Genomic DNA, 288,358 nt, shown 5'->3' on the forward strand with positions numbered 1-288,358 from the left:
GAAACAAAGTCAGCAAGTATCACCAAAATCTGTCTAACCAGATGGCCCATCCCTCGTATGTCATGGTTTATGTTATGCGGTGTCTCCCAGGTTATATCCCCCCAATGCCATTGGCCATGCTGTCGCTAGGAAGCCAAGAGCAGAGATTGCGTTCAGGTCTTTTTGTCAGTCTGGTCTGTGGCTCCCTTTAGCCTTCACAACTGCATCCAAAAGCCCCTTCCAGGGAAATGACAGTTGGCTAGGGCCATGGAGGAGACTGACCTAACCCCCCAAAACTGGGACTTTTTCAGATCTTAGGAACCTGAGTAATCACCACTCCAGACAGACGCAGGTTAAGATCTTTCCTGGTAAGCCAGCTCACGGTGCTACACAGAATATTAGAAATGGGTTAGATCTGTCAGGAGCCGTGTCCCCCCAAAATTTACAGGAAGCACCGCCGTGAGGAGTTTTGCAGAGGGCTTCACTTCCCAATTGTATTGAGAATAGTTTTATTGACAAAGCCTATCCCACACCCAAATTAACTGTTAATAGAGAGCTATCTATTAACGGAACCTGCCTCACATTCCAAACTATCTAGAGAACTAGGTGGGTCAACTTGTGACTTCCTGACCAAGGAATCGTGACCTGACCGATCGTAACCTCTTGGCCTACGTGACGGTCATGGACCACGTGGCAAGATCCTGTGCCCCAGCCCCCCAAGCTCCTCATTCAGGGGCTATATAAGCTGCAACCATGATTCTAATAAAGGGAGGCTTCGACAAATATGCTTAGCCTCCTTCCTCTCATCAGGCCATGTCTTTCAGGTGGTACCTCTCCATGACCCTGGAATAACTGACCAGCCAGGCGGGTTACAGACCCTAGACAGAGTAACCCATCAAGGCGGTCGACATAGATCAATATATAAGAGCTAGCCAATAAGAGGCTGGAACCAATGGGCCAGGCAGTGTTCAAAAGAATACAGTTTCCATGTAATTATTTCAGGGTAAAGCTAGCCCAGTGGTGGACACAGCCCCGCCATTCCATCAACAGCTGAGCTTAATGCCCAGCTGCCTCCTCTGCAATTTCTACCTCCCACCAAACACCAGGATGTGAGCAAAATTCAGGCAGGTTCTTTGCCACTTTATGACAGGGATGTCCTTTCTTCCATACATCATTCCTTTGAGACATCAGAATGGGGACAAGGCTTCTGGAGGTTACACTTCATATATAAACCATAGGAAATTGGAGATGCATTGGGGCACTAACAGAACAGTCCGGATGAGAAACAATAAGAACCTAAACCTCACAGTGACAGAGAGAACACAAGAGGGAGGTGGCAGATCAGGGAGATGCCTTTGGGAGTTGCAGAGGCCTGGCTAATACTCATAGGACTTAGTTAGGGTTTGTTGTGAAGAGACACCATGACCATGGCAACTCTTACAAGGAAAACACTAATTTGGGTGGCTTGCTTACAGTTCAGAGGTTCAGTTCATTAACATCTTGGCAGGGACCATGGTGGTATGGAGACAAACATGGTGATAATGAAGTAGTTGAGAGGTTTTTTTTTTTTTTTTTTTTTTTTGGTTTTTCGAGACAGGGTTTCTCTGTGGTTTTGGAGTCTGTCCTGGAACTAGCTCTTGTAGACCAGGCTAGACTCGAACTCACAGAGATCCACCTGCCCCTGCCTCCCAAGTGCTGGGATTAAAGGCGTGCGCCACCACCGCCCGGCTTAATGAAGTAGTTGAGAATCCTACATCTTACAGGCAACAGGAAGTCGACTGAGACACAAGTATCTTGAGCACAGGAAACCTCAAAACCCCCACAGTAATCTACTTTCTCCAACAAGGTCTTACCCACTCCAACTGTAATGATCTGTCCTATGCCCCCATGCCCACTCCCTCCCCCCATCTGCCAAGGCAAGCTTATCTTCAAATTCCAGTCTGAGTCCTTCCTTTTTCTGTCTCTCTCCCAGAGAGGTAGCTGCTGCTGTGGCTCCTCTCATCCCCACTCCTGTTTCTCTTTCTCTTTCTCTCTCCCTCTCTTTTTGCTCTTCTCCCCTTTCCCATAACCCACTAAATAAATATCCAACCTCACCCTGCATAATGTGCCTATCTGTCCGTGGCTCCCTGCCTAGGTCCAGCCACCAATGGAGACCTACAGCATGGTCTTGTGGCATGCCCATCCATCTGTCTCTCCTTGTGGGACTGGCTGCCCCTTCAAGATCTCTCACCCACCACACGGTTCCCTGCCTGGGACTCGCTGCCCCTCGGGACCCACTGCAGCTACTTGGAAAACTGTGCCATCCCTACCTGGAACTGGCTGTTCTCGGGACCCGCTGCCCACTGCAGCCACTTGGGGACCTGCAGCATTTTACTTAATTCATTGCATTCTAATTTTACTACAAAACCAACAAAGCCACACCCTCTAATAGTGCCACTTCCTGTGAGATTATGGAAAGCAATTACATTCAAACTACTACAGGGTATGTGTTAGAGTTTCAGAACGTGTCAAAAGGATGGTCACCCAAATGCACACTCAGCAAGAATGGTTTATAATCACTCTGTCCAGAACTACAAGGACAGGGGTGCAGCCAGAAAACAGGCATTCCATAAAAGTTGGGGGACTGAAGCCACTCTATAGAGAAGGCTGCATGCCTCCACTCACAAGCAGCCATTGGTCTTGTCTTCCGTTGGGACTTTTCTTCTCACGGTTTCTTTCCCCTTATATTTCGCGGTCTTATGGCATACATGACTTTATACCTCTACCCCATGTTTCCTGTGTCTCTTCTACTCCTTGTACTTTCACTTTGGAAAGGGGAAGTCTCAAACATTTAGTGTACATAGCCATTGTCTCTGTGAGGCAACGTTCATAGTGGTTTCGATGTAGGCTAGCTGGTTCAGTCAGTTACAGACAGGGAGGCTTGACTGCATGATATATACAGTGCATGCTAGTGAGCAGAAATGCGTGCATGAGGGTCTATGATCCTGATAGATGCTTCTGAAGTTAAGCCTACATGGAAATTGTCTGCAAACACTACAATCCCATGAGGTTAATATTGACTGTCAACTTAAAAAAGATCTAGAATCATCCAGGCTGTGTTGGCTCACGCCTTTAATCCCAGCACTCAGAAAGCAGAGGCAAGTGGATCTCTGTGAGTTCGAGGCCAGCTTGGTCTAGAAGAGCTAGTTCAGGACAGGCTCTAAAGCCACAGAGAAACCTTGTCTCAAAAAACAAACAAACAAACAAAGATCTAGAATCCCGCAGAAGGCAATCTTGGACTATACCCTTAAGGTATTATCTAGATTAGACTAATAAAGGTGGGAAGACTGAACCCTAAAAAGTACAACACCATCGTTTGGCCTTAAAACCAATCCTAAGGGCTGGAGAGATGGCTCAAAGGTTAAGAGCACTGCTGCCCTTTCAGAGGGCCTGAGTTCAATTCCCAGCAACCACATGGTGATCCCAACCATCTATAATGAGATCTGGTGCCCTCTTCTGGCAATCAGGCATACATGCAGGCAGAACACTGCATGCATAATAAATGAATGAATAAATAAATAAATCTAAAAAAATCTAGCTGAGTGGAAGCATCTACCACTGTCTGCCTCTCAGTTGCAGGAACAATATGACCAGCTGCCTCCAATTCCCACCCCCATGGTTTCCCCATTATGATATGCTGTGAGCCTTCCTTCCTTCCTTTGGTTTTGTCAGTGTTTTATTTTGTTTTTTAGTAGCTACAGGAAATAGCTAAGATGAGCCCTTTCCAGTCTGGGTTACTCTAAGAGAGGTGTCTATTAAAAGAAATGAGCAGCCAACGATGAGACGCTAATGGAGGAGTTTAAGGTACACGAAATGGGTGGTATAGGAGAACACACTCTGAAGAAATTGGGAAATCCATGCCTGGAATTCGAGAAATGTCAGCTCTGGGGAACAAAATGCTCAGGAGAACATCAGAATGGCCATGGGGTCGTAAGAGGAAATGAAACAGCGTGGGGGAAACTGGACAGGTTCCTTGTCTTTTTCCACAGAGGGCCAGAGAATTCTTCCCAAAATCAGCCAAGGAGTCGACACATCAGCAGGGAGCTGTTCTCCATTTCTCTCTGTGTAGTCTTTCAGCAATACTTCGTGCCTTCTCTAAGGCACTGAAACACCAGGACCCTGTCTGGTAGTGCCCACCGAACCCCACACACGGAACCTCACAGATCCGACTGAGACAAGCATTGCAGCGAACAGGACACGTGCCCCTGTCAAATGTCCCTCAATTACAAACTGGCACACAGGTGGTATTCTAGGCTACTGCCTCAAGAGATTCTGTGGGCAGTGAATCCTAAGCTGGAAAAACGCACACAAGTTTGCAAATGAGTTTGGGCTCTTTTTCTCTGCCCCTTTTTCCAGCTGGTTCCTCTCCTAAGAGGATATAATTAGCAGTAAAGCCAATACAATCTGGATTCCCACCCCCGGTTAATCCGTGAGCTATTTCACAGCGCATTGTTTGACCACTAGCAGTCTTTAAGCAATGCCCACTCACAGTTTGGAAGGCACCTTCGTTTCCTCCCACCAGTTCAGGAATAATCACTGTTGGTAGCCAACTATGTTTCTATTTCAGGAGCAGACCCAATCAGTACAAATCATCCAGTCCCATTAGGGCACCTAAGTACCCATTCTCAGACGCTTGCTCAAGTTGAGAGCTGTGCTGGCTAGTTTTATGTCAACTTGACATAAACTAGAGTCATCTGAAAGGAAGGAACCTCAACTGAGAAAACACCTCTGTAGGGTCTGGGATGTGGCTCAGTGGCAGGGCCCATACTTTGCATGTGAAAGGCCCTGGGTTCAATCAAGAAAAAGATGGTGTTACACAGAGAAACCCTGTGTTGGAGAAAGAAAAAAAAGTCCATACTATAATGGCTGGGTGGTGGTGGTGACACACGCCTTTAATCCCAGTACTCAGGAGGCAAAGGCAAGCGGATATCTGTGAGATAGAGCCCAGACTGGTCTACAGAGCTAGTTTCAGGTTCTGAAGGTACACAGAGAAACCCTATTTTGAAAAACAAAACAAAAAGATCCAGCCGTAGATCATTTTCTTAGAGACTGATGGGAGAGGACCCAGCCCGTGGTGGGTGGTGCTATATCTGGGCTGGTGGTCCTAGGCTCTCTAAGAAAGCAGGATGAGCAAACCATGAAGAGCGAGCCAGAAAGCAGCACCTTTTCATCAGCGCCTCCTCCGGATTCCTGCACTGTTTGAGTTTCTATCCTAACTTCCTTCGGTGATGCCCGATGTGGAAGCGTAAGCCAAATAAACCCTTTCCTCCCCAGCTTGCTTTTACTCGTGGTGTTTCCTGAGCAAGGAAATCAAAGAAGGCTTAATTTAAAACAAAACAAAAACAAACAAACAAACAAAAAACACTCCTGTTGAGAGAAGGGGTTGGTTGCCCTTCCTCTTGATTCAGGAAAAGGTTGTTTTCTTTAACCAACAGATGCCATACGGGTTTGGAGCCCGCCTTTGCGGGGACTGAGAGTTTCTGCTTTTGTCTTTTGGATCCTGAAGCTGTCCCAAGAGAAGGCTGATTATCCTGCCGGAGGTACCATGCCGAGAGGCTCTAAGAGGATCTGTAGAGAGTGACAGGAGCCCAGCTTAACCCGCTCTCCCAATTGTCCCCTCTTAAGCTGCCAGGACAGGGACAGAGCTACTTTGGATTCTCTCAGCAGCCCAGTGAAAATCTGAATTCTGCTAGTCATCTCTCTCAACTGTGGCAGAATCCCATGGAGGTTTCCAGAAACCGTGGCCGACAAAATAGCGATGAAATAAAAGTGTGACTTTTAAAAAGTAAAGATGAATTCACCTAACATCAACGTGGTCATCCTAAAGCCTGTAATTCTCTGGCGTTTGACCCTTTCAAAACTTTCTGCAACCACCAGTTCTAATTCTCAAGCCGTTTTTAAAAGTCAGCCCCAATGGAAGCCCCGCCCCCCACATCTAACCTCCTCTACTCCCTTCCCTGGGCTCCTGGCAACCGCAGATCTGCTTTGTCTGTACAAATTTACATAACCTGGCTATTTCATACATATTGACTCTCTTGCATGTGGGTTCTTTGATGGAACATATCTTTTTGAAGCTCATCCATGCAGCAGCATGTATCAGTACTTTCAGGGGCTGTGCTTTTAGTTTCTTCCTCTCAGGGTTGTTTTTTTACATGGCAGTAGATTCCTCCAGAACACTTAGTTTGAGCCCTAACATTATAGGTTTTTTTTTTTTTAAGCAAAAGTTTTCTGACCTGTAGCCACAGAGCTGGGCTCTTCAGGGAGCCTCTTCCACATGAGTGCACTTGCCCTGTGTTTTCGTGTGACTTCTTTCAAAATTAATATAAAGAATCCAGGAAGCACATGCAGGTGGGAGGTGGTCTTGCCTGTCTGTGAAGTACTTGCTTCAAAGACATAGCCAGCTCTAAACCCGAACGGCCCCTGGTTGGCTAAGCAACAGCCCACAGATTCCAGGTGTGCACATTAGAAAACACAGGGCTCATTTATGCATTGAAAATCACATTAGCATCTAAAGCCTTTCGTGAAGCACTGGGAATGTTCTAAGTGAGAGGCCTGTAATTACAAAGTGTCTGTATTGTTAAGTAGCCTCTAAGGGTCCACCCACTAATCTGGCCACCTCTGTCACTTTACAAAGAAGCCGCATGGAAGCTGGCTTCGGTAGTAATGTTTGTTCACTACTGTGCAACAAAGAAAATTAGAGAAGCCATGTGTAGGCTGAGCTTCGCTGATTGGTTCTGGGTCTCCTACTCCTGACCTAGTTCCCCAATTCAAAGAAGATAAAGGGGTACTATGGAAATTTTGGGGTGTGAGAAAGGATAATCTAGTTTAGAGGTTGGGACATCCTTGAGATCCTTGTGAAACAGCCAAGCAGCAGCTGCCCAGCCTGGCTCAGATGAAGTCCATCCTTGATGGCAGCGTCTCATAGTGGCTCCCGCCCGTTCTCAATGCTAGGCCGTCTGCATCCGCTTTAGAGATCTTCTCAGATGTTCTTCATACGCTACTCAGGCAGACTCTGGCTGTCTAGGTTTCGGGTCATCCAGAGGGTATATATTTACACCATATTGCCCACCACCCCCATGCCACCCCACCCCACTGCCGCAAGGGATTCCGGTGAAGAGCAGCAAAGCCATGTTTAGCAGCTACAGGTTTAGATGAATGTGGGTTCAATTGGGTAAATCAAAACCACACACCAGTCTCATTTGATGTGACTGACAGATACCACACTCACAAGATGCAGAGGAGTAGATATTATTTCCTGAAGCTTTGGTAATTGCTTGCCCTTTGATAAGGAAGAGAACAGAAGAAAGACTGTGTGTATGTGTTTGCAGCCAAAGCAAAGAGGTGGCTTATGGTAAAGACATGAGGTTATCTCACAGTTATAACCTGAGACTATACCGAGGTCCAGAAGCAAAAGACAAGGGGCAAAAAATCTAGGATAAAAAATTCACTGTCACTGTCAGAACCACTGTCTGTGTCATTGTTTGTTTGTTTGTTTGTCAGCTTCTACTTCCCTACACACCTCCCTGTCCTTTCTTCCATACAGTCTCACTTCAGCAGGCAGAGCTTGCAAGTCCGTGCTCTGCAGGGGACCTTGCCTGTGTTTGCTTTAGACGTCAGCTTTCCCGGATCCATTTCTCCCCCACCCCTTGCTCCCTCTTTCTGCAGTGACAGAGATTGAACCCAGGATCGTGTCGTGCTGCGTTAACACTCTACCTCTGAGCTACGTGCCTAGACCCACAAATTAATCTTTCTAAGTAAATTGTGAGATTTCATCCACAAACATCAATTCTGTTCTATAAACATTTGATAAAACATGACAAGCTCAGCTTGGTTTTTTTTTTTTTTTTTTTTTTGGTTTGGTTGGTTTTGTTGCTGTTTTGTTTTGTTTTGTTTTGAGCCTGTCCTGGAACTCAGAGATCCACCTGTCTCTGCCCCCCAACTCCCAAGTGCTGGAATTAAAGGTGTGCACCACCACCGCCTGGCAATCTCTGAAACTTTTAAGGCAAGTATTTGCAGCTTGGCACTGTTTACACAGTACAGACTAAATTTAGAGCAAGATAGATCTAAAATGGTACTGACAACAATTTCTATTGTTCTACTTTTGAAACCTCAGCTATTTTTATAACTTGCAAAATATTCACTTTCAGATGAATATTCAATACAATTTCATAAGAATGACTAATTATTCAGTAACATTATATAATGATCTTACTCTTGAAACACACTTGTATGGTAGAAAGTACTCAAAAAATCAGAATAGTTAAACTAAAAATTAAATTAGCCTGGGTTGTTTTATGCAGGTTTGAGTTCAGGCCCCACACTCTCCGAGGCTGGACACAGCCATTCGAACTGTCTTCCCTTTCTCGGCTGTAGAATTCTTTTTCTTTCTCCTTTGTCGTGCCAGCTCTCCCTCCATCTCCTTCCTCGCCCTCGTCATTTACATGCCTACACTCTTTTCCACCGTCTTTTCCCATGAGCCTTCCCTAGCCATCACCTCTGCACCTCTCCCTGCCTTCAGTGTGCGGTCGGTCTGCGATGAAGAGCCCCCTGTCCTCACTCCCCAGCCGCTCACCCTCTCCCTTCAGCACACACTCTGTATTACACATTTTCTCATTCCTGCCTTGCAGTGCCAGACTGAGCAAAGATTTGTTTACATCACTTAGCAAAATCTAAACCCAGGCACACGGAGTTTACATAACTTGACTGTAGCCACACAAGCGTCAGCGCACAATGCAAGCAATTTAATCCAAATTTAGGTGACTTCAGACATCAGGCTCCGGCTGCTGCTCCTGGCTTAGACCGGGGTGGTGACCTGATTCTATCCTGTGCCCGAAACAACGCAGACGAGAGAGGTGAAACACACCAAACAACAGTTTCGAGACACCAGAGGTAATGGTTCATCTTCGGTCAGTTTGACTGCATTTAAAACCACCGAAATGTGCCTCTGGGTGTGTCTAAAGGTGTTTCTAAAAAGATTTCACTGAGGTGGGAAGACCGAGGAAGCAGGTGGGATAATCCCATAGGCTGGGTTCCCGGATGAACGAGAAAGAGAAGTGAGCTAAACTCTCCCTCATCTCTGCTTCCTACTGCAGATGCAGTGTGACCTGTCACCTCACATTCCTGCTGCCATGTCTCCCCCTGCCATGATGGTCACTACCCTCAGACTGTGACTTAGAACAAGCCTTCCTTCCTTAAGTCACTCTTGTCAGGCATTTCATCACAACAAAGAGAAAGGCAGCAAATTGCTGTATTGGGTGTTGGGTCTGGAAAGATGAAAAATAAAATTAATGAGCTCTCCCATGATGCTGCCTTAAGAGGGCCTCCAGGCTCTGGCTCAGTGAGGGGAACTGAGTGTGCTGATCTGGAGTTAAAGGGACAGACAGGAAAGTCTGACCACACCTAGACGGTTCAAAGAGCAAAGTCTAAGGGAAGAGAGACGTATACGTGGAAAGGACCCTAGGAATCTGGAGAGAGAAAATTGATCCAAGTCCCAGATATGGCAGGGGAACCACCTGAAAGGATGAGAGAGAAATGGGCCCTTACCCGGTTACCTGCCCAGACTGCCTGATGCACAGGGCACTGATTGGAATACTGGGAAAGTCTTGCCTGTGCACTGACAAATACTTGTCTTGAATTAAACACTGCCCTGACCACACTTAACATGGAAGCAAGGACCAAAAGAACCCAACTATTTCCAGAATAACTTCACCTCAGCATAAAGCTCACTAACACCAAATTATCTATCACCCAACAAGATACTTCGCAATTCGCAATGTCTGCCACCCATGCCAAGATGATTGAGTAGGCAAAGATACCAAACACTCCAGGTGTGGTGATGCCTGTACTCCTACCGTGTGGGGACTGAGGCAGAAGAATCACAAGTTCAAGGATATCCTAGGCTACCTAGCAAGACCCTGTCTCAACAAACAAAATAAAACATGTCTTGCTCAGATCAAGGAGAATAATTAATTGGTTGAAGTGGACTGACCCAAGCCAGAACTGACAACGATGATGAAATGAGCAGGAGACCATGGAAACGTGGGGCTGGCGCTCAGTAATGTTAGTCAGAAATGCTTATCTCTAGAAAGAGTGATCCTGTCTCTTCGCATCCTCAGACTGACTGTTGTCTCTACGAAACCTCAGACCGCATGCTCAGACTGAATCTTCAGACTGCAGTGAGCTCCTATCTCTTCCCGCCTTAAAGTCCTGTCCTCTCTTTGCCCAGCCATATCACTCCTGTCTCCACCTCCCTAGAGATGGGATCAATCAAAGGCATGAGTATAAACTCTCTCTTTTACACAGAGTCAATCTCACATAGCCCAGATGGCCTTGAACTCACAGAGATCCCTCTGCCTCTGTCTCCTGAGACCTTGTATTAAGAGGCGTGTACCACCACAGTCTTTAATCCCAGCACTTGGAGGCAGAGATAGATGGATCTCCGTGAGTTTGAGGTCAGCCTGGTCTACAGAGCAAGTTTCAGGACAGACTCTAAAGTTACAGAGAAACCCTGTCTCGAAAAACAAACAAACCAAACAAACAGCAAACAAAAAGATGTGTGTCACCACTTCCTGGCCTCTGTGACTAACTATGGCTTAGCTCTGCGCTTTGATCTTCAGGTGATTTGTTAGATTCCACACAAAATATCACTGCAGACACACTGCCATGTCTGACTTACAAGGAGTAGGATCAGAACTCAAATCCCTATGTTTGTGCAGTATAGATATACCTTATCCACTGAGCCATTTCCCCAGGCCAAGAGATAGACTTTTGAATTCTAAAAGTTATAGTACGATTGAACCTATGTATTCTGTTTTGATGTGCACAATAAGTTATTTAATGACTGGAGAATAGAGAATGAAAGTCTTTTAAACAGTTTTTTAATGGGGTGGTGGGGGAGGGAAGCTTGTCATTTTCAGATAAAATAGAAAAAAACATTAGTACGCCGAAGTGGTCAGTGTTTAGGCTAAGTCATGGCGCTTAATATAGTCAATTTTTAAGAAAAAATAAAACATTTGCCAACATAAAATGTTTGAAGTGGATTGTTAAAGATTCCATCTAACAACAATGAGGACCCTAAGAGAGACTTACATAGATCTAATCGACATGGGAAATAGAAAAAGACAAGATCTCCTGAATCAATTGGGAGCATGGGGACCATAGGAGAGGGTTGAAGGGGAGGGGAGAGAAAGGGAGGGGAGCAAAGAAAAATGTAGAGCTCAATAAAATCAATAAAAAAAATAATAAAAGATTCCGTCTAGATGGCAGAGTAATATTCTGGTGCCTCTACTGTTTCCAGCACTCTGAAAAGGAAACTCTTATCATCTACATGAGCCCATTTATTCACAGTTACGTGCGTGACTCCCAGGCATATTTTAGGAACGTCTTATGTGGGGTTGGAGAGGAACATGTATTGCAATCTCAAAAGCTTGTCCATAGCCAGATCATCCTTAGGTCCCCTTTCAGCTACATTCCCCTTTCAAGCTCTTCTCGCTTCCAAAGGTTTCTTCTATCCGATGCAGTGTTGTTACACAGAGGCCATTTAAATTATCGATTACTTTGGGCTTGTACACCAGGAAACTCTTCCTGACCAGGGGCCTGTTGTATATTTTCAGTCTAGAAAAGAAACCATGTTTACTAAGCTTCCGAAATCTCTGTGGTGTCTGAGATTGTAGGCATCATAGCTGATGGTCTACCTGGAGCTTGCCAGCTCCTACTCATGTTTAAATGGCCTGCTCTCCTTATGTTCCCCACACCTTCAGCATCAATACCACTGAGAGGCCATTTTATTTTCTTCTTAAAAGCATACAGAAGCAAATGTCAAGACTGTCTAAGGTCTTGTAACCATAATGTACATGTACCAATTGGCATTTGCCAACAAACCAAGCTCTCATCTGATTTATTGTGGTCCTGCAAGTTGGCAGGTTCACCTTTGTTCCAAAACAACTCATAACATTGCTGTTTGATGTGGAAGGGGTCAAGCTTGGCTTGAGCTCTACTTCTAGAAACATCCCAGCGAAGAGGTGCAGTGCAGGGGAGTGCAGCAGGGAAGCTGATATGTCTGTCATAGACAGCAGGGGAAGGTGAGGGGATGTGGTGAACAATTCGGCTGTTCTCTCTTGAGTTATTTTGTAGCCAGGGTTGCATTAGGGAAGCCTTTTAGGAGGCTTTTACAACCAGGGAAAGAAAGATTCATTGTCCTCTTACAGCTTGGCCCTCCCTTTCCCTTTTGATCATGTTGGGAGAGAACAGAGTTGAAAGGTTTTCAAGAGCTCCAAAAAGCTACCTGAAAGTGAGCCTCAACCCATCCTGCAAAACCGAAAAGTCTCCTTTTCAGGTACAGAGATACAGTTCATCTCCCTAAGAGGACCAATCCTCCTTCTAGGCAAGGAGTCCCTCAAGCACAACAAAGGGTCACCTACAACTCAGCATTTTTCACAGTGCTTCCAAAAGTGCCTTGACCACAAGGGCACACCGTGTATGTGCGGCACGTGAAATAAATGCAGATGTCGCCATGGTTTGAAAACAGTTGTCATGCTGAAATTGAATTGCTGTTGGGATTGTATTAGATACTGCAGCCTCTGACAGATGTCGAAATCCGTAAAGGGCTTCATGCTCTCACAGTTCTAGGTTCTAATTTAGTGACTTCAATTGTCGCTAGGTATGGTAGTGCACACCATTAATCTCAGCACTCAGGAGGGAAAGGCAGGCAGAGCTCTGTGAGTTCAGAGCTGGCCTGGTTTATGCATAGGGCAGCCAGAGCTGTGTAGAGAGATCCTGTCTCCTCCTCTTCCTTCTCCTCTTCTTCCTCCTCCTCCAACAGCAACAACAACAGCAAAACAGAGCAAAATAGAGCAGGTTGCTACAAAGCCAGAGCAGCCATGTTTTCTCTATTCTGCTCATGCCTGCTCATCCTTCTGCTTTTCACAGTGGCTGTAACAGTGCGAGCCTCTGATCAGCACCAAACCCTCAGACTCCCAGCCTCCAGGACAATGAGCCAAATCAAACCTCTTCCCAGTCTTAGGAACGAGACTACAGCAACAGAGATTAGATGAAGACCGATGCCTCCAGAGATGTCTTTGACTGCTTAGAAGGGATTAGCCTGGGGTAACACAAAGAAAACAGTTCTCTTCCTTCCTTATTGTCAATACAATAAAATTCAAAGGATGATTTTCACACGGTTTTAAACAAATCAAACTCTATCTAATCAGAACATTTCTTCCTAAGACCCAGAGACTATTTTAAGCCCCAAGTAGAATCCGGAGCCTTCTGGACTACAGTATCGTTAGGCTAATAATATCTCTCTGTTTTAGACATTGGGTCTGCTGCTTTAACAGGATGCTCCTATTTTCTTAAGAAATTAAGGACACATACAGGCTGTGTTTTGCCCAGAGCATCTAACTTTGATCGTCTGAAGTACTGAGCTGAGCAGACTCCTGTTCAACCTTTAAGGTTCCGCTCAGGTGCCACCCCTTCTGGAAGCCTTCATACACAGCGCTGCTTCTACATCCAAGTCAATCACTGCTCCCTTTTGTTGGAACATAGTTCAGATGTTACTTTTTTGTTTATTTCATAAGATTCTTGAGAGCACTGGTTATGACATAACTATCCCTTTCAACTAATTTAGGGGAAGATAGACATAGCTTAGTCCATAAGTGCTGGAGGAACTGTATGATAATAGAAAAAAAATTTTAACTTCCGAATTTAACGATATGGAATCTATATAGAATAGCTTCATATTTTGTTACCCATTTAACAAATAGATTTATTAAAATGTTAAAATCGCATGAAGTCAGGATGTCTCGAAACATCCTAGAAGCATGGCCATATGGTTTTAAAGCTGTAAAATATCAGCAGCTTGGGTTTATCTAATTTGACAAAGCGAGGTGCTCATTGGCATCAGAAAGAAATGTCAAACAAAAGCAGGGGCGGGGGGAGGTTAAATTAATTTCAGTTGCCAAAGGGAAGAGATTTACTTCCAAGTGATTAGTTCTAGTGCGAATCTAGTCCTGTGTCCTATAGCAACTGGTTGAATACCTTTGGGTGCTATTTGGCTCCCTTTCATGTAGGTAATGAACAATTTACTTTGAAAATGCTGTATAAAAAAGCCAATTGGTAATTAAGGAACTATATTTTCCTAAAGCTTAAATCAGGGTCTTAGAAAAAGGAAGAGGCTTGTTAGTACAGAATGCCTTAGGGTTGAAGATGTAATTCCGTTGGCAAAGTGCTTGCATGGCGTACAGGAAGCCGTGGGTTCCGTTCTCAGCATCACCGAACACCAGGTGTGCTGACATATGACTATAAACCCCACATTCAGGAGCACAGAGACAGGAGATCAAAAGTTTAAGGCTAGTCTCTGCTACCTATGAATTTGAGGCCATGTTCAATAAAACAGGACAAGAATGAAACCAGAATATGTTAAAAGTAGTAAAATTACTTGGGTTATTATTTTTCAAAACAAGGTTTCTCTGAGTAGCCATGGCTGTCCTGAAACTACGTCCTTCTAGACTGGAGAAAGTTTAGAATACTTCACCAGTTCATTTGTTCACTCAACAAGCTTACATTGAGGCTCTCCAAAAATACTGCCATGCCTGTGACACGTAGTGGATGCCCCTTGAGAGGATGTCCCAAAACTTAAAAAAATTAAATTTCCTGGAGCTAGAGAGACGACTCAAAATACCCATACACACCCAGCACTCGGGAGGCAGAGGCAGGCGAATCTCTGGGAGTTCGAGGCCAGCCTGGTCTACAAGAGCTGGTTCAGGACAGGCACCAAAGCTACAGAGAAACCCTGTCTCGAAAAAAAAAAAAAACGAAAAACAAAACAAAACAAAAAAAATACCCATACACATAAAAAATGACTATATTTTTTAAAGATTAAATTTTCTTCTATGCCAGGCAGTGGTGGTGCATGCCTTTAATCCCAGCACTTGGGAGGCAGATGCAGGTGGATCTCTGTGAGTTCAAGGCCCGTCTGGTCTACAAAGTGAGTTCCAGGACAGCCTCCAAAACTACATAGAGAAGCCCTGTCTCAACCCCCCCCCCAATTCTTCTATAAGACTTATAGAAAAATGGTGAAACCTCTTGTGGTTGTTGGGGCATGAAATAAGTTGCAAAAGGTAAGAAGTCTAAAATCTAACTGTATCCCAGGTGAATTTGATAAATTCTGACATCATTTCCCTAATTGCACACATCATAACAAGTAGAAAATAATTCACAGAGGAGCCCAGGTATTATCAAGAGTGGTACGTGCAACCTTCAGATCTCAGTATGTGGTTGTAACAAGCTGTACTGTGACAAGAATAGGCACAAAATGCCCACAATCTGACTTCTTCTGAGCTTTAGTCTTTGTTTTCAAGAACCTCAGAAGGAGATAACTGACAGTGGGTTTTTATCCAAACCAACAAACCATTAGTATGAAAACAACATTCATCTGTGCTTTTCATGTCTGCAATGCAGCAAGTGTGCCACCAAGTATCAGTCATGGTTTCTGCTTCGCTGGGCTTGTAAAAGAGTGAAGCGTGTGCACAGAAGGACAATTGATAAGCAGGGCTTTATGTAAGGGGCTGCACACAGCACAGACTATACGACCAGAGCTGGAGACTCAGGTTGGGGAAACCAAAGGTTCTGAGTGAGAGGACCTTCTACTCTGTGGAGGAATGGGAAGAAGGGTAAGCACAGTGCTGGTGGAGCAAGGTGGAGGGGATGGGGGTGGTACTGGGGGGTGACTGCCTGGGTTTGCCAGAGCACAGAACAGAGATCACAAGCTGGAGTCTCGTGACTGATTTGGGTTGTGGAATATATTATCTGCTGGAATTTACTTTGGACATTGAAAAATGGTGGAATTTAAATCAAAATCTGGATTTCTGATAGTCTCTTAAAAATCAGAAAGTCAGTCGGGCGGTGGTGGTGCACGCCTTGGGAGGAAGAGGTAGGAAGATCTTGAGGTCAGCGTGGTCTGTAGAGTGAGTTCCAGGATGGGCTCCAAAGCTACACAGGGAAATCCTGTCTCAAAAAACCAAAAGAAAAACTGGAAAGTCTAGTAGCGATGGCCTACACGATACCTGGAAGGCGAAAGCATCTTGAGCTTCGGCCTCACTACTGTACTACTTTGATGCAGTCTCCGCATGACCCGGTGCTTACTTACTTCCTCTGTCTTGGGTTTACACAAATTTAATATGTGTATATAGCTGTATGTCTGTGTGGTGCATGTGTGTGCTCATGTGCAGGTGTATGTGCAGTTGTATATGCATGTGTGTGCACCGTTATAGAGGCCAGAGACTGACACTGCTGGTCTATTGCTGTTCACCCTTTCTTTCTGAATCTGGAGCTCATTATTTGGCTAGGATGGTTAGCCAATGAGCTCCAAGGAACCACTCACCTCTGCCTCACATCCAGCTCTGTAGTTGGTTATACAGGCACACTGAGATGCCTGCCTTTTATGTGGGTGCTGCAGTATTTAACGTGTCAGTTGATGTGGGATTTTCCTCTGTGTGCTGTGACTACCATTAATGAATAAAGAAGCTGCTTTGGACCTATAGCAGGGCAGAACTTAGCTAGGCAGGGAAAACTAAACTGAATGCTGGGAGAAAGAAGGAGAAGTTAGAGAGAAGCCATGTTGTCCCACCGAAGATGGACGCCAGAACTTTAGCCAGTAAGCCACAGCCACTTGGTGATACACAGATTAATAAAAATGGGTTAAATTAATATGTAAAAGTTAGCCAATAAGAAGCTAGAGCTAATGGGCCAAGCGTTGTTTTAAATAATATAGTTTCTGTGTGATTATATCAGAGCTGAGCAGCTGGAAACGAAACAAGCAGCCTCATTGCAACAGTCAGTGTCCCACTATAGTATCAGATACATCTCAAATATTGGAGACTGGATCTACAGAGTTTTATTTCTCTTTTTTATTGCACGGCATCCTCAGTGTGTTGTGGCTATGCTTCACATACCTTCCTCACTTTGAGAACCCACAGCCTTGACTCTTCTGTCCCCATATTGGGGGTACAGAGCAGAGAGAACAATGGCAGGACCATGAGAGTGATTGTTAACATTTACACAGCCATGGTACATGTCACTTCTGATAAGACATTTGGTCAAAACCTGTCACATGCAAACTCTGTTGTCAATAGCTTGGGACAACAGAATTCTACCATGGGGATACTTAGTGACTAATTAAGGACATATAATACCACCTCCAATAGTATTTGAATATGTTCCTCTTCTGCTTAGAAAATATTTTGGGATGCAGTAGGAGTGAGAACAGGAGGCTGTTGAATATTAGCTGCGAAGTTCTGGGAGTGATGTAAAGTTCCACATACATGTAAAACACACCAAAAAAGAGAGAGAGAGAGAGAGAGAGAGAGAGAGAGATTTTTTTTAGAGAAAGGCATGAGTCCAAGGAACATGCAGTTGGCCTAGACAGAGGCTGACATCGGAGAAGGAAAGGGTTGGATCCCTTTGCTTTGCCCTGTCTTTATTTACAGCAAAGGACAGAACACTTTGTCACCTAGGAAACAACCAACAAAGGCAGTGAGCAGAGCTGTAAGAAATCCCTGTCTGTTCTCTCAGAGGTGGCTCGGGCTAAGTAGTGGGGTGGGGTATCCTGCCACTCAACTGCCCTGAGTGTAGTAGTCAGGCAGGTGACTCCAGCTGGAAGAAAAAGCTGTTTGCCTTTTGATGGCCACAGCTGAATGAATAATATGTACCTTCTTGCCTTTTGTCTTCAAAGATAACACTGCCAACTGAGAAGAGTGTGTCCTCAATGTCAGAACCTCTGACCCACACTGGGGACAGCACAGTCTCTCCACTGCCTGGTTATTCCTCACAGTTTATACCACAGTGAATGACTTTGTAGCCATTGCTCTGAAAAGCTAGAAGAAACAGATAGATTTTGCTATCATTCTCAAAGGTTGTTTTTATGTCACTGCTTATATATTAATTACTAACCTTATCTTACATTTTAATACTGATTTGCATACAAATTGTACTAATAGATTTTTTTTTCCGACAGTTGAATGTGTTCCCATCATAGGCTGGAGATTCTATATTAACTGAAGCATTGGTGATGATTATTTCTGTGCATCTGGAAGGTTTGCGGTGATGTCTCGTGCCATGTTTGTTTGTTTGTAACAGGGTCTCACACTATGTAGTCCTGGCTGCCCTGGAACTCACTTCATAGTCCAGGCTGGATTTGGACTTACAGAGATCCACCTACCTCTGCCTCACAAGTGCTGGGATTAATGGCATGGACTTCCATACCTGGTTTATGTCATGTCTGATATCATACTGGTGCTATCTAAAATGTTCTTGGCCTTTGAAATGGAATTTTTCTCATTTTTGTTTTGTTTTTGAGAAAAGGTTTCTCTTTGTAACTCTGACTGTCGTGGAACTCACTCTGTAGACCAGGCTGGCCTCAGACTCAGAGATCTGCCTGCCTCTGCCTCTGGAGTGCTGAAATTAAAGGTGTGCACCACCACTGCCTGGCTGAAATAGAGGTTTATTTTATTTTACTTAACTTTCTTTTTATTTATTCTTTGTGTCTTTCACATCATGCATCTCAATCCCATTTATTTCCCACCCCTTTGTATCCGTCTTTCACATCATGCATCTCAATCCCATTTATTTCCCACCCCTTTGTATCCGTCCTCTGCCCTTGATCCCCCCCCCGCCCCAATAGATCAAAATTTAAGAGAAAAAAGAAAGGAAAAATCTGATCATGGAAGCTGTAGTGTGATCCAGTGAGACACAGTAAACCCTTTTGTCCATATATCTTTACTTGCAAGTGTTCATGCAAAGAGTCTTTGGTCTAGTTCCAGGCCTCTGGTTTCTGCTACAGTATCAATGCTGGACTCTCAATAAGACACCTCTTGGATATCTTGTTGTTGCCCTTGTCCTGGAGATCCTGCAGCTTTGGGTCTGTGGGACTGGCCCCTTCATGTGCTCCCGAAGATCACATGGGAGTGGACGTGGGGGTGGGCCCACTCTTAACCCTGGTTCTGGCTGGACAGTTGCAGGGATCAGCCCGGCCAGCTCTTCCCCTTCCTCACCACCAGGGTGAGCTCTCCTGCATTGCCCTGGCAAGTTCACTCGCGTCAATGAGCAAGGGGCGGGCCGGCTCTCCGGATTTAATTCCTCAGGGTTGGGTCTCTCACACCTGGACCAACAGGGCCAGCTCTAAAGTGTTGCCCAGGCGAGGTGCAGGGGCCACTCTCCTGAGTACTACATTTGGTGAGGGGCAGGAACAGCTTAGGAAAGTTCTTAATGACCTGAAGAGGGCCAGCTCTCCCACCCATCACAGGCAGTGATGAGCACGCGGGAGGGGCGCCCACACCACCACGTAGCAGATGAGAGGCAAAGCCAAATCTCCCATGCTCAGGTTCCAGAACTAACTGTTCTAGAACCACACCCCTGTCGATAGGGTCAATTCTGCCGTGTTGCCCACTTTCCCCCAGTGCTGCTGGGGAGGGTCAGCTCTCTCTTCCACCACAGGTGGCAGGGCAAAGGGAGGAGGTCATTTTTTCCTCGCCCTCTCCACCTCAGCCTCTGCCTCCTGAGTGCTGGAACTAAAGGCCTGTGCCACCACCGTCTGGCTGAAATGGAGGTTATTTTTTTTTTAAAGATTTATTTATCTACTTTTTACTTATGTGTGTGTGTATGTAACTGCATTAGTTTATGTACACCACGTGTATGCATGTGCCTGTGGAGCCAGAGGGTATCAGATCCCCTGAAACTGGAGTAACAGGCAGTTGTGAGCTGCCTGATTTGGGTTCTGGGACCCAAATCCTTGTCCTTTGCATGAACGGTAAGTGCTCTTAATGACTAAGCCATCTCTCCAGCCACTGAAATAGTGTTGAACTTGGACTTTCCAGAAATTACTATCAGTCAGGTAACATAACAATTCAGGTGAAGAAAGCTCAGTGTGTCTTTATCTTTATAATACGTATACTCCATAGCACTCCGATGCCTGGGGACCTTTTTACATGCCTGTTCATAGCTGCAGTAAATTTTATTTGCATTGTGTTAGATAAAACAGTCAGTTTTGCTATAAACATTGAGCTCAGAACTTTATAGTCAATTCTAATGCCTTTGAATGCTAAACCAGAGGATTAATATCTCCTTGTATAATGTAGTTTTACTACAATGACAACGGATTGAAGGAAGCCTGAGTTTTGGTCTCAGTTTGCCTATTTATGTGTCCGTACATGAGTCATTTATTCCAAGGCCTGATATATATGGACGGATACTGTTGAGTTCTTTTCAGAATAGTATCCCAAATAGCTGCATCTAGTCACTGGACTTGATGCTAAAGTTGAAAACTACGTAGGCGTCTATATCTAAACACACAAAGAACGTGCACAAGTGGATTGCAAGCTGTTTGGTATCGTATGCATTTAAAGTGGCACTGGTGGCTTCTACTACTGTTCTAGTTAGACGGCCATAGGAAACGTGTCCAGATAGACGGGAAGCTCATGGTGATGTGTATCTTCCCAGTACAACTGTTATCCTGGCAGTGTGTGAACAGAGCTGGCTCTTGGAGTTTTTTTTAGCAAAGTATATATTGTGCAAGCTTTTTCAAGATGTAGTGTAAGTACCACCTTGAAGAGCCTACAAAGTTCTGTAGGGAGGCATACAGACTTGAATTTGAAACTTTGCTTTTAACCTGTAAATGCCAGTTGGTTCACTTAGCCTCCAGGAGCTTCTTCTTCATCTATGAAACAGGCTGTATGAAATTAAAAGTACCTGTTTCATGAACTGTGCTGCATAAATGTTAGTTGGAGGGGATAAAAAAGAAGCCTTCTAGGGCTTTTGATTCATTTTCTACTTAATAAGATGATTGATAAACATTCCTTAGGTGCCAGGAAACTGTCAATCAGATATAGTATTTGTTTTTAGTGCAAGAGATGAGTGCCTGCACTTACTTAAACTACCATCTTCTTGAAGAAGAGGAGGGGGGAATAACTGATCACTTGAGTCCATGCAAGTCATTGCCTTTACCATATATGAGATACATTTTTTTTCATCCAAAACAATTAAGAAATTTCAAAGGACTAATATAACTCAAAAGTTGATGATTCGACAGGGATTGCATTTAATAAGCAAAAATGCCATGACTCAAAGTTCTGTCATGTACACACAGCATCTGATCATGTAGATGAGATTTTTGTGAATTCCTCTGGGAATGCATATGTGACACTTTTCAGAATGACTTTTCGGGTCACTGCATCAGGACCCTGAGCACCTCCAATGGGAGATTTCGAATGCCTGACTAAATGCCTCCATTTCTACCCCCAAAGAGGAAAGTTTAAAAAAAGAAACTGTAGGTTTCCCCTGCCCCATTGCTATTCCTCATTTTATCTTCTTCCTGTGTGCCAAATTTATTATCTTTACAGATAGTTCTCAGGTTATAGCAATGGCTTAACTTAAAATTTTTACCTGTATAATAGTTAACAGTAATATACATCCAGCAGAAGCCATACTTCAGATTGCCAATGTTAATCTCTCCCACACTATAGTGACATTTATTATTAGACTCTTCTGATGTTGGATAGTGGTAGTGAACCACAGCCCCAGTCAGCCACATAATCTCCCTGTGTTTTAGCTCCAGATCATCTCATGGTTTCAGTGCTAGGCCATCTGTACTGTGATCAATGGCAGTATAGCAAACCTAGGAACCCACCCAATATTCTAACTGGGTTCCTTCCAAGAGATCCGGAAGAAGTCCAAACTGAGATTATACTTGCTGTGTGCTTTAAAGGGTCCTCATCACAGCCCCATCCCACCAATCAAGGTCTTAAAAGAATAAGTCCAGGGACTAGAGAGCACACACACCGTCTAGAGCCTCTGGGAGTATGTCTGCCAACTGAAGTCTTCACCATAGCCAACATCACCCACTTGACCTGGATCCAATCCCTCTCAATTGTGATCCCAGAGGCAATCCCATAAGCCCAAAAAGTCTAACAAAAACAAACCTTTAACTTTCTGAAAACAGTAATTATAGAGTCAAAGAAAGGCTGTTCCTTCAGATGTGCAGACATCAGTGCAAATGCACATGGATAATGAAGCAGACAAACATGAGACACCAAGAGAAAGTTACAAAGCTCTGACTATTGATCCCAAAGAAACAGCAATGCACAAATTGCCTGAAAAGTAATTAAAAATAATGATCTTGAAAAAGCTCTTTGAGATGCAAGAAAATAAGACAACTAAATAAAATAGGAAAATAATGAATGAACAGAATTGGATGTTTAATAAAGTGTTGTTAATAAAATTAAGCAGACATCCTGACCCTGATAGACTCACCATCAGAGAGTTTCAATAGCAGACTCAGTCGTGCCAAAGAAATAGTGAACAAAAAGAGACATCATTTGAAACAAGCAACTAGAAGAACCAAAAGAAAATAAATGGAAGGGTTTATGTACGGCATATATCAAATGTATGAATATGAAGAATGAAGTACTCACAGGAGACAGAAGCAAAGAGGTGGGCAGCTCTGGGACGCCCTGTAACTAAGCCATGGAAAGTCACCGGCAAAGAGAAACTCCTAAAAGCAGGAAGAGGGAAGAAAGTCATCACATAAAGGTTATCAGTGTACTTCTCAACAGAACTTTAGCAACCCAGCAAGGTATGAGACAACATATTCAGCGTGTTTAAACAAATGAACAAACAAACCCAGGAAAACTAAGAATAGTATACCCAGCAAAGTTGTCCTTTAGGAATAGAGACAATAAGATATTCTAGAAACAAACACATTCTGAGGTGTTTCGTTGTCTTGGTCTTATAAAAACCAAAGGGAGCTCTTTGAGTTGAAACAGAAAGACAAGTAACAAAATTCAGAAAACTCAATAGCATAAAGTTGGCATGCAAACCACTTTTAACTCTAGCCTAGAAGTTAAGAAGCATACTAAACACAGTTTGGGCTACAAGCAATCACTTAACATGTACATAGTAAAAATAAATGTGAAGTCTGAATCAATAACATAAAATTTGAGAACACAAAATAAGGCCTAATTCAAGTTACCATCATAGCTACCATCGTAAGTGAATTAGAGTCTATACCACTACATATTAGATTTCTCTATTCTCTTACTGTTTGCTCAACAACCTTCACTTCCTTTATTTTTCTTCTTTTCTTTCCTTCCTTCCTTCCTTCCTTCCTTTCTTTTTTTCTTTTTTCTTGGTTTTTTGAGATAGGGTTTCTCTGTGTTGCTTTGGAGCCTATCCTGGAACTTGCTCTTGTAGACCAGGCTGGCCTCGAACTCACAGAGATCTGCCTGCCTCTGCCTCCCGAGTGCTGGAATTAAAGGCATGCGCCACCACCACCACCTGACCCCTAACCTTCCTTTTCTTTTCTTTTTTCTAATTTTTTTTCTTTTTTTTAGATAGGTTCTCTCTATGCAGCTCTGGCTGTCCTGGAATTTTCTGTATAGAATAGGCTGCCCTCAAATGCATAAATTAAGAAGACTGCAATTACGTCAAATACATTTCTTTTTAAAATTTATTTTTATTTTGTACACATTAGTGCTTTTCCTGCATGAATGTCTGTGCAAGGGTGTTGGGTCCTGGAGTTACAGACCATTGTGAGCTGCCATGTGGGTGCTGGGAACTGGACCTGGGTCCTCTGGAAGAGCAGTCGGTGCTCTTAATTGCTAAGCCATTTCTCCAGCCCCATCAAATACATTTCTGACTATAATGAAAGAAAACTAGAAATCCACTAGAGTAGATATTTTGGAACATTCACAAAGACATTAAAATCAAGCAAGATGCCCTGAAACAGCAATAGATCAGAAAAGAAATAATGAAATTTAAGGACTGGGGTTATCTTTCAGGGTTAAAGCATTTGGCAGGCACATCTGTTGATTCCCATTCACACACACACACACACACACACACACACACACAGAGGGAGGGGGAACATCTCAGGCACTGGAGATACGGCTCAGTGGTTAATGGCACAAACTGCTCCTGTGGAGGACTTGACTGGGTTCCCATCACCCACATCAGCCAGTTCACAACCACCCGTAACTCCAGCTCCAGGAGATCCTTCTGAATACTGAATCTTCGAAACTCTGTTCTTACCTTGATGTCAATAATTGGAGCAAAATATTGGGGTTGTGTCTAGAGTCCATCTCTGCAACAACAAAAAAAGAAAGGATGAAACATACCTGGGGTTGGCACAAGTCACCATTGAAGTGGTAAGAATAATGTGGTGAATTAGGGAGATGGCTCAGTCAGTATAGTGCAAGCATGAAGACTTGAGTTTGACCTCCAGAACCCATACTTAAAAAACAAAACACCTGAGGTTTACCTCTGGCCTCCACATGCACTAGCACATATATGCAACCACACACATATGTGCACCTGCACACAGATGTCTATCTATCTATCTATCTATCTATCTATCTATCTATCTATCTATCTATCATCTATCTATCAAATAAATTTTTAAAATGGTTTTTGTAGTTTCCTTAAAGGAAAACTTACTGTCAAACAAATAACAACAAAAAATCATGGTCATTGGTGGTTATTAAGAAGACACACAGAGGGGGCTGGAGAGATGGCTCAGAGGTTAAGAGCATTGCCTGCTCTTCCAAAGGTCCTGAGTTCAATTCCCAGCAACCACATGGTGGCTCACAACCATCTGTAATGGGGGTCTGTTGCCCTCTTCTGGCCTGCAGACATACACACAGACAAGAATATTGTATACATATTAAAAAAAAATTTTAAGAAAGAAGACACACAGGAATGTTCACTGAAGCTACTGAGTAAATGAAAGAATGAACGATGGGAGTTCTGTCCCATATAGATTTAATACAATTAGCTTCATAGGGAAGTTTTGTTGGGAATTCAAGCCATCATCATCGGTGGATTAGAGTCTATACCTGAACTTATTATATTTCTCTATTCTCTTACTGTTAGCTCAACAGACTCCCTGCTCTTTCTCTCCCTCCCTCCCTTCCTCTCGCCCTTCCTTCGTCCTTCTTCCTTTCTTGTTTTTGTTTTTTGAGAGAGTCTTTTTATGGAGCTTTGGCTGTCCTGAAACTTGCTATGTATAGACCAGGCTGGGTTCAAACTCACAGAGATTCCTCCTGCCTCTGCCTCCTGAGCTCTGTCTGGGATAAAAAGGCACATACCACCATGTCTGGCCAGACTTTCCCTTTCTACCATCTTGTTCATACCTGACTGCTGCAGGAAGCACACGATTTTGCACTATTTTGGGTGATGGGAGAGCTGCTACAAGTCTGGTTTGCAACATCCTCTGAACTCTTCCTGTTCTGATAGCAACTAAAACCAAGGGATGTGGGAAGAAGTCATCCTCTTCTGGTGTCTTTCTGTCGATTTTGATTCTTGTGCTAATGCATGAGGTTTCAAATAGAATTGCCAAATTCAAAAAGATAGAGACTAATATAGAAAAATGCATTTTAAAACATCTTCCTGAGGCACAATTTTGCAGAATTCCAGAGGCATCATTAGTATAGACGACAATGTGGATTTCTCCTCAGAGTTACATAATCTAACCCTTTGCAAACATCTCTTAGACTTTTGGCTGATCTCATAGAAAAATCCAGTTTCCAACTTGGAGCTCTGTTTTTAAACACACCCTCCCCACCTCCCATACACACTTTCTGCTTCTATTCTACTTTCCATTTCAGAAATAAACCCAAAGGCTTTGCTTAGGAAAAGGAGAGGGGGCGGAGAGGGGAAGCAGCAGCAACAGTTCAAATAAATGACTTAATGCCATACTTCAAGGAACTGAAAAATGAACTAAGATCAAAATCAGTACAAATAACAAAGTAATAAAGATCAGAGCTGAAATAAATGAAATAGAGACTGAAAGACACTAGAAACGATCAATGGACTTAGGCATTGCTTCTCTGAATAGATTACAAAATGGATAAACTCTCAGCCAGACTAAGATAAAAAGAGAATACTGCTCTGTGCCCTAGTCCAGAGATGTAACACGTCTCCACCTACAGTCCTGCTGTCATGGAACCACACTCCATGCCTTTCTCACCGAGATAGACTGTGTCCTCTCTGACTGGTAGCCCTAATAAATCCTTCCTCATAGATAGGGCGAAAAGGAGGAGGAGAGAGAATATCAAGTAAAATGACAAAGGAGCTATCACAACTGATTCCACAGAAATACAAGAATTATAAGAGACTGCTCTAAACAGCTTTATGCCAAAAATGACTAACTTAAAAGAAATTGATAAATTGCTAGAAACATAGACACTAACCAGACTGAATCAAAAAGACAAAAAACATATACTTCTCAGTTGGTGCAGAAAAACATTAGAAAAAATTCAAAATTCTTTTGTGATTAAAAATTTTCAACAGATTAGGCATAGGAGAAATGTAACTCAATATAATAAAGGTTGTATATGAAACCTCTACATTGTTTTATCTTGTATGATTAAAAGTTGAAGGGCTTTTCTCTGGGATCAGGAACCAGCTATGTACACCACACATGAAATACTTCTATATATGTAAGTTTAGCCAGAAGATCCATTGTCTCTGACCTCCGAGGACACCTGCACTCACATTAACATACATAGGCACATACACACAATTAAAAATAATAATAAATGGGCTTAGCAAGATTGTTCAGTAGTTATAGGCATTGTTGTGAGTCTGATGGTCTGAGTTCAGTGACCAGAATCACATGATGGAAGGAGAGAACTCACTCCTGAAAGTTGTCCTCAGGCTCCCACAGGTGCCGTGACACCTATGAACCCATGTACATAGACACACATACATAAATAAAACAAAACTTTAAAATGAATATAATAAACCTTAAATAAATACAGAATGGTACTGATGTGGGCTTCCCGTCTGTATGCTGTGAATACCACTGGTTAATAAAGAAGCTGTTTTGGGCCTGTGATAGGGTAGAGCACAGCTGGGGGGAGAGTATGGGGGACAGGGAGGATGAGGGACCAGACAATAAACTGAATGCTGGGAGAAAGGTGGTGGAGTCAGGGGAAGCCATGGAGCCACTGCTGGAGACAGACACATTGTAACCTTGCCGGTAGGCCACAAACCTTGTGGTAAAATATAATAATGGATATGGGTTAATTCTAGATGTAAGAGCTAGCTAGCAATACACTTAAGTAATTGGCCAAGCAGTGATGTAATTAATACAGTTTCTGTGTGGTTATTTCTGGAGTCAGGGCAGCCAGGAACACATTAGTGGCCTCCTACAACATGGTATGTGTTCCCCAGTCCAACCTGAGGGGGCATAAGGGCCGTTTCTAGAAATAGAAGTTTTCTTGAAGCACTTGGAAGGACTTGAGGCAAAAGCAGTTGACATTTTGGCTCAGGAGACAGATTTCAACACCGTGGTAGTAAGGTGCCCTCTTCCCATTTGACTAGACAGTCAGCATGGCAGGATGTAGGGGTCCTGAAGCTGCTTGCTATGACAGTGTTTGTGGCCGAGAGTTCCAGGGGGAGCAGTCTCCTTACTGGCAGGAACAGCAGGTAGCTCTGTACAGTGGGACACAAATGACAATCTAGAACAGGGTCTGGGGTGTGCTGATATTCTGCAGCCATGTGGGCAGGCGTTGTGAGTAGGAACTTTTGGGTTATTGATGATAGCTTGACCTCATTTCCATCCAGAGTCTGCCTGAGTATTGAGACATCTGAGTTACGTGATACCAATATAGGTTATGTAGTTTTTTGCTTTTGTTTTTCAGAAGAGGATTCAACTCTAATATATTTCTATGTTTTTACTTGTGTTACAGTATAGAAAACTGATATTCCACCTAAGTCAATTTCTCAAGTCATTTATTTAAACAGCCCTTTAAGATTTACAACATTTTATACAATAGTTTACTATCTTCTTAAGTAGAAGGGCGAGTCTGGGGATTGTGAGTTTAGTTGTTCCCCTTTTCTCCAAGTTACCTTGAGCATTGATCATGTTTTGTGTCATGAGATGAGAAGGGCTCTTCTGGCAGTATGGGGCTGCTTTCTCTAAGGTAAAGAACCCTGGACCATGGTTTCTGAGTTCTACTCAGTCTTGACAGTTTGCTCTCCCCCACTGTTGCTTGACTGCCAATGACGTTTCTCGGGGAGGCAGTCTCAAGAAATAGTTTCGCCTCCACCATACTTTTAATTGGGCAGCTTAGCTACTTTGGATTTAGAAATCCCAGGGCTTATGAAAACTTTGGCTAACAGAAACAAAATAAGCAAATTTTTTAAAAAATGGGGCTTTAACTTTTGACAGAAAGTTGGAAATGTTTGTCTAAGAATGAAGCACAGGTCTTTAAGAACTGTTTATCTGAAGGTATTTTAAATTAAAGTAAGTATTAATTTAATTTAAATTAAGTATTTAAATTTTGATCTTGGCTGTGTTTCCCAGTTGAAGTTACTGGCTAGGGGACTTCCATAGAAGCTGTTTTTAGTATACACATAATTGATATGCTAGAGAGAGGGGACAAGATGATCTTAGCGCTCCATCTCACCCCCATCAACATTATCCTATTCATTTTATGGAAATTGTAGTTAATATTCTGAATTAATTAGATTGTACAATCAATTTCAAGAGCACAATGCAGTAGTGCATAAAATTTAATAATGCATAAAACTTGTTATGGAAATTTAAAGTTTTAGGGCCTAGATGGATTTCAAACATGAATTTTGTATGAAGAAATGAAGCAAAATAGTTTTGTTAGAGTAATTTGCTTTATTACAAAGGAAAACATCCACAGCATCATTTAAATACTACATCATTCATCACATGCAATATTTCCCAGCAAGCCAATTTAAGGTGGACTCCAGACTCAATAAATATCAAAAGGGTATGTGATTGCCCCCTTATATTCCCCATCACCTACTTTCCTGTGGAAGATCAGCAGACTTAGTAAAACCCAATTCTTAAAATAAGCATTATCATCCACAGAGAAGACTGGAAATCATAAATGATGTGAGCAACTTCCCTTGATTATGACAGGAAGCCTGCATATGTAATCTTTGTAGCGAATAAACATCTCCAATTTCTAGTATTATATCATCCAATTCCAGGAAAACATTATCATAATATGAAATAGACGAGAAAGTAAATAGCAATTGGTACTATCTGGCAATGAGAAATACTAGTTCCTCTCTCCTGAGAGAAGGCAGAGAAGGCAGGGCAGCCTCCTATGTGAGAAAAGCTGATGCCAGTGGTTCTGCATTCAAATTGCAGCCCCTAAGTAATTTTAGGCAAGTTACTAAATTTCTCTGAAACTTAGTCCCTCTGACCATGCATTTGACAATCCTGTCCAAGGATTGTATAAGACCTAAAGGAAAAAAAGTTCTTTCTTCTGTCTACGTCCCTATATGTGGGAACTGTCTTCCTACACTTGTCTGCTGTCCCTCGCCTCCAGCCACAATGCTCCCACCACCCCGCTTCATTCTCCAAATATTCCTTTGTGGCAAGGTCTCTCCTAGAACCTGGGACTTTTGTTTTCTCAGCTAGGCTGGATTTCAGCAAGCCTCTGGGTTCTTCCTGTTTCTAACACGTCCCCTCCCCACCTTGGAGCTCATGATTGTGGAATAAGTACTCTTTCTTAATTGTCATCTTTCTAATTTCCCCAACCCATCCATGTGTCTTACTGAGTTTGGGGTTCTTGTTCTTATTGCCCCGCTACCCCTGACTCATGATCCTCTGTCCTGAGCCTCCAGGGAGTTGGAGTTACCGGTACCTTAGTCAGCCTGGTGCTAGGGCTCTTCTTTTGTACATCTTGGTGTTTTCGTTTTTGTTGATACAGGATCTTACTCAGGCTAGCATCAAAGTTGCAGCCACGTTTTATACGCCACCTGAAGCACTGCTGTTGTTTTTGCTTAGGGCTCTCGGTCTGTCTCCCAAAGCACTGCAGTTTGATGGCTTGCCTACCGGATGTTTCCATCAATATATTTGAAAAATTCCTAATGACTTTCCTTTTGCTCTTATAACTAAAGATTTCACAAAACTGTTTCCACATTAGAACTTTTTTTTTTTTTTTTGGTTTTTCGAGACAGGGTTTCTCTGTGGTTTTGGAGCCTTTCCTGGAACTAGCTCTTGTAGACCAGGCTGGTCTCGAACTCACAGAGATCCGCCTGCCTCTGCCTCCCAAGTGCTGGGATTAAAGGCGTGCGCCACCACCGCCCGGCTCACATTAGAACATTTTTATTGTTGTTTTTGTTTTTTCGAGGAAGGGTTTCTCTGTGTAGCCTTGGTTACCCTGGAACTCATAGAGAACCGAGGGATCAAAGGCGAGTATCACCACAGCCTGAATGGAACATGGTTTTGTTTTTTGTTTATTTTTTACAGTTACAGACAGTTGCCAGCTACCATGTGGGTGCTGGGAATTGAACTAGGGTTCTCTGGAAGAGCATCCAATGTCCTTAACTTCTAAGACCCTAGAACATTTTGGGGGAAGGGGTTTCAAGACAGGGTTTCTCTGTGTAACAGTCCTAGCTGTCCTGGAATTAGCTCTTGTAGACCAGGTTGGCCTTGCACACACAGAGATCTGCCTGCCTCTGCCTCCCAAGTGCTGGGATTGAAGGTGTGTCACCACCAGGTTAGAACATGTAAAAAGCAACGTTAATCCATGTTTTGGGGCCAAGATCACTCACAATTGGCACAAGAATAAAGTTTCTCTTGTTCCCTGTATAGTGGGTGTTATAAATTATGCTGACAAAGTTGGAAGCGGATCTCTCAGGGCTTTCCTTTGTGCCTTTTTCCTGATTCATGGAGATGAGTATTATCACTTAGTGTTGCTATGTATCTAGAGCAGAGGACTGTTTATGGTGTGAATCTATGTGCAGATGGAAATCTCATCTTAGCCCTAATATTGAAAAGCCTTTAAAGATCTCTTCCTGCCTTAAAAACACAGCAGATCAGAATAAGCATTTCTTAGCTGATAGAATATCAAGACGCCATTTCTAAATTTTAACTCTCAATAAAAAGATGATATTTCACAGAATTTTAAATGACATAGGTGGTAAGAAGTACCATTACTTCACATACCATTAAAATGTTGCCAACTGATTAGCAAAATACCTTTTAAAATCAAGCCCTCATGTATCTTGATTTCAAAGATACTGATATGTGGAAAATGTATATCTAGAGCACATAAAATTTAGAGAGCTACATTGGCTTAGAAGATTAAAAGTTGAATTAACTATGCATTAATCCCAGGATATTCCAAAAGTCCAAAGAAAATATTCTGTCTAGAACAGTGCCAAATATAGGTTTTCATTGCTGCCTGTGAATAAAGACTTCATATGTGTATTGGACAGTTATAATATAGATGAATTGTGCAAGAAAATGTGTTTTAAAAATGTTTAGCATAGATTATGCACAGACCCTTCATCGTTTATACTTGAGTGAAAAAGATAAATGTAACAGCTCTGACAATAAGAAAAGACTGAAGGGGTTGATTTAGGGGTCGGCTTCAGGAAGATAATAATTGAAATTGTGGGGATAGATAATGACATCAAACAGGCTTGCAACATGAGGAGAGAGATAAAGGTGGATCTCTAAAACACACACGGAGAGATAACAGAGTACCTATATTAGATGGGAAGAAAAGGAGGATCCAGCGAAAAAAATCAAGATGTGGTTAGAGAGGTAAGAGGAGAAATTGGAGAGCAATTTGTCATTGAGGCCAGAGGCAGAGATGATTTTACAGAGAAAGGAGTGATCAACATTGTCAAATTGCTGAGAGATGGGCCAAGATGAGGACTGAAGATGTCATCAGATTTGGCAGTTAGGAGGTCATCAGTGACTTCCAATAAAGTAATTCCAGGAAAACGATTGGAGCAGATTTAGACTGTAGTAAGTTGATGAGTAAATGCAGGGGGAGTTTATCTAGAAAAAGTCTCTAAGGAAGGATAGGAAGAAGCAAGTAAAATCGACGAGGGGCAAAAATTGAAACAATAGAATAGGTATCTCAGTGCATGCAAACAAGGTAAAAGGCTGCCTGTATAAGGCAGCAGAGGAAGACAGGTTGGGGAGACAGGTGGGAGCAGGTCTGAGGACACACAGAAAAGAGGAAAAGATATGCAATCGAGCAATCTTTGCTTCAATTTCTGTCTCCCCCTTCACTGAGTGAATTTAGGTGTGCTACTTAACCTCTGCCCTTCAATGTTAAAAAGGAATCCTCAGAAGACAGGCACTCCAAAAATACCCCTACAGTAACTATGATGCATTTCTAAGAGGTTTTCTTATGATTGTAATGTAGGCTGATGACATAAGTCCACAGAGCAATTCTAGGAAAGAATCTTACAAGGGGACAAAATGATGAATTTCAAGTTCATGGCTTTCTGACAGTTTGGCTTTTAAGAGTATCCAGAGGTGAAATAGCAAATGGATTTCATGTTGCATGCCAATGCTGATGAGATGCCAATGGCTGCCTGAAGCACTAGTCAGAAAGAATTGTGTTTGAGCAAGAATCTAAACTCAGTTTAAGAAAGGGGTTATGGATTAAAGTTGGCCAGCGGCTTGGAAAAGAGAGTAGCAAGAACAGTATTGTATATTTGCTGACCCTGAACTAGAGGGGAAAATAGCTATGTATCTATCAGACAGCTCTCCATAAATGTTATTGAGCTTTTTGATGAGTACTAAATTGTAAAGAGCTCAGTGTACATTCTTTGAGAAGTAGAAATAGTCTCCATTGCACATTAAGGGTAGAATATAAATTCTATCAGTCAGCTAAAGGCAGTCGGCTTGCCATACGTTTATGAATGTTAAGACATGTGATCACGATATAGTCATTGACTTAATAGAACGCCTCTTGATGGCCGAATGAGGAGATTCACCGAAATGTTTGAAATGTTCAAGGATGGATCAGGGTCTTTCTTGAAATATCTTCTGGATCCACTGTAAACAGTGGAGAAGGGGAGATGAAGATCCCAATGCTTCATAGGTAATGCTTTTGATCATTTTATCTTAAAACTTCCTTAGCATCTGCATTTTCAAGAATGTAACAGCCTGGTGGAGTCTTCCAAGGTAGTAAATCCCATATGTATATATGTATATATATATATATATACACGTATATATATACTATATGTATGTATACATATACATATAGTAGTATTATCATATTCGCAGATAAAATCTCATTTGTGCTCCAATATAGGTAAAGCAGAGCCATTCTGGTAATGGGGTCTTGTTTCTGTTTTTTAAAAATCTGACTTTAACCCTGAAGGTGTCACAGAACAGTTTGCAAACTCTTCCATAGTTACCGAATATACTCAGATTGCTTTGCTCTATTAGAATGTTAATCTTTATGAACAAAATGTTTATAAAAATGATTATTTTAACCTTTTGTGAAAAGGTCTCTCCCAGTCTTCATCCCTCAGTCCTTTTCAAGAACATGTGGCAGCGTGGAGAGTTAAGGTCAATTTAAGGAAGGCAGTGCCACACTCTTTGTCTCAAGAGTCCTTCTCCGGTAGAGACAGATCCAACCTGCTTACTCCTGACAGCACATTGTATCATGAGAACACTGGCACTGCATACAAGGAATTTTGATCCCCATACATATACTTTAGGGAGCAGAATATATTTGCTTTATTTAAGAAAGGTCACAAAATCCCACTCAATAATTTCTTATAAGTCAATACATGAAAGTTAGTTACAGGACCACACCTATTCACAAATCAGAACATTACTTGTTAATGTATTTTCTCCTTCACTCTGAAATATAGAGACCTTGAAGACATGGCCTGATCCACAGCAGATGGCATGGGAGAATGGGTAACAGGGTTCCTTGCCTACGCTTGGCTCTCAGTTGCATCACTTTAGAGTGGTGTTACACTAGACAATCTTTGTATGTCAATTCCTCCATCTTGAAAAATTGAGATAATAGGGTTCACACCTTCCGAGGTCCACAGAGACTGAGAAAGAAAAGTTGTTAATGTAAGTTTGCTGAACTCAAAATATTGTCTTAGATATTGTCTTATACTTAGTAACTAGTAAAGAAAATGGTAGACTGTAGGTATTAATACATTTGTAAATGACTTCATCAGTTTAAAAAAACTCGTACAATTTTATTTGCTTTTTAAAAATTCAATAAACATTTATGAGCATCTACTAAGCCCAAGAGTTGTGCTAGGCACTGGGGATCCAGATGCAAACATAAATACTACCATTATGGAAAACATTGGTACAGACTATTTAAAACCTTTCTTCCCCTCAGAAATTATTCTTCTGTAATTCTCTCCACAAAACGTCCTTTTATGTAACTTGAAACCGTGCAGAATAAATAGCGCACACACTAGCTCCAATGACTTGATGAAGGTCATATGCATTTACTTTTTGAACCAAAGAACAAACTAAGACTAAATAAGTAGAAAATAGGTTAGTGATAATGACTTCAAGTATGTGCCCGCCAGAAGCAGTGCTATTTACTTCACTTTAAATTATATTCCGAGACTTCCTCTATAGTAAGAGGGGTGAATATAATTCGTGCCGTATTTCCAAAGATTAATTGTAACACGGTTAAAATTTGCATTTACTTCACTGTGTTGGTTTGAGTATTTTGAAATAATTACGGAGTGGTCCAATTATGTGGCTTAAGCAGTCATGTGCACACCCTAAGGCTTAATTACCACGAATAAATCAATCTCACCCCAAATCACTGGTTTGTAACTGACAATAGCTTTAACTGTACCTGTACAGTGTAAGAAATTCAACAAGTAAGCTCAGACTCATAATGAAAAGTTTAGCCGTTAAAATAATTGCTTTCAGGCAGTGATCTGTTTTTTTTTTCGTTTGTTTGTTTGGGGGAGAAACTGCAATTTTAGCCAGTTGAAACTTTGATAGTATCTCTCTTAAGGACAGTCTATGACTAATTTATTTGTTTTTACTTCGTGCTTACCACGAACTACTTTTGTTTTTAACCTGGAAAAAAAAATTAGGAAAATCTTGAGACTTGTTAAGAATTAGTAAAATAGATTTGGTTCTTCGTTCAGGAAACTCTTTAGCAGTAAAGAGAAATCTCGGCCATATGTTGGCTAATTCCGAAGGAAGATAACACGTGGAAACTTTCCTTCACTCTTCTATGCGGCGCTACTGGCAGCGTCCACACTATTAATCGGGTCAGCTCACAACCAGCCTTTAAAAGGTGCTCCAGAAGCCAAGTCCTGGCGCAGATGGAGTCTGTTTGTTTCGCCCGGGTGGGTGCGCCAAGGGCGACCGGGCCGAAAGGAAGGGAAGGGAAGCGGATGAGCGCCCGGGCGAGCCTCTCTGGGATGCTTCGCCCCGCGTTCGCGACAAGTGGAGCAGAAGCTGCCCCGGCTAATTAGCGCCGCCAGGACACGCCCCGCGCGCCGGCCGGGGTCGAATCTGCCGCACGGGCAGAGTCGCGGGGCGGGGATTAGTGCGGATTCAAATTTAAAGCGGGCCGTCCGCGCGTGGCCCAGCAGGTGCCTCGTGCCCGCTGCCCGCCGAGGGCGTTTCCGCCCCCACCTGCCCGCAGGGCCGGAAATTACCTCGGAGGGGGAGCGGCCCCTCCATTGTCCCAAGCCAACTGCGAGGGAAGCCTTAAGAAAGTGCCGAGCGGCCGCGGCGGGCGAGTGTGCGGACGCGGAGCGCTCCCCGGTCCTCCGTCCTGGCTGTTAGCCGCCGCGCACGCGGCCCTTTGCCAACAACACCCGCCATGGACATCCCGAACTAATCCGGGCGGGGAACAGCGCCGAAGATGGGAGGACGATCGGAAGACACACACAAGCACTTGACACCCCACACTCTGAGGTGAAATTACACTCGGGGGGGGAGGGGGAGGGAGGAGGAGGAGGAGCAGGAGGAGGAGGAGGAGGAGGAGGAGGAGGAGGAGAGAAAAGCGCATGCGCCTTCCTCGCCAGCGCGTGGGGAGAGCTGCGCACGCGCACGGTCGTCGGGAGGGGCGGGGAGTCCTGAAGGGAAAGGCTTGACTGGCAGGTTCGGGGCACTGGAGCGGCCGAAGGGGGCGTGGCAGCCGGGACGCGCGTGCGCAGAGTGCGCGCGGGGGGTGGAGCTCTTCCGAGGGGGCCGGCGGAGAGGAGCGCCGGCCTCGTGCGCCCCCTGGCGCGCGCCTAGGGAGAGGAAGGAACGGGAGGGTGCAAGGAGGGAGGGAGGGAGGAGGCGGTCAGGGCGGGAGGGGGAGGGGAGCGGGAGCGAGGGAGGGTTTATCGACCGGGCGATTTTGGTTAAAATATTCAAAATGGCGGACGGAGGAGCAGCGAGTCAAGATGAGAGTTCAGCCGCGGCGGCAGCAGCAGCAGGTAATCATTACAGCATTTTACATATTCATATTCATACTCAAGCCCGGCTCCCGCTGGCCCCCCCCCGCGACTTAGCATAATTTATTAGTACTCAGGATTATTATAATTAACGGCGAGGAGATGGGGGGCCGGGGAACACAGCCCCCTCCGGGTGCCGAGCGGAGGGGGAAAAGGAGCTCGGAGCGGCCGGACGGAGGGGGAAGAAGACCCGGGGCAAAGGGGGCTGGAAGCCACCGCGCTCCTCCTGCCCCCGGCCCACCCCGCCGCCGCGCCGGCCCGCCCGCTCGCCCGCCGGCACCGGCCCTCCTCCACCGGCCGCCGCCGCCGCCTCCTCGCACGGTGCCCGAATCCGTGCGGTTCCGCGGCGGGCGACGGGGCTGGGACACCGGGAGAGGACAATAAAGACATTTTACATATTCATAGCTGCTGGGCTGGCGGGGCGCGGCGGGGCGCGGGCGGGAGACCCGGGCGGGCGGGCGGGCGGGCGGGGGGGGGGCGTGGAGGGGCCAGAGGTGGCGGCGAGCACAATGCCGGTGGGTGGCGAGGCCGGAGCGGACCCCAGTGTCCGGACACCCGCGCGGCGCCCCCAGGATTGGGAGCCGGAGTCGGTTCGGGCTGGGGGACGCTGCTCGCCACGGAGAGCGTCCGGGGGTGGCGTCCTGCCCGCGACCACGCGGGGGGTCCGCGTGGGGCCGAGCCCGGGGGTCACGGCCTCGACCCCCTCGGCCGCGCCCTGCTCGTGCCCCGGGCGGCGGCCTGACCCCAGCAGGTCCGCGTCTGTGGTTAGGGGCTGCGTGGCATGGGCCCGGCGAGGTGGCCTTCGGGTTCTGAGCCCGCTCTGGGGTCCTCTTGTCCCTTTGGAGGCTGAACTGGGTGGGAGGAGCCCTCGGGGAAGTTCCCCTGCGTGGAAATGGCTTCGGTCGTCCGTGTTGTCCCGGGCCCGCAGCCAGAGGTCTCCGCGTGTCTGGAGAACCCTCGCTGCCGTAGGGTCGCGGGACAGTTTTGATTGGAGGTGCTGGCAGGATTTGGTCGCTCTTCCGCACACGCCCCCACCCCCACGCGCGGGTGGCCCTGGGGGCCCTCTGGCTCCGAGGCCCGGGAGCTCCTGGAGACCACCCGAGAACTCGACCGTAAAGGAGTGCCCTCCTGCCCTCCGAGGGCTGGCCTGACAAGTTGATCATATTCTAGATTTCCACTGTCCTATGGGGAGCAGGGTTGGTGGCTAGACACGGAGATCCCCCTCCCTGCCTCTGTGTGGTGGTGCTTTCTTGCTGCGTGCTGGGTCCTCTACTTGCTTCTCATTTGAATAATGTCTAATTCAGGGAGGTTTATATTCTTGAAATGGCCGCCTGGCTTTCCCCGCCTCTCATGTTTAGTAATTCAGACCTTTAATAACAGCCACTCACAGCCCAACGCCGTGTTTATATTTTACATTCGCCCCATGTGCTTTTGTGGTTCGATATGATTTTTTTTTTTTCTTCTCCTCCTCCTTGGCAATCCGCAAAGCTCTGAGATCAAACCCAGTCTGTGCTAGGAAGACAAGGAGAGAACTAGGCCTGGACTGCCCTGGTAGTTGCCTAGGCCTTGTTCTCTGCTGCTTGATTTATTTACTAATAACCAAAATGACTCCCTCACCAACTGCCACTTGAGTCCCCTCCTCCGCGGGCAGAACACATCCTCTTGGGGCCTTCCAGCATAAAAACAGCTCGAGCTGAGCATCAGCTCCGTGGTGGCTTGTTTTCTCCTAAAGGGGTTTCTCTTAACAGTTTGCAGAAACATGGACCTTACTCCCATTTGCAGAGGCTTTTGAGAGCTGCTGGGTTCGTACAAACGGAGACTGCCTTGTGGGCATAAGTCTCCCTCTCCCCAAGTTAAATACAGTCAGGCTTTGTAAAGAGTTGTATTTGTAAAACCGGTAGATTTTTCCTTCTAGGACCTGGGGAGTAACTAGGTAGTTTAGAAAGTCCAGTTGACTACACTTGGGTTGTTTCTCAGCTGCTTTTCCAGTTTCTGCACTGACTCGAAGTGAGACGGACCTGCTTATTTTAATTGTAGCAACACCGAAAACAGAAATGGGACTATGTTTTCTTTGAGTGTTGGAGTCATGGTTAAATGAGTGAAAAGAGGAGAAACAGGCATTGTGTCTACCCTGATCTTGGAACTTACTCAGCATGCTCACTCCTTGCTTTAAGGCGACAGGATTGATTTTGTTTTATCTAGAATTAGGACAATCGGCTCGTGAAAACCAATTAACTTTTACTGTTCAGAGAAAGCAGTCATTTTGATTTCTGGTCTGTCCTGTAAGAGTTTTGTTTTTAAAAGGTATTGCTTTCTAGGGCAAGTGTATGAGGAGTCAAGTTGAATGTGTTAAATCATTGTGGTGAATATATGGAGTTATATTAGACTTTAATTAAAATTTCAGGTTTAGGGGGACTCAGTACAAACTAAAATAACGCGGTCTCACCACTTTCCCCTCTTTTCTACCCAGTAGGTAGGCTCTGAATGAAGTAAAGGGTAAAAAGCTTTTGAGAGGATGCTCAGGTGAATAACCACTTCAGAGAGCTGGTGCATGAGGTTGGATGGACAAAAAACAGTAATATGATTTCATGCCTTAAGTAGCATATGTTTTTGCACCCAGTTCCCAAGATGTGGTCAGACTGATGATGTCATTGGACAGAGGACAAGGTGCAGTTAATGTGATTTATTGTCCTGAGGTGAAGTATAGCAATGGAGCCTTCTCATAGGGAAACCATTTGTCTCTGGACAATTTCCTTTATAGCTGCAGTTTAACCGCTGCTGAGACTGCAGGTATTTTATTCAAGATGATAAAATACACATTACATTTTGCAAACAAAGCTCACTGTTACAGTTTTTGTCATACAGAAAACGGTGAGTTTTGTGAACTGGCATTTCAGTTGGCTGTCCTTGGTATAGTAAAAAATTTATGTCCTCATAGTTTCAGATGGAGACTATAGACTTAAAGTAGGATACTTGTAGAAGTGATACATATACCTGCTTGTTTTATGTTTTTGTTTGTTTAGTTGCTCTTTGTAATATTTATTTTATAAGAAACCACTTTTAATCACAGTATGGCTCAGGCCTGTGGAATTTGCTTTGGAGCCTATTTTAATGGCTAAAATTGAGTTGAAGATAATGAGGCCACTATATTCTTTTTGTTAAAATTATGATATTTAAAATAATGTAAAACACTTAAGGGAAGGCTTGTGCTTTGGAGTAGCTTTGGAAAGAATCTAGAATTATTTTTGGATTTGTCTGCATGTTTGTACGTTTTATTTTGAATGATATTTTAAAGTCCTATTTCAAAGTAATGATTTCTGTGTGTGGCTTTTGACATATTACTAGATTTTTTTTGTAGCATTTCTTATGTTATCTTATGGAGATGGTACAGTTCTGGGGATGTGGTTAGAAAGGCTCTTTTACTCTCGACACTGATTGTAAGGTAGGCTTAGTACAGTATTTAGGTTACTTTGGGAACTTGCCTGTCTCCTTTGTGGTTGTCAGGCAACTTCCCATACAAGTTTCTAGAAAATCTGTTGCCACTTTCTTAACTTGCCCCCACCTTTTAATTATAGTGAAACTTTTTGAATTAAGGTCTCTGACATTCATGACAGCTGATGAAATGTTTTTCATTTCTAAACGACTATGCTTCCAAGTCTTTACTGTAAAAGTAACTTTTAACCTTTCTCTTTCAATTCACTTTTGATTTCTTTTCATTTGGCATTGTCAAAAAAAATGCCATTACTTTAGGCAAACACAAACAGTGGCGATGATTCAGTTGTAACGGTACAATGTTTTGTCATATTTTAACTCTGTTCTTTTCTACATCAGTAGTTACGTTTCATTGCTGTCCTAGTTTGAACTATTAGTGATTACATCATTCACCAAATTAGATTTTGGAATAAGTTTAGGGCTCAGAATGTCAACCTGCCTTTACCAGGTTACCAAAGATATGTATGTAAAAAAACCCTAAATATCACAGGCAAGTGCTCTAAAATGACAGAACTGGGAATACTTTTATAAATTAAATATTTGAACTGTTTTTTGAATCTGCATTGCTTGATCTTGATGGGTATAAATGTGTGGGCTTAAATTGAGACTGTTTCCTTTGTATTGAGAAGACTAGCATTATGTAGTGGCAATTGCCTTGTATTTTTTTAAAGTGTTAAAAATCATAGCTTAATCTTTTAATTTTAGTTTTATTTTCAGTGCTACTAAAATGATGCAGGCTGCCATCTCTTTGCTTTTTCACATCAGTATTGATTCATTAGCACAGTTTTGGTGAATGGTAATTATGTATGTTTCCTAATGGAAGTGATTTCATTTGGAACCATTCAAGAAATTTTTGTTTAGAAACTTGAACAAGTCACAGATAAAACATCCGGTTTTGGTCTCCTAAGTGCTAACTGTCTGGGTGAACATGTTATTTATTTTGTCATAGAAATCCAACATTAGGCATTAGAGTGAATGTTTTGATTTGGCTCAGTATCATATCAATTTCTATATTCTTTCTGAATTAATCTCTTACGTTTTTGAGACTGGGATTTGTTAATATAGTCCATGCTGGCCTTAAACTCTCAGCCTCCTGTGAGGTTACTTCACTTCCATTTTGTAAGAAAACTCTTTGGGCCAGTGTTTTAAATTATTTTTTTCCATCATACCATCTAAATGGGTCTTTTTGAGTGGTTAAAAGAAGTAAAAATTACAGTTCATAGGGAATAGCAGTTTCTACGTGCATGTTAAATAAAGCATATTAGTGACATCTTTATTTTGTGAATGAGGATAGTTGAGGTGATTTTAAAATGTGGTTATTTCTGTACTAAACTGTCTGTGAGCTCTTGGTATAAATTCTTGCAGTAGTAATAGCAGTGACAATGAGAGCAGCACAGTTGGAGCCCTTGCCTGACTTACTGATCCATTTACAGTGTAGTTAGAATTTAAAGTATGAGAATTGTTTTGAGCTTCAGAACCTTTGACTTGAAGAAACTTGTTGCATGCCTTGCATGATATTTACAGAGCTTCATGTGTCTTTACTATTCATCGTTAACTCACTGAGCATTGATGGGATGTCTTTATATACTCAGTGACTAATACAACTTATTTAACTTATTTCTTTTTCTAATAATGTCACTCTTCTGAAGTGTTCATTGTTGAGTAAATTTTATGAAACTAGTAATTGAACTAAGATTTATAAGATTCTCCTTTGAAATGCTGTCTAGAAAACTGGATATTTACTTAGAGAGGATACATTATATTAATTTTTAAAAATAAGTTAAAAAGCACAAAACTAAGCTCTGTGAGTGCTTGTTGTAGTTTTCCTTTGGTGATAATATTGAAAAAACGTTACAATAAGTGTAGTTTAATTTGCCACGTGATTTATTTAATAATTTTTTGTAACTTTATTGATTTTTATGTTAGAATCAGAAATAATTGATGAAATTAAATCAGTACAGTGATAAATATTAAATTCTTTTTCTTCTTGTGCGCTTTCTGTTTGTATTAGAAAGTGTTAACAGAAATGACTAGAAAATAAACATTCTGTGCATGTTATAATACTTGTGTTTTAATATGTCACCTTAAGCAGTATACTTAATGGTAGATTTAAAGGAATATGCTTTTAAGGAGACTAATCTAGGTGTTTCCTTGGTTTTGTACATTTTAATGGTTTGGTAATGAAAAATGCTTTTTTGCTGATCTATAGTACAGCAAGATATTATAATGAATCTTTAAACATAATTAACATTTCTTAGCTTATAAAAAATATATCCACAGTGTATTTTATCTTTTTCCATTCTTCCTGTGGACAGCAAGGAAGTGTAAGAATGTTATAATAGGGTTGGTATGCTTACTTAAGCAGGGAAAATTTAAAACAATGTATATAATTACATATTAAAATATGCAACATGATGAAGATCAGGAAAGAAATCAGGGTGTGTTCAAGTTTGAATTAATCAAAACATCCTAGAATGTTATAGCCAGAAGGTAATTTAGATGTAATCTGTGCCAAAACATTTGCTTCCCTGTGAGAAAATATTCCTCAGTTTTTAGTGTTGTGCTTACCAGCCACTCAACTGTTGAATAGCAGGGGTTGGGGAGATGACTCAACTAGAAGGTGTTTGATCCCTAATTCCAGCCCTGGGTGGGTTTGGGGTAGAGGTAGGGGATTCCTGAAACCTGTTATTCAGTAAATGGGTGAACTCCAGTACAATGAGAGACCTTGTTTCAAAAAAAGAGCCACTTCCAAAGACAGGTCATGTTGATATCTGTCCTTCACATACACATATGCACATGTAACACCACACACATGAATATGTGTGTGTGTGGGTGAACATAAAAGAACATAGATTTCTGATTTTTTTTTGGTGCAGGAGATATGAGCAGGGCCCTCTGCATGGTAACTGTTTTTTTTTTACGTCTGAGCTGGTAGGTGATGTGTCCTCCTACCCTTGACTTTGATAATTATAATCTCCCCCCAGCCTCATCCTTCCCGCCCCCTCAACTCTTTGCTGTCAGCCAAAACAAACCAAAGTCTCAATTTGTACGTTAGACTGGCTGGGACTCCCAGTGTCACCCAGGCTGGTCTTGGGTTCTTTGTGGATCCTCCTGCCTCATTTTTCTGTCAGTATGAAGTCTGTGAAAGAATTTAGAGAAATGGGAGGGAAGGGAGGGAAAGGAAAGAGGGAAGGAAGAGAAAGAAGGAAAAGAAGGAAAGGAGGCCAATACCAGAGGAGCTGGTATTGGGTGTTCTGCTGATTTATTGACATTTCTTTTGAAAATTGAAAAATAATTTTAGTCAGTTAAATGGATGATAAACATCATGTAAAGGGTGATGTCCATACATACTGATGTGTATATGGATTGAGCATTGATATCTCATTCTGACTTTGCCACTGTCATCTGTGGCTATTTCTCAACAATAAGATGGTGATAATGACAGTGTTAAAGGTATTCTGTGGGGAGGAACAAATTGATAGCAGAGGCATCTTTAAAGTACTATAATAGTTTCTCATAGAGGAGCACCAGAGTAAAATCTGCAGTTTTATTACTTGTGCTGTGGGAGAAAAGGAGCAGTGTTAGTGGCTTATGGATTCTGTAGGGTCCCTTTGAAGGCTGTACATTTCTGCTTCTAGCCACCCCCACCCCCTTGGGAAAGAAGTGTGCTGTTTTAGTACTCTGGAAAGCTTTGCAGGGAAATGTTGCATTCTGCCTTCTAGTGGTAGCCTACCTGTACATTATCTTTCACCACTTCCTTATCAAGCTTCCAGCGGGAAGCGCCAACCCCTGCCGCCCAACCTCACACAAATGGTGTATTCCTTTTGTGAAGTTTTGATTTTTAGAAAAGTTGCCCCTGGAAGGAGGATGGCAATATTTTGTCTTGAGACTTGGCTGGTTCTTTCTCCCAATCCCCTACCCCGATTCCAGTTTGAGACATGACCTTTAAAGTAAACCTACCATTCTGTTTGTCAGGTCAAAGTATTTGGACTGTTCTGAGAACCTGTGCAGCATTGTCCCTGCCATGGAATGCTGTGATATATGGAGCATAAAAAAAGGTTCTCGTAGTTGAGAACCTGTGTTCCATATTATGACCTGGTATGCAATTTTAGGATATTACTTAATGGACTTTAAAAAGTTTTTCATAATTTAAATTTAGAGGAGCTTCACTTTTTTTTTTTTTAATTTTATTTTTGTGATACTGGGGATCAAACCCAGTGTTACTTAAGTACTCTACCACTGAGCAGTATTCCCAATCCAGATTTCACACTTTTAAAGTCTTTGGTACTTTTTTTTTTTTTTGTCACATTGAGGTTGTTCTGTTCTTGCTGTTCAGTAGGAGCAAGGAGACTGGGCATCATGACCTGACTTTCTACCTGGTCACTGCCCCAGGTCCTTCTGCAAGATTTTTAGTTAGGGGAAGGATCTAGAAACCTTCCCGTGTTTATATGAAGGGTCTGTGCCCTGCTTATCTTTAGGGACCTATCTATTCATAGCTTGTCTCCGTAAATAGCCTCTTTTTCAGTCTGAGCTTCTGCCCTACTTTCAAATCTGAATTTAGTTCTTAATTTGTGTTCATTTAGCTAATTCAGCGCTTCACTGTAGACGGTCTTATTTTCTTCTCTAATTGATTATATAAGTAAAATCTTGTCTCATAAGAACTTTGAAAACAGAATAGAATAGACATTTAGCAAATAATGCTTGTTTAATGAAATGGATTCTGATTCTTTGTTGGTATGTGAGAAGGCCTAGCCATCAACTGAGATTCTAACGCAGATGAAGTCTGAAAATCCCTATTTTATAAAACTTTACAGTGATTTGGTAGCATCAAACGATTACTTATTTTACATACATAAATTATAGACATATAGAGTATCTCAACAGATGGTTCTCAATTACTACACTAGAGAATGGTTGGGGATATACCCGAATGTAAATGATCAGGGCATAAGTTTAGTATGAATTGTAGTACTCAGTATGAATATGAACAAACCAGTCGACCCTTCTGCTTCCATTTTTTTTCAATAAGCACAGAGCTACTTTCACTCCTTGCCTTGAACTAGAGATAGAGTAATACCAGTACATGTCACTCCTGACAGCCCACAGTGTTGGGGAAATCATACAGTGACACTGTTCATAGTGGTTCAGTGGTAAGTATGAGGGCTAGTGCTATAGAAACATAAGGTAGCTGTCTTAATCTGGACAAGTGGATTAGAAGGGGCTTTCTGAGAAAGTGTGTTTATGTTAAGACATAAGGGATGAGTAGGAGGTGATTAGTCCAAGGATTAGATGGTGTTGAAAATGTTCTAAATGAACAGAACAACATATACACACAACTGAAAATAGCATTTTTATGTTACTCAAGTCCAATGTTGCTACTTGAGATTTAGCTGTAGAGTTGGACATATCTACCTACATTTTGAGTTTATTTGCATAATCTTTATATGTTTCAGTGACCAAAAATGCAGTCAGATTTTGTGGCAATTTCTATACCTGCTGACAAAATGCATTGATTTCTCTCAAAGTGATCACATTTATAAAGTTTTTGTGTTACTTATTGTACCAAATGCTTTGCACAGATTCATATTAATAACAAAGACCCTGTTGGAATGAAATGCCACTCCTAGATTTCAGGTGACAAAACAGAATTAACGAGACCGATTAGCATATCCTGGTCTTGGATCTATTTTGGTGGTGTCAGTAATTAGGAACAATATTACTCCCTTGGGTTTTGACTTCTGTTTCAAGCTAGTTGAATGATGAGTTATAGTAAGAGTTGGGGGGCTTCTGCTTGTAAAATCTTTATAGTAAGAATTGGGGGGCTTTCTGAGTTTCTGCTTGTAAAATCTCTGTACTTAACAACAGCATTTAGTTCCTAGATTCAGATTCTGTAGTAGAAAAGAGTCAATTGTGTGTTTTAATTTTTGTTTTTGAGGACAGGGTCTTGACATACCACTGCCCTGGAGCACAGCTTTTAGTTATGCGTCTTTATATCTCTGTCTTGACGTTTGGAGAGATGGACACTTGATTACCAAATCTAATATTAACTTAGCTTTCAGACATTAACTTAGCTTCCTGATGATGAATATAAAATATTTGGAAGTGTTTGGCATGCAAATTGATAATACTAGTAATCCATAAATATTTAGCATTTTTGAATTAAAAGTTAAATAGTAAACTGGTTGTGATGGCCTAGTCATAGTTCTCATGAGGTTGAGACTGGAGAACTCAAGGCCAATCTGATCTGTATAGTTAGGATTTATCTCAAAAATAAATAAATAAATAAACAAATAAATAAAACCAACTATAGTTGTTAACATCTGGATAATTTTAATAGAAGGATTATTTGTCTTGTGTGTCATCTGTGATCTGGTTTGTGAGAAAGAAAATTGGGACTTTCATGGTTGTTTATTATTTTAACATTTTAAAATGTTTTAGATATTCTTAGATGGGTTGTAGTAAAAAAATTTATATGAAACAAATTCTGCAAAGAAAAAGATACTTTAGTTTTATCACATTTCTTCTCCCTTAATAAGCTGTTACTAATCCAGGGGTGTCACTTTCACCTGGGGCAACGTGACAGTTGGTTATTGTTTCTGGTGAGAAATAACTATTTAGTGGCATTGGTCCCCAGTTGGGTACACCCTACTTATTTATGTTCTGCATTGCCTTGTTTATTCGGTCTGCTGTTTATCTCTGAAAAACTTTATGTAGTATTTGATTGTGTTGAATAGTTTGCTGGTTTCTTTTACTTGGTTTGTTTTAAGGTACATTGGACCTCCATCCCTTTTTAATGTAGTGAACATTTAATGTATAGTGTTTTGTGTTTTAGGACAGATTTTGGTGGGGTAATAGCTTACTGGTTGATTGCCTGGTATGCAACAAGACCCTGGGTTTTGATTCCTAGTAACTATAAAGTAACAAAGCAATAATAAAATTCTTAGAAATTGAGCTTTAGGATTAAAGAATAGCTTGGCGACAAGACTGTATCAAACCTAGGGTAAAGAGCTAGTTGGTTTTTATTCTCATTTTAGATTTGGGAAACATTGCATTCTTTAGGATGGAGTGAAGGAATCTTCCAGTGAACTGAGGAAAGAGACTTGGCTTTGTAGGCAGAAAAGGGCTAAGGGAAGCAGAAGTGGGACAAAAAGTTACTTTCCTTTACAGGATTGAAATGAGATTTTCTTTTCTTGTTGGCTTAGCTAAATTACATCCCTTCTGATTGGAAAACTGCCTTGTTTCAAAGTTCAGTTTGAGTAAGTGACTCTTGGTATAAATAACTTCATTCTGATTTGGTCTGACGTTCAGGGACTGGACCCAAACAATGGCCTCTCAAAATCTTTGTCTAATAGAATAATACACAGTTAAAGATACTGGGGTCAGACCTTTGAGGATGATACCAAATCGCATTCTTTATCTTTTCCTTTTTTGAGACAAGTGTCACTATTTAGTACTGGTCATCCTGGGTCTAGCTATGCAGACCAGGTTGGCCTACATAGTGCACAGAAATCTGACTGTGCCTGACTGTGCCTCTGCCTCTGGAGTTCTGGGATTAAAAGGCAAGCACCACCATAACTGGTCCTGCAGTCTTATTTGTAGTGTTTATATGTATCAGTTTCTTCATATTCTCTCTAGTACAATTAATTCTTATATTAGTCTTTTGTATTTTTTTCTAGGTTGGTAGAAGGACATCTGAATGCTTTGAGTTTTGTTCTCAGTTGGGCATCATAAATTTTATATATATATATATTCAAATGTAAAACATTTATTTTTATTATATTACCCCAGTTTTAGCCTTTTCAGAGTACTTGTAGTTTATTACCTGAAAACCTGATCCACAAGGGATCCTTTTTCCCTCTGATCACCCAGAGGTAAGTTATTCCTATACTGTGATGAAGCAGCTTAGGTTTGAGACTAGAGCTGAAGTCACTCTCCCACTGTAGTCTGACGAGTTTCCTGCAAGTCATGTACTAGCCCTTTGCTTAGAGAGGGTCTAGTTGCAGGGTCTGGGTAGGGGTGAGTCAGCTGTGGTGCTGTGGTCTTGGGGAACCATACCTTCACAAAGAAAATGCTTCTTTTAATAGAAAAGAACTAGAGGGTGCATACAGTTTTACTCTGGCCTACTCTAAAATTTTATTCAGAGATTTAGGGGGAGGAATAAAGGAGGAATAGGAAGATAATAAAGTTTTAGCAATCTAATCCTACTTGCAGAATAGAACTGCCAGATTTATTCTAAAATCTTTTCCATATAGCCCAAACTGGAGTCTAACCTTGCAGCAAGCCTGGGCTTCTCTGGAACATAGGAAACATCAATTAAAGGATGAGAGTAGGAGGAAGTGCTCAATTGATGGGTTTGGTGGTTCTTTAGTGAGTGGAATGTGTGAACTATGGTTGACAAACAGCAGCAACAGCCTCAGAAAGTCCAGAGGTGGTGAGGAAAGATGATAATGACCCTGAATAAGAGGGTGTTTTGTATGTTGTAGATATGAACTACCTATCTAGGCTGCCTGCTGGCTTTTTTGAGAGGTCAGGAGACAGATTGCTGCATGGGTAGTTTGCCTTTTGTTTGTTTGTTTTGGATTTTTTTTCGGGGGGGTCCTACTGTTTGATGTTGGGGCAGCTCAGAAACAGGTCACATTAACAGTCCTTTTCTTAATCAAACGAAATGCTCCCCTAAAAACAGTCTATTTGTCTCTGACAGCAAAGGTGTTGTGGTTAAATGCCTACTTAAGATATTTTGTTAAGGATAAGATTGTTAGATGGTTGCGTTATTGGTGAGCTCCCACATTCCTGTTTGCTGTGCTATCAAAATGTGGTTAATTCCCAGTTATAATAAATATGAACCTTTTATAGTTTTTGCTGTTTTATTCCAGTGAAAGATCATATGTAAGCGTGCTAGCCATAGGCAACAATTCAAGTGTAATTTTAGACCACACTGTAAGTACATATACATAATAAAGTATTGTGGTGACTTAATGGTTAAAATTTGGTTTTGTAGTCAAATTTGATACTCTCACTCCCACCCTCTCTTTTATTTTCATTCAAGCAGGTGCTGGGAATGTTAGAAGTAAAATGCATAGCCCCCTGAACAACAATAAACTTTGAAAAATGATCTCTTTAATGCAGTCTTGAAAATGTCTTGTTATCACTAAACTAGAGTTTAGGAGCCTGGAATGATTGAAATTGGCATTTGGTAGAAAGACCAGGTGGTTGGGACAGTTGGCTCCTTGTTTGGATGGGGAAAATTACGTCAGTGGCACATACTGCACATAAATTTGCTTGAAGGGATTAAAATTTAAATGTTCAAAAGGTAACAAAGTAAGTACTACAAGAGTAGGAAAAGTTTTTATTTAGTTTTATGGATCAAAAGGCTTTTGACATGACAACTCAGAAGCCATGAAAGGGAAAATTTAACTGTGTACAGTGTTTAAGGTTCTATCAGATTCTGCAGACAAAATGAACATAATAGATGGTAGAGAATATTGGCTTATGTAAAAGATTGAGGATTAACTTAGGTTAATTATGAATACTTTGCAACATTGGTAATGCATGATAAAACTCCAATAGAAGATTGACCACACAAAAGGATGAAGGGCCAATGACATACATGGCTCAGCCTATAAGTCAGACACTTGTTGCTCAAGCCCAAGTTCTATCCCTAGAACCCACGTAAAGGTTGAAGGAAAGAACTGACTCGACAAAGTTTCCTGTGATCTCCACACATGTGCTCAGCTTGCACACACCTGCACATTTTACATTCATACAGTAATAAATAAATTTATTTTTAAAAAGATTGAAGAAGTTGAGACATGAATATTTTGGTGATACAGGGGACAAATTAAAATATTAAAGGAAAGAAAAGTGTTGGAAGCATACTGATTGTAATTTAGAGGTAATCGAATGTTTTGTATATAACTGGTGATTTTATTAAATGACAAGCATCATTTTAAATCACAGACTGGTCAAGTAGGGATTCCCACCTTTTCTGATTTAATGTGCAGGACACAGATAAATGATGATGAACTACAGAAGCTTGTAAAGAACTCTGCATTTCTCCCTTAGTGTTTCCAAGGTAATTGTAAGTTTCCTGTCAACTTTTCTGATATTCCTGCACAAATAACTTTAAAAAAAATGAAGCTCCCTCTGTGTTTTGTTCTTATTTAGTTTTTGTTGTCTTCAAATACCTTTAATGCATTCTCTCCATGCCCTGCTGTTCCTCTTTTGCTTACTTTGTAGTCTTCTCTAGAGTTCTTTATCATTATCTTTTGTAGAGATTTGCTATAATTTAGATCTTTTGCTTTTAGAGACTCCTGGTTCTGTATGAAATTGTTTCAGGAAGTTCTTACCCAGGAGGTAGCAGTTAACCTGACTTCTTTTTTTCACCATTTCTCATTGAATGATATCAAGCAGTAACCTAACAAAACATATGCTATAACTTGTTCATGTTATTATACACAGCTCCAAATTGTCTGGAGAGAGACAGACAGACAGACAGACAGACAGACAGACAGACAGACAGAGAAGAAGTAACTAAATACTTTGCTATTCAAAGGAAGGAATCAGAAATCCTAATTCTAGTTACTACTGACTTGTCCATAGTGATGCCAGTAAAAAGTCACTTAAGCAGATGAAGTAATAATACAGTTAAAAGAATTTGAAGGTAACCTTTGTTATAGTAAGTTGACAGCAGGATTTATTAGTTTTAAAATTAATCTATATGCAACTTCAGTTGGTAGTATTAGCTTAAGGTAGAATGGGTCTGGATAATAGAAAATCACAAATTACCTAATTGTTTTTACCGTATGTATTTAGTTGTTTAATAACAGCAGCCAGCAGCCATATTTCTTTTTTTTTTTTTTTTTTTTTTTTGGTTTTTGGTTTTTGGAGACAGGGTTTCTCTGTGGCTTTTGGAGCCTGTTCTGGAACTAGCTCTTGTAGACCAGGCTGGCCTCGAACTCACAGAGATCCTCCTGCCTCTGCCTCCTGAGTTCTGGGATTAAAGGCGTGCGCCACCATCGCCCGGCCAGCAGCCATATTTCTTTATGTCCAAAAATTCCTTTGATTTTAAAACTTACATCAGTTAAAATAGTAATGTTACCATATTTAAGGTTATATATTTTTATTTTGTGATAACTAGAGTTTTTCTCTTTCACTTGCTCACTTTTGTTTGATTGATTGAGGCAGAGTCTCAGTATATAGCTCTTACTGTCCTGGAATTCGCTATGGAGACTATGTTGGTCTTGAACTTACTAATTCACCTGTCTCTGTCTCCCAATTGCTGGGATGGATTAAAGGCATGTATCATCATGCCTGAATTAATTTTCTTAAGTTCCTCAGTCTAATATAAATATTAGAGTTTCTGGAGTTGAGAATGAAGTGTTCATTTTAGTGCCTCATTTTGCGTAGTTCTTAGCTCATGTGATAATGGATACATATTTACTAAATATTTTCTTTAGTTTCAAGTTTGACTGTGTTCATTATGGCATTCCTTATGTTGTTTGTATCATACCCACTACTACAAACATGTTAAACATAGTAGATAACTATCTTAGCAATATCATTTTTTGTTCTGCTATGCATATTTATACATAGGTAATGAAGCTACTCAGAGCATGTTTGTTCATGTACTTAATATTGCCAGTTTCCTTTTTTTTTTTTTTTTTTTTTTTTTTGGTTTTTCGAGACAGGGTTTCTCTGTGGTTTTGGAGCCTGTCCTGGAACTAGACCAGGCTGGTCTCGAACTCACAGAGATCCGCCTGCCTCTGCCTCCCGAGTGCTGGGATTAAAGGCGTGTGCCACCACCGCCTGGCTGCCAGTTTCCTTTTCATTCTTTCTCTGAGAATCCTCTGTACAGAGTACCTCAGAGAACTTAAGGCCCTCCCTGAATAGGGCTGAACAGTATAAGAGTCTGTAGTTTTGACCCTGAATGTGGAATTAAGAATGAATTTTCTGTTAAAGGATAGATAGTACATAAAAAGAAGACACAGGTTTTCATGGTGAGGAATCTGAGCATGGTTTTTTTGGGTCCTCTGTGAGGACTTTTACATTGGCTGGAACTATAGTCTCATCTGAAGGTTCAGGTGGGAGAGATCTTCTGCTAAGCTTGCTTACATGATTGTTGGATGGCAGTTCTCCTTATTGGCTGTGTGGCTGAGGGTGGTATAGGAAGGCCTTCTGTCTATGTGTTACTTTCATTGGTCAAATAAAGAAACTGCTTTGGCCTTTTGATAGGACGGCAGCTTAGATAGGTGGAGTAAACCGAACAGAATGCTGGGAGAAAGAAAGCAGAGTCAGGCAGGCACAGTGGCTCTCCTCTCCGAGATGGACGCTGGTTAGACTCATGCCAGTAAGCCACAGTCAAGTGGCAATACACATTAATGGAGATGGGTTAAACTAATATGTGAGAGTTAGCCAATAAGAGGCTAGAACTAGGGTTGGAGAGATGGCTCAGAGGTTAAGAACACTGACTGTTCTTCCAGAGGTCCTGAGTTCAATTCCCAATAACCACATGGTGGCTCACAGCCATCTATAATGAGATCTGGTGCCCTCTTCTGGCTTGTAGGCAGACATGGAAACTAACACTGTATATATAATAAATAAATAAATATTAAAAAAAAAAGAGGCTAGAACTAATGGGCCAGGCAGTGTTTAAATGAATACAGTTTCTGTGTAATTATTTTGGGTGTAAGCTAGCCGAGAGCTGGGCGGTGGGAAGTGGGCCTGCTGCTCCCTTTTACAACATGAGGACATTCGTTTCTTTTTGTCAGGCACTTAGTTTGTCAGAAACTGCCCTTATTCCTTTGCTTTGTGGCTCCACCAGCTTCCTCTGATAGAATAAGAGATGAACCCTAGCAAAGAAAGAACATTAGCAGGATGGAAATCATTGCCTTTGTAACTGAATTGAGATAGATTAGGAAGACTCAGCTCCTTCTAAGAGGACATGTTTTTCCTCTGAAATGGTATTTGGCAAGGGCTAAGTATTGGATGAAAATTGCCTGAAAATAAGACTTAATTTTATGTGCAATCTTTGTAGTTAGCACTGTATACACACACACATATGTACACACACACACAACACACATACACAAATTGTTGGGCACATATATTTTAGTTGCTTGATGGACAGTTGTCAGACCCTTCTCCCACACTGTGACCTGTTCTCTGTTAGAGAAGGCTGAGCCAAAACCACAAAGAGGCAGTAATTCAGCCCCAGCCAAGGCATAGTCAATAGAAGAGAACAATATGGGAGAGAGACAGTAGAAAGCTAAAGCCTTGGAACACAGCTGAGATGGAGAAGGAGGGTGGAGGAGAGCTGGGGTCTTGGAAAAGATGCATGTTCTGCCTAACTGCTGTGAGAACTCCAGAACGCTTTTAAGAGCTCTGGTTTCCTAGGATCCATAATTCTAAGAGCTGAGGGTCCTAACACTTCAATCTCAGTACTAGGGAACGGGAACTTAAGTGTAGAGGTGTCACTGAAAGTAGGCAGTCCTAAACATTCAAGGCTCAGAGTTACTGACACTAAACAATTGGTACTTTGCTTGTGCATTCTTTTCATCTAAATAGGGCAAAAGAATCCTCTCTTGACTATAAGTATAATCTCCCAGGTAGTACCTTCCCTTCTATCATGTTATTTGAAGCAAGGCACTTGATCCATTCCACACTCATGGGGAAGTAGAAATACTAGGAGTCAGGTGTCAGAGGAGGCCATCTTAGAAACCTACCTAAATGTAACTTTCAGTAATTTTTAGGATCCGAAGATCCACAAGCCCAAAAGTTGATTGTTTGCTGGCTGAAGAGTTGCCTAAGTGGTTAAGAGAACTTGTTTGTCTTGTAGCCAACTTGTGTTCAATTCCCAGCACCCATGTGGTGGCTTACAAACATCTGTAACTCTCATTCCAGGGCATCCACTCTGACTTCAGAGGGTACCAAAAACACAATGAGTTGCACACATGTATATATAGGCAAAACATTAATACATACAAAAAGTAGTGAGATAAATTTATTATAATAAATAATAAATTCATACATACAAGAAGTAATGAAATAAATGTTCAAAGTCGTTCTTTCGGGTTTGGTTTTGGGCTTTGAAAGACTGCATATGGTGTAGGGGTATGAGGATGACATGAGAGACTCTATGGACTTCATTTTCTAGAAGGAAAGATCTTAATATTACTTGTGTTCATTGTTTAACAACATCAAAATAGCACAACCATAAAAGGAAGAGTAATGAGTTTTGGAAAAGCAAACATTTGAAGCTTTCTTCTAGGTGTTGTGAGCTCATGATGGTTTTGTTACAGTCTTTGAAACTCCATGTAATTCATGGGAAAAACAAGGTGTTGGTATGCTTCTTGGTTGTCTGAGATATAGAATACTATTCAGTGGTAAGTTACATTACCTTTCCTGATTTGTCAGCTTTTCGTGTGCCTGATGAAATGACTCCAGGAGCCCTATAGATATGCATAGCAGAAAAAAAGATCTATTCTGTATTTTGTTATTGTCTCCTTCAGTGGTCTTAGTCTTTTATTGTATTTTTTTGAGATGGAGGGAGTCCATACTGTTCATAGACAGGCTTCAACTTGCCAAAATCCTCCTGCTTCCCAAGTGCTGGGATTACAGATGTTACCTGCCACTTCTGACTCTGGATATGATTTGTTCAGGGTAAAATTTCTTCATCTGCAAACTTGAGTTTGGCTCTGAATAAGAAGGCTCTGAATGGCTTCATGGGGCATTTTGATTTATTGCATGTTTGTTTTGATAGCTTTGCTTCAAAGAGAAAATGAATGACTAAACCTATGATAATGGTAACTTAAAACAAAAGTTAGAAATGATGGGATGACTTGTTTAATCTTGACCACATAGCTAGGAATTAGAGCTGGGCATTAAACCCATGTTGTCTGGTTGCAGAGTAGGAAGGACTTTAATATGTAAGAAGCTAAATCCTGTCTTGTGCTGAGTATACAGAAAAACTCTACATTTTATTTGTATTACTAGAACTTGCAAAGTTTGAAGCCATTGAGCCTGTCCAGAACTTTTCTATACTTTTCATCATTGTCTCATCTCTACCCTTTAGTTGTCAGTACTTTAAACCTCTGCACCCTCAAGCTTCTTCTTTGTGTTCCTTCCAGATACCAGCTTTCTCCCATCCTATGTCTAGATTTCTTTGAAGTACTGTAAACTCTAAATTTACTACTTTTGTAATTCTTCTCAAAACTATTGAAATCTAAGTTCCAAAGACATATTTTGAAAAAACTTAGGGGGTATATGACTATGCTTTCTATTTTTACTTTCCTAATGGTGCTTAGGAAGCCAAAATGTAGAAGGAACAGTGAAGAAGGAAATGAGGAAGATAGCTTTCCAGGATCCAGGACTTTATTGGCACATGCAGTTCCACAAGGTATGATTAAAAGGAAAGTGAAGACTAGTAAAGTAATGGTCTCCTATGAGGATGGAAGAGCTGGAAGTTCGGATGAGTTTGAGAATGGTCTGTAAAGGGAGGAAGGGGATGAGAGATCTAGGAGGTTGGGGTTACAGTTGGAGAGTTTAAAGTTTTAGAGAAGGAACAGTTAATTCTAAGTGATAACAAGGTTTAAGATCTGGCTGTTGATATGGTAGATTAAAAATAGAAAGATAATTATAGAATTGAGGGTGATGACCCACATAGGGTAACAGTAGCCTTTCATGTACAGTGCAGTTCTGTATGATAAGCCTCGAAAGCATAATCTGGAAGGCACTTTTGTTATCTTTGCCCCTTTTTTAGTGTCAGATGAGATAACTCCCTGCTTCTTTTCCTTTCTCCCTCCTCTACCCTCCCCTCCTTCCCTTCCTCCCTCCCTCCCTTCCTCCCCTCCTCCCCTTCCCCTTCCTCTCTCCTTCCCTCCATTTTTTTTCCCTGTGTTTTGAGACAGTGTTTCACCATTTAGCTCTGGCTGACCTGGAACTCACTTTATAAACCAGGCTGGCCTGGAACTCACAGAGATCTGTCTGCTTCTGCCTCCCAAGTGCTGGGATTAAAGGTGTGAGCCACCACCGTCCAGCTAGATACTCATTTTTTTAAAAGCAGGGGATATATTAATTTTGTAATTTGACATTTGCATACTCTTGGCTGGAAAGTAGCATTGTGTGTATGATGAGATTCCTTTGTATTGTCTTTTGAGGATATTTCCTAGCACTGTACTTTATGTTAGGAGTGTTTTGATCTTAGCTGTCATTCTGAGCATTTTGTTTATGAACAATAAAGAACAGAAAGGGGTATGAGAGGGAGAACAAATGTTTCAGAATGTTAGAGATATGCTGGTGGTTTGGAGGAGAAATGTCTGCCACAGCTTAGACAGAAATCTATCATGATGTGGGGATATATTGCTTGTCTTTTTTGGTTTGTTTGATTTTGTTGTTGTGTTAATCATGTGTAATTAAGTTATAGGTACGTCTCAGAATTTAGATTGTGTTGTTTGAATTTTAGGTGAAAGTAGGAAATAATACTTAGTAGTGTTTTTATTCTTGATGTCACTGCAAGAACATGAAAGAGAAAATGTGATCTTATTTTTAGAGAATTAGTTTATTAACACGTCCCTGGGAGAATGTGACTGGAGCTGACTGCTGATAGGCACTAAAATAACCAAACTTGAGGTGAACTCTTGGGGATATACCCTTCAGAGATGCCTTAGTTAAGGTTTCTATTGCTGTGAAGAAACCCCATGACCATGGCAACTCTTATAAAGGAAAACATTTAATTGGGGCTGGGTTACAGTTCAGAGGTTTGGCCCCATTGTCTTCAGGGCCTGCAGATAGACTTGGTGCTGGAGAAGGAGTTGAAAGTTCTACGTCTGGATTGGCTGGCAGCAGGAAGGGAGAGACACTGGGCCCAGCTTGAGCATTTGAAACATAAAAACACACCCCCAGTGATACACTTCCTCAAACAAGGCCACACCTTCTAATAGTGCTACTCCCTGGAGACCAAGCATTCAAATCTATGAGCCTATGGTTGCCATTCTTACTGAAACTACCAGAAGGGACTAGTGAAGAATTCCCAGTGTGCTTTCCAAAGTACTCTTCAAATCTCCTTTCTAACCAGTTTTCCATGTTGAAGATGTCTGCAAGAACCATTAAATAGGAGTTTAAGACTCGAAATCAATCTCTCTCTCTCTCTCTCTCTCTCTCTCTCTCTCTCTCTCTCTCTCTCACTCTTTGTCTCTAAGATTTATTTATTTATACAGTATTCTGCCTGCATATATGCCTGTAGGCCAGAAGAGGGCTCGAAATCTCATTATAGATGGTTGTAATCCATCTTGTGGCTGCTGGGAATTGAACTCAGGACCTTTGGAAGAGCAGGTTGTGCTCTTAACCACTGAGCCATCTCTCCATCCCTCCAAATATGTCTTTGATGTTCATTTTTTTCTTTACTGTGAAGAAGAGCAGCACTGTATTAAACTTTTGTTGATCATTTGAGAATACAAAACTAATTAGTATGTTCTGATTAATTGTAGTTAAGCTATATCCTTTATTCTGTTCCGTTTTCTGTTTAGTTATAAATTCTAAACTTAAGAATGTTCATAATTGAGCCACAAAAGGCAAGACAAAATAGTTTGATTATTAGAAAAGGTTTTAAAACATTCTTAAAAATTGTAACTGATTTTGATGTTTCTTATATCAAAGCAAATTGATGTGGGTAACTAGTTCATGCCTTTTTCTTTGAGAGCATCTTGCTATGTAGCCCAGGCTTGGATTCCTTATATAGCCCAGGTAGTCCTTGAACTCAAGATCTTCTTGCCTCATTCTTTGAGTACTAGAATTGTAGGAATGCACCAACATGCCCAGCTAGTATGTGACTTGATCTGATAATGTGACACTAGGAGAAAAACATACTTATCTAAGGTGATGTTTCTGTTATCTTTATTGCAGAGGCTACAGTCACTGGCATTTTGCCAGGTTCTTTCCATTAACTGATTTGTGTGTACATTTAATTCCAGTTTACACAATCAAATTGGGCCTGAGATTTTTTTTTTCTTTTTTGATTTTTCGAGACAGGGTTTCTCTGTAGCTTTTGGTTCCTGTCCTGGAACTAGCTCTTGTAGACCAGGCTGGCCTCGAACTCACAGAGATCCGCCTGACTCTGCCTCCTGAATGCTGGGATTAAAGGCGTGCGCCACCACCGCCCGGCTCTGAGGGTTTTTTTTAATGCCTGTTCTTTATTGCATGCAGTTCATTGTTCGTTACAGTGTATATTTTAAAATAAGATGGCCCAGTGTGAGCTTAATGATGAATTTGCTAATGAGATATTTTTGAAAGATGGAAGTGTGATTTCCAAGAATAAGAGAACAAGAGTTTCTGTTGTTCTTATGTTTAATGGGTTTAATTAATTGTTTTTATTATTGTCAGCTCAAGAGTTTATAAAACAAAACTTTCAGCCTTTAAAATTTTGTAATGATTTATTAAATAGCTTCTGTAGAAAAAGACACTATTTTGTCCAGTCCTGTTTTATTCTTAATTTTTTTAGCTTATTTTTCTTGAGTATAAATTAGAACTAAGCTAAGTTTTTATTCATAGCTCATCAAAGGAGGAGGTCATTGTGGGTGGTGGTCAGTTCCTTGTCCTCCCCCTGGTTGTCCTTGCAATCCTTTTTCTGAATCTGGTGTCAGGTGTGCCTGCTTCTATGGGCAAAATAGTAGAAATGTTGGCTGGTGGAAAGTTTCAGTTTTTGCTCTGGTTCCTTTGGTTTTTGATCTTTTCTTTCCCTCACTTTTCTGAAGCAGCAGAGGAGAAGGGAAAAAAACTTTAGAAACATTCAGACTCTAACTGCATCTAGGCAGTTTTATACATTTTAGGGTTTTTTTTTTTTTTTTCCTGGTATGGTTGGGCCTTTGAATGTAATAGTCTAGATACCTGGATAATGTATATTAAATTACTTAAATAAAAGACTTTGCTTTTATAACCCTGTCATATATTACTTGGTTTTTAAAGAAGAGTTTTATTACTTTCTGAAATTAGGAAAAATTTCTTAATATTATTTTAATTTCATACAGTTAGAGTATTAATCTGATTTAAAGATTATGATGGATGTTGGGGATATAGCTTAGTTGGTATTGTGCTTGTGTCTAGTATGTACAAGGAATAGGGTTAATCCCCCAGCAAAAAGGTGGCATACACCTATAATCCCAGCGCTGGGGAGGTGGAAACAAGATGCCTCCTCATCCCAAATTTGTTTCTTAGTTTTAGTTACCCATTGTCAACTTTGATTTAAAAATATTTCATGGAAAAATGTATAAATAACAACTTAAACATTTGGAATTACATGCTGCCTGAGTTACATGGTGAAATCTTGTACCATTTTGTTCTATCCTGTTCAGGTTGTGAGCCTGTTCATATTATGTATGCTGTCCTCACATTAAACGTAACTGCTTTGGTTGCTAGATTGCTATCAGGGTTTTCTAGTACTTGTATTTAAGTAATCTTTATTTTATTTAATAATGAACTCAGATAAAGGGTAGTAATACACCTGGGATATGCACAAGAGACCGCATAGTGTTTGCTTTAAATGAAAATGTAGAAGTTATCTGTTTAAGGTCTGGCAGTGGTGGTGCATTCCTTTAATTCCAGCAGAAACAGGCAAATCTCTGTGAGCCTGGTCTACAAAGAAAGCTCCAGGACAGCCAAAGCTACATAAAGAAAAGAAACCCTGTCTCATAAGAAAAAAAAAAGTATCCATTTAAGAAAAGAAAAACATGCTGAGATTTAACTGTAGTACAATAAAGGTCTTTAGAGAGAACACATTCACATATATTTTTTACACTATATATTCTAATTTTCTGTATCACTACGTGCCTAATTTATAAGTTAAACCTCATAATAGTATGTGTTCATAAGGAAAAGGTCAGGTCATGCAGGGTTATTACTGTCTTTGACATTCAGTGGAGGTCTTAGATCCTCTCTCCTGCCAGCAAGGGAGAACTACCACACAGATGTTTAAAAAGGTACAAGGTACTTCTAGATATCTCAAGGGTTTCTCTCAACCTTATTCTTCCAGGTGATTTAGAAGAGAGACCCCTTGCATCTAGAGATTTATCACAAGAAAATTCCTATCTAGGAATCAGTATGAACCAAATGATAGGTAGGAAACAGCTTTCTTCATTTTAGAAATTGGAAGTAAAACTATAGGGTAGAGGCGGTAGCAAATAGAATGCTTTATAACATGGAGAGTTAAATTAAATTTGAACTTCAGAAAGGGAAGAGAACAGAGCATACATTCTAGTGATAGGAAACTGGAGGCAACAAGATTGCTGGAAGATGTCAGAATAATCCGTTTAAGAATGATACAGAGAGTCATGGTAGAACACTTGCTCAGTGTGCTCAAGGTCTGGGTTTGAGTCCCACTGCTAGGGTGTGGTTGGGGTGGGATGACTTAGAGGCCCAGATTAAAAGAGTCCTAAGAGTCCTAGTTGGAGAGTGGGAAAAGTAGGAGAGGAGGTAGAGTCTTTGAGAATTGATGATTGATTAGATTTAGGAGGTAAGAGTAATTTTTTTTTCAATCACAGGAATAGCGGCTGTGCTAGACATTAAGATGGTGGTGCAGGCCATTAATCCCAGCACTTGGAAAGCAGAAGCAGGTGGATCTCTGTGAGTTCGAGGCCAGCCTAGTCTACAAACTGAGTTCCAGGACAGTTAGGACTATTTCACAGAAAAACCCTGTCTCAAATAAAAACAAACAAAAAACAAAAAGGGAAGGATTAGTTTTTAGGAGGAAATATGGGAGACTAGAGAAAACAGCTGGGGGACAGGGTCCAAAATGCAGGGATTTGCATTCGTTAGAGAGAGTATAGAAAGAGATCAGTGTTTTTGGTTCAGAGAACGTCTATCTCCATGTTTGCCCCATGCCCAAGTGTGTGCTGCAGCTCTGATTGCAGGTTCAGGTTTGTCTGCACTCACTTGGATGGTTCAGACTGAGTTTACTGCTCAGATGGAGACATCACCATGCTTCCTAGAGGATGGATTGGTGTTTGTTTTCTTTAAACTGGCATGCTGCAGTTATCTGCTCACCATGTGAAACCTGAGGAGATGAGAACAAAGAAGCAAGAGAATGAATGTATAGTATCAGGTCCTGGCAACTTTTCTTGAGTGTCTAAAAGTGTGCTATGCTTTACATAGGCCATGAGTTCCTAATTCGTTTTTTTGTTTTTTATTGTTTCTTTTCATTTGTGTTGTGTCATTCTGTACCTTGACATTGATTAGCATCACAACTGATAACAGAAATTATAAAGTTGTTAAAAACAGAAATTAGATGGTTGAGATAGTTTTAGCTGAATAATTGGTGAAAATATGAAAGTACCCTTGAATTCCGAGTTAAGACTAACTGAGTCTGATTGACTTGCATGAATGTGGTTAGAAGCAACTGAAACTGGCATTCAGATCTTGCTCATAGCTCAGTGGTGTTTGTACTATATGGTCTCACGCATCTCAGCTGAAAAGTTAAGAAATGGTAGTCTTTGGATGAACTGTCTGGATAAAGGGGAAGTGTAAGTGCACAAGAACTTGAGCATATGTGTATATGGAAATCTTTTGATATAGCCATGCAATGACTTTCTTCCTGTGAAGATCCTGAATGAATACCTATTGATATGTTAGGTCTGGGTGCACTGTCATTAGTTGCCTTAGGGAGAGAGATACTTATAAAGCAGTAAAATACTGTCTGAATTTGGCAGTCCCTTTTTACTGTCTAGATGTACTAGTGAAAAATGTCTCCCCAGAACCTTTAATTTTGTTCCTAAACTTATAACAGAGCCATTTCTTTTTTCCCTTTTTTAAAAAAATTTTTATTGAGCTCTACATTTTTCTCTGCTCCCCTCCCTGCCTCTCCCCTCCCCTTCAGCCCTCTCCCTATGTCCCCATGTTCCCAATTTACTCAGGAGAGATCCATGTATGTCTCTCTTAGAGTCCTCATTGTTGTCTAGGTTCAACAGAGCCATCTCTTGATGCTGTCTATTGCTCAGGGTACTTTTGGCGATAAGATTGTTATTAAGTTGGATAGGTGAGTTGTAGACCATGTCCTTCAGGGAATTATTTATTGTTTTGTACAAGAGTAGGTAGTATTGAGGAATCATGTCTTATTTTGGGCATCAAATAGCTCTTGCTTGAAAATCTGACATTGGCACTAGTTTTCTTTGATTTAAACTGAAAAACCAGCCAGTGCTCATTTGAGAATAAGCAAGATAATTTAACAACTTCTTTTTAATGCATTGGCTCTATTTTTTTTTGCTCTGTGAATAAGAAAAGCCAGAAGACAATAATAGCATATACCTGTATCCAAATGATTAATATTTGGACTAATGTCAATTACTGTAATTCAAAGAAAAGTGTCTGTCTTTTGGGCACTGACATTGATTTTCAGTTGAAAATATTAGAAATAGATAACCTTAGGATGTATGATAGCTTCAGATCTAAAGAAAGTTGCCGAGAGGTGAAATAAAAGAACATTGGAGAAGTGGGAAACAGACTAATTGAATGCTTTGTAGAAATAGTTAGGTATCTATTTAGACAAGACTACTTAACATTTATTAACACTGGTGATAAATTAGGCTGTGTACTTTAGTGTGTTGCTTAACCAAGTATATCAGGATGTACCTTTTTGAAACCCTGCATTAAAGAAGAATCTTGAGAGTTAGGTGGAAAAACTTGTCCAAGGTTCTGAAGTTAAGCTCTAGGTATGATAGTTGAGATTTGAACATAGGAAAGCTTATTTTCACGCTCCCTACTTTTAGCTTTTATAATGCAGTTACCTGAATGAACAGTGTGATCTTACCTCCAGTTGTGGTTCTAAAAGGCCCTATTTTCTGGTTTTGGTATTTTCGAGACTGTGTAGCTTTTGCTGTCCTGAAACTCACTGTGTAGATCAAACTGGCCTCCAGTTGACAGAGATCTCAGAGAGCCTCTGCCTCTCTAGTGCTGGAATTAAAGGTGTGCACCACTATGCCTGGCTGGCTGTTATTTCTTTAGTTTAGAAACATTTCCATCATTTGGGAGAAGTGATTTAAAGATTAAAAAAAAATCAACAAATTTCTCCTCATAATTCTTTTGAATGTGCTGCACTGATTTGGGGGAAACCTTTTGATGACTGGCCATCAAGAAATTCTGTTCTCTTTTCTTTATACCCAGTGTTTATTTTAAATTGAAAAAAATAATTTATTTTAATTGTAATTTGATTTTTTTTAATCTTCCTCCTCGCAAATAATATCTAGTACATGTCTAGACATGCTTAGAGGCCAGGTTGTCATTGATATATACACAGAAGAGCATCCATAAGTGTTACCAGACACTAGTGTCATCTTTTCTCTGAATGGATACACAGTAAATATTTGGATCTTTTAAAGCTTAGAAGCAAAATGGAAGGTATTATGTAGATGCTTATATAGCGAGAGAGAAAAATGTCATTACATTTTTAATGGACAAAATGTAAAATATGGTAGTAATGTAAAATTTTGTGATACCTGCCTAAAATAATGATTTCTTAGTTAGGGACTCATGTAGTGTCCTTATGATCAGTTGTTTTACAGATATTCTGTGAAAACCATTCTTAGTGTTTGGGCAGATGTTTCCATGAATAAAGAACTTGCCATGCAAATGTGAAGACCAGAGTTTGGATCCATAGAGTCCACATAGGACTGGATGGACATGGTTGCTCACAAATCCAGTCCTCCAGTGAAATGAGAGTAGAGACAGGAGAATCCCAGGGAGCTCAAGGACTAGAGACCCAGTCTCAAAAAAGATGTCAGGCAAAGACCAGCACTCAGATTTGTCTTCTGACTTCCATACGTACCTACTTGTATTCATACAAGAACATGCACACGTGTACATCATAATACACATTTAAAAAAAATCAAACAAACTAGGGCTGGGGAGATGGCTCAGCAGTTAAGAGTACTCGATGCTCTTGCAGAGGACTTGGATTCAGATCCCAGAATTCACGTGGTGTCTCAACCATTTCTAACACCAGTTCCATGGGATCCTACAGCCTTATCTGAACTCCATGGGCACCAGGCACATGTGTGCTGCATATACATGCATACATTGCAGACAAAAAAATATACATAATCAAATAGAAGAAACAAATCTGTACAACAACAAAACCCAAATTGTTCTTAGCTTGTGTGCCATATAAAACAGGTATTGTGTCAGGGTGTCATCACAGATGGCAGTTCACCAGTTCCATCTTCATGGCTGCTCTACTGCTTGTTCCATGGGAGTAGCGAGTCCCAGCCAGGTTAAGCAGCCTGAGGTGCTCTGAGTTACAGTGACTGCTAGTCTTTGTTCTGGGTGCTAAGAGAACAGTGAAACACAACAGAAACCCCTGCTTCCATTAACTAATATTAAGTACCAAGGAAAAATAAAATATGGGAAGAAATATATATTTCTGTGTTACCTAGCAGTCTTAACTAAATTAGTGACCTTAATAATAGCAGTAAGTGATTTTTTTGTTTGTTTACTTTGTGATAAATTAATTAATATACTTAAGTTTTAATGTATTCATTTGGCTTTTTAGAATAGTACAGGGTAAACAATGGTCTTGTCCTTTTAGATTTGTGTTAGGTGACACCCGGAGGACGTTCCCTTAGCTAGGAGTATGGACCTGGGTTCCTGGTCTCTACAGTGTTGACTATAAAGTCTTGAAGCTATATTGTCTCTTATTTTTTAAGAAAGTTTTTTAAATTTTACGTTTGGAGAGAGAGAGAGAGAGAGAGAGAGAGAGAGAGAGGAAATGTAGTGATACTGGGGATCAAATCCAGGGCCTTTTGGTATGCTGGGTAAATGCTACACCACTGAGTTATCTATAATTTTTGTACATAGTTTTAATAATCTCTGCTTTCTTTTATTATAGTAGCTACAGTGTAGATACTTAATAGACCCTTTCTTCTTTTAATGTGGGGCCAGTGAGGAAGACTAAAGATAAATTTTTTATGTAATTTTTTTTTTTTTTTTTACTGTTTGAATCAACAGTTACTCAGTATGTACTTTGTTTTAAAGAATGGCAAGGAACAAAAGACAAATTAGAAACAATATTGCCTTCAAAGGAAATAGTTTCCAAGGCAATTTATAAATTATAAATACAGTTGTTTGCTTTTGTGTGCATAGGTATTATCTTTGATTTGCAGAGGGAGTTGCTTGCTTTAGTTTTGCTTTCCCATGCTGTAGGAGTGATCATTTGCACTTAAATGAGCTGGGGTAGTACACCAAGAGCTGTCCATTCAGAATTGAGAGGTGGAGCAAGAATACAGAAGATAGTATTTTAACAGGTGGATTATGAATCTGGAGGGTGAGGTTGCACTTCAAAAAGAAAGAAGAGGAGCTAGAGAGATGGCTCAGAAGTTAAAAGCACTGCCTGCTCTTCCAAAGGTCCTAAATTCAATTCCCAGCAACCACATAGTGCCTCACAAACATCTCTCTCTCTATAGATAGATATAATATATCTATTATATATTATAATGCTATGATGCCCTCTTCTGGCATGCAGGCATACATGTAGGCAGAACATTCATATCTTAAAATTAATTAATTAAAATTAAAGAAAGAAAAAAACTGGGGGGAAGTGAGATCTGATAGAGGCCAGAAAACACCAGCTATGTTTGGAGCAAAAGTAGTCTTCTTGGCTGGAATATGGTAAAGAAAAAGTAAATAAGTTGAAACCTATTTGTGTAGGATCTTAAATATCAGATGAAGGTGTTTGGAATTAATTTAGTAAGCAGTGGGGAGCCACTGCAGTTTTTTGAGTAACATGATCTTAATTGTAATTTGTATAAAATAATCCAGTAGCATTATTAGTAATGAACAATTGAGGAAATGATTTTTCTTTGTTGTATCTTTTTTCTCCCTGTAAAACTAAAATAAATGTAAACTTAATTTAACTATCAAAAAATAGTAAGAATCTTACCAATGAATATGGCAAAAAGAAATACATGTTTATATCTGCATACTGTACCATTTTTTTTTTCCCTTTTCCCCTTTTTTTGGTTTTTCAAGACAGGGTTTCTCTGTGTACCCTTGGCTGTCCTGGAACTTGGTTTATAGGTCAGGCTGGCCTCAAATTTAGATATTTTCTGCATCTGCCTCCCGGCCCACTGCCCAGCTAATGCTGCACTGATTTTAATTTTATTTTATTATTTTTTTTTAAGATTTATTTATTATGTATACAACTTTCTGCCTCCATTTATACCTACACACCAGAGGAGGGCGCCAGATCTCTTTACAGATGGTTTGGAGCCACTATGTGGTTGCTGGGAATTGAACTCAGGACCTCTGGAAGAGCAGACAGTGCTCTCAACCACTGAGCCATCTCTCCAGCCCTGCACTGATTTTTAAAGCTGATTAAATTCATCCATTGTCAACTTGTGGTTTGAATTTTTGTGTTCAGACTGTTTGACAGTGAGTTAGTTATATACCACAGATAAATTAATCTTTCAGGGCTAAAGAAATGGCTCAGAGGTTAAGAGCATTGGCTGCTCTTTCAGAGGTCCTGAGTCCAGTTCCCAGGAATCATGTGGTGGCTCACAACCATCTATAATGAGATCTGGTGCCCTCTTCTGGCCTGCAGACATAAATGCAGTCAGAACACTGTATATATAATAAATAAATAACTTTTTTTAAAAAAAAACCTGTGTTACAAATTTATCTTCCAGATTAATTAAGATGAATTAATTAAGCCTTCCATGCAGTGTTTTGTTTTGTTGTTTTTTTCTTTTTTGACTGCTTAATAACTTGCAGATTTCATAACCCAGTAACAGACCTTTCCCTATTCATCTCTCCTACATTCCCTATCCAATAAACTAGATTCCTTGTGGTGTTTTATTTCTTTATATTATCTGCTATAGTTGTTGTGACTTCAGAGAGTCTTAACATTGCAGAGGAGGCTGCATATTGAGGTGCCAAGAACTTAGAAGACCAGGTCATTTCTAGTGGAGCAGAGATGAAAGGTACATCTTAGACTTGTTGTGTGCCAGGTATTGTGGCACATCATGGAGAACTGATGGTAAGTGACACACAAGTGATCTCTGCTCTTTGTAGACTTCATCTGCAGAAACAGATGTTAACCATTAATAATAATTAGACTACTGTGGTAATTACAAACTGGAGTGAGTCCTGTCAGGGAAGTACTTTGGGGTACTTTAAGAAATTATATGAGGAAAGGGAAATTCAAAGGGAATGAATTTTGAGAGGCACTTTGGGGAAGGTCTTTTGGAAGAAGTGAATTTAAAGCTGAGAATTGAAATGGGAGAACATGTAGATAGGTAGGGTGAAAATGGTATTCCAGGCTGAGAACAGTATTCATGGACAAGAATTTGTAGAATTAGATGGCCTGAAAGGCCATTGTGGCTGGAACAAATTTTGATCACTGAAGACATAAGAAAAACTTAGAAGGACCAGGTTATGTGTAACCATTGAAACCACATTAGAGGTTGAGAGTGATGTAACTCAGTTGGTAGAGTGCTTTCCTAACAGTCATGAAGTTCTGGATTCAATCCTCAGGACCACATAAATAGGACATGCTGATGCAGGCAGGAGATTCAGAAGTTATGGGTGTTTGAGACCAGTCTGAGGTGCGTAAGTTCATTGTGGGAAAAAGTAGCAATGGAAGGTTTTGAAGTGATAGAATCCAACTTATGTTTATTAATAATATATGCAACATCCATCTCTTTATTTCCACTATACCTACCATGAATCCACATCTCATGAGTAATTGTTTTCTGCTTTCACCATTGCAGCCTATTGATTTAAATTAACAGTGTTTTTCTTCAGCTCTTTTAAGAGTTTCCTTCCCATTTCCTTTGGAGTAAAGGAAAAAGTATGCTTCCACATCAGGAAACCAAGGTTGCTTTTTACTGGGTACCCATGCTCTTCACCTCCTAACCTTTTTCGGATCTTTACATGACTGGCCATTGCACTTAACATCAGATCTCACTCTTGCCCACCCCCTTTCTCCTGCCTGCTTCCCTCCCTTTCCTGCCTGCTTTCCTCCCTTGCCTGCCTGCCTTACGTGCCTCCCTGCCCTGCCCTGCCCTGCCCACCCACCCACCCGCTCGCCCACCCAGCTTCCTTCTTTTCTTCCCTCCCTTCCTCCTTTCCTCCTTTCTACCTACCTACCAAAACACTTAGTGCCTTGTGACCTAGCATGTTTTAAAAGTTTCATTGGGTAAAGAGAGAGATTTGTGTGCACACAGAGCTAGGTTATTTTTCTTATATTCTTATTTGAAATAGGCCTTGAACTAATTCTGATTCTCCTATCTTCACCTCACTAGGATATGGTCATATGCCACCACACCTAACTAGATAATGAGTTTTATTGATAGTTTTGTCACTTGTGTTTTCTTAGTATATAGAGTGTTGCATATACCAGGCAGTGTATTACTGTTTAGTAGATGAATGGAGTAAAAGCAGAGGGCACTATTAAAAGACAGTCTGAATAGTTATGGTAACTGAGACAGGAGTTGGGAAAGATGTGGAGAAGTAGTGGCTTAAGTTAGGATTTTGAGGTAAAATTAATAGAATAGTTCACAGTGGTAAAAAGAATTACCTGGTTTATTGTCTCACAAGCGTAGCGTTCTCTTAAACTACCATGTTAGTAATTAGATGAGAGATCTTATTCAGTGTAGTAAAGACTAATAAGAATTTGATAAGTATTCGACTGCTCAAAATACTTGTATAATTTTTTGTATTTATTTGATTGGTTGATTATTGGCCATTGGGAGGATTGTACTCACAGGCTCAAGCAATGCACAGGAGGAAGTACTTCTATGTTCTCGGCCCTTGTATACTGTTTTGTTTTGTGTTTTTGGAGACAGTCTCATGCTGCAGGCTTGGAACTTAAAGGCTGGCCTCAGACTAAGCAGCAATCTTCTTACCTCAGCCTTCTGCATGTTGGTGTTACAGGCATGAGCTAGCTTCCTTGTATACTTTAAAATAGGCCCTTGTGATGGCCGTTAAGATGGTTCTATGATTTAGAGTGCTTTCTGACAAGCCTGATGACCTGAGTTCAGTTCCTTCCACATGGTGGAAATAGAAGAAAAAAAAAAAAAAAAAAAAACAACTGCTACAAGTTGTTCTCTGACTTCCACATATGCAAAGAGGCATCACAAGCACACACACTTACACACAATCAAAATAAATAAAACACATTTAAAATTTTAGTGGAGTTTGTGAGATAATAAGTTCCCTGTGGTTGTGGTTCTCACCTAGGCCAGATTTTGCTCCCAGGGAGAAATACCCTTCAGTGAACAGGTCAGTCCATTTTTCTTCCTCCCCAAATTGTCTGGTTCAAAAAGTCTGTCGTGCTGTATTTGAGAAACTAGAGTTAGTGATGTTGCATTCATAGACTTTAACTCTAAAAATAACTTCATAGTGTGATTAGAAATGTTGCATTTTCTTTTTCTTATATTTTTTGAAATTATAATTACACCATTTTTTTCCTTCCCTTTCTTCCCCTGCAACCCTTCCAATGCTTCCCCTTTTACACTCTCTCAAATTGACTCACTTCCATGTACGTGCACATAAATAGATATCTTTTAAAAATAGTTATCTTGGAAAAAATTACATTATTTTAACTCTGCCTGTTATTACAGTGTCTTTGAGATACTGCAAATTTTGTAAGTCTATCACTGACGTTAAGATCAGTGGTTTCTAGCCCGGCGATGGTGGCACACGCCTTTAATCCCAGCACTCGGGAGGCAGAGGCAGGCGGATCTCTGTGAGTTCGAGACCAGCCTGGTCTACAGAACTAGTTCCAGGACGGGCTCCAAAGCCACAGAGAAACCCTGTCTCGAAAAACCAAAAAAAAAAAAAAAAAAGAAAAGAAAAAAAAAAAAAAGATCAGTGGTTTCTGAATACACTGTGAAGAGTTGTGTGATTGGGTGTTAATCAACTAAGTATTGACTAAAGGAAGATTTTATAAAATAGTAATTGGCTTTAAAGCAGTTTAAAAGTGATACTTTTACAAAATCTTACTAGCGAATATTGGGAATAAGCTAATTTGAAGGAAAGCATGTGTAGATATTCTCAGTTAATTTACCAGATGTCAAATATTTAAAGATGGTATAAGGGGGAGACAAAGTGATACTAATGGAAGTTGCCTTAGCACAACTTTTGGAGAGCAATTTGATACATTGCGGTTTCAAATGTTTGTACTGTTTCATTTAGATGCTTGTCATTAGTCATTTGTTTACAGAAACAGTTAAGCTAGTAGAAAAAGATATATAAATAGTGCTATTCTTGAAGTGCTGGTTAGGTGTAAATAGAAATAATTCAATAGAGCATATTGCTCATAAATCATTAGTGTGTTATTACATTGTTTTTACACCCCCCTCAAAATGAGAGCTATGTGTATAAAAATAAAGAAATGGAAAATATATAAAATAGAAGAAATAAAAACCACAAATGTGTGTACATGTATAGCAAAAGACATATTTACATATCTGAGTCATCCATTGCAGAAAAACCTGGAGAAGTGAATACTAAATCTAATATCAATAGGATAACTTCCTATGTTTTAAATTTACTTGGTTGTTCATACAGAGTATCTTTTAGAGTCAGTAACAGCAATCTACTTTACTACTGGCATGGTTGCTTACTCATTTTATAACGGTCTTTTTCCCTCTTTAAAAATTGGTTTTTAATTAAGTGTATTGTGTGGGTGTGTGCCTGTGAGTGCAAGTGCCAGCAGAGACCAGAGGCATGATCTCTAGGAACTGGAATTATAGGTGGTTTTGAGATGCTCCACATGCCGGGAATGTAACTTGGGTCCTCTGCTCTTAACTGCTAAGCCATCTCTCTGGCACCTACAACTGGACAGAGTTGTAGTGCCCTACAATTGTATATTTTATTGCTTTAAGTTGACTTTTGTCAGCATGTTATAGTATAAACCAGTTATTTATATTAATACAGTTTTAAATTAGGTAATGATTCCTGGGACTTCGTTATTTGCTGCTTAGTTAATATTTTTTAATTAATTAATTTTTAAAAATCTTTTTTCATTTTATGTATCAATTCCACTCCCTCCCCTGGTTAATCTTTTTTAATTCATGACTTAAAAGATGAGAGTCAGTTAATATCTTTTAAAACACTAGTCTTTAATGCACGTTTTTATCCTGTAGGTGGCGCTCGTGGTTTTTTTGTGTTTTTCTTTAGTGCTGTTTATCTCTCAGAATATCCCTAAACTGAGGGATCATTTAATTACTGATGCTGCTAATAGAATGCTTATCTTTCATGTAACTATTGAAAAATCATATTTCCTTGCTATTATTTCAGGGAATATTTGTAACAAAAAAATTATCTAAATTTTTCCTGTAGAATTAATTTTACATCTATCTCACTTGTCTACTACTTAGTGCAATCTTTGGAAAAAGTGATTTTAATTCTGAATTATACTTGCCAGCTCCTCAAAATCTCAAAAATTCACCACATTTAGCAGAACTAAATTATCACAATGCGTTTTCTTTGAAGCCCTCCCTTCCCTTCTCTTTGTGTGTGACTCTCCCTCTCCTCTCCCTTTCTTTTCCTGCCTGTCAAGTTCAAGAGCAGCTCAGATGCCATGAATTAAGTGAAGCACAAAAGGGAGAAAGGAGACCCTTTTGAAGAACAAAGGCTTCCCATTAGGCTGCCATGTTCTTTTCTGACCAAGAGTGCACCCTGCATGGTTTCTATTGTTGTCCACATGCCCTGCACATAAGGTAAATATAGTAGATCCTCATTACCTCACGTTTTCCTCCCCTTCCTCTTATGCCACACACAACCAGTGAAGCTTTAGGCCTTTGATATCTTAGGCATTCTTAATAAAGTTGCTTTATGTCCTTTTAAAAACTGCAGGGATAGAAATGGAAGCAGAAAGCAGGCACACCAAGTAAAACCTCACAAGAAGAAAAAATTAGTTGTTAGATAAGCTGCAACCCAAGAATCCAGGGCAGGTGGAAGGAACCAAAGACTTATGGTATTATTCTACTCTGTGCTAGTTTTTTTTTTTTTTAAATTTTCATCTTTGATTTATATTCACTGTGGATTTATGAGTTAGTTTTCCTTCTCTTTGTTCATGCAACAGAATAGGCAAATGTAATAAATTTAATTGCTGAGTGCAGTCTTCAAATTGGTAATCTGCATGTTTCCTTTTTGTTGTCATATCATAGATGACTTACCCAGAGATTTGTTACTCTGTATTTTTCTTAGAATTGAACTGACTTATAGATAGGTTTGCTACTGTGTATTTTCATTGGAATTGAACTGAGGACTGGGGAAAAAAAGCTTTAAGTAGCAAATAGAATAGGGGTAAAATGTACAGAAATTGGTTGCTTTTAATTTTTTGAGGCAGGGTCTCATGTAGCTCAGATTGCTGTTAAACTCACCTTGTAGGTGAGGAAGATCTTAAATATTCAATGTTCCTGCCTACACTTTCCTGTTGCTGGGGTAATAGATGTGTGTAACCATACCTGGCAGGAAGTTGCTGAAAATTCATGTTATATACATTTAAGATAAATCTGCTTATTGTACAGTTGTTTTAACATTGTAGAAAATGCCAGTTGAACTTACTTACAAAGGAGGGTGTGGTTCTTGATTTTTGATCACAGTTAATTATAGAGAAAAAGGTTGACAGGAACCAAGTGTGTTAGGATAGCTAAAGACCTCCTTATTTTGCTGTAAAGATGGAGTACCTGATGACTGGAGGTTTGGGTTTTGGTTTTATTTATTTTTATTCTTTGAAAGAGATCGAACAGTCAAGTGGTTTGTGGTATTGTTAGGGAGTAAAGAGATGGAAAGAATGTCAGAAGAAGAAAGGATGTCTTTACTGTAATTTTAAAATAAAAACATTTATTTTAATGTAGAGAAGGGTAAAAGTTGACCTTTCAGCATCATGGAAAGTCTTTCTGTAATACAGAACTTATAGTAAGCAATTTGGAACATTTACAGGCTATCCTGAACTCACTATACATTATGAGGCTACCCTTTTATAGACAGGATTTAATGGGGTTAGAAAACATTAAATAAATCTTTCTAGAAATAGTGACATTTTATTTTGAAATTTTCATGAAATTGATGTTCTGACTTCTTTTCCTACATGGCATTCACGTTAAAAATACCAAACATATTTAACTTTTTTTGTTCTAAAATTTATATTACTATTAAAATCCAGCTTAATGTAATTGGGGTGTGTGTGTGTGTGTGTATGTTTTAAATATTCGAAAAAAAATGTTTTTTGACCTTCTGTAAACCCTACTTGTTACTTTTTAGGTTTCATGATTTGAGGGCAGAGTAGTAAGCAAGAATCCTTCAGGTTATTTACTTGACAGCAAAATAAAAGGCAGCAAGCCTCTTGCTTTGTTTTGTGTAGGAAATTACTGTTTTTGTTGGCTGTGTGGGATGTTCTAAAGATTTAGCCAGCACCTTAAGAGGCAAGTAAGAAAGACTTGTTCTTGTCTTGCTTTTGCCTCTAGTCACAGATTACTTTTCTTCTTCTTTTTTTTTTGGGGGGGGTGGCATTTGTCTTCAGGAGACATTTACCGATTGCTGGGCTCCAGTGCTGATGTTGTTCTGCTACGTTCATTGGCAGTGGTTTTGGTATGGGTACATTTAAGCATTTGCTGTTGAGAGATGGAGAGTGAAATCTCACTCTTTTATTGCATACTCCATTTCCTACCATCACATTTCAAGAACACAGTTTTGTCCCTACCAAGCAGCTTGTGACTAAAATCCCTGCTGTTTCTCTTGGCTAATCTGAAAGTTGTCAGCCTGAGAGCCTACACATCCACACAGTTCACACCCATAGAGTTACTGTTGTGAAGTAAATATGATTCCTCTCTCCCAAGAGTTGTTGGTATAACTTTCTGAGTTAGTATTGATTTTGACATTTTATACTATAAATTAAACTGAACTTATATTGTTTTAAATAGTTTAACATTTTAGAGCCATACAGCTTAAATTTAAAGGCATGTTAAGTTTTTAAAGCATTTATGTCATTCTCCTGTTATGACCTTAGTAAGCAGAATTAGAAAAATCAACTAAACAGTACATTTTAAAGTAAAAAAGAGTAGCTGAGAAAGTGGTGACAGAAGCGATTTAGAGCAGTGAGTTAACTTTTATTTTTGAGCTTTCTTAGAAGCTTTTTGAAGAGTTGTTGGCGATTTTAAACATTAAATATATTTGTTACTAAAACCTTCTTTCCCTAGCTGCCAAGGCCTCACAGGGGTCTCATTGTATAGAATTAAATGATGGTTGAAAGAGAAAGGGAATAATAAGATTGGTCAAACCTATATTTATTAAAAGATTGAGCATGAAAAGATTTGCAGCCTTGCCATAGTTCAAGGTGGTAGGATTCATACAAAGTTGAAATGGGTGGCTTCTTTCTCCTCTCATGGGTCGGTTTTTATTTAAAAGCATTCAAGCTGTGCCCTAGGGAGAGAGGTGTACAAGGACAGGAGGTGTGTAGTGAAATGATAACTTAAGAAAGTTTCCTTAAAACACATATAACTGGGAATGGAAAAAAGAAATTAGTGAAACTGTCAAAGGAAAAAGAATTTTTTATTTCTATAAACATGATGAAAACACAGGTGGGCAATGTTCCTTCTACCAGTACGACATGCTCCTTGTGTCTCCCACACTATCTGTGATGCATACTCTCCCTGTTTCACATGCTCTCCGTATTTGCTTGGCCCAGAGGCAAAGGTTGGTTTTATGTTTTCAGTTGTGTAAAAAATAAGAAGAAACAAGATTTTATGGCATATTAAAATTATTTTTAATCAAAACAGACATAATTAAACTTGAATCAAGATGCAGAAATACCCATTTGTGTATGTATTGTCTTTGGTATTTTTAGGGGCTCTTTAGCTGTAGTGATAGTATGGAATAGTTGTGCCAGAGAATATATGGCTCATAAAAAGCTAAGTTTTATATTTATTTCCTGACTCTTTACACAAGTTTGCTGGTCATAGAAATATAGCATGTTTTCTTAAACTTGAAGTTCTTGGCCATTAGTGAAATCCTTTATATTTTCTCATCAGGAATACATGCTTTTCCCATAATTTCATTATTTCAACACAATACCTGGAGTGTCAGTAATATATTTTTGTTCTTGAAAATACTCCCTTGATTGAAGGTATTTTTTCTTCTTCAGAGATAAGACTCTACATAGATAGCCTAGCCCTGACCTTGAACTCCTACATACCCTGCACACACCTCTTAGCCTCCCAGTGCTTGGATTATAGGTATGAGCTATTACACCTGTCTTGAGGGTGGAAAATATTTAGTATTTAGTTAGATTCTCTCATTTGAATTGTGAAAAATCAAACAGTTTTTAGCAGTCAGTCTAATTTGCTGTTCGAGGTCTACTGACAACTTTGTAGCTCCGTCTTGGTCAGCATTTGGAAAAGTTATAAGAACTTGAACATCAGAATTGCTATTTGGAAAAGCTTTTGCTCCATTTGAGCAAGGACATTGAGATGAGCAGTTAGTCTTTTGCGCCAAGTACATTGAGATGAGCAGTTAGTTTTTCACAAAAGTATTAGAATTTCCAAAAGTTATAGATTAGGCATTTTAAGATATTTTATGTGAGGACTGTCAAGATGACTTAGTGGGTGAAGGTGTTTGCTGTCAAGCCTGACTACTGAATTTGATTCCTAAAATCCACATGGTAGTAGAGCAGAATCAACAACTGGAAGTTGTTGTCCTCTGACCTGCACATGCTGACCCTAGTGCACCCACGCAATAAAAGTAAATAACTTTTAAAGGCGTACTAAATGATCACTTTCTAAACTTATACTGGAAACACTGGCTTATCTTTCTCTTGGTCTTAAGGCCAGTCAGTGTATGCTGTCTGTTCCCTGTCATGCTCAGCAGAATTGTGGCAGTTGTTGGGAGTAACAGGAAACTCTTGTACTATTCTGAATGAGAACTTAGGATAACTTCTGTTAGTATTCATTGAGTTGCCTGAGTGAAGGGAGTAATGTATGCACAAAAATTGGAACTTGCCGGTTGTGGTGGCGCACGCCGGTAGGATTTGTTGAAGGAGGCAGATGCAGGAGGATTACGAGTTCGAGGCCAGCCTGGGCTACACATGCTGGGCGGTGGTGGCGCACGCCTTTAATCCCAGCACTTGGGAGGCAGAGGCAGGCGGATCTCTGTGAGTGCGAGACCAGCCTGGTCTACAAGAGCTAGTTCCAGGACAGACTCCAAAACCACAGAGAAACCCTGTCTCAAAAAACCAAAAAAAAAAAAAAAAAAAAAAAAAAAATTGGAACTTAAAGTCCATTTCTCTTCTTTTTTTTTTTTTCAATTAAGCTTCACCTGCTTCAGACAATAAAAAAGATTTAAAATACTGAATGAGAAGCTGGAGTGTTTTCTTTTCCCTTGACAGTTAAGAACAGCTGCTACTCTTTACATGACCTGAGTTTGGTTTCCAGCATCCACATCATCTGTAACTCCAGCTCTAGAACACCTGAAACCCCCTTCTGGCCACCCACAAATACGTGTCTTGCACAAGCACTAATAAAAACCTTTAAAAATAGAGCAGAAAAATTTATTAGTTTTAACAGAGGTAAAGTCTTCATTTTCTTGCTTTCTTTCCTGAGTTACCAAGCCTGACTCGACCATTGTTTATAATTTAATGATCTCTTGTGTGCAAAACAAAAGCTACAACCATTGATTAAACAGATTTATTCTGAGTGAATGACCTGCTACTAACGAAAAATGAGACTTCTCTCATAGCTTGGTTTTCTTAGCCCTTATCATATCCAAGCAGTAACAAGAGTGATAAAGTAGTGATTTCTTTGACTTCATAGTGGCTACTTTACACAGATTTAAGGATTATTCTATATAAAACATTATTTTGTGCACGTGTAAGTAACTTTTCAATTACTGTGGTGGTTTCAATGAGAAATGTCCCCCATAGGCTCAAGTACTTGAACACTTAGTTGATGCTGTTTGGAAGTTGGTACAGTCTTGCTGGAGGGAGTGACCACCAGTTCAGAAAGTACAATGAACATTTATTTACCCAGACCTTTCTTTGAGACTCTTGACCACACTCTTTTTTTTAAAACTCCCTCCCTGGAAGCTGGAATCATGCCCTCTGTTTTCTCTCATCTTCCTGCTAACTTCTGTTTTGTCTCCTTTGCTGTCCTTAGAAGCATGAAGGCTTGCTTCTAGGATTCCATTTCCTTTTCATTCTACAGACTACGTATTCTGTTCATGGCCTCAGTTACTGTTTGCTGATGCTACCTGACATTTTCTTGTGTCCTGTATTTTAGTGAAGAATGTCATTATTCATGCCCAAAGAAAAGACACTCTCCCTTTAACTTCCCCAATCCACGTCCTCTCTTATCGTAAAGTAACCATCATCACCCTCCTGGAGCACCACAGGCGCACCTGTAACCCTCCTGTAACTTGTGGTCTGTAGTGAAGCAGCTGTGTTTTATGTCAATCAAGAAAGGATGAATGTAATCACCCTTAGGATTATATATTAGTCAAGTTGGGCGATATGTCCCATTCTACTTCTTCAGCCTCACCTCTTGTCTCCCCTGTCTGTACTTAAGCCGGTGTCCAGATTCTTACGGATAACCCTGCTTTGGCCTTCCACCTCTCTTTGCCTAGTCAGTTCTTCTTTTATTCTTTACAACTTAACCCAAAGACAGTTTCCATACAAAAACTGCTTGGTACAGGATTCCATGGTCGTTCTTTTTCTTCATCTAATTTGTTAGTTTGCTGTCTCTCTGTGTGATGTGGCTGAGAACTGAAGAAGGATGAGACTGGTGTGTTTTAGTCCCTATTGTGTTCTCAGTACCTGGCACATGGTTTATAAATGATGATTTAATAACTCTAGCTTGACCTTTTTTGTGTACTCAGGGTATCAATCATTGGTCTATGCATTTTGCTTTCAGAGAATTTAAGGATATAGCATTATCTATGTAGGCCTGAAAGATGAATGTCATGTGATGCAATTTTGAAACTAAAAATCAGATAAACCCAGACAGTTCCAGCACTGGAAATATCTATTCAGATCATCTGGGAACTGCATTCTATCTGTTTTTACCTGTTACATAAAAGAATTTAGGCTGATATAGGAATTTAACAAACATTTGAGGGCCTATAATATACTTGACTTTTTATAAATTTTAGGTACTTTTCTCCATCCTTCCATTTATCTTTCTTTTTTCTTCCTTTTTTTTCTTCTTTTTTTTCTAGACAGGGTTTTTCTGTAGTTTTAGAGTCTGTCCTGGAACTAGCTCTTGTAGATCAGACTGGCCTTGAACTCACAGAGATCTGCATGCCTCTGACTTCCAAGTACTGGAATTAAAGGTGTGTGCCACTACTGCCCCCTTTATCTTTCTATGACAATAAATTTATTTTTAAATCACCTGGGTACATATGTGTATATTTGGACATACCTTTTTAAGTAAATACTCTTTTTTTTTTTTTTCTTTCTGAGAGTACTCTTGGTATACAGCCTAGCCTGGCCTTAAACTCTTAATTCTCCTGCCTAGTCTCTCAAGTGTGGGAATTGGGAATGCCAGATGTAAGTAAATACTTTACAAATAAAATGATGACTTTAAGAATGTCTGACTATATTTAGGTAGGTAAATTAATGACACTGTGACTGTGCTTTTCTTTTTGCTGTGACAAAAGTGGCTTATGGAAGGAAGAGTTTGTTTTGGTTCCCTGAAGAGTATAGTCCATGGTAAGGAAGTCATGGCAGCAAGTGTGTGAGACATTGGCTCGCATTACATCCACAACCAGGAAGCAGAGGGCAATGAATGCTGGCATTAAGCTCATTTCTTTTTATTCAGTCTGGGATTCTAGCCTATGAAATAGTGCTGCCACAGTTAAAGGACACTTAAATTCACCTGATCTAGAAAATCCCTCTCAGACATACCCAGTCAGACTTGTCTCCTCGATCATTCTGGATCCTGTCAAGTTCAGTCAGTGTTATCCATCATTACATACTAAAGATATTCAGTGCTGTTGAAACAAGGTTGATGTCCCTGTATTCTTTTTCCTCTTCCTCAATGGTACAGAATACATAAGACTGACAGTGTCTAATGAACATGTAGAATATTCCCATTGTATTTGGTGGTAGGTGATGATGTAAAACTGGTAAAACACACTTTTTATAAAATGATGTATTGATGAAGAAATCTAGTCTTTGTTTTACAGGTGTAATGCAGCTGACTTCTGTCCTTGATTGTAAACAGGAGCTGTTAGACATTACCAATAATAGATTTATGCAAAACCATTTCTTTTTCTTACAGATTTCTATTCTCCTTGATAAAATGTTTATTAGGGTTGGGGGAATGACCCACCCTTGCAACCCACATAAAAATGGAAATACTTGATAAGTTAGATTTACTTTTTATTCAAATAAGAAAAACTTGAGAAATGATAAGGGATCGAACTTAGTGCAAAGAGAAGTGGAGTTCTTGGTAGAGGGAATTATAGCCTAACTGTCACAAAGAGAACAAATGCATGATGGGATTGAGGGGCTGAAGGAGAGGTTAGTAGCTGGACTGCCAGTCCAGAGTGAAAAAAAAAAGTGCTTAGTGAGAACCAGAAACAGTAGGAACTGTCCTGATATAATATCTTGTATGAAAGCTTGCTATAAATTTGTGGTGTCAAAAATAATAAAGCCGAGCTAGAGTAGCAGTTAGGAGCACTTACTGTTGAGTCCTAAGTACTAGAGAATCCCAGCTGCCATGTAAGAAGAGAGGCCTCTCACAAGGGCTGCTGCTCCTGTTCTTGGGATCTGGTGTCTTCTTTTGGCTTGTATGTGCCCTTCCCCCCATACTCATACACTGCACACAAACACAAAGTAAATACCTGTTACATAGATTGGTGTGCTCAATGTGGAAGGACACTCTAGGAATTAGAGAGGATAAGTCGAGCTGGAAGGAAAACATTGGGGAAGGCTAAGCCATGGGTGTGTCTAGAGCAGTACTCTGAACTGAGAACAGCATTTGCTGCTTTAGAGACATTGTTATTTTTTTCAGATGAAATCCCAAATTTCTGAGATTGGCTTCTAATTCCCAGGCTAAGTCCCAGTCCTCCTGTCTCAGCTTCCTGAGTAGTTAGGAATACTGGTGCCTGCCTTTGGATGAGGCTTTGGTTTTTGAAATGGCCATAGTTGGAGAAAAGAAGGTCACTAATAACTTCTGGTTGTTTGATACGTTACATCCTACAATATATAGGAGAAATTCCTTATTTTGTAATGCTAAAGGTTAAGAAATGGTGGTCATATTCAGAGTACAATTAGAGGTGACTGATAGAAACCTGCATTATATTATTGCCATTTAGCTACTCTTCGATAAACAAAGATGAGTACAAATTTAACTCAAACATATTTAGCTCAGCATAATATACGTAAGCTTTAGAAGTTCTACCTGCTCAGCATTGTCTTTCCCCATGCAGTGCAAACTAGATGCTAAATGTAGCGAGCTTTACTATAATCTCCCATGTGTTCTGCATTTATTTTTCTTCCTCCCGGAGGTAAAGAATTGTAAAGAATATTTGTTTAGAGTAGATATTACAATAAGATTCTTAATAGCAATCTTCTGAATTTCTGTATACCATGCTAGGTAACTGATTAATATAATAAAATAATAAATTATGGTTTATTTGATTGAAGAAAGATAGATACCTGAAAACTAAGATATTCTTGACTTTCTAGTGGAGACTTAAGAAAACTACGATATGGTTACACTCTGCTACTAGGTGTTCTTGTTCAATTTATCCAGTATCTTTTCTCCAGTTTTCATATGTAAATGGGAATAATAAAAGAAGTTACATGATTGTTCTTGTGAGAAGAAACTAGTTAATGTCTGTCATACTCCTAGAATAGTGCCTGGGATAAGTTTTTGTCTTGTGCAAACCTTATTCATTATAAACAAAGGTGGGATTGAATGTCTGTTTTAATTATTCCCTCTTCCACTGTGTTGTGAACAGTTTTTAAAAAGAGGAGCTGAATCATTTTTGTTTAAACTTTACTAAAACATATGTATTCATCATCACAAGTCATTGATATTTTACTAAGTCTACACTGTGACCATTTTTATATGTATTTTTTATAAACCCCTGAGCTAGCAATGGGTTTTATTTTATTTTATTTTTTTTGTGATAGGGTTTCATGGTGAGGCCAAGGCTGACACACATCTCACTATGTTGATCAGAAAGGCTTCTATCTCTCAAGTGCTGGGATTATACACCTGATTCACCAGGACCAACTTTAGTTTTTTTATATTTTTAAAGAAGGGGCAAGGTTAGCATGTGACAGATTATAGGTTCACAAGGCCTAAAATAATTATTACTGTATGTAATTATTTCTCAGAAAATGCTAGCTTCTGGGAATGTTGATGATATTATAGCATGGCAGTTTGCCAATGAATGTTAGGATAAAAAATAGTTGTTACATGAGAGCTGGAATCAGAAAAGAAGGATTGTGGATATTACTGACGAGAGAAGAAAGTCCACAGTTGTGAATATTGGTAATTATTTATAAGAAAAAAAATGGTGGCCGGGCAGTGGTGGCCCACGCTTTTAATTTTTTTGAGACAGGGTTTCTCTGTAGCTTTGGAGCCTGCCCTGGAACTAGCTCTTGTAGACCAGTAAAATGTAGTAACATTGTAGAAGTAGCAAAACCAGTAGAATCCAGAATAACTTCCTCATTTGGCAAATTGGGTTCGGAATGTTTCTGGGTCCTGTATCATTTTGCTGTGTTTAAAAAGTTAAGACTCAAGAATGATGCTCAGATTCATAGTTTCCTAGTTGTCAACATGATAGAAGACACTAGTTTGCTAGTTGTGTTTCATGACTTCAAGGTTCAGGTTGATTTTTTTTTTTTTTAACTGTTTTTAAATTGTATGTGGGGTGTGCCATGGCACAGTTGTGGAGGCCAGAGGACAGCCTTAGTCTTAGTTCTCACCTTTCACCTTGTTCACTGGTTTGTATTCCAAACTAGATGACCTATGAACTTCTAGGAATGCTCTTATCTCCACCTCCCATCTTGCTTTAGGAATATTGAGAGTACAGACACACACTACCTTGCATCAGCTTTACGTGGGTTCTGGGACATGAACTCAGGTCTTCATGCTTTTATGACAAGCGCTGTATTGTACCATCTTTCTAGTTCACTGTTCTATATTTGAGATCAGCAAGTAAAAAAAAACATTGTGTATTTTTTTTTCAATTTAATGTGTATGGGTGTTTTGCATGCGTGTATATCTGTGTATCATTTGTGTGTCTGATGCCAGTGGAAGCCAAAAGAGAGTGTCAGATCTCTTGGAATTTGAATTATAGTTATGAACCACACCAAGCAGGTGCTGGGAATTGAATTCAGGTCCTCTAGAAGAGCAGCCAGTACTTTGAACCACTGTCTGAGCTATCTTTTTTGTTCCCCAGTGTTCTATATTTAAAGATTTTGTTTACTTATTTTGTGTGTGTGTGTTTGCGCAAGCACGCGGGCACATCCATGTGCATAAGTGTATTTGCAAGGGCCAAAAGAAGGTGCTGGAATCCTCAGAGCTAGAGTAACAGGCTTTTGTGGAACATTGGGCTCGTTGTGTGGGTGTTGGGTCCTTAAGACTGAGCAGCAACTGCTCTTAACCACTGAGCCACTTCTCCAACCTTTTTCTATGTTTTAATGAAGTATCCTTCCATCCCTTATTTTATGAAGAGAGGGACCTCACTGCTATTTAATAAGCTATAAGAACAGCATTAGTGATTAATTGTATTTGTCTTTATAATAAACATCAATAAATGCTTTTAACCACTTTCATACATTCTGCTGTGTAGATTTTGGGAGATAGTGAAATCTCAGTTACAGCAAATTCAAACCAGATTCTTGAGTATTTATTCTTATTTGCCCTCTCACCTATTTTTAATTTAGGGATAATTTTTCTTTATTTTTTATTTCCACGATTAATGATTTTAATTATCTGCCTGTTTTAAAAAATTGTATACATCTCCAAACTAGTATTAATTGAAAGTTAGGTTGAATATTCCTAATCTGAAGAGGTCCGTGAAGTGTTTAAAGCAACTCTTATTTCATAGATTGGTTGTTACTTAAAAATGATTGAAGTTGTTAGTTGAATGAGAGACAGCTTAGTGCTCTGGCTTCTGCTCTTTGTTTGCTTGCTTGCTTGCTTGCTTTTGTGATAGACCCTAGAGCATCTCCTGTAGGCAGTCTGTACCTCTTCTGGTCTGGAGACAGAATAATAAATCCTGTTCTTACAGAACACACCTTATGAAGATTGTCAGTAACAATAGGCTTTTTGTCTGTCTTATACTCAATTCATGCTCACGTATTTTTCTTTATTTAAATGTGGAAATTAAACTATTTTAATAATCTGGCACTTTGATATTGGTATAAAAATAATAGTTTTAAGTTAAAGGTGGTGTATCTATATTCTGCTGTTGCTTGTGTACAGCATCTTTATTAAGATAATTTGCCAGAATATCTTTTTCTCAATTGTAAAACAAGAATGACTTCTTTATAGGATTTTGTTAGTAATAGAAGGGGAATAGTTAAGCCTGTCCAGCACAGTGTTTTTCCCAACCAATGTTAAATAAATGTTTTATATTAAAAACTAAACAACAACAGTGTACTTTAGCTGAGCGGTGGGATTAAATAAAGGCGAGAGCCACTGTAGTATGGAGCAGGGCCCCTTGTTTGTCCTGACCACCCCGCTAGCTTACACTCGAAATAATCACACAGAAATTGTATTAATTAAGTCACTGCCTAGCCCATTATTTCTAGCCTCTTATTGGCCAACTCTCACATATTAGTTTAACCCATCTCCATTAACATGTATTGCCATTTGACTGTGGCTTACCCGCATGAGTCTACCAGCATCCTTCTAGGGCAGGAGAACCATGGTGTCTCAACTCTGCCCTTCTTCCTCCCAGCATTTCGTTCTGTCTTCCCCGCCTATCTAAGTTCTGCCCTATCAGGCCAAGCAGTTTCTTTATTGATTAACCAATGAAAGCAACACAAATACAGAAGGACCTTCTACACCAATCCATCACCACCCAGCTTAATAAAAGCTCTAGAGTCACAAAAACTTAGAATAAGGGGAAGGATATCACAATTTAAACCTCATTGCCCTTAGAATTATTATTTTATTTTCTAGTACCCTTGGCAAGTGTTCATACATTTGGTTGCTGTTGAGTTTTGTCTTTGGGTAAGGCATTGTGATAGGGTTTCAGAGAGTTTCAAGAGTTGATTAAGATTGTTCAGGTTTCTGTAAGAAGTGGCAGTAGAACTAGATGTACAAGGTTGAGATAGAATATGTGTAGTGAGGAGAATGGTGGGCTGTGTTCCCGCCTGGATCCCAGCTAGCTTACCCCCGAAATAACTACACAGAAACTGTATTCTTTTAAACACTGCCTGGCCCATTAGTTCCAGCCTCTTACTGGCTAGCTCTTACATATTGATCTAACTCATTTCTAATAATCTGTGTAGCACCACGAGCTGGCTTACCAGGAAAGATCTTAACCTGCGTCTGTCTGGAGTGGGAGAATCATGGCGACTGCCTGACTAGGCTTCTTTCTCCCAGCATTCTGTTCTGTCTACTCCGCCTACCTAATGTTCTGTCCTATTAAAGGGCCAAGGCAGTTTCTATAACCAATGAAATTAACACAAAACAGAAGACTATCCCCCACCAAATATGAATATTTACAGAGTTTCTGATAACAGGAACCAAGTGGGACAAAGGGGAGGAGCAGGACAGTTGAAGGAAGTCATGAATATGGATACCCCCCCCCAGACTAGATGAAGGGAGGAACCAGAGTAACCAAGTGTAAGCTTCCTGCAGTGTGACTTTCTATATCCATCAAATGAATTATTTAAAATGTAACTGTGATATGATCAAATTTGCATCAGAAAATTATAGCAAAACAACTGGCAATAGAAGTAGATTTCTTTCCCTGTGAACTTCAGATTATTCTAAGTATGTAATTTACTGTTTAAATTAACATTAAAAATACTTCTCAAGGGGGATTGGCACATAGGCACAGAACAAGTTGCAAAAATGACCTGGCAGATTTGGCAGAGAAATAATTTCTAAACAAGAAAAAAGTGGTACTAAATTTGTATTTCAATGGAGGATAGATTTGAAAAGGAAATTAGTGGTAGATATTGGGAAATTAATCAGATTAGTACTAGTGTTATAGATTTAAATTTGAATTTACTAGTGACAATATTCTCAGCTTCCACACACGCTCATTAGAAGACAGATCTAAGTTTGTTTTTAAGAATATGCGCTAATCCTGGAGAAGCACAGACATAACAAAATGGAGCTTGATATTCTTCATATGGCCAAGGGTATCACTGGAGGTGCATAATGCCCTTTATAGAGAAATTGCTAGAGTATTCTCTTTGTTCATTTGTAATTGTTGAGCCCAGACATTCCGTGAAAACAATATATAGGATTTTATTAGCTGCCTTTACTCAAAACTAACAATGAGTGTTCTGCTCATATTTTAATCTTTTAAAACAAACTATAGAGATGGTTCAGTGGTTAAACTCTTTCAGAGGTCCTGAGTTCAATTCCCAGCAACCACATAGTGGCTCAAAACCATGTGGGATCTGATGCCCTCTTCTGGCATGCAATAGAGCACTCATACACATGAAATAAATAAAGTCATTTAAAAAAAAATTACAAAAAAACCTTTAATTGTGGAATTAAGTCTAATATGCTTGATTTAATATTTGCTGACTTTCTTAGAACCATGTTTTCATTCATCCACAAATATTTTCGAGCCTCAGGTTCTACTACACATGGGAAATGGCTGTAGTAAATAAGACTGCTAATGTCCTGTGCTCAGGACGTTTTCTTTCTGGTGGTGAAAACCATAAACCAAACAAGTGTACAAATTTTAAAGTCATGAATATGCAGAGAAAATAGAATTAGGTGAAATGAGTGGGTACTGTTTGTTGGTTGGTTTGTTTAAAAGAGTAAATATTAAGAGAAAGTCTTGCTGAGGGGGCGAAACACAGAGAGAGACTGGGATAGCCAGAACCCAAATTGCTACTCCTCACCTTAATGAACAGAAATCGCAAAGTCCATTGGGTATCTGTGAATGAGTGTGGCATGTTTTCCTATGGTACTGGGGGTGTTGAGAAGATATATATATATATACATATATATATGTGTGTGTGTATATATATATATAAGTGATGAGGAATTTTATATTTATTTATTAGTTTTTTCAAGGCAGGATTTCTCTATGTGACAGCACTGGCCATCCTGGAACTCATTCTGTAGACCAGACTGGCTTCTAGCTCACAGAGATCCGCCTATCTCAGCCTCTCCAAGTGCTGAGATTAAAGACATGTACCACTACTGCCCCAGCTGGATTTTTACTTTCTAATGATATATATATATATATGTATATATATATATACACACACACACACAGACACACACACACACACCCTAACAACTTTTCACAACTTAAATGCTTATCTTCCCCAGCTCAAGGGTTGTGATTTACAATGCTAATCTTTATTATATATTTGGCCAGGGGAACACAATCCACATTAAAACATTTGATTCCAGATATTTGATTTGTTGGCTGCATCGTATGGTCTATTCCTATTTGGACATTTTTTGTGATACCACTGTATTATAAAAGCATGAAGTAATTGTGAACTTTAGCTGAAATAAACCACTGTTTTTACATATGGAGACAAAAGATAATACCAAATAATCATAGTGTTTTAGATATAGAAGATAATATAAAAACAATACCTGTAACCCCAGGCCATATTATAGAGTTTAGACATCCATTTCTTTAGAATAAACTGTACTTTATTGAATAAGTAATTATTCATAGGTTTCTACACAATTAAAAATGTTTGAAAACATTTTTATTTCTTGTTGAACCATTAGTGTGTGTGTACTCTTTCAATGGAATTTTTATTCCCAATTTCCATTTTGAGAGTTATTGGCAATTGTTATATCAGATTTACTCTGGAGCACTGAAAAGCTGTTGAAATTTCTGCCATGCTAGTATGAAAATGACTTGAGAAGCCGTAATTATAATAGACTAGTTCTCTTAATATACTGTGGAGTCTGTTCCTTACTATCACCATAGTATACTGTGATGCATGTAGAAGGCTTCTCCCCCCCTCTTGAGGAGACCAGGGATCCCCTTAAGGGTCATTGTGAATTTTTGTTGTAATTGCAGAATGAGTGAGTTTCAATATGAAGTAAGAAGAGCCTATGTAGGAGAGATGTTCTGGGGCTGCCCTTCTCTACAAAAGGTAATTCAGAAAGCATTTATTGTGGCTGCTTTACCATGTTTATTTTGTTTGAAAGCAAACATAAGTAGGCAGTTTTGCTTAGTTGATGTGTAATATGACATCAGGTTGACAGGATTTATGGTGCTGGAAGATTATTGGTTGAAACTCATTAAGGGCAGCATTTTGGAAGTTTACTCAACTATTTTTTAATTCATGTAAAGTGATAGTGAGGGTAGATAGATGGTTAGCATTATTTCTGAGCAACCTAGCCTTTCATTTTGAAAATCTTTCAGTATTTACCCATTGCCTTTTGATTACAGGACTTTCATATGTTAACAAGTCTTTAAGCTTAAAACCAAAATTTTCCTTGACCAATATTTCTGTTTTTGAATCTTTCTTGAAGTTCTTTATTAAACCAAGCTTTTGCATCTTGACTGGTTTGTCTAAAGTCTTTGTTATCTGAAGCAGAACACCTCTTTTGATAGTTTGTGTCAAAGTTACAGAATTGATTGCATAGGATTTTACTCTTTCAACTACATAGATTTGATTAATAAGGTAAAGATATTTGGTCAGATATTGGAAGCCAACCAAATATACTAAGCTAAACTTAAACAGTTTAGCTAAAAAAAATTTTAATCAATAAATAGAAATTTACAAACATTTCATGTGTTCCTTTAAGAAAAAATAGAAATGCTCTACCAGCAGGTAGATAATGAAAATGTGGTATATACGTAGTAGAATTCTACTCAGCTGTAAAGCAAAATGAAATTGCATAAACACTGTTAGATATGAAAAGTAGTATATTAAATGAGGTAATTCAGACACAGACAAAACTCCCATGTTCTGTTATGTATGAAGTTTTTAACTTTGAATATTTGTATGTATGTAAATAAGGGAATGTGAGAGTGGTCTTAAGCCATGAAACTAGGTAAGAGGCCATAAGGTGGGAAGGAGAAGTGCTGAGGAAAGGGAATAGGACACAAATGGGAAGGAAGCTGCTGGGGGTGGGAGGCTGCAGAAAAAAAAAGAGATGAGAGAAGAGGTGGGGAAGAGAAAAAATACACACTGTGTTAGAATATACATACCATAATGAAACTTAATAATTTGTATGCTAATAATGTTTTTCAGAAACAGAACTATAGGACTGTGGCGATAGCACATAGTCAAGACCATTGGCACACACTCAGGCTGACGTGGCTCAGTGGGCGGGTGTTAGACTGAAGACCATTGACACCTAACACATAGAGGTAGGAAAAAGATCCTGGGATTCCGGTTCCTATTAATTCTTTATAGCTGTCTTAAGGCAGTGATAACCCAGGTAGAGTTCATTCTTTTGCAGTTCTTTTCCTACAGGAGTGGAGTAAGTGCTGAAGTACATTAAGAGTAGAACTCAGTTGAATCATTCCTTAGGTAAAAACATTCCTTGAATATTTAAGTAAGACACCCCTGTGGTACAACTACCCCAGTTTTATAAAACGGTGTGACAAGCAAAAGAAAGGAAATATTTTATTTTTTTCTTTCTTATATGTAAAGTCACCTGTTCAGGTCTAGATGTGTGTAGCTCAGTGGGAGACCACCTACATAGTGTGTGAGACAGTAAGTTCCATCCCCAATGGCATGCTCCCTCAAACAAAATGCATGCACTCAATGTGCCATGTTTGGCTGGTATCCTTGGGAACTCTGCCCTTTTCTGGACAGAAATGAAAGGGGAGTGGATGGGGGCGGGGTCAGAGGGGAGGTGTGGGAGAGGGACTAGGAGGAAAGAAGGGAGAGGAAACAACAGTCCGAATGTAAATAAGGTAAAATAAAGTATGCATGCATATATGACTTAAGTAAATTTCTTCATTTTAATTATAAACAGATCTCAAGATAATCCTGGTGATAAACACTTCCTTTGAATGTCTGTCTTTCTAGTTTGTTTTGTTTTGTTTGATTTCTTATTAGCTGTGACCAATCTTGAGATATACTTAGTTTATTTTAGTTTATTGCCATTCTTGGGTTGAACCCAAGGCCTGTATACTAAGCAAGTGTTCTACTATTGAGCTACATACATTTAAAAGTACATTTCGTGAGATAGTACTGAAAGCATTTAGCATTAATTTTTTAATTATGAGCTTCATAAATGACTTGATTGGTGTGTTAGAGTTACTATAGCTATGTTAAAACACGTTGACCAACAGCAAGCTGAGGAGGAGAGGGTTTATTTGGCTTACATTTCCAGATCATATTCCATCCATCACTGAAGGAAGTCAGGGCAGGAACTCAAACAAGGAAGGAACCTGGAGGCAGGAGCTGATACACAGGCCATGAATGGGTACTGCTTACTTTCTTGCTCATCATGGCTTACCCAGTCTGCTTTTTTATAGAACCCAGGACTACCAGCTGAAGGATGCCACCACCCACAATGGGCTGGGTCGTCCCCACCCATGAATTACTAATTAAGAAAATGACCTTCCACTGGATCTTATGGAGGCATTTTCTCACTTGAGGTTTCCTCCTTCAGATGACTCTAGCTTGTGTCAAGTTGATCAAAAACTAGTCAGCACAGTTTTGGTTGATTCATCATTTTTAACAGCATTTGGTATGTTTGAGTTTCTCCATTAACTATCTCAGTATGTCAGTGATTGCTTTAATGCTACTATAACCTAGCTGTTCTTTGAAGTGCTGCCCATTGGAAACATGTAAAGAAATATTTTGTAGTATGTTTTTAAAGAATTTAGTAGTGAAGGATATTGAAGTTTGTTGCTCAGATTTCATACTCATCCCTATATATGCGTTTTCTGTCTTGGAAAATTTGTTCTTATAAAAAGATAAATAGTTGAGTTTTCTTGTCCTCTGTGTGAAGAGCTAGATGATTATGAATGGCAGTGAGTGGAGTTTCCTGTATTCAAAAGACTCTTCTTTCCTTGACTAATCATAGACTTTTGTGTTATCGATCCCTTGATAATATGGCATGTATAGAAATAGACATGCTCAACCACTGATACTGTTCATGGTCTTAAGACAAGGAGGATACTAGCCAGTAGACTCATTTCAGGAGGGTAGTGAGTTCTTTACATTTTACTCTTTTACTAGCACACAGGTTTCAGGAAGTAGAACAAACTATTGTGTTTATTTCATCTATCTGTCTGCTCTGAAGTTTGTTGTAAATCCGTGATGCTCACTCACACTGTGGTGTGTTTCAGAATCTTCTAGAGAATTTGTTAAGCCACATTTCTGGAACCCTCACCCTTAGAGTTTCTGATTTTGTAGATCTGGTGTAGGACCCAAGACTATATTTCTAAGTTCCCAGATGGTGCTGATGATAGTGCTGGTTCAGCTACTGCTTTCCTGACTGCAAACATTTTAATAAGGCCAAAACCCAGCCATAGCACATTAATTAGAGAAAATGGTACACACTAGTTATAGACTCAATAGTCCCTGCTGTTAAACTGAAAGTCACTTTTGCCTTGTTTCTTTGATATTTCAAGCAAAGATAGGTTTTTAAAAGTAATTTTGTATTTATTTTTTATTAAGATACCTAATTGTTAATTGGACAATTGAAACTTTTAAAACCAGTCTGAGGTCAGTACAACCTTCTTACCATTGCCAGCTGTATCTGTTGCTATGGAAACTCAGCAGGGACTAACAGGGTTACAGTTGTTAGGACCACACCTGGCTTATTTGCATCCAATTTAAGTTGAGGAAATTTTGAAAAGAATAAAAGGTTTCTCCATTTGCCAGTGGACAGCCAGAAAGAGCTTGTCAGTTTGTAGCCTACTGGGTGGGTGGGTTTTCTCGCTTGAGGCTTTTCGTGACTGTTGAAGCTCATGTTTGCTCAGTGAATTCACCGTGTCAATGCTTTGCTGTCCTTTTTGTTTAAAGTGCTTTATTGTTTTGTTTAGGTTTTATCTTTGGTTTATTCTTTTTAAAATTTAAAGTGTTTATATTTTAAGAGAGAACTTGAAGTAATACATATCAGAAATTTTCATATAGAAAAAAGTCAAATTTTTCTTCGTTTTCTGTAATAACATTTTCGTACAGTTTTGCTACTATAACAGACTAACGAGAATTTTAAGTTGCTCTCTCTTTTCAGCATTAAAAAAAACCACACACACACACCTCAACACCTTAAAGAAAACAACACATTTGTATTCCACCCTACCAAATGACTGAAATTTCAATTAAGCTTTGGACTTATAAAATTAAGTAGTTTTCTAGTTTGGGTTTTTTTTAAGTTTTCATCCACACATAGGGCATTCTTATTATGCCTGACTAGGAGAACACTGCAGGAGAAAACTCTGAAAAACATTTCTAAAGAGTATGATAATTAAATCCAGTCTCCGTGGTTCAAGCTTGAGACTTACCACATGAAAACAATAAATATTCAGATTTGATTGCTAAGTTTAGTGTAGCCTGAATCTTTATTTTCAGTTTTACTGGTTTTTGTAACTATTAATATCTAGGCCTAGGTAATGTGAGGTGTTGTCTGGATAATGGGAGTATTACATTACTATAGAGATTTTACAGGAAGCAAATGATATGCCTGTTAAAATACTCTGAAATACACATACAAAAAGAACTGTCAAGCCTATCCTAGACAGATAGACAGTATAGTGGCCACATAGTTTTTCTTACTGCTGTAACAAAGTTCCTGGTAGTTGCTGCTTTAGCAAAGGAAGTATTTTAGTTCACAGCTTAAGTCCATCATGGAAGACAAGGCTTAGCAGGAAACCTAGCTCTCACTATGACAAGAGGGTGAGTCCACAAATCTCACTGTTGGAGAGTGTGCTATTTGCTCAGTTTGCTTTCTTCCTTTTTCCTTCTTATTCAGTCCATGATCCTAATGTGTGGGACCACATTCAAAGTGGGTCTTTCTCAGTTAAACCAGTCTGAAAGTACCTTCACAGATATGCTCAGAGGTGTGTTTCTTAGGTAACTATCAGTCCAAGCAAACTGATAGTGAAAATTAATTACTGTGTAGCAGCTTAATGTTCAGAGATGTGTCAATAATAATAATTTCAGTTAAATTTATTTTATAAAGAAGATAGTTTGAACTAGTTACATATTTGACTTTAAATTTTTTCTAAAATAAAAATGTGTGTGTGTGCTTTTGTGTAGTGTATATGTAAGTGTATGTTTGTGTTATGTGTAAGCACATATGTGTGCCTATGGAGGCCTAATGATGATGTTAGGTATCATCTTCAATCACTTTCTACCTCATTTTTTGAGACAGTCTTTCACGGATTTGTTAAAATGACTGGCCAGTTAGTGAGCTCCAGGAATTTACCTGTCTTTACCCACCCAGGTCACAAACATAGCTACCATGCCTAATTTTGTTTATTTTTTATGTGGGTGTTAGCAATCTGAACTCAGGTCCTCATGCTTGTAAAACAGGTACTTTACTGACTGAGCCATCTCTACCTGCCACACTTTTGATTTTGTATGTACCATTACACCTAACTTATTTAGATTTTCATGAATTAGGAATATGACCTCCAAATTACATGAATGAGAGCACCAGGTTTGGTTATGTCAGTGTTATACCAGTTATTCTAATTAGTTAAGCTAATTAGAAAATAACTTGGCATTAAAAATATATGGCAAATGAAAGTTAGTGCCTGTACTAATTCCTTTGTTGTTTAAGACTGTTAGTACTCTCTGATGATCAAAATTCTTGAGACTTAAAAAACAATTAATGTCAACCAGTGATGCAGAATTGCTATACTATGTGTACCAAATACTGACTTTTCTTACTTTCTAAATACAAAATGTCATCATATATCTTTTAAGATGTATAAGAAAAACCTCCATTGAACTATCTGTAGCTTATTTCCTATATGATCTGATACTTTGAGGGGAGTGAATGCCAAAATTGAAATAATGACACCTTAAAATACGTACTTCAAGGACTCTCTTTAACTTCCTTGTTCCTTCAGTAAAGGAGGATTGTAAAATTTGCTTTGTTGAGGAGGAATTAAGCACATGAGAGATGGCTACTTAAGAGAGCTAAATATGCCCTGCTGACTGATTAGAGTTTTCCATTTTGTGTGATTTTTATCCCCTTAAAGTGTTAGGTTATTTTATACAGCTAATTCAGTTTTGCCTTTTTTTTTCTTTTTGTATTCTTAGACTGGAAAATTTTTAATTACCAAACTACTTGCAGTCTCTCTATACCTGGTAAATATTTTCTGTTAAATAAAACTATTAGTTTAGTAGCCACTGATAAACACAGGTGTTATGATGATTGCCTTTTGTTTTATGGATTGACTATTAAAATGACTTATCAAATACATATTTTTTAATTTTAACTCTAAGTCTGTTTAAGATTTGTTGATGCGTTGGAGTAAAGATTAAGATGCCTGTGACCTAGCAAACAATGGAAATAGAGTCAGGTTAGCTTTAGCATTTAGTATATTGCCTGTATTTTGTGGTAATAAAACAGTAGCAATAATCCCTGATGGTAGTTTAGGAGAACCACTGTGTGACTATAGTTTTAGTCTATAGGAAGCATTTATATAGTGATTAAAATATTATATCCTTAATGATCTAAGATTAGAGAGAACAGGGCTGGAGAGATGGCTCAGAGGTAAAGAGCATTGCCTGCTCTTCCAAAGGTCCTGAGTTCAATTCCCAGCAACCACATGGTGGCTCACAGCCATCTGTAATGAGGTCTGGTGCCCTCTTCTGGCCAGCAGGCATACACAAAGAATATTGTATACATAATAAATAAATAAATATTTAAAAAAAAAAAAGATTAGAGAGAACAAGTAACTCACTTAAAGAAATTCAGCTAAGTAGTAAAGAACTGAAACAGACTTCAGAATCTGTTATGCTTTTTATGATCTTTTTAGAATTTCCTTAAATATGGAATAATATGTCTAGAGAATAAAAAAATATAGTAACATTTAATGTGGGTTTTTCTTTTGTTAAAACTTACGTGAATATAGGAGTAAAGAAGACACTAGTTTCATGTGATCTTTGTAAAATGCTTCACCTATCCTAACAACACTTTGTGCAACTCTTTGTTGACTGGTCTGTTGCTTTAAAATTTTTGCACAAACTCTTGAGAGTGTTATTGTGTCTGTTTGCTGATGGCATTTTTTTTTAAAAAAAAACAAACTTATGTATACAGGGTTCTTCCTGCATGTATGCCTTCAGGCCAGAAGAGGGCACCAGATCTCATTACTGATAGTTGTGAGCCACCATGTGGTTGCTGGGAATTGAACTCAGGACCTCTGGAAGAGCAGTCAGTGCTCTTAACCTCTGAGCCATCTCTCCAGCCCGGCATTTCTAATATACATAAGAAGTGTAAGAGTAGAGGAAATAGGGAAAAAGAAAACACACACACACACATTTTATTTAAAAACATTTCAACAAGTCAACAAGTTTCTTTGGAACCCTGGGTTCTCTTTAGATCAGTAGTTCTCAACCTGTGGGTGTCGTGATCACAGGTGTCACACATAATTTACATTACAATTCATAACAGTAGCAAAATTATGGTTATGAAGTAGCAACAAAATAATTTTGTTGTTGTGTGTCACCACAACATGAGTAACTGTATTAAAGGGTCGCAGCATTAGGAAGGTTGAGAACCACTGCTTTAGATGGTAGTGGCATAAAAAAACAAAAAAAGAAAAAAACAATGTCTGGATGTCACATGTCTTCATTTCTGTTCACGTGCGTAAAAAAAAAAATATCACTTTTATATAAATTATTTTTTAAGATTTATTTTTATGCACATGAATGTTTTTGCCTACATTATGTATATGTACCATGTGTTTGTCTGGTGCCTATGAAGGCCAGTAAGGAGCATTGGTTCCCCAGAAATTGTGGAGTCACATGTGGTTGTGAGCTGGGATATGTGTGCTGAGAACTGAACCTGGGTCTTATGCAAGATCAGCATTTGTTCTTAACCAGTAATCCTTATCTCCAGACTCTAATTCTAATCCAGTATTTTAGAATTCATTTTATTCCTGTTTTCAGGATTTAAATTCTCTTTTCTAACAGTGATAAACTTAGCTCAGTTTATTTATTAGATTAATCTTGTATATAACCCAATTTTCTCATTACTAATTCAGATTTATGGAAAATGTTAAACTGTCCAGATTGACTCTACCTTTGGTTCATTTGATTTCTCTATTGTTTTTTTGGCTCAATGTCCTTTATTTATGGCTAGAAACCAATTATGAGTACATCCTATGTTCATCTTTTTGGGTCTGGGTTACCTCACTCAGGATAGTGTTTTCTATTTCTATCCATTTGCATGCAAAATTCAAGATGTCATTGTTTTTTACCACTGAGTAGTACTCTAATATGTATATATTCCACACTTTCTTCATCCATTGTTCCATTGAAGGGCATCTAGGTTGTTTCCAGGTTCTGGCTATTACAAATAATGCTGCTGTGAACATAGTTGAACAAATGCTTTTGTAGTATGATAGGGCATCTCTTGGGTATATTCCCAAGAGTGGTATTGCTGGGTCCTAGGGTAGGTTGATCCCGAATTTCCTGAGAAACCGCCACACTGCTTTCCAAAGTGGTTGCACAAGTTTGCATTCCCACCAGCAATGGATGAGTGTACCCTTTACTCCACAACCTCTCCATTTAAAAAAATATTAGTTTCATGTTGGTGGAAGGTCTTTATTGATGGTTTCCCTAGAACATGATCAGTTGGACATAAATGATTTAGACAGTAAGAACACAATATAACCTTAATTCACTCACACAGACAAAGGTTATATTGCTTTTAATTTCTTTTCTGATGAAAAGACTAGCCTAAAGCTTTGCTCATAAGTATAAAGTTACTTTAAGTCATGCTAGACATAATCTTTTTTTGTTTTGGATCATGAAAAATTTTCTCTCCTTTTTGGAATAAAAGGGTACACATATTAGGCATCATATTAGTTTCTTTTCCATTTCTGTGATTACAGTACCCTGACTAAAGCAACTTAATTGAATTACAGTTCCAGGGATAGAATTGGGAAGACAATTCATCCATGGCAAAGCAGGCATGATGGTGGGAGGTTGAGGCTGCCCAACAGTCAGGAAGCAATGTAAAGGACAAGATGTAGGGCTTAACTATAAACTCTCAAAGCCTCCCCCAGACATCACCCTGTGACACATGTCTAACAAAACTCCACCTTCCAAATGTTTCATAGCCTTTCCAAATAGTGCCACCGTCTGGAGACAGAGTGTTCAAACATAATCTTACAGGGTACTTTTTACATTTGAATTCCAACAGTACCACACCTCCTAATCCTTTCCAAACAATTCTACTACTGACTGGGGATCAAGCATTCAAACATATAAACCCATTATCTTTCAAACCACCACATACATAATTTTGAAATGTATAATTTAAATGTTGCTATTTTTAGCTCTATGTTATGCTACCATATAATATTATTCCCTGTCCTTTCCATAAACCATGTTCATCCATCTCATATCTCCAGTTGTTAATTATTGAGATATTTATTGACCTCTTCTCTGAAGTTATCTATAGGCCACTAATCAAGTCCTAATCAAGGTATTGAAAGGAGCTTTTATTGAATTCCTGCTCATCTTACAGATTTTTTTCCTAAGGTGTGTTTTGTTTGTTTGTTTGTTTTGGTTTAATTTGAAATAAACTTAGAAGTTCTTAGTTGATATATCAGAGGACCAAATAGTGTGTACATTTGGCTCTGTGGTAGAAGTTATCTGACCTTTTCTTTTAGATATAAATGGTCCATGGTTGGGGAGTATAAGGGGAGGATGTTGCTTCTCATTCTTTGCCCCTGTCTATTTGTAGAAACCTGTGCATTCTTTCAGTGTTTAAACCTCTTCTAGAGGTGTCAGAGTGTGTATTTCAATAACCACCAAAAGGGCTGCTTTTTATTGCCCTTTCCATTGAAGCACAGTCACCTGCCTAGGTGAGATTTGTAGTAGAAGGAATAGGGTCAAACCTTCATTCTCTACAGAGGCTTCTGGGGACTCTCTTGGCCTAAGGCAGTTGCTACTCACACTGCCTCAGTACAGTAAACAGTTATTGCTTGTCTGTTGTTCCAGGTCTTTCTTGCCTGCTTGAATAGAGAAGACCAAATTATCAAAGAACAGATATCTTAAAGACATTCTTGTGTAGGGTATTTATTTTGGGAAAGCAAATTGCAGAGGCATTCTGTAAGGGAAAACAAAAGTTTTGTAAATACACAAGAGGAGGGAATGAAACATTTTATCATTATCAAGTGTATTCTAGTCAAATAAGTACTTCACTTAAGTACATCCTGTAAGATGATGGGAGTAGACTTAGGTCCCTGTCATCATTGCTTCTCATCTTTTCTCACCAAGCAGAACTTGTCCAATCCAGCACATTTGTATCTTAAATATTCATTTGGAATTTGCATTCTATACCTTATTCATGCTTATTTTAATGCAAAGCGGTATGAATTATTACTCTGTAAATTTGGTACTTTTAAAGATTGTTGTTTATCAGATGACTGTATCTCCTTCTGGCATGTGTGGTCTCTTATTCCAGTTTTTGCTCCAGGTTAGAATTTCTAAGACTTTCTGCTATTGATCCCTTATGCCTAAATTTTCAGGCAACCATGGGTATATAAATGAATAAAATAGGTATACAAATCAAAATTAACTTTCAATAAATAATAAATCATAATAGTTTTAAGTATTTTCTGGGTATATGCATATTTTGTCATGTTAATTAAAGGTTAATATAAATTTGCATGCTAATAAGATGTACCTGCTTATTTTATGTAGAATTCTTGGCTGAATATTTGATACTGAAAAATATAGTACTTTTTCAACATTTTTCAGAGTTGACCAATATTTTTATTTTAAAAATCGACAGTGGGGGCTGGAGAGATGGCTCAGAGGTTAAGAGCATTACCTGCTCTTCCAAAGGTCCTGAGTTCACTTCCCGGCAACCACATGGTGGCTCACAACCATCTGTAATGGGATCTGGTGCCCTCTTCTGGCCTTCAGGCATACACACAGACAGAATATTGTATACATAATAAATAAATATAAATATAAAAAAAATAAAAATCGACAGTGTTGAGAATGCCACTTGACATAAGTACATTGTGTAAAATGGCAGAAGTAGGTTAAGGTCCATTTCAGATATTGTTGGAAATAATGTCCTAATACCAACCCAAAGTTTATTTAATAATTTTTCATGAAACTCAGATTATCCATCCATAGACATTCTTAAAATCAAATATTCTTTTTTTAAAAATATTTATTTATTATGCATACAATATTCTGTCTGTGTGTATGTCTGCAGGCCAGAAGAGGGCACCAGACCTCATTACAGATGGTTGTGAGCCACCATGTGGTTGCCGGGAATTGAACTCAGGACCTTTGGAAGAGCAGGCAATGCTCTTAACCACTGAGCCATCTCTCCAGCCCAAAATCAAATATTCTTAATACAGTCCATAGATACAGTGTTCTTTTTTAAAGATTTTTTTATGTGTATGTGTGTGTTTGCATAAATTTATATATACCATGTGTGTGCAGGTGCCTAAGAAGTCCAGAAGAGGAATTACAGATAATCATGAGCCACCTGGTGTAGGTTCTGAAACCTAAACCTGGCTCCTTTGCTAGAGCAGCTTGCACCATTAACTGCTGTGCCATCTCTCCAGCCCCAAAGATGCTGTAACTTGATATTTATGTACTTTTAATGGTAGGAAAATACTAAGTCCTATATGTTTCTATAAGAGCAGAAAACTTTGTAAGTACAGTTATCATACTATACTTTATAATACATTAATTTTGAATCTGAGCAGAGTTGTCTCCATCTGCATTGGTTGACACTGGGTAGTGTGTTAGCATGTGCAGTACATAATATATTGTATGTTCAGAACCAAGGCTGTAGTGAAGCTGTGTAATACAACATTGGACAAATACTGACAGTAATACCCTGTTTATAACACATTTTATGTATATTTATTACACACATCTTTTTCATAACATATTTTAAAAATCAGACATCTACCAGTCTTGAAGATAAATGACCACGAAACAGGCTACTAATAAGAGGGTACCCTTAAAGAACTCAGTTGTTATCTAGTGTATTATTTGTATACATTTTTAATTTTAAACGAATTGTCTTTTCTACCAATTACTGGTCTCTTTCCTCAGTACTGAAACAAATTATGTTAGTCTTCTGCTTTAGTCTCTTTTTCCCCTCTCCCTTCCTTCCTTTCTCTCCTCTCCTATTCTTCAGTTCCCTGAGTGTGTAATTCATCCTTAATGCGTAGGTCTTAAAAAGAACTTGGATCATGATGTCAACAAAATCTGGTTTGAAAGAAATCCTAGCTCCAAATTATTAATGTGTCATTGAGTAAAATGTTTTTTTTTCCGTTTTCTGTACCTTGGTTTATTTATTCCTAAGAATTTAACAATTCAGTGTTTTTATGAATCTCCTAGATTCTTTATAATGATTGATATCTGAAAGGCTGTGACTTAATTTCAAACTTTAATAAACCTGTTTAGTACAGAAAGTCACACACAGAGAGATCCTTTAAATGGTATTGTTAAAAAATACTGATTCTACAATTGCATGACCTATTTGGGAATGACGTCTATTCTAAGTAAAAACTGTTTTCCCCTTGAGTTTGATTTTGATAGGAGCATGTTTCATGTCAACAATCAGCTAATGTGCTCTGTTAACTTGGTAGAATAAAAAGAGTCATATATAATGAATATTTTCTTTCAGAGATGTTTATGTACACTCTCCCCTGCTTTTGCATTTATGCTGTTTTTGTGTTTTAAGTAGAACTTTTTCCTGACAGTATGTGTTAATAACTGAAAAAATTCCCTATCAGTAGACTAGCACCATCATGACAACACTGTGTTCTGCTTCTACCTTGCTAATTGTTTCCTTGGGATTATTTGGATTGTGTAGAAAGCCTTTTGCAAATCCTCTTATTACTGAAGTCATTGTTGCCAGCAGGAATAAGATTAAAGGTGCTTAAGTCTGTAGAGTTGTTTCTAATTTGTTCATGTCATTTCAGTGGCATTTTAACAGAACTCTGTCTCCTGTCCCACCCTTCTCCCCTGGTACTATCTCAAGTTAGGTCCAAGATGCCAGACCATTGGAAGAAATCTCATTTTATCCTCCTAATTATTATGCTGGCACTCTGGAGATAATTTTTCCCTTCATGCACTGCCAATTAATATGCAAATAAGCTGATAAATATTTATGTATTCATTTAAATTATGCAGGGAGGGCTTTCACTGTATTCTGTAAATGAATTGTTCCTGGACTTCAAAGTGCTAGCTGCTGTGCTAACGAGGAGAGATTTGCATAAGGCCCTAATCACACGCATACTGATTAAGCTTCATTATGGAAACTGCCAGCTGCAATCTTTGTTTCTATTTTATTACAAAAAGGGGAACTTTTCATGCTTCAGTTGCCTTGACAATGTCAGCCCTAGCTGGTAGAAGAGACTAAAACTCCTCTGAGCAACTGAAGTTTCCTTATTCAGTTGAAGATTGCTATGGTGTAACTGAAGTTGTATTTTGCTTCTCTTGTTAATTTACTTTCCACTCCTCCCACCCTTGTTCTCATAAAGAACATAGTACAGATTTGTTAGAAATAGTAGTACCTTCTTCCCCACCCCAAACGATACCTGTTCTTTCTTGCTTTGGACTGTCTGCACCTCCTGAAGATTTCACAGCAATGCTGGACTGCAGTGACTGTGTTCTAGGTGGGTACGAGCACAGTTCTTTTCTTACAGCTTTAATATGGAAATAGCATGTGTGGGATTGACTATGCATAAACGCTCAATCACATATGCAACCATCATCCGGGAGGGGAGAGCTTGAGCAGAGAAGGTGGAAAGTATTTGCAAAGCAAGAGCATGCTTGAGTTTGCTGTAGGTCCCTCCCTTGGACTAGGTCTTCTGCTTCAGTAGGTATTTTCAGCAAATAATGTATTTGAATTTGACTTGCATGGAGGACATTTTTGCTTTTTGGAAATTTTTATAGAAAGTAGTATATGTAGTTGAAAACACATTTTAAATCAGAAACAAAATATATACTATATCCAAATAATATATACGTATTAATAAAATGTTTTGCCTATCTAATAAGACTGCCTCATACAAAACCAAAAATACTAAAATGAAAAATTCAAGTAGTGTCATAATGCAGAAGGAAATTATAGTGATTACTGCATTGTTGATCGGTTTCCAGATTTTAGAAGCTATAGGCCATTTTCAAATTTTGCCTTTGATTAATCATTTTGATTTCTTCAAATCAGCTGATTTTTAGGAATCTGCCATTTTAAATATTGTGGAAAGCCTGTTATAGTGTGTTCTCTACAGAACAGGAAGTCTTTTGGAAAGGGAGATGTTCTGCTTGAATAAATGTAACATTTTTGTAGATAAGGTGGATTGAATGAAGTACTTTGTACATGATGCCTCTCAGTGGCTGTATTTTGTGAGGAGTTTTTTAATGTTTACATGAAGAATGATTGCACCTATTTAGGAAAGTCATCTGACATAAACTCCAAGAATTGTATCTCTGAAGCTTAAATATTTGCAAATGATTTTATTTACTGTGTCATTTTCCTTTCTTGAAATTAAAGCAGTTGTTAATGATAAAATAAATTGATATTTTCCAGAAATGTCTGAATTCTTATACAGAAAGAATGACTAAACTCAAGTTAATAGTACTACTTGTCCATCAGAGATAGTAGTGAAAATGCACATGACATACAACACAAGACGTTGATATTAGTTAGGAAGTTAATCCAGTACTAATTTTTAGGCATGAAGTTAGACTCACTATATGATCAGCTAAGTAACATAGGCTTGGGCTTTTTCTGTTTAAAAAAAAAACAAAAAACAAAACCTGTAATTATCAATGAGTAATTTACTTATATTTTCTCTTTTACATTTACCAAATTTGAAATTCAAGAAGTGAAAGAAAATCGTCTTTTTGAACTATTTTTACCATTTATTTTTAAATGCCAGAAACTGTATCTGCTACTTAGAGTTGACACTTAGTATCACTGAAACAGCCTTCTCATCATTGTATGGCTAATTAGGATTTTATTTATTGTTTTGTGTTTGAAGTAATTTTGTTAAATGCTATTGTCTTGACAGTAAATAAAAGGTCCTAAGAAAAGTTGTAACATACCTGTGACATAAATTTCAAATTTATATATAAGTGTGGAAATTAGGCTATGAAATATGTAAGGCCAGGCTCATGATTTTGTTAAGAATTAGGCTTCTTGGTTACTGTGGTATCTGGGCACGAGAAAATTATTACATCTTTTTATACATGTTTACAGGTTCATTTTTTTCTGCTTTGTTTTAAAATATAAAGGAAACATTGAACATGTATATAATGGTATATTTGAGGTTCGTGATATTTGTTGACTTTTGTAAGATTTTGGTTAAGTCAAACAGAAAGCTAATTTTTACTAAGTTGTACACCTGGTCCTTTCAAATAAGTGTGCTTTCGGGTGGTATTTAAATTTTTCTGGGCAGTAGGGGAGGAAGTTGTAGAACGACCTCATTTATGACCACAAACATACAAATTTTAACTCTTTGAACAAGCCAAGCCAGGGATACCATAGAACTGCCTCAACTATAAGCCATGTATTGGTTATAAAAATTTACTGTATTAGAAAAGTTATTACCCAGTGTCTAAAAAACTTACCACCCATTTTCTAGGTTATGAAACATGAAAGAAAGGTTCCTGATATTTTTCCTCATTTCTTATACATGTAGGTAATGCAGCTGTTGACAGCATGGTTGGGATTTAGAATGATTGTTTTAACTTCCTAATTAAACATGTCCTACAGATGTTTTTAAAAAGTCAGTATAATACAGTTTGATTTGTTCTCTAATAATAACTTAGTTACTGGTTCTTAATGAGGGAGAAAAGGTGTTGAACTTACTTGTTCATTAGCGTATTTCATGACAAATACTCTAAATCTGTGGTAACTATAGAACAAAATGTCTATTTTGTCTGTTCTGTTTATCCTTTGGGAAAAGAAGCAGGGCGTAGGTGTTCTTGTCTCCTTTCCTGTATATTTTCCGGGATTGCTAATAGTGGTTGACAACGTTTCAGTATGGAAACTAGAATTTAATATACTCAAAAGTAACAACCCTAAACCATCAGATTAGTGTGTAACTGGGTGTGATTCTTTTAGAACTGTAGAGATTCCTGTTACAATTTGTTAGCTTGTTTTTAATGAGACGTGTTTGGTATATCCCTGTGTTGACTCTAGTTTGGTAAAGGAAGTCAGATGGATGTTCCAAACAGATCTTTTCATCTGTTAGATTATTATTAATTGTGAATTTGTTTTAGTTATAATGAATTAATACCTTTGCTTTTAGAAGAAAATCATCTGGGAATAATAGTTATTATTTTTTGAGGTGTTTCCTGCTTCCCAGTTTATTTTAACATACATTATTGTCTGGTAAAAATATTTTAGCATGTCTGTAATATCTTTTTCAACTTAGATTCCTTTCTTTAAAGGATCTTAAAATTTGTTAGATAATTTATTTATGAGTTTCTTTATGATTCAGGAGCTCCTGAATATCTCTGAGGTAGCCTTTTACTCACTTTGTAGTGTTGTAGTCTGCCATATTCTATGCATGGGCTTCTTGAAATGAAGCTGTCATATTAGTTAACCCTTGCTCTTGCTGTAACTTTGGCTCCTTAGCTTCGTCTTCACCGCTAGTTTTTTAAACAATGTTTCTGCCTTTGGTTTATTGTAGATTCGAGAATGAACAATCCGTCAGAAACCAATAAATCATCTATGGAGAGTGGAGATGGCAGCACTGGTAAGAAAACATTCCCTTTATCTGTCTTTTACATTAACTCTTATAGAGCTAAAACACTTATCTGGACACATTTGACAAATTTGTGTACTTGCTTATGAAGTGTGACTTAGTACTTTTAGGGACTGAAATTATTTTTAACATTATCTAACTCCTCTGAGGAGGGCTTCATTTATCTGATTCCATCCATCAGAAACTACTTAATTATGGGAATGGTCCTTTGGGACAGATAGACCTAGGTCTGGATTATGGATTTGCCACTAACTGTGTAACTTTAGGCAACTTCCTCAGTCTTTTTGAGACTTAATTTATTAGGTAGGGATATTCATGGGTCATCATGAGTATTGAGTTAGAATATATGTGAAGTGTTAAAGCATCATATTCTGTTATGTTTCTTGGTTATAGGTATACTCAGAATAGGAGATGCTATCCATCCTGCCTTTGGTATATGTTATACAAAAGTTATAATGATGTCAGTGAGGAGTTACAGACACTCCTAATTCGTCCTTTTATTTCAATAAAATTTATTCTTGATCAAACCTTTTATCAGGAGAAAACTGAGTATCATATAAATGAAAAAACTGAAAGCTCTTTGAGAGAAAGGAAAATCTATTTTTAAAAATAAGTACAATTTGTCTCCTCAGCCCATCTTTGTAAGTCTGTCGGTTCGTAGGACATTTGACAGTATAACTCTGTCATCTGACAGATATCTTACAAGGATTTCCCCAATTTCTAGTAGAGGCAAAATGTAAAAGTATTAAAACATTAAGGGAATTGTGTGGAAGGAATTGTATAGTCATTGTAAAGTAAACTAGGTTTTTCACTTAAGAGAAAGGATTTCCTCTGACTGTTATTTCAAAATATGCCTAACTGTGGGAGGTGGTAAGAGTGACTGTCACTCTTGAAATTCCACTGCTCCTGATCATAGGTAGAACCTTTTGGTTTTTCGAGGCAGGGTTTCTCTGTGTAGCTTTGAAACCTGTTGTGGAACTTGCTCTGTAGACCAGGCTGACCTCACACTCCCAGAGGTCCACCTGTTTCTGCCCCCTGACTGCTGGGATTAAAGGTGTGTGCCACCACTGCCCGGCTTAGAACCTTTTTATTTACAGTAGAAGACTGGGTTGACCCAAAAAATACTTTTGTGTCTGCACCTGTATCATTGCAAACTGTCCTGTACTTGGAGTGGCTTGTTAACCTCTTCACCTCTGAAAAATAAGTACTTATTTGTGGGAGACTCAGCTGGGGCTTTCATGTTCGTCTTTGTCATATTTAATATGCTCTCACTGAGGCTAGCCAAATAGACTACCCGAGAGGCGGAAGAACTGCATTGCTTTCTGCCCAAGTTACCAACTAACTTCATTTCTGTTCCTTGTTTGGGCCTCTTCTTCCTTTATCTTGTAGCACTGACTTATGCTAACATAACACCATTGCCAAAGGAGTGGAACTTGTTTGCAGAGAGTAAGTAGGTAGTTAAACCTATGAAAAAACAAGAGGAATATGGGTAAAAGTCCCACATCTAAAGAATAGCTTCCAAATTTCTCTAAGGGAAGAGAAATGAACTCAGAATGATTACAGAATGCTGAAAATATCCACAATGTCAGACCCCCTGGGAAATTCTGTTTGCTTTTAGTACCATAGTTTCTGTAATATAATTTATTGAGTGCTTATAGCATTTAATTACAACCTTTGTTGTGCTTCTTAAAATCTTTAGTACTGTGCATATTACCTGATAACAATTAAATTCTTAATGACCAGTTAGATATTATTTCAAGGAATAGGGAATGGAAGTATAAAACCAGAAAGGAAATAAAGTCAGGCTTAGAAATTGGACCCTATAAAAGGTTTTTCTCATCATCTATAAATGTAAAATTGAAGATTTAAGTGATGGCATTATGTGTTCAAACTTCTAGAACTATATAAGATATAAATTCTGGCTGGAACACTTATTGAACAGTTTGTGACTTTCTTGCCTTGTGACAGTATGAAATATATAGCAGCAGACTTCTTTTCATAGAGCTGAGAGGAATCACATAGTTAATTTTTCCTGTTGTGGTGTTTTGTTTTTTGTTTTTGTTTTTGTTTTTTTTTTTTGTCTTTGTAGCCCTGGCTGGCCTCTGCCTCAAGAGTGCTGGGATCAAAGGAGTGTGTCACAGTCCAAGAAAGATACTTTTTAAGGCCAGTAATATACTTTCCTAGACCTCCTTGCTTTTCCATAACTTGTAGTGGTAGTTAATATTCTCTTTTCTTTAAAAAGAAAGAAAATTGCTTTCTTAAGATCTCTGTTAATACAGTAACATCTAGCTAGATCAAATATGAGCTTGTTCCCAGCCTGGGAAGCATAGCAGCTCACTTGCTGTTTATCTACCGTGTGTGCACTACCTTCGTATACACAAATTGCTTCCATTGTTTAGACCTTTTCGTTCACTTCAGAATAACATCTTTCATCAGTTTCTCAACGTTAAGTCTGCTGCTATGTCCTTAGCACTCCCTCTTTTTGTTAATTTATTGCTTTAGAAATATAAACATATATTTGAGTTCTGCTTTATTTATTAGATTATCATGCTTGGTACATTAGAAATAAAATTAGTTTTTTTTTTTTAAAGTAGAGTATGATGGGCCATGCCTATAAACCCAGCAGTTGGGAAACTGAGGCAAAAGCATTGCCTGAGTTTGAGGCCAGTCTAGGCTACCTAACAAGACCTTGCCTTGAAAAAAGAAAAACGGAATGGTGGGTGTAGCATTTGTGCCAAACTGATAAGGAAAGAAAATAATAGCTTATTTAGATTATTTTAAGCCTATATATTAATTTTCATTTTTAAATACAGTGAATCTACAGATTTTCATTTGTTTAGTAATTATGATTTTTTTTGTGGTTTGTGTGGAAGTTCGAATTTTAAAGACAATAACCTTAAATATTATATAAAATTGAAGTCTAACACTTTATAGATTCAGAAAACTTGTGTTGATCACTATTTCCTGAAATATTCACAGCTATAATAATTTTGAATTATAAGGGCTTAAGGGTAATGAGAGGTGTAAAGTTCAGACACGTCTGACAGTACATTTTATACAAATAAGTTTTATATGTTCACAAAAAGTCTGTGGTTTGGATTTGTTCAGGTTTGCATGTTTTATATGTTAAATATTACTGTTGGTATTATTAGAGACTCATATTATTATGAGACTCTCAGTCTTCAGAGGCGTAGCAATCCACCAAGTGTCAAAGCAGACAGAAAGCTGATTCTGGACAGATTATGGTGAGTTATCCAAGAGCAGGTATAGAGAAACAGCATGATGTTGTTAAATGGTATTTCTTTCTTGCCTGTTTTTTGTTTTGTTTTTTAATTATTTTTTTAAACCAAGTGCTATAATGTATGCCTTTAGTCCCAGCCCTTAGGAGGCAGAGGCAGACAGATTTACATAGTGAGTTCCAGAACAGCCAGGGCTACATAGAGAGACCCTGTCTCAAAAATAAATGAATGAGTAGATAAAGAAAACAATTTTTAATTTTATAAAATTGTAAAACATAAGTTGCAAAGAAGTAGACACCAAAAATTAATAAAAAAGAAATAGACAAGCTGGCTAGTAAGACAAGCCATATCTTTTAGCACTGTGCTTGATTCAAAGACTTTTACTCAGTGAATGTGGTGGAAGAGTGATCAAATGTGATTCCCAGCATCAACCTCACATACACATGCATCCATGCACATATAAAAACATGCATACATACCACACACATGAAAAATTAAATAACAAAAAAAATAGGAGAAATGAGAAAGAGTAAGATAAGTATATAGAACAAAAGGTTAACTTTGCAAATGAAGTTGGGAAGAAGAAAGGAAAACTGTGTTTTGGCTCCAGTGCTGTAGGTACCTACTATACCTAGAGAGATCACTAAAGTGGAATAAAAATGTTGATATCAAATTCATCTTAGAGAAAAATACATTTAAAACATAAGCAGTCAACACTGAAAATATTCATTAAGGAGTGTGTGATTCATGAAAATTCTGTGTAAGAAAGTTTTGTTTCTAGTTATAAGGAAGGGTTATGGAAGACATGAGAGGAGGTAGAGTTTTTGCTGCCCATTAAAGAATTGGTTGCATTTAAATGTAATGGTGATTGACAGTTTACCTTCAGCATGAAGAAACAGTAAAATCTGAGAGGTGAAAGAAAGTTGTATGAAGTACCTCTGATCCTTTGTTTTAAAGTATGTTTTATGATTTCCAGTTCCTTTTCCACTTAGTCATTCTCAGAATTCCATTTGTATAGACTTTAATTCAGTTATCATTACCATTAGTTCACTAGAATATTTAAAGCAATTGGCTGTGTTCATTCTTAAGTTCATAGCCAGTTAACTATCTTTTTCCTTGGAATTGATCCAAAACTCTTTTATTCTGCCACTTGCATGTATGCAAGCACGTGAGTATGCTGGTAGGATTCCCATACATGTGCAGGATGTTAAGTGTCTTCTGTTGCTGTCTCATTTGCAATGAAAAAGGTATCTCATTGAACTGGAAGCTTCTTGTTTTGGGTAGGTTGGCTGACCAGCTCTCCTGCTTTATGAAGCATGAATAATAAAAGCTCAGGAGAGAAATTAGGGTTCAACCTAAAGGTCAAAAAAGCAAAGGAGCCAGCCACTGGCTCTTACCTCCACCTCAGTCCGAAAATGGTGATCCTGCCCCCAGGAATCTGGAGAACTGTCTCCCGTTTTATAATCCCCTCTAATTCTGGGATTAAAGGTGTGTGCCACTACCTCCTGGTTTCTATGGCAAGCCTAGTGTGGCTTCTGGGACTAAAGGTGTGCGTTATTGCTGCCTGATCTGTAAGGCTGCTGGCCAGTGTGGCTGTTTGACTTTTCTGATCCTCAGGCAAGTTTTATTTATTAAAATACAAATGAAATGCCACTAAACTCTACCTGTGTCTACTCTCAGTGATGGATTTTCAAGCACACACATGGCTTTTTACATGATGACTGAGAATTCAAATTCAGGTTCTCCCACTTGTAGAACAAGTGCTCTTACTGAGTCGTCGTCTCCCCAGCCCTGGATCCTATCCTTTTTCATTAATTATTTTCATACAAATGGCCTCTCCTGTGACAATATCTAAACCTTTTTTTTATAGTAAATAAAAAGCCAAATTGGTTTAGTTGTATATGCCAGTGTACATTTATGAGCTATCATCTAAAAGGTTTTGTTGTAAGAAATTCCTGATAACCAAGGATTTCTTCATTCTGTACTAATTATTAGTGTTGTGGCTAGTGGCTATGTGACCCTATCCCTAGGCAGCTAAGAATAAAGACCTTCTTACCCGATAGGGAACTAGCAACAGGCAAAATAAAGATAATACCAAGTCCCACTTGGTAAACCAGTAAGTTTAAAATTAATCATAGGAATATGGGTGAGGGGGTACTTACTGGAGCAACAACAACAACTCAAAAACAGCTGTATTGCTAAAACTCATCCCAACACAAGTAAGACACGGAAAGCCTAGAGTTCACTATAGCAATGTGCAGGCAGCTGGACAGTTTGGAGAATGTTTCTTCCAGGCACCACAGCTTGTCTGAGATTGTCTCTTGGCAGTCTTTACTGCTTATATAAACTTGCAGAGGGAAGATCCAAGCGCATCTGGGTCAGTTTCAGGGACTTCTTGAATCTTCTAGGTTCTAACACACTTCCCTTCAGGATGGAATGTGTCAACTCAAAGGAAATTGCTGTACAATGTTGTTATTAAGATATTATACATTCGGTTTCTAGCCATAAATAAAGGACATTGAGACTATAATTCGTGATTCTAGAGAAGCTAAATAAGAAGGTGAACCCAAAGAAAAACATATAAGCATCCCCCTGAATATTAACCTTCATCAGGCGATGAAAGAAGACAGAGACAGAGACCAACATTGGAGCACTGGACTGAAGTCTCACGATCCAAAGGAGGAGCAGAAGGAGAGTGAGCACGAGCAAGGAACTCAGGACTGCGAGGGGTGCACCCACACACTGAGGCAATGGGGATGTTCTATCGGGAACTCACCAAGGCCAGCTGGCCGGGGTCTGAAAAAGCATGGGACAAAACCGGTCTCGCTGAACATAATGGACAATGAGGACTACTGAGAACTGAAGAACAATGGCAATGGGTTCTTGATCCTATTGCACGTAATGGCTTTGTGGGAGCCCAGGTAGTTTGGATGCTCACCTTAATAGACCTGGATGGAGGTGGGTGGTCCTTGGACCTCCCACAGGGCAGAGAAACCTGCTTGCTCTTTGGGCTGAGGAGGAAGGAAGACTTGATTGGGGGAGGGGGAGGGAATGGGAGGTGGTGGCGGAGAGGAGGCAGAAATCTTTAATAATTAAATAAATTAATTAATAAAAAAAAAGATATTGTACATTCATAAAGGATGACCAGACAGCATTCGCTCTAACATAAAGAAAAGAATCTTGAAAGACCGGGACATTTGTGATATAGTTGTTGTTTTTTAATAATTTAAGAATGTGCTCTCTTCAGCCTGCATCTTAGAAACATTTCTAGATGAAATTCTCAACAAAGCAAACCAGTGTCATTACAGATTTCATATTCTGGACTATTCCCTTTAAACTTTGATTTATGTAGGGACTATTTCTAATACTCTTTTCTCCTTTTATCATTATTAACATTAGCATAGAGTTTATTGCATATTTTACTGTGTGAACTACATTCTTCATTGGCAAGGGTGCTGTTTTTAAAAGCCCAAAAGTAGACATTCTGACACTAGTGTTTATTGGAGTGCTTTCATAGTAAAATTATAAATAATAGGAAATTTTGTGGCAACAGTTCTCAACCTGTGGGTTATGACCCCTTTAGCAAACCTCTGTCTCCAAAAAATTTACATTATCATCTATAACAGTAGCAAAATTACAATTATGAAGCAGCAATGAAAATAATTTTATGGTTGGGAGGTCACCACAACAAGAGAAACTGTATTAAAGGTCACAACATTAGGAAGGTTGAGAACCACACTGTTCTGTGGGTTACTGAAAGTGGCTCAAGAGTTCCTAGAGCGTCTTGGGAGTAGAGTTAAACATAGTTTATGCTGTTCTTTTTTCTAAAACCAGACATCAAATACCTGTAAGAGAAAGATAGTCCTTCTTCTGGTGCTATTTCTAGGAGATTCTGGCCACTACATATTGAGGAATTTGCCTTGGTTCTATCCATGTACACTCGTAGAAAGAAGCAAAGGAGCTATAATTTCTGAACCTTGAAGTAGCACTAGTGTGATGACATGTACCTTTAATCCCAGCACTTGGGAGGCAGAAGCAAGTAGATCTTTGAGTTTGAAGCCAGGCTGGCCTACACAGTCAGTTTCAAGACAGCCAGAGCTAAAGAGAGATCTTGTCTTCAAATAAACAAACAAATAATAATAATGGCACTGAATTATTATTGTACTTTTATAGTAAATGAATGAGAAAGCAACTCATCCTTTTGAGAAGAGATAAACTAGTAACAAACTTAGAATTTTAACAGTATCCATTTTATTCATTACTAATTAAAATATGGAACATTAATGAGAAGATTTGTAGGCACAAATTATCAGAAATTGTCTGTAACTTTCTCCTTCTTCTTTAAAGGGCAGCTTAGTTTCATGACATTTTTTACAATTTTTTTCCCCAACAGGAATCAAAGAACTTTTTTTTTAATATATAAAAAAGAAATTTCCCACCATGTTATACTTCTTGCTTGGAGCAAAAAATCTAAACTTCACTGTTCTTTTAATTAAATCCATTGTAGAGTATCCCAGCATAGAGCATTGGCAGTGGAAATTGGGAGTCAAATTTAATGAGCCATCGCTGGTAGGGGTGAGAAGATTGTGAAGGAGTAAAATAAAGAAGGAGAGACTAGAATCTAAAAGGAATACTTGTGTCAGTGGAGGGCTGGGGATGTGATGCAGTTGTTAGTGTAGGGACTGCCAAGGAGGAGAGAAGTAGAAGATACAGGGATATATTTCAGCTCTGAAAATGTTAAATTCGGGATGTCTTATAGTATTTGAATGGGAAGGTACAAGCAATTAAAGAGACATTCAGGTCAGGCAGTGGTGGCACACGCCTTTAATCCCGTCACTGGGGAGGCAGACACAGGTGGATCTCTGAGTTTGAGGCCAGCCCTGGTCTACAAGAGCTAGTTTCAGAACAGGCTCCAAAAGCTACAGAGAAACCCTGTCTTGAAAAACCAAAAGAGAGATAGAGACAGACAGATGACATTCAGGATGTCTTGTAGCATTTGAAGGGGAAGGTACCAGCAGTTAAAGAGAGCAGTAAATTCTTGAGGAAAGAATCCTGTTCATGAAGGTCCTAAACAAGGAGTTCTTCAAGTAAGAGAGTGAATTAAAGTGAAAGAAGGATAATCACAGAACCCTTCTCCACCATAGAAAGGGGTGGTAGATGACTAGGAACCCCATACCGCTTCTGGGTATCCAGTAGCTACAACTGATATTTAACTTGCATGCAATTAAGAATTCAGTTCTTGGGCTGGGCGGTGGTGGCGCAATCCTTTAATCCCAGAGTTCAGGAGGCAGAGACAGGCAGATCTCTGTGAGTTCGAGGCCAGCCTGGTCTACAAGAGCTAGTTCCAGGATAGGCTCCAAAGCTACAGACAAATCCTGTCTCTAAAAACAAAACAAAACAATCAGTTCTTGGTCATACACTGACATACTTGGTAAGTTCATTTAGTCATGGATGGTGATAGTTACTGGCTACACAAAGGTTGTGTAAACCATGCTTTCATTTTCATTTGGTTGAGAAATTTTAAATTTCCTCCCTGGTTGATTTGATGACCCACTACACACTCAAGAAGGAGTGCATTTTAGATGTCATGGTTTATGCCAGTCCCTAGGCTTCAGTTCTAAACCGGACAAAAAGGAGAAAGCTAGACTGGCACAGACATGTATCTCTCTCTGCTTCCCAACTTGAAGACAACCTGACCAGCTGTTCTACTGCATCTCAAATTGTAAGCCAAAGTAAACCCTCCCCTTTTTACATTGCTACTGTTTTGGGGTATTTTATCACGGCAACCGAAAAGTAACTAAGATATGAGTATTCTAGTAGGGAGGTGATTCTTTATGTAACATTAGCAAAATAAACTTTGGTTTTCTGTGTACTCCACACACACACACACACACACACACACACACACACACACACACAAGAAACCAGAAAGGCAATTTATTGTTTAGCTTCAAGTGCTTGTGTAGTTTCCATAGTTTTCTTGCTGTTGATTGTTTTATTTCAGTTTGATCAGATAAGATGCAAGAAATTAGTTTATTTCCTTATTTATTTGCTAAGGCTTACGTTGTGACCTAAGGAAGGAATATTCTATATATATCTGTTAAGATCATTTGATTTATGATGTAACTTAAGTCTAAAATTTCTTTTTTGACTTTTTAGATTGGACAGCCTACTTGAAGATGAGAATTGAGTATTAAAGTCATGTTTGTTTTGTCAGAGCCTCTCATACCTTTTATACCCATTAGTGTTTATTGGATAAATTTGGGAGCACCTATATTTAATGTATGTATGTTTATAGTTGTGTCATCTTGATGGAATGTTACTTTAGCTAGCATATAGTGTCCTTTTTGTAATTCTTGTTTGAAGTCCACATTATCAGGTTTCAGAGCAGCTCCACCAAGCTTATTTTTTTTACTTTTATTTACCTGATTTGTTGACTTCCATACTGTACCTCTTGGTCTGGTCTATATCTTACTGTACTGGTGTGTTTCTTGACAACAACAGTTAGTCTAATCTAGTTTTTTAATCCAGTCAGCCAGTTTGTAAGTTGATACTGAGAAAGGCTTACTGATTTTATTGGTTGTTTGTCTGGTTGGTTCAATTACTTGTTCTTTTCTTTCTCCCCTATTAGTAGAGGTTTTCTGGTTTACTATGAATCTTTCTTTCTTCTCTGTGTATAATATTCCTTTAAGTATTTTCTACAGTACTGGTTTTTTTTGACATAATTGCCTTAGTTTGTCCTTATTCTGACAAATGCCCTTATATTTCCTCCTATCTTACAGAATAGCTTTGCTGTATATAGTAGTCTTAGCTAGCATTTAATTGACTCTCAGGTGTTGAAATATGCCTTTCCATCCTTCCCAGACTTTTAGGTTGCTGACAAGATAGCAGATATTATTCTGAGATCTTTGCCTTTGTAAGTAAGTTGGCATTTTCCACTTTAATTTTAAATACTGTTTGTTTGCTTTGTATTCTAGACATTTAACTATAATCCATTGTGGTATATTTCTCCATTTTTATTTCAGGTTCTAAATGTCTTTTGCATTTGAAATTCTGTTTCTCTTAATTTGAAGAATTTTCTGCTTTAATTTTTTTAGATGAGATTCTCTGCTTTTAGTTCTTAATCTCAGTTCCTCCCTCTAGGCTTGGTCTCTTACTAGTTCCCCAAGGTCGTTGGTTGTGGTTTTTGTGCCCTCACCCCCACAACCACCAGCAATATGCACGCCACATTGATGTTTGAGTATGTAGTGTTTCTTCAGTCTTGTCCTCCATTACTAATCTTTCTTCTGCTTGGGTAAGTCTACTGGTAATATTTTAGGCTGGTATTTTATTTCATTTTTGCTTCTAATACTCTTTTCTGTTTTCTCAGAGTCTCAGTTTCTTTGCTGAAAATTTTCCCATGTTGTTTATTTTTTCTCCAGTACTGCTCGTTTTCTCATCTGTTTTGCTGAGTTTTTCCTCTATGTTGCCAACTCTCCAAAGACTAGACTGAATTTGTCCACTTGGTTGAGTCCTCCTCAAAGACGTTGATTATTCTTATTAGTGAACTTTTGAAATTGTGCTTATTTCGGTATCTTTTTTTTTGGGGGGGGGGATTTTTCGAGACAGGGTTTTTCCGTAGCTTTTGGTTCCTCTCCTGGAACTAGCTCTTGTAGACCAGGCTGGCCTCGAACTCACAGATCCGCCTGCCTCTGCCTCTCGAGTGCTGGGATTAAAGGCGTGCGCCACCACTGCCCGGCTTATTTCGGTATGTTTGAATTTGGTATTGAGTTATGATCTTTTAGAGAAGTAATATTGCCTTACTTTTTCCCTAGTTTTTGTATTTCTGACTTGTGATTTGTGTATCTGTTGTCTTGGACATCACTTCCAGTTTTATTTAGGAGTCTTTACAGCCTAGTCTGAGGAATCAATCTCCAGTATCATTCAGTGAAGAGAAAACAAACTCATAAGAGCAACAACAGCAGAGTGTATAAGAGACAGAAATACACTTAAAACTCAGCTAATGCCGTCTAGTCTATAACCCATGGTCATAAACCAGACAATGGGGAGCTAATTTTGTATGTACTAAAAATTAGATAAATATAGAAATATAAGTAAATAAGATAAGGAACCAAGGAAAGGGGTGAAAATAGAGTAGAGGAAAAATTAAATAAGAAGAAGGGAGTGGAGAAGAATGTTATAGGCAGGGAAGATCAGAAAAGATAAGCTGAAAAATAAACAGTAGTACCCAAAAGAGTGTGTAGAATGAAATACAAATAAAACATTCAGAATATGATGGTGTAAAAATATTGTTAAGAATATAATAAAAAGAAGAAAGGAAGTACAGAGGGAAAGAGATGAAGGTACTGGGTCCTCTAAAATTGAAGATAGATGGTTTTATGTATGGGGAGAGGGTCAGGTGAACTTTGTCTTTTGTGTGGCTTACGCTTGTGCTGAGCCCACGCTGAAGAGTTGTCTTTTTACTGGTTTTTCTTCTTTCCTACCAGTGACCTATGCTGTCTATACTTAGCTTTGTAATCTGTAGATTGGGTAGGTTCTACCACCTTCTAGAAACTTTGAGCTTTTACTCCCTGAGGTGAGTACTGCTCTGTTGGGGAGTATCTCCCAATAGTTTGGTAGTGTGAGAAGCAACAACAGTAAGTGATGGGCTTGTCATTATACTTTGAAGACCTAGGTGGTAATCACTTGTTGTAGCATGCAGTTGTGGGTATTAAGTAAACCTCTGGAGCTTCAGAATTTTGGGACTCTACAACAATGGGAGATAAGTGATTCCCAAAATTGGATGCCCTCATGAACCTCAGGCTAAAGGCTGTCAAACATCAGGGATATGCTCAGATATGTGATCTGCTTCAAGCAGTGGAGATCAGCATTACTTTTCTCTGTGCAAGTTACTACCTGAGCTGAGCCTTCTTCCACCTGTACCTTTTGTCAGTGTTGCTCCTTCTACAGCTGCCTCCCAGGGATGTGTCTGGCTGTGGGGATTGTGGCAGATTACATCTTTGTCCCAGTGCCAGGCACCACCTGGCTTATTTTTTTGAAGAAGTCATATATTTCCCCTCCCCTTTCAAAAGATGAACACTCAATGATGGTGAAGATTTAGTAAAGTAGCTGAATAATCCTCTTGTTACATAGAGTCCTCCTCACATTAGGTACAGTAAATAAAGATTATATAGCATTTTAGGTGGACTCCAGTTTCATAGTAACAGAGATCTTGTACTTGCAAATTAGATTAAATTTCCAATTTTAATACTGTGTTATTAATTGTTACTGGGAACAGAAGTTCAAAATAGGTGTAATACACACACACATACCCCTCTGCATGTTCCCAGAGTTCCTAACAGAATGGAGGATAGAAACAAGAAACAGTACTACCTGTATAATCAGGCCCTCTCAGATCTGAGAATAGAAATGATTTGTTTGTTTGTTTCCAGGGCTTGGGAAATTTTGCAACTATTCCTAAGATTTTTTTTTTTAAAAATCCCCAAACTCTGAATTAGTTGTGATTTGTGTGATTTTGATGTTCTAAAGTTGGATCTGACACAGTAACAAATGGATTTTTATGTAGGTAGAAAAAATAATTCGGGGACCCTGACACTGGGGAGGGGAAAGGATTATTTTTCTTTTTCAAGTGTCATTATGTCCTGAAAAAGATTGCAGTTACTAAAGGATTTGAATTTTAATCTAAGTTTAATTTCTCAAAGGATTGTTCTGTTTGGAAACTATTAATGTTATCTTTTAAGTAATGACTGTGTATGCTGAGAAAAAAATAGGTTTAAAAGGTCTAAAATTTGGGGAAGATTATTTATAGTTAGTTTGGCCCTTAAAGTTATTTCAAAGAAAATAAGTCCCAGGCTGAATTTAGTTACTTAACTGTGATTTTCGTGGCTAGAGAAGATGGCAGCATCCACAGTCTGCTCCTTGTGACTATACCATCACCTTAGGGTTCTTTCTCTCATTGTTAGTACTTTTCCATCTCACCTATATATATGATAATGTTGATACTCCTGTTCATACATTTTTAGGTAATGTTCAAAAGATACAGATTTCCATTCTTATAGAGAAATGGCAACAGGAGTAAGAATAAACAGGAATGCTGTATGCCTTCTACCAAAAAAAAAAAGTTCTGGACAAAAGTGATTCTCCTTTAAAAAGTAGATCACTTTGGAAATAGCAATGAGCAGGAAGGAAGCAGAAAAGGAAACTTACCTGAGGAAAACTGAACCTGAACAAAAAATTTAAGTGATCTCAGAATACTAACACTTGTGGTATAGAATTTGAAAACTACTGAAAATATGTATTTATAAATATATTTTGACACATGCCCTGTTTAGAGACTTTTTTGGGGGGTTTTTTTCTTCTTCTTCTTCTTTCGAGACAGGGTTTCTCTGTGGTTTTGGATTTTGTCCTGGAACTAGCTCTTGTAGACCAGGCTGGTCTCGAATTCACAGAGATCCGCCTGCCTCTGCCTCCCGAGTGCTGGGATTAAAGGCGTGCGCCACCACCGCCCGGCATGTTTAGAGACATTTGTGCCAAAGTTTGTCATCATTTAAATTAGTAATATTTCCCATGGAGTTTTAAAATTTGATTTCTTCTTTTAAAATCTCCTTCAATTTAAAAGAATTGTAAGTGGAGACTGGAGGGATGTCTCAGTAACTACAAGCACGTTGGACTTCTAGCACTCACATGGCAGCTCAAAGCCATGTGTAGCTCCAGTTTCAGGGGATCCAACCTTCTCTGGCCTCCGGGAACTGTGTGTACATGGTGCGTATATGTCCATGCTGGCAAAACACTTACTCATCAAATAAAATAATAGATAAATTCTCAAGAAGTTGTTAGTGTAACTGGAATAACCTCTGAGACAGACTCCAAAAGCCCCCATTTATGACAGCTTATGTCTCCTTATAACCCCAGTTTGCTCCAGTTATTGATTAGTTACTTAAGTATTGTTTTTCAAGTAACAATGACTTTGATTCCTTGGTAACAGGATATCAAAATATTTGGAGAAGAATGGGAGACGTGGGGGGTGGGGGGGGATGTAAAAAGATTCAATCTCAGTCTTAGTTATTGTGTAGTTATATGGTGAAAATATTTCTATTTTTTTCTCTTATTTATAAAGCAAGGTCAATTAGTGTTTTTTTTTTAATGTCTCCTTTCAAAAAGTTTTGCCTTTTTCTAAATGTCATAGAAATGAAATCATCCAAATGTAGTCTTGGAGTGTCTCTTTGACCAAATATGCAGACTTGAGATTCATCTGTATTGTGTGTTAATTGGTTCAGTTTTATTTCTCCTTCTGCCCACCAAATGTTAGAGAAGTACAAAATGTGTTCTGTATTAAAGAGGTAGAGATATATTGCTTCTGTGTTCAAGGAGTGGGGAACAAGAGGAAAAGTAGTCTAACAACTGAAAACAAAAAGATGCTTAGTGCCATGATCTGCTGAAATGGGGAGGAAACTTTTGCATGTTGGTCCTTCCTTGATGGCTCTGAAGGGAGAAATGGAACTTTGTGAGAGACAAGGACTCGTAACTTCACAAAAATCCAAGTATCTTAGCTGGGCCTATGCCGTGTAACTGGAGCTTGGTGCTGTACTTGAACTCATTTCATCTCAGTCCTCATTCTGTAGTCTCAAATATTTTTTTCTTTTCCTGTCTTTTTTTCTGAAGGTGACTGTGTTTATGAATAAAACTGGCATGTATTTTTTTCCTTTTATATTTTTCTGTACTAAGTTATGTTATCTAGGTTACACTGACTTCAGTAAATGAGATAGGATGTGTTTTTCTGTTTTTGTTGTTGTTTTCTGGGAAAATGTGTAAATGATTGAATTAATTATTTATTGAATTTTTGGAACCATTCCTTGGTAAAGTTATCTAAGCATTGTGTTTTCACTGGGTGAAATTTTTTGTTTTTGTTTGTTTACCTACTAATTCGGTTTCTATCAATGTTGTGAGACTCTTGTATTTTTTATTTCTTCTTGAGCCAGTCTTGATAAATTCTGTTTTCTGGAAAGTAATCCATTTCTAAGTTTCAGTTTTATTAATGTGAAGTGGTTTATCAAATCTTGTTTTTACCTGCGTATGCATACATGTGTGGAAGTCACCGGACATCTTCAGGTAACAGTCCTTACCTCTAACCATGTTTGAGACAGGTTCTCTTGTTCAACTCTGGTCATGCCAGGATAGCTGACCTAGAAGCTTTGAAAGATTTTGCTGCCTCCATCTCCTCTCAGGATTACCTGTGCTACTATGTCTAGTTTTTAGTTGGCTTCTGGGGAGCCAAGTACAGGTCTTCAGGCATGCAGAGCAAATGCTTTACCTACTGAATCTTTTAGCCTGCAACATAGTGATATGTTTGTTTTTTTTTTCTTCTGTTGTCCTTAAATGGTTTACTTGCTTCCCCCCTATTCTCTTGCTTCTTCTTACCAGAAACATACATGATTTTTTGAAAGAATTAAGCTGATATTTTTCTGTTGTGTGTTGTTTTCCACTTTCATTAAGTATCGGTCCTACTTTTATCACTGTCTTCTGTTTTCTTTAGATTAGTTTGCTTCTCGGTGCTTTGATCTTTTTTTTTTGTAGCATTTAAACTATTATCCTTCCCTCAGCTCTTAGAAACACTAAGATCAAGGATTCCCTACTTCTTTGCTTTGTAATTGCCTGTTTGTCTTCAACCCATTTTTCTCTGTATGCATTATTAAGTAGCTTTGGATACAGGATTACAAAGATTCACCTTGGTAATACTATTCTACAGAATCTTTGTCTCTGGCCTGTCATTTCTTGATGCACTCTAGACTACTTTGATGTTTGTTTTTTTTGTTCAGGGTCTCTAGACCCTCATGTATTTAATAATAATTATCTTACATGATTCATTGGCCAAGAACTCAATGAATAGATTCCTGATTGCTCCAATCACTGTATCTCTGTGTATTCAATAATTCTTGGCAATTGTCAGTCATTTTTTATTTGTGTTCCTGCTTCTTAGGCATTGTTGGTGTTACATACTTAGCCCACCACCAATGACATACCTCCTCCAACGAGGCCACACCTTAGGTACCAAGTATTCAAATATATGAGCCTATGGGGGCCATTCTCACTCAAACCACAACTCTATTTCATTGCATTTTCTTTTATTTTTCGTTATAATTTTTCTTTATTCTAGAGAATTCCATACATATACATACATAGTAAAGTATTTCCCTATTTCTCTCCTTTATCTCCCCTAATATTTCCTAACATGTCCCTGTCCTAACTTTAAGACTTTTTTTTTAAGTTTGTGGGTGTGTTTATTTTTTGTTTTTCTTTCTTTTTTGGGGAGGGGGGATTTTCGAGACAGGGTTTCACCATAGCTTTTGGTTCCTGTCCTAGAACTAGCTCTTGTAGACCAGGCTAGCCTCGAACTCACTGAGATCCGCCTGTCTCTGCCTCCCGAGTGCTGGGATTAAAGGCGTGCACCACCACCACCAGACTATTTTTTGTTTTGACAGTCCACAAAGTCCAGCTAGTGATGGCTGTATGTGTATGGGTTTGGGACCATCTACTGGAGCACAGGAAATCTAGTAGGAATACCCTCAAAATAGATTGCTTTTCCTTCCTATATCAAATGCCAACTGCCAGTGGCTTCTTGTTAAGGGATGGAGCCTGGATGGTACGTCCCCATTGTGCTAGAATTTTGGCTGGTTTGTGGAGGTCTTAAGGAGGTAACCACACATGCTGTGAGTTCACGAGTGCCATAACCATTGCACATCCAGAAAACAGCATCTCACAGCACTTCATCTTCTGGCTCTTTCTATCTCCTTTGTTACAGAGTTTCTGACTCCTCTTACGTGATGTTCTATTTCCCTTTTTCCAAATCCCATCTTCTCTTTGAAGATACTTAGAAAAATGATTATTCAAAACAAGTTCCTAATGGATGTTGGTAACTGAAATTTGAGTACTTGCTTCATTTTAATTTATTTCACTTAATAGTTATTTTGTTTGCTTTTCAGGCACTCAGACAAATGGCCTGGACTTCCAGAAACAGCCTGTTCCTGTTGGAGGAGCAATCTCAACAGCCCAGGCCCAGGCTTTCCTTGGACATCTTCACCAGGTAGACAGTTTCACCCGGCCATAGTTGACAATGCTTGTTAAAGGAGACATAAAATGCTAGGGAGGTTATTTCAAATCATGTGTAACTATCCTGCTGAATAATTCATGTAGAATTAATAGTTTCTACATAACTATTGACTTTAAAACTGTGAACAAAAGAGTATTTTGGGAGGACATATATAACAGGTAGGTTACTATTTTCATGAAAATGAGCTTGAATCTGTGATGGCTAAGTGATACTAGTAAATAACTTAGAGTCATTGACAGTTCCCAGTTATCACTACCTTAAAGCCACTGTAATTTAGGTGACTACTCAGACACTTGCTTGACTGTTAACCTCTTAATTTCAGATTTTTAAAACAACAAGTTTTAACTTAATACCCTGATACCATGTGATTTCCCCCAATCTAAAATAGAACATGTATTCTGTTCATTTAATTTACATTACCGCTGTTTTCATCAAAATGTTATTAGACTACCAAACTATTTTGTTTATTCAAAAAATAAAAAAAAAGCTGCTCTACTTGAAAATAGGTAAAAATCTAGAAAAACTATTATCAAGTTTGTTTTTAAATGAAGCAAAGTTGGAATGGTTCATAATTCTTTGCGTCTATGTTCAGCTAGTTGCCTGGATCCTTATACAGTAGCTTTCGTATTCTATGTTTATTTTCATTATCAGCATTCAGTTTTAATCTTGCATCTATTCTAGTCTAGTTTATAATCTTTCTTCTCCCTTCTTAGTCTTTCTTTACTTTGAAGACATTAATCTTTGAGAGGCTGCAAGATATTAGGAGACAATGAACTCCTTCAATAAATAAATATTTAGTTTTAAAAAACTTAACATTTTTAAGAGTACAGATCAAGAAGTTTTCTCAGTTTGAGTTTGTCTGCTTTCCTGTCATACTGAGTCTTTTTTTTTTTTTTAATTCAGGTTATCCATTTTTGGTAGGATTACAACATAAAAAGTACAGTCTTCACAGTGCTTGCAACAGAAGGCAAATCTCATTACTGGTAGCGTTAATTATTCAACCTGATCATTTGCTTGCCAGGTAGCCCTCCCTCTGAAGTTACTGTTGTACCCTTTGTAATTCTCAGCATCTGTGGAGAAATACTTTATTCTCATTTGGCCTGATAGATAATATGTAGATGACCCTTTTGAAAATTAGGTTGATGTCATGGTTGCCAAATGATGGTTTTCTAATTGCATGTGTGTCCGTACTTTAATATGACTGGGATTTGAACTTTTAAAATATAAGTATTAAGTAGTAAGACAGGTTTTTTTTCATGTATGGCTTATAGGGTAGATTCCCTTAACTAGTTCTTTTGTCTATAATGATAAAATCAGTGTGTATTGATAGCTTGTTTTTATGTGTTCTTTAAAACAGTATGGAAGATATAAGTTAGGTTTTCAGAACTATGACTACAAATGGAGTTTAAATAAGGAGCACCCACCATTATACATGTGGTGTGACTGATAGTGATCATTTAGTGATGATGCTAATTTAGAAGAAATTTCTGCAGTTTTCAGTTGGGGTTGTTGAGTTTGTATGTAAAGTTTTAACCCCATAAAATATTTATTTGTATGTTCAAGTCTAACTCAGTGATATACATTTTGTATTGAATTTATTTCTTGATGGCATCCTCTAGTGATAAATAACTATTTTATATTATGTCCATTGATTACTTTCCTTCTAGGTTCAGCTTGCTGGGACAAGTTTACAGGCTGCTGCTCAATCTTTAAACGTTCAGGTAAGTTGAAATATGAACGCATAGGTTATATCTTCTATTAATTTTTTTCATAATTTCTTATAATGAGCATATATAATTTAGAATAGGAACTACTTGTGATTGTTAGTAATTATTAATTTTATTATTTCTATATTTTTATTGCTGAATCCAGTTGGTGATAATTGTCATTGATGAAAATCACCTTAATCTGCTACTGTGTGTGAGCCAGCAGTGGACAAGTGAAAGTTCACTTTCAGAATTTTAGAATCAAGTTCAGGAACTGAACACAAAACTAAATAGCTTCTTAAGTATCCTTTTTTCCCAGAATGTTTATCATTTTTCAAGAAACACTGGGCAGAAAGTCAGGGAACTTGGGTTTCAAAATCTCATTGTACCAATAATTACCAGTAATCTTTGGCAAATCACAGCCTCCCAGGATTCAGTTTTGTTTACCTGTAGTTAAATAAAGACATTGATAACACTGTAATGATCTTCTCTGATCTAAACAGAAGTAACATTTAAAGGACACTGGAACCATGGCTCGGTGGTTAAGAGGATTTACAGAGGACTCCAGTTTAGTTCCCATACCAGAAGGCTCAGAACCATGTATAACTATAACTCCGGGACGTCTGACACCCTCTTCTTGCCTCTGTAGGAATCTGCACACACCATATGCACATACTCTCTCTTTCACACACACATGAATAATTTAAAATGATAAAGAATCTTTCTTTTTAAAAAAGCAAGACATTATTGGTTAGATAGTCAAAATTATAAATCTGGTTTTCTTTTTTTCTTTTCTTTTTTCTTTTTTTCTTTTCTTTTTCTTTTTTCTTTTTTGCTTTAGTTTGCTTCTGTAAACCATCAGATAGAAAGACTCAAGGCTCAAGTATTTTGCACAGTTCCTTAACATTTCAGTCAGCCTTTCAGTGTAATGTTTAGGAAACTAACAGTCAGAAGAGAAAGACAGTATTCTAAAAGATTGATTCAGTGCCACTAAAGACTAAAGATTCTGGGTTGAACATTCTATGAAACCTTGTGGAATATGGACCTAGTAACACGTAGAAATAAGGAGAAAAAAGGAGATAATGTGACCCTTCTTTCTGAGGGAGAAGAGGCAGAAAATTGCCTTGGTTGCCATGGTAAACTTAATATCCCTTAGAGAGATGTTGGCAAACACGCTATATCTCCAGTGCAGAATGTTTACAGTCCTGCACTGTAATTATCTTTCATTGACTGGCAGCATTAATCAGAGCTTTTATGTTAATTAGCTTTGCTGCAATCTCCCAAACAGGTGGTAGAAAATATGCAAATCTATGCAGAATTTTAATATTCTGTATAACCAGTTTTAATTACCATAAAAATTTCTCTCTCTGGCCATTTAAGGACCTATAAATTCTTGACTATATCATTTTCCTTCAAGCTTGTAAATTACTTGGTGGAAGATGCTGCATTTAGAGTTGTTTTAAAATAGTAGAGAAAAAGTTCTTTGGGTCAAGTTATTTAACTATAATATAGTATATAAAGAAGTTTGAGACTTGCCACAAGAAATATGTTAGTTTAAAGGGTCTAAAATGAGTTGAAAATCATTTTTTTCCTTTTTTCTTCATTACCTGAACTGGGAATTTGGGGTTGTGAAAGGTTTTGTTGATTTATGGAGGACCAATTTACTTTCTGTTAAAAATTCACACTTGCAACTTTTCTGGGATTGGAATAAAAACGTTGTAAGGGCACTTAAGTAGAAAGAAAAGGCATGTAAAAAAGGAACAGAAAACCCCAAAACTCAAAATTGAATAGCACATATTTTAAATAATTCTTGAATTTTTAGAGTTAGAAGTACATTTCTTTTAATCACCTACTTGAGATACTTATTTCCTATCCAATCCCACTTCAGTCTAAATCTAGTGAAGAATCGGGGGATTCCCAGCAGCCAAGCCAGCCCTCCCAGCAGCCTTCAGTGCAGTCAGCCATTCCCCAGACCCAGCTAATGCTGGCTGGGGGACAGATAACTGGGGTAAGTTTCCATTGAAAAATTGTACTGAACTTCCTCTGTGTCTGAATTGCCACTGGCTCGTATTGTATTGAAACTCTTTCCCTGCAGCTGGCACTAGCATGGCACCATCTTATCTTTAAGGAACTTCCTGGATTCAGAAGCTCTGTAAGAATTACCTTTGTCATTACTTTGCAAGATTTCTTTTGTTACAACTGCAGATGTTGAGAATAAACTACAAATTTTTTAACTCACATTAAAATATGGTATTGCTTCATTGTACAAGGAAGTCGTTGCCATATCTATGATAAAATTGGAGTTGTGGCCGGGCGGTGGTGGCACACACCTTTAATCCGAGCACTCGGGAGGCAGAGGCAGGCGGATCTCTGTGAGTTTGAGGTCAGCCTGGTCTACAAGAGCTAATGCCAGGACAGGAACCAAAAGCTACGGAGAAACCCTGTCTCGAAAAATCAAAAAAAAAAAAAAATTGGAGTTGTGTTGTTGCAGAATAGTTAAGCAGTGGACCAATACCCTGAAAGTAAAACATCTTCTTCAAGTGACTTTGTAATATCCTAAAATAAAGCATGTGGTCTTATATCCTGTCTGTGTAATTACTTAATTACTAAAGGACTAGTTACTTTATCCCTCTATACCTTAGATTTCCTTCCTCTAAGTGGAAATATTAATAATAACTATTTTAAGTACCATTGCAATTTATATACAGGTCTTAAAACAGTGCTTGGCATGTAACCTTCAATAAGTGGTACTTATTTTTACTGGTAACAAATTGTCCTTCGTGACTGTTAAGCTTTTGTTTAACTATTTAGAGATTTCTGTTCTAAGCTATTATTTGGAATAATTTTTCAATGTTGGAAGCTTATGTGTTTTCTTTTGTGAGGAGAGTGAGTCAAGGGAATGGTAAGAAAAATACTAATCAATTCATATTATATCAACCTTCAGAATTTTTTATATGGACAGCCCTTCTAAGACCTGTTACACATTTATTTATGATACTTCCATCACTAGAGGTTAATATATATACCTGTATCATATCAAATAGAAATATTCACACACATTTTGAAGACTATTGCATTTTTGAATAGTTTTGCTTTGGTTCTTATGTTTCTAATGCACAAATTGTTTGGATAAATTAGATTCTGTTAGGTTAGAAGGCAGGCTGTTCTGCTAAATGACTGTTCATTGAGATATAGGTATTACCCTACTTGTTCGTTCAATACATACCATCAAAAGGAAGGTCCAGCATACTTATTACTTTTATATAAGCATTTTTGAAATGCTATATCATGAAAGTTTAGGTTTGTTCTCAATACAGTTCTTGCATTACTATAAGGGTTTGGTTTTTGGTGACTAGTATCTAAGTTAGTAACAAGCACTTAGAATTCTGGCCGGGTTCGTGTACCTTCAAGATTTTATTAAATCTGTGCATTAAGATTCATTTGCATTTAAAAGAATGTCTCTTACCGCCTGTTTCCTAGAGGTTCCTAGAGTTGGAAAGAGGTTGTAAAGTTGCAAACCAGTGCTTTCTAATGACAGAAGATTGGGTGAAGGAAGGTCCAGTAGGGAGATTTGGAAAGGAAAGAAGTACAATTCATGGTTTTTTACATGGGTTTTCACATCTAAAACATACTGGAAATGGTGAGATTTAGTGGGGATTCTAACTAAACAGCTGGACCTTGTCAGTTCTCTTCCTGGTCATATTCAGCAGCCTTTTGTCCCTCATTCATCTGACTAATCACTTGCTCTTGGGTATACATTTCTGTGCATATCCTGTCAGCATTGATTCTTTGTTTTTTTTATGTACTGGTTACCTTTCTTGCCTAAATGTTTTTGTCTGAAATGGGGACTATTACTTTAATTGAAATGTTCTGCTAGTACCAGTAGTTTTTGTGGACAGGCTAGCTACATATTAGTAATGTCAAAATGAGTAGTGAGGGCTTAATACCACTTGAGTTACCTATTTGAAAGCAGTTCTTTTGCATCATAGGCCCCATTTCTTCAATCTTTCCCTTGTTTGTTCTTATTTTAGCTGACTTTGACACCAGCCCAGCAGCAGTTATTACTGCAGCAGGCCCAGGCCCAGGCCCAGCTCCTGGCTGCTGCAGTCCAGCAGCATTCCGTCAGCCAACAGCACAGTGCTGCTGGGGCCACCATCTCAGCCTCTGCTGCCACACCCATGACGCAGATTCCCCTGTCTCAACCCATACAGATTGCACAGGTGAGTGAGGCGCAAGGTTACAGGGGCAGCAAGCAAGTGATAAAATGGAAATACCTTACTGAGTAGTATTAGCCTTCTAGTTGTTACTGTGGGTCTTCAAAGGCCCAAGGAACTCTAACTCTAGATCCAGGAGGCATTATTCTTCTTCACTGAGTCAAAAACAATATACTTGTTTGCTAATTTGAGTTGATATTATAAATATATAACTGATTATTTGGACAACTGAATGTTTATGTTAAACAACAATTCTTGAGTAAGTAGCTGGCATATTTCAGAGACACGGGATTACTGTTTTTATCTTAATTAGCTAATCATGGCAGGGAAGAATTTTTTCATGTGCTCTACAATAAATGTTGCCACCGTATGAGAAAGATAGCAAGGCTTCTTTCTGCTGTGGAATGATTAGGACCATGGAGAACTGCAGTAAAATGTTACAGGGTTTCAGTTTTCTCGTTTGAAAGTAAAATATCGGCCGGGCGGTGGTGGCGCACGCCTTTAATCCCAGCACTCGGGAGGCAGAGGCAGGCGGATCTCTGTGAGTTCGAGACCAGCCTGGTCTACAAGAGCTAGTTCCAGGACAGGCTCCAAAACCACAGAGAAACCCTGTCTCGAAAAACCAAAAAAAAAAAAAAGAAAGTAAAATATCAATAGGTAATAATTTACATTAGGAATCATAACGAATAGGATGAAAAAGGAAAATAAGTGAAATGCTTTATCTCAAGGAAATGAAAGGGAGTGTGAGAAGTTATATATGAGATATATGAAGAAGTTTTAAGAACTAAGCAGTTGCCAGGTGGTGGTGGCACATGCCTTTAATCCCAGTACTCGGATGGCAGAGGCAGGCGGATTTCTGTGAGTTTGAGGCCAGCCTGGTCTACAAGAGCTAGTTCCAGGATAGGCTCCAAAGCTACAGAGAAACCTTGTCTCAGAAGAAGAACTAAGCAAATCGTCTTTATATCCTCAGTAGAGAAGGGAAGTACATTTAAACTGTAACAAGAGTTTAGCTAGATACTTGAAAAGGAATCAAACTAATCTTTATTGCTGTGTGAACAGTCTGTATCAAGATAGTGTTTTGATTTGGGCCATTTTCTTCATCAAACAAATTATTTTAGTAAGTAAACTCTGAGACCTTATCTGAAATTGATATAAATAAGATCACTTATACCTTATGAATTCTCAGTTGAGTTGAATAAACTGGTGTCAAATTTCAGAAATTAGGTCTTTGAATTTATCGATGGAAATTTGGATATACCTCTCTCAAATTTTACTTTATTGAGAAAAATTGGGCCAAATATTTAAAAGCTTTCTTAAAGTCCATCTTGAACTTCATTTAGACCAGATCTAAAGGAACAGAATTTATAGAATGAGTACATGTTAAAAGAGAATTTATTAGCAATGGCTGTCTCAAAGGAAAGGCCAAGATCCAGCAGTTGTTCGGTTTGTACATTTGGATGTCTCTGCTATTCTTTATTCTCTCTTGGACTCTTGAAGAAGTAGATTCTAATACCAGCAAAGGAGTGCCTCAGTAACAGGGTAGATGGACTTAACCAGAGAGAGTGAGAGCAGGTAGACAAGAAGCAAGAGCTTCCTTCTTCTGTGTTCTTTTAAATGGGCCAGATTTACACGGGTCTTATCCCACCTCAAATGATCCAATCAATAAAGTCCCTCACAACGATGCCCAGCTGCTTGCATTTTAGTTGATTCCAGAGGTAGTGAAGTTGACATCCAAGATTAACCTTTAAAATGGTAGCAGGTAGAAGAGAATTAACTCCAGTTGTCTACTGACTTCCTTATGTATGTGTGCCCTGTGCAAACCCACCACACACTAATAACAATAATAGAGTCTTAAAATTGAAAACAGCCCCCCCCCAGAACTGTAGACATTTGTTCTGTAGTCATTCATTTTGACAGATATTAGTGACTATTGAAAATTTGGTTTAGCATAAGTCGTGATGCTATATACATCATGCCTTCAAAAATAATAACTTTTTGCAGAGGCCATAAGGTTTTTTTGGTTTTGATTTTTGCTATTTTTCTATGTGTGTGAGTCATGACAATTCTCAGTAAAGTCAGTTCTGTTCTTCCACCATGGGCTCTAGGGATCAAACACCAGTTTTCAGTCTTGCAAAGCAAGCACTTTGACCTACTGAGCCTCTCTCTGGCCTGAGACCCAAGGATTTCTCACATACTGACATAGTCCTGGAAGCCAGACTGTTAGGACATGGGGGGAAAACTGCTAAGTATTGTCTCATTGTTACTTGATGTGACAGAAGTCATCATCTAGGAACCTTTTAACTAACCCAGCTTTCATTTCAGGATCTCTCTAATCTATCTTTTGCTTCTGAGCTTTTAGGATCTTCAACAATTGCAACAGCTTCAACAGCAAAATCTCAACTTGCAGCAGTTTGTGTTGGTGCATCCAACCACCAACTTGCAACCAGCACAGTTTATCATCTCACAGACCCCCCAGGGCCAGCAGGGTAAGCATCTCCCTAAAGCTTACTAGTGGTGCAGCAAAGCTGTCCATTTAGTGTTCCAGATACCTTAACTAACATTTTTCCCCAAACAGTGTCCATACGAGCAATGCTTTTTTTTAAATTTTTAAATGAAACTACCAGTATTCATGAGAACTGTAAGTAATGATTTAAATAAGGAACGTAGGTTACATATATAAATAAGAATAAAAATTGAGGCCTGAAAGATTAGCTTATTAATGAATCTCACGGGAAATTTATAGAACTTGAACCTGAAATCGCACAGCTTAATCATTTCCAAGGCTCAGTTTATTTGCAAGAGTGAAAAGGATAGATTTCTGAGTCCTATTCCCAAAAATTTAACTAGTTCTTTATGGAGTTAAATTTGAATGTGTGATATCTTCGAATTATGTTTTCTGTGGGGTATTTAAGTTTAAGCAGAAAAGTTACATTAATCATTTGTATTAAGAAAGCTTATTTACACTAAAACTCGGAGAGGCTAGAATAGGTAAGAATAAAGTTAGGAATACTGGTCAGTAGAGTTTTGCAACGTTGTGTTGGGATTGATAAAAACTGAGCTGCTTGTCAGCCAGAAAAGAGAAAATGGCTTTCCCATCTTACAAGATGGCGGGTGAAAAAGCCGAGAAACCTGATACAAAAGAGAAGAAACCTGCAGCCAAGAAGGGTGGCGGTGATGCTCCTGCCGCTGGTGCAGCCAAAAAGGGTAACCCTAAGGCTAAAAAGCTCAAGAAGGGGAAGCCCCATTGCAGCCGCAATCCAGTCCTTGTTAGAGGAATTGGCAGGTACTCCCGATCTGTTATGTATTCCAGAAAGGCCATGTACAAAAGGAAATACGCAGCTGCAAAAACCAAGGTTGAAAAGAAGAAGAAAAAGGAAAAGGTCCTTGCCACTGTCACAAAACCAGTTGGTGGTGACAAGAATGGTGGTACCCGGGTGGTTAAGCTTCCAAAAATGCCCAGGTATTATCCTACCGAAGATGTGCCTCGGAAGCTGTTGAGCCATGGCAAAAAGCCCTTCAGTCAGCACGTGAGACGCCTGCGTGCCAGCATCACTCCTGGGACTGTCCTCATCATCCTTACTGGGCGCCACAGGGGCAAGAGAGTGGTTTTCCTGAAGCAGCTGGGCAGTGGTTTACTGCTGTGACAGGACCTCTTGCCCTCAACAGAGTTCCTTTGAGAAGAACACATCAGAAGTTTGTCATCGCCACCTTTACAAAAGTTGATATCAGCACAGTTAAAATCCCCAAACACCTGACTGATGCTTACTTCAAGAAAAAGCAGCTGCGTAAGCCCAGGCATCAGGAGGGCGAGATCTTTGACACAGAGGAGAAATACGAGATTACAGAGCAGCGCAAGGCTGATCAGAAAGCGGTGGACTCGCAAATTCTGCCAAAGATCAAAGCTGTTCCTCAGCTGCAGGGCTACCTGCGCTCTCAGTTCTCTCTGACGAACGGGATGTATCCTCACAAACTGGTTTTCTAAATTGCTGACGACCTAATTAAACAGCTTTATGTGTCAAAAAAAAAAAAAAAAAAGAAAGAAAAGAAAAGAGAAAATGATAAAGCAGAAAGAAAGGACTTGGACCAGGCATGCTGGCACATGCATGCCTCTAATCCTAGCTCTCGGGAATCAGTCAGAGCAAGAGGTTCTCTGAGCTTAAGACCAGCTTGATTTACATAGTGAGACCCTATCTCAAAATGAATTAAAAACAAAGAAAGGACCTCGTGACCAGTTTTATTTGGTCAATTGTAAGGAATAGGCATCTAGGTGATTAAGTTTTTAGGAATCTGTAAGCATTGGTAGGTCATCTAAAGAGAATGTATGCATGGCAATAGGAGAGCTTTAGTGAAACCAACCCTTGGAATAGCAGGGATACGTAAGTCTAAAGATGATACCTGGTTTGTGGGTCGGAGCCAGTAAAAAATGATCATCACAATGAAAGAGAATTCCAAGAGAGAAGGATGAAATAATCTATCTAGACCAGAAAGACTTTTACAGGCCACACCTGAAGAGTGTGTGTGTTAAATTGGTAATTGTTGAGACCTTAAAACTGAAAGAGATCACTTTTCTTTAGCTTTTTTACAAAGCTCAAGGATATTACTGTCTTTTACATCTGAGCCTTTATAAGATAGTTAAAATAAGAAATGGCTATTCTAATTTTTTGTGTGTGTTTATGTTCTTAGTTTCTTCCTTTCCAACCTTTCATGGGATTGAGATACAGCACATAATGGGAAGGAATATTGGTTGGCTTTAGAGCCTAAAACCTTGGACAAGCTAAGTTTTTTTTTTTTCTCTTTTTGTTTTTTTTTAAATTATTTTATTTAAGAAAAGAAAAGAAACTGTCTTTTTATTTTACATTCCAATCCCAGTTCCCACTCCCTCTCCTCCTCCCATTCCCTTCACCTGCCTTCCCACGCCTTACACCACTCCCCACCCACTCCTCAGAGAGGGTAAAGCACACTGCTTTGGGGAAGGTCCAAGGCCCTCCCTACTATATCTAGGCTGAGCAAGGTATCCATCCAAATAGAATGGGTTCCCAAAAAGCCAGTACAAGCAGAAGGGATAAATCCTGGTGCCACTGACAGTGGCCCTGCAGTCTGTCACAGCTATACAACTGTGTCCCATTTTCTTGAAGTTCTGGCTAGAGCAATAAGACAACAAAAGGAGATGAAGGGGATTCAAATTGGAAAGGAGGCTACCTAAGTTTTCTCAATTACATACTTCCCTTCTCATCTTCCCCTTTGCTCTTCATCTTTCCCTTTAATTATGGTATGGGTAAATTATATAAAATGTTTTATTAATGTCAGGAAGACCATTGATATGTAGTAAAAAGCATAGGCTGTAGTCTAAAGCCAAGCTATCTCTCTCTGAAGAAATCTAGTTTTCCTGAGCCTCCATTTTCTTATCTGAAGTATGAGAATAATTTTAGTATTTTTGTCCCAAAAAATTGTAGGGATTCAGTTAGGAAACACAAGAAAGTATATATCTCAATTTTTGCCACTATAACCATTGACATCATCATATCAATATCAGCAGCAGTTCATAGATAAAACTTAGAGGATGAGAAGTTTGTTCCTTTATATAGTAAAAATCAGCTTGAAAGTAAACAGGACTCAAGAAATGGCTCAGTGGGTAAAGCACTTGCATAAGCATGAGGACCTGTGTTCAGATCCCTAGCACCCATATCATGCCCTGGAAGGGCTCAAGAAAGAAGCACATATAGGAGTAGCAAGGGGTTGGGGGGCTAATGTATCTAGCCAAGTCAATTTCAAATGAGAGTACCTACTTACATATAAGGCAGATACGGAATGAAGAGACTTGACCTAAACCTGACCTCTGCAAACCTGTGTATGTACATACCCATATACATGTGCACTCAGCATCTCACACACAAAGTGATCTAGAACCAGTTTGTACCACTGTTGTTGAGTTGTAATCTTAGTGACATAGGACAGGATCCAGATTTCATCTAATAAGACTAGCCAGCAGTATGAAGGATCAGAGCCTTGAAAAAACTTTATTTTTAGTAGAGTCACTGTGATTAATAGTAACTGGAAATTTGTTTCAGTCTTTAGTAGTCTTTAGTTTTGTTTTGAGAGGACAAGGATTGATTTCTTAAGATTTTAACAACAACAAAAAAAATATTTCTAGTGTGCTGTTAGCCTCCAATTGAGCAATCATTTCTGCTTTTTTGAAAGGAGGGAATATTGTTAATCTAAAAATTTGAAAGTATAGTTTATAATATTGAAAATATTGCTGTGATTATATAAATATTTAAAAACAAGAGAAATAATATTCTCCCAGAATTGATTTTTCATGGAAAAATTCTTACTGATATGTTTCTGAGTCTATTTCACTACAACTTGTATTCTGCCTTTTCTACTGTCAGCATTAGTTTTGAAACTAAAGAAACACTCTTGTTTAAAAAAGATCTTGAATTTTGTGTTTGTGGTCTCTGTTATTCAGGGCATGGAACAAGAGAAAGGTTTGGTTCTCATGGAAGTGCTAGGCCTCTCGACCCTTTCAGCATCTCAGCTGCTTTTAGTTGGCAGGGAGGGGAGAGGAGGGTTAATATGACTTAAAGTTTCAATTTGTTTAGAATATGCTACTGTGAACTAAAATTAATCATTCAGTATTATAATTAAATTATAATTTTAAAAGTCTGATTAAATATGACTATTTCAATGCTGTTGTCAAAGAGAAACAAAAATCTAACTTTTCTGCTAAACTTTAAAGACAATCATTGTTAAAATATTTGTACTTTCTTCTGTTTAATTTTTCAGTGTTTTATCTTTTGTTTTTTTCTAAATAAATTAATTCTGATTATTCACATAAATGTAATTTTATTTCACACTAGACAATACTTTTGAGTGTGTTCAAACCCATAAAATCTACAATTATAGTTAATTTGCTTAGCAGTTTGTTGTTTACTTGCTACGTGGCATATATCACTGTAATTATTCAAGTTAAAATTTTCAGCAAGATGAAATCCCCTGCACTTACTAAAAGTCAAAGAGTAGCAAATATAAACAAATGATTTGTATAACAGTATGTCCAAGAAAGGTGGGATAGGGTGTGTGGTCTGAAGAAGTCTGGTCTGGAAAGTCGTGTCTGAACTGAGGGGTGAGGTGGAGACAGCTGCAGCTGGCTGTGGATTTGGATGCTAGCTTTGCAGGCAGTGAAGAATACAGAGAACCTGAGAGGGAGATGAACCTGCCCTAAGCCAAGAAAAGGAAGGCCAGTATAGCTAGAGATCAGTGAATGAGTAAAGGTGATTGGAAAAAAAAAAAGGCCTAGGCAGGGTTGGGGAGGTGGCTCACTGGTAAGTCTTTCCATGCAAGCAAACCTAAGTTCAGATCTATAGAACCCATAGAAATGCTGAGTGAGTGTGGTGCCTCCACCTCTAATTCCAGTGCTTGGAAGACAGAAACAGGATCTCTAGAGCAAGCTGTTTAGCTAGACTAGCCTGTCAGAGAGCTTGGAGTTGAGTAGAGAGATCCCTCTTCGGCGAGTAAGGTAGACAGTGATTGAGGAAGACTATACACACTTCTATGAAGAAGAAAACAAAAGCAAGCAATACAGGGCCAGATTACTTAGGACTAAACAGATATTCTATTTTAGGTATGATGGAAGACTACTAGAATGTTGGATTGGGTTGGTGGCAAGGTCTGGCTATGGAGAACGAGTGGAGCTTGAACCTTATCAGCCTTCGATATGCTGAGGCTACAAGCATGTACCACCAAGCCTGGTTCGCTAGTATGATATAACCAAAGAGGTTACCTTAAATACTTTATAAGCTTGAGCTATAGAGAGCCTGGAAAGTTGACTCAGTGGTTAGCACCACAGGTGGCTCTTACAGGGGAGCCAGATTCATACACATAAAATAATTAAATAAATCTAAAAATATTTTTTAAAAGATTGAACCATAGAAAGATACTTGGAAAAGTATGGTAGTCGTTTAAACATGAATAATTTTTTGCTGAATCTGGCTTTTTTCTTTTTTTTTAATTGACTTTTATTGAGCTCTACATTTTTCTCTGCTCCCCTCCCTGCCTCTCCCCTCTCCTTCAGCCCTCTCCCAAGGTCCCGATGGTCCTAGTTTACTCTGGAGATCTTGTCTTTTTCTACTTCCCATGTAGATTAGATCTGTGTATGTCTCAGGGTCCTCATCGTTGTCTAGGTTCTCTGGGATTGTGATTTGTGGGCTGATTTCCTTTGCTTTATGTTTAAAAACCACTTATGAGTGAGTACATGTGATAATTGTCTTTCTGGGTCTGGGTTACCTCACTCAAAATGATGTTCCATCCATTTTCCTGCAAAATTCAAGATGTCTTTTTTTTTTTCTGCTGTGTTGTACTCCATTGTGTAAATGTACCACATTTTCCTTATCCATTCTTCGGTTGAGGGCATTTAGGTTATTTCCAGGTTTTGGCTATGACAAACAAAGCTGCTATGAACATAGTTGAGCGCATGTCCTTGTGGCACGATTGAGTATCCTTTGGGTATATACCCAAAAGTGGTATTACTGGGTCTTGAGTCAAGAGGGTTGTTTCCTAATTTTCTGAGAAATTGCCACACTGACATCCAAAGGGGCTGTACCAGCTTGCATTCCCACCAGCAAGAGAAGCTTGTAACCATGTATATTCAATTTACTTAGTTTTAGCATAGTTGCTTCATAATATAAACAAAAGAAAATCTCAAAAATCCAAACCTGTTTAACATATTGTATTGGAGATCTACATCGTCAAATAAACACCTATGTTAATTTCTTAAATTTAGGCAGTGTTTACTTACTTACAAACAGATGATAAAATCTGACAGGTTTAATTTTATTATTGTTTTACACATTTCACTGTATCCAAATTTAGTAACTAAGAAAATGAGAAAGATAAGTTAACCAGCTGTAACTTACTGTCTCTCATTATGCCTCTGCTCCTAACTCATCATAACCTTATATTTAATATTTCAACATGATTATATTTGAAACTAAGTTCTTAGAGTAAATTCTTTAATACAAATTTATTCTGGGTTGCCCCCTTTATTTATAACATTGCAGAAAACCAAACAGCAACAAAATCCTGTAGGCTTAAATAATCAACTGAATATGTACTACAAATACTTCAGGGATTCAAAACAAATTCTCATTATGTTGTCCAGCCTGGCCTCCAACTTCGGGGCTTAAGTGACCCTTCTGCCTCCGCCTCCAGAGTAATTGGGACTACAGGCATGCCCATTTATACTCATTTTTCTTATCAATAACTTTTGAACTAAGATGGTTCAGTGCAGATGGTTGTTTATATTTCACCTTTATTATCACCGAAGTGGCATGTGCTAAGAACTTGAAAACAGCATCTTCTTCCACTTACAGGATTGCCTGCTTCTTTCAGAAACAGATTCCCTGTCCCAAAATTCCTTAGAGCAGCATTTCTCTACCTGTGGGTCACGACCCCTTTGGGAGTCAAACGACTCTTTCACAGGGATTCTATATCAGATATCATGCATATCAGATATTTATATTATGATTCAGAACAGTATCAAAATTACAAGTAGCAATGAAAATAATTTTATAGTTGGGTCACCACAACATGAGGAACCGTATCAAAGGGTCATAGCATTAGGAAGATTGAAAACCACTATGATAAAGGATTCTAATGAATTCAGAGTTAAGAAGTTAAATTCATATTTAAAATTCCAGATCCTTTCATTTAGAGTAGTTTCTCACATTCTTCCTCTTTTTAGGAAATAAAAGCCTTTCAAAGAACTTACTCAGATTACACAATACACAAAAGATATACAAGCTTTGATGTTATGTATTTTCATGCCATCTTGTGTTTAACATGTTAACAGTATTGAATTTTAGGCAAAGAATTAGATGAGTCTGAAGACCAACAAAACTACCAGGAAACCAGTTGGAAACTTTGAGTTTGTATTCTTTTATTATCTCCCTGAAATATCTGGTTTTCACAGGTCTCCTGCAAGCGCAAAATCTTTTAACGCAACTACCTCAGCAAAGCCAAGCCAACCTCCTACAGCCACAGCCAAGCATCACCCTCACCTCCCAGGTCAGTTTTCTCACTCTATTGTTTTATTAATTGAAAAATGAAACAGAAGTAATAGCAGTCTCAGATGTTTAGAAGCTGACCAAAAACTCAGTGCTGACCTTATTATCTTGATAAAGCAGTACTACCAAATTGATGGAGACTGTTACTTTTCGTTGTCCTTTTTTAAGTCCATAAAGAATAGCCATGTAGATAGTAAATGCCGATGAATTATAGCTGTCTGAACACTGAAATGAAAGGCCTAGGAATTCAATTAAAACCTGTCATTGTTCCTTTGTCTTTGCTAAAACAGTGAAGGAGCTTGGATTTCTATATTTTTTCAGTACTTAAATGTTATTTTATGTCATTTCCTCAGAAGACTTAACAATCGTAATCATATAGAAAGCACAGTTCTTAGGCCTCTGCAAGTTTAATTTCCATGTTTGTCTTTTTATCTAGTGGTGATTGTGACTGTGGTGAGTTTGCCTCCTTCCTCATCTTAATGGCTGACCTTGAATCCTCCTTCCCTGTCCTGACTCTTTCTAAAGTGTAGAAGTTGGAGGAGGAGAGTGAATGAATGACTTAGTGGTTCTTGCTGAGCAAACAAGAGGATCAGAGATCAGATCCTAAGAACTTAAATGCATGCTGAGTGAGCATGGTTGCTCACCTGTAGTTTCAGTCAGGAGATCTCCTAAGCATTCTGGCTTTTGAAACTAGCCTATTGCCAAGCTTTGGGTGAAGAGTGATCAAGTCAGATCGCTTCATCAGCCTCTGCCTTCCACATACATATATATGATACCAGCTGTTGAAAGGTACCCAAGCTGTTTTTAGTACATTATGATTTGACAAAGAGGCTACTTGATGCTGAAGATGAAATAATAGTGTTATAGTTGAGACTCACCTCTACCTATCAGTGTTCAGCAGTGTGAGATTATAACATATTTGGTGTCATGTGTAGTTCCTCCAAAAAGTGGAATTAAAATTACCCAATGTCAGCATGTTGTGGAGACATGCTTTATTGACTTTCCTAAAGCAAAATAGCAGAGAGATTTGCCCCAATTATTATGTCATGCCTCTTAGATAGTTTTCTGGGTCAGTTAGTTCCCTTGGAGCAAGCATTAATAATGAGGTCAAGGTCAGGTAATATACGGCCCATCTAAATTACAAGAAGAAAATCCTGGTTTATAATCTCACCTGGGCTGCTGTTCATAGGAGGGAGGGTTCAACTGGGCAATTAGGATGCAAAATCAGGAGCGCCTCTATTAGTGAACCCTCAGAAGGAAGGTTCTACCCAACACTTGTAAGTAGAAGAGGAGCCTGGTGTTTGAATGATAAGAAAATTTAGTATTTTCTTTAAAAAGGGGAACCAGAGAGATGGCTCAGTATTTAGGACCTCTGGCTGCCTTCCAGAGGGCATGAGTGTGATTTCTAATACATTTGTCTCTTAGCTCCAGTTCCTGTGAATCCAAAACCCTTTTCTGGCTCTGCATGTATATGGTATATGGTATACGTTGAGGCACAAACATAAAATAAAAAATTTTAAAAAATACGATAAAAAAGAAAGGAGAATCTCAGACTTAGTTGTTAGCACAAGGGGTAGCATGATGGAATAACAGGACTATGCTCTCATTGCCTAAAATAAACTCTAGATAGATTTAAATAATTAGTTAAAGTGCAAAAAATAAGGTATCATATTCTTGGGAAGAATTTTTCTTTTTTACCAGAAGGGATTTCATCATTGAGAAATAACTAAAGTTTTCTTTCTCAAAGCAAGATAGTAGCAGTGGGGGGAAGTTCACAGAAATTTTATACACACTGAAAAAAATTAAAAGCTGATTGAATTATTTATACTAATACGATAAGAAAAGGTTATATATACCAGTATTTGAAGAAGTGACCTAAAGTAAGAGTGAGGATAAAGGTATCATTAATATATGATTGAGACCTGAGTCCAGTACAAGGGAATACAGGCACTAATTGACACATGGAAAGTGTCTTGCTTTGAGATTGTAAAGAAAAGTATTATGTCAGAAGTGACGTGCCATTTGCTTGCCAATGAACAGAATGCTGTTTTAAACTGAGAACACAAGTCCTTTGTCAAAAACTGTGTCGTGTGGCGGATCACAGCATGTTGTTTATCGGAAGCATGACATTATTTACTTAGTTGCCAGAAAAGTCCTTCATAAATTTATTTTAAAGAACTTTTTACTGCTGGTGGTAGTACCTGTTTAACCCAAGTACTGTGGAAATTGAGGCAGTGAGATTACATAGTGAATTCCAGGCCAGTCTGGGCTACAGAGTAAGAGCCTTTCTTTTTTAATTGGTAGAGAAGAAGATACTTCTTTGTATTTGCATTTCTTGAGACTGTCTTTTTTATGTATTTATGTATAAGTTTTATACATTGTATTTTGATCATATTCTTCATTCTCCCAACTCCTCCCCCACAGCCAAACTCACCCAAAATCATGTTCTCATATACACCCAACTTCATGTTCTTTTTCTCTGTTCCTTACTATTTTTTAACTTAAAAAATCCCATGGAGCCCAGGTTGTATTGAGTAGCTAATTGAGCATTGGGCCTGTCACTTCATTGAAGAAAACTGGCTTTCTCTCTCCCTGCAGCAAATGCTAATAACTCCTCAGCTTGGAGTGGGACTCTATGCCTACTTTCTCTCTTCCATGCTAGGATTTTGTCTGACTTAGGATCATGTGACTCTTTTTCCTTAAGTTGCCTGCACATTACAGCTATAAGGTTGTATCTTTATTATTCTGTTCCTTGTTCAACAGCCAGCCACCCCAACTCGCACAATAGCCGCAACCCCAATTCAGACACTTCCACAGAGCCAGACAACACCAAAGCGAATTGATACTCCCAACTTGGAGGAGCCCAGTGACCTTGAGGAGCTTGAGCAATTTGCCAAGACCTTCAAACAAAGACGAATCAAACTTGGATTCACTCAGGTAGGATGACCTCTGATCTAGCTCACTCTCTGTTGCTGTGATAAAACACTAACAAAATCAACTTGTGGAGAAGAAGGCTTTATTCAGCTTTCAGTTCTGCCCATCAGTGAGGGAAGCGGAAGCGTAGAGGAACACTGCTGTCTTTTTCCACTGTCCTTAACAGCCCAGGCCCACCTTCTCAGGGATGGCACTGCCCACAGTGTCCTGGGCCCTCTCATATCAATTAGCAATCAAGAAATGTTCTATTGGGGCTGGAGAGATGGCTCAGAGGTTAAGAGCACTGGCTGTCTAATTCTCAGAAACCACAGGGTGGCTCATGAGATCTGGTGTCCTCTTCTGTCTTGCAGGCATAACACAGTATACATAATATTTTTTTTAAAAAAAAAAAAAAAGAGAGAGAGATGCTCTATTGATATACCCAAAGGCCAATCTGATAGAGGTAACTGTTCAATTAAAATTCCCTTTTTCCAGGTCTGTCCCGTTTGACAACCTATTTTACCACTACAATCTTTGAGACTGGCTGTGAATACTTTCTGAGGAGTTGGATGTTTCTCGGTCATACCGATTTTGAGTTTAACATTTACAATTTTAAAATATTGTGCATTTGGTTATGTTATGTCCATACATTTATTTGTGATATAATATTAGGCTAAAATTTTCCAAGTGTGTTTCACAACACAGGCCTTTGAAATTGTATCAGTAAAATGTGTGTTTTAGTAGACCTTGTTGGGGGGACATGACTATGCTGAGGATTTTGTTAAAGAACATGTAATGATAGAGCTTACACTATACATATGTAAAGTGGAAAGAGTAAGGACTGAAGTCTTTTGAAAGATTTATTTAAAATTAGTTTGGGGATAGAGAGTGCTCCCTCTCCTTTTAATCTACACTGAGATTAGTCAAGTAAGAATCTATTGAAGATTTTTTTTTTAAGTAAATTAATCAAAAATCAAATCTTTTAATGTCAGCAGAGGCTTGAAAAAGTGAAATGAGTGTGCTTTTAATGCCTTAAGCAAGCATTTGGATACACAGCATTTTTTTTCTAAGTGCTGACTCTGACCATACTCCCTAATTAGCCTGTCAAAAACAATGCTTTGAGAGCAGGAAAGGAATTACATTTTTATTTATGTAAAATGGCTAAAGATCATTAGCTGAAAAAAAAATCTTGAAGTATGGATTGAGTTGTATATTTATAGTATCAGGAAAAACTGATGTTTTCTTTCCAGAAAAGCTTCCATTCATATGCTTTCTAAATTAGGTTGTGTTGAAAGTACATAATACACCACCTGCTTTGGTAGATCAAAAATCAAGATGACTTCACTGTCTACTGTATTCTAGATGTTGTTAGATTTCTTTTATTCCTTGTATTTGAAGATTTATTTTTGCTCAGAGAAACTGTATATTAGGAATTTAAAATAGATACAATTTTATATGAACTACAGTTAGGTTTTTGAGGAGTTTCAGATATAAAGAAACAAAATAAGGAGCTGGTGCTTGCCACCAAGCCTGATGATCTGGTGCTTGCCACCAAGCCTGATGATCTGAGTTTGATCCCCGGCAACTACGTGGTGCACCCATACACAGATACATCTATCTGCACACACCTAAACACTTAACACAAAATAGATAAATATAAAACTTCTAATTACAGCCGGGCGGTGGTGGCGCACGCCTTTAATCCCAGCACTTGGGAGGCAGAGGCAGGCGATCTCTGTGAGTTCGAGACCAGCCTACAGAGCTAGTTCCAGGACAGGCTCCAAAGCCACAGAGAAACCCTGTCTCGAAAAACCAAAAAAAAAAAAAAAAAAACTTCTAATTACAGTTCAGTAACATTTTAGTAATTTTGAAGCACTTAAATGATACTTGTTTTAGACATAGAAATAAAGGTAAACTAGATTGATAGAGATAAATTAATGGACTAAGAATGCTTAACGGTGGCTAGGTTTTGGCTATTAACACATTACACTCTGGGGTTCTTTGATAAACAGTTGCATAAATGCTAAATCAAAGATACTAGATTTTTCAAAATCTTTACCTTTAATCAAATATTGGTTTCCCTTTTCACTTTTTGTGGCATTTGATTCAATATATGACCACTGAGTGGATAGAAATCAATCCCTCCCTCTCCCCTTCCTCTTCCTTCCTTCCCTCCCTTTTTCTCCTCTCCCCACTTCTCATTCTTCCTCTTCCCACATGCCCCCATACACACTATACTTCCACCCCAGCAGCTTACTGTGTTTTATGATTTGTTTTGTTTTGTTCTTAGATGACTACTACTACTTATTTTTCAAAATGGCTGATACAGAACTGGGAATGGTTTGCAAATCTTGTCTCATGTATCAGAGTACTTACTGCTGGTACAAGATGGGAAAATTAGCTACTGAACTTTGTTTTTAGTTCATGTACCTTATTGTAATTATTCAGAAGGAGCTATGTATTCAGTTTATTTGTATTTATATATATAGTATTCAGGTTAATTCTTGAGTTAAATCCCTATTCTTTGATTAGATGCATATTGTAAATGGTTATTTTCTAATTATGTGTTTATCATTTCTTTATAAGCAATGGGTAAGTAATATATGCCATTACATTATTAGAAATAATATTGTAGTATATAGTATTTTTCAGATGCAGTACATTGATTCATTATTTTCACTGCCCCCTTGCTCCTTCACTCCTTTTGTTCAACTTGTTTAGTAAAGGTCAACGGGATACAATATAGTTTATATTATGTATGTTGAAATCAACTGATTAAAACTGCTTACTTGTATGAAGATCCCAAGAACTATACTACTACTAAACCAAGATGTACCAAATTAATGAAAATTAGCATAGTAAGTGAGGGACCTCTCATAGTAACTTTTCATTGCTGTGAAACATCACCATGACTGAGGCAACTATGACCATCATCGTGGGGAGCATGGTACAGGCAGGTAGGGGTGTGTGTGTGTGTGTGTAAGGGTGGGAGCATCAAGTATATGAACCTGTGGGGGACATTCTCATTCAAACCATTATATTCTATTCCCTGGCCCTCATAGGCTTGTAGTCATATCATAATGCAAAATACATTTCTTCCAACTTCAAAAGTCCCCATAGTCTTTGAATCTCAAGGCTGTTTCAAAGTCCAAAGCCTCTTGTGAGTCTCAAGGCTACCCCCTAATCTGTAACCACCTGTAATACCAACAAGCAGATTACATTTTTCCAACATATAATAGCATAGAATATACATTAAGCATTCCAAAAGAGAAGAATAGGAAATGCAGGACGAGAGCAGGACTTGAAAACCATCAGGTTTCATCAGGGCAAGGTCTCTAGTTCGAGTTTAATGTCAAAGGGCTCAGTTGGTTCTTCACATTTTCTACTACTTCCAGCTTTGTTTGATTGCAGTACATTTCTCTCTGTGTGTATCGGACTGGTTCTACTCCCTATGTACAGCTCTCCTTGGCAGACATCCAGGGCTCTGGCATCTCCAATATCTTAAGGTCTCCAATATTTCAGGCTTCACTTTGATGACTTCATGCAATGGTTTCTTAGGCTTCCATACAGGGACTCTTTTTTTTTTTTTTTTTTTTAATTGAAAAAAAAAAAATTTCCGCCTCCCGCCCCTCTTCCCCTTCCCCCCACTCCTCTTCTCCTCCCTCTCCAGTCCCAGGAGCAGTCAGGGTTCCCTGCCCTGTGGAAAGTCCAAGGTCCTCCCCCCTCCATCCAGATCTAGGAAGTTGAACATCCAAACTGTCTAGGCTCCCACAAAGCCAGAACCTGAAGTAGGATCAACACCCCATGCCATTGTCCTTGGCCTCTCGTCAGCTCTCATTGTCCGCCATGTTCAGAGAGTCTGAGACAGAGACCCACACTGGAGCACCGGCCTGAGCTCCCAAGGTCCTAATGAGGAGCAGAAGGAGGGAGAACATGAACAACGAAGTCAGGACCACGAGGGGTGCACCCACCCACTGAGACAGTCGGACCGATCTATGGGGAGCTCACCAAGGCCAGCTGGACTGTGACTGAAAAAGCATACAGGGACTCTTATCCCATGCCTGGCTTCATTAACTTTCCTCTATCTCAGAGATCTCAGTGGCTTTCCTTTGTCTCATGATAGATTCCACAGCACCTTTATTGTTACATAATTTTTTGACTATAAAGGAAGAACAACATGGCCAGTGCTGCCAAGTTATTCTGCCTGCTGGTACTGGAATGTGGCCCTTTCTTGAATTAATTTATATAAGTTGATGTGTTGTTACTCTTTAGGAACAAATTAATTCCTTACTTAGGCCTTTTGTTTTTATAAATTACTGGCTTTACTAGGTGGGTCTTGCTCTAAGGCTACTACTTCCTTTATTCCATTTTTCCTTTTTTTTTTCTTCATCACAAACCTTGGCTCCGACATTAAATTTCCTGGTGCTCTTTCTTCTCAAACTGTACGTTTTATATTTCCTTTTGCTCTTCTTTTTTATTATAGACCTGTATAAGAATGATCACTAATAACCATATGACAGAATCAATATTAAGCTGTGTTGAAAATCCCCTCTGCCTATAAAATCAGTCTAAAACCTCTTCTATTTAACCTCAGACAGATTCTTAGAACAAGGGCAAAAGCAACCACATTTTTTGCCAAAATTTCACAAGAATCACCTACAGCCTAGTTGCTAATATTGTTCCCTTCTGAGACCTCTTGAACTGGGCCTCCGTTGCCCACTCTGCTCTTACCACTATTGTCTTTCGAGCTCCTTTCAAGGATGACCCTACTTACGGCGTTGAACCACTTTCTTAATCAACAGTCCTAATGTCTTAAACATGCCTCCAGAAAACCCGCTTCCTGGTACCAACTTCTTTATTGTTATTTTTCTATTGCTGTAAAGAGACATCATGATTAGGGAAATTTATAGAAGAAAGTTTTATTGGGGCTTAAAGTTCTAGAATGTGAGTCCATTATCAACATGGTGGGGAGCATGTCAGCAGGCAGTCCTTGTGGTAGACCAGTAGCTGAGAGATCACATCCTGAGACACAACTAAGAGGCAGAGAGAGTTAACTGGAAATGGCATGGGCTTTTGAAAATTCAAAGGTCACACCTCCTAATCCTTTCCAAACAGTTCCACCAAATAGGGGTTAAGCCATTCAAATATTTCAAACTACTACAGGATCTACTGCTTTTTATTGTTTAAAATAATCCTAAATTTAACGAAATTGTATTACAAATCTCCATTAAGTGAATTTGCTTTTTACTGCTATTGTTCCTAGTGGATTGGTAGCATAACTTTATTTATAGCTGACAACTTACGTTATTGGTAGTTGGAGGGGCGGGGAGGCATGCCCACAGAGGCCAGAAATTTAACTATACTAGCTGGCTAGTGAACTCCAGAGATCTCTGCATATCTGCATCTCCAGTGCTGGGGTTACAGGCACATTATCTGCATTTTCTATAGGTAATAGGAACCTAAATTTGTTTATGCTTGTGGAGCAAGGACTCACTGACTGAGCCTTCCTAGTCTTATGTTATTGCTCCTTAAACTTAAAATAATAACGTGATTTTTAATAAGCATTTTCCTTATGCTTACTTGTCAAAATCGTTAGTTTTCAGAGTAGGATATTGCAGGCATTTGTGAAAATATTTAGTGAAATATGTAGTTAAAGTGTCAGAAACATTTATTGTCACTTAATGTCTTACTCAAAAAACTCTGTTTTATTTAGCCCCAGATTTCTAGAAAGCCATAATCAAAACAAAATGATGAAGGCACAAATATATGTGGCTCATAAAGTGTAAGTTGAGTCTCTGACATGTAGTAGGCACGGTTTGATGGTTCATTCACTAAATGGAGTGGCAATAATAAATATATAGATGAAGATTAATTCACCTGTCCATATCTTTAGGTACATTTGTATAAAAACAATAGTATTTCTGCCCCTCTTCACTCTACCTTGGCTCTCTTAAATTTTACTGTAATTAGAAGGAAATTGATTAATATTCTACTTCAGTTCTACTTATTCAAAGCCTACATTGAAAAGTCTTTGTGTTTGTGTTGCCCAGTACCTTCACCACAAATGACTACTGAATACTTGAAAGGGTAGTAGTGCTGAGAAGGTAAATGTTCGTTTATTTGCTTTTCTGCAATTTAAGTTTAAGCAGTCACTTATAAGTAGAGACTAATGGCAGGCATAGTGTATATAGCTTTTGAGGTTAAATATTCAGTATACTTCGTTTTATATTATAGTTCCACATTTGTCTTGAATTTCTTAGTGAAAGGTATTCATAGTTAGATTCTTGGCACATGCTTATAAGCTCAGCACTTGGGAAGCTATGTATAGCATTGTAAGTAAGAATCAGGAGTTCAAAACAGGTACAGCTAAATAACAAATTTAAGGCCACTCTAGGCTTCATGATACCTCTATTTAAATAATAGTAGTAGTAGTAAATTAAAATGAACAAAACCACACTTAACTGCTTTTAAATACATTTTTTCTTTGACTCCACATATAATAGACAATCTGATCTCAAAAATATGGATCTGGGAGATTAAAAGAACTCAGATAATCCCAACTCAGTTTTGTTCTTAAAGCCAGGGCATAATACCACAAGCTTAGAATCCTGGCACTTGAGAAACTGGGTCAGGAAGCTCACAAATTCATAGTCAGTTCTGGGCTCAACAGATTGGGGTTAGAGAGATTGCTCATTGGTTAAAAGCACTTGCTGTTCTTGTAGAGGACCTAATTCAGTTCCCAGCTTCTTTTTAATGGCTCACAGTGATCTGTAACTCTAGTTCCAGGAGATGTGATGCCTTCTTCTGACCTCTGTAGGCATTGCACACATGTGTTATATATACATACATAAAACCAAAAGATTCATACACACAAAATAAGTAAAAATCTAAAAAAAATAATTAATTAAAAATAGTGTTGCAGGTCTGTTGAGAGTTGAGTCTCTCACAGTAGAGTTAGCTGTGCATATTTTGAATGAGAAATGCTGTACTTTTTGCCCTGTCACTAATCTAGTTGAAATGGTTGTGTGAGTTGTTTAAACTCCATGAGCTTCTTCTATTATCTATAAAATAGCTATTAAGATACATCTTTTTAAAACTAGAACAAGAGAGATCCAGCTGGAAGAAAAGCACTGGGTACATTTCAAAGGTGATAGACTCATGGAGAAAGGCATCTTTTGTAATATATTCAGAGGATCATTGTTCTGTTTCAGTAAGGTTACCAAGTTTCCAGTGCCTATGAAGGTTTAACTAAATGGGTCAAACCTCTCTACTGTGAATTTCTGTCTCTATAATGGCTACAAACGTGGTCTTTTAGAATACCTAGTTTTGTGGCCAACTTTGAAATCTAAACTAAGTGAAAATAGATTTTTTTTTCACAGCTTCCAGAAATACTTATGAGGAAAACTATAAAGAATGAAGGGTCATTTCTAAATTTTGAAGTGATTTTTATGAAATTTGGTTGGTTCAGAAATTCCTGGTTAAGACTGATGATCTGGCCTCAATCTCCAGTACCTACATGGTAGAAGGAGAGAGCAAACTCCCTCAAGTTGTCCTCTGACCTCAACACGGGCACCATGGCACTCTTGTGTCCACACATACATTAAATGAATAAATGAGTGAATGAATATGCAAGAATAAGAATAACTTGCTGGGCTATCTAAACATCTAATTACTATAAGTGACACAGATAGATTTAAAAGGATACTCAGATTATTTTGGTTGTATTAATGGAGAGGCATTAGTATATCAGAACTTTGAAGACTGAGAATTTGGTATGGTGATTATAATTATATACGGTAACAAGAAGAGACTAAAAATAGAAAGCCCTTGAGGTAATATTGAAGACTTCTGTAATCAGGGCCCTGCTGAGATCTCCCTAGAGTTCTGAGCTCTGCTTTGGGGTAAAGTTGATAGAAAAATGGAGTAAATAGAAGATGGCTAATTGTTTTCCTAGAGCAGCAGTTATTAGAGTAGCCTTTCAGAGTAGAAGTTGGAAACATTAATGACCCGAATCTCTTTTCCTTTCTCCCCTTTTCTGTTTTACATTATTCAGGGTGATGTTGGGCTTGCTATGGGGAAATTATATGGAAATGACTTCAGCCAAACCACCATCTCTCGCTTTGAAGCCTTGAACCTCAGCTTTAAGAACATGTGCAAGTTAAAGCCACTTTTAGAGAAGTGGCTAAATGATGCAGGTAACTGACAATACTAAGAAATTTCTTCATTGTCCATGGGATTTTACAGGAGGGATTATTCTGTGAACCGAGGTCTTTACTATTTTGCTGATAAAACAGAATGTAGAAGCCACTAATCCTATGAGACTTTTATAAATTATGATTATGTAAGTCAGAGAGATATTTCATCTTAATATTCCAGTAATTGCCACATAAATAACAAGCAATAATTGTAGCCTCTTAATGTTTCTATATTTAAGTCAGGGTTAGGGATGGACATACAGGGTTTGAAAATGAGGATAAGAAGGCCTCTGTGTATGATTCTTGAAGAAAGACAGATTGTTCCTTCCTTGATAGATTGCCAAAGAATTTGTAATATTTGTACTTTTGTTTAAAATGGTCACCTTTCATAGAAAAAAGTTAGGCTTCTGGTCTTGAATTATTTTTCTATTGAGATATCCTTGCAGAAATTTTGAATTTTGAGTCACATAATCATAAAGTTCAGGAGCTAAAAAGGAACCACAAAGATGCCTAACCATGTTGTTTCTATTGTAGATAGATACAAAATTTAAGCCTTTGGATAAAAAGAACTTGAGACACTCCCACACCTCTAGCATAGGGGTGAAGTTTTAGCTAGCTGTTGTTGTTGTTTTTTCAGTCACAGGCAAGAACCACTGATGTGCTCCATCTCAATTTATATGCAGTAGAAAGAAATCTACTGTAACATGCCCTGGCTTGTTCAGCTGTTAAGAAACAATACCCTCTTGTCTTTAAAGGAGTTAGAAGTACTCTTTCCCTACTATGTTTGAATTATGTTGAAAAACTGAGAAATCATCTCTGAAATTAAATATCCAATGATTTCTGAGAATTTTCTTCTTTTGTATCCTCAGAGCTTATTAACAAACAAAAGAACAGAACTAAAGGAAATATGAGTGAAAAATAGAGCCTTTGTAGTCTCAGAATCAAACCACAAATGAATGATGACAAAAGATAATCCTGAGACAGAGAGTGCTAATGACGACAGTACAGAATTGGTGGTAGTGAGCAGTGCTTCAGTGTGAATTATATTACAGATGTCACACTAACATCAAGCCTTAAATATTTGGTCAGTTTTATTCATATATATTCTGTATGTGAATCCTTAAGCTCAACTATGTTTCCCTGTATTTTCTTCACTCTTATAGAGAACCTCTCATCTGATTCTACAGCATCTAGCCCAAGTGCCCTGAATTCTCCAGGGTTGGGGGCTGAGGGCTTGAATCGTAGGAGGAAAAAACGCACCAGCATAGAGACCAACATCCGTGTGGCCTTAGAGAAGAGTTTCATGGAGGTCAGTGAGGTTGACTTTTCATCTGCATCTGGTTGTGACTGTTGGAGGACTGTAGATACTAAAGCATAGGCTTGTCTTCCTCCACCCTGGTAGGCATCTTAATATGGAGGAAGTAAGATACTGTAAGACTGACACTTGAATACTGCAGGGCTCAAGAGAGACCTTGGTTCTAATTATGTGAGCATTTGGTCGGAGCAGCATGGGATTAATCCTACAGACTGGAAAAGGTGGGAGAAAAGTACCTCAGGCAGAGCAGTTTCATGAGCATAGGCCTCCAGAGGAAACCATACCTGTTCCAGAAGAAACACTTGTGGTTTGGTTGCCTCAATTTTAGCATCTTTAATGTCTGGAATGGTATTTTAGGGACACAACATTAATGACCTTGAATGTTCTTTTTACGTAGTTCAAGTTAATTCAACAGATATTTGGCTTTTAAAAAAAAAAGGATTCAACCAAAAAAAGAGCTGTAAAGCTGTGTTTACTTGAGAAAACATTGATTCAGGAGTCTGTTGGTTTTGCTTCTTGTTAAAGTGTGGTGGGGCATTTCACTTGATTTCAAGATTAAATTGCTGCACTTATGAAATTGTCTTTTTTTCTTGCCTCAGAAGCATAGTATGAGGTCCAAGGTAGGTAGTAAGCAAAAAGCACTGAGAAATGCATACATTTCTAGTAGTATGTAAGTTTGTATTCTTTTGTTAATGTTAAGATTAATAGACCGTAGCCAGGAATGAGGCATTTTAATTCCAGCACCTGGGAAACAGAGTTGGGTGGATCTCTGTAAATTTGAGGTCAGCCTGGTCTACATAGGTCCAGGTTTGATTCCTAACACCTGCATGACAGCTCACAACCATTTCAGGTTCAGGAAATTTAGCACTGACTTCTGGCCTCTGAAGACACTATACAAAAACACAGGCAAAACACTCACACACATAATAAATCTTTAAAAAAAAAGAAGAAGAAGAAGAAACAAGTGGTGCACGCCTTTAATCCCATTACTAGGGAGACAGAAACAGGCAGATCTCTGAGTTCAAGGCTAGCCTGGTCTACAGAACGAGTTCCAGGACAGGCTCCAAAGCTACATAGAGAAACCCTGTCTTGGGGGAGAGGGGACGAAGAAAGAGAAAAAAAAGATTTTTCTAGAGATAGAATCCAGATGTAGAGCATTTGTCCCTGGATTCAATCTTCTATATGACAAATATATAAATTGAAATTCTAAAAAGGTGGACTTTTTTTCCCCTCTTAGAATCAAAAGCCTACCTCGGAAGATATCACCTTGATTGCTGAACAGCTCAACATGGAAAAGGAGGTGATTCGTGTTTGGTTTTGTAACCGCCGCCAGAAGGAAAAAAGAATCAATCCACCAAGCAGTGGTGGAACCAGCAGCTCACCTATCAAAGCAATTTTCCCCAGCCCAACCTCATTGGTAAGAATGGGTGTGGAAGAGACAAACTCTTCACAGACTAATTTGTAGTCTTACAAATAGCCTATTAAGGGAATTCATTTCCTAGCAGATGTCTCAGTTCCTGTTGTCACTGCAATAAGATGCCCATCTTTGACAGGAGAGCGGTTAATTTCACCTTACACTTTCAGAAGGTTGCTCCTTGATTTTGGAATATAGGGACAGCAGAAAGCTCACATTTTGATCCTCAAGTAGGAGACAGAGAGAGAGACTGCTGGTGGGATGGTCTTTTGAATCCTCAAAGTCCACCCCAGTGATACACCTCCGCTAAGGTCACACCTCCTAATCCTTTCTAACTCCCAGCTGGGGACCAAGAATTCAAACATAGGAACCAATGGGAGCCATCATTATTCAAACTATAACAGTTAAGGAAGTGTGTGTGTGTGTGTGTAGCATACATGTTGAATAAATACATAAAATGTCTACACTTAAATATTTCCAAAATTATGAAATTTTTCATTGTGAACCCAAGAACTTAACGGTTTCCTTTATTTTTAGGGTAAATAATTTGAATTCTCTTCTGTTTCTTTGCAATTTTTTTCTGTAGCTAATAAGGTTACACTGCAACTATAATGGTAGATTTGCTCCTGATTTCTAGTTACCTAGAAAAAAAAAGTTTTGTTCCTTCCTGTTCAGTCCCAAAGCCCATTTTAGTAAACTTAGATAATTAAGTGACAGCAAATTCTCAGGTATGCATAGTCATCTCAAATCTTCACTCTCAGCCAGTAGGTCAGCATTTCATATAGAACCTTATTGAGTCACTTCTTCATTCCCATTAGAACGTTATTCCTAGATGGAAGAGACATGCCGTGGTCATAGGACTCCCTCATTCACTTTTTCTTCCTTTTAGGATAATTGTAGATCACTGCCAGGTGATGCCAGACAGGCTTCAAAAGATGGACAGATTGTTAAGTCTGCATTTTTGTTCCTTTTGTTCTTGTTAATCTGCTTTTATTTTATTTTGATATTATTTTATGTTAGTGCTACCCCTTAAGTTTTTGAGACAGGGTTTCTCTGTGTATCCTTAGCTGACTTGAAACTCAACAGAGATCTGCCTGCCTCTGCTTCCCAGGTGCTTGAATTAAAGGCGATGTGGCACCACGCCTGACTCCACAAGGTTTTTAAAACTAAGGTCAGCATTATTTATTAAGTGAAAGTTGTGGGTTATTCGATGGTAAAGTTTTAATTGTAAATATGATATTAGTTACAAAAATCATAGTCATTAGCTAACAGTTTGTGTGACTTTTGTTTTTAGGCTTAGCTACCATAGGAAGAAGATAGTGTCTTACAAAATCATAGGATGCTTATCATAATATTTCAAAAGGACATGCTAAGGTGTTTTAAAATCTGCTTCACAGCCGAGCAGAGATGTGCACACCTTTAATCCCAACACTCGGGAGGCAGAGGCAGGTGGATCTCTGAATTTGAGGCCAGCGTGGTCTATAGAGTGAATTGCAGGGCAGCCAGGGCTACACAGAGAACCTGTGTTGAAAAACCAAAAGAAAATCTGCTTCACTAGAGCTGAGCGTTGGTTATATACACAAACCTCATTTTTATTAGTTCTTTGAAAATTTCAGTATATTTTGATTCTGTTTTCCCTTCCCCAACTCCAAACACACACACAACTTGTGTCACTTTTTTTTAAAGCCATCAGGACCAAGTTGTGCTGTCCATGTATTCTTAGGTGTATGATTATCCACTAGAGTATGATTAACTTACCAATGGCCACACCTTAAAGAAACCTCTCCTGCTCCCAACAGATGTCACAGGTAGGAGTTGGAGTTGATGCCCACCTCCCTGCACGCTGGGATTTTATCAGTGGGTCCTATGCATGCTGTCACAATTGCTGTGAGTTCATATGTACAGTGCCCTTCTGTTTCAAGAAAACAGTTTCCTTGTAATCACCCATCTTCCCTGGATCTTAGAATCTTCCCTTTCCCTCTTCTGCAATGATCCCTGAGCCTTGAAAAGAGTGGGTGTAGTATAACTTTTCCTTTCTTTGTTTGTTTGTTGGATTTTTGGTTCTTGAGGATGGGGTTTCTCTATGTTGCCCTGGCTGTTCTGGAACTCACTTTGTAGATCAGGCTGACCTTGAACTCACAAAGATCCGCCTGCCCCTGCCTCCTGAGTGCTGGGAATAAAGGGGTGCACCACCACTGCCTGGCTAGATGTCCATTTTAGGAACACATGTTCCTAAGTCTCCTATTGTGTAATCTCCATCTAGTTCTAAAAGGAGCTTATCTGATGAAAGTTGAGAGATGCACTAATCTGTAATGATAATTATTTGGAAGCTGGTTTAATGCTATGTCCATTTAGCAAGTAATATTGGGCCTATGCTCTATCTAACCCTGGCCCCAATAACAGTACACACCTTTAATCTCAGGACTCAGGAGGAAGAAGCAAGTTGATCTCTGTATTGAGGGCCAACCTAGTCAAGTGAGTTCTAGGCTAGCTACAGCTACATACTAAGTTTTTTTGTTTTGTGGATTTTTTTGAGACTGGGTTTCATTGTGTTACCCTGGAACTATCTCTGTAGACCAGGCTGGCCTGGAACTCAGAAATCTCTCTGTCTCTGCCTCTGGAGTTAAAGGCGTGCTCCACTATACCTCACCATAAGATTGTCTTTTTTTTTTTTAAAAAAAAAAAAAAAAGGCAGGTCAGAGGTGGCCCATTCCTTTAATCCTAGCACTTAGGAGGCAGAGGCAGGAAGATCTTGGGGTTCAAGGCCAGCCTGGTCTACAGAGTGAGTTATGAGATAGCAAGAGCTACACAGAGAAGCTCTGTCTGGAAAAACAAACAGAAAAAGAGTCTGCTTCGCATTCTCTACCATTTAGTTAAGAATAAAAACAAGACAATCAATCATGCAGCCACAAAATCAAAAGTAAAAACAATATAAGCATTGATGCTACCAAATAGTTCTCTTGTTTAGGTAATCTTGACAGTTATACTATTTCTGGCTGATTTATATATAGTCTGTCTGACTCAACGTTATTCAAATTTAAGGCCCATTTCAGTTCTGCTTATGTTAACATGCATTTTTTTTCTTCTTATCTGACCTCTAGGTGGCAACCACTCCAAGCCTTGTGACAAACAGTACAGCAACTACCCTCACAGTCAACCCTGTCCTTCCCTTAACCAGCGCTGCAGTGACTAATCTCTCTCTTACAGGTAAGCAGAAGGCCTGCCAAATCATGAAGATGCTACTTAAGTTACGAATTGCTTTTTAAAAAAATCTATTTCTAGGGGTCTAGGGAGATTGCTCACTGAGCATGATCATGAAAACTAGAGTCCAGATACAAAGTGCACACTTAAAAGTCAAGTGAGCTTAGCAGCCCATCCCTAATCCCAGTGCCGGGGAAACAGAAAGAGATTCCCCAGAGCAAGCTGGTAGCCAGGCTAGCCAGATGTTCCAGATTCAGTAAGAGACCCTGCCTTGGTAAATAAAGTAGTGAACAACCAAGGAGGACACTAAACATCAATTTCAGGCCTCCTTCCACATACATGCAAACACATATGCTCTATCTGTGTGTGTGTGTGTGTGTGTGTGTGTGTGTGTGTGTGTGTGTGTGTGTGTGTGTGTGTAAACGTGAACTTGAGCTCAGCATAGTGTTATTTTAAGACCAGGGCCTGGCTGTCCTTGAACTCAGATCCCACCTGCTTCTACCTCCGGAGTGCTGGGATTAAAGGTGTGCACCTCTGGACCAGCTAAAAAAAAAGGAAAACGTTTAAAATTGTTTTTTCTTCTGTTAATCCATCTCCTACATTGTTTTCAAACTTACTTTTTGAAACATACTTTATTCAGGTGATTTCTTTTTTCGCAAACCTTCAGTAGTAATGGTTTTTTACATTTAAAGAAACATATAAAATCATCATTTGTGTTGAGTACTTCTATACTAGACCTTTGCCTACCCCACCCAACACATGGGCAAACTCCATCCATATTGCTGTAATTATTTCCTGCTTCTTGAAATACCCATCGTAGTGCTCAGTTCTTGGTCTGATAGTCAGTTCTTGGTGTGATGTTGATAAGCTACTCTGGCTTATGCATCAGTTTCTCTTGGAAGTATTCTTTATCTTCTCCTTCTCCAGGAAGTTAAAAGTTGTCATTTACTCATTATTCAATCTATTTTGACAAATCTGTCTTTCCCAATAGGCTTTGTACTTCTTTTTTGAGGAGCGGGGGTTCAAGACAGGTTTTCTCTGTGTAGCCCTGGCTGTCTTGAAATTAGCTCTGTAGACCAAACTGGCCTCAAACTCATAGAGATCTGCCTGCCTCTGCCTCCCTAGTGCTGTGTTTAAAGATGTTCACCATCAACCTGGTGCCTTTGTGTTTATTTCTAAAGAAGTAAATACTGTGCTCTTTCTGATGCCCAGCTTATTGCCTGATATATTCATAATAAAATGAATAAATATTTTCCTTTGGCCTCCTCTGAACAAAACCTTTCCCAAAGCATTTAAAATGATTCAGGATTGTCATCAAATTTTTTATGATACATAAGCTATACTAATTATTTATTATATGCTAGTAAGCTATTAGATTGCTTTATGATATTTCATGAGCAAATTTAACTTAATTTGGAATTAAAGACTTCTTTATAAATTTATGTTTTAGGTTCATAATGTCTCTTCAGTTATGTGGCTTTACCATGCCATAAAAATTCAGTAGATGACTTCATACTATGTTTCTAAGCCATTAGAAAATGTTAGGTTTTTATGTAATATAAACAGCACTTTGTGGACTCTTGACTGTTGAGCCTCATTGAAAATTTCATCTCATAAAATAGGCATACGCAGTTTTTAAAAACTTATTTTAAAAACTTATGTGATACTATTCCTGGGAAGAAGACGTGAACAAACATCTGTCTACCTTAGATTGTAAACCAATGTCAGACCAGAGTAAGGGTACCACAGAGTCCAGTTTGGTGTTTCTTACAGGAATATGGGTGAGAGAGTAGTTAGAGGAGCAGAAATGACTCAAAGTCAGCTACATCACCTAAAGCCCACCCCAGCATGGGACAACTCACAAAATCTGGGAATGTGGACTGCAGTACACAGCCTGTAGAGTTTGACAGGTTGCAGTGTGTCCTCTCTAAGCTGCTCAGCTTACTTCTCTGTTTCTTTTGGGTGGCTTGGCTGAGTTCTTTTATATGCTTGCTGTGGAAGGGCCGTAGTGTATCTGGTCAGTTTCAGGGACTTCTAGAAGCTTTGGGTTGTTTACTTCCTGAGCTTAAAGAACTTCTTTTCTACCAGATGGACTGTTTGTAAACTCCTTTTAGAATATCCTGTGCTTTAACGAGCTTCACTCCACAGTAGAGGCTTGTCTCAGAGGAAATTGCTACCCAGTGCACTAACACTTCACCAAAGCAGGTACTTTGTTTGCTTGTTACCTACACTTGAATCCTCAATTTCTCAGTTGCATTTCTTTCTTTTCTTAGAGTAGTTGATAATAGCTCAGCTCATATGCAAGATCTGAAGAGAGATGGGCAAGCCCACTGCCAGAGCTAGTGTATGGACAGTTCCATAATAATCAGTCTCTTCTCCATTCTCCTTCTCCTGCCTTGATAGATGGCAACTCTGAGTTTGCACTTCTCTTGGAGCTCCAACAAAGGGATTAATTCCCACCTCAATCATAACCTTCTCCTTCGCTAACTGTCCTGTGATTGGTTTCCGTACCACTACCTGTTTAGTCCTCTTTCCCATCCCTGGAAATCTCATTACTTTGTATGTTTCTTTACTGCCATTTGGAATGGGGTTTAAGAAACATGGAAAAATATTTTCTCCGTCTACCACTTTATAATAAAACATGATTTTTTTTTTCCCCCAGAAAAGGTTTCTCTGTAGCTTTGCGCTGGAACTATCTCTTTTGTAGACCAGGCTGGCCCCAAACTCACAGAGATCCGCCTACCTCTGCCTCCCAAGTGCTGGGATTAAGGGTGTGCTCCACCACTGCTGGCTACTTGTTTGTTTTTGTTTTTTTTTTGTTGTTGTTGTTGTTGTTGTTTGTTTTTGTTTTTTGTTTTTTCAAGACAGGGTTTCTCTGTAGCTTTGGAGCCTGGCCTGGAACTAGCTCTTGTAGATCAGGTTGGCCTCGAACTCACAGAGATCCGCCTGCCTTTGCCTCCCGCGTGCTGGGATTAAAGGCGTGCGCCACCACCGCCAGGCTTGCTGGCTACTTGTTAAATAATGTATTTGTCTTCACTTTTTCATGTGCTTAGCACATAAACAGTCCTGGCAAACATTTCTAGAGTGGATATAAGATAGTACTCCTCCAGAAAGAAGTACCTCCAAACTACAGTCACCTATGAGTGTTCTGTCTCCAGTTATCTTTCTAAAATGTTTCATAATGATGCAAATGTATTTCTCAGGAAGATAGTAGCAATTTGAATTAGTTACCTAACAATGGAGGTCCAAGATAGAGGTAGGAAAAATGAACAGAATTAAAAGAAATGGATAGTTCAACAATACTCCATTTGTAATGATTAATTTGAACTATGTCAAAATATTATCAAAGATATGCAATACTTGAAAATTACCAACCAACTTGACCTAGCTATCATGCCTGTGTAAAAACTACCTTTTCAAATTTACCTGGGACATCCTTCTTTCAGGACACTTTCAACCAGGAAACACATCTCAGTAAATTAAAGGGTTAAAAATCATAGAGTGTGTGTGTTTGTGTCTGTATTTTAATTTATGTGCATTTGTGTTTTGTCTGCCTGTATGTCTGTGTGAGGCAGTCAGAGCCTCTGGACTGGAGTCAACAGATATTTGTGAGCTATCAATCTGGGTGCTGGGAATTGAACCTGGCTCCCCTGGAAGAGCAGCCAGTGCTTTTAAGCACTGAACCATCCCTCTAGCCATTTTTGGGGGGTTGTTTGTTTGTTTTTAAAGACAGGGTCTCACTATGTAACCCCAGCTGACCTAGAACTCAATATATAGATTGGGGTGGCCTTAAACTCACAGAAATCCACCTGCCTCTGCCTCATGGGTGCTGAGATTAAAGGTGTGCCACCACACCCTGCTATGTTGTCTTTATAGAAATCAACAGGAGGAAAAAAAAAACTTGACAAATCTCAGTTATTTGGAAATTAGCATATGGTCAAGACCCTGTGAATTTAAAGAATTAAAATCGTATAATATATATTGTCCTTTTAGAAATCAACAACAAATATTTGTGGTATCCTCACGTATTTGGAAATTAAACTGGAAGTTTATGCCAAAGAAGAAATTAAGAAAAATTTTAAAATTGAAAATGAAGCATCACAGATACAGTAGTGATGCAGTGTGATCCAAGCAGGGAGGGCCAGTCATCAGGACAGCCAGTCCCCATTGACAGAGACACCAGAGAAACAGTTAAGCTTCTGGGAGTATAGGAAATAGGGATCAACTGCATACCTATGACTGTAACCCTTGTCAAGAAGAGAATTAGTGCAAGGCTAGCTTAGGCAAATAATGAGACCCTTTCTTGAAAAAAATTAAAAAATCATCATATAGAAAAAATTAGTCCCAATGTAAGCAGAAAGGGCAAGTGACAAGAATTACAGCAAAAAATAATGAAGTCAGGGGAAAAGCAATGCAACTAAAAATTAACAAATTCATCTGCAATGAAGAAAAAAGAAAACAATGCATATTATCAAAATCAGTAACTAGCAGAACCAGAATAGAACAGTGTGGTGTCCCACATCTTTAATCCAAGCACTCAGGAGCAGAGGCAAGTGGATATCTAAATTCAAAACCAGTCTGGTATGCATAATGAGATTCAGGACAGCTAGGGCTACATAGAACCTGCCTCAGAAGCAAACAAAAAACATAATGAAAATGTTATAATTAGGATATAGTTCATGATTTTGTTTTGTTGTGTTGTGTTTTGAGATGGGGCTATCCGTGACCTCAATCCTATTTTAGCTTCCCAAATAGCTAGAATTAAAGGCACATGTTCAGCTTAATAGCTCACATTTTTTAGTATATAATTTTTAAGTGTTCAGTGGGTTTTGATATACTGAAAACACGTGAAACTGTTATAATTACCTAATATTGGAATAATTCCATCACTTCAGAGAATAAGTCTGTAAATTATTAGTCCTCCCCCATCCAGGCATTATTCTTCTACTCTATCTCATTGTATCGCCTACTTTGAGCATTTATAGAAATGAATTCATATAAGTAAGTGGCCCTTTCAGTGTGTTAGACTTCTTTCATTTAGCGTGTTTTCTAACTTTATCAATATTGTAAAATATATAAGTACTTCCCTTTCAGTGCTGAATGGTATTCCATTCTGTGGATGTGCAGCATTTTGTTTACTATTTATGAGTCAATAGCATTGAAGTAGTAGCAGGTTTTAGCTATTTTTAGTACTACTGCTGTGAATTTCATATTCAGGTTTGTGTGTGAGCATGTATTTTCAGTTCTTTGAGGTTTATACTTAGAACTGCTGTTGTATAATGTGGCAAATTGGAATTCTTGGGACAACTTCTCTCTAAACAAAGAGCATGTAGATTGAAATGACATATAACTTGGGAACTAACAGATTGTCAATAGACCAAAAGCAGTTGAGCAATAATTAATTAAAAACTTAACAAATAAAAGCCCAACCCCTGATGATTTTAATAGTGTTCTGTGGAACTTTTTGTTATTAATTTCTTCTTTAATCAGATATTTTTGAAATATAAAGAAGAGAAAGCTATTTTGAACAAAACAAGCAATACTCTGATATAAGAGCTAGATAAATACATTAGGAAAAAATACAGACTCGTAGCCCTCATGAAAATATTTTAAATTCTTAGCTAAATCTTTGCAAATGAAGCTGAGAATTGTTGACCACCTGCCTGTTATGTGTAAGTTCCTGAGTTCAATCTCCCTCCAGTAATGAGAAAGGGAAGGAAAGAAGGGGAAAGGAAAAGAATATCTTTGCTGATCAAAACTGACAACATATAAAAAAAGATTATTCATCATGACTGGGGAATTTACACAAAGAATACATAGTCATTTTAGTATCTGAACACCAATTAACATATTTAAAAATAGAAATAGAAATTGAATTGAGATAAATCCTGGATAGTTGAATAAAGGGTATTTAGTAAATCCAAACCCATTCATGATAAAAACTCTTTGACCTGAAACAGAAGAAGCCGCTTCTACAGATCAAGAGCAGCTACTCAAAATCTGCAGCAAAAAGCATAAATGACCAAAGACTTAACAGCTTCTGCTGAGGACATTTGTTCTCCTGATCTTTTAATTTGTTTCACCATTAACATTGTAACAGCCAGTTTAGTAAGGGGAGAACTTAAACTGCCCTTATTCGCATTGTCCTATTGTTGTGTGATACAAAACCAACATATGAAATCAGTTGTGTTTGTATGTACTCCATAAAGTGGTCCAAAAATGATAGTAAGAAAAAATTTATACAGAATTTATGTAGAAAACTAGTAAGTAGCTGAAACTAAACTCTTGTGCATGTGTGTTTACACGTGTATGCTGATGCACATGCTTGTGGAGACTGGAAGTCAGACCTCAAATGTTGCTCCTAAGGACAGCTCTTTTTTTTTTGGTTTTTCGAGACAGGGTTTCTCTGTGGTTTTGGAGCCTGTCCTGGCACTAGCTCTTGTAGACCAGGCTGGTCTCGAACTCACAGAGATTCGCCTGCCTCTGCCTCCCGAGTGCTGGGATTAAAGGCGTGCGCCACCACCGCCTGGCTGCTCTTTATTTTTTTGAGGCAACTCTCTCATTTTTAAAAAAAAACAAAACACAAAACAAAAAAAAAAAAACATTTTACATACCAATCCCAGTTCCCAGTCCCTCCACCTTCCCTCCCCACTCCCAATCCAATCCTCAAAGGGAGTAAGGCTTCCCAAGGGGTGTCAACAAAGTCTAGGGCATTGCTTTGAGGCAGGACCAAGCCCCTCCACACTATATCTATATCTAAGCTGAGCAAGGTGTCCCTCCAAAGCGAATGGCTACAAAAAAAAGCCAGTACAAGCAGTAGGGATAAATCCTGGTCTCACAGCAAGTGGCTCCACAGTCTGTCCCAGCTAAACAACTGTCACCCACATTCAGAGGACCTAATTTGGTCCTATGCTGGTCCCCCTGCTGTCTGGCCAGAATTGGTGAGCTCCCATTAGCTCAGGTAAACCGTTTCAGTGGGTATCCCCATCATAGTCTTGACCCTTTGCTCATATTATCACTTCTCTTTCTCTTTGACTGGACTTTGGGAGCTCAGTTCAGTGCTTGCTGTGGATCTCTGCATCTGCTTCCATCAGTTGCTGAGTGAAGGTAGTCATCAATCTGACTACAGGGCAAGACTAGTTCAGGCACCTTCTCCACTATTGCTTAGGGTCTTAGCTGGGGTCATCCTGTGGATTCCTGGGGATTTCTCTAGGTTTCTTGCTAGCCCCACAATGCTTCTCTCAATCAAGAAATCTCTTTCCATGTTCTCCCTCTCTGTCCTTCCCCATCTTGACTGCCCCATTCCCTCAAGTTTCCCTCCCTCCTCCTCTTCTCTGTCTGCCCTCCCTTCTCCTCCCACCTTCCCCTGAGACAGGTCTCTTATTGGGACCTGGTACTTACTAATTTGGCTGAGCTAGCTGACCAACAAGCCCCAGGGCTTTGTTGCCACCTACCCAGCACTGGAATTAGAAAGCCCACAGCACCTTACCTGACATTGTGTACACTATGTGCTTGTGTGTGCAAGTGCGTGTTTGTGTGCATGCTTTCTAGGGATGAGACATGGTATTCATGTTTGTATGGAAAGTATTTTTCTGTTATTCTCTGGTCTGAGATTAACTTCTAAGAGACATTTCACATTTCAGCATTCTTAAAACGACACTTGTCTGTCTCTAGCTTAATTGATTTATTTCCTATTCAACAGTCATACTCCAAACAATAAACTGATACCTTATTCTAAAATAAATATAACAGGGATCTATTTTTAAATATATATGAAAAGAACTTGAGAAGAATGAACTTAGAGGATATACATAACCAGGTTTCAAAAGCTAATTATAAAGATACAAGTAATCAAGGCAAGAATAAACTGTTCATAAAGTAGATTACATGAAACAAAGCTCTCAATTGGGAGGAGGCTTAAATTTATCCTTTGTTAATTTTTGACAAATAGCTAAGACAATTCGAAGTCCCTAACAAATGTTCCTTCAACAGTTGGGTGTCAAAATGCACAAAGACTATTTTAGGTTCTTGTGCATGGCAAGTAAAATGGGTCAGATGACTGATGTATCCATAGAACTTCTAAGAAATTGTCGGCAATCTTTATGATTTTGTACTGCAAAGGACTCATAGATACATCACCCGCAAATCAGTGCTGGAGAGAGGGCTCAGCAATCAAGAGCACTTGCTGCTCTTGCAGAGAACCTGAGTTCAGTTCTCAGTACCTGTGGTGGGTATTTCACAACTACCTGTAACTCCAGCTCCAAGGAGTCCAGTGTCCTCTTCTGGCCTCTGTGGACATCTGTACTCATACACACACAAACACAAAAGATAATAGAGGATCATAAAAAACAAAGTTCTTTGTGCTATAGAAGACATCTTGAGGAGAATGAAAACACAAGACAAAGATTGGAAGAAAATGTTTGTTATAAAACGTGTCTTTTAAAAAAGAAATTATATATGGAATATACTAAAAACTGTCAAAGCTCAATAGTAAAAATACGGCCCAGAACATTTAAGTGGATACTTTATCAAAGAAGTGAAAACAGCACAGGAAAAAGATGCTCAACAGTATTGCTTGTTAGGGAAATTTAAAACATACTTCATAGAATGCCTGCAGTCAAAAGATAGATGAGGTTTGAGGATCAGAAAAACTACAGTTCATAGTGCATGACTAGGAGAATGTAAAGTGGTACAGTCACTATGGAAAACACTTTAGCATTTTCTTTGTAAGTTAGAAATATAAATATATCATCCAATGAATCAGTTTTCTCAAGAAGCTAGAAAACATATCCACACCATAACTCTTGTGTGTGCATATTTATAACAACCCCATACTGGAAACAAGCCAAAGCTTACACAGCATATCTGCACCATTGAGTAGAATTCATCCTCAAAAAGCTAAGTGTTGCCGGGCAGTGATGGCGCACGCCTTTAATCCCAGCACTCGAGAGGCAGAGGCAGGCGGATCTCTGTGAGTTCGAGGCCAGCCTGGTTTACAAGAGCTAGTTCCAGGACAGGAACCAAAAAGCTACAGAGAAACCCTGTCTCGAAAATCCTAAAAAAAAAAAAAAAAAAAACACTAAAAGTAAAATAGCCTAAGATGCACAAAATCACATATTGTTCACTTCCATGTATGTGAAATGTTAAAAGATAATACCAGTCTGTGGAGGCAGGATAGGGTTGACAAGTGGCTACAAGTAGGAGTGAGGGATCTCAATTTTTGGTGGTGCAAGTGTTAAAGTCTGGATTGTATGAGAGTTAAAGAACTCTGGAAATTGATAAAAAGTTATTGAGCTTTACACTTAAATTGGGCAAGTTTTATAGATTATAAATTATACTTCAATAAGCTGGGTTTTTAAAAAAAAAAAAGAGAGAGAGAGAGAGAGAAAAGGGTGGAAAGCAGGTGCTAGGTATCCTACTTGTGCTTGGATCTAATGCCTACTAAGTACCCTGTAAGACATGTGAGAGCATCTTGTTAAGGGTACTAAGGCTCCAAAAGCCTGCATAGAGTGCTCGGGTAAATTAAATTGCCAAGAATTTGGAGCATAAAGGAGGTATATGAATTGGAACATGACTCTATGGCTGGGAGGATTTATTTAAAGATCATGTTGATATTTTATGTCATAGTGATTTCATGATACTCAAATTGGAGATACCTACCTAGGATTTGGATAATATATTAAAACTAGATAACCCTGGATAGTTTCTGAACTCATCACTTCCTAGCCTAGATTAAATGCACTAATTTGGCTAGTATTGTCCTAGTAAGCCTACACGACATAGCAAGGTGCTGATTTATTTGATTATGCAGTGAAGAGGAAAGTGTAATAATTTAAGCTTTTTGACCTCAAGACTTGCAGTTTTGTGAAAATGGGCAGTTTTAGAACTTAACATTACCGGTAAAATTAGGTTTCATAAAATGGAAAATTGGTCAAGAAAAGATTCAAAGTACATTGAAACGTTTTTGCCTGTAGAAGAGAAATAAGAAAGTACATTTATCTTCCTGTAAAACAAGGGGCTAGGTCTTAGAAGAGGATGCAACTGGGGCAGTACTTTTGAGTCTACCAGACAGGTTCACCACAGCAACAGGGCACTGTTTGGTCTTGTAGATTTATGAAGACATAATGAAGAGGGTTAGGCTTCATAATACCAACGCTGGTATAATTGTGTCTGGTGTCTTTGGAAGCCAGAAGAGGGCATCAGATTCTCCTGGAACTAGAGTTATAGATGGTTTTGTGCTTTCATGTTGGAGTTAGGAGTCAAACCTGGGTCCTCTGCAAGAGCAGCCAATGCTCTTAACCTAACAAGCCATATCTCCAGCCCCTCATTTCCTTTTTTTCTTTTTTTTAATAGAACATTGATGTTGGAGGAGGGGAGAGACTTGTTTCTTTCAGAGTTGTGTTATTGCTCTTGTCTCTTAAGGACTGATAGCTTTGGTTTTTAAATGGTTGTTATTATTATCATCGTTATTATTATTATCTGTAGAAATATATCTAGAAAGCTAGGTTATTCTTAAAAAAGAATAATTAAGGATTAATGGGTAGTAGGTTAATAATCGCTTTGATTCAAGATACTGAATGAAATGACTAGTTTTCCAACCACATTTACAGAAGGTCATTCCTAATCTGATTCTCTTTTCAGGCACTACAGACACCACATCCAACAACACAGCCACCGTGATTTCTACAGCACCCCCTGCTTCCTCAGCAGTCACATCTCCCTCTTTGAGTCCCTCCCCTTCTGCCTCAGCCTCCACCTCTGAGGCCTCTAGTGCCAGTGAGACCAGCACAACACAGACCACCTCCACGCCTCTTCCCTCTCCTCTCGGGGCCAGCCAGGTGATGGTGACAGCATCTGGCTTGCAAACAGCAGCTGCTGCTGCTCTCCAAGGAGCTGCACAGTTGCCAGCAAATGCCAGTCTTGCTGCCATGGCTGCTGCTGCAGGACTCAACCCAGGCCTGATGGCACCCTCACAGTTTGCTGCTGGGTAAGAAACTTTCCAATTCCATTTGCATTCAAAACAGAATCTCTTAGTTAGGGTTTCAGTCACTGTGAAGAGACATCATGACCTCAGCAACTTTTGTAAAGGAAAACTTATAATTGAGACTGGTTTACCATCTTAGAGGTTCAGTCCATTATCTTCTTGGTGGGTAACATATTGCCATGTAAGCAGGCATGGTGCTGGAGAAGGAACTGAGAGTTCTACATCTTGGTCCACAGGAAAACAGGAAGTGAATTATCTACTACACTGAGCTGAGCATAGCTTGAGCAAAGGAGGCCTCAAAGCCCACCCCCACAGTGACACACTTCCTCCTACAAAACCACACCTACTCATACCACAACACCTAATAGTGCCACTCCCATTGCAGGGTACTGTTTTCTTCAAACCACCATACAACTAGGAACCCATTATTGTAACTCATAGGGAAGAGTTTTCATCACTATCTTAAATGAACAACAAATCTGAGCTGGACTGCTTTGATTACAGATAGGAACATAAGTTTCTAATTAGCCACACTACCATTTCCACATGATGACACAGGACTGAGTCAGTGAGTGACTCAGCTGTAAGAGCCAGGAAGAGAGCTCAGAATTCTCCATAGTCTTAAGCTTTCTTCATTAAATTGTAGTTTACCTTCTTTCTTATTCTCAGAAATGGATAAAACTTGGAGTAAAACCATGTCTGGTTTTATATATTTTCATATAGTTTTTATTCTCTGATAATTACATACATGTATACAATGTTATTTTGATTATATCCATTCCCCACTCCTCCCAAACTGCCCTGAACTCTCATACACACACAACTTCGTGTTTCCTGTCTTTTTTTTTCTTCAAGTAGCTAATCTAATTAGTGTGCCTATATGTACATGAATGTAGAGCCCTCCATTGGAGCATGGGTAACCTACCAATGTGAGATATCCTCCCCCACAAAAAAATTATTCCCCCCCTTTCTGCAGCCATCAACTGCCATTAGCTCCTCAACTGGGGATGAAGCCTTTTGAGCCCTTCTTCATCCACACTAACTTGGCTGGCTCGATCCTATTCAGATAATCATTGTGTGCAACTGTACTGTCATGTCTAGAAGAAAGCATTTTATAATAGTACTCCCCAGCTCCAGCTCTTACACCCTGTCTGCCCCAGGAACATCTTCCTCAATACTCCCTGAGTTTTGGTGCTAGGAAGATAGGTTGATGTAGATGTCCTATTTAAGGCTGCATACTCAACAGTCACTCGATAATTTGACCAGTTATGAGTCTGCATTTATCATTGTCCATCACAAAAACAAACTTCTCGGACCCGGGTTAACAGCATCATAGATCTGCGGGTATTAACATAGTTATAAAGGGCAATCCACTGTAACCATTTAATAAAACAACAATAATTGGTGTCTACTGCCACCCCACCTTTTGGCCATGACCTCCTCATCCATGGGCTTTTGACTAGACTTACAGTACCAGGCTGTTTCCCTCTATGAATAGGTCACAAGTCAAGTCAGAAATCAGTTGTTTGCCCCTGGAACAGTCATACCACTATTGTACCAATAAATATATTTTGCCTGATTGGTCAGTATTGTAACATACAGGATCTAGCATTGGATAAGACTATTGCTATCTTTTCTCTCCCGTTGTTTATATAGCACCTCTTGGCACCGTGAAAGCTAGCCAGCAGAAAGGAAATTTCCTTGTCAGTTCCAGATTGATGTTTCTATATACTGCAACCTAAGTATATGTGTGTTCAGTAATAGGGTCTTAAAATCTAGTTATGATGGACAACTAAGAGCAGTGACAATAGCCTATAGTGTTTGTTTTCTTTTTTTTTTTTAAATAAGAGGGCTAGCCTCTGGAGCCTCACAGACCAATAACTTGTAAGGAAGGATCCCATGAATGGCACTGAGATTTTTGTTTAATAACTTGTGTCTTCTGGGAACAACATTGGTTTTTGTTTGGGTTTTGGTTTGGTTTGGTTTTTAATTCAGGCTTTCTCTGTGTAATAACCCTTGCTATTCTGGAACTCACTCTGTAGACCAGGCTGACCTCAAACTCACAGAGATCCACCTGCCTCTGCCTCTGCCTCTGCCTCCTGAGTACTGGGATTAAAGGCGTGTGCCATAACTGTCTGGCTTTCTGTTATTTATCATGTGTTTTAATTAGCTTACACACAGGGGGTTTCCATAAGGCTTTTCATAAATCCTTAGTTTTTGTTGACCCATCTTCCTTCTCTGTCACCATTCCTCACCCCATCTCTGCTCAAACATTTAATCCCCATATTTCCCTCCTCTTCTTTTCATACCACACATCTGTCTCCTACCCTATTAAGGCCTCTTGTCTCCCCTTCTCATGGACCCTTTCAGGCTTTCTAACCTATGGTTACTCCAAGTTAAACATAAGCTAAAGATTCAAAGCTAGGAGTCACATATGAAAGAAAGCATGCAGCCTTTGTCATGCTGGGCCCAGGATATTCACTTAATGTTTTCCAGTTCTCTCCATTTACCTACAGGTTTCACTTTTCTTTACAGCTGAATAAAATTTCATTGTATATTTGTACCAGTTTTATTATCCATTCATCAGTTTATGTTAATTTCATTTATTCCTTAGCTATTGTGAATAGAGAAGCAATGAGTGTAGTGTGGTAATTTTATATTTTTATTGTTGAATAAGGATTATCCTTTCCAGTTTTTTTTCTAGAAAAAAATTAATGAAGTAATTCAAAGAAAAGTCAGAATGACTAAAAGTTTTATATTTTATGCCTATCATAATCTTGTTTATACAAGTAAATATCAAAGAAGCAGTAACTTGTAACCATTTGAAAGTAGAAAGTAACAAAGATACCCATATTTTTCCTAAGCTGAAGTTTTCTTTATTATCATTATTATTTTATTATCAATTTGGTATGTTGTCAAAATAACAGGTATGTGTGCGTGGCAGTAGAGTGACTCCTCTTTTGCACTTGCAGAGGTGCCTTACTCAGTCTCAATCCGGGAACTCTGGGCGGGGCTCTGAGCCCAGCCCTGATGAGCAACAGTACACTGGCTACTATTCAAGGTCGGTAGCATTTTTTTTCTTGCTTCTTGCACCTGAGTGTGTGTGTGTGTGTGTGTGTGTGTGTGTGTGTGTGTGTGTGTGTGTGTGTGTGTGTGTTGGAGGCTATCTGCCTTGCTGGAGATTAAGGTGAGGAGAGAGTTGAATGCTGATTAAGTTGTTCCTGAAGATCAAGATGTCCTGTAAAAGAAAGTTTTGTAGAAGAATGTACAGGTGAGTTTGTCAGAACAACAGACATTGCATAATTTGATTTCTTCCAAGAAATCTGCACTTTACTTTCTCTATGAATAGAAAGATAGATTTCCTCCTGATGTTAACCTATCTCAAGGCAAGCTTCTTCAAGTAAAATTCCCCAGTTCTATCCCCACCTGAAGATAGCCATGTGGAATGGTAGTATACATCCCACAGATCTCCAGGATATTTTTCACCCTTGTTAAATTTTCCCCCGTGTATTCCCATCAGTGTAGGACATATGTTCTTGGATTATAAATACTTTTTCCAAGGCCTTTTTGGGTCCATGTCAGCCTTTTCTCATTGTCACTTAAGATGATACTTACTCATACAGTGAAGGATCTGCCTTGCCTTGTTCAGGATCTAAGTTTTATGCCTAAAGATGTTTATTTGGGGAAAATTCGTGTTTGGACTGAAAGAGGTTTTTGGGTTTGTTTGTTTGTTTCTTTCTTTCTTTTTTGGTTTTTTTCTTAAAATACTTTATAATTAAATAAGAATTATGGGATCAAAAACAAGCTGGCAGGTCCTGGCACGTCTCAGTGAGTGATATGTCTAACCATATACTTACTGTAGGCAGTATTAAACTACAGATAGAAATCGAATTGTGGCCTGCATTGCCGTGCTGTTTTGTTGGATTCTATTTGACCGATTTGTGTCCGGACTGATGGTTAGATGGATGTGTAGTGTTTTCTTTGTGCAGCAGCATCTTTTAGAATATTTGGGATGAGTCCCATTTTCCTGCATAGGGCATATCTCTGGCTTACAGTGTATGCCTTTCCTAAGGCATGAGTGACTGTAGAGCATTCTCCAGAAAGACGTACAGTCACTCTGTGACCCTGAGCCTTGAGTCCAGGACATGTCTGTCAGTCTGCACCATGGCTCCAGGTTGTATATTGTATGTATACTCATTTTCAAAATCAGGGATTCCTTTCAACTAGAAATAACATTTAGTGATATGTCCTGTGGGGAAGCATCATAGAAAAATTTTGCACCATTCATTACCAAATCTTAGCCTTAGATCACTCACACATCATTGTGTGTTGTATCTCCTCCTATAATAAACAGTATTCTTTGCACAGTTCATAAGAGTCAAGTGTTCTGCCTCTAGAAGTATAAAAACAAAATTTTTAAATTGTGCCTTTTTCTTTATTTAGTAATATATAAATTTTCATGACTAAAACCTTTGGAAAGATGACTTTCATCTTATACAAATTTTGTCAAATAGTGTTACGTAATGGTAGTTGAGTTGTTAAAAGCTAAATGTATTTTTAACACTCAGTCACTTTAACTAGTAGTCTTTTGAATGGAGATAGTTTTAAGTCAATTTCATTGAAAAGACAGAATTGTTGGATTTTAACAAATCTTTGTAAGTAAATGATGTAAACTTGAGACTTAAAAGATAGAAACATGATTGATTCTTCCCCATTCATTTGTCCTGCTTATACTTATTAAACTGACTTTCAGTTCTTTGGATGCTTCAAAATTATAAATAAACTTGAGTTGATGTCAGTATAGCATTGTAAGTATAGCATTATAATAACATTATAATTGGAGCATTAGAATTGAGTATATAGTCAGTGAAGAGTATACTCTGCTGCTGAGTAGAGCTTTGCTGATGGGTGGTTTGGCTTCTCCAGGATGAAGTTTAATGTTCTTTCTGCTCTGGGTTCTTGTCTATAGCTCTTGCTTCTAGTGGTTCTCTTCCAATAACGTCACTGGATGCAACTGGGAACCTGGTATTTGCCAATGCAGGAGGAGCCCCCAACATTGTGACTGCCCCTCTGTTCCTGAACCCTCAGAACCTCTCTCTGCTCACCAGCAACCCAGTAAGCTTGGTTTCTGCAGCTGCAGCCTCCACAGGGAACTCTGCACCTACAGCCAGCCTCCATGCCTCCTCCACCTCTGCTGAACCCATCCAGAACTCTCTATTCACAGTAGCCTCTGCCAGTGGGGCTGCTTCTACCACCACCACTGCCTCCAAGGCACAGTGAGCTGGGTGCAGAGCTGGGCTGCACAGACCACAGACCTTCGGCACTGCAGTGTAATGGGCTGCCAGCTGTTAAGAAACAGACAGGTGTGATTGGCTTCCTCCCACCATGTTGTGAAGATGAGGGAGACATGGAAAAGAAAAAATACACTTACCAGGAAAAAAAAGAATGGAGACAGAACAACATTTGCCTAATTTTATAAAAAAAGAGAAAAGAAAAAAAACAATGTCTTTTTAGGATTGCTTCATGGATTAGAGAACTTTCTAACCAAAAATTTAAAAGAAAAAAAAAACAGAAACAAAAAATCCAAAACAGACAGACAAAAATAAATGAAAGGACTACTTCCCATTTCCAGCAGTCATGATGACAAGCAAAGGTGGGTGACCAGTTCCAGTAGAGGAAGGGGTGTCTTATGTTTTCTTTCTTTCTTTTTTTTTTTTTTCCAAAAAATCATTTTTATAGGTCTGTTGTACAGGCCATTAAGTCATAACAAGGTGTTTATAATCGTATCAATTGTGTTGGGGGTTCCTTTCTTAACTGGTACAATTTAGGCAGGCCTGTATTACTGTATCTCTGTTATTGTTTTTATATATATATATATATTGGACATGTTTATCTCTTGCTCCTGGATCCTATTTCAGTGAGCTCCCACACTGTGGGGAGGGAGGGTTTTGGGGTTAAGGGAGAATTGCATTCTTAACTTGCAGGAATGTTCTTGCTGGTTTCCTTATCCTTGATGACTCTTACAGAGGTGCTAGAAAATGATTTTCTTTTGCCACTTATGCAAGAGGCTTGGTGCAGAAGCTGAAGGCAGTGTGTGCACACTCCTGCTCCACACACGCTCCTCCCCATCAGGTGGTGCCTTTGGAGCACTCTTGTGTAGGAACAATTCCTGCTGAACTGTAGCTCTCACTCACCCCTAATCATTGAGCAACCCCGAGGCCCAAACCCTGTGGTGCAACAGTGCTGCTTTCTGCTACCTTCAATGGGAACAGCTGTGCCTGTTGCAGGGCAGGTTTTGGTTCCGGAGAGCAAAGACTACTGCAGACACCTGACTTGGTGGTTCTCCTGATTCCTATCTCTCTTTTTTTTTTAATGCTCCTACTGTTGATGTTTGTTTGTTTGCTTGTTTTCATTTTATGGAAATTTTCTATCCAAACTTCCTTTGGTCAAGATCAAATTGATTTACTGAAACTGAGAAACAAGTCTTCTTTGTTTTCTTAAAGAAATTCTTTTGGACTGTTTTCTACTAATTAATATCCCAAAAAGGTCAATATATAGAGTCTGAATCTGCCACCTTTTCCTCTAAAGCAAGAGTTCTCAACCTCAGGGTCTCGACCCCGTGGGGGCGGGGGGCAAACAGCTGTTTCACAGGGGTCACTTAAGACTATTTACATATCAGATATTTACATTACAGTTCATAACAGTAGGAAAATTACAGTTATGAAGTAGCAATGAAAATAGTTTTATGGTTGGTGGGTGACCACAACATGAGAAACTGTATTGAAGGGTCACAGCATTGGGAAGGTTGAGAACCAGTGCTCTAGAGTCACAGACTTCCTGTCCGCTGAGTGGCTCAGAAGCTCCTCCAAGCCTCAGACTTTCCTCAGTTCTTTGACTGACAGAGGCACTTTCCTGACTAGGCAAAGGATCTATAGAACCTCAGAAAAAGGCTGAGCAGGAACTTCACAGCCTGTTAGTGTCTCCGGTTTGTTAGGCCCCTGCTAGGTAGGTTTGGTGACAATACACATCTCTTATTTGATGTAAAAAAGTGATTTGCTCCTGTAATTGTTTTCAGGGTGTTTCTAGACTACATAAATGAGCCCATTGAAAAGGAAGAGATTGTGAAAATGGATGAAGATGGATGAGGGTAATTTAGAGATTAAATCCCCCCTTTTGACAATGCCCTATTATCATACTATATGGACCAGAATTCTCACAGGTGACTGGGTCATCGCAGTGAAGTTCATCAAAGTTTCCCTTACTGGAGTTAAGGTCCCCATTGGTGTCTGAGGTGCTTGCTTCGGTTTCTGGTGGTTTGCACTGAGCTGAGGTGGCTTTCCTTCTGATAGCTTTGCTTATGCCCATAGGAAACTTGGATTCTGTGCATTTGTCTCTCTGCACTGTTGCTCAGAAAGGCAGTAACACAGACACAAATGTGTATCTTTCTTTGTGATTCAGTTAGAGAAAGGTCATATTAGTATTAAAGGTCAGAATCATTTTGGTTCCCCTTTAAATTTTTCTTTAGTTCCTTTTATTTCTTGGATATTGAATTTTTACCCCCGAATTTCTCTGACCCTTAACTTTTCCTAAACTTCTTTTAAGAATCAATGAACTGCAAGCAGGGAAACTAACAAATGCTCATCCACCTATTTTGTATGGTATGGGTATTTTTGTTTTGTTCTTTAAACTAAGCTTGAACCAAAGTCAATTTTAGCAAGCTGCTGTACTAATGGACTAGTTATAATGTGCAGTTCAAACACATTGAGGAGATAGATGCTACTGACAATTTCTTACTCATTTTTCTTGATTAATTTTATGTGAAAGTTGCTGCTTGTTTTTATCTTCTATGTTGGTAAATTGTAATTTCCTCTGGGCAGACATAACCATGATTTTTAGCTAGTTTGTTTAGGTCAGTGTGTAAATAGAATGGCTGTGTCAGTTAATAATTTCTCTCTTCCCCATCAGTTCTTTCTTTCCTGTGAATTTAATCTTTATTTTGACTTAACACTCTAACCTTAATCTGTGCACATGATTATAGGGCTGTCAATACTATTTCTCCTCCTAGCAGAGAGACCCTCCCTTGGGAGTGATGAAGCTAGGAGAAAGAATTCAGGGAGAGAAATGCTGATTGCCCACCATACCAGGTTAGAAGTTATAGCATTAATGCCCAGAATCGCTACCAAAGTAAGTATTGTCTCAAGAGACCTGGCCCAGGGAGTTAAAAAGGACAGAGAAAGGCTGTTTTGTTTAGTGCTATATGATTAAAAGAATCTTTTCATAAATAAGATTCCCCTACAGACTGATTTTTTATTTTTTTTATTATTTTATTTTATTTTATTATTTTTTTTTTTTGGTTTTTCGAGACAGGGTTTCTCTGTAGCTTTGGAGCCTGTCCTGGAACTAGCTCTTGTAGACCAGGCTGGCGTCGAACTCACAAAGATCCGCCTGTCTCTGCCTCCCGAGTGCTGGGATTAAAGGCTTGCGCCACCACCGCCTGGCCAGACTTTGATTTTTAAAGATGATATTAACTTTACATGTCAGTCCAATGGTTTGTCAGTCCCTCCTTTGTCTGTAATTTCTAGTTGGTTTGAGAAAGAAATGCTGCCTTTTTATGTAGTTCATTTGAGGATAGTGCTGTATTGAGAAGAAAAAAATCTTTAGAAGAAAATAACTTTAATTTTTCCCTCTCCTTTTTCATATATTCAAAATTAAATTGTAAAACGAAAGGTACTTTGTACATGTGTACGTGACACACTACTAACACCTGCTGGTGGGCGTTCAGTCTAGAGCCACCTTCATTACCACCCTCGATATTCTCTAAGTCTGCTTCACAAACACCTTGGCTACTTTTCAATTGATAGCACCTTTTTTTTTTAATGATCTCAAATGCTTTTTGAATTGACTGATCTATCTTTTAAGCTAAAGTGTTGCCTTTTATGAGGGAGTTTAGAAACTAAAGAGGTCGTTTGAATAAAAGGCATTTGGTTGAGTTTCTGCATTTCTAGAAGAAACACCAGACAGGTTATTATAACTCATTTCATTTTTCTCCTCCTCCTGACATTGATGCAGATTTTATTTCAGCCCTGAATATTAGTTAATATATAATAAGCCAAAGACTAATTTTAAATGCATTTTTAAGGATACTCTATTTGCCTGTGATACGATATTTGCCTGGAGAGTAGTGAATGTAATTGTTCAATCTGTTTCGCAATGCAGTTTGGCAGAAACTTTATTTATGCCCTGTGTAAATCTGAGTGACAGCAGAAGGATCTCTAAGGCTTCTCCCAGGAGCAGTGTTACTGTTCTAGGAATGAGGAGAATGCTCTGTTAGCTTGACTGTCTCTGAAGTTCTATAGGCAGCTCCTTAGAATGAGGAAACTTCCTTTATCTGTTGTCAGGAAGGTCATTACCATCCTGTCTATGTAACTTATTACTCCAAAATAGAACCAAAGGAATCCGGCTTTCATCTTGTGTAGGACCAACCTATTTGTGCTTCATAAGCTTTATTAGAATATTTTTAAAGGGACAATATCAATTAAAAGATTTTGGGTGTGATCATCTTGCCAGTTCTACATCATCACTCATTTGTTTTAGGAAAAAAGCACAATTATACCTCTTTAATATTATGTCTATCCTTCAACTATTTGGGAAAATTGGGGAAATTATCTCTTTATTATCCAGAAGCACAGGTTTTTGCTTGACAGTATTTCAGTTTAGCCTAAATGATAACATTTAACTTGCTGGAAACGCCAGGTACATTTGTAAATATAGGGATATTATGTTAGAAAAAAATGCTATAGTTTACAGTCTAAGTTCTTATGTCATCCTCACAAATCTTCCTTGACCAAGAGAAAAATAAGGTCATTGAAATAGGAAGGCAAAGAGACACTTGCTCATGTTTCTCCCAAGATAGGAGAAATGCTGCCCTAGTGTGCAGAAGACAGTTTCCTGCTGGCAACCTGAGTTGGCCCTGGCCCTGAGGAACTCTGACCGATCTACCTGAGCACTTGATAAGACAGGAGGAAGGACCTTGGCAACTCAGCAGGAAAGCTTGTTCAGAAACTTTAAATTGGCTGCTGAAGTTGATGAGCATAAAGTGTACTTAATTGGAACTGAAAACATTCAAGATTACAGTGCTAATGGGAGGGAAATACTAAAAGACCTAAAACCCATAATTATCCAAGTGGGCAGAAATTGATTTAGTAATTTATTCATAACTGTTATGAGTTTACTTTGATTTGTGGGTATGAACAGCATTTACCATGTTATATTGTTCATATAAAGAAATCCCTGGCTATTTTGAAATCATTTTCAGAGACTTGTAAAAATAAGACTCTCTTAATATTATTTTCATTTTTGATGAGGAAAAATAATTCTTTGCTTGTTTCTCTGAAACTAAGAGTCACTCTAGGTTTACATGATGGCACCCACAGTGTACACACAGGCCTGAATAGAAAAGCAGAAATGAGTTGCTTTCATTATTAAAGGTTGATGGAATCTCTTTGTCTTCTCCTCCTCATCCATGGAAAGTTAGTTTAATAAAGTTCTACCAGGAGGCAGGGGGGTTCCGTGGAAGTTGGTTTGTGTCTAGAATTTCTTCTAACCGGCATTCTATTCTTAAAGTAGTTCTTTATTTTGACATTTCTGCTCTTGGCCTTTTCTAAAAGCAGTGAGCTTGAGTGAATCATGTGTCACTTCTGTGATCTGGATCTCTTGCCTCTTTTTCCTTCCCTTTTTCTCTTTGAATGGTGGTACCTTAATCTGTGAGAATAATGCTCGTGGGTAACAGCTTCTGGCACCTTCATAAAATACCTCAGCATAGCTTAGCATTGTTGCGAACTGGTTTTAGACATAAAAACCAAATAAGTGAAAGAAAAAAATCTTTATAAATAGTGGAAATAATTCTAGCTGTAGTATTTAGTTGAACTAATGTTTATTATGGTTGATAAACATGATTGATGCTGTATGTATTCGGGATCCTGTTTATAGAGCTGGGGGGGTTAGAGTGGGAGAAAGGAGAAATTGATTATGTTAGAAGGAAATTATTGCTCATGTGTTTTTCTTTATATCTGTCTTGCCAAAGGAAACTTGATATTCCCTGTCACTGGGTGGGGGGTTGAGGCCTCTGTCATCTGATATGCAGCACAATGTGCAGAGGCATGCGGGTGACATGTGGGGTATCCAGTAAGTTCAGGGTGCCCAAGGGCAGATTTACAACCCTTCTTGTCTGTGGCTGCGATGCCCCCCTCACCAGACCGACCAGCCTCTCCTAATGATCCATTACCTCTGTACATAGCTAAAGCCTAGGCAAAGGAAGAGAGTGTGCATGTCCAACTGCGCAGATGAAAAGAGACAGATAGAGACATGTGTCCAAGGAGTTTGGAGAGGAGGAGGTAAGTGATTATATCTTGATCTAGGAAAATTAAGGTGAAGTGAGTCATCCTCTGTCATGTTAGTGAATGCTGTGCTAGTAGTAGCCCAATATTTTTTAAACCTTATTTCTTTTTCTTATTTCAAGGATAATTCTGTCTAGACCAAAACACAAAAGAAAAATCAAGAAGTTTAAAGCTAACCACACACTTGGCACCTGTAGTAAAGCGTGGCGTTCGAGGATTGGTTGATGAGATAGAAGAAGTGCGAAACTATGTTGGTTAAGGGAAAAATTAAAAACCTTTCTGCCTCATTCTGGGACAGACTTCTTGACTCCCTGATACTAATTATATCTCAAGAACTATTTTTTTTTAATAAATGTCCCAGCTCACAGAACTTGAGTGGGATTTGATTTTGATGCCAAAGACACTGCTGTACTGTTGCTTATCATTAAGCTTTCCAAATAGTCAAAGGATAGAGAAAATGCTTAAGTTAGTCTCTGTTCTTCCCATTTCCTTCACTCCCTCCTCACTTTTGGAAAGATGTCTCATTGGTCATTCTTGCTTCGCAGAGATTGATTTTCTTCCTCCCTGCTGCTCTGTGGACACTACTAGAATTGCTCAGCATGGCATTGATATTCTTACCAAGCAAGAAACTTGAGGAATGCAAAAAAAAAAAAAAATAGCAGTAGAATTTTTATTTCTCTTTATCTAATTCTTAAAAATAAAACTAGTCCATCCAACCTGTTAGATAGCAGGTTGTTAGATAACAGTCAATATTTAATTATGAAGAGCAGACTACATGAAAGCCAAATGATGTTCTCTTACTCTCCTGCAGAGCTATTTTGCTCTACAGTGTTTTTAAGATATGGCCTCTGGGAAATTACGATGTTCATTGTTTAGGAATGCTATTGATAAATAAACATAGACATGGAAAGAGAAGGAAAAGACACGTGTTACTCATGGTCCAACAAACGTGATTGGGTTGCTAAACTTCATGAAAGCTTTACTTGTTATTATTCTGACATATAAAAGTAGTGTTAATGTCGTGTGACTTTTCAAAGCATTAGGTAGGTTTATATGGAGATATTAAAATAAGAGCACTTGAAACAAATGCTGTGGGAAAACAATATGCATCATGAACATCATTTCGACTGTGAAAGTGAAGCTCCAGGGTTCAGGGAGGGAAGCCGTTTATGATTTTTCTGCATCCCTGAGTCTGCCCACACTGCACAGGACTCCACCACCCTTGCCACCTTCTGGTTTAAACCCAGGACACTATCAGAAAGTTAAGAACCCCAGACTAATTTACTGGGGAAAGGGAGAAGCTGAGGTCTGCTGTAACATTTTCCCTTGTTTTCTTTACTTGTTCATCACTGTTTAACGTAACCACAACCTCACAAAAGCAGCTCAGAGCTTCTCTACTAAATTGCCAGTGGTAGTGATCTCCATTGCTGTCCCAAGGTCTGCAGGCAGACAAGACAGCTGGCTACAGTGCTGTTTCAACAAGGAAGCATCTGCATGGAAGCTCCTTATGTGATCTCGTTAGATAAAAACGGTCAGTGCCCATCCAGCCCTGAGAGTGTCTCAGGTCTGAAAATTAATGACAGAAACAAAATGCACTTTCCCACACTGGTGTGACTGTGACTCTTAGAAGCACTGTGCTAGATTGGTTGGGGGCAGTGTGTCTTGGGTTCCATTCCTACATGAGTCTGCAGAAGGCACATGCTTTATAAGGATAAAGTAAACTAGTTAGTGCTAGCCTGGTTAGGTATAAAATTGCAAACATTGTGAGGGTGGCATGTTTGCCAAGACTGTGACAATATTACAACATTGGCTTTATACGATATAAATGGTAAATGGTGTCTCCTCTAAGACCAGATGGTGAGAGAAAGACTTCCTTCTTCCCACTCCTTACCTCTGCTTCCATGGGAATGTGTGCATTACTCAGTCCACAGGAGGACTCACTGGGGGAGGTACCTCTTCCCAAAGTGGACCTCAGTCATTCCTCTTCTCTGTGGTAGTAGTGAAGGCTAGGTGAGTAAGTGTGGGGTTTTTTTTGCCCACCAGTTGTCCAGGAGCTGTCGTATACCTCATTTCTAACTCGTGACTAAGTAACTTGCTTTAAGTTCCTCTCGACCCTACAGAGTTGCCAAGTCTGCCCTCCCTCTTCTCAGCAACATTGAACTCTGGCCTATAGCATCATAAGACCTGTCGCCTAGGGTGGGATGAGCCCTGCCCCTAAGCCTCTGAATGTCTCTGTTTTGAAGCTACTACAAACCGAGGGCAAATTGCAATCTCCTGTTTGTTTTGTTGTCAGGGATCATTACAGGTCTCCTATGTTTCCCCCACTACCTTGCCTTCAAAGACTGCCAGCTCTCCTCTCCCCCATCTGCCCCATATACACACAGCTTCTGTCCTTAGCATTTTCCAAGTGGGGTCACAGCTGACCCTTCCCGTCTGAACATTGGGGTTCTGCTCATTGCCAAGACTTGGTAGAAAGGATACCCAAAGGTTCATTTAAGATGACTGCCGCATACACATTTCTCTTGTTTCCTGTGTGACATGACCAAAAACAAAAAAACAACCAAATATTTAAGTTTATTGTTAATATTATTATAATAATTGTTATTATTTGACAATCTTATATCCAATGGGCTTTTTGGAAGCTGCATACCTGGCCCTTTCAACCTTTTCTTTGAATGTAGTTCTCAACTTTTAATCCCCACTCCCAAAGTTGGGGGGATAAATAAGAAGCTTAACCAGGTCAGGTCATAACACTGCTGCTATAAGCCAGGGGAGGGTGGTTTCTTTGTTTTGTTTTGTTTTTCCATTTCCAGCCAAAACCAAAGATTTCTTAATGATTGTATAAACTCAAAACAAACAAAAAAACCAAAGAAAAGGGAAGTCTTCAGCCTCAATCCAGTCTGTGGCGTCCTGGCACTTGCAGACATGCCCAAGGGCAGGTGGAGACACCTCTGACCAGCTCAAAAGGGCAAGCAAGCTTTTTTTCCAAGTTGAGAGTTTTGTTCGGGAGCCTGCTCAGTAGTTTTGACTCTTTAGCTGTGAGCAGAACATGCATAAAAAATATTGGCACATGAGATTTTCCAAAACCAAAGCCAAAACCCCATCACCACAACCCATCTGACAACAACCAGGGTCATCACCAGAGCTTAGCACAAGGCCTTAGAGCTGGGAGCTGCTGCATGATGGCCACCACTCCACAGAATGGGGACGCTGAAGACACTGGCACAGGATTGGCTGCTCTGCTGGGTGCTTTCACCTCTGGGGCTGGGTCTACACACCCAAGGGGCCCTTCTGAGCCTTCTTTCTCTTTTCTTTACTGGAACTGCTTGGAAGTGGCTGTCCCGTTTGTGAGGAAACATACAGAGCGATTATCAAACTTTTCTTTTCTTGTTTGTAGTTTTGTTTCCTTTTGCAGCACCACTGTGCAACTATGCATTGTATTTCATAACCTTTGTGCTAGGTAGATGCCTGTGACTTTTTAACTTGGGGTGGGTGGGGTGGGGGGTCGCAAATGAAGGAGATTTTTACATGGATCTTTTTAATCTCAGTTCATTGGGGGAGGGGGGTATTTGGTTCTAGGGTCATACAAGCTCTATCCCAAAGCAAAATCCAAATGTTAATAATATTAGCCTGATGCAGATACCAAAGACAATTTCTTTCCTGCAGAACCTTAGACTTGTGTATTAAGTACGATTACCCAGCACTTGCATTAGTCTAACCTCAGTAATTCCAAAGCTTAAATGTATATTTTGGTATATTTCCAGGATATTAAAAGAAAAATGTCATTTAACTTCTTGTTTGTTTCAGTGTAATGCTCTTAAAGTCATAGCATGACAACTTGCGCTGTCCTATTCTTGGTAGTTTGAAATAATAGTATTTTTGTATGTTTTGGGTGTGTCTGTGTGTATTAACATAACAGTTTTCACTGCCTAGGTGTTCGTAATAAAAATGAAAGGTTCTGAGTGTACATACTATTTAGTAATAAACTCCACGGTGTCCACACGAGTGTGGAGTCACTGATGACTGCCCAGCTGGGGTCTGGTTTTAAAGAGACAGTGATTGTGTTTTTCTAAAGATGTTTATTTCTGTCTTTAAATATCTTAACTCCCTCACTCCCCCCTCCTTTTTTTTTTTAATTAATATTGATTCAGGGGTGTTTTTCCACTGTTGTCAAGGGAGGAACACAAGGAAAATTGGCACCTTGGCCTCCCCAAATGTTATTTTGTGTACTTTCAAATGTGACTTTGAGTTCTTCTTTGTGGAAACTTACAATATGATGTACGTGATTCTTTCCAGAACTGCCCAGCAGCTGTAATAGGCAGTGAGAATTCCTAAGTAGTTATTGGGTGTCCTCTTACATTTCTCCTTAAGATGACTTTGCAGTCTGGGTGGCTATTGTGTAGCCTCACTGCCCCAGAGCGTCTGTAGCCATTTCTCCTCCCATGGGAATAGTTTATAAAAGTCAGCTGATAACTTGGAGTGTTGGTCCTTGTTATCTGTGCCCCTGAGAAACCTGAAACACAAGCAATTCTACTTGCTGGGGTTTAGCTGATCCTCCAGAGGCCTGGGGAAGTGGCGGGGACTATGAGCGGTGCTGTCTCTTTAAAAGTGCCCTTTATGTGATTTCCCCCTCTGGGGCTGGCAGAGGGGCCAGGGCTTGGGAGAGATTGTGTGGGTGCCAGTGAATCGGAATGAAATGGTGGGTTTGTGTAGATGCATTTGTCTGCTGTAATTTTTATATATATTAAACTTACTGTAACTGTACAGTTGCAATTTCTGTTGTAAAACATTAAACCATTTTCCAAGTGTTTTCACATTGTCTGTATCTCTGTGAGGTTGCTGCCTTGGTATTCTGACTGCTTTACACAAGCAGTTGCACAGATAACCACATGGGCCTTCCAAATCATTTCTTCCCACAGGTCTTCCTAGTAACCTCAGAGTCTAAGCACCTTAGTCTTATAAAACTTACCCTCTGACTTCCTTAGTGAGCTGTAGCCCCTGTTTTCTTTACCAAACCCTCAATGGAACCTTGAGTTGAGTAGCAGGAGTTTCCTTCAGACCTGACTGCTTTGCATTATCAAACACACTGGCCCTTGACTGATCCTTCAAGGGAACTCCTTGGAGCGTCTGACTCACTTTGTGTGTGACTGCTGACTGGGATTGGACTTGGCTCTTTGGGCTCTGTCGTTTGACTGACAGACCCAGATACCTCTAGCATCTCGTGCCAGGCCTGAACCAGAGGTGGTGGGAGAGGATCCTCTGAAAGTGGCACATCTCGAACTGGCCTCTGGCCCTGCTATGCGCATAACTAAGCCTCTGCTCTAGACACAAATATCTGGCACTTGGTAGAGCTCACTGATTTCTTGAGGAAAGGAGAATCCCACAGATAGAAGGCTTGATCATTGGGAGGTGCCCCTGACAGGCATATGCTGACAAAAAGCCCATCTCAAAATGACAAAAGTGTCAAAGCCAAAAGGCAGATGTGGGCGCTACTTTTTGTTCCTAAGTCAAATTAACTTGTTATTTTCCATTCTTTCCCTCTAATATTTATGTCTTGCATGTAAGTCTATGAAGTTACTTTTTAAAGTAGTTTCAAAATTTGAACATCTTTGGTAGAGATAGTCATAGCTTCTTACAAAAGACTCACTCTAGCAAGCAAACTCCATGTGACAAACCTCTGAGGTGAAACTGTGACCCTTCCTTTTATAAGCTGTCTTCTAGCTTCTTCCAAGGCCCCATAGGAAGCAGTTCCCCATGAGATCAGGTGATGAGCACGTGCTCTCTGTGAAGAGGCGCACTCATTCCCAAAACCAGGAACTAAACCTGGGGCCTCAGCAAGATCAGCAAATGTTCTCAACCACTGAACTGATTCATCATGATTTTTTAAGTCACGTGGCTTTACATTTTAACCACGCAATAAGACTGTTCTTGTTTAACATGCTTTAAATCCTATGAAACAAGTGATAGTGCTCCGTTTTCACTCCTGGATGCTCTGCTCTGCTTGTTACTGCCCTGCCGAGGAGTTTCTCTGCACTCCGTAATGAGGTTCACCTCAGGAAGCTTTCCCACCATCCTTTTCCAGCTCAGTCATGAGGCTGGGCATTTCCCTTTCTGGAGGCACAACTGCCAGCCTAATGCCCCATCCTACACAGACACTTCCTCATGGCAACTTTCAGGATGGCTTCATCTACTGGTACCCACCTGCTAACTTCTGTCTCCATTACTACCCAGGCTTCACCACTGAAATAAGGCTTCAAACAACATTTTTAGCAAAGCATTTATTATTCAAAACAGTGAGGGTTTACTTAGTATAAATTAAAACCCCCGAGATGAGTGGGTCCTCCATCCATGGTCACAGGCACTTTAATTCTACCATGAGGTTGCAGTCCACTGATTGGCTCATTGTACCACTGTTGTGTGAGCACTGCAGACCTTAGTGGGCTTGATCTTCTTGCCACTCAAGAAGCAATGAACCAAGTTCCGGGAAGAAGGCAGGACTTGCCCCCTTTTCTCTTACTGCCTTGGCTTTATTATTACTGGTTTATTGTATGCAGTGACGTCCTGTTTTCTGTGCCAGTTTGTGCACAAATCATTTGCACTCTTATGAGTGTGTTTTCCATGAAGCTAAGGCATCTTTCCATTCCTGGAGTGCCTGGCACAGTAGCTGGGAGATTCATGCTTGATAGAAGGAGGCCCCTTGTAACTGCTGGGGGCCTTCCAAGCATGTTGCTTCCCTTCTTTCAGCCTCTTCTGGCTGACACTTGCCTAGGCTCCCTCCTACCTGCCTCTGTCTTTTACAACGTGGCCTAATTATAGGTCATCCTGACTGTGGGGAAGGATGGCAACAGAAGCCAAATTTACAGCATGAGCAAACTAAGTCAATATCAATAGAACAATACAAACAGTACCCAGGCCTTCTCTGGGGGTATTACAAAGCAAACTGAACTCAGCTGTGCAAGGAAGGAAGGATGTCAGTGCCCCCACCCCAACCCCCTGGCTAGGGGTTGGCTCTGCTGTGGGAACTGGGCTGAGGTAAGAGAGTGAGGGGGGCTCTCCCTTTAGAGAGTTCAGGGACGACATTCTGTGTACTGTGCTTTGGGACTGGAGAAGACAGGTGTGACAACCAGAAGCATCCTCTTCATAAAATAGTGGCAGCGAAATTAATAAACTGAATTGTGTACGCTGTCCTTCACAGTCAACAGCAGGTCAGGCCTATGGGTGGGAAATCCCCTGGCTTTTAGCGAGGGGGCAGGGTCTGCATATGAAGGGCGTCATAGGTGTCCTTCGTGGCCGCACTGAGCCCCTGGTGAAAGCAAATCACAAAAGAATGAACAAGAGTCCACAGGCACAAGTTTTCTGTTTGTAGCTCATCATGGATCCCACTGCCTTTGGCAGCCCGAGAAGATCACCTCGTGCCTCAGAAGGCTGACAGAAAGGTGGGTTCTCTGTCCTACTAAAATGACTTTGAAGCAACTCTTTTCCAGCTTGGCTCTCACCCCCTTGTCAGTGTCTCAAACACTATCCCCTGCAGTACCAGGGACCTATCAGACTCCCCATCCAACCAAAGAGGAAGGCAGCTTCCCCATGTAACATACTAAGCTGGAATCTGGGATATGCCAGAGAATCTACTTCCTGGGCCCACAGAAAGTCCGAACTAGTCATAGGGCAATTGGTGGCTCCTTGACTTCAGTCCTTATTCAGGAGTTTCCAGTCTCTGGCCACTGTGGTATATTGTTTGGACAGGCAGGCAAGGCTGGCCCTAGTCTCACGGGTAGGAAAGCCTCTCTGTTCCAGGGACCGAAAAGGCAACTGGACTTCAGCTTCAGCGCTGCCAGTAAGCAGCTGCACTCAGGCAAGCCCAGCAACAAAAAAGCCGAAGCCAACAGGGGATCTCTTTTTAGAAAGTAGGTTCTCTGCACGCAGTCTGCATAATTTTCACTCATTTACATAAACCAGGCACCTGATTACAACAACATTTCTCTTTTGAAGCTGCCTATTTTTCTTTCTTCAATCTTTCTGATCACTCTCTTAGATCTTCCTAAGTCTTAGGATTTTGAGCAGAGCTAAGCTAAGGCAGTGGACAAAGGAACCAATCACCTGTGTAGGGTCCTTTTCCTACTTCTGCCTGCACCTTTTGGGGGCTCCCGTCCCATTCTTTAGATAGCTGCTATTGTCCGCTATCCCCAGATGGCATGGAACTCCCGCAGCCCTCTGCTTAAAGCTAAGTATCTGCCTCCACAACTAGATGCCAGCCCAGCTATAGAGACATAATGGCAGTGGAGTGGCCTCCGGTCTGCTTGTGTGCCCTGGGTTTGCTCTCCCTGGCTGTTGCAGCAAGCAAACCATGGCAGCTTCAGCTTTATCCCATGTCAGAACAGCACTCCCAGGAAGTGGACAACAGCTCTTACCTGGTAAAGGTCATTGTGCCCCTTGTCTTTCTGCCTCTGTAAGCAAGGTTAGAAAGGAGAATCAGCAGTAGCACTCACTCTTGCTCAACTGCCTCATTCGGGATCAGAAGGGACTAATTCCCAGCCAGCATCCCTTCCTCCAGTACAGAAGGCCATTGGCCAGACCTTTGCTTCTATAGAATAAGATGACATGTGCCTCAGATAGCAGTTAAGTTCACACTGCCCAACTCAGATCTTTGGCATCTGGGACCTCCACGCAGCTCCAAAATCTTGCCATCAGAAAGGCTCACTGAGACTGGCAACTAGGTGATGGTTCTGAGCTCTGATACTGAGTTAGCTCAAACCTTGTTCCTGCCAAGGGAAGTTGATGTCTTCTCCCATGGAAGATACTGTCCACACATGCTAGCCGGTTAATCATAGAGTCGCCTGCCTACTCAGAACTCAGTGCTCTACTCTGGATATTTTGAGATCCTTATGCAATCATTAATGAACATTCTTTCATTCTCCCCTGGGACCCAGTGTCCCCACACAGTAAGTACAGAACAGTGGCATTAGTTGAATGTTTGAATCTGCTTCCAGCAAAGCTTAGCCACAGATTTGAGATTTGCCATTTAGCCCTGACATCTCAGCCCATCCCTAGTCTCATGTACTTTCCAGTGGCACCGTCACATGGGCACAGGCGGGACAGGAAGACTAGCAGGGATGTCCGGAAGGCCGGAAGGAACCTACCTGGGTGTCAGGGAAGAGCAGCACTTACCTTCTGTTTCACCCGGATCTCGCTGTAGGCACCCGCCATCTGGTTCTTCTGCAGTGCCTGAAGGAGGAGAGGTGATGTGTTTTCTTAACCCAGAATGGGCCTTTCCCCAGAAGCCTCTGGATTCCCAAGCTGGCAGGCTCTGGTCCTCGAGGCTCTAAGCCCTAGGCTTATGAACATTACTGCCCACAACTAAGTCTCCTGTGCTCCTTAGCCTGACTGGAGAATCTTCTCTGGTCTACCTGCTCTAGATAATAAACCATTCAGGATAGGTGTGGGCAACTGGACAACATAAGGGCTCAAGAGGAGCAATGAGTCATCTCTCCACAGCTAATACCACAGGCTGTGATCGACCAGTTACTGTGAGGCCCCACCAGTGGGGAGTGGCACCTTTGTGGCCTAATATGGCGATGAGATGGACTTTGCAATGAGAGAAGTGCTTGGAATATTCCAGCCCGCGGGCTCAGCATCCCTTCAGACATGCCGGCTCCACACTCCAGCCCAGCATAGCCTGCAGCTGCAGCTCCCACCGTGTTCCCCAACCACAGGACAGGCTCAGAGCCCATGGTTTTAAAATTTAAAAAAAAAAAAAAAAAAGTGGCCCTGCTCAGCTTCAAGGGATGTTCTAAACCTACCAGCAGGTGACACATAACCATGCAGGGGAGGCCTGGCCTAGATGGAAAGACTGAAGGGAGAACAGCCCCTCCCCCAGCCTTCTTCCAGCTCTCTAGGGTGAATGGTGAACTCTCTCACACGTACATTGTACACGCCTTCCTGGGGGTTCCTCTTCTTCTGTTGAGGAACAGAAAAGAGCAGAGATTAGAGACAATTCAGGCTGGAAAGTGTAATCGACCCCATGCTGCCTGACCCTCACTGCCTTTTCCTGTGTCTGTCTCCTCCACATTCCCCAGCCTTGCGCCCTGGCAGCAGCTCCACGGCTCATACTTCTTTGGTTATGCATATTCCTGCACACACATTCCGTCCCCACCCCTGCTAATGGACTCCTATATGCACCATAAAGGGAGACATGGGCTGGGTCCCCTCTTTCAGGGCCCAGCCAGCCAGTCAATGCTCATCAGGTTCTACTGAGATGTGGCCACGGGAAGCTGTGGCACCCTCCCTCCTTGCCCTTCCCCTCCCCCGTCCTGATCTCCCTCCTGATCCTGTGGTTGGAGAATGGAATAGGGGTTAGGGACTTTGCTACTTTCCAAGCCCTCTAGCAATGTATACCCAGCACAGAACTCAGAGGACCTAGGTCAGGGCTCAGTGGACAGGTATGACCAAAAACATTGAGGACATTAGGTAGCTTTGGGTAGTACTGACCTTAAACTGAACTTTTGTCCTGACCCCTGCAATTAGGAGGCCTCTAGCCCAACAGAGGAGTCATCTGGCCCTTCCCCTCCCTACAGGAATGGAGTCTACAAAGGGCAGAGGACACAGTCACCTGGCACTGAGGTGGCCATGTTCTAAAAGGGTATTCAGAATCTAGGTCTTAGCCCCTTCCTGTATCTATCTTGACATCAGGGCTGTCCTACGGAGGCAGGTGATGCAATCATGTGTACAGGTGGGTTGGCTAAGGAGCAGCGGAGGAGAGGTCAACAGAGCTTAGGGTGAAGACTAGGGTGACATTACCCATGACCGGGCTTCTTATGATGCAGAATGGAACCAAGAAGAGAGGGAGGGGTTGGCAGCAAGAGGTTCTTTGTCATCCTCTTGTCCCAGTCCCTATCCATGTTACTGTGAGTCTAGCGCCCTCTGTGCTAGGATGAGCAGCCCACCCTCAAAGCCCACCCACCCCAGAGACAAAGGAGATTCTTACTTCTTTGCCTCCCGTCTCAGGATTCCCAGCCCAGTTCTGGTTCAAAACGTCATATTCCTCTCTTCGTCCTAGATTGAGCTCCTACAACAGGAGATGGGACATTCAGGAGAACGGAACCTCATCAACTGAAACTGGGCTTTGGTTTCCCAAAAAGCAGCATGGGGAAGGTGAGGTATCTGGGTGGGAAAGGTACCTGCCTCAGAGCCTGGGGATCTGAGTTCAATCCCCAGGCCCCACGTGGTGACTTATATGTGTGCATCGTGTTACACACACAGAGCACAATAAGAAGTTCAAATCATTTTACATTTTATTTGTTATGTGTACATGTGTGTGCCTGCTGTATGTTGCGCACCACATGTCTGCAGAAGAGGCCTCAGAACCCCCCAGGAAGTGTTGTTACAGGTGTTTGAGAGCCACCATATGGGTGCTGGGGAAAAGCCTGGGTCCTCTGTAGGAGCACTAACCACTCCTAACTGACTCTTCAATTCCAGGAAATGTAATTTTTGAAAAAAGGCATGGAGAGAGATGAGAGAGGTCGTGGAAACTGCTTCCTCTTCATGCCAGTACCTCAGAAAATAGTGATACCAGGATGGTGGATGGCAGGAGCCCCGAGTTACCATGTGCTTTCCCTCCTGCTCAGCTGTCTACTGGGGTTCATGATAACATTTTCATTAGCAAGTGAAACCAAGGCTCCCAGAGAAGAAATCACACAGACCGCGGACCCACTGCCTTTCTGTGCGCTCTAGAATTGCTGGCGGGCGGGACTTCACTCACTAGAGGCGGGGCTGTGCCTTGCATCTCATCATTCACCTCCGCTCCCCGGCTAAGGCGAGGACAAGACCATTGCTTCCCCAGTCTTTGGGTTGGAAAGCTGGCATTGCACAACTTGCCACCAGTCACCGGGCTGATAACTGTGGACCAGACCTACAGCGGAGCCTGGTCTTGGAGCTTCCCTGGGTCCTAGGATAAGACTGTGCAGGCAGGTCTGCAGATTGGAAACTTACATTGTAGATCTGGTTGGAACCCTGCTGGTTGGCATCAGCGCCTACACTCCCGCTGAACTGCAATAGAGCAGAGAAAATCACAATGCAGCCCCATCTCCAAGATGTCTCTACAACTTTAGTCTTAGAAGTAGCTAGTTATCCCAAGTAAAGGCCTTGGCCCTCCCTCCCCCTGTGTGAAAAGGGTTCTCAGTCTTTGCCTGCTGGGAGCCAAGAGCACTCTCCTGCTCTTCTTCCTCCAGGGAGCACTCTCCTGCTCTCCTTCCTCCAGGGAGCACTCTCCTGCACTCCTTTCTCTGGGGAACACTCTCCTGCACTTCACCCTCCAGGGAGCACTTCCTGTACTTCTTCCTCTAAAGACTCCAGGACACTCAGGGTAGACAGCTGCCTGCTAAGTTGGCCTGCTGGCATCATCGCCAGCCCTTTCCTGAGTGCTGGCTTACTGTCATGAGCACATGCCCCAAGTTGGCATAACCACACATGCCACCTAAGCTGAGAGGAACTACAGGGTTTTTACAGAGTCAGAGCTCTGGAAGGAACCTTACAAATCAATTAGGCATCGTTTCCAAGTAAATAAATAAATAGACTTTCTCCAGTAAAATCTTATGCCAGAAAGGAAATGGGTTATAGTGCCCTGAATGGATCAGACATCTGTCTGCCCCAGATACATCCTTTCCACAAAATTCATAGTTTCAGGTACCTGGTGAATCACCATGTTATCCATCACTCTCATTTGCAGATGGGAAAACTGAGGCTTGGAGAGAAAAGCTGGTGTGGCCTTTGTTAGCAGCTCAGCAGCAGGCCCCAAGAAGAGACCGCAATTCATCCGCTTTCTTGTCCTTCACTACCTAGCATAAGTCTCCCGTTGGCCAGCAGATGCCATGGGACACTCTCATGTCCAGGCACTCATACAGACCCTCCTCACCAATGCACCTGCCCTGTCTGCCACCTGGGGACAGTCCATCCACTGTGCACACTTGGCTGTCCCCTGCCTTGCCCATGCACACCAAGTGTAGCCCAGACTGGAGACTCCAGTGCCAAAGCCCCATCACGCATCCTCCCAATGGAGGAACCCACATTCCCCCACAGGAGCCCAGGGGAACCCACCTTTGCTCTCAGGTACAGGGCTGTGACAATGACGCCATAGATGAAGAGGATTCCATCTAGCAGGTAGCAGAGTTTGGGATCCAGCAGGCCAAAGCTCTGTGCCTCTGTGGCAAGAGACAAAACTGTCAGCTGTGCCCAAGCTTACAGGAACACATCCCTCCTATCCCTGCAGCAGCCAGTGTACCACCAGGTACAGCCTGGGAAAGAGCCTGGGAAGAATGGGGGGCGGGGACCAGGGGAAATATGAAACTGTCCACAGAACTTCTGCTTTGGCGGCATGGGAGACCTTGCATAAACTGTGAACTCTACGTTCAGGCAGCCTACATTTTTTAGCTCGGAGCCTCTTCTGTTTAGTCATTCTCGCTAATTCGATGGATTCCTAATGCCCCCCCCCCCCCCGCCTTTCTGCTATTTGTTACACTGCACTTAAAGCATGTGTAGCTGACACTATCTCTAGATAAGGGTAGGGGGTGAGGGAAAGGAGAGACATTAGTTAAATAGAAGTTAGCAATCCTCTTTGAGAAAAAAACCACACCGCGCCAGCAAGCAAAGCCTGTTATTGATCTTGATGAGCCCCTACTAGGTGAAGTGTGCAGCAGTTGGACCTGAGAACTGACCCCTGCCTGAGAAGCACACAAGCAGAGGTCTCGATGGCTTTCCAGCCTGTCTCCAGAGGCAGGAGCGCCCTCTGGTGGCAGCTGACCAACCACGTGGGGGCAGAGACCATGGATTAGGTGAACAGGCGTTGCCTTAAACCTAGCTGTGTCATTTGGGGCCAGGTCTGTCCTGTGAAACAGGTCAGGAGCTTCAATGTATGTTCTGTGTAGTGGTTTGTGGCTTGGAGCACAACCATTAAGGCTCCATTGGATCGCCTCCAGAAACACACTGAGACTTGCAGGTACCCAGCGTTTTTGGCTGCCCACATGTTCCACAGAAGCTGGTGACTTAACTCTCGTTTATTGTCCCCATGCCCACTTCTGTGAAGCCCTCCATCCTTTTAACTCCAACTTGAATCCCAGATCCCTCCTGGCCCCAGGCAGAGATGTCTTTGTCAACTTTCCACAGTCCCTGCTTAGAAACTGTTGATGACCCAGACACTTCAAAGACGCTGGAATTCTGTGCTGCCCAGGAAGGCTCTGCCTTTCCAGACCAAGCTGGAAAGAACTTGCCACCACCCTGTCCCTTCTTCAGCTTTCCCAGGCATTCCAGGCTGGCCTTGAATTTACTAGATAGTCTAGGATAACCTTGAATTTGTAATGCCCCTGCCTCCACCTCTGAAGTGCTGGGATTTACAGGTGTGCACCACCATGCTTGGTGGTTCTGGGGATCAAACCCAGGGCTTCGTGCCTGGTAGGGAGCACTGTCCCTACGAGGCCACATCCCAGCCCTTCCACCTGTCCCTTATGCCCCGTGCTCCATTAACCTCGCAGGGGCTTTCTTGTTCCCGCCGTGCCCACCTTGGCTTCACCTGGCTCCTCCTCTGGGCCACCACTGCCAACTCTGCCCCACACCCGCAGAAATCAGGCCCATGCCCTGCCATCTGAGTTCCCCAGCGGTAATCAGTGAATGGCGGAGGGTGCAGAGTCTATGCACCTGGATAGTTCTTTGGAAGTTCCTACCTCCCTTCTCAGGCTGTGAGCTCTGAAGGCCAGTGGCTGTGATTCATTTTGCTTCCTGCTCTGCCCCCAACCCCATGCCCAGGGTGGACATTCATCAAATTTCCTACAGTTGAAAGGAGGGTATGTTTCAGTGATGGGGCGATGCCAGGGCCCAGGCTGCTCCTTGTTCTAATAATGACCCAAGAGCCCCTAAGAAGCCAGACAGACCCCAATAAAGGCTGCCAAAGCAGGAGTGACATTTCCTTTCAGGGCTGGAAAGATGTCAGTGGCGATTTACAGGGTGGTTAAGATTCATAGAGCCCGGATAAAATCGCTCGGCTGCCTGTTGTGTGAAATGAGAACAGAAAAAAAAAATACTGGATAGTAAATTTAGAACAAATAAGAAGAAATACCTCTGTGCTGTGCAGAGTCAGCACAGTTGGGGGCAGGCGGGGAGCTGGGCACTCTCCAGCCCCCAAAGATGAGTAATAGAGACAAGGCTTCCTACTCCCTTTTTAAAGAGCAGCGTAGTTTAATGGTCAGCAAGAGAAGCGCTACGTGTAGGGCTGGCGAAGAAAGGACATTAGCCCAGCCCTTGCAGGGGCCTCCCTTTCCTCAGTCCCATAGTATATGCACTAGAGGGATGGGCCTCAAGAGCGTTGTGATGTGGCCCAGGAAAATCCCATACAAGAACTCAGGACCTGTGTCAGCCACATAATTTATTAACTATTTGTTGGCCATTGGCTCCATGCCAGGGGCTGCAGAACTAGAAAGAGGCTGTGCTGGGGATAGATGGCTTCCACATTTCACCTGCCTCTTCCTAGCTGTGTTGGTCCTAGAAAATAACCTCACTTCTCTGGGTCTAGGGCCCTCTGTCCAGAAAGCCGGGTGGGGGTGCTTGCCTCTACCTTAAGGGCTGTGGTAAGGCTGCTTGGACAGGTGTGAATGGCAGGGTTTCTGTTTCCTCAGCAAGGGCACTGGTGTCTGGCATTGGGAGCGTTCACCCAGCAGCAGTTCTTCACAGTGCCACTTGTCATGGTGGCCGTGCTGTCCCCTCCCACCCGCAGGCCGAGGCTTGACCATCTCCTTTCCTGAGCCGCTAGCAAACCCTATCACATCTCTACCACATCCCACGCCAGCCAGGCACAGCACCAGGGTGCTTGTCGGGAGGTATTTAGGGCACTGTTTTCCTGTATGATGGGAAAGCCATTTTATCTTATGCTTGCGCCCATACTCCAGACCCACAGCCCCCAGGAGCCTGCTTGCCTGTTAGAAGGGCTCCCTGTGGAGGCTCACTTAGCCAGCCTGTGCTAGAACCTGGGGACGGAGACCCTGTATCTGCTGCGCTGCTGTAGCCAGAGCATGAAGAGGGAAATTTCACCTTCCACAGCTATGTAACCATACCATCTACACAAGAGAAAATGTCACGGTTGGAGAGGAGAACACATTCATTGTCTGTCTCTCTGCTCTAAGGCAGTGAGCGGCTGGCTCCATGCCCCTGGCTCCGAGCGTCTCAAGCCTCAGTTTCCTCTTTGTATGAAGGGAGTAAGCTTACTTAGCCCCTTGTCGATGGAGGATTAGATACATCTGTACCTACCAGGAGAGGGACCTGGTTTGTTCCTCCTAACATTAGCTAGCATGGTCACTTCTATTTTTATTTTAAGCCTGTGACTAAAAAGCTGGTGTCTTTGCCTTCTGGCAGGACACCTGGACTAGACCGTGTGAGATACTCACTGATGGAGGCCCCCAGGGCAGCCAGCCAGAGACAGCTCAAGGAGTGTCTGTCAGTTCAGAATCTAATGTCCTGGATCATTAGGAAGAGTGAGCCTAGCCACCGCTGAGCACGCTGCTGTCGCCTCACGAGAGCCCTGGTTCCCGTGTCAGCGTAGATTTTAAGCCCCAGAGGGCAGCCTGGGGAGACATGAGTCCTAGGAGAATCTCATTCCTCTAGTGTCTCCCAGCTGGGATCAGCTTCTGACAGCAGGGATTAGGTTTTTAATAAGCCCGGCCCTGTCATAGCTGCTGACACACCCTGCTGTGCCCCCACACCAAACTCCCCTTGTAGCAAATCCGGTTGAGGAGCTGGGTATCTGCTCAACTACCTCAAACCATCTGACCACAGCTTCTGCTGTTAAGATGACTTCCCGTGCCTGATGGGGTTTGACTCGGAGAGGAGTCCAGAAGGCAGGTAGAAAGCTTTTATCGGGCCCAGTCTGCAGCTTGGTAAATTGAGGCCAGAAGTTCGAAGCAATTTCATCAGGAACACACGTCAGTTAATGGCAAAGCTGGAGTGTCCCCTGACTCCAGATGCTTCCTTGGCCCTCCGCTCAGGGGAATCTCATCTTTAGTGCAGACTCCAGAAATCCCCCCCCACACACACACCTGTGAATGCATGGCCCTTGCTTAGGACACGCAGTCACAGTGACGGGTGATCACATCGCTTGGTGCATTTCTCTTCAGCAAGTGCTGGGAAACCCGGCTGGTTCATTCTGTTTTTCTCACCAGGAGATGTGAGGAAGGAGTGTAGGCCTCTTCGACAGAAAGTCTCTCAGGGTCAAGGTGGGAGTCTATTTCTCATGAGCTGAGTGTTTGAGAGATTCCTTAACTCTGAGCTTCAAACCCTTCCTGCAAGAAGGACTTAAAGAGACTGACACCACAGGGCAGGTCATTGTATGGAGAGGCCCCTGCGTGGTGGCATGTGCCCACCTTGCTGTCTCCAGCAGCATCCTTGTCACACAGAAGATCTGTAGGTACAGCAGCAGGAAGAATAGAGGACAGGTTCCCCCCGTCCCCTCCATGCTAGGTCTGGGGACAGAAGCTGGACAGACTCTCCCAGACACAATGGCGAATGCTGGCTTTCGGGACCATGTGAGGATAAAGTCAGATCACCACTGTGTGCGGGGGACCTGGCCCACAGAAGGTGCTCTTTGCATGGGCGCATTCTGAGGACTACTGGCTTTGTAAACACACCCTGACGAGACTCACATCGGTGCTGGTCTGCGTGCCCTTTAGAAAGCGCATTCTCCCTGCACAGTCTGGTTCAATGCTCAGAGCAGCTTTGTACAATCCCGACAGGTTCATTGCCAGTTGCATTTTGCAGAAAAGAAGCACAGCTCCCAAAGGTCACCCAGATGGAAAGTCCCTGAGTGCAGCTGGAGTGAGCCCCATCTCGCCCCATTTGGTCCTGGTACCTCAGAGATGCTTTTCATCCGGACAGCTCCAGACCTCCATGGGGACTTCTCTGACCAGTGCCTCTGGCCTCTGCTTGAACACGTCTGGGGGTAAGAAACTCCTCACCCACCCACCCCTGGTGGGGGGCTCTAATTCTCAGTCTTTCCATTCCCACCCATGATCATGCCCAGCTTTTGTCCAGTTTATAGGAAGTACTTCAGCTTTGCAGGTAAGACCATGTCCTTGGAGGGGAGCCCATGTGAGACCAAGGTCTGGGTCTGCTACCATGTGACCCTGACACCATCCTAGGCCCCTCCCAGGCTATATGGTCCTTCAGACCTCATAAGTACTCAGTACAAAGGACTTATGTCATCTGTGGTAATCAAACAGTTCACAGCCCAGGTAGGAACAGCTCCCTTCCTAGCCCCTAAGCTTCCTCCCCTCTGGAACCCTAGCTTGGGACCCAGGCTCCTGCTGACATTCACCCCAACCCCCAGTCTCAGACTCAACTGACTATGACAGTGTAGGTTAAGAATTCAGAAAACAGGAAGTCACATGTTCTCAGGAAGGTAGTGGCACCAGCGGTGGGGGTGACTGTGTAGAGCAGAGCACTGGACATGGTGCCAACCCACTGACCACAACATGAGGACACACAGGTTTTCCCATCAGGGCTTGCTGCCTTTTACTTTCACTGCAGCAAGAAGGATACACGTTAAACACACTGCACAGTGGTGCTAGCCACTAGCTGAAGAGTGCTTCGGTGCCTAGAACCACGGTGAGGTTTATGCGGACATCACGGTGACTCTTGCACTACCAGTGGGGAAACAGTCTCAGAGAGGTTTTGAAACACCACTTAGTGTTGCTCTTGGGGGTCTTTCTGGTCCTCAGTACTGAAGAGAAGGGTCCAGAGCCCTTTCTTCTCCATGGGTCAAGCCTGCAGAGCAGGTTGTCTCCTGCTTGTACTGTTTGTTGTAGTTGTTGGAGCTGAGAGGCACATGGCGTTAGCTGTCGTACACAGATTGTTACCAAGAGACCAGGACACACAATGGCCAAATCCTTAGTGCCTGACCTACCTGGAGCTGCCCTGATCACTCTGACCTTCAAAACCACTCTCCATCATTTACAAGGGCCACATAGTGTGTCCTTCCCCCACGGTGAGGTGCCCCAGCCTCCTCTCCTTTCCTCGGTATACAACTACATCTATTCCTGTCCTGTCCTGTCCTGCCTGTCCTGTTCTGAAGCCATTAACCTGGTCACAGACTATCTACACTACACATTCCCTCAGACAAAGACACCAAGGGGAGAAAGAGACTATTTTATTTCTCAGATTTAGAGTGATCGTGGGGTGTGCTTTTCCTTTTCTGTATTTTTATTTCCATTAAAGTTGTGGCTTGTGCAATAATTTTACATTTTTTCTGTGATTGATTTTTCCTGTTTTCAAGTAAAATGCACTTATGATAGAAGTGCAGGAAGGTAGGAAAATAGCCAAATGTCCCATGCTTTCCCATTCAAGCACAGACCCTTATACCTGCAACAGCAGCTTGCCTCCTGAGATGTCTGCTCTTCATCGCTTGCAACCACCCTGAATCAAAATGCTTCTCCTGAAGAAGTAAAAACCTTTGCTTTTCTTCACTCTGTGCTATAACTTCTCGTATGTTACAACATCTCATGTCATTTTATATAATCATGCTTCAAATTTCAGGTTACTTCATAGGTTTACTGAATATCTTAAATTATCTTTGCACACCTCTCTCTGTGCACACACTTAGGTCAGACAGCAGCTTCCTGAGTTGGTTCTGTCCTTGCACCATGTGGGTTGGAGGGACTGAACTCAGGTCATCAGGCTCGGCAGCAGGTACCTTTCTCTGCCGAGCCAGTCTCTACATACTAATTTTAATGGCCTCCTAATGATCTTTTCACTATTCTACAGGTGAACTATACAAGTAACATGTAAAACAATGCATATATAGGGCCAGGTGGGTGGTGCATCCCTCACAGGAGAGGCAGAGGCAGGAAGGTCTCTGAGTTCGAGTCCAGCCTGGTCTGCATATTGAGCTTCAGACTGTCTAGGGCTATGTAGTGAGACCCTGTCTCAACAAACAAACATACAACAAACAACAACAATGCATATATAAACAACAAAATCCACGGATGGTGTGAATGTTTACATATCTGCATATGTCTACAGAAGCAGAGGGGAATGTCCCTCCTTCCTCTTGATGCCAGCTTGGGCATATGGCTGCTGACTGTCACAGTCACGGTCACACTAAAACTGGCTCCTCACTGAGAGTCTTTTAGCGCTTTGTTTCATTTGATGGTAACAACTGAGTGAGGTAAACTGGGGGGCAGTCCTAATTTGCTCCCCTTCAGAAGTAAAGAGACTGAAGGTCAGGGAGGTGAAGTGGCCCCTGTGGTCCAGCAGCACACACGTGGCCGAGCCCGATGGAGAGGCCACTCCTTGGCCTTTGTTCCTCCTCTCACAGCCCTCACAGGATTTTACTCGGCACATTAGACTACTTAAAAGACATTCACTCAGGTTACAGATTCTATGTCAAAATGCTAAGCGGGAATTTGCCATTTCTCCGAGCATGTAACTTATTCTTTGTAAAAACTCCTGGTCTGCAGAGGTGTATTTGCAAAAATGTTCACATTTATTTTCTGTAAAAACTCCTGGTCTGCAGAGGTGTGTTTACAAAAATGTTCATTATGTCATTACCTGCAGAAGAAAAAAAACATGAAAATAACAAAAATGTCCACCAACCGGGAATCTGATAAAATATGATATATTTATATATCAGTTTAAGCTGCCCACATAAAACTGGGGGTGTAGCTCAGTGGGCAGACTGCTTGCCAAACAGGCATAAAGTCCTAAATTTAATCTACAGCACATGTAAGCCAGCATCCAGAAGCTAGGGACCAGATGATTAGAAATTCAAGGGCAGCCTAGGCTACAGGAGAGTCTGTCTGGGGAGGGAAAAAACAGAAAACTTAACACTGACATCAGAGTTCTTCATATTTCCTAATCTGGGAAGATCTCCAGAATTATTAGGTTAAAAATAAAAGTGCAAACTGCAGGCTCTAGAGGGGTATATACAGGACTTGTGGGTAAAAAGAGAAACATATGGGCTGCACAGGTGCGTGTGTGTGGAAAGTCATGTCTGGATCTAGAGTCAGTATTGTTTAGGATAGTGGAAATAAACAGGGGTGATGGGGGTATGGCATTGTGGGTATTCGTGCCCGTTCGACAGACTTACAAATGTTAAATGTGGGACCCGAACCAAAACAGTACTCCAGTAGAGTACTTTCCTAGTGTGGGCAAGGCTCTGTGTTTAAACCCCAGCACTGCCTCTACTTCCCAAATACATAAGATTCACCATAATAATAAAGTTAAAATACATATATACTGAGGTGGACTATACAAACACCAAAAAAAAAAAAAAAAATCAGCAGGGATGGTAGAGGAGACGGCTCAGTAGGTAAAGCGCTTGCCTGATCATGAGGCTTTGAGTTCAGCTCCTCACCATTGTCATAAAAGCCTGGTCAATGGCCTGCATTTATAATCCTGGCAGTGGGTGAGGGAGCAGGAGGCAGATGGATCCCAGGAGCTCCCTGAGTCAAATCAGTGACTCCAGGCTTAGTGAAGACGGCTGCTTCCAAAAATAAGGTGAAAGGTTATCGACCTCTGACCTCTTGCACTGCACACACAAGAACAGGTGTCCACATGCATATAGCACACATAACATTGTTTCTTTATGTACATTGCACATTTCTGTGTGTATATAGAAATGCTGAGAGCCGGCCACTGTGCTATTGCCCAATGCTGTGGAAATGAGACTTATTCACTGTGAAAGCCCCCGACACACACTTAAGCACGAGTGGGGCCTGGCGCATGAAAGAAGAAGACAATCCTTTAAATCCACGAGTCCCCTCAGCGTGTCCCACCCTAACCGGGAGATAGGTATACATGACTCTCCCCAGGTTTCTGGGCCTCAGGAGTTAAGGCAGCCTGGATTACCCAAGGGAATCCATGGGATCAAAGGAACCAAGAAGGCTGCAGCTTGTCACCATCTTCCTGGACCTGATCTTGGTGGCACAGTTGTTCGGGGCACTGGATGGGGAGAGGTTTTACAGCATCCCCAACCGAAACCCAGGTTTCTGTCACCTAGTTTGCCCTCTTGTGGCTGGCAGCTCTCAGGGGCGGGGCTGTTGGTGACCCCGCGGGGACCCCTCAAGCTGCAGGCACTTGTGTGCGGGCAGCGCCAATGAATCAGGCTGTGAGTGTGTCACCCCGCCTCGTCTGGATTGGAGCCTGGAGGACGACGTGCCATTCTGATTTTAGAGCAGATTTGGACTGTAAAGAGGGGTCCGCTTACAGCCTGCCTTGAGGCCTCCTGCGGTGAACCCTGGGTACCTCCTTCAGAAACGCTTGAAACTCTGCTGCTAGGCTTTTCTCTCCAGCCCACCCAGAGCCCTGACAGGAGTGAATGCATCCTGAAAGGTGAAGGGTAGTGAGTAGGGAGGGGACATCAGGCATGAGGCCGCGGTCCCACGCCCTGTGGCTGTCCTGTCGGCTGCAGTGCGGTTACCGACCGGCACCCCTCCCCCACCCGGCCCGCAGCTGGCTCCCTGCTCGAGGTTTCCTGTCGAGCCGCACCATCCTGGGCCGGGTTATCGCCAGTGATCTCCCTTCTGAACCGCTCACACTCCGCCACGGCCGCCCCCACTTGCGGTCCCTTTCCCCGGAACCGCACCGCCCCCGGACCCTTCGCAGAGCCACCGGCTTGAGCGCTCGGGGGGCAGCCGGGGGCTGCTTCCTGACATCGGAGGGCTGCCTGGGTGCCCCTGCCCTGAAAATCAAGGAAAGAACCAGTCCCAGGAGCTTGTCTGGGTTGGGGACAAGCCAGCCCAGGATCAGGCCTGTCCACGGTGGCATGGCGGGGACCAGGGGCAGTATCCTTAGCTCAAGGCCGGGTGGGCAGAAACTGGCAGGTGGGGGCTAGTCCCCGCCCCAAAGCATCCTCTCAGGGAGAGCGGGGGTGGGGGAAGCAGAAGGGCTCTGCTCTCACACAGGGGGACTCCAAATGTCGTCAAAACTTACCACTCAGAATCTAGAGCTGCTTTCATTTCGAAGCCCCGTCAGCTCGGAGCTCCAGGGCTTCCCTGGCTCACGTAGCCAGCAGGTAAAGAAACGCCAATTTTATTTGGCCCTATCGTTCATGGGACATTCGGATGTGGCCTATAAAGTGGAACACTTCCAGGGCTGTGTGGCCTCCCATTTGCGGCAGGAGCGATGATGGATTGGCGTGCTGAAGAGACAGTGGTTACAGGCCTATGCGGCATTGTCCGAGTTGAGCTAACTGGTTCTCATGAGAAGGCACTCAAGAAAATTACAGATGAAGATACGTACCCTCACAGAAACACACACACACAGCTGTAATTTAGCTCCAGGGTGTGTGGTGGGGGTTCTTTACTCTGTTTGCGTTTAAGCAGAGTCCACTAACTCAGCAAAAGGATTGCAAAGTCTGGTTGGGGTCCTGTGTTGGAATCATTTGAGCTGCAGGGTGGAATGTTTAAATCTGTTTCCCTGTGTTCACTTGCTTAATACTCTTTGGGAAACACTACCTTCTGGGGTTGATAATCTGGAAATTTCTATAAATATAAACATATCTATCCCCCGGCATTTGCCAATACACTACTCTCCGAGGGAGGGCAGCCTGAATATTCTCTCAATGGGAATTCAAGCCTCAGTCTGTCCCTTTGCTGTAGAAACGCTCAAGAGAACTGACTTTGGCATTGTAAGGGCATCGTGTATTCACTGCTCACATTTTGTCTCGTGGACAACGTGTAGAGTATACCTTTATTTAAAACAGAGTCCTAGAATGTTCTGCTCTCCCAGCCCACTTTCCTCCCCTGAAGTCATTCTCTGAGGACCAGCTGGGAGACTGCTGTAACTACCCTGGGAGACCTCACACCCACCTGTGTCTTGGGGGTTCTGAAACAGGTGCAAGATGCCAACCTGCTTAGGGGCAGGAGTGGGTGCCATGCTCTGTCAGCCCTGCAGGCAGCTGCTCTAGGCAATCTAGAAACTCAAGGGACTGCTGGGGCTGAGAGGTGGGGTGGAAGGGGGTGGGAAGCGGATTTCCAGTGTTCCTTCCCACGATTTGTCAGAACAAGTCTAAACCCCTGCAGACCAGAATGTCAGTGAAGGCGAAAAGAAGAAAATACTGCAAACGTTAAAAAAGAAAAAATACTGCAACCAAAATGAAGCTGCAATCTTTCCCCTGCCTACACCTGACTGATTTAAGATGGACTAGGAGCAAAGGCAAACTCTCCTGCTGTGAAGTCAGGAGAGCACAAACAGCGATGCTCTGGAGTGTCGCGGAGTGCTCCCCACCCAGACACCACCAGTGTCCTCCACCCCCAGGCTTTTCCAAGCCTTTTTCAGCTCTCCTGTTCCACCAAGGCTTCCTCCTCCAGGAACTCCAGCCCGCAACAGCCTCAAACACAGTCATGTTTGTTTGTTTGTTTGTTTGTTTGTTTTCCGTGCAAAGCAAACACTTTATTCTGCGCTGTTCTTTCCTATGCGATTTCAGGACAAACACCGTGGCTTCCTCTCTGCTTGGTGGAAAGCCCAGTTTTAGCAGCCCCTTCTACCTCATTAATAATATAATTGCTTGGATAATTAGCAGATTGGTTGATTGGTTAAAGATCATTAGTGCTATAAAATAAATGAATTTTGTGAGTTACATTTCAAAGAGCCTGTGTGTGAGACTGGAAAGAAACCTGCCCTCCATCCCATCCCCACCCCACCCTGTGGGAGCTTTGGCCAAAGCTAACACAGAATCTGTGGTGTGAGACCTTTGTAAAGCTATTTCCCCCGGGGTTCTTTGCGTCCTAAATAAGTTGTTAACAAAATAACATCTCTAGTTCTTCTGTCCTGCTGGGTCCAGCTCTGGGATCAGGGCTCAAAGCTAGTCATCAAGAGAAAAACTGCTTATGAGTTCCTCATGAAGTGGTTACAAAATGTCAGATTCTTAAACTGCCCTTCACATTCCCTTTGATCCCAGACTTGCTGGCCTTGGTAGGAGCTTGACAGTCTGAGCTTGTATGTTGTAGTCCTCAGAAAGGTTGGGCACTCCTGTTTTCCTGGGTCAAGCCCAGGCTGTGATCAGGCCTCTGCCCTGCATTTGACAGGGACCTAGGTCCTACTGGACCAAGAGTGCCAGGATCAGCATCCTTCTGATAACTGATCAAAAAACGTACCCAGAGTTCATCTGGAAGGGGCTGCCAGCCATCTAGGAAGACCAGCCAAGGGCTCTTAGCTCCAACCCATCCTTTCATTCAAGTTCAGCATACCTGGGCTCTCACCCTTGAACACTCAGCATGAACGTCCCCCTTTGGGCACATTTTCTGTGCTGTGTTCAAGCAGAGTGGGTTCCAGTAAATCCTAATCTACAGGGTAACCTAAAAGTCAGAAACCATGGGGCACATTTACAGTTAAACAGGATATTGGCTTAGCTGGCTGGACACTGTGCACCTGGAGTCCCAGCAAATTCAGGAGCAGAGGCAGGAAGATCATTTCTTTCCTGTAGTCAAAATTGGCCTGGACAACATTGTGAGACCCTAGCTCAAAACAAAACATACAAGAACATTTACAAATACTATATTTAATTTTGAATGTGCAAAAACATGTATACATGTGTTTTTATTTGATATTTTTAAAAATCCACCCATACACTATCTCTGCTGTATGTCCAATTATTGTGGATGCCTATATTTCTTGTTTTTTTCCATATTAACAATTGTGCGTATTGTTTTAAATTTAGAGGTCCAGAGGAGATGTCTGGAGGCTGGAGGGGAACATATCGAGCCTGATATTTGAACTTGTAACTAATGTTCTGTTCATCGGTTTTCAGACTGAAGATTGAGCCCAGGGTCTATTGTGTGCCCAGTTCCATTTTGAAAGTTTGGTCATTTTTTTTTTAATGATATGCCACTGTTCTGAACCCATTTTTCACTAATTATTTGGTGAGAAATCCACCCTTGTTTAAAAAACAAAGCAAAACAACAATAAAACCCTGAGAATTCTTGCAAGATAAGAGACAACCGTGTTCTTTTTCCTCGCTCACTAGCCAGCAGCAGGAGGCCACAGTAGTGTAAGAATGCAGAACGGGCGATTTGCACCTGTACCCTTGCCTTTGGGGCTGAGCCTAAAGTAACCCGCCTCCTGTCCTTCCTGTGCTATCAGCTCTCAATGCCCAGTCTCCTAAAATGTTTGACACGACTAAGACGAAGAGAAACGCAGCCTCAGAAGAATCTGCCCGGTGCACAGCAAGATGTAGAAAAGAGACCCAGCTTTTCCTCCAGTCCTGCCTCCCGGGTAACTATTTTCTGTTTTCTGAGTTCTGAAAGCTGGCTGCTTGGGGTGGGGGTGGGGGGACAGCACAGGGCACTCGCATTTCCCAGCCTCGGGATGCTAGAACGAGACCGCCAGAGCCAGGCAACATCACAGTCCTTTCCTGGAGATGTGTTTGTCACTTCGGCAACCCTCGGGTACCCAGCCCACGCCCGGCTAACACTCGCCTGTGACGTACTTCGCGTGGATCAAAGGCCCACAAAGCCCGCGGCGCCTGCAGCTGTCAAACTGAGGACTCGTAGTGAGCGGAATGCTGCCCCGTATGGGCGGTGGTGGGGGGAGAGCTGCCTTTGTGGCTGCTCGGTCCCTGGGAAGGAGTGCACCCTGCCGGCCACCACACCCAGCCCGGCTGCCCCACGCTCTTGTAAGCGACCCTGCTCAACCTGCGGTGCTCTCCTCGGTTGCTGCGTAATTTGAGAGTCCAGGACGTCTCACCAGGATGGTCGGGGAGCCATGAGACTCACAGGACATACCTTAGAACGTCTGTTGGCTCTAAAGCTCTGATAATACTTCGTCTGCCTCAGAAAGACTAGGGGGGAAAGCACAGCAAACCCATAACAGTGTTTTCAACTCTGATTTGTGAAATTATGGGTTATCTGGTTATTCTTTGTGCCTCTTGATTTACCCAGCGTCTACAACACATGCAAATACATAATTTTGAAAGGAGAGAAAATAGTCCAGGTGCAGTCCTACCGCTCTCACCAACCAGACCTCCTGCCAGCCTCCAGCCTGCCCGTTCTCCACTGCACTTTATGTCTGTGGACACCTAAATTACACACGTACACACTCAAGGGAGGGGGGACAAGCAGGGCAGCTGGTGGGATACTGAAGGTAAAGTTTGGTTCTCACCAATTCGCCCATTAATGCAGGAGGCTGCATACTTAGTCGGGTAAAGTTATAAGGATCCTGGAGGCCCAGACAGGCTGGTCAAATATCCAACCTACACAGAACCCAGGTTCTCTGGCCACAGGGTTCTCTTTAGGCCCAGGATGCTGATGGAAGTGTGTCTTCACAACTGCAGAGCTTGACTTCTCTTGTGACTTCCCAGGACAAGCACTGCCGGAGTTCCTCCCCAAATGCAGCACAAGGCAGAAGAGGCAGCCCCAGCTGGGGAGTCTGCCCCTTGTGTGTCAAGCCCCTGCTGGCAGAGATGTCAGCCTCGGTTTGGGAATACAGTCTCTGCGCTAGGCTACTTGATGCTAAGAAGGAATGCGTGCTGCTTCCCCAACCTAGGTTTTGCCTATGATGTCAGGAGAATGGACCAGACAGGGAAAGAGGTCAGTCTGATTCCCCATTCCTGTAAAGGTCTGTTGTTCCATCCTGCAGGGCTTCTGTCGTTCCTTCCTGTGGGGCTGCCTCCCTTTCCAGGTGCCCACCTCCTTCCTTCTCCTGGGTCATCCTGTCTTCGGGCCAATAGACTTTTTCTCTCTGCTCCTCTTTGCATTTCCCCCTAAATCTTACTTTTTCCTCAACCATCTACTCTTACTCCTTTAGTTCTGTTTGATGAAACGGCCACAGCTGGAGGTAACATGGCTGGGCCATCTTGGCCATCCTTCATGGCATCTTTGTGCACCTTCTAACATGGGGTCCATTTGGCTGGCACAGAAGGTTATTCTAGCTGCAGGAGTCATCCAGAGAATCGAGAGTCTGTAATGGGACCAGTGACTTGGGTCCAGCAAAGCTTTCTCACGCCCCTAGACAGGCCAGGTGGAGGCAACAATCCCAGAAACCCACAGCTAATTTCACCGCCCTTTGAAATTAGCACACTAGGCTGTTCCCAATTCGTCTCATTCCTGCCTCTAACCTGACTTCAAATGCCCAAAGCCCTTCATACGGAGTAGCAGTGACCTACAAAAGCTGTCTTTAAAAAAAGATAATGCATATACATGTTTAAAAACTACTTGGGATTTTTAAGTATCCGGGTTTATAATTTGTTTTTCTTTTCTCTTGATCCCTAGTTAGTCGGAGCCTGAACTGACTTGTGAACATAAAATTTAAAGTCTTTATTTCAGGCACCAAAATGGAACTTTTAGCAATTTTGAAAGGACAAACCTCATCAAAATGACCATTTAGAGAGCTGGAGAGATGGCTCAGCAGTTAAGAGAACTGGCTGCTCTTACAGAGGGCCCAGGTTCGATTCCAAGCATCCTCATGATGGCTCACAACCATGTTACTCCAGTCCCAGGTCCCCTTCTGGCCTCCTGTGGCACTTTACGTATGTAGTACGCAAACATGCATACACATAAAATAAATTATTTTAAACAAAAGATTATTTAGAATTGGATCCAAATCTACATAAGGTAATTTCCTAAATCCATTAAATTAATAGAAATGACCAGTTATTACCTGTTTAAAACCAGTAATCTACCTTTAATCTCAGCACTTGGGAGGCAGAGGCAGGCAGAGCTCTGTGAGTTCAAGGCCAGTCTGGTCTATAAAGGGAGTTCCAGAATAGCTAGGACTACACAGAGAAACCCTGTCTTGAAAAAAACAAAAACAACAGCAAAACCTCACAATGACTCATTAGCTAACAAACTTCCCCTTTTCTGTGAGTACTATGACCTATTGGTTTATGGGAGGAGAGACCAGAGGAACCCTGAAAAGGGAGTTTTTATTTGGTTAATTTTGATACTCTGAGACAGGACTTCACTCGTAGCCCAGACTAACCTTGAACTCCTGTGTCCTCCAGCTTGGAAGACACAGGTTGGAAAAAAAAAAACTGTTTTGTTTTTGACGTTCTTGTTTGCTGACTTAAGAAGCACACACCCCTGGAGATGGCTTTCTCATTACTTGAGAAAACAAAACACCTCCAGAAATTCCAGCACTGGCTCATCAGACACAGGCCTTCAACAGTAAGCGCTTCAGACATTGTATTTCTGCAGAATGTGCCAACTGTGGCCAGCAGCAATTGTCTTTTCAGTGGGCAATAATAAAAACCGCTTTCAAGGTCCTGTCCCTGGAGGTGCCTGATTTATAAATGGAAATAACAAGTTTATAATTTCCCCCAAGCAGATGCCACTCTCCTTGAACTCCGGTCACCCCGGGGATTGCTCTGGAGCTCACTGAATGCGAACCTATGCTCCGGCTCCCTTTGAGCAGCTTGCCTACCTCCCCAGTCCGTGTTTCTGGCAGGCTTTTTACAAACACTTTGCTCCAAATGCAGAGGCTACCCTCCTACTGCAGGGGAGCTCTTTAAAGGCCTGCTTCTCTCCAGGGAGTGCCAACTCCGTTGTTCAGGGAGCATGTGTAAGGGCTGCCTTCCCTGAAGGGACTCAGACAGCCCAGCAGGACCCCTCTGCTGGAGAAGCAGTTCTCTGGGCACAGGCTTAGCCATCTCCTGCCTTGGGCAAAGGTGCAGGCTCTTGAATCTCGGGAAACCCCCAAAGCCTTGTCTGTCTTTCTCCACTCCCACTTTCCTCAACACAAAAAGCTGAGAAAGCAAAGCGAATAAAAGGAAGGGGTGAGGAGAGGATTTGCCTGAGGTTGTTCTCGCTATGGGACACCTGGGACAGGAGGGTGATGGTAAAACCTCAGTCGCTTTTGTTTCAGAGGCAAAATTTCTAATAAAAAAATAAAATAAAATAACATAAAAATGAGATGGGAGAGGGAGAGGACACTTACTGGAAAGAATGCAATGCTTATCCACACTGTATTCTGTGTCACACAGACCTCTCCCGTCTTCACCTGCCATCTGTTTAGCTCCTTTTATTGATTCCACGGTCCCTTTTTTTCTTCCTCCCACCCTCGAGCTTCTCCTCCACACATCTCCTTGCTAAGACCTGTCTGGACACAGAGCAATACTTCCACGAGACCCACACACACCTCACCATGCCAGCCTGCCTGGGGTAGCCAGAGTCTTAGAAACCACAGATGACATGGGTAGTCATTGTTCAGAGGTTTCCCGACCTCCCTTCCTCCTCGCCTGTGGGTTTCTCAAGCTCTGTGACCGGCAGAGAAAGAACTGGTTTCTCTGAGACCGCGGGGGAACCTGTTTGTTTCACAGCAGCTGGAGTTATTTATCTAGCCCAGGCTACCAGGAAATTTTGAGCATCTAGTCGTTTGGAGGTCATTGATGACTGGCCGTGCCCTCGCGGAATTTCTCTGGCTACAGCTAAAGCCACTCTCTGAGCAGCCAGCTGGGTGATATTAACTCACTGTGTCTCTCCTCTGCTAATTTGAGTGCCGAGATGATACATGGCCAGACACACACACACTCCAGACAGCAGTTGCCAGGGAATATTGCTTTTTTGGACTTTGACACCAGTTCCAACTTGGAGAGGAATTTAAGTGATATTTATTGCGTAGAAATTCCTTTCTGGAGCTCTGCGCTCGTGGTTCAGCCTGCTGACAGCACATTGGATTTATTCTGGCATCAACTCGCTGTGGAGACCAAGACTCAGACTTAATTAGCTTCATCGGGGGCTGGGGTTGCAGCTTTGGAGTTTGTGGCTCCACACAGATCTCATTATGGGTACCAATCAGCCACTTAGCAGACCAGAAACCAAACAAGTTAGCGACCCCAATGCCCTCCTCAAGCATGCTTGTCTGTTTGCCCGCGTTAACTGTGACTGACTTTAGGGGGAAATCAGCTTGCTTTTAAATTAACCCAAGGTAACAGATAGGCTTGTGTTTTAATTCCATCTTTATATTATGCTGCATTCTGTTTGGTGTTAACTGTGTGTGATGTGGAGGGCATGGATACCATGGTGCAAGTGTGGCCACAGAAGACAGCTTTGTGAGGTTCTCTCCTCCCACCTTTACATGGGTCTGGGGATTGAACTCTGCTCGGCAAGCTTGCACAGCAAGTGCTTGTCCTGTATGAGTCATCTCTTTGGCTTTATTTATTTATTTATTGCTGGTCTGGCACCAAATGGAGACCAGGCACCAGGCTGGTCTCAAATGCACAGAGACCCATCTACCTCTTCCTCCCAAGTGCTGGGGTTAAAGGTGTGCACTACTATGCCAGCTGGTTTTTCTTTTTAATATTAAAATTTGGAATCAATTTTGCTACAAAAGTTATCATTTAGAGATACGGTTTTTCCATCTCCATTTTTTTTTTCAGCTTAGGGGGCTCCCAAATACAGAATATAAAGTCCAATCTAGTTCCATCATTGTCCTTTAGACACGGCCGGACTGATGCGCAGGTGGACTACAGAGACTATGGCAGAGTAAGTGAGACTGCCCAGCTCAAGCCAGTGGGGGTCCCAACACTAAGAGAGAAAAGTCGAGAAGGGGTCTCACCCTTAGCCAAAAGAAATTTGCAACTGACACCTGATGGCCACAGTGGTGTGTCAGAGGGTGTATTGTCCTCACTCCTGAGAAGGCCTCATGCTTAGTTGGCCAACGTGGAACTTGGCTTTTTTTTTTTTTTTTTTTGTCTTATTGGTCTTTTGTTTGTTCCTTTTGTTTTGCATGTTTGTGGGCTTTGATTTGGGTTTTGTTTTGATTTGATTTGATTTGATTTGAGAGAGAGAAAGAAAGAGCATAAACTTGCATGGGTTGGGAGGTGGGGGCATCTGGGAGGAGGAGAATGAACGTGATGAAAACGTGTTGTATGGGAAGAATTTGAAATCCAGTTTCAATTATGAGGGAAAACATATCTGGGTGGGTATGCAAGTATTTGTTGATATGTACACAGATCCACATACACAGACTCAAGTACAGTAAATGTACGCACATGCGTGCACACACATTTGCATATAAGATACGCATTGCAGCCATTTCAGTTTCCAAAGCGGTAGATTGGTAATAATCGACAACAGAAACCAGACCGCTGAACACTTTGATTAGCTGGTAAACGTGCAGAGGCATCCCAGAACCTGGCTCCTGTTCCAGAACCCACGGGCGACTGCGGATTTATTACACACGCTTATTGTGGTGCGCTCTCACTTTTAAAAATTTATTGCGGGCTCCGAGCTTGTTAACAAAGATTTACCATTCACTCCTGGCTAATTCTGAGGTTAACATCAACTGCTTTTTTTGCAGTCTTTCCTACAGACACAAAGCCTAAAATCCTGGTGCCCCTGGTGGAGGGCTTGGCTGAGAAAGCAAGCCCTGCTCTTCTGCACAGTTCCTTTGCCACCCCAAACCCCCACCCAGACCCCCACTATTTTGAATGTTCAGAGGACGTGAATTCCACAGAGGAGTTCTCTGTTTAGCAGATAATGCTGTTGTAATGGTTATTACTACCTTCCAGCCTGCACATCTCAGATAAAGAGAAAATGCACTCAGTGTTTACATACCTTCCCAGGGGACTGGGAAGCAGGTGGACGCTGGCTCTCATTGCTATGGCCAGAGCTGCAAAGCTCAGAGCTGGGTTGCTGACTGGTTGCTCCCACAGCTTCTCCTCGGGTGAGCCTGCTTTGTGTCCTTGTTTTGGGCTGTCCTTGGATTCTGCTTTGCTGTCTGATTTGTTTGTGTGTAACCCCATCATCATCATCTCCCCAACCCCCCAACTCACCCAGATGAGACCCAGCAGAGTGACTCATATCCCAGTGACCTAGGGCCACTGTCTGGCCAGTTTAATCTCGGGCTGGTTCATTGTTAGACTCTTTCCCATCGTGGACACTTCCTCATTCTAGACATTTGGTAACAAATCGAGGTACAGGAGCAATAGTACATGCTGCAGCTCTCCAGTCCCCTTAGCCAATTCATAATTGACTTTTAAATCATTTAGGTGCAAAGCAAATAATAATAGCTCCTTGGTTCAGTAGCTAATAAATTCTAGCTCATGAAAACTGAGGGAGAAGGCTGAGCCCATAAAGATTAAATATTTATGTAGATACTACACGCACAGAGACATATAAATGCACACACACACATTTTAGGCATTACTGTTCATTTTTAATTCCTTGTGTGATAGCCAATAAGAAAAAAACTTCCAGCAGAGAAAAAAAAAATGAAAGGAAGATTTATTGCCTCCAAATTAATACAAGAAAACATTGCTGTAATAGCTACCCTCTTACTGCAAGAGCAGGGAGAGAGGAGATTCAAAAATATTGAATTGATAAAATTATCTTTTCTCTATTGCGGGAAGGGCGAGTTAATATCCATAAAGAACTTAGGACTCCCTCAGTCATAAGGATGCCCCATAAATACAAACCATCATTATAATTTATTATTGAACAGAGTCCATTTTTTCATCTAAGCCATTTTTCAAAGCCCTTGGAGCTCAGGCTCCTCTGATGGGAGCCCTGACATTGAGCCAAAACACCTCTCCGAGGCACGAAGCAGCCATCTATCAGTTTAATGGGAGGACACCTCAAAGCCAGCCTCCTCACGAGCCACAAGCAGTGAGCAGGCAGGCTCCATTTGAGCCTCCTTCCGTGTGCTCAGTAGCCGCACTGAGCCCCGTCACCCTGGTCCAGCTAATGGAGAACTCATCTTTCTACCCTTCGTGTCTTCCTCCCAATAAGGGACGCTTAGGCAAAGGGACCCTCACTTTTAAATTTGCTTTAAAAATTTAAGGGCAGGGTGTAGCTCAGTGGTGCAGTGCTTGCCTGGCATATGCAAGATTCTGGGTTCGATCCCCGGCACCACCAAATGACATCGGCAACAAAACAAAAAGGAACTGACAAGTTAGATCTGTTCACGCGTGGGCCTGAGTCCATTTAAGCAAATATGGCCTAGCCGAAGTAAGCACCTGCAAGGCTCGTGACCACGACCAGAAGGTGGAAAGGCATCTGAGTTTTCAGATACAAGATCCTGTTAAGCATTTTATCAGAAGAAAGTCAGAGGAGCCGGAAGGAGATTGGATCTCCGCCTGTCGCTTTCCACGACTCTTCTTCCAAGAGAGAATACTTACTGTGGATGTTGACATCTTAACACATTCGGTAACTTAAAGCTCTTCTCAAACACTGAGTCTGCATTTTCCAATCTTTTTTGTTACCTTGCCCGCACCCCCCCGACCTGTACCCCCTAAATGCATGCACATGTGCACGCGCACGCGTGCATCTTACCCTTGAGAGTTGGGCCTGAAAGGAGAGGACTAGCTGAAGGCAAGTGTCTATGCCAAAAGTCAGAGGTTTTAGAGTAAGCAGTCCCTAGAGTTCATTTGTTTAATCTGGCGAGCACTGCCGAATCCAGCGCCCGTGACTGACCGCACAGAGGACCACTGGGCCGCTTCTCCCCAGCGACAGCTTTGCCTCTCTTCCGAATGTCTTGGAGACACTTGAGAGTTCACTCCTGGACCTATTTTCTACCGTGCTGAAACTTACTCCTTTTGTGATCTCATCCACTCCTTCTCAAGGCTTTAAAATACCTTTTGTCTGCTGTTGGCCTCAACCTGCGCATCTGCAGCCACAGTTCTCCTCGGAAAAGCGCCGTCCACTTAAACAGTGTTTGCACACACACTAAGACATCTCTAACGCTACCTGACAGCATCTTCTCCCACCAGACTTGTTCTTCTCTGAATAGTCAAAATGTACTAGTAAGAATTTGATTTCTTAATTCAAAATTGGGGTAAACTTAATTTTTTTTCTGTGTGGCATTTCTGATTATGGAAATAAAAATACTGATTATAGGAAAATTGTAAAATATTGGAGAGTATGATAGAGAAATTGAAGTCTACCCAAAACCCCACCACCCAAATATAATCACTGTTAACAACATTTTGGTTTCTTCTAGTGTTTGTTTTAATGTATTTTTAAAGTTGGGATCGCATCCTTACAGTTTCTGTTTTTACTGTTTTGAAATGGTGCTGTATACACACCCTTACCATTAGAAATGGATTTTCAGTGCTATCATGTTACAATAAACAATCTCAAACACAAATAGCTTTCTCACTAATATTTCTGCCCCCACAGTGCTGAGAGTTGATCTTAAAGCTTTAGTTTGCTAGCTCGCCACTGGGCTATGCCCCAGCCCCCTTTTCTTTTTTCTTTCTTTCTTTTTTTTGGCGAGGGTGGGAGTCTTCAAGACAGGATGTCTCTGCATAACAGACCTGGTTGTCCTGAAACTCAATTTGTAGACCAGGCTGGCCTTGAACTCACAGAGATCCACCTGCCTCTGCTCTCCCAAGTCCTGGGATTAAAGTAAGAGTCATGAAGCTAGGTAGCTATGAAATGGGGAAATGCTTTTCAGAGCCATTAAACTTACAGGTGAATTACTTTCCAGTAAATAGTGCCAATTTACACTCAGCAATTTTTGAAAGAATCTGATTTATTATATTCTCACTAATGCTGGGTATTATTAGAAACAAATGATACAGTCTACCCAGGAAGCAAAACACAGCATCTAACTTTAAGTGTGCATTTGTTTACTAATAATTCTGGACAGTTTTCTTTACTTCATTTCCTATCTTATGAGTTGGATGGTGATGAACTTTGCCCATTTTTTTGATGGACTTTCATCCAAGTGTATTACATGCTTGACACTATTCATCCCTTCCCACCATGTGGTATATGTTGTTAGTATTCTCTCTCTCTCTCTCTCTCTCTCTCTCTCTCTCTCTCTCTCTCTCTCTCTCTCTCTCTCTCTTTCTCTCCCTCCCTCTGCTTCTATCTGTAGGCTTAGAAAATCTTCTCTCATTTTGAGGTCAAAGATATTATATTTTCTTGGGGACACTATTTTCAAAGCTATCCTGTCACAAAACAAAAATCAGAAAGTAGTTTTGGTGGGAGCCCAGCGTATCTGTTGTTACATGTGTTTGTGAGATCACATACACACATGTATGTGCACACATGTTCACAGAGCACAGGAAGCCTAGGAAGGCAGATCTTATCTATTTAAAGGCAGTAAAATTAATAAGACAAGATGGTGGCTTTTTCAAGGGCAGAAACAGCAAAGCAGAACGGGTCGCAGACAATGTTAGTGCTCTCCCAGTAGGGTGTGGTTCCTGTAACTTGTGTATTTGTTTGATTTGGTGTGTGTGTTTCAAGACAGGGTTTCTTTTTTAAAAATTTTATTGATTTTTACTGAGCTCTACATTTTTCTCTGCTCCCCTCCCTGCCTCTCTCCTCCCCTTCAACCCTCTCCCAAGGTTCCCATGCTCCCAATTTACCCAGGAGATCTTTTTTTTTTTTTTTTTTTTTTTTGGTTTTTTGAGACAGGGTTTCTCTGTGGCTTTGGAGCCTGTCCTGGAACTAGCTCTTGTAGACCAGGCTGGTCTTGAACTCACAGAGATTCACCTGCCTCTGCCTCCCAAGTGCTGGGATTAAAGGCGTGCGCCACCACCGCCCGACTTACCCAGGAGATCTTGCAAGACAGGGTTTCTTTGTGTAGCCTTGGCTGTCCTAGAACTAACTATGCAGACCAGGCTGACCTTGAACTCACAGAGATCCACCCGCCCCTGCCTCCCAAGTGCTGGGATTAAAGGTGTGCTTTAAGTTGTACGTTTATCATTTTTGTTTAAAGAGATAAAATCACAGGGTCATAAGCATCTGGCAGAAATGATTTAAAAGTGTGAACAGTCACTTATTGGTGCTAGGGACTGAACCCAAGACTAGGCACACTCTCTCCCACTGAGGCATACCTCAGTCCCTATATACTCTTGAGAAAGACAGTGGTTTCATGTCTGTGTGACCCTTATACACCGTAAGTACCTGACTCAATGGCCTCATGGCCCAGTGACCTGCATGTCCTTAGGAGGATTCACTGTGTCTTGGCCTAAACCTGTGCCACCTGCCCATGCATGGAATTCCTCTACTCTGAGTGTTGGTCCCCCATAGTCCATGCTAGCCTGCTCTTCTGGATGGATCACCTTTCTCTTTTGACCCACAGAAGTATTAAAAACAGCTTGGCATGAGAAGTGACGACATCAACCTCTTGGCCATCCGAAGCCCTTGGTTTCTCTAAACCTTACACACACAGGCATCTCCCCTGCAGTATAGATCAGCTGTAAAGCATTTCCCTGACGTCACTAGTTTCCTACTCGGATTGCCTCATCTTGGCTCTGGGTAGTTCTGTCTCTTGTGAAGACCAGATGCCCCAGTTCCTCCATTCCCTCCCTTCACCTTCTGTATCTTCCATTCTAGGGCCCTCTCTCATCTTCCTGAGAGCAGCTATAGCCTGACCCTGGACGCTGCTTTGAGAGCAAGCATGGTTCTTCCTGCCCATCCACATGATGACAAGCAAAGCCACCCAGTGACAGAATGTGGGGTTGCTTTGTGTAGCAGGGAAGTTCCCTTCATGGGAGATGTTCTGTAAAGTCTAGAATGTTCGGGCATGTTCAAGAGGAAGTCACTCAAATGCTGACTAGACACACACCATCTGCACGAGCAGAACAGGTGACTGTACTCAGAGGGGATATGGATGTGTGGTCGACGAGGCCCAGGACGAGGCCTGACTCGATGTGGCTTCACCCGCTGTACACATCTGGTCTGACCAGTTCCCTTCAGTTTCCTTCTCGGTCTTGTGCTTATCTCTGGGGGGTTCTACCTGCACCATGTAGCCCACCCTTCCCCTGCGGATTAGGCAGAGCCTACTGCCCACTTCCTGAGTGTCTCTTTCTGATTTAGTCCGTGAGATAAACCATTCTAATTCTGGACAGCTAAAGATATGAACACGTTCACTGCCCTCCTTTCCTTCTACTGGCACCTTGGGCTGGGGAAGGGGAGCCAGTCTCAAACTAGTCACTGCCTGGGCCTTTAAAGTCAGATTCTAATCTCCTTTCCCTCCACCCACCCACCAGCACAGTCAACTGCATCCTGACACACCTGCTTGTTGGGGGTGGGGTGCTGTGGTAGTGGGGGGTAGGGGGTGGCAGAGAAACGCTTGCTTGATATGTGAGGAGAAAAATTCTACTCCTGACCACAGAGTCTAGCTGGCGTCTCATAGATACTTCCAGGCAACGATGGCCACGCAGAAATAGCGAGAGTCCTGTACGCAAAGACCTTTGCAAAGACAGCAGCCGTGCCATGGAGAATTGGTCAAGCCCAAGACCGAGTTGGAAATACTCCACACAAATAGGATAACCACATCACGTTAGAGCACAGACACTTCTAGAATCATACTTAAAAGAATCTGGGGCTCCAGGGAGACAGTTCAGTCAGACAGTGTTCACATTACAAGCATGGGAAGCTGAGTTCAGTCTCCAGGGCACACATAAAAAAGCCAGGCATGGTAACACATACTTGTGATCCTAGCTCTGGGCTGGTGGAGGCAGGAGAATCCCTGGGGCTTGCTGGTTGTTCAGCCAATTTATTTCACTAGTTCCAGGACAGCAAGATACTCAAAAAGAATATAGGTGAATAGCTTCCAGAGGACACCCAAGGTCGTCTTTTGACCTTCACACATACAAGTATGCATACATGCATGCAACTGTGCATGCCCTCCAGCACACATATACAATTTGGGAGCCAAATTGATGGTATTAAAATTGAGTATTCTTTCAATAACTAATGATGATCCACTTGTGCATCTACAAGATGAGGAAATGTAAAATGTTAAAAGACGTAGGTATGTTTAAGTCCCACACACTCATCATGACCCTAAAATATCACCTTTGAGGATGATGGAAAATAGTTTTCTGCTTTTTATGTTTTGTTTTGGTTTGGTTTTTGTTTTTCAAGACAGGGTTTCTATGTAACTTTGGAGCCTGTCCTGGAACTATCTCTTGTAGACCATGCTGGCTTCGAACTCACAGAGATCCACCTGCCTCTGCTTCCTGAGTGCTGGGATTAAAGGCGTGCGCCACCACCGCCCAACTATGGGGAATAGTTTTTTAATTAAATTTTTTTTTAAAGATTTTCCTGACAAAAATCACTTAAACAGACATAATCCACCTGCTACTCAGTCTCCACAAGGATCAGTCTGAGGCTGTTTACTACTCAGACAGCAGCACCCTCTCCACTGCATTGCTTTAACTCAAACTGCAGGTGCCATATTATTTCATTTATAGAAGAAAGTCATTGTAGATGAAGGAAAGGAATCTAGCATTTGTCCTGAGTATGCATCAGGGTAGCCAAATAGGGGATGAGGGGACGTCTCTCTATGGAACTATTCCAACCCCTAAGTGAAAAGAGAAATCACTTCTAATGAAATGGCCACTCCAGGCAATGGTTGTCATCGGCTCTTAGCATCACCAGGAAAATGTGTGGGAGATGTCAGAAACCTCAGGAGAAAGTATACCAGCCACCTGCTAGCCTTCTTGCTACGACAGAAGACCCGAGTCCTCGCAAGTCTCCACGTGTGTGTATGAGGGGAAAGAATGACTGTGTCAAATAACAGCGCAGGTGTGCAACTTGAGAAATCCAATCCGTGGGAAACTCTGTGGGATTAGCAACTTGGCTTCCTCGATGAATACAGTTCAAGAAAGGGGAGCTAAGTGGGTGGGTGGGGGTGGGTGGGTGCAGGAAGGAGTCTAGAGATTCAAGAGTCAAAGAAACATATTGTCACTTGAGTCAAAAATACTGTAAAGTCAAAGAGTATAGTTGGAGAAATCATTAAAACTTCAAGTAGATATTTGAAATTAAGAATTGTTGTAAATTTTGTGGGTGGGTCAATGGTGTTGTGATTTTGTTGTTGTTGTTTTAAGAACCTTCGCTTATGACATGTGGCATGTGACTGAAATCCAGCACTGAGGAGTCGGAGGCAGCCTGAAATACCTAGCAAGATCCTATCTCAAAAAGCAAAAACAGAATGAAACTTCTTATTGTAACAGGTACTTTGGGCCTCCACTTGCTAAAAAAGCATTGACTTCTCCTTGAGTCTATAAGGTTAAGAAGAAGCAGGAACAAACCCTGAAATCTCTGCCTTCGTTTCATACCTGTCTCCTTCACTTAGGACCAGATCCCTGATTAGCTCTGCACACAGGTGTGCTGACCATTTAAGGAATGTCTGACAAAGATTGATGATGCCTACTTGTCTGGAGTCTGGTCTCTAGATCAGGACTCTACATATCATTATATCAGTGTGTGTTTCTAAATACTAAAATGTGTTCATGTAGTTTATTGTATTATTTTCTCTACTTTCACTTATTTTAGAAACAAAGGAAGTTACCCTAGAAAGCTGTCCCGAGTTCCTTCCTTTTAGACAATAAATTTAGAAGCTAAACATGGCTGCGGAACCATCTAGATTGAACTTTTCCAGGCACCTGGCACTGCCCCTGAGATGTGTGAGCATCCCGATGGTGGACTCTGATTCTCTGGCTTCTGTTGTCCCTCTGTGGCACCTGGAAAAGATCTGGTCCATTGTGTGCCCTCTCAGCCCTCCGGCCCAGAGCAGTAGCTGAGATCTTAGGTCTGATCCACAAACATGAAGCAGACAGAGAGCTAACTGAGACCGGTGTGGGCTTTTGAAACCTCAAGGCCCACCCCCAGTGTCACACCTCCTTCAACAAGGCCACACCTCCTAATCCTTCTCAAACAATTCCACCAACTGGGGATCAAGCATTCAAATATAAAGAATCTATGGGAGCCATTCTCATGCAAGCCACCATGCCATTCTCTAAACAAAAGAATAACTCCCAATAATAATGACTAAGGATTGATAAATATTAAGAGTTATGCTTAACCATATAATCTTTATATGTATTATCTCAATTCTTGAGAATCTCTTGTAGCTATGTGTTATGATTAGTCTCATTTCACAAAATGTAGAAACTAAGGCCCCTAGGGTATACAGGCTTCTCTCTCTCTTCCCACCACCTCTCTCTTTCTCTGTGTGTGTGTGTGTGTGCGCACACACACACACACATATAGACTAGAGGTCAATTTCCGCTGTCTTCCTCAATTTCTCTCCACTTTATTTTCTGGATTAATCTAGAGCTCTCTGATTTGGCTGGCCCGGCTGACCAGGAAGCTCCCAGGGATCCTCCTGTCTCAGCCTCCCCAGTGCTGGCATGACTGACATAAGCCACAACACCTGGCTTTGCGTGTGGATTCTGGGGATCCAAACTCAAGTTGTCATTCTGGCATGGCAAGCACTTTGCCAACCCAGCCGTTGACCCAAGCCTGTCTCTTTATTCTGCACATCAGTGGGAGAAGGTGTTGGCCATGCTATTGTAATTTGAGGAACAGTAGGAAGCTTTCCTGGCCGAAAACATCTTTGGATGGGGTATTTTGGTCTCCAAGTGGCTCTTTTAAATGGAAATTATCCGGAAAGAGTGACAGGTTGGCTTCTGCCTTCTGCTAATGACTTAATATGAAATTATGTACGTCTGCTTGTCTGTCCAGACCTTAAGAGAAAACAGGTGGAAAAGCCTAGAGACAGCAAAAGAAAAGGCAGAGGGAAGTTTCACCCCAAACCTACCCTAACCCCAGCTTCAAGGAGACAGTGCCAGGAGAGAGACACCTAAGGCTATCCTCTTCTCGGACAGACCCAGAATGGTGGCCTGCCCCTGCATGTGCCATCTGAGGAACTCCAGCTGGTCCAGAAGTCCTCTTCCTCAGTAACGCCCCCACCCATTCACACTGCTGCAGACCAGCCCTGTGACTTTTAGTGACATCTTAGGACAGCTTGGTGCAAAATCTAGAAACCACCTGGAGAGCCATTAGCAGCATTGGGACAGCTACTAGACCAGCTGCCAGCCTTGGGTTTTCCTTCCTGTTCCAGGGAGCAGGCAGAGAAGGCACTGCCATGTTGGTCTCCATCAGGATGCCATGAGCATCTTCAGTGGTCCCATGCTATGACCCCTGGAAATGCTTAACTTCTCCTCTCATAGGCTATGCTGTGCAGGACCAGAATTGGATCAAATGGCTGATGGAACCCAGCCAGGGAGCTATGGGGACAAGAGGATGCAGAGAAAGCATTCTAGCACAGCTCAGCCACAGCGTGGAAAGCCAATGTTGACAGATACCTAGGGTCTAGCACACATGATAGAGAGGCCAGCCCCAACTGCCTGGGCCATGTATTTCTATCTAACCACCCATGTAAAATACAATTATACCTGTTCAAGGAGCCAGGTTGGAGAAAGGTCTTTGAATCCTGAAGACCAGATGCAAAGCCTGTAAGGGACTTGGAGATTTCAAAGGAATTTACATATTCGAAAAGCTTCTCATGAACATACAAGGTTGGGCATATGTGTTGGGTATGTTATGTACATTAGCATGTACATATGTGATGTGATGGTGGGGGGCTTCACGGGGCATGTAGGGACCAGTGGAACAGAGGTGGGGTGCGTAGAAAGATGCATCCCTGAGATCTGGGTGGAGATGCAGCATGCATAGAGCCTGGGGTCAGGAGAGCTGGCTCCAAGCCCACTCCTGCACCTTCCTATCCATCCGTGAAAGCAGGATGAAATGTGACCCTTTTGCGGAAAGGTTGTTGCGAGGATCAAAGCAGTTAGCCTATGTCCATTGCTTTGAATGGGCTGGCTGGAATTGCCTAATCAATAAACGTTAGATTAATATCCTACGCACCGCTGTGAGGAAATGGAAACTTCTATGGTTTAGTAGACAAACTGAATATGCTATGATTCTAACCTTGTCTTTATTTTTTAAAAAACTGTATGTGTATGTAGGTGTAGGTATGTGAGGTGGGGGGGTGTGCCACGTGTGTACATGTGCCCAGAGGTCAGAAGAGGGCATCAGATCTCCTGGAGATGGAGTTAAGGGTGGTTGGGAACCACCCTCCCTGGGTGCTGGCAGCCACTCAGATCCTCTGGAAGAACGAGATCACCGAACCACTGGTTTCTGCTGTCACTTACTTGTTTTCCAGATGATTTCTCACTGTAGCCCAGGCTGACCCCAAACTCATGGACTCAAGAGTCCTCCTACCTAGGTCTACAGAGTGGCTGGTGCTGTACATGCGTGCCGCCATGCCGTGTTTACTATTTTTTTTTTCTTAAAATGAACATTATTGTGAACTAAAATGCCCCAAATATCAACAGTAGTGATTTCTGGACAATAGGATTAAAGAGACTTAAATTTTTCATCTTTAACATTGCATGTTTTCCAGATCTAAAAGTGGAAAAGATCTTTAAAGGTGTCTAGGTAAGCAAAGCCTACCTAAAAATGTCCTGTGATCCTAGTTACTAAAAAGGTTCAAACCATCTGTCACTAAAAATACTCATCCCATATGGTTAATCTCTGGTCGGGTTGCTTAGTCCCAATCGTGTTTCTTTTTTCTTTCTTTCTTTCTTTCTTTCTTTCTTTCTTTCTTTCTTTCTTTCTTTCTTTCTTTCTTTCTTCCTTTCTTAAGTTGTCTATAAAAATAAAGTCTGAGAGGGACGAGGTGACTGGCAGCAGTGGTCTCCCTCGGGGGATGGATGGACAATCAGGTTTGTTTCTCTATTCTCTTCTGCATTTTAGAATTTTCTGAACTCTGTGCCTACTATTTTTAAAACGAGGGTGGAGCGTTGTGGGCCTAACCAGAAGCAAAGGTGGTCGGTCTAGACTAGCCAGAAGCCCCCAGATATCTGCCAACCTGTTCCCACACTCACAGTGCTGTGACCACACGGTGGGGACAATTACTTGATGTGACAATGCCACTCGCATTCACTGCACAGCTTGGTCTAACGGCGGCTGTGCCGGCCCTCTGTGCTCAAACCACCCAGGAGCCCAGGTCTGGTTTTGCACACACTGAATACCTACGCCCACCACGCTGTGTGGCTTCAGGGCCTCACACTATGGTTAGTCTATTTTCCACCTATGTCAGCTGTCAGTGTCCTTTCCAGCCAGCCACGTCTACGTCTTTGGGGCCTCAGTGATCCCCGCCCTCTCCGTTCTTAGACTTTTTCTGATCCATCACCTGGAATGCCACCCCTCCTTCAGTCAGCGTCCCTCAGAAAGCCAAGGTTATCTCTTCTACGCCCGTGAACAGACCTCCCTGCCAGCGTCCACTCCGAACCTGCACCAGATCACTTAGCATGGCCGTGACACTCATTTTTCACGGTGCTGAGTCTCGCCCCTCTCACCTCTGACTGTGGCACTATATTTCCTACTTCTCTCGTGTTGCTTATGTCCCAAATCAAAACCTCTAGTTTGGTGCTGATGTGTTCAGAGTCTAAAGCTAGCTCTAGCTGAATCGCTGTCACCTGACGACCATTTATAAGGTCTGGTCTCTTAGCCCTAAGTTTGGCAGAAGCCAAGAACCAAAGAGGTGACCATTCAGTGGATGCTCGAGCTCAGTAGGGCCACCAGTTAAAATGGACTCATCAGTGCAACCCTCCCATTAAGATACCATTTGCTCAGAAGCAGAAGAAACACAGCTTCCTCACACACTGCTGAGAAGAGAGCTGTTCAGCTACGGTCCAGCTGATGCAGGCCCACACTAGCCTCCATACAAAGGAAAATGGTCAGGGCTGCCAACGCTCGATGCCACCTCAACCCTGGCTACAGCCAACGCAGGATCTTATTGAGTTACAAAAGTTCAGCTTGGGAGTTCTTACACCCACTGGAGCAGGTGAACAGCAGCCACTGTGGGGTGTCCTTAATCAGTTTAAAGACAAGGACATTTCAGAAGCCAGTTTGAGTAGGACCCTTTAATCTTTCAAGTCTTCAACCCATTCCACATTAAATAAAAATGAAGATACACATTCCACCTAGATAAGACAGTTATTTAGCTATTAAAAAAAAAAGACTTGAGAGTATTTTTTTTATAATTTTGCTGTTGAAATTATCTGGTTACAAGACATTCATCTATCTTATCTACACATATGCTATGCTGGCTAGCTGGTTCATACACTTCTTGTTACCTCCTGTCTCCCTGTATTAGCACCATGGGATTACAGATGCTTACACCACTGTGTCTGGCTTTTATATGGGTTCTGGGATCCCAACTGAGGTCATCAGGCTTGAATGGAAAGCCCTTTATGCTCTGAGCTATCTCCCCAGTCTGATTTCTTGTGCATTCTCGGGCTATGGATAAACAACTCCTACAGCTTGTAAGATTTACATAAAACTTGAAATCAACAATCAGGCTAGCAGAGAGCATCGCTGGAGCTGTGTCTTGGGTCTGAGTTCTCGTCTATTGGATCTCCACCACTGTCTGCTCGGAGCTATTGGGAGCTAATTGGTATTTACATTTTAGCGCACACAACCTTGGGACCCTTTCTGTTTAAAAGGGAGCAGAAAACCTCTGCTGGGACCATTTCCACTCATTTGCTTTCAGCAGCTTTTTGACTTGGAAGGGATTTGTCAGATAAGAGTGAGACCCCGACAAGCACACCTAGAATTCACATGCAGTGAGGTCGAGGTCGAAAGAAAAACTCAGACGAATTTCTGTGATCATTTTGTGGGACAGCTCTTATTTCTTTTTAGACCTGTAAGCTTCGTGACAATTATAAAGTTCACAAGGCAAACTGCCGTGAGCACAGGAGCTTAAGAAGCTGACAGATATTTGAGACTCCAGGTGGGTCAAGCGGCACCATGATCCCAGCTTCCCTGGGGAAAGGAAATGGAGGCCACCTTACACTCAGTACTCTGTTCGGTCTCGCGGAGACTAGCCATGTATTCCCAGTGCCTTTGTTTACAGGGAACACGGAGACATAGGGCAGCACACACATGCATGCATGCCTACACACACACACACACACAAACACACACACACACACACACACACACACCAGGACTCCCCATTGCTGGACTGGATCACTAGGGTCAAAGTCTCCTATCATAGATTCTCCTGGGTGTGTTTTGAATTGTGCCTCTGTAGTGCAGATTAAGTAGACTTCTCTCCTCTCTGAATGTTTCTCACTTTGTGTTGACACCTATTCCCTTTCCCCTTCTTCCCATGTCTCTTTCTAGCCCTTGCTCTCTCCAGAAGCACAGGTTCTGCATCTAGGCCCGTTGCTGACCCTTAAGAGCTAGGAGGAAGGACACTATATCAGATGGAACCCAACTGTACAAAAGAGACAGCAGTGCTATGGAGGTTGGGTGGGTCCCCAAGCACCCACGGACCATCACAGAAATCCCTTAAGAAATCCATCTGGACTCAGGTTCCAAGGCTCTGGGTCTCTTCCCCTAGAGGACCTATGCTTCCCACCTGGAGGTGAGCTCTTTTGCAAATGGTACCCCAGTCTCCTAGGACAGGGTCCAAGTTCGCCTCAAGGGTAGATGAAAAGCTGAGAGGTCCTGATCCCCACCATTTCTGAGTTGCTCATCCAATCAGTACTTCTGCAGGCTGTGCCACAAGGCCCTTACTACCTTCCTGAGGCCTTTTAGGTCACGTCCTGTGGTGCCAGGGAAGATAATCAGGGTCCCTCTTAGGGACCTAAAAAGTAACCACCTTTTTTTTCCTATTTTCTCACCAACCTTAAATATCCGTATGCTCTTTAGAAAACTCACACGGGAAAGCTGGTATTTATTACTGTCTTGTGTCCCCAGCTCTGGTCCTAAACACTTGTCTTGTACATCCTCAGAACTTGTTTAGGGAGATGAATCTTATTCTCCCTACCTCACTGACAAGAAACTGAGGTTTAGAGTAACTAAGTCACTTGCTCAAGATCACATAGCTAGGAGGCAGAGACTGTCCAATGAGCAGCAAGGTTCATGACCCTGGAACACAGGTCAGCCTCTTGATGGCAATGATACAAAGTACCCAACACATGATATTCTGTGCGAATATCATGTATTTGTGTATTTACGGGGGAGGCACATGCATCCTCAGCACACATGTGGCAGCCCAAAGGCACTACGTGGGTCCTGAGGGCTGAACTCGGGTCCTCAGGCTTGGCAGCCTGTGCCTTTACCCACTGTACCATATCGCCAGCCTGCAAGGACAGTCTTTAGCTCTGAATGTGAGGCATGCCCTGAGGCCAAGAAGAGGGGCTGTCCTCTCTCCCTCCCCCACACAGAATCCCTTCAGCCACTTCCTGAGAAACAGAAGCAGCCCTGGCCACCTGGCTGACCACAGTAATGGTGACTCACTTTCTGACAGGGACTGCCCAGACCACATGTGGCCCACTGTTCTGCTTCTGCTGCCCGCGAGGAGCCAGAGCCTTGGGAGAGGCTGGTGCTGGAAAGTGCTGGGAAGCTGGTGAGTGGAGCCCTCCCAGACATCCTTCTTGGCATCAACACAGGCAGGGACCACCCACCCCTTTAGATTCCTCCCTTCTTTGGAAGTAGTTTGGACCTTTTTTTTTTTCCACCTTTGAAGAGCAGACACCTGTCCACCTGCCCACCCTCCTGCTGGGTGGAGGCTGCTTGCAGCTCTATTGGCTGCTGTAAGCTCCATTTCAAGGACAGCGAGGCTTCTCCTGACTCTCTGAGACCTCCTTCTGTATTCCTTGGCCCTTGAGGAGATCAGAGCCTAGGATGAAGGTTCTGGGGGATAAGAACTTGCTGGGCGCCTCTAGTTCAAACAATTCAAAGCCACATCCCACAGCCAGCAGCCCTTGTTATTCTGTGAAAGCTGAAGTGGCAAGTCTTTGGGTGCCGAAGGGCGAGGTCCCGCCCGAGTTCCTGGAGCACATGCGGATGACCTGCAGTAGCCGTCGAGGGCTGACACCTATTAGAAGGGTTTGGAGTTTTAAAAGGATACCAGAAGCCAGGCGGTGGTGGCGCACACCTTTAATTCCAGCACCCAGGAGACAGAGGCAGGAGGATCTCTGTGAGTTCTAGGCTAGTCTGGTCACAGAGCGAGTTCCAGGATAACTAGGATTACACAGAGAAACCCTGTCTCAAAAAACGATAACAAACAAACCAAAAGGATATTAGAAAAAAAGGGGGAGGTCGTTTAGACAGTCAGCCTCATAGATGAGACCAGGTGGGATGGACTTGGGTGCGTCCCAGGGTGGGAACCTAAAACTGGTGGATATCAGGTGTTTGAGCAACCCAGGAAATACAATCTGTAACCCAAGCTTGCCCTGTACATGAGAAGCAGGAGAGTCACAGACCTGACGGCAAGACTAAAGCTGGCCTCCCTACACTCCACTGCACACACTCTTGCCTTGGGGCTTTTCTATGTGTGTGAACCCACCTAAGAGTCCGAGGAGGAAGCTTTTGGAAGAGCCCCATCCATCCCAGGGCAGATAGCTGGGCCCGTCTCCACTCTGTCTGGGTGCTGCCTGTGATGTGGAAGGATGCTGAAGCCCCGAGCCCCTCAGAGCATGCCTGGGTCAGAGGGGCTTCAGCTCTGCTCCTAAGACACAGTGAGAGCAGAGGCCAGGGTAAGGTGAGCAGTGTGGAAGAACCAGTGGAGGACACACGCTTCCATCACAGTCCAAAACCCTTGGTTCTTCGCCAGTACCCTCAATTTTCAAATAAAGAATCAAATTCAAACACGGGGTCTGCCTGACTCACTGCAGGTAGGAAGAAGACACTAAAGAAGCCCGAAGCCCCTTGCTGCCACTGCAGGAAAAGGGCCACAGGGCACCAGCGAGCCATATAACATCACGGCACAGCTGGGATGGAGGGGCTCAAGGGGCTGCTCCAGGGAGCAGTGCAGGCTGCTTATGGGAAAACACAGTAAAGCGAGAAGTAAAAAGTCAATGAAGACTGGAGCCGAGGTGCCCCTACCCCCTGGCCAGCACCCTGACGGAGCACAGCGTGGCCAGCACCCTGACGGAGCACAGCAGCCAGCCGTGTGATGTGGCAGGCGTACCACCAATGGCACACAGATCACTTTCCCACGCTAGAAGGCTTGCCTCTGCCACCACATCCTTTCTTATCTTGCAGGCCTTGCTCTCTGCCTAGAGGGTCTGCACGGCACACCCCCACCTGCCCCCACGAAAGCATCATGATGCTAACCACTGGGATCCCCCTTCTTTGTGTGATCAGAGGAAGGTGGTCCCATGAAGAAGCGGCCAGGGAGGCCAGAGGCCCTTCCTCCAGGTGGGTGCTCTGTGACCCCAAGCCTGCTGCCCTTGCCCAGGGGTGCAAACTATTTGGCTCTGCTTGGAGATTCTGTCCCATGGGATCCCTATCTCCTTCTGCAAGGGGTCTGGCCCACCATCCTCTCGTTGGCATTATAGAGTCTTTTCATGGCAAAACATCATGGCATAGAATAAGCACCTGACTAGGTGTTAGAAAGAGGGGAGTCCTCATTCCATAATATTAATCCTTGCTTTGTCCTCTACGGATATCCCACAGTCTCCCTGTGCCTCTGTTTCCTGATCTATCATGAGGAAGTGACAGGCACTGTCTCCGTGGGGTTACAAATGACGTCATAATGAGAAACTTTTATAAAATGGACATCAGAATATAGCTATCAGAGATTATCATCATACATTGTGAAAATAATGATTGCCAGGATGAGTTGGAGAGCCCTTTCTCAGAGATCCTTGTTGAAGAACAGTGAGAGCTGGTCACCCAGGCCTTCTAGATAAAGGATCACTTCAGCAGGGTACTCAGTGGGACAGAGCAGTGGGGCTCAGCTTGAACCCAGCGTGGGCAAGCGGGCAGCTATAGCAAACATCAGGTGGGGCCAGTGGACAGAAAATTACTAAAAAGACACATCAGAAGTGAGAGAGGCTCAGGCCAAACTGAAGTCACAGGATCCCAGCTGAGGACAAAGTGCAGAATGAGACAGCCCTGGGAAATGGTGGGAGACAGGACTCATGGGATTCTGAGATTCCTTGACCAGGTGTCAAGCAGGAGTTTTGTGCTGAATCGACTTAGCAAGAATCTCCGTGTTTTGTAAAGCACACATGGACCTAGAAGGTCCAGAGCTTGACGAAAGCTGGTCTAACAGAGGCTGTCGGTTGACATAATGGCAATTTTTAAATGTTTTGGAAAAAAAAAAAAAGACCCATGCTAGGGTAAACCAAACATCTGTGCATGCGCTTGCCTTTGTCAACACCACAAGGACAATCGCATCCTTACAGTTCTGCAGCAGTGACAGCTCAGGGAAGCCCGGTCCCTGAGCACAGGGTAGGTTCCTCATGCAGAGACGGCTTGCAAGGCCGGGCTGAGGCAGAGGCTGTATTTGTGAGGTTTTAATTCCCGACAGCCGACAAAAGGCGAATAAAATCTGGGCCAGGATTTTCCCAAGAGGGAGGTGTCACCGTGGAATAAAAATGAAATGGAAAGAACTTTTGGAAGAATTTCTCTCTCGTCCTCGGTGCTTTGGTGTGACAGCTGAAAATTACACGTGGCACCAAATTAGTGTGCCCGGACCAGGAATAAAAGTGCTTTCACCATCCTTTCTTTGAAAATATTTATTCAAATAGGATGAAATGCTATGGGGGCTTTGTGTCTCGAAACAGGGTTAATTAAAGATTTCCTGCCGGCTTTGTGTGTAGCTGACATGCCATTGAGATGCCCTGTCTGTTCGGTCCTCTCCGTCCGCTTTTCTTTCTATTCATCCAGTTGGTGCTGAAATTCCATGGAAATCCGACTCTGTGCAGGGATGGAAGGGGAAATGCTGTCATCCCCCCTACATGCTGTGTTTACCAAGAAAAATAGGGTGTTGCAGATGAGGACCCAAGCCCAGCGTAGCCCAGCACTGGATCTGGGTTCCCTTCGCTGAGGTGTGCTCCTGGGCAGGGGTTTTCAAAGGAAAAGACCTCCGTTGTGTGCAGCCTCCTGAAACAAAGGCCCAGGGCAGCCCCTCCTGAGCTCAGCCCTCCCCACCTCCCCCATTCTCACAGGCAGTTGCCCTGACATGAAAGGGCTGCAATGCCATCGCTCCTTCAAAAGCAGATTTAAAAATGCATGAAACCCGAGACTGAATGCCACCCACTTTGGCCTCTGCCCCAGCACTACAAAGGCACAGGGGCTAAAGTGGGGGGAGAGGTGATTGGCCCCGAAACAGGGTCTGCCTCAGGGGGCAGAAGGCCTCTCCCCCCCACTTTTGACCTTCTGACCCCAAATAGGAACTGTGGCTTGTTCTTATTGCAGATCCCCCTGCTGGAAGCAGCCAGGGTCCCCAGGCAAACGTGTGTACACAGGACCTGTGACTGAGCGAGGGGCTGCATCCAGTTGCAATTAGAAAGCTGTCCCCGGAGCCTGTCGCCTTCCTGCCCTCTTGTCCTGTTTTAACTTGTCTTCTCCAGTTCTTCACACGTTTCTCCCTTACCTCCTACAAGCATTGTCTCTGAAGGACCATATGCACTCCGTTACTATATTTTTACATGTGTTAAAGTCATTAGTTTGTTAAAATAGTATGTTGCATTTAAAGTACCTGTCCTTCCTGCCTTCCTTTTGATGGGCTCTCACTGTGTAGCCGTGGCTGGTTACAGTCCACCATCTAGACCAGGATGGCCTTGAACTCATAGAACTCCTGAGTGCTGGCACTAAAGAGAACTTCATTTTGGATGTTTCTTTATCTTCAAAATTCAAATCTCTTCAACCCCGCTGAGAATGGCTATGATTGAAAATCAGAAACAAGTGCTGGCCACGATGTGGAGCAGTTTCAGAGCCGGATGCTATTGGTAGGAATTTAAAGAGGTGCAGAGGCCCTGGAAGATAGCTTGGTGGTCTTGCACAGAGCACAACTCAACTATTACATGATCTAGCAATCCCTCTTCTAAGTACACATCTGAAAAGAGTGGAAAACAGACTCTCAAAGAGACCTCGGTATATCCACGCTCTGAGCATCTTACCCACAATACTGAGCAGAAACACCCTAGGTCTTATCACTCGATGTGTGGCCAGGCAAGATGGGGTCTGTACATACAGCTGGAACATTACCCAGTCTCCAAAAGAAGGAGCTTCTCATACAGACTACAGCAAGGATGAGCCCTGAGGATAATATGCTAAAATAAAGAGCTGTAGAATTTCAAATACTGTATGATTCTGCTTATATAAGGCACACAGGGAAAGTAAAAAATCGTAGAAACAGAAAGAATGGTGGTTGCAGGGGTGGGGGCTGGTGGGAGGGATGAGGAGCTGGAGGTTAGTGGATATATGGTTTCAGTTTTACAAGATGAAAAGAGGCTAGAGACAGACGGTTGTTCAACCGAACAAGTATGCTGAATATCACTGAACTGTACACCCACCATGGCTAAGGTGGTACATTTTATGTTGCATGTATTTTACCACAAACTTTTAAATCTGAGGGAAAATATTAGAAGGATATGTCATTGTCTCAAGCACCAAACAACACAATAAAGCAGTATTCTGAGATGTCAATAATTCACTGCTAAGAGAAGCAGAGGAGGTAGGAGCCCGTGCTGGGCTTAGCCCTTTCAGTACCAAGCAGAAGAGGTCCCCTCAAATCTCTGTCATTCTCCCATTGCCTGTTAGCAACTTCTACGGGTCCAACATTTTCCACTGCTTTCAGAGATAAAAGTCGGCGCCAACTTTTCCATTTCGAAAGCTCATGTTTTCACGAAGGGGTGGGGAAGAAGAAAGAAAGAAAGGGAGAGAGAGAAAGAGAGAAAGAAAACAGCAGGTCGGTGAACTTGCTGGCTTCTGAGGAGGAGGGAGGGGACTTTTCCTTTCGGTGTCTTCAGCTTCTCTTAAAACCCCTGCAGGCAGAGTCAGCCCCAGCTGGGGAGACCTCTCCCCAGCCTCCTTCCTGAACTGGCAGTTGGTCCCTGGCAGCAGGTGGGAAGCCACTGAGATCCAGTTCACAGGGACCCTTTGGTGGGTATGGGGGAGGGAGGCAGAAGCCTTGCCTGCCAAGTAAACCCAGAGGAGTGGGTCCCAGAGTGTGCAGGGGTGCTCCAGAGCCCGCTGGGGACAGCAGGGCAGCATAGTCATGGGACAACCAGACTACCCTTGGAGTGAATACTGTTCTTCCTGGCAGGTGGGAAGTATCTCCTGGAGTCCCCCATGCCCCACATTCCCTCCATCGCCTGACTTCCTCCATCTGCCCAGTTTCTGTTCCATAGGGACAGCCTACCAGAATCAGCTGTCCATTCCGTCCAACACCTTCCCTGCTCCAAGCCCAGGGCCAGACCTAGAACTTAGCCTGTGGGGCGGTGGGATTGTGCCCGTTTTACAGATGGCTGCAGAGGCATAGCATAGGGCAGCTTGTCCAGGTGTACACATTTGCTAGTGTCAGAGCTGGGGTCTGAGCCTTGAGAGTCTAGCTTCAGAACTTAGATGCGTTACTAAGTTACTCTGCTGGTTTGGTTTTGCTTCGTTTTGTAAAAATTCCTTCTTCCTCCACTCATCCCCTTCCATAACCTCTTCCTGTCATCCCTATCCTGAAGCTCGATCGTGTCGGCAGGAGATTGGGTTTGTGAGCACGCCTGGGTCTGAGGCAGATGGTGACTGGTGGGCAGAGAAGAGGTCTGTCAGCATTTGGCTCTGACAACATTATTGTAGAGATATATTTTTATTTCTTGTCTTCTTTTCCAGAAGGATCTTACTGATCATCTCTACCCAAAGCTCCCATTACACCAAGACCTTAGCAGTATCAGGGGCATCAGATGATGTACCCACAGCTACAAACAGACCACACAATCCCAAGATTCTTCCTGTTCTGGAGTCTTCTCCATAGGTAAAGCTCTGCTAGGCTTTCTCATGTAGAATCAGCAGATCTAGAAAGGAATTTCCTACACACTCACCCCCATCAGACGCAGACAACGTCCTCACGAATGTACGTAAAACTCTACATTTTCTCACTGTGTCTGCAGGAGAACAGCCCGGGAACCTGATCCTTCTTCCTGGCCTTGGAAATAGGGGCCAGAACTGTAATAGATCATCAGGTAGTCACACCAGTAGGGGTTCTGATTCGTTAAATACAGGTGGGTGGGAAGGATGGGGCTAGCCAGCAAAACCTGATTCTTAACTCTCTATGTGGTAGCTACAACCAAATGGAGTTTTCAGGTCCAGTTTAGCAAGACACTGGTAACAGATTCAAGGATCTCTTTCATATTTTCCGAATGGGTTCACATGGGTTGGATTGTTCTAGAGAGCCTTATTGGGTAGGTGGTGAAGTTTGAATAAAAAATACAATGGTACCTCTATACTGGCATGAGTAAGATCTTGGGAGAAATAACTGAGCTGAGGTTTTCTTACCTAAGCAAGGGGATGGAGGGATTCTATAGCCCAGAAACAACCTGGGGCTGTCGTGAGTCAGGTGAAGGACTAGGTCGGGGTACTAGCTACCGAGCAGCACCGTTCAACTCTCCCATGGTCATGTACGTGTCTCTAATTTTATTTTGCACTTGGGTCTTCTACCACTCACATCTCTGAGCTGTTATATGGAACAGAAATTATCACAGACGTGTGTTTCTGAGAGCCAGAAACTTTGTTCTTTTCTCTCTCTTGTAAGGTCTGGATTCAGAGGAACATTTAGTAGAATAATAGAGGATTCATCAAAAACTAAACCTGGGAGACAGCTCGGCTGGTAAAGTGCCTGGCAGGCAAGCATAAACTCTTGAATCTGAGTCTCTAGAACCCATGTAAGAAGGCCATGTTCAGCAGCGTGCATGTGTAATCCCAGTCCTGGAGAGGTGGAGACAGGATTCCTGAGATTGCCATCCATCCAGCCTAGCAGGCTCAGAGGGCTCCAAATTCAGTAAGAACCCAAGTCTTAAAAAAGATGGAGAGAAATTGAGGCCCATACCCAACACTGACTTTTGGCCCGCATATGCCCGAAAGTACCCTCATACACACACACAAACCCAAATATTAGCATCAAGCAGTGATTCCATCAGATCACGACCCACTGGACTTTAGAGCCAGGAGGTAGGTTTAGAGAGCAATTCCAGGACCTTATTTTGACAGCGGGAAATCTAGGGTCCAGTGTGTGCCCAAATGACTTACATCTTTACTGTTCTTGTTTCCTAGGAACAGTGTCCGTTAAGACATCGCAGGAGGTAGAGCTGCGGAAAGGGGTGGCTGGTGGCCTCAGAGGCCACCTGAAAGATTTCAGTGGACTTTTGATTTGGTTAGAGAGGAACTTTCCAGTTCAAATGTAGGAGAAAGCGTCTAGCAACAACAGTGTTGGTTTAGAGGCCTTTTGGCAGCATAGTTCTGAGCTTACACCCTGACTGGGTACTTAGTAGGCTTGGCTAAGTTGTGTATCCTCTATGAGCCTTGGTTTCTTCCTCTGTAAAATAACAGTATCCTGGGATTTACCCTAAGGGTTTTAGAAGGAATAAATGTAGTGACAGATGTGTCCCGTGAGCAGCTGACACTGATAGCTGCCATCACACGTGGAGGAGCCCTCATGTTGTTGTGATGGACGAGAAAGCTTGCACTCCATCTCGTCTACACCACCGTAGTGTTGGCAGAGATGAGCTCAGTGAATAGGTGTTGAGCAAGCACCACTAAGTACATGGCCAGTCCTCCTTGGGATGTTGCTTCAGAAATCCCTGAGGAGACAAGAGCTGAGGCTGCTCAAGTCCCTCTCAAAAATGGCAAGGTATTTGCATATAACCTACAAATCCCTTCCCGCTCTCTTGGCTGTCTCTAGATTACTGGCAATATCTCAAATAACTGCTACCTAATGTTCTTTAGGAAACAATGACACTTCTTTCTCTTCAAACAACAACAACAAAATTACCAAAGGCCTGGCTCCCACAGCAGACACCAGAGAGAAGCCGAAGCCTTGTGAGACTGTGGGAGACGCTGTGGAAGGCACCTTACACACCATTCCATCTCCACGGAGTCTGCGCAGGGCTCCATGTGCAACAACTAATGTTTGGCTTTTGGAAACTTTCTATAATTTAAAGAAAATACTTTTGAATTTGACTGATGGTGCAGAAGCACAACCCACAAGTACAGAGAGTCGACTGCATTTACTTCTAGGGATTTATTTTGGTTTTGGATGGTGCTGGGAATCAAACCTAGAGCTGTGTGCATGCTCTACCCCTGAGCCACAAGCTCAGCCCACCACCAAGTCCTTCTGTCTTTTCTGTGTGTAAAGTGCTCAGATAAGCCTGCTATGACATAAAAACCATGCTTCTTGGTTCCAGGTATCGGCACCCATCTCTCTTAGAGTCACAAGAATTCAATCCTGTGGGCAACTGTCACGGTCCAGCCTCCACCGCTGAGCTCAGACCTCTGAGCGTGCCTCCTCCAGGCCTTTCCCCCATCTCTGGGCAGTTCTCGGAGCTTGGCCCGTAGGCCCTCTTGGCACTGTGCCCTCTGCCTTCTCCCACATGGACCGGCTCACACACACGGACTTCCTTCTCACTTCTATTCTGATGCCACCTCGCCAGCAAAGGGATCCCTGCACGCCTCCCGCCGACACAAGGCACTTTCCTTGTACCCACCCCCACCGCCCCATCTTATTTTTCTTAGCATTTATCACTACTTGTTTTACATATTTACTTACTTATCCTATTGCATTGCCTGTCTCTGTCTTCAAAATATTAGCTCTGTAGGATCTTGGAGGCGTTGTTTTATTTTGTTTTGTCCATGTTTATAAAGCACATAGAGCCACCCTGGTGTTATACATATTTGGTAAATATTTGTTGAAGAAGTAAATGTATGAATAACATTAGTGGTTCTTCTTGTTTGTTTTGAGCGGCATGAATTGTGGGAGAGAGCAGAGTAGCTGTGTCTTGGGTTACTCATCAGATGGGATCTGCACCTTGGGGAGAGGCTATTGAGCGACAGCACTAGACTTCCATGTTCTGACTCCAGGAGGCCTCTCAGTTGGCCCTGGGCCACCTTGAGAATCAACTGCAACTCCTGTGGTTCCCGCATGTCTCAGTGCAGGGCTTCTCAATCAATAGCTTGCCACTGAGTCCAGAGACCATGAGGCTTTCTTCTTACTCTAACCATGGCGTTTGCTCCGTCCTGTGGAGGAACTAGGAAGAAGGAACCTGGTGGGATCAACTAAGTCTCGGGTGGGCTGGGCTAAGAAAGATATTGGCAGAGCAAACTGATAAATAAGGTCTTGTGGGGAGAGCAGAAAGTGGGCAGGGACTGGGAGGGAAAAAGCCCAACCAAACATACTATCGTGCAAGCCAAGAAGTCTAAATGGTGTTTGAGGTTGGGAGGCCGTTCCTAAGTGCACATCCGCTCTGTCAGGGGATAATAGCAGGCCAGGTGTGACGTACCAGCGTCATGCATTTAATCTCCATCTGACAGAGAGATGCCTGAAGTTCAGAAACGGAAGCCTGTGACACAAAATTTGGGCCCATAAAGCTACCCGAGGCAGCCAGGGGAGGGGCACCCAGCAGCTCTACCGCCAGGAATGCATTCCAAGGAGAAAATCACATAGCAGCGGCAGATACATCCACAGGAATGTGGGGAGTGTCCACAGCGACATTATTCACAATGTGTCAAAATTTGAAGCCATCTAAATGTCCAGTTGGCAGAGGTAAAATAAATAACAGCTGTCTGCAGGGACTAAGCCTGGGATTTACTGTTTAGTCCAAACAACAGTTACAAAGTTAAATGCGCGCACCTCCCGGCCCAGGAAAATAGGGACCATACTCAGGAGTTGTGGTGTGTCCATTTTTTTTAAAGAATGGTTTTGTTCGTTTTTTTTCTTTCTTTCTATATTTTCTAAGCTTTCTGTACTAAGTATGCTTTGACCTCATAAAATATGATAAATAGTATCTCTTAAAGTGCATATGTTCAGGTTCTAAATGCAGAAAATGAAGCCTATTCGATTTTAAGTAGGATGCAGTGGAATTGCTGGCTTCTGGATCCCGTGTGCATCGTTTTAATTTTCTTTATGGATCCACGGCAAGGGAGACTTTCCCAGCAGTAAATTACTGCTCTTAGGGCAAGAGTGAGTAAACAAGGACATAAAGATTGTAAATGTGGCGTTCAGTTAAGATGTGAAGCAGAGACAGCCTGGCCCAGCGGGGCACTGGGTTTTGAGCAGACCTAGAATGGCGGAGTCTCAACAGGAACAAACAGAAGTCTCTTTCAGGGGCAGCCAACCCCAGATGTAACCTCAGTCCTGTCTGCAGCATTCCTGGCTCAGCCACCAGCCTTCTTCTGCCAGCTCCTTACCCAGGGACACCGAAATAGAGTCCAAACCCAAGGATCTTCAAGGTTCTTGACTGAGCCCAGATTCCTTGATGTAGCAGTGGGAGAAGAGAGGGAGCACCAAAAAAAGTCCCCTTCCGGCCTTTGCTTCCAGCTCCAGGGCCATGATAGTTTGCTGAAGTTCGGGCTCTCTCTCCCTGCTTGTTTGTGCTGACGCTACTGTCATAAACCGTGATGCTGGTAGCTTCTGCTTAGATACCCTGGGCTGTGGAAACCTTCCGCCTCCCCTCTTGTCCTCTGGCCTCTCCTCTAGCTCTTGCTGAGCCAGTAGCTCCTGCTCACTGCTGGCCGCTCAGGGGCCAGACTTCACTGGTTTTTCACATTGGGGTTCAGCTCATTGTTGGCCAAAGCCAACAATCTTGATTCTCTACAGGAATTTACAACTTTTTAGCCCTCTGTCCTGGAAAACTCAGGTCCCCCAGGAATCAGAGAAGCAGAAACAGGGAGGGAAAAGCCAGGTGGAGATGGCTTCCTGTGAGCTGAACATAAGAATACTCTTCAGAGATTGGCAGAAAATCTGGAGATCAGCCACAGACAGACACGACCACTGGCGGTCACCATTGATATTTCCAGTATGCCATCTGGCCTTTCTACTTACCCAGTCCCTAGTCAGTCATTCCTTTTCAATTTATAGTACTAGAACACGTTTATTATAGCTCTACCCTGTGCCTACTTCCACCTGAGCTCTTCATATGCAACAGCTTTAATCCCACCAACTGTACCTCAAGGTAGGCAAGGTTAATTAAGAAGATTGTTTCAAAGCGGCCAAGAAACTGACCCCAGGTCACATAACTAGCCATAATAAACCCAGAATTTTAATTTAGATCGCAAATCTATTATCTCTTCACTTCTGTTAAAACTGACCTCCCTGAACCCCATCATATTGTCAGAAACACAGATGAAAGACAGAAGGAATCGCCAGCTGGAGGGCACCTGGAATCAAGTGGTTACCTGACTTTGGTTGATGGCTGTCCTTGACAGAACCACATGGCATGTGACACCTCCAAAATCATCATTTCAGTGCATGCTGGGAAAATGCTTAGTACTGGATCAGCTGCAGCCCCTTGGTCCATTTGATGACCAAATGTGCTGAGAATTGCCTATCACGGGCTAATCATCACTGAGCAACTGAACAAAAGTCACGACTCCATCTCACTGGTTCTCAGCCCCTGTGGGACATTCTGCAGCATCTAAAGGCACTTAGGCCTGACACAACTTGGAAGTACCACTGACATCTAATGAGTGGATGTCCGGGGTACCAGTAAACATTCTACAGCACAAGGGACAGGCTTCAACACAAGATTACTTAGGTCAAAATATCAACAGAGCTCAGGCTGAGGTACCCTGTTTCCAGCATTCAATTAAGAGGGACTTGATTCAGCCAGAGTCGGACTGAATCTAAAAGTGTATCTTATCCTCAGAAAAGCATAAGGCTAAGTTGTTCAGACTCAGCCATGGCTGAAGTGTCCACATCCTGTTAGGCTAGGCAGTGGCTCTTACGTGGTTTTTCCAGCTCGTCTTATTCAAGGGTAGCCTATGGAATTTACATAATGTTTCTTTGGGTTAAAACCGGGACTGGAAAATGTAACCTCTAAAAGGAAAACAACCAGAAAACGAGAGACGTGTGCAATAATAGACGAGAGACGTGTGCAATAATAGACGAGAGACGTGTGCAATAATAGACGAGAGACGTGTGCAATAATAGACGAGAGACGTGTGCAATAATAGACGAGAGACGTGTGCAATAATAGACGAGAGACGTGTGTAATAATAGAAGCTGAGGTGTAAGTTTAGGTTTCCTATAAACTTCCTCGCCCTGCCACACCCCACCTCTCCAGGCCAGAGCCGGACACCTAAGTGACCCCAGGCAACTGTGCAGAGAGAGCAAGCTTGGGATTCAAATAACAACAATGACCAGCACCAATCTTGAAGTCTCACCTTCTTTAACCTTGCCTCTCCACTAGGAAAAGCCAGATAGCTGCGCTTCTACACCTCACAACGCTGTGGATCATTCATGGGGAATGTTGCATAACAGTCCCCAACACAACTCAGATGTGTCCTGAGCACTCATCTGATAATGCACTCACACACAGGGTTCCCCTCTGTGAGGCGGGGGGAGGGGCTCTTTATTAGATTTCCTCCCATTACCACGGTGTGAAGTTTCTCCTGGGAGAGGTTCCACTTCTTATGCTGCGCTGGAGAAATTGCCCCTATATCATGAAGGAGAACCATTGAACTCTACTCTACTCACAACCCAAAGGGGATAGTTGCTTCCAAGAGGATAATGTACCCCACTAAGAGGAGGAGGCTTAGGACGGTGAGGCAGACCACATCGTGGAACTTTTCATTTTCTTTTTTTTTTAATTAATTAATTTATTTATTATGTATACAATATTCTGTCTGTGTGTATGCCTGAAGGCCAGAACCATTACAGATGGTTGTGAGCCACCATGTGGTTGCTGGGAATTGAACTCAGGACCTTTGGAAGAGCAGGCAATGCTCTTAACCACTGAGCCATCTCTCCAGCCCCCGGAACTTTTCATTTTCTAAGTGGGAAAATCTCGGGACTGTCTCAGTGTCTTACAGTGACTCATGCAGTTTTCACCCAGACTCGAATTCTCAACTTGCTTTTTTTGTTTTGTTTTGTTTTTTCGAGAAAGGGTTTCCCTGTAGCTTTGGAGGCTGTCCTGGGACTAGCTCTTGTAGACCAGGTTGACCTCGAACTCACAGAGATCCGCCTGCCTCTGCCTCCCAAGTGCTGGGATTAAAGGCGTGCGCCACCGCCGCCCGGCTTCGCCACCGCCGCCCGGCTTCGCCACCACCACCCGGCTGGACTGGCTTTTTAATTCCAATCCGCTTTCATCTTTTCATGACAGGATGCTGGATTTTTAGTCTCAAAGTCAACACAACTTCAAGGATTATGCAAAAGGTTGAGATAAAAGATGACGTGCTTGGACTGACAACAGAGTTTCTGGTATGGATTAGAGAGGTGGCCTGTCTACCACACACGAGCTGTTCATTAAGCTTTATCACACATGATTTCTCATAATTGCCCCTCCCCATTCTGTCGAGCACAACTATTTGGAAGGTAAGTGAGCTGTGTATTGTGCTGTAAGTTCCTGAGAATAGAAACCCCTATGACTAAACTCTCCATGAACACAGCAAGACTGAGAACAATAACAAAAGCTTTTATCACCAGGGCCAGCGGAATCACATTTGATTTTCCATTTCACTTCAGCAAGACAGCAATCTGCCTGAAAGAAGTTCCCCCAACAAATGTATGTCATCTTGACTTGGACCTTGTGCTATCTGCTTGTGGAGCCAATCCACCCACTGTGGCTGTGTGGCTACCTGGGGGTGGTCCCCCCAGGTCTCTCCCTGCTGCTGTGTGATTGGAACAGAGGTGGGATGATGCTTACCAGTGGGACTGCCTCCTAAACAAAGATGACAAACCAAGAGGTGGAGGCAGACAGGGACCCAGGTACCTGTCTTATGTTCCCACTGCTCTCAACCAGGGATGTGCAAAGGAAGGCCCACAAACCAACGAATATAGGCATCTGCCTGTTTTTGCAATAAAGTTTTATTAGCATATCTCCTGCTCATTTTTTTGCACATATATGTGGCTGTTTTCGTCTTACAATGATAGTGTTGAGTAATTGGGAAAGCTCGTATGGACCATAAGTCCTGTAATATTTAGTATCTGGTTCTTTGGCCTAAGCACTAGGTTACCATCTGAGAACATCAAAGGTCAACTTTGGCGTATAGAGAACAGAGAGAAATAAAACATCAGGGTCCCTGTTCATGGTCTTTCTTTTGGCAAAGCAAAATATAACTACCTGGAAAGTGAATGAGTGACAGCAGTTATTTGACGACATGAGCCAGCCTTTGGGGATAACACAGTATGCCTGTCCCTCATGAGCTGGCGTGTATTCAATGTTTGTTCCAGCCACCAAACTCACCACTTTTCATGCAGTGTGAAGTTAGCTCTTTGAGTGGATAACACAGGCTGTTAGCAGACAAGGAGTTCCAGACCTCCAGAGCTTCTGAGGACACACAGCTAAGAAGTACTGACAGTAATAGTCTTTGGTTCCAGAACCTCGGCTCATAGCCAAAGGCCAAGCAGGACAATGGTGGATAAAGGTGCCTGCCCTGCAGCAGGAAGGGACAGGGTGTAGCAGAGTCAAAGCAATTCTGCCGTCAGTCAACAAATTCTCTCACCAGACCCCACATGGATGCTGCTTCGTCTACACAGTGTTTTCTCACAAGGGAGAACTGAGCTCTGATCCAGTCTCTCCAGTGTTGACTGGCGGCAGGAAGCCAGCGGGATGGACAGCTGATCCCCACTTTATCTTCCCAAGGGGAACATGTTTGAAGCGCTTCTTCACTCACGACTGAGCTAGAGTCACCCACCCCACAGGTGGGGCCTGGCAGCTGTGACCTGGAAACCCACTCTTTTCTTCCCCAGCCAGGGAGACCACGTGGAAGACAGAAGAGTCAGAGCCCAGCTGCAGGCTGGCTTCTCATGTCAGGGTCCCTCTGCCATGTCACCGCTCTGTGGGACCAGGACAGCAGAGTTGGGACGGGAAAGGAGGCTGTGAAAGGGGTAGAACTGTCTCAACTGCTCGAATCACTAGCAGACTCATTCTGAGACTGCAGAATGTGCGGGTGATGCTTTTCTAAAGGGCAACCCCGGTGCTTCCGAGAGAGGAGGTACCATGCCTGCGACACACACTTAGTCCATCTTCCAGAGACTGCTCTGCAGCTGCGCCTGTCACGGCAGGGGGTTCAGAGGCTACCAGGCTACAGATGTCTTTCCCTGACTGCTGCTGCCCTGTGGTAGAGACTGGATCACCCTAGAAACAGCCTTGCCCAGAGCCCTCAGAAAGCCCTAGAAGAATACGTCTGCATTTAAATGAGACATCAAAATGTTGACTCAAATCAGGATTTCTGTGACACTTGCTACCTGGTGCGAGCCGAGCTTCATGATAGCTCTGAATCCCCCGAGGTCACATTCTTGACTGAACTTGAGGCCAAGGTTAGAATCCACACGGTTTATTTGGAAGGTGATCCCGAGAAGCATTGCTAGATGACATGCATTAAACGGTGTCCACCAAAATAGGCCAGAGCACAGCCCCTTAGCATGGGGCCATTCGGATGGGCCAGAGCACAGCCCCTTAGCATGGGGCCATTCGGATGGGCCAGAGCACAGCCCCCTTAGCATGGGGCCATTCGGATGGGCCTTAGCCCAAGCACGCTGGTGTCCGTATAAAATGGAGACATTTGGACAGAGATACACACAGGAAGGACACCTCATGAAGATGAAGACACCTAAGGTGCATATGCCAACAACTCCAGCAACTGTCAGGAGTGGGGAAGGAGTGTGGGTAGGTTGAGGACAGACCCACTGACACCTTGAATTTCGATTTTCTAGCTTCTAGAACTGTAGAACAATACATTTCTTGGGTATTTGGTTTTTGTTTCTGTTTTGGTCTGTGTGTGTGTGTGTGTGTGTGTGTGTGTGTGTGTAGGGGGGCACATATATGTGTGTGTGCATGCGTGCGGATGACAGAAGACAACTTTCGCTATTGTCCCTAGAAGCAATATACTACTTTTGAGACAGTATCTCTTACTGGCCTGGAATTCACGTCGTAGGCTAGACTGGCCGGCTAGTGAACCCAGGGGTCTTCCAGGCCCTTCTGCACTAGGAAAACATGTATTTACCATCAAACCTGGCATTTTTAAAGAGTGGGTTCTGAACTCAAACTCAGGTGTTGACCTTTGCTTTACCAACTGAGCTTCCACCCTGTTTACATTTCAGGTTTGAACCACTACATTACGGCACACTGTTACCAATACAGTTTCCAATGCTAGGGTTTGAACACAGTTTGTCCCCTCAGAAAGCTCTGGTGAAAACTTTTTGGTTCCTGGGCGTACATATGTGTGCACACTTGTGTGCGTGTACACATGTGTGAAGGCCAGAGATCAAACTTGGTATCATTTCTCAGATATCATCCATCTTGATGCTTTAAAAAAAATTTTTTTGGGGACAGGGTTTCTCTGTCCTGGAACTCACTCTGTAGTCCAGGATGGCCCTCAAACTCTACCTCTGTCTCCTGAATTCTGGGATTAATGACACGTATCACCATACCCAGCTGTATGCATTTATTTTAAATATATATATTTAAAATATATATATTTATTTTTTAAGACAGAAGCTCTCTCCGGTCTGGGGCTTGCTGATTAGGCTGACTGGGTGGGCACAGGGGATCCTGACTTCCTCCCAGGAACAAGGTCATTACCACATAAGGACTCTCAACCTAGGACCAGAACCAAGAGCCCAAGAAAACTTCTTTCCTTTGTAACTTACCCAGACTGTGGCTTTGTGTTAATAACAAAAGGTGGATTGAGACAGTGGTGGGGAACGACGTGGATTTAGCTCAAGTTGCAACTGCAATTTCACCACGGCAGCAAACTCTAGGGAACAGTGTAGAAGGGGTCCCTGCCGGCTTCACAACCCTGGGGCAAGGATGTTCAGTTCTTCCACTGTTCAGGTTAACTATAGCATGTGAAGTGGGCTACGCTAGCACTTCCCAGATGAATGGGAGCTCCTCTCAGGGCAGCTTGAAAAAGAATCGTTTGAGGAACTGTGTGCCCTTGGTACAGACCACCTGGAGGGCATTCTCCAGGAGTCAAGGGATGGCTCCCTGGGACGAGAAAGATACTTAGCTGTGCAGGAGGCAGAACTGCTGGGAGTAGGCCACACACACAGCCAGCTAGCGGAAAGAGGCAAGGCAGAACCCCACCTGGAGGAGGAGCGGCCTCTACAATGGGTGTTCAAGGCTGTGAGAGGCTGCCGGTGGCCTCCTCATCCAAGAAGCAGCCTGCAGGTGGGAGGGGCTACCAAGAGCTACTGCTGGTTGTCTGGGTTTCTAAGGGTGGAGTATCCTGTCCCTTCCACCAAATTTGGTTGTTTTGTTTTTCCCTTGCTCCTTTCTCCAAGCAGCACACAAACCTAGCTCCTGTCTCAAAGTCCATGGCCAATGTCAGACAGAGCAATGAGCAGCCTCTACTTCACAGCTACAGCCTCATGCATGTCCTTCACCAAGATAAAACGAGGCTTTAGTGAGGACAGGCTGGCTCTGGTGACACCTGCAGCGAGCCATGCCCCCTCTGAGCCTCGCTGCTCCTCCTGAAATGTAGGGCCATCACCAACGGTGCTACAGCATCCATCGCCCTGATGCCTGAACATACAAACACACCCCCTCTTCACCGACAGCGCCTCATCTGACCTGTCTTTCTTTGAAATGTTTGTTCCAAGACCAGCAGTTGGGCTGTACCACAGCCTCTGATGCTAAGTACTACTTGCTCAAAAACACAAAATAGGTGTGCTCTGTATTTTCTTTCTGATAACTGGGTTTTGTTGTTTTGTTGTTTGAGACAGGGTCTCACTACGTAACCTTGAGTGTCTTGGAACTCGCTCTGTGACCAGGCTGGTCTCAAACTCACAGAGATGCGCCTGCCTCTGCCTCCCGAGTGCGGATTGAAGGGTGTGCCACCATGCCTGGGACAAGTGTTTTTTGATGGCCGTTGTTTTGATTTGTGCTTTGTTTTTGAGACGGGGTCTATTGTAGTCAGACTGGTTTTGTGCTGTAGGGAAAGCAGGCTCTGAATTCATCTTTCTGTTTCTACTTTCTGAGTGTTGGGATTGTCATACCCAGCTCATGAAGCTTACCCTTTCCTTCCCTTCTGAGTTTTGATTTTTTGCCCCCTCCCCCCATCGAGGTTTTCTGTTTGTTTGTTTGTTTGTTTAAAAGCCCATTCTCATGCAGCTCAGGCTGGCCTCAAACTTGCTCTATAGTGGAGGATGAGCTTGAATTTTTGATCCTCCTGCCTCTGCCTGGGATTTGAAGCATGCACCACCACCGGTTTGGCCTGACAATTGTCCCCATAGCTTTGTCCATGCTAGGCAAGCACTCCACCAGCTGAACCCATCTCCAGCCCACAAAGTGTATTTTCCCCAAGATTTATTTATTTTATGTGAATGAATGTTTGACACCTTGTGTGCCTGATACCCTCAGAGGTCTGAAGAAGGTGTCAGATTCCCTGGAACTGGAGCTACAGGTGGTTGTAAGATGCCCTCCCTGTGGGTGCTGGGAACTGAACCTGGGTCTTCTGGAAGAGCAACCAATGCTTCACTGCTGAGCCATCTCTCCAGCCTCAACTAACTGTATCCTTTTTTTTTTTTTTTTTTTTTTTTTTTTTTTTTTTTTTGGATTTTTTGAGACAGGGTTTCTCCGTAGCTTTTGGTTCCTGTCCTGGAACTAGCTCTTGTAGACCAGGCTGGCCTCGAACTCACAGAGATCCGCCTGCCTCTGCCTCCCAAGTGCTGGGATTAAAGGCGTGTGCCACCACTGCCCGGCAACTAACTGTATCTTTAAAGCACGGTCTTCTCTATTTGGTTTCAGTCTTTTTCCCAATGAGCTGGGCCTGTCAGGACAGCCTATCCCTTGGAGGTGAGTTTGGTTTTCAAACCCTAGGATCAGTAGGTTACTGTCCTTATCCCCCATGGCTCTATGTAGGCTCAGGAGAGAATCAGCATACACACACAAAAAATAAATAAATAATAAAAATTAATGTTTTTTTTAGAAAGTGTTGTATATCTGTTAATTTTAAGAAAATCCAACTAATAAAAATTGACCACTCATGGGAATAACTAAATTAGAAAGTTAGTCCTCGTAATACTAAAGAATTCACGACAGCCTTTCCTTAAACAGCATTCCCTTAAGGATGTTTAGCATTTAGATAGTTATAATGTTCTTGTGCACGAAGCTTTCAAAGGCCTCATCCAGTGAGTGAAGGTTCCTGATACTTAGTACATATTTCCCCCCTTTTCAGGCTAACTGACTAGCCACAGTGTTTGCATTGTCTAAACATATACATGTTTATAACCTAAAGCACTTAGGTCACATGCTCACTCACTAGACTTCTACTGAACATCTGCAGAGGCAAACCACACTTGTGCTCAGGTGTGCCGTGTGTGCGTGCGTGCGTGTGTGTGTGTGTGTGTGTGTGTGTGTGTGTGCAAGTTTGCTTTGTGGGGCTAAAGGCTGATGTCACGACATCCTCCCCCATTCCCTTCTCTGTCTATTTTTTGAAACAGGGTCTCTCACTGACCCTAGATCTCACTGTTAGAGCTCAGCTGGCTAGCTGGTCAGGGAGTCCCTGGGGCTCCCGTCTCTGTCCTCCAGAGCTGGGGTTACAAGTGCACACTGCCACCTGTCTTCATGAGGGTACTGGGGAACCGAACTCAGGTCCCCATGCTTGCACAGCAAGCAAGCACTTTACCACCAAGCCATCCCGCTAACCCAAGACCGTGGGCTTGAAGAGACTATTTAGGGACAGCATCCCAAACCAAGCGAGCCAGACCTCCCTTGTGAGCCAGCAACTTAGTATTCATCTTCGCAGTTGTTCTGCACTGAACTTTAGATGCCTGGCCAGTTGACCGACCATTGTTCTGCTATTTAAAAACTGAAACAATTGCAGACTTTGACTGTGGCTAGAAAACTTTCAATCCTGAACTTAAAAGTCCCTCACAGTCCAATCTTCTCTGTATCTTGGTGCCAAGGAGCCATTTTGTGCTCTTCAAAGTGACAAGACTTTTTTTGAGGAAGCTCTAGACTGAAAGGAAACCAGTAATTAGGCCAGCTTCAAGTCTAAAACTTCGTGTTTAAAGAGATGAATGTGCTTTTTAAATCAATGCAATCAAGAAATTGTCATGAAGATCAAAAACCTGCTCCCTAAGTCTTCCTCCGGCGTCCACCTTGGCCCCTTTGGGTAGCAAACATTCGTAGACTTTATTCGCAGCTCATTTTAAAGTCTTTAAGTAGTTCCCTCCCAACCCAGAGACTACAAAGCTCTGAAAATTAGAGGTACCCCCAACCCAAAGAGCTATTCCCTGATGAGGTGGCCATTGAAATGGAGTTTGTTTTATCGGGTTTTTCTCATGGTCTTTACAGACTTGAACATTTAACAAAGCAGCATTTGCGATGGGCAGGTGAGAGCTGGCCAAGATTTCCGAGGGTATTTCACAGGACAGGTCAGCGGGGAGATGGATGGGTGAGCAGTGGTGGATACAATTATTTGACTTTTCTGGGCTGTTCTTTTGAAGCCTCTATGCTTAATAGAAAGAAAAAGAATAATCCTCTTTGCTAACCTTTTGTAGTTCCATCTTTATTGTTCCCATCGAAGCCCAAAGAAAACGAGCAAGATTCATTTTGTCCAGAAAGCATCTGTGTATTTTATATGGGCCTGGGCTTTGAAGCGCTGATAGTTAAGTGGGAGAAAAGACAAAGATTTCTCTCTGCTCTGAGAAATCAAAGGAGGAATTTCTGAAGCCCTCTAGTCTACCTCAAAACAGTCCTGGGTGGCATCCAATCTATATGTGCTTCCTTTGCTACTGAACTCAGCGTGGAAATTAGCGCAGGTCGACAAGAATGATGGAAATTAGGCCAGACCATATAGCGGTGTGTTGGAAGCCACATTCAGACTCTTTTTAAAAACCATAGAATATAATTTCCGGCATCATGAACATCCAGCTCTAAGAAATGGGCCTGCTTATGGGCCTGTCAGGCCAGTCGTCTACAGACTGTTTGACTGGGAAAACAGGGTAGACGCTTGCAGAGTATTTAATTGCTATTAATCAATAATGAAATTAGCCAGATAACTTAGATAATCAGATACTAAAAATAAACTGGTTTGACCAACTATCTTGATGGCCAAGGTAGTTCACTAGGGACTACCTAGTCAGAGTGCTTGCAAGAAAAGCATCAAATGTGCGTTGGCTGTTTTGCTCCAAAACACACAGGATAAGTATTGTGGAGGGAGAATGTGGGGAGCTAGTGACATTTTCTGATGATTATTATGCCGTCCTGAAACTGTCTGCGTGCTGGCCCCGAACTCTGAGAAGAGTCCCGATAGGGAAATATTTGTGCGCTGTTTTTAAACTTGAGTTCTGAGAACAACAATTTTCCACCTTATTTTGCCATTTCGTGCAGATAATTTATGATGGTTATGCATCTGGGGATCATTCAGAATCTGGGCTTAGTGTTAGGGGCAGGCAGGGTTTCCGAGGCTGAGAGTAAGGCAGAGTTAGCATTTTAACCAGGGAACCGTGTGAAAAGAGGAGCAAGGAAGGAAATGCCAGGCTCACTTTGGGCACAGGTGTTCCAGGGCAGCGGGGCCGGAACAACAGCTCCTCTTGCCACACACACAAGGCTACATGTTGATATACACGTATACACATACCTGCAGATACCAGCACATGTCCATCAGCATACAGAGGAGTATATACATGGAATACATGCACTAACACATTCATATCGTCATAGACCCATTCCAGAATACAACAAACACACACACACATAGAGTCACCTTAGAAGCTGCATCTATGAGAATTCTATTCCTTTAGATTCTACCAAAAAAAGCGCACTGAGTGAAGACATGTTTGTCATCTATGTATGAACACTGGTGCACAGACACCTGCACCCACCAGAGTCTAGAGCAAATGCTCCGATAGGTGTGTTCACCAGCACCCACACTGAGGTTTTAACCCACAGCACCTAGGCTTATGCTATGCCCTAACAAGCCCACCTGGCTCAGTGGCCCCCTCCACTCTCTGTCTTTCATTTGGGGCAATAGGATGCAACCTCTGCTCCCCTCCTCCAGACTGTTTCTGCTTCTCTCCCCCCATGCCTCCTCTTGGATTCTCCCACCATCTCTTTGGGTCTAGGAAGTACAGGCAGGTCTGATTGATGGCTGTCAGTCACGGTGTGTCTTGGGGCTAGTACAATATTGCATGATGGGAAACAATATAGGTGTGCATGGTTGGCTTTCTGGTCTCTACAGCAAGAGAGTGGGGCGGGGGGTTGTTTAATTCCAGGAGGTGCTGTCGTGTTGGGTACGTTTTGAGCATGCAATCTCCCCATCCCCACAGTTAGGCTAAGGCAACGATACCTACAGTGCCGCAGCCTGTTGCATGTATGAATGTCCTGCTCAGGCGGTCACTCTAGGAGACGGGTCTGGCTCTGCAATGCTTCCTGCTTTTTGCTCTCAGAATCAGCCTTCTTAGGAAGCTGACTTTGCCCCATCAACAGCACAAAGCCTTGCCCTCCCTGAACACAGCCCAGGCAGATGCGAGGCCCGGGGCTAAACGTGTTAGTAAGTAATTGCAAACTGATTGAAGATATTTGTCACTCAATGGCAGTTTCACCATTCTTTGAGGATTTAGTTTGGAAAAATTCACTTTAGAACTATGTCTAACATTGTGCTTTTCCTTGAAAGAATTGAATACCCATGAAACTTTTCACTAGGTCAAGCTATATTCCTAACAGTTTAATTTGGTCAATTGTTTGGGGTCAACCCCTCTCAAATATGGTTTAGTATGCATTTTAAAATGTATTTTCCATGCATACGGTAGGAGTGGGTGTTGAACACACATAGAAATGGATTGAATTACGAAGTAAGGTACATCTCTCTCAAGGAAAACTCCCCAAATACTTACATTTATTAAGACTAAGATGGAAAATATGGGCTTACCAGTTTGGGGAAAATATGAGTCCAGCCCTATAATAATATGTCCGAGATGAACAGAGTTCCAGTCTTAACACGCCCGTATTTCCTACTCAGCAGAAAACTGTATACCAAACAAAGATATTCAGTGTCAAAGTGATTCTTTACTTCAAAATTTGAAAAGAAAATAGAATTAAGCATTTCCTAAGGGGATTTCTTTTAAAGTCTGCTTCAGAATTGGACCTTCAAGTGTGTGCTAAAGCCACTCAATAACAACAGTCAAGTAAGCAGCCATGGGGAGTTCGAGCACACACTGAGCTGAGGACCGGGGAGAATGTCTGCAGCCCAGCCCTCCTCTTGAGCAAGTCACCAAGTCTTTGAAAGTAATTTTCTCCTTTTTATGCTCATTTTTATTTGAGACAAGTAGCCCACACTGGCTGTATCACCGAGGATAAGGTCCTCCTGTCTACCTCCAGGTGCTGGGATCACAGGCATACACCACGATCCCCAGACTCGTTTTCCTCATTTATAGAAAGAGAAGTCTACAACTTTCTGAGCTACTGGCCACAGTAACTACGACTATGAGATCAGCCACACAAAGTGTTCTCTGTAAACAGAAAGGATGGCTGGCACATGGGAAAAAGCCATTTGGATGGGGCTTGGATCCTGTCTGTCCTTATTCTAGAGCTTTCTGTTTACTATCCCCCTTTGAGTTTGGAAACTATGTTGCTAAGAGTGCACAGCCAACAGGTGAGCAAAACGGACCATGGCAGCCCAGCGTGTCCACCACTGAGATCATGGGAGCACAGTGTGTCCACCACTGCGATCGGGGGGCCCAGCATGTCCACCACTGTGATCACGGAAGCCCAGCATGTCAACCACTGCGATCACGGGAGCCCAGCAAGCCCATTAGTGCGATCACGGGAGCCCAGCAAGCCCACTAGTGCGATCACGGGAGCCCAGCATGTCAACCACTGTGATCACGGAAGCCATGGGAGCCCAGCAAGCCCACTACTGCGATCACGGGAGCACAGCATGTCAACCACTGTGATCTGGTTACTTCAAGCATCAGTTTTCTTTCTCACCAAGTCCTGCCTGGCCCTCAACAGATCTGCAACTGATATGTAAGCGAAGGAACAACCTAGAAGATGTGGACATTTTCAAAGCAGAGGCCTTGCCTAGCAAGTCTAAAACAATGTGATAGGGTGGGAGTCCCTACCAGAAGAGACAGTTGAAGTTCTGAGCAGAAAAAAAAAAAAGAAAAAAAGAAAAAAAAAAGGTTATTTTTCAAATTCTGAGAGTCAATATCAGTGAGGTGGGGTGAGAAACCCTTCCTAAAACCTTCACAATGTCTGACCGCAGGCAATTCACTCTGTAGCTGAAAGAAACCTTCGACTTTCTCATCATTCTTTATTGCACACACACGCAAGGAAATTAAGGCTTGGAGAGACATTTCTGCCCAGGTTTACTCTGCAGTTTGGTGAACGGGAGAAAAAGAAAGCATGCTTGAGCTGGGTTCCTGCTTTGCTGCACTGGGAAAACAATGTTCCATTCTGAAGCCTGGGAAACTGAGGCACACCTCCCAAGCACCCTGAGCCCGGCCACCTCTGAACCATCTCTACTCTGTGAGGAGGGCACACTGTCTTAGGAAGGAATGAGCTGAGGGCCAATCGCTGACGGGCAGAGGCCATGGACAAGCCCTGACTTCCATCCAGATCTTTCTTCCGGCATGTTTTCCGCTCTCCTCACCACACTGCATGGTCCAGAAAGACACGACCATGTGTAGATGGTCATAGAGAGAAATTCACATTCTTTCTCAAGAGGATTATTGAGTCTAGAGTCCCCTGTGAAAAGCTCTTTTATTTTGGCCTGCTCTTTTAATCGTCAGTTCGAATTTGCACACACACACCCATTAAAGCAAACTTCATGTGTATTTTTCCTAAAAACAACAAGTATTAGAAATAGCCTAAGTATCTACCTAGACGGAAATACTGGAAAAAGCATGATGCATGTATGTGCAAAGTGGTCATGAAGACCAAACGTGGAGGTCACACTAACTGGGATTCATGCTAGAATCCACAGAATTTTCTATTCCTACGATACCTTTGTTGCTTTATTAGTTTGTTAACCATCCATCTCCATAGTAGTAGCCTTCTTTCCCCTACATTAGAGCAAACACAGGGAAAAAAATAAAACTGTGCATTTTCTTAGTTATAAGATAGAATGCTAGTTTAGTCATTTGAAATGATCTTTTCTCAAGGTTCAAAATAAGTAAATAACTGGGACTGAGAGTACAGGCCTGTAATCCCAGCTACAGGGAGGCCAAGGCAGGAACACTGAGGGTTCAAGGTCAACCTGGACTATAAAATGAGCAATAGTCAAGCAGACTGAGCAATTCTGTGAGAGCTTGTCAAAAAAAAAAAAAAAAAAAGAAAGAAAAAAAAAAGAAAGAAAGAAAAAAGAGGGTCAAGGATACAGCTCAATGGTAGAATGCTTGCCTAGCACGCATGAGTACTTCTAGTACCCAAAGCAAAATGAACAAAACTGAACAGTAGAATTCCATAGGGTTGAACACAACACTTTAATAATTATCTTTTAAAATCTCTAACTTTGTAATTCACATTGGATTATTCTGTTCACTTTTGCCCCTTTAATCCCTGACTGTTTAATTTAGTTTTGCTTTTGACTTTCACAGTTTAATGCTAAGTTGTTGAGAAGCAAGGTCCAAATGACGCCAATCCAACAGGCCACCTACTAAACGACTCGGGCCGATGGTGTGAAAATGTCGCCACTCTATTCACTCACTGGACTATGTGCTGTGCACCGACTCGATTCCAAACCCTGTGCTGAGCACCGGGATGTATCTGAGAGCAAACAAGGGTCTCTCTCCTCGGGGACTGCAGTCACTACAGAGTGCAAAATGCCTTGTTTCGCTAACAGGTCAAACGACTTAGTTTAATTTTCTTTCCACTCAATTCACTATTTGTTCCTGTTGGTTGCAGCCGCCATCATTCTGTTGTAAAGAAGCAGCAGCTTTGTCTTGAGTGGAACTAAAGCATCAGTCTGAACTATTTCTGACCTTTATTTAATCGGTTAAATAGATATAAAAGCAAGGTGGGGGAAAGGTATTTTCAAATTGTGTGCTTAGATTAATTAAATCTAAAGCAATTCTCTGTTGTGCCTAGAACCTACTAAATAAAATATAAGACACATACATGCTAGATGACTTTTGAAAGAAAAGGTGTATTTTCAATGAAAATTAAATCTTATATATTTATTTATTTGGGGGGGGTGTTCGAGACAGGGTTGCTCTGTGTAACAGCCCTGGCTGTCCTGGAACTCTCTTTGTAGATCAGACTGGTCTCGAACTCACAGAGATCTACCTGCCTCTGCCTCCCAAGTGTTAGGATTAAAGACATGTACCACCACTGTCCGTCTATAATTATGTTTTTATATAGTATCTCACTATGTAGCTCAGGCTGACCTGGAACTCATAAAGACTCATCTACCTCTGCCTCCCAACTGTTGCAATTTAAAGCACGCATCACAATGCCCAGTTAGTCTTATTCTTTTAAAGAACAAAAGCAAAACTAAACATAGTGCTAGATGAACAGAGTGGTTTAATAAACCTAGGCTAAAGTCTTAGGCTGCCAGTGGAGGTGTTTTGCGGCAGCAAATGTAGTGTCTAGTCTCCCAAGTCTGAGCTGGGCTGAAGCAGGGGAATGAAGAGAAGAACGGCTTGGAAAGAGTCAAGGATCGGAGGGCAAAACAAGTCCATGATGAAAATCTGTGAGCCCCTAGCGACGCCATCACTTCGCTTCCTTCAAGCCTACTTCCAGAAGCGTCAACCAAGATTTGCTGTTTAAGCTATGTGTGTATAAATCCCTAGTCAGTGTACACCCATGCAAGCGGAGCTGGGGGCCACCCTGACCCTGGCAACCAGGGCATTTGGTTTTGAATTCTCCCCTGCCCTCTCTATCTCCATTTGCAGTCTTGTTTCCACTTTGAAGAAACATTTTCCTACAGTGTTCTAAAGATATTGAAATGGTGGACGCAAGGTTCATTCTACGCTAGCCTGAGCTGTGATCCACATTTGCCACGGGACCCACCGCTGGTCTTCTGTCCTGGTGTCGGTGTGCCCAGAATTCAGAGAAGGGACGAGTTGTATACTATCAGGAGAAGCCGGTTGGTGCTTTGTAAGTTAGAATCTCAGCCAAAGGTTTCCATCTCCTGTTCCTAGTAATTAATTCAATTTCTGTTTATCGATTGTCCTTTATGTGTGTGTGCGTGCATATACACATATACATGTGTGTATATCTCCACATATGAAACACTACATTCACTTCATGCCATCACGTCTCTGCAAGGAAGGCAGTAGTATCTTTGCTTTAGAGGAAACCTAACAAAATCCAGGACCATCGTGATTCGCTAGGTTGCTTAGGGACTTGCTCCTAGGAAACGCTATGACTGGCATGCCCCTGCCTGCTGCCTTCTTAGGCCATTCTCTGCCCGCTGCAGAGCGTCTCAGACCCTGAGGCTTCACCCTAGAGACTCCTTTCCTCACTAGAGAGTAAACAAAACTGTACTGGTTCATTCTTAGCCATAGTGGAGCAGTTAGAAGTACCAGAAGCTGAGGGTTGGCTGACAGACATGTTCTGCACCACCCAGACTCCATCTTAGTTCTTCCTGCCTGAGGCCCTGGACACGGTCATGCTAGGCTTGGTGGACTGACCAATTTAACACTGGCTTCGACCCCAATGTCTGCATTTTCCCAAAGAAATGCAAATGGGAAAAGTATAGGCCTCCTCTGTTTTGGTGGAAATGGCCACAGGCCTCCTGCCCTCTGGGTGGGGTTTGTTTATTGCTCTTGGCAGCCAGCACCAACCCAGCCACCCTTTGTTTCTCTCCCTAACTCCCTAAGCTCCCACTTGAGCTTCAGAACTTGCCGCACATGGATCAGTGAGAAGCAGATAAAAGGAGAAGGTTTGACCGTCTCCTCCCTCCATCTCTTGGGAGCCTGTTGCTTCAAATCCAGAACTCCTGCTTGCAGCGCTGCTCCTGAAGTCAGTGAACCTCCCAGGCTGTGAAGATGTTTTGCCTCTGCTTATGAGGAAGGGCTGCCGTGGGCTCCCTCCAAAGCTATTACCCCACAGAACCTTGTGAGTCATACCCACCAGGCCCTTTCTGAGAAAAGAACTACGATCATACAGAAAAGCTGATGACTGAGCCCTCACCACCCAGAGGTGCTAGCCCGGCTCTGCCGAGCCTTCCCTGGTGGTACCACCATGATGATGGTTGTTCTTCCCCTGCCAGCCTTGCGGCTCAACAAACTACCACCCTGAGGCAAGCCGTAAAGTGGAGAAGGGATACCCCTCACAGCTACCATCCTTGTTTCTCTAGATTCAAACACAGACTGCCCCATTTCTTGAAAGAGACACCATGTTTCACCAGCACTGTCTGAACTAGGAAGTACTACAGCACACAGAAAGCCAAGCCTCCGAGGTACAAATTCTCTTCTAGGCTGATTAGGACTCGTGATAGTGACTTACCACATACTCTAACATTTCTGTCAGTGTCTGACTGCTTGGGTCACATAGAGAGCTATGTGAGCGTGTCACCGAGGCAGAGAGGGGGTGTCATAGGGCTGGTGGCCATGGCGTGGGGGCAGCACTGACAAGGTGAGCTTAAACACAAACTCTGGGCCAGAAAGGGACAGTGCACCTTGCCAAAGGCCGCAAACACGGACGCTTCCTCGGTACCCTTCCCTCCATCAAGTCCTCTTGACTCCACCCTACAAAGTGTTTCAGGCCACCCAGGACCACAGGCCATGACCCTCCCCGATTGACCATGGTAATATCATTTGTTGACAAAGGAGGAAAGAGTGGATTAGAGCAGCAATGCCAACCCAAGGGGGAAAGAAGGAGACATGCTATCTGGGAGGCAGAACAGAGCGCGGCCTAGCTGGTGTTTCGGATCCTGCGCGGCTTCCATTTAAACGCTGCCTCTCCACGCTGACCTGCCTCGGTTGCTCTTTTCCTTCGTTTCTCCTCACCTTTTCCCTCCACAGACTTTTCTCCTCTTCCCTTATCACTGGACAATCTACAGCTGTGTTTTCCGACAGTGGACTCTGAGCCGGTACCCAGCACGGCTGTCATAGAACAGATACCTGTGTGGGACCCAACCCAGTCCTGCCCCTCCAGTAATTGACTTTGGGAGATAAGGCTTTAAAAGAAACGCTAGGTCCTCCGCACCCCGCTGCTGCCGCTCAGACACACAAAGAGCCCCTAAAAGTGCCCTGCCACGGAAACAGCGCCCTTACCTGCTCCCGGGAACTGAGCCTGAAGGATGCCAATGAGAGCAGACACCTTCCACTTCATCTTCTCCTCCTCCAGGATGGTGCCCAGAGGCAGCTGAGCCTGGAAGGGTGGGAGAAAGGGAGGAGCTGGAGTCTCTGCAGGCTTTGTTCTGTGGCTGCCACCCCAGGAAGTGGAGGACCGTGGGCCTTTGAGACAGCACCTGCCAGCAATGCCAAGACACCCTAGCACTCCCCCTCTCGGTTCATAGGCAGGAAGTTCTGGAGGTTTGGGGGTTTGGGGTGTAAGAATGTGTATCCGTCTGAATTTTGCTTTTTCTTCTATTTGACTGTGGTTTTGTGTGCTTTACTGTTTTCTAATTCTTGACTCATTTGTATCCGACTCCTGATGGCTGAAGTCAGCCCCTGGGATGTCTAAGTTTCCAGTGCACGGAAGAACACTGGCCCTTATGGAGGCTGAAGAGGGACAGCTCTAGACCCGCGGTGGGTGGGCTGACTGGAGAGACCCCCGTTCCTGCTTGCTGTGTGAGTATGCCTGAAGCAGAGAGCACCTCCAGACTTCAGGCTTCTTAATCTAAACAGCAAAGAAAGCAGCACGTTTGAGGTGCAGTTCTGAACGGCCTCAATTCAGATCACAGAAGTGTGAAATACTATAGTTCACATTGTATTCAAACCCCCCACCCCCGACAATATCTCACTCAGCCCAGGCTCATCTTGAACTCAACTCTCCTGCCTCAGCTTTGCAACTGTCCAGGTTACAGGTCTGTGCCTCCAAACCCAGGGCAAATGCCTCTGCTAACGTCAACATTGCATCCCTGGAGTTGTTTACAAAAAAAAAAAAAAGATTAAGTCAGGCATAGTGCTTGGGCAGCTGAGACAGGAACATTCAGAGTTCAAGGTCAGACTGGACTAATAGCAAATACAAGACCAACTTATGCTATGTAGTAAGACTTTCTCAAAGCAAAATAAAAATGAAAGCTGAGAACTAAGCATAATAAGGAGCTGTATGAGGTGTCTGAGACAAGACAAAGTGTGGAAAGGACTGGAAAGAAGGATGTATCTTTTCTTCTTTGACTAAAATAATCTTGTGAGTCCACAGGTTTTCCACATTAGCCAATCTACCAAACTGAAAGACAGTGCTATCAGATCTGGAGGCACAGAGATGGCTCAGGCATTTTCTTCCAATCATGACAATCTGAATTCCATCCCCAGAGCCCACACAGTGGACAAGAGAACTCACTCTTGCAAGATATCCTCTGAGCTACACATGCCACACACACGTACACACCACACATACGCAGATACCACATACATGCACATACATACACACACAACACACATATACAGGCACACACCATACACACACAGACACACTTTCTACACATATACAGACACAGCACATACATGTATACACCACACATACATATACACACATACACAACCACACATATACAGACAGACACACCACATACACACCACACATACATACACACACACACATACACAACCACACATATACAGACACACACCATACTCACACAGACACCACACACATACACACTTTCTACACATATACACACACCACACACACAGAGACACACCACACACAGTCAACACATACAAATACAAACTCACACAAAAATATGTTAAAAATGTTAAAAAATTCTTAAAATAGGGTGATTCCTGAATTTGTATGAAAAACTTAATGTGTAAGACTAGCTAGACCACAAAATGCACAATCAAACCAAAATACATAAATTAGACATCAAATTTCAAAAGTTTTATGCATCAAAAGAAACTAGAAAGAAAATTTAAAAAATAATCTACAAAATAAAGTATTTGTAAATTGGACACTGATTACAGCCCAGTATTCAGGATATATAAGTAAATCTACAATTCAATAGGTTGAAAAAAATAAAAACTAGCCAAAGATTTAAACCGACATTTCTTCAGAGAAGAGAGACAAATGGTCATTAAACACATGAAAGACTTTCAGTGTTGTTAGTCAGTAGGGAAACGCAAGCCAAAACCACAAAGCAATAGGACAACACAGTAAACACTCTCTGTGCTGATGAGGATGTGAGGGGATGCGAAGAAACTGCTGTTGCCATTGGAGATGGAAAATGATGAGGGCCCCGAGCAAAGCAACTTGACAGCTCCTTAAAATGTACAACAGAGTTACCACATGGCCCAGAAACTCTACCAAGTATATACCCGGAAGAATTGAAAACATGTGTTCTACAGAAGCATGGACAGAAACGGTCCTGCAGCGTGATGTATAATGACCCCAGACTGGAAACAGTTCACCACAGCTGAGGAATGGACCAGAGGGTGCGGTGGCTCAAACAATGGAATACAATAGCCATAAAACGACATGAAGTGCTGTTAGATGCTACTGCATGGGTAAAAGAAACCAGACTTAAAAACCACTTATTGTGGGACTCTATTTATATTAAATAGCCAGACTAGGCAAATTTATAGAGAAAGTGGACTAGTGGTTGCCAGGAACCTAGGAGAGCCGGCAATTGGACTAGTGATGGCTGTGCGGTTTCGGTAGGGGCCAGTGAAAATGCTCTAGAGTTAGATCATGGTGTACCAGAGAAGTGAATGTCCTAAAAAGCATTGAAGTGCATGGTAAAATAGTGGATTTGTGACACCAAAACTCTAGCTCAATATAAAATAAAGGTAAAACAAATAAAATGTAAGGATGTGAAATGACTCTGCCAGATAGCCAGCATTACGAATGAGCACAATTACTAAACAGTGTCTGTGACATTATCAGCTCTACTACCCTGAATGCGCTCAATCATGTTTGATCTCACAAGCAGGCTCAGGCCTGCCGAGTGCTGGGGTAGGAGACTTACCGTGTATTTAGTGAAATTGTTTTAGATAAAGGAAAGAAATCTTTAGTGGAAGGATGACAGACTTTTAAGTAAATGGTGTGTACTGGATCAACTGGATTATCTATGCGGGAACACGTACTGTTCTTATGTCATGTTGTACACAAAGATTACCTAAAATGCATCATATATGCAAACATAAAGCCCAAAGCAGGCACATTTCTGGAGTGAAACATGGGTGAATGCTCTCGGTAATAGAACACAAAAATCTCAATTAAGATAAGATGATAAACTGGCTTCACCAAGACTGCTTAGTGAAGATGCTATCGGGAAAGAACAAGAACAAGCCGTAAAGAAAGAAAATTATTTGCAAACACATCTATCAGACGGACGATTTTAATCTAGACTATCTAAAGAACTCTTTCTCAATAGTAAGGAAACCAGCTCACTAAGGAAATGGGCAGAAGGTTTAAATACGCAGTTCCCAGAAGATGATAAGTCGATGGCCGATAAATATATATGAAGATGTTGGACATTATGAATAAGCCAAATAAAACTGCAATGAGGTACTTTTGTGTGCTGCCTAACATATGGGAAAACTGTAGAGTTCTCGCATACCAAGCTTCATCTGTCCTGGTGTTTCCAGAGGCAACCAAGCCCTCCTGAGGCTTCTCCACCAGAGGCCTGCCCAGCACCTGCCCTAGCATACTGACCCAGACTTGTGTCCACAGTCCTTACCTGGCTGTTCTGGAACTCTCTGTGTAGACCAGGCTGACCTCGTACTCAGGAGCCCCGGATGACCTGTAACTTACTATATAGCTAAAGATGACCTTGAATGTCTAACTTTCCTGTCTCTATTTCCCAAACGCATGGGTGTGCCACCATGCTCAGTTTATGGGAAGGTGTAGAGTGTGGATCAGGCCCAGGGTTTCCTACATATTAGACAAGCACCCGACTGAGTCCCATCCCAGCCCCCAGCTTTTTATAATATTGACTAGGTTGTCAGGGAAGGCAGCTCAGCTGCTGTTTCCCTAGAATTTCTTAAAAAGATTTCTTTCTTTATGTGTACATGTGTGTACGGGAGGGAGGCTGTGTGTGTGCTTCAGGGTGCCGAAGAGGCCAGGGGCATTGAATCCCCCTAGAACTGGAGGTACACGTGGTTGTAAGCTGTTTGAGATGGGTGCTGGGAACTCAAACCCTATGGAAAAGCAATACATTCCCCTAACTGCTCGGCCATCCTTCCAGCCACTGTTTATTTAGAATTTAATAGTGGCTGGGCACAGGCCTATCGTTCCGGCGCCTGGGTTACAATCTCGAGATCATCCTCAGCTGCACAGTAACGGGGTACAAGACTGTCTCAGAAAAGCAAAACCAAACAAAAATGAATGAAGTCTTAAAAGTGGAATCTGTCCTGGAAGTATCTCCAGTTCATTTATCCTGCTTGGATTCACCCAAGGAGCTGCCCGTGCTGTGGGACCACTTGGGTACTGTTCCAGAAAACCTGCTTCTTGTTGGTTCCGCAAACTGAATTTCTGTTGCTGGCAGCCAAATGGATCCTAATTTATGTGTTGGGGCTTTTGAAAATTGAATTAGCTTTTTCTACATAATGAATTATCACAGACTTAGTGCCCTGAAACAGCATTTATAATTTTACAGTGGTGGAGGGAAGAAGCCGGACCGAGCATCCTGGCCCTCGACCTAGGCATTTACCAGGAGAAGGCCAAGGTGGTGTTGGCTTGGCTGTGGCTTGGATCTGCAGCTCCAGCTGCTCTTCCTAACTCACTGGTGGCTGGAAATTACCTTACAACTACAAGAACGGGGTCCCCGTCTTCTCGTCATCACTGATTAGATCACTCTCAGCCCCCAGAGGACACCTGCAGCTCTTTGCAATATGGCTATAGTTATTGCTTTTTTACTCCTTACTCTTTGCGGGGGGGGGACACCACCCAACTCCCAAATAAATACACAGAGACGTTTTCTTATTTATAAATGCCCAGCCTTCGCTTGGCTTGTTTCTAGCCAGCTTTTCTTAAATTATCTTGTCTACCTTTGCCTCTGGGCTTTTATCTTTCTCTATTCCTGTATATCTTTCTTTACTTCTTACTCCATGGCTTGCTGTGTAGCTGGGTGGCTGGCACTTGGTGTTCTGTCTCCTTTTCTTACAGGTGGATCTCATGGAAGTGTTTGTTCTACTGAGGTTCCTTCTCTCTGGTGGCTCTAGCTTGGTCACGTTGACACACACAACTAGGCAGTATGATAGCCTTACACTTTCCGCTGGAAAGTGAGCCTGTCCTGCTGGAGGGTTGCCTTCCCTGTGCCTGTCATTTTCACATTTTGTCGTTTTAATCTTTTTAGATGACTCAGGAAGGCAGCCATGACTGATGTGTTCTTTCCACTGTATAGTTAAGGAAATTGAAGTTTTACCCAGTATCACAAAGCTGGCAAGTGGCCAAATCAAGGCTAGCAGTCAAGTGTTCTGGATGCTGGTGGACCACGGCAGTGGAAGGGTATGTGCTTTGGACAGACAGACCCTGGTTAGAGGGCTCACTGGCTCTGTCTGGACAAGTCAAGAAGCGTCTGACCTTTGTCCCGAATTTGCTAACCATGCCCAATTTACTTTATTGCTTGAAGAATGGGCAGCAGGCCTCTTAGCAGTTTTTCTGTGCTGTGTCTATAAACCGTGGATGCTGGGAAAAGCCCGCTCCCAGCTCCCTTCACGTACTTCAGGCGAGGTGATAACTGCTGTCACTGTCTGGGGAAGGGATGTCAGAGGCTTGGCTATTAAATGTGTAGCCACAGAAGCACTGGCACGAATCTTCTAGATAGGAGGGGAGCTGGGATCAAGGAGTGGGCCTTGTTCTCTGGGATGAGTGAGAGGCTGCGAAGAGCAGGTGGCAGACAAGTTAGTTCTTCAGGGAGCGCAGACCAAACCGGAGTAGGGACCTGTGTGCTTCCTCTTTTTAATTCAGTCAGACTCAAGGCCCTACATCACGTTCCTATTGAACAGAAACACCCTCACCCGCCCCCCACTACTGTGATGAGTTCAGCCTCAGAGGCCTTCTGAAGTCAGCTCCAAAGCACCTAAGCAAACACAAAGTCATTGTCTGAAATGAGAACACTTCAGCCCAGAGACCCCAGGGCATCTGAGGACCAGTTCACAACGTTGCAGAGAGTGGATTTCTTTCTCACCTCTGGCCCTGGGTTTATTTCTATGCTCCGTTCTGATTGGTCCATGCTGTGTTCCCCTCAGGGATGCCTCAGATCCATTTGCTGTTATGGGACGCACCACACCTGGGATCCAATCCCAACTTTGTCCTTCACTGGCTGTGTATCTTTGAACAAACAAAACAAAGTCACTTTCCCTCCACGGACCTCTGTGCGCCCCTGAGGGGCTGAATTCTCTAGTCTCTACAAAGTGGTTTCTGGGCGGAGCCTGTAATTTGAGCATAATTTCTCCTGCCTCTCAAAGCCCTTCCAGTGTAGCCGCTGATACCTTTTTTTTTTAAGTTTTCAAAATTGGATTTTTAAAAATTTTAACTTATTTTCAATAAAAATATCTTTTCTCATTTTGCATTCCAGATCCAGTTCCAACTCCCTCCCCTCCTCCTGCTCCCTCCACCTTCCCCACTCCTACCCCCTATCCCACCCAGGAAACACTCCTCAGAGAGAGTAAGCCTTCCCCTGGGGTGTCAACAAAGTCTAGAACATTGCTTTGAGGCAGGACCAAGGCCCTCCACACTATATCTAGTCTGAGCAAGGTATCCCTCCAGAGAGAATGGGTTCCAAAAAGCCATTTTTTGGGGGATAAATCCTGATCTCACTGCCAGTGACCCCACAGCCTGCCCCAGCCATACAACTGTCACCCACATCCAGAGTTTGGTCCTATGCCGGTTCCCTCACTGTCAGGCCAGAGTTAGAAGGCCTCCATTAGCTCAAGTAAGCTATTTCAGTGGGTATCTCCATCATGGTCTTGACTCTTTGCTCGTATTCTCATTCCTCCCTCTCTTTGACTGGACTTTGGGAGCTCAGCCCAGTGTTCCGCTGTGGTTCTCTGCCTCTGCTTCCATCAGTTGCTAGATGTTGGTTCTATGATGACATTTAAGATAGCCATCAATCTGACTACAGGGCAAGGCCAGTTCAGGCACCCTCTCCACTATTGCTTAGGGTCTTAGCTGGGGTCATCCTTGCGGATTCCTGGGAATTTCTCTAGTGGTAGGTTTCTTGCTAGCCCCATAATGGCTCCCTCAATCAATGTATCTCTTTTCTTGTTCTCCATCTCTGTCCTTCCCCCATCTCAACCATCTAATTCCCTCTATTTTTTCTCCCTCTCCCCTTCTTTTCTCCCCCTCCTCTTCTCCCCTCCTTCTCCCCTTCTGCTTTCCCTTCTCCCCCCACCCCTACACTCCCAATTTTCTCAGGAGATCTTGTCTACTTCCCTTCCCAGGGGGATCTATGTATGTTCTCTTAGGTTTCTCCTTGTTACTTGGCTTTTCTGGGGTCGTGGACTACAGGCTCCTAATCCTTTGCTTTGCAGCTAGTATTCACCTATGAGTGGGTACATACCATGCTCATCTTTCTGGGTCTGGGTTACCTCATTCAGGATGGCTTTTTTCTAGTCCCATCCATTTGCATGCAAATTTCAACTCTGAGATACCATCTTACACCTGTCAGAATGGCTAAGATCAAAAACACCAATAATAGCTTATGCTGGAAAGGATGCAGAGTAAGGGAAACACTCCTCCATTGCTGGTGGGTGTACAAACTTGAACAACCACTCTGGAAATCAGTATGGCGATTTCTCAGAAAACTGGGAATCAACCTACCTCAAGACGCAGCAATACCACTCTAGGGCATATACCCAAAGGATGTCCAACCATACTACAAGGACATTTGTTCTACTAAGTTCATAGCAGCATTATTCATAATAGCCCGAACCTGGAAACAACCTAGATGCCCCTCGACTGAAGAATAGATAAAGAAAATTGGTCCATTTACACAATGGAGTGCTACTCAGCTGATACCTTTCTTCAGCTGAGGCACAGGGTGGCGCTGTGAACTTCCTCTGGGTTGTTCCGGCCCTGTTCCAGAGGTCACGCAGGTGTTCCAGTTTTGATCCAAGAGCGGAGGATCAGGATGAGGGCCTGATGTTTCAGTCCAATCCTATGGTGCTGGGGATTTTCTGATTTCGCGCGGTCACTTTTTACCAATCCCTCAAAAGGGAGGACTAGATCGCCTGACCTCATGCGGTAAAGGGGAGGTGGCTAGAAGTCCTTGCTGAGCCAGCCTTGCCCCTAGGGGAGCTTCCCAAACAGGTCCCTGAATCTAGGAACAATCCTATGAGCTCCACCTCTGCATACTGCTGGTCGGGAACACTTGGCCTCTTTTTAGGCCTCTTCCTTAAAGGGAAGGAAAGACGATAATCAGGACAAAACGGGGACGCAGTTCCAGAGAAGCAGAGGTATCAGCCTGGGAAAAGGACAAACCTCCCATCCTGGGTAAGAGGGTGAAAGAGCGGCCCCGTTAGGAGCTCCGTGCGTCTCCACAGCTACCTCTAGCGGCTATCACGTCAAACTGCAGTTCCCGAGGCCTCGCTTGCTCTCGGACTGGCGGTCTAGAACCCCTTGACCGGGTCTCCTATCCTCTCCACTTCCGTAGGACTCACAGTGAGGGGGCATGTCACCAAAGCACGTGCGACAGTCGGGGCCTTCTCACGACTGCGTCATTTTCTAGGAAATGTCCGGTTCCTTGCTTCTTCGTTGGTCTTACCATCTGTGTAAGGGCCTCAGGTCACATTCACACCCTGATAGATAACTAAGCAATAGCCACTGTCTAGCCTAGTCTTCGATCTAGTCCTGGTGACGCAGCCTAAGCGGTTGAGTTGGGATTTGAACACACAATATGACTTCAGAACTCACAGTGCCTGCCCCCCCCCCAAATTTCAGAGACCTACCTGTAAAAAAAACCAAACCAAATAAAAACAAACAAACAAACAAAAAAAACCTGGCGTTTTCAAACACACGACCCTTGCTGGGTTTTGTTGTTGTTGTTTGTTTGTTTGTTTGTTTCCCACACTAAAAACCTTTAAAAAACAAAACAAGAGGCAAAGTATTTCTTTAAAGGACCACAGGGACCTCTAGTGTTGCATTCTTGAATCAGAGCTATAGGATCAGGTGTGGAAGTGTGTGTGGACAGACGCAAATCCGCGGCTTGGGTATGAAGTTTAAAAAAAAAATTGTACTAGCTACTAGGGTCAGAAAAAGAGTACCAGGCATGGCTATATTTTATGAAAGTAAAAATATTGACATGCGTGACTTCTGCTTTGGAGGAAACTCAACATTATCAGTTGGTATCTGAGGTAAAGAAACAGTATCTGTCTAGTATTTACTGAGTGTTCGCTCTACAGGTGGGTCTCTGTGTGGTTTCTGTGTGTTGGCTTGAAAAAGAAATTGTTTTGTTTTGTTTTTTTTTTTTGGTTTTTCGAGACAGGGTTTCTCTGTGGTTTTGGAGCCTGTCCTGGAACTAGCTCTTGTAGACCAGGCTGGTCTCGAACTCACAGAGATCCGCCTGCCTCTGCCTCCCGAGTGCTGGGATTAAAGGCGTGCACCACCACCGCCCGGCTAAGAAATTGTTTTGAGGCAAGGTCTCTGTCGCTGTATAGACCAGGCTGACCCTGAACCCACGATTCCCCTGCCTCAGCCTTCAGCGTGCTGTGTAACTTGAATTCTCTCTGCCAACAGAGAGGAAGGGATTATTATTGCCCTCCACTTTGCAGAGGGTCTGCAAAACTCCGCAGCTCCCTCAGAAAAGGGCGCTTGTCTGGATGAATCCCTGGCTGAGGCGGAAGCCAGCATTTGAACCTAACCCCGTGGCAGGGTCGCCACGCTTGAGTTTAAAATGATCTCTCCCTGCGCACGGCTGCATTCGGAGGCGCACAGTGAGGGCGCTGCTTGGATTCCCGGCGTATGGCGGTTGCTTTCTCCTCTGCTAGCCCCGAGAACAGCGGTAACCGTTGCAGCAGAATCACTGTGCAAAATGATCTGGGAGCATTTTTGCTAATTTGTGCTTTGTTCTTTACAGATGCACCAAATGCTCAAAGAAATAAAGAGACTTATTCAAGACAACGCACAGTCTGCACAAACTGGGCCAGGCCCCCGGGGCCCTTGCAGCCTTGTCTGTGTTCCCAACCTTGTTCCCAGTTCAGCTGTTCTAGGGCCCCTTCCTCCCCACTGCCCTAGGTTCTCCTCTCTTTTGCCCTTGTCTGGAATTCTATGCATAGGTACAAAAGTATTTCTTTTTTCTTTTTTAATTAAGTTGTGTGTGTGTGTGTGTGTGTGTGTGTGTGTGTGAGAGAGAGAGAGAGAGAGAGAGAGAGAGAGAGAGAGAGAGAGAAATTGTGCACCACACACAGGAATGATGCTGAGAAAGCCAGCTAAGTGTTTGTTGTGGAAGAGACTGGAGACTCTAGCTAAGGAGTGTGAGCGCATGCATGAGCGTAGTAAGCATCCTCCAAAGTTTGAGTCTATGAGAATCTCAACAGAGCCATGACTTTGGCCAACATCAGTGCCGAGGGCCAAGCTGAGGGCTATAGGGCATCTCTAGACTGCCCCACAGATTATAAGCAGGCTAAGAGGGGAATGCTAACTTAATGTCTGACCTTGCTGTTGAGAGACCCATGGGCAGATTTGGGCTCATGATAGATTAAAAGTGACTTGGGATTATCATTAAGAAAGAGATAAACATTCTACACAAAGAACATTCTAGGCAGATTGAGGAATTAAGGGTGAAAAATTAATTCATAAAAGTGGAAGAAAACCTGAACTGACATTTACCAAATTTCCCAAAGGCAAAGAACTAAATTTAAAGAAAATTAAATACATTAAGGGGAAAATATCCAATTATGTGAATATGCTTTATGGAAAAATTTAAATCTACTGATTTTGAAATAATTTAAATGGAAAACAGTTTTACCAAGTGTTGACAAACCCTAGAGCTACCAGAAAGTAAACTAAAGGGATTCCCAGAGGATCACTGGACAGTGAACATAAGCCTAGTTCACTAAGAGGAAAAACAGCTGACAGAACACTTCAAAACTTATATTTATTTAGTGAGTGTGTGCATGTTGGGGGTATGCACATGGGTGTGTGTGCGTGTGTTGGGGGTATGCACATGTGTGTTGGGGGTATGTACATGTGTGTGTATATGTGCGCGTGTGTTGGAGGTATGCACATGTGTGTGCATGTGTTGAGGGTATGCACATGTGTGTGTTGGGGGTATGAACATGTGTGTGTATATGTGCGTGTGTGTTGTGGTATGCACATGGGTGTGTGTGCATGTATTGGGGGTATGCACATGTGTGTGTGTTGGGGGTATGCATACGTGTGTGTGTGTGTGCGTACGCTTGTGTTGGGGGTATGCACATGGGTGTGTGTGTGTTGGGGTCTGCACATAGGTGGGTGGGTGTGCATGTGTTGGGGGTATACACATGTGTGTGTGTTCGTGCGTTGGGGGTATGCACATGTTGGTAACCTAAAACTTGCCAGTTTGAACAACACAGCCGAGGTTTTCCCTATGAGATTCAGCACAGAGCAAGCATCGTGACCATTGTGACATTTGACTGCAGAGCTATTAGTTGAGTTGATGGCAACCCCTAAAAGCAATCTGCAACGTTCCTGGAAACTATACAACCAAAATGTTAAGAAACTGGGAAGAAGGAGGAGGAGGAGGAGGAGGAGGAGGAGGAGGAGGAGGAGGAGGAGAGAAGAAGAAGAAGAAGAAGAAGAAGAAGAAGAAGAAGAAGAAGAAGAAGAAGAAGAAGAAGAAGAAGAAGAAGAAGAAGAAGAAAGAAAAACTAGAGGGGAGCTTGCTGTCTGACTGTATCCTGCTCTATCTGGCCGCGTCCTGCACTATCTGACAGTGTCCTGCCCTGTCTGGCCATGCCCTGCCATGTCTGACCATGTCCTACCCTGACTGGCCATGTCCTACCCTGTCTGGCCGTGTCCTACCCTGACTGGCCGTGTCCTACCCTGACTGGCCGTGTCCTGCCCTGACTGGCCGTGTCCTGCCCTGACTGGCCGTGTCCTGCCCTGTCTGGCCGTGTCCTGCCCTGTCTGGCCGTGTCCTGCCCTGTCTGGCCGTGTCCTGCCCTGTCTGGCCGTGTCCTGCCCTGTCTGGCCGTGTCCTGCCCTGTCTGGCCGTGTCCTGCCCTGTCTGGCCGTGTCCTGCCTTGTCTGGCCGTGTCCTGACCTGTCTGGCCGTGTCCTGCCCTGTCTGGCCGTGTCCTGCCCTGTCTGACCGTTGTCAGTTTTCATGACCTCCTTTCAGGAGTCCCCTTCAAAGCTCTCCAAGTCCTCTTGGTTCTGACTTCCATCTCCTGGAAAGGGCCAGTGACACAGTCCTGGTCAACGATGCATCCTGCCCACAGACCCGGGACCTGGGCTCAGTCACTGAGGGCCCTCCACTTCCAGACACAGCATTCAGGAGTGCATTCAGGAGTGACTAGGACCCCAAACATGAAGCGTTCATCCACTTTGTCAGACTTGCTGGCTGCAATTAAAACTGACAGGGAGAGGCAGCGCCGCTAAGATGGTGTTCTGAAGGACTGTTTCTTTTTAGGAGCAGCAAATTCCTCCTCTTTGTTCAAATTACTTTGAGTCCCGGTTACAGCAAGACTCCCGGCTCAGGTGCTGATTCTGTAGCCCAGGAATGCTGCCATGAGGACAGATTCTGCCGCTGTTGCGTTGCCCTTGGATACTATGGTTTCTCTTCATACAGATCGCTTGCCTTTACTAAGTTATGTTTGTAAACGATTTCTAGGAATATAACAAATTCAAAATAAAGTGGAAGCATTGGGATACCCAGTCAGTACTCAGCATGATCCTCCAACAATCCATCAAAGATAGGAAAGAACCACAAAATACCAACAACTAGGCTAAGTATTGTTGCGGAATGTTATTTTAAGATGTGTTACATTTGTTTATGCTGTGGAATATTTGTTCAATGATGCAAAGATTTGTTGTTCTTTTATGCTGCATTTGTTAAACTCTGTAAAAAGCTGTGTTACTTTGCCTGTCCAAAATACCTGATTGGTCTAATAAGGAGCTTAATAGCTTAAGAAACAGAAGAGAGGCGAGCGGAAAAAGCAGTGGAGGATAACAGGGGCAGTCACACAACCACACAGCCAGACACAGAATAAGAAGGAACAAAAAGATATACAGAAACAGAAAAAGGTAAGAGCCCAGAGGCGAAAGGTCGATGGGATAATTTACGAAAAGCTGGCTAGAAATAAATCAAGCTAAGGCCAGGCATTCACAAAAAGAGAAAGTCTCTGTGTGATTATTTGGGAGCCAGGTGGCGGGGTCCTCAAAGAGCAAAGAGTAAACAACCAACTGCAAACTATAGGGGCTACAAGTCTTGAATTTATCTCACATCCCCCCGTCCCCCTCCCTCTCATGGGCATCCTACAGTAAAAAGGGAAAAAACAAGCAAATGATGGCCCCATATTCTCTTTGAAACTCACCATTTGTCTTCTCAGATGAAAATACAGAGCATCTGTTTTAAAGAGTTTGGAAAACACCGTGAAACACCGGCCAATGAACTCCCACGGAGCATTATTTTCTCGGCACTAAAACAGCTACAGAATGCGCCATTTAGGCAAGTTGTCGCTATCACCTTGCAATCCCTGGTCTGAATGCTACCGAGAAAGACGTGTGATGCTGGCAATCTCGTCAGAACATTTCTCTTCCACTGAACTGTGCATGCCTCAGTTCACAATGGGTCCCCACCCCACGTAATCCCAAGGGCTTTGAACCTGGACTAGAACGCAGACGAATCCGATTGTTGGTCTTAGTATGCTCAGAGCAGCGACCAGGGAAGCATCTGGCAAACGCAGCCACTTGGCCGCTGCAGTTTCAGGGGCTCTCTACCAGGACCTCTTAGCACCACGGCCTTGGTCAGGAGCTGCGCGCTGTTGGGACACAGCTCTCATTCATCCCTTAACCTAGCTAAGACTGGGGCTCAGTCCCTATCTGCAGCAGGCGAGGTGTGAGACCCAAGGACTGAAGCACAGTCATGGTATGAAGGACCCACCAGCAGCAGCAGAGGAGGGCCTTCTTCTCACCCCTTGCCCTTGATGACTGCCTTTACTTCAGTGTCACCGTCCTGGTCACACCGACATTTGGCTACAATAACTCAGCTATGTGAGAAATTGGCACTGGGCCGGGCCCAGTGGCATGTGTTTGTCATCCAGTACTTAGGAAGCTGAGGCAAGAACATCACAGGGTTGAAGACACCTTGAATTACACTAAGAAATAGAGGAGAAAACAAAACAAAAATTACACCACCCCCACCCCCACCTGGATCCGCTTAAACAGTCTGTGGTGCCCCCTTGTGGACATTCAGAATGCTTCGGTGTCTTTCTACAAGTCCAGTTATAAAGCTGTGAAGAATGGACTTAGCCCCGTAGGATAATGGGATCTGACCTGAATATGGAGTTTTTCCACGGTACCAAATGCCGAGGACAGAAATCACAGTGAGCGGGCAGAAAAAGAGAAAACTGGGGAGATGCCCTCAACCCAGTTCTGTAGAGCATGCTGGAGCCCAAGCCTAGATTCCGACATTCCCCACATTCTAAGACAGTGGAAAAAAGCGGCGTGATTCCCTCCAAGTCCCGGAGCAAGTGTTGACTCAGGAGTGTGGGTAAACGAGAACACTGGTTGAGCAGTGCAGTGAATCTTTGGAACAAACATCTGGATCTCCGAAAGCAGTCCAATACAACTCATTAAAATAACGCTTTTAATTGTTAATGACTTGAATGACAAGACTCTGGCTGTTTAATATAATTTTTTTTCTTGAAAAGGCATTTGTTGGATTTGTTTAGTTTATCATCTATTTTTCCAACATTATGGCTCCTATTTAATTTCTTTTTGTAGGGGTCAGTGGTTTGATACCCCACACTTCATTAAAAGGACTATTACGTCATCTGAGATCATAAATACAGGAGATGAAGCTACCTAGTACACCCTCTGAAGAAACGTTTTAAAATGTGCTATTTTTAATTGTGTGTATGTGAGTGTCTATGTGTGTGCTGGTGCCTCCAGAGGCCGGAGGGATTTGATTCCAGAGCTGGAGTTCTGAGCAGCTGTGTCTGCCTGAGCCTTGGACTAGTTCCTCCGCGAGAGCAGTCCACATAGAGGCTGAGCCGTCCCTCTAGCCCAGAAATAGTTTTGTTTGCTTGTTTTTGTTTGTTTTGTTTTTTCAAGACAAGGTTTCTCTGTGGCTTTGGAGCCTGTCCTGGAACTAGCTCTTGTAGATCAGGCTGGCCTCGAACTCACAGAGATCTGCCTGCCTCTGCCTCCTGAGTGCTGGGATTAAAGGCGTGCACCACCACCGCCCAGCTCCAGAAACATTTTTTTAATGCCATGTTACCATGTTATCTCCCACAGATGATGACTCTGGAAGCAGCACCAGGAGCTCTGAGACACAGAGCATCTGAGGAAGGCTTGGGCTGTGGTTGGTGCCTGGGCTAATTCCTCTTGTAATTCTTTTAATTCTTCTTTTGAAAAAAAAAATCTAACACAGACAAATTCCTTTCCTTCTGCAATCCTCTTTTCATGCAAATAAAACATATTGTTTTGGTTTTTGTTCGTTTGTTTCAGTGCTGGGGACGAGACCCAGGGCCCCACGCATGCTGGGCAAGTGTGCCATCAAGTGAGCTGCCCCCAGCCCCCAGCCCATGGGTATATGTTTTGAAGGATGAAGAATGAATATTCAGTGCCTGCTTAGGTAGAAGATGAAAGCAGGAAACATTTCTGATGTCTTTGCTCTGGGTAACTATGACTTTGGAACGCAAGACGTTCTCGGAGTTTTACGGAAGATACTTTTGTCCTGTGCTGGATCAGCCCTACAGGCAGACATGACTAGGCAGTTCACTCCTTCCACATCTGAAGGGTTCACACAGCACTCTGTATCCGGGGAACACCCTCTGCTCAAGTCTCCCCACTCCAGGCTCCTCTGCATAGGCTCCAGAGGCAGCTGGGTGAAGGGGTCACCCTCCAGGCACAGTGGCCATCAGGAATAAAGCACCTGGACTTGGTACCTCAAGTGCCTATGGGCAATCTACACCTGGTCTACCTTGCCCAACCACTGAAGAAAAAACACTGGGAATAGATGAAAGAAAAAATCCTTGATTAGAATGAATGGCATTTTTCTGTGAAAATGGCTTCAAAACACAAGTTTTAAATCCAGCAACCACATCTTCCAAGAGACCCCACTCTAGGACCAACAGCATTCTGTAAACAGGCAAGCAAACAAGATCAACCAGCGGGTGACAGAGCCCGCTGACAGCCCAGGGAAGCTGCAGACAACAGCAAGCCCTTAAGTGTGCGGAGCCATCTACAGCTCTTTGCTGGGGTGGGTCAGTTCACCATATTCTGCTTCACCTGGAAAGGAAAGAGAGACAAACAGTTACTTTATTAGCTGGGTGGGCCAGTCTTAACAGTTCATTTGTTCCCAGCAAAGACTAGAAAAACACTCAGGACCTAAAAGTTTAATATTTTAAGTTAATTTCAGTGACTCCTGGTACTGGTTTTAATAAATGCTGGACAGGGCCCAAGGATAATCTTTTAACGAGCTCCTCCGCTCTCCATGAATGATTCTGACGTCTCGGTGAATCTCACAGGTCGCTAGCAGACCGACTCACTGCGGGCAGGACTTTGTTCAAAACGAATTTCTGAAGGTTTAAAATGAAAAACAAACAAACACAGGGCCGGGGTGTAGCCCAGTTGAGAGGGCTCTTGCCTGGTATTCACAGAACTCTGAGTTTGATGAACTCAGCAAGGTGGCTCACACCTGTAACACAGCACTCTGGAGGTGGAGGCAGGAGGATCAGGAGCTCAAGGTTATCCTTGCCTATATAGAGAGTTTTAGACTAGCCTGGAATACATAAGACTCTGGTGGCGGGGGGGGGGGGGGGGGGGGGAGCGACGACAGAAACCTTTACAACACAAAAGAGGTCCTGAACATTAAAACAAGAGAGAAGTGACTGACCAATACCAATTGATACTGGGTCCAGCTAGGAGGTGACCTTGTCTGTCTTTCTGTTCCTACTGGGGTTAACAGACTATAGGACCCAGCTATGACAAGGCTGAGGCCTGAGTCTCAGTAGTTTACCCTGAGGCAATACCTAGTTCCAATAAAGACCACAAACTAAGACTACCCAGACACAACCCAGGAACAGACCACCCAAAGAAACATTTCAACTGTTGTAGACAGGGTCTCCTGCCAGCACACACCTGTTGCCTTTTACTAGGGCACCCCTAGACAAATGTCAGCCAATCAGGAGTCCTAAACCTTAGAAATCCCTCACCCCCACCTTTGCTACTATAAAAACTCGACTCCAACTGAGATCGGGGCTCTCCGATCACTCCAAATGTTGGAGAGACTGAGTTTTCAAACTTGTATAAGAATAAAGGCTCTCTGTTTTTACATACAGGACTCTGTCTCCTGGCTGGTTTGGGGGTTGGGGGACTCTGTGATCTGGGCATAACATATACAACTAGGGAATCTCTGCCTCAGTCTTGGTAAGAGACATCCGAGTGGGCCAGTGAAGTGAAGCCTAGTCCAGCCCTTCCTGTGAAAAGCTTCCTCCAGGATGTCAGCAAACGCCTCAAGAAGTACTTCAAACCTTCACTCAACAGGCAAGTTAGCAGACCGGCTTGGTCCAGCAACCCAGTGGCGCAGGTCATTTAGTTAGGTCTGGTGTCAGCCCTGACCTCCAGGTTCCTGCGTGGACACTTTCTCAGGACACCATTCCAGTATCCCAGCCAGCAGCTGCAGGCAGAAGACCCTGTCCTATTTAGAGAAACAGCATCTTCTGAGGTGGATCTGGGCAAACTCCAGAATGCCATGAGGACCCTGTTAGTGGCTCCTGAGAATGGACAGACCACAGTCCTCACAGATACAACTGTCCACTCCCCGGACTGTGACACGGTCCTGGCAGCGAATGGCAGTAAGTAGCTAGGAGAAAGTCTCACTCACAGACTGAAGTAGCAATCAGTGGCCAGAGGCACCCAGGGCAGTTTTTAGATGCCTTCCTTCCATAGTACTGCACGGCAGGGGACGCCTGGCCCTGCTTTCCCATCCTTCCCTCAGGACAAGACCAAAGGTTCCCTCTTATCTCTGAGCTGCAGAAAAGCACTTACCTGAATACATAACAGAGGTGGGGGCCTCTATTTTACTCACTCAGAGCAGAGACTTATGGGAAAACCTAATTTTATTTTGTTATTAAAGTAAGCACTGCCCAGGGCATGTTATTTACACAGAGATAACTGCACTACGGAGATTGTGATGTCCCGGGAAGGAAAACTCTAACCTCAAAGAGCGGCCCATCATTCTTGCTGTCAGTCTCCTTGATAATGCGGTGCGTGGTGATGATCTCGGCAATTGCTACCTCCACATCCTATAACGGAGGACGCTTGGCCAGCCCAGAGGAGGGTCAGAGGCCCTATGCCTCTTCTCCCGCACACACGGCAGCAAAATCAACGCTGGGACGGCTGAGTTCTTCACTCAGACGATTGAAAGGCTTTGTTTCAATCAAGTGCCAATCAGCAGCTGCTTCCCCAACACCTGCTGTGGGCTGGGCCATGCACTACCCTCAGCTCCGCTCAGAATACAGGAGCAGGAATACAATAGAACCCCGAGCTGCTGTTAAAAATGACAACCATGGGGGTAGGGTGGGGGCTACATAGTTTCATCTGGGTTGTTCTGTAACAGAATAAGACAAAGACTACATAAACACTAAGAATTTAAGCTCCTGACTGGGCAGCGTCTGGTCGTCCCCGCCCCCCCCCAAGAAATTCCTTTTCCTGAGGTCAGGCATTTAGACAAAAGCCACCATTATCTCAGGGACTTGAAGAAAGTTCCTACTTGCTAAAAAAAGAAGTCATTCTTCTCTCCTGCAAGAGGAACTGTGGCTCTTCCATTAACAGGACTGTGGTACCTAAGACAAGGTTAATGCTGCCTCTCTTAAACTCTTAATCTCTGCTCACAAACCTCACCCCAGCTCACAAGCCCCACCCCAGCTCACAAGCCCTTTTCCCTGTTCTCATTTAACTCTAGAAATGTTTTCCCTGTTGCTTCTCCTTGCTTTCCTAGGAGACAGCCTTGGCAATTTGGAATAAACTTCCCTTTCCACCCAAGGCGCGGCTGAGATATTTTGGTTTCTTTACTGCACCCATTTTCATTCATGCACGACATATAAATCTATCTGAGTATCCTCACCCATCTCCCTACAGGGCTGTCAGTCATTACAAACAGGAAGTGAACTAAAAATGAACTTGGAGTGGCAGCCCCAGCAACAGCACCTGGTTCGGAGTCCCTGGCTCCCGGGCTAGGATGCTTGCGTTTGGATCCCGGCACTGCCACCTCCTGGCCGAAAGGCACTGAGCAAGCCTGGCATTTCTCGGCCAGGTGCTCCATTTTACAGCCTGGGGATCACTGCTTGCTTCATCGGGGTGTGGTGAGAAACTAACCTAATCACGTGAAGCATAGCACCAACCAGCAAAACATGTTCAACAGACTCCAGCTGCGACTGTTAGTGTCGTCATTATCAGCTCTCAAGCTTGCAGAGGTCACATACAGCCAAATTCCTATTGCCACTTCGGAAACACTCTGTCCCCTGAACCTTGACCTCACTCCAGATCTGATCGTCCTCTTCTTCCCGCCCCAGTCCATCTTTGGAGCCTGCTTCTCGGCTGCTTTCAGACAAGATGGTACTGGGGAACCAAACCTTGGACTGCTTTGCTATGTCTCCAGCCGTTGGTAATTTTACTTTTATTTTGCAATGCTGAGATTCATGCCCAAGCCCCAGGTCCCAGCTGCTGAACTTATACCTCCAGCACCCCTACCCCACCCCCATCTCCTTTCTCTCCAGGGGGCCCCTTTGGTAACAACTTCATCACCTCCAGAGGAATAAAGCACATCTCCCCACAGGCATCCCGGTGATGATGGCAGGAAAGGGTCACTTGCTCAGACTCAGATGCGGTACAGCTCAGGCCAGAGCAGCAAGCCTGCTTCTTAGACCGTCCTCCCAAGCCATGCATACTGTCTGCAGTCCCACAGGCACAGACCTAACGCTGGACCTCAACCCTGTAGCCCAGATCTCAGGGGGAGTTCATGGGCGACAGTGACCTGAATGAAAGTCCCCCCACCTTCTCATTGAGCTCTAAGTGAAATTTGTTATTCCTTCAGGGATGATCGCAGATGACAAACCATAGAGGTGACAGGGTATCTGTGACCGTCTCCAACAGCACTAGAGAAATCAAAGATGCCTTGCAATTGTGCTATGATTAGGGTGCGGTAAACGTCATATAGTCTCTGGTCTCCACGACTTTGAGAGTTATGGGCTCCTTACTAGATTCCTCCTTGTTTGTTTTTGTTTGAAACACAGTTTCACGTAACCCAGGCTGGCTTCAGCCTCACCATGTAGCTGAGGCTGGCCTTGAATTCCTAATCCAAGTGATTGTCTCTGCCTCCCAAGGACTGGGGTTACAGGTATGTGTCATTACTAGATTTTCTTTTCGTTTTTCTTTTTGATTTTTCAGGACAGGGTTTCTCTGTGTAACAGTCCTGGCTGTCCTGGAACTCACTGTAGACCAGGCTGGCTTCGAACTCACAGAGATCCGTCTGCCTCTGCCTCCCAAGTGCTGGGATTAAAGGCTTGTGCCACCGCCCGGCATCATTACTAGATTTTACACTATTTAATGTTAATTCAAAAGCTTACCAATGCTGCATCACACATTTAAAAGTATTTTATAGGTATATTTTAAGAGTTGTTCTTTGTTTGGTTGATCTCACACTATACAGCTCTGGCTTTCCTAGAACTCACCAAGATCTCCCCTGCTTCTACCTCCCAAGTGCTGGCATTAAAGGGATGTACTACTGGGCCTGGCTTCTTTTGTAACCTATGTATTTTATTATTTTAAGAGTGGATCCTAGATTATGCAAGGGTGTGCATAATATGAAACATTAAACCCCCTCGCCTTGGGAGGCTGGGAAGGGCGATGCTGGACAGGTGAGAAATGTATACTCACTTACTGCAACGTGACATTAAAATATTCTTCAGGTGTCACGACTTTCGGTCCACCAAAGTAGTCCAACACCCAGATGTTGGTTATATTTAACTTTGCAAAGAACCAGTTATGGCTGGAAGGCCAAGTCTTCATCTCAGGGTGTCGCAGGAATAATGAATTCTTCGCATAGTCTGCTTCCTTCTCAGTCACCTGAAGGATAAACCGGGGAGAAACAGACAGACTCTTGGATTTCTCCTTCGCTAACAATGTGTGGTTCTCACAGCACACACCCTGCCTGAGAACTTATTCAGCTGCAAATCCTGGCCACAAGACTCAAGAGTAAATGGAAGCTCAGAGAAAATGGACATCGATGATTTCAAACTTGTAACGACACATGCATCAAAACAGTCCGTAAGGATCGAGATTCGCTGCTCAACAGTGATCCTGAGCTTCCACTGTACCCGGCTCAGACGCACTATGTCACCTGGGCCTGAGAGTAGCGTCCCACTCACCCCGGGATCTATCTGCACACGTGAAAAGCATGTGTGTGAAAGGTGAACATGCATAGAAGTAACATGATAGGACCCACGAGCATTTGTTACTTCCCGGCTTGCTCCTGTCAGTCAAAGACACGACCCACAGAGATATACCCACTAGGATGTCCAGACCTGAAGTCACAAAGGCCAGAAAGAAAATCACTGGCTCAGCAATAAGACTATGTACGTGACACCTGTCCACTGGCATTCCATAGATCTTTTTCTGTTTGATTTTAGAGATGGGGTCTCACTATAAAGCCCTAGCTGTCCTGGAACTCACTATGTAGACCAGGCTGTCCTGGAACTCAATATGTAGACCGGGCTGGTCTTGAACTCACAGAGATCTGCCTGTCTCTGCCTCCTGGGTGCTTGGATTAGAAGCATGCACCACCACACTCAGCACTGTTGATCATATCTAACTCTTCTCTCCAGCACAGTCCAGACATACTTCTAGTTAGTAACAGACACCCCTCTTGTTGGTATCAAACATGGGAACATGGAACTCTCGTGAAACTAGAGAGCAATGGTTCTGTATGAGCAGATATTTCTTAACAAGAGTGTTTTTACACAGAATCTTCCAAATGTGACATGTTTGGCTTTAAGACATAGGTTCTTTGTCCCTTAAGAGTCCTACTGAACACCTACATGATGGGCCCCCGCCTGAGCCTTAAGTTCTTGGACTCACTGTATGTGTTAGAACATGTTCTTACCGCGCACCCACTAACAAATCAATTGCACGTTATTCTTCAAAGACTCCTTCCTTGTTTCTAATACCATGAAGTTCTTCCGAGCCCATCTCTCCTCATGGAAGTCACTGCTTACCTTGGTCACAGTTCCTGACAGCATTATATGAACACACAAGGGACTCTGGGGATCAAATCCATGTTTCCTACAGAAGACAGTCTGTGCCAAAGACAGTGTCAGTGTAGCCTCTGGATGTTCCTGCAGAGAGAAAAACGAAGAGCCTTGCATGTGACCTGCGGTTTCTGGAGAGCACAATGCGAGCTGCAGATGTACCATCCCTCCATGTATTGTACTTACACGAACAGTGAACTGCAAGCCACCCCGAACAAGGGGAAAACAGTCTGCGGGTGGAGACCGGTTCTGATCCCCACCAACTGTGTGTGGAGAGGTGCCAGGTTTTAAATTAACAATCTACGGGGAATGTTTTAGCATATCTGTCATCTGTTCCATAACTGTCAGAAGTATACAGTATCTCCCAAACCAGGGCTGCTGATAGCCCTCACCGAAATATCTACAGGGTCAAACTCTAATAAAAAACGAAACCAAACAAAACAGTTCATAAAAAGCCGCAGTTGCTTGAACAGCCTAATTACACAATTTAAACAAGAAAGTAGCTGAATCACGCTGCAGGGTTATCTCATGACTGCAGAAGTTGTCACGTGATCTCCAAAAGGGAGAGTTGCTTATTCCCCTCCCAGCTTCTGTAACAAGAGAATTCTTCACTCCGATTCAAACATAAAGGCAGAAAGACTCAATTCCTTTCTCTCCAGAACCCGGCATCCTTCCACAGGACTGCAAATTCACCCCGAGTGGTTTTGGGGTGAACTTTACTATTTCACAATGGCCCATCAAAAACACAGAGTCTCAGAGACTCTCAGGAAAGAGGAAAACAGAAAGGGCTCAGAAGGCAAGAGCATGTACTGCTCTCCCACGGGCCCCACATTCGGTTCCCAGCACCCACATCCAGTGACTCACAACCACTTGTAACTTCCATTCCAAGGGATCCCACATCTGCCCTATGTCAGCGCCCACATACAGATAGCCACACATACACACAGGTAAAGATAAAGTCAAAATTTCTGGACATGGTGGTGCATACCTTTAATCCTAGCTAAAATATTTGCTGTCTTCAAGCTGTTAGATGAGAGGATCTCCCCTTCAACCCCCCCCCCCCCCAAAAAAAAGGAATAAACAAGGGAGAGAGCTCAGGTAAGGTTTCTTCCCTGTGAATTCCAGATCTGGTTGAGAAGTCAGACATAAGCAAAATCAGGACGGGAGCAGGAAGGTGTATTAAAGCAGAGGAAATGAAGACTGGGAAAGTGTAAGACTCCATAGCCATTACAGAGAAAGCCAATGTAAGGGGAAGCCAAGAGATGGAGGGGCCGGGAGGAGGTGAGCACGGCTCAAACCCCAGCTCAGGAGTCTAGGTTGGTTTTCGCAAGCATCCTCAAGCAGTGCTTTCCAAAATTCCCTACAATTTGTTAAGATGACGATTCCTGCGACCAATCTGCACCCAAGGTTTTATTTATTTTACTATGCGTGTGTATGCATGCCTGTGTGTCCGTGTGCATGCGCATGTGTTCCCGTGTATGTGGGCAGATGTGGGTGTGAAGTCAGATGACAGTGGATCAACCTCTACCTTATTTCTTAAAGCAGGGAAGGTGTTTGTTCAACCCAGAAACTCCCCGTCTCCACTTACCAAGCAGGGGGATTACAGGCTGACAGGTTGGCTTTCTATGTGGGCGCCAGGGATCTGAACTCTTGACACCTGCATGTCAAGCTCTTTTCCTGACAAGCCATCTCCACAGCTCCCACACCCAGGGTGAGAAGCACTTTGGGTGATTCTTGAGTAGCACCAGGCAGCGTTGGTTAAGCCCCTTGTGTGTTGGACAATGCTGTATTTTGCTACTGTTAAGTCTGGTGGGCAGGGTGGTCCAGACAGTTTAAGAGTTGTTTGAGAACTTTCTAGCTGGAAGTGGTGAGGACTTAGCCAAGCACAGGGTCAATGAAGGGGAAGGAGCAGAGATGGAAACAAAGGAAGCAGAAGAAAAACCGAGAAATGTGGAGAGGCAGCAAGAATTCTAATGTGTTTATTGAGAAAATAACTATTCCACAAGTCAGGATGCTGAGGGTTTCTAAGAAGAAGAGGGAAATAGAACTCCTATCTGACAGATACTAAATGAAGGCAATCATTTAGTCTGGTGAGATCCAACATGAACACAAATGTGGAAGTAAATCCTAAGCAGAAGGAAAACCATGACTGTGCACATATTTAAAGTATCAGAAGAACCAAGGGGGTTTTAGAAACTGACTTGTTTTTAATAGGTCAAAGGAGAAAAGAAATCAGAAATAACCTGCTTATATCACAAGAGAGAAGTGCCAAGAAGGAAGGAAAGATAAAAATGATTTTGTTTTGTTTGAGATAGGAACTTATATAGTCCAGCCAGGTCTTGAACTCGCCAGATAGCAGAGGATAACTTTGAACTGCTAACCCTTCTGCCCCACCTCCCAAACACGGAGACTATAGGCCTGCACCACCAAGCCTGCTTTCTCTAACACTGGGATACAGCTCAGTGTCCTTGTTTCTGCAGCGAAGATGACACCAGCACTCCCTAGATACCTCACAAATATAAATAAGATCACAGGTAATACTGATGCTCCCTCTGTCCCCTTCCTGGCAGAATCATCAGCGGGCTTTGAGGGAACACAGGGCACTGTTTCAGGGTAAAGCGGCTTGGAAGTGAGTGCATTTTGAGACCCCTTCTCAAGAGACCCGCAGGTCATCTGAGTGCCACTCCTGGGGTAGAGGGAGCCTGTGAACAGCAGATGCCTAGAGGAGTGAGGAGGGCTGGGAAGAAGGAAACGGTGAACTGGGGTGAACATATCTGGGCTGGAGGAGGCAGCGGCTTCTATTCTTTTTGTTTCTCAGAAAGTAAGCTCCGCCTCCACCCCCAGGACTGCTAAATCTTCTGATTTTTTCACGAAGGTTAAGACACATTAAATGTTAGAGTGCAGATTCTATTTGCGATTTATCATGCATCTGTGGTCTGTGTATGTGTGTGTGTGTGTTGTATACGTGTGAGGAGAGTGCAGGTGTACCACAGGTGCACATGTGTTAATGAGTGTATGGTGTGGCCCAGAGGTCAGCTATGGATGTCACTCCTCAGAAGCTGGAGCCAACCAACTTGTTTTTTGAGACTAGAGACAAGGTCTCTCCCTGGGGCCTGAAGCTCACTGACTCAGCTAGACTGGCTGGACAGGGAGCTGTGTCTGCCTGTCCAGTGAGGATCACAAGTACATACCTTCACACCTCGCTTTTTACATGGGTAATGAAGACCACTGTTTCTTTAAGTTTTCCTGGCATGCACTTTACCAACTGGGCCATTTCCCCAGCTCCTACAAGCGCAGTTTTAAAAGATAGCCTAGGCCTAGAGAGATGGCTCAGCGGTTAAGAACACTGGCTGTTCTTCCACATGTCCTGAGGTCAGTTCCCAGCAATCACATGGTGGGTCACAACCATTTATAATGGGATCTGATGTCCTCTTCTGGCATGCAGGTGTATACTCATATATAAAATATAAATATATAAAATTTAAAAAAGAACAAAACAGAACTCTGTGTAGGCTGAAGGAAACTGGCCTCTGGGTTCATGGGTCCCAGTCTGTGTCCTGTTCTTTGAAGACAGGTGGATCTGAAGTGAGCTAGAGTTGGCCCCCTGGCTTTGCATATTGCTTAACCTCATGTCATCATGGGAATAGTCAAACCTACTCCTAAGAGTTATTCCAAAAGATAATAAATGCAGATGAGTGGAAATGAAAAGCTCTCGGCACAGGGCACCATGCGTGCTTGATTAAAAAGTATGGTTCTCTCATCTGACTTTTATAAGCACGCAGTGTCTTCCCAGCTTTGCCCCAAGCCAGGCTCCATTTCTAGGCACCTGTGTGGCTCTTCCCTCCCACAGTTTATCCTGGTCCCAGAGAGTAGGCAAAGGACAAAGAGGAACCAGCTCCTCCAAGAGTCCTGCTCTCCATTGAGGCCACTATGTTCTGTAGTCCAAAGAAAGCAGTCAACCTTAAGGTCGGGTAGTAGTTTCCCACTGCTGACAGGAAAGGTCTGGAGCGAGAGGACAGAGGAACTCTGAAGTCACACAAGCCAAATACTAAACAGCCAACAATCTGTACGCTTTGTAAAGCCTTTGAATAACAAGCGGCCCGTTCGTGCAGAGACTGTTCCTTAAGATGATTCATGACAATCAGAAGGCCGTAAAGTCCTCCAGGTACTGGCAAAGAATTTATCCCAAGTGGTTAGAACACTAACAGGCGAGTAGGAACTTTCTGGAGTTGCCCAACATCTGGAATGCTACTATCTCCGCCCAACCAGCGCAGACCAGAAGGGACAGTCATCTGAGCTGGGCTCAAAATTCTTATCTCGAAAACCCATGCACTGTGCAGCGAACTAAACTTCAGAGGTTCGCTCCCTGGTCTGCCTGTGGCCGCCAGCCCCGCAGTGTCCAACCCGGGGAACCGCGCGCCGCTCCGGCTCACCTGCAAGTCGCTCACTAGTTGCTGCAATGGGCTCAGGTACATGTAGGGCACGCCGCTGCCTGCGCCCGGGGGACCGTCACTGAAGGAGATGACGTCCGCGAAGGACCTGCCGCGCACCGCCTCCAGCGTGGAGATAGTGGCCAGCGCGCCCCAGTCCGAGACGTGCGTCACGAAGCGGGCCACGCGCGGCGCGTCTTCGCGGGGTGGCAGCGGAGGCAGTCGCCAGCCCATGTCCCAGTCCCCGTGGTCCAGGCCCCCGCGACCCCGGGCCGGCGACACCAGTAATGCCACCAGCGCTGGCGCCAGAAGGGCGGCGAGCAGGGAGCGCGCAGGCCGGAGAGCACTGCCAGCCATGGCGGCGTCTGCAAAGTCCCTGCCCTACGACCTGACTCTGCGGGGTAACTAGAGCCCGCCAGGGTCCCACCCCTCCGAGGGGGCCAATCAGAGATGAGCAGGCCGAAGGGGCGTGGCCCCTTTGCAGCCGGATCCACAGACGCAAGCGCTCGATTCGCTCTGTCTCGTGTTTATCTCCTTAAAGATTGCGAGTTTGCACCAGGGTCTTTTTTTTTTTTCTTTTACAGACAGATAAGCCAGGTTTAGAAGAAATTAAATAACTTGCCTAAATCACGCAAAAGGCGAATTTCTTCTTGCACGCACCACCTTTTCTAATGTCTTTTAGTATGCGTGCCTGGCAACTGAGAGAAAAAGAGTTTTCTATGTATGCTCTTATCTGTTTAATCCACTAATTTTGTTGTTTTGGGCTTTTGTTTTGTTTTGTTTTTCGAGACAGAGTTTCGTTGTGTAGCCCTGGCTGTCCTTGGAACTCATGCTGTAGATCAGGCTGGCCTCGAACTCACAGAGATCCACTTGTCTATGCCCCCCAAGTGCTGGGATTAAACGCCTGCGCCACCCCTGCAAGGCCTGTTTACTCACTGTTAGCAAACAAACTTCCTTGTGCTAAAAGGCAGAAGTACGGAACTGGAGGAACTTACAAACTATTGGCCCAGGAGTGTCCTCAAATAAGAGATTATTGATTTCCAGTATCCCACTCAATACTTTGACTATGCCTGTTTGAGACCTGTTAAGTCATCTAGCTTGGTTAAATTCGTGGCTTCATGCATTCATTGTCCTGGCTGTTATAATTTAAAAAGCAGCGTGAGAGAGAAAGACGTTATGCGAAAGAGCTCACATGGAGGGTTTTTTATTGGGGGGTAAAGGAATGGGAAAAGGGTCAAGGGGGTCGACAGGCCTCTGGGGACAGGAGCAGCAGAAGAGGAGAGGAAGTGAGAGGCAGAGAGAGAGAGAGAGAGAGAGAGAGAGAGAGAGAGAGAGAGAGAGAGAGAGGAAAGACATAGGACAGGAGATGGGCAAAGCCCACCTTTTATAAGGGAGGGTCGCAGATGTCCACAGGAGGTGCTCTTAGTGGGTGCAGCTAAGGATATATCCTGTCAGGACCCTAAGGGCAGGCCAGCACAGATGCCTGAATACTAACACTGGCAGGTCCTGCAAGTCGTTCTGGTCTCCATTCCACTACCCGGGGGAGTTAGAAAACGTGTGCACACAACCTGGCCCACATCCTTCATCGTTTTAAACTTTGGCCACTGTTAGAACATAGAACCTTTAAGCCCCACCCCATAACCTAAATCAAGCCACGACTCTCCACAGCTCTCCCTAGGTGGGAGTTAGGAAGTAGTCTGTGCAGGGACTTGACAGTTTTTCTTAGCTTACTGTACCTGGCTCCTTACCACATAGACCACACTGAACTAAATCGTGAGATGGAAACGTCCTGCCACCTCTAGAAGGCTGTAAAAATCAGGCTTGCCCTTTATTCTTCTTAGCTTACGGTGCCTGGCTCCTTATCACGTAGGCCACACTGAACTAAATCATGGGATGTGAAACTTCCTGCCACCTTTAGAAGGTTATAAAAATCAGGCTTGCCCTTTATTCTAGGAATTGGTGAGAGACTCCGCAGGGACATGCTGCCTCCCCACCCCCACCCCCTGCCTCTCCCACCCAACCTCTCTCTCTCTCTCTCTCTCTCTCTCTCTCTCTCTCTCTCACACACACACACACACACACACACACACACTTTTTTACATTTATTTTTGTTTTATTGGTGTTTTGCCTGCATGTATGTCTGTGTGAGGGTATAGGATCCTGGAATTACATTACAGACAGTTGTGAGCTGCCATGTGGTGCTGGGAACCGCTGAACCATCTCTCCAACCCCCTCATTCACAGTCTCAATGAAACTCTTCCCTAGGTTTTAAAGGGAAGCCTCTCCTCCCATTCAGGCTCTATTGTGTTTAATTGCCATAAATTATGCTGTTCTGACTCCTGCTGTCCCTCACTCCTCCAGGTCCTGGAATCCTACTAAACTCTAAAAGGAATTGTGTCTGTTTCCTTTCCCAACGACTCCTACTATTCATCTCTTGTGACAGTCACATCTTTTCAAATTTTAATCTTTTTGATCTGGCCTCAGGTGTATGAAGGACTCTAATAGGCTGGAGCAAGGCAAACATGGCTCTGGCAGGCCTTGCCCTTCCCTTCATCTTCCTAAACCACAGACTACATTCCTAACACTAGCCACCAAGGTTTATTCCCTTATCTGGCTACTTCTTTCTCCAGAGGCTGATCACCAAGGGCCAGCTATCAAAGTATTGAAGATCAGCAATCAGAAGCTCCCTCTTGGCTGCCCTAACTAACATGCCCAATCAAAACAAACGAACTCATCCTAACTCGGGGGGGGGGTGTTCCCCTCTTCCCTTTATAAACTGCCATTTACCTATAGGCCTAGGCTGTCTCCTCCCTATCCAGACATAGACCTTTGTGTCCCACCCTCCCCTTCCTTCAGTCCAACCCCCTAACAAATACCCTTTCCCCTTACTGTCTTGTTCCTCCCCTCCCCTCCCCTTCTCTTTGTTCTCTATCTCCTGTGTTTGTCTATCATTCCTTGCCCTTTGTCCCTCTGGGGCAAATAAATCTCCTTCGTGCTAAGAACTTGGTCTTGGCATGTCCTGTGCCAACTCCGGCCCTTGTACTTCAGTGTTAACAAAGGCCGCACGATGGTACCAGTGCGAGGATTTGCCAGGGTTAATCTGGTGATACCTGGCCTTCCCAGGCTTCATTACTTGACTGCAGTAGTTTCCTTCAGAGCTGTGATCCAGTCATGTGAACCAGTGTGGGCAACAGGTAAGTGAGCCAAATCCCACCTCCTCTTCCTGTCTGAAGGCCAGCCTCCCTACCTTCCGCCAACTTCTGAGGCTGTTCAGTAGAACGTGACCCAGCACTCTGAACAAGAGCCCACAGTTCCCTCTGGTAACCAATCTCTGTCACACTGATTTCCACACTTAGCTAAGAGTAGTGTCAACAATGCTCAGTCCAAGATGACTTGCTTTTCACCAGAGTTTAGGAGAGCCTCAAACTAAGTGGAAAACTAAACAGGAGCCATTTCAAGAGAAGAAAGTGAGGAACCCACCTAAAAAAATTCCATAAATAGTCTGAGTGCTTATCTATTAGAAACAGCTCATCCTCAGTGTGTTAAGGAAAAGGTTCACAGAGCCAAATTTGGAGATCCAACCAACCTACCACTAGCAAGTCAAGTGTCCATGGCTCTTTGTCTTTACTTTTAGATCTCAGTTGTTCTTGTTTAAAATTAGGAGCTGAAAGATAGTCATGATAGTGCCTGCCTTTAATCCATCACTATATAGACTTTGTCTCTCCTGCTTCTGGCCCAAAAGAGAAAAAAAAATTGGATTAGCTGCTGCTTTAGACTCTTCCTTCACCTTTATTGCCTATTTTCCATTTAGAGGTGAAATATGAGACTTTTTAAAGTTTCGGATATAGATTGTTTTACAAGAGGATAAACCACTTTTCATTTATTGATATAACTCTTACTGTTATGGTAAAATGCTGCAGGTTCCCAAGTGGCAGCAGTGGGCAGTGAGCCATTGAGGCAGCCGGTTCCAGGCAGCTCCGGAGCTGTGCAGCAGGTGAGAGACAGAGACCTATTAAGCACACCATTCAGATAAAGTGGGTATTTATTTAGTGGGTTATGGAAGAAAAAGGGATAGGGAAAAAGGGGAGAAGGGAAAAGAGCAGAGAGAGAGAGAGAGAGTGAGAAAGAGAGAGAGAAACAGAGGGGGTGGGGAAGGGGAGAAGTGGGGAAGAAGGAGAGAGGCAGAACTTGCCTCTTTAGGAGAGAGATGGAAAGGAAGAAGCTCAGGCTGGAAGCAGAAGGAAGGAAGATCTACTTGCCTTGGTGGACTGGGGGTGGGTGGGTGGGTGGGGCTTGTCTCTTAAAGGGACAGGACAGACCATTACATTTACTGCTGACACACAAAATAGCAAGAGGTTTCTATTACATTTCCATTACAAAACAAGTGCTTAGAGCTTGCTCTCACATGTCACATTGGGAAAAGAAGGTCTACAAACCCTCCAGGAGTTAGGTATGTCTCCATAGTTTTTATCCTTATACTTGTTCCCAGTGACCCAAACACATGTCATTCTGTACTGCCTGTTTCCCATGTACACCTCAGTGAATCAGAAGTCACTTTACAAGAGTGCCCTTGATCCCAGCTTCTTTTTAAAAATTTTATTATTTCCTGTGAATGAATGAGTGTGTGTGTGTGTACACACACACATACACACACACACACACACACATATATACATTCTTGTGCCCTCAGGGTAGAAAAGAGCCTCAGAGGCCCTGGAATGGGAGTTATAGACAGTTCTGAGCCATTTGGATGCTGGGAAACAAACCTAGGTCCTCTGCAAGAGCAGCCAGTGCTCTCGACTACTGAGCCATCTCCCCAGTCCTAAAAACCTAGCTTCTTAACTCATGTGGTGATCATGAAAAGTTTGATAATAGTAAAATCAATTGGATTGAAAATTAAGCTCATAATGAATCTGAGGCCTTTTTGGTAGTGCGTATCTGTGTTGCATCAAGACTTCACCATAATCTTGATCTGAAGCACACAACATGTACATTTCATGCTCAACACATGAGATCTAACCATGAAATGCTCACAGACACTGCCTGAAGCACCTTGGCTCCAGTTGCAGATTAATGCATGCTAAAATTGCAAGGTTTTTACTGGATGTGAAAAGTTGTTTCCCCTTTATAGAAACAGAAAAATTTGTTTGATTATGGAAAACAAAGTCTTCTTATCATTGTTCCTTATCATGCTAATATCAAATTAGTGTAACTTTAGATTGTTTTTGTGTCGTAATGTTTGACCTTAAAAAACTGCTACTTGAGTTGCGTGAGTATCATTTTAAAATGTTAGTGAACTTGGGTTTGGGATTAGGATGAAATTTCTAACAGTTTCTGAAGTGGCAGAGACATACTTCTGTCATTGTATGACAATGTATATGAGAAGGTGTTCTCAGCATTTGTTGCTTTAGAAAAGAGGTTTTTTTTTTCTTCTTTTGTTTCCACAAAGGATGAGAACCTGTGGAATCCTCCCAGACTAATGTGGTTTGAGTACCAAGACCCCCCTCAAAAGTCTCCATGAACACCTCCAAAAATACTTTATCTAACAAAAAGATAGAAACAGTTTGGAGAGAACTACAATCATATTCCAAAATATTGTTTTTAATTATTTATTTATTTGTTATGTATACATTATTCTGTCTGTGTGTATGCCTGCATTACAGATGGTTGTGAGCCACCATGTGGTTGCTGTGAGTTGAACTCAGGACCTTTGGAAGAGCAGGCAATGCACTTAACCTCTAAGCCATCTCTCCAGCGCCCCCAAATATTGTTTATAAATGTTTATTTACATTTAAGGGGGATATGCTAGAGAGATTTGCATTGGTATGACTCTTGGTGGGGAAAACTAAACTGAATGCTGGGAGAAAGAAGGCAGAGTCAGAGAGAAGTCATGTAGCCCTGCTGCCAGAGACAGATGCCAGAACTTTACCCAGTAAGCCACAGCCTCGTGGCAATACACATATTGATGGAGATTGGTTGAATTAATATGTAAGAGTTAGCCAATAAGAAACTAGAGATAATGGGCCAAGCAGTGATTTAATTAATACAGTTTCTGTGTGGTTATTTCGGGAGTCTGGGTGGCCAGAAACAAACAAGCAGCCTCCTACAACAAGCATTGTCAACTATAAAGTCAAAATGTTGATCAGCTCTGAAAAATGTCCAATATGCTCTACCTGCAGTATCAAATATTCACCCACTTTTGAGACAGGACTGGATTCAAAATCACTATGTATCAGAGAATAGCCTTGAACTTCTGACCTTCTCACTGGTACTGTTTCACTGGTACTGTGCTGGGTCCTTGCATAGCAAGGCATGTGAACACAAGCACACATACACATGAATCGTTTATTGGCAGTAAAATTTTTATTTGTATGCCTATCTTATATAACTATATAAAACTATATATAACTATATAAAACCATTTTACGTAACTATATATACCTGAGGCCATGTAAAAATTTCTCAGGTGAAAAGGGACTGTGAGTAGAAAGTTTAAGAAGCCCTACCTTGGGCCAGGCATGGTGGCAAATGTCTTCAAGTCTACCACTGGGGAAGCAAAGGCAAGAAGTTCTTTGTGAGTTCATGGCCAGCCAGGGCTATATAGCAAGATATGTCCAAACACATAGTAAGTAAATAAATGAAAGCCCCACCTTACACTGCTCCCTCTGAGAGGATTTCCCCCAATTGCCCTACGCCAGACAACGCTTTCTTTCCTAACTATCGCCACACCCTGTAATAGCTGCATTTATTTAGTGACTGACTTCTTCATTGTTCATTGCTAGAGTGAGCGTATCAAGAAGGCAGGAATGTTGTCTATCTTGTCCACCTCCATATCTCCCAAGCATATGGGAGTTCAGTAAATATTTGTCAAATGATTATTTGACTTAATTAATGGCAGCTGGTGAAATTCTTTGCATAAAATCAGCAATGAGGTGTGAGTATAATAGCTTCATAACAGGTGAGTGCTTTAGCTCTTAATCGCAAACCCCCCTCATTGGGTTTTTGGAGAAACTCCCGGCCAACAGTGGTTTAACAATCATTTTGGATCCTGCTGCTTCTTCTCACTTAGTTTTTCTATTTGATCAGTGGACTGATCCCCATCCCCAGAGGCCCATGGTGAAACAATCATCTTCCCTTTGTGACTGGTCTTTGCCCTGAAGAAAAACCCACCCTGCAAGTCTTCTCTTTCTCATGGTATTTGCATTGTGTATTTGTCTGTGTTGCCACTAAGTGTGGTTCCTTCTAGATCAGGAGCAGTGCCTCTGTCATCTCTATGTCCCAGCACACTGATTATGTGTGATCTTCATCCAAGTAGTAGTATCAAGGTTTTCAGCCTTCAAATGCTCGGGACATTTGGTTCTAAAAGAGCAGCTATGTTCTGTTTTTTGATGTACATGGTTCAAACCACAGCGGTGGAAAGAACTAGGTTAGAGATCTGCCATTTAAGCATGACCTTAGATGGGATGATACTGAGCCTCAGCTTCATGCTCATTGAAAAGGAACCAAGTAAAGGAGATGATCCAGGGCTTGCCAGCATGCCCTGTGCCTTGGAACAGAACCTAGAGACCCCACATGGTGGAGAGCACAGAGCAGTGCATGTGTGCCCCGAGGACAGAGGGCAGAAAGTACCAATGGATAATCTACAGCCTAAGTCTTCCCAAGCATCTGTCCTGGACCCTCAGCTTGGAGTGCTTTCCTCCACATAAATTCCGTCAGAGTCAGAGACTCCACTGCCTGATGTGGGATTCCCCTCTGTAGGCTGTGAATGAATAAACTGCCTTGGCCTGTTGATAGGGCAGGGTAGAGCTAGGTGGGGAAAACTAAACTGAATGCTGGGAGAAAGGAAGAAGAGTCAAAGAGAAGCCATGGAGCTGCCGCCAGAGACAGACATGCTGGAACCTTGCCAGTAGGCCACGCTCCTCGTGGTAAAATACTAGAAATGGGTTAATTCTAGATGTAAGAGCTAGCTAGCAATTCACTTCAGTGACTGACCAAGCTGTGATGTAAATAATATAGTTTCTGTGTGATTATTTCAGGAGTCTGGGCATCCGGAAAAACAAACAAGCTGCTTCCTGCTACAGCTGCCCAACCCACCTTTCTCATGCAAGCCCTGAACCAGGGCTCCAGGCTTGGCCCATCTCTTCTTATAAACCAGGCATTGTGGCTCATACCTATAATCCCAGTGCTAAGACAGGTGGATTGCTGTGAGTTTGAGACCAGCCCAGGCTACATAATGAGTTCCAGCCTGGAGTACATGATGAACCCTCAGCCCCCTCAATATGGGCCT

General features: G+C 42.0%; 3 protein-coding genes and 1 pseudogene across 4 annotated transcripts; 2 read left to right on the forward strand and 2 right to left on the reverse strand.

Moving 5' to 3' along the window:
• The first annotated feature begins 36,190 nt into the window (after positions 1-36,190).
• Positions 36,191-171,047, forward strand: Pou2f1 (POU class 2 homeobox 1). Of its 2 annotated transcripts, none has more exons than XM_057770321.1 (17): positions 36,191-36,243; positions 88,118-88,236; positions 103,702-103,767; positions 120,995-121,095; positions 122,790-122,843; positions 124,717-124,836; positions 126,860-127,048; positions 129,402-129,528; positions 137,010-137,104; positions 139,867-140,040; positions 148,070-148,211; positions 149,375-149,520; positions 150,764-150,943; positions 154,042-154,147; positions 164,783-165,128; positions 168,098-168,186; positions 170,095-171,047. In XM_057770321.1, the coding sequence occupies exons 3-17, from the start codon at positions 103,710-103,712 to the stop codon at positions 170,403-170,405; spliced, it is 2,238 nt and encodes a 745-aa protein (XP_057626304.1). In that variant the 5' UTR covers positions 36,191-36,243; positions 88,118-88,236; positions 103,702-103,709; the 3' UTR covers positions 170,406-171,047. The 2 variants fall into 2 exon arrangements, with proteins under 2 accessions (XP_057626304.1, XP_057626303.1); XM_057770320.1 differs by lacking the exon at positions 36,191-36,243 and adding an exon at positions 86,957-87,010.
• Positions 130,147-131,055, forward strand: LOC130874814 (60S ribosomal protein L6-like; annotated as a pseudogene).
• Positions 171,048-182,864: 11,817 nt separating the features above from the next.
• Positions 182,865-259,429, reverse strand: Cd247 (CD247 molecule). Its single transcript, XM_057769649.1, has 9 exons — positions 259,375-259,429; positions 253,352-253,448; positions 189,611-189,714; positions 188,507-188,563; positions 187,503-187,583; positions 186,443-186,475; positions 185,687-185,743; positions 184,930-184,965; positions 182,865-183,824 (listed from the first exon to the last, which is right to left on the reverse strand). Exons 1-9 carry the CDS (start codon positions 259,417-259,419, stop codon positions 183,759-183,761), a joined length of 576 nt encoding a protein of 191 aa, XP_057625632.1. The 5' UTR covers positions 259,420-259,429; the 3' UTR covers positions 182,865-183,758.
• A 9,917-nt stretch (positions 259,430-269,346) lies between these two features.
• On the reverse strand, positions 269,347-280,458 carry Creg1 (cellular repressor of E1A stimulated genes 1). Its single transcript, XM_057769092.1, has 4 exons — positions 280,075-280,458; positions 275,609-275,728; positions 274,272-274,460; positions 269,347-269,621 (listed from the first exon to the last, which is right to left on the reverse strand). Exons 1-3 carry the CDS (start codon positions 280,426-280,428, stop codon positions 274,272-274,274), a joined length of 663 nt encoding a protein of 220 aa, XP_057625075.1. The 5' UTR covers positions 280,429-280,458; the 3' UTR covers positions 269,347-269,621.
• Positions 280,459-288,358: the final 7,900 nt, after the last annotated feature.

Source organism: Chionomys nivalis, chromosome 5 (genome assembly GCF_950005125.1).
Source record: "Chionomys nivalis chromosome 5, mChiNiv1.1, whole genome shotgun sequence".
NCBI lineage: Eukaryota > Metazoa > Chordata > Mammalia > Rodentia > Cricetidae > Chionomys > Chionomys nivalis.

Excerpts from the sequence above, each read along its gene's own strand:
- Creg1 (XM_057769092.1), bottom strand. The coding sequence starts at position 280,428 with ATGGCTGGCAGTGCTCTCCGGCCTGCGCGCTCCCTGCTCGCCGCCCTT. Across the intron at positions 275,729-280,074 it reads AACTAGTGAGCGACTTGCAG|GAACATCCAGAGGCTACACT; the intron begins GTGAGCCGGAGC and ends TTCTCTCTGCAG. Across the intron at positions 274,461-275,608 it reads TGTCAGGAACTGTGACCAAG|GTGACTGAGAAGGAAGCAGA; the intron begins GTAAGCAGTGAC and ends TTTATCCTTCAG.
- Pou2f1 (XM_057770321.1), top strand. The coding sequence starts at position 103,710 with ATGAACAATCCGTCAGAAACCAATAAATCATCTATGGAGAGTGGAGAT. Across the intron at positions 122,844-124,716 it reads CTCAATCTTTAAACGTTCAG|TCTAAATCTAGTGAAGAATC; the intron begins GTAAGTTGAAAT and ends ATCCCACTTCAG. Across the intron at positions 150,944-154,041 it reads TCCCCAGCCCAACCTCATTG|GTGGCAACCACTCCAAGCCT; the intron begins GTAAGAATGGGT and ends TCTGACCTCTAG.
- Cd247 (XM_057769649.1), bottom strand. The coding sequence starts at position 259,419 with ATGGACCAATCAGAACGGAGCATAGAAATAAACCCAGGGCCAGAG. Across the intron at positions 186,476-187,502 it reads CTGAGACGGGAGGCAAAGAA|AAGAAGAGGAACCCCCAGGA; the intron begins GTAAGAATCTCC and ends GTTCCTCAACAG. Across the intron at positions 184,966-185,686 it reads AGATCCGGGTGAAACAGAAG|AGGCAGAAAGACAAGGGGCA; the intron begins GTAAGTGCTGCT and ends CCTTGCTTACAG.